General features: G+C 39.4%; 1 protein-coding gene across 2 annotated transcripts; it reads left to right on the plus strand.

The window, feature by feature from the left end:
* The first annotated feature begins 105598 nt into the window (after positions 1-105598).
* On the plus strand, positions 105599-242481 carry LOC136856795 (lachesin). Of its 2 annotated transcripts, XM_067134907.2 has the most exons (7): positions 105599-105984; positions 140969-141210; positions 171584-171840; positions 173553-173816; positions 181551-181690; positions 222290-222407; positions 233546-242481. In XM_067134907.2, the coding sequence occupies exons 1-7, from the start codon at positions 105927-105929 to the stop codon at positions 233565-233567; spliced, it is 1101 nt and encodes a 366-aa protein (XP_066991008.2). In that variant the 5' UTR covers positions 105599-105926; the 3' UTR covers positions 233568-242481. The 2 variants fall into 2 exon arrangements, with proteins under 2 accessions (XP_066991008.2, XP_066991006.2); XM_067134905.2 differs by lacking the exon at positions 233546-242481 and having other exon boundaries at positions 222290-222720.
* The last annotated feature ends 1312 nt before the right edge of the window (positions 242482-243793 follow it).

Below are 243793 nucleotides of genomic sequence, written 5' to 3' on the forward strand. Positions count from 1 at the left end.
GATGCATTTTATTCAACAATTTGACACATTTACACATCTTTTTCTTCTCGGTGATTTTAATTGCCACCACACTGAATGGGGATGTATGGTGGATACAATCAAAGGTTCCAATTTACTTACTACTTCAACTCATCAGAATTTGTTTCTTTTAAATGACGGCTCCCCGACCCGTTTAACTCCGCCTGGATCTCCACCCAGCGCAGTAGACCTTACTTTCTGCCGCACAACTATGGCCCCTGTCACCACCTGGCATACATTATCTGATACTCACACTAGTGACCACTTCCCAATTCTCATCACATATGGTATTCACCCACCACATTCCCAGTTTCACACACCCTCCTGTATAAGTAACGTCCGATCTTATAAAAATGTCAATGTTTCTAACTATCAATCATACCTCAATTATATCTTGCAGCAGAAACACAAGTCCCCTATTTCCTTTTCCCTCTTACTCCTTTATTTAACCCAGTATTTAAGCATGTTTCATCCGTGTCGACCATTAGAAGATACGACCCATCCACAGGAATATGAACTAAAATGGTGGGACAAAGAATGTCACGATCTTATTCATAAGCGCAAACAATTATTCAAACAATATCGCCAATCAATGACGCAGCAGCATTATTTTCAATTGCGAAATCATATTGCGCAAACAAAGCTTGTCTTTAATGCAAAAAAGCGAAAAGCTTGGCAAACTTTTATTTCTCAATTAACTCCACAAATTCCAGCAACGAAATTTTGGAACGCGATCCGCATGATCACGAGAACTTTCCAATACCAAACTTCTTCTGCTTATCAGCGACAAGTTCTAGAAGATTTTTTATACACCCTTGCCCCTGTTACCGTAAATCCATTCTTTCTACCCACCTCACAGAATAATTCTTGTTCTTTTATTTCCCTTTTGAATCCAATTACATATAATGAATTACACTCTGTATTATGTACCGTCAATAGCTCATCACCAGGACCTGATGCAATTACTTATAAAATGCTCAAGGCCTTACCCCCCCATGTCCAAATTTATTTACTCATATATTATAATAGTATTTTCGATGTACCAGCATCATGGAACGACTTTTTCATCACACCCATTCTGAAACCAACAAAACGACCTACCGACCCTGAAAATTTCAGAGGCATAGTTCTGGGATCATGTATACGCAAAGTCTTTTGTAAAATCCTTATGAAACGAATGGCGTGGGTATTGGAATATCACTCGCTATTACCCAAGTATCAGTTCGCCTTTCGACGGGGTAATAGTACACAAGACCCTATCATTATTTTCTTACTCGACATCTTATTAACAAAATGGCGGAAACAATCTATCGTGGCAGTTTTTTTATATATTAAAGGTGCCTATGACGCTGTGTTATTGCATATCCTGTGGGATAAATTATTTAGTGCTGGATTCCCCATTCAATTCTTTTCTATTTTAAATCAACTATTTACTAACCGCCGGTTAACTATTAAATCTCCCCAACACACAATTGATAGCCGTTATACATCACAAGGTTTACCACAGGGTTCGATACTCAGTGGAATTTTGTTTTCCCTTTACATGAAAGAGATCGAATCTCTTGTGCTACCACACGCTCGTATTCTAGCTTACGCGGATGATTATGTTATTTATTGTGCTGACTCCCACATTGACCTTTGTAGAGCCACAATATCTCGGGTTTTAAGTTTAGTCTTTCAGTGGCTAACGGCCCATGGACTTTCCCTTTCTATACCTAAATGTGCAGCGATGATCTTTACACATAAACGAACCTTTGATAAAAGCCCTATTAACTTTGACACCTATAGCATTCCCTTGATTTCACAACACTTATATTTAGGAATATATATCGATCAAATACTCACATGGCAAACTCATATACGACATCTTATTAGGAAATCTGATCGTTATATCATACGAACGGTAACGAAACGTGCATGGGGTGCTGACCCCTTGTCAGCACTACAGCTATATTATGCAACCATTCGGTCCATACTTGATTATAGCGCCCACATTATTGATTTAACCTCTAAACATAGTCTATTAGCTTTGGATCGACTCCAATTTTCAGCACTACGTATCAGGGTGGGTGCCCTCCGCACAACACCAACTAACGCTTTATTAGTAGAAACTACGGAAGAACCACTGTATATTCGCAGGATAAAACTTTCCAAAAAATTCCTACTTAAACATATTAGTAGAACGAACTCCCTTATTGTCTCTAAATTACAATTTTTATATGAAAATTATCAACAGCGTCCTCCTCCCAATCATCGGTATCCCGCCATATATATGGCTTATGCTGAAATCCACCATCTTACTGAGACTATACTTCGTACACCACGCGTTAATACGTATTCATACCACTATGACATTCAAACATTCCGTCCTTCTATTATCATTGCCCCTTTTGATGCATCAAACCAAGCAATGTCTGCACCTTATCCCACATTATACGCTCATAAGAAATTTAAAAGTCCCATAACCTCACCAGATTACCACCTATTTACCGATGGGTAAAAATCAAATACTGGAGTCGGAGCAGCATTTTACGACCCACAATTACTCATTAGCTTTAAATATCCGTTACCTAATAATTTAACTATCTTTACAGCAGAATTATATGCCATATACCAAGCCCTCGTATATGTTCAACAGTTGCAATCCAAAAAAATAAATATATTCAGCGATTCTCAAAGTGTTTTACAAGCTCTGCAATCACTCGCCCCTCATACAAATACATATGTCTACGAAGTTAAGTCTCTTCTATTTCGACTTGAAACATCCGGTTTTGTTCTAACGCTAATATGGATTAAAGGGCACAATCGGCACGTAGGCAACGATATGGCCGATATAGCAGCGAAAGACGCCAGTGCAGATACCGCGAATATATTACAAATCAAAATTCCGATTCCCGACTTTTTTCCACATATCAAAACTGCAGCTCAACACACATGGTGCACACAATGGCGATTATCTGCTCGTAAGAAAGGCCAACATTACTATCAAATTCAACCGAGTATTCCCACAATGCCGTGGTTTGCAAATGGTACGTATACACGACGTCACATTACCAATATCATCCGACTACGTTTTAATCATGCCTTAACCCCAGTATGTTTAACTCGATTTCACATTACGAACGACCCAACTTGTTCCTGCGGAGAATCTGAGGGCGATAGTGACCACTTGTTTTTTCATTTCCCCCAATATGCACATCACCAGGCCATTTTAATGCAGAAATTACTTAAAGTTCAAGTATCTTTCCCTACACGACTTTCAGTTTTGTTGCACCAACCTTCGCCTACGATCATTACTATTTTAAACGAGTACGTTGATAACACTCACATCAAATTGTAATTACGATCTAGTTTTTCCGTTGTTTTGTTCCGACATGTTTGTGAGGTGGCACTTCTATATGTCCCTGGTGAGTAGATACTGTATCAAGGTTTTTATTACTTTCCGATCTTGTACAGTGTAACACCTTACTCCTATTCCAGCTTACTAAGTTATTTGTGTCTCTGCTCAGAATCGAATGTAATACTTCCATGAACCTACTCATACCCGATATAATTTTGCTTCTTTAAGTGCATCTATCTACGTGTGATCATGCTAAAATCGGGCATTAGTGATGTAACCGTGTGCTTTTGTGATATAAGTGTAATATATTAATTGTCTCGTGACTGGGAAAGAATTTGTTGAAACCCAAATAAATATCCGCAAGACAAGACAAGATAATCAGAATCCTTGGAAAACTCTCCGTAAGTAAAGAATATTTATTCACTGTCACAACAAAAATATTTTCATGACAGCAAACGATAAGTTCACAAGTCGGTGTAATTTTATTATTGAAGTAAAATGAATATTCGTTTAGATACTAGTTCTCAATACATAATAAAATTATTCTTCAAAGACAATATACACAGCTTTTATTCATGAATAGCTAGTTATCTCCATAGAAATTATGCCTTTAGTTAATCTCCTTTTCAACCGAAACCTCATTATTATTATCATCTCTATTTTTATTTATATCTCCATGGCAGTGAGAAGGTGGTTGTGATTATTCATTATTCAAATCCATACTTGTGTGTGTAGACAGATATTTCCGTTTTTCCTGGACATTCTTGACTCGTTCAGCTAATGCTGCTACTGTTATCAAGTGTTTGAACTCAATCTTTTGTTCCTTTGGCCCACCTAAGTTTGGTAACGGATAATGCTAACTACTTCTCATGTAATTTGTACAGGAAATTCTGTTTCGACTTTTCTATTTCCCATGTCACTACATCTCCCTAAATTCCTGCCCAATCATATGCTGAAAGGGAGACTAAAACCTGGTCCACCTTAATGGGTAAAAACACGATCAAACAGTACATTCTCACATTACTGCGTATAATTACAGATCCCATGTGTCCACTGACTCATATAGGCTTGATTGCCTTTCATCACAAAGATAATCAAAATTGCGATTTTTCCTTCCTCTGGTTAACCTAGTCATTAAATTCCGCTGTTCAAGAAACTCATATGCAAACTACTATGTCGCTTATGTTTGCCTTCACTCCATTTCCCCCCATTTCGAATCTCTTGAAGATCGATGACTTAGCTACTTCCTGAGAAAAAAGATCCTGATGAGATTAAAATTGTGCGGGTGAAAGCCAAAGAGCGATTAGAAGTTTCATATGCTAAAGTTGAGAAGCAGTATAACAAAGATCATCGACCTACTGACCTGGCTGTTGGTGATGAAGTCTTTGTCAAGGCTCATTACCAAAGTAAGGCGGTTGACAAATTTACTCGCAAGCTTGCTCCCCGTTTTCGTGGTCTTTTTACCATACTTGAATTTTTGACCCCTGTTTCTGTTTCGGTAAATGACTCCCATTCTAAAAGGATACGTACAGTACATCTCAGCCAAGTGAAGCCCGCTTAATCTGTTTCTTTATGTCTGTTGAAAATATTAAACCCTTATGTATGATCTAATATGTGCATCCGTTTATGTACGTTTTCATGTGTGTTGCCTTAATTGCTTAAGTAATTTGATGTAACTAAGTGATGATTACGTGCTCTTTATCACACCTTGTGATAATGGAAAATGTCTGTACCTGTCATGGTATCCCTTGGAAAATGTAAAGCTATTTACCGTGCTGTGTGCACGTGTTTTCCCATGGAAAATTTTGAGATTATATGTCATGTCACTGTAAGTCAGGGCCTCTCAAACGCCCAAAATCTCACACGTGCAAATCGAGGCGCAAGAGCTCCATGCACTGTGCATCGCTCCCGCTCGGCACGGCTCGGACCAACGCTTCATCTCTGGTTTACTCGGCTAAGCTCGGCTCAATTCGGCTCGGATTTGGAGCGCTACGCAGCAAGTGAGGAAGAGTGAGACAGGGGGAGCGAGCGAGACAGGCGTGGGGAAAGAGAGAGACAGCGCTATTGCTCCAAATCGAGGAGTGGTGGGTCTGCACTCTGGTCAACCAAGCGAAGTCGTCTTTTGCACTGTGCACAGTGCATGCACCAAGCGCACGCACCCTGAGAGGCCCTGCTGTAAGTGTTGGTATTTACTATTGCCCCGTGATCTTCTAAAACCTTATTGTTACACAGGTTCATGAGAAACCATTTTGTGATTAAATGATTGCCGTAATCTGTGTGACTGGACCATTTTGGGTTAAGTATATGTGGATTGTACTTGTTCTCTCACTGTCTGCTTCCTTGTCCATGTTGCAGCTCGTGCGCACGTTCTCCATGCTGAAGCAGCTATTTCCTGAAGCACCCTGGCACTGATACATCACATGGGTGTCATTGGAGCTCAACATTTGGTGCTACATTTTTGCAAGTCATGTGTCTGGTTTCCACCTGGTGTGTTTGTGCTCTGTACTTACTGGCCATTCTTACACCGTCTTCCTGCGCATTGAACAGTCCGTGCTTTGTCCTGTGTTGCTTCTTTGATATCACTTGATGCTTGCTTGCTTGCTTGCTTGCTTGCTGAAGCTTATGGGCTGTGTCTACGACATTTCACCCAGTCAATACTCGCTTACTCATGTAAACTCACTAGTATAAATGAAAAACTTCAGTTCAATAATTGATGCTTGAGCTTGCAAGTAGAAAACACAAAACAACTGATCTTCACTATATCACATAATAACCCTAATTTGCTAGAGCAGACTGTTCTCATACGGGAAACTTCCAATCTTGCAATCACACTTCTTCTAAAGCTTCCCCCACACGAATAATCCAAAATAGCACTCTCAAGTAATACACTAATGACATGAGGAATCACTCAAATGGAACCTTCAAAAGCATGAGCAATTCTCACCCTATATTACAGACAGAATTATAACACGATATTGGCTTCATCTAGAAACAAATTTAGCACTCTAATAATCTCGACTGTAGGATTACAGAGTAAACAAGAAACACTGGTTGGAAAAACCTGCTTGAGTCGCTTGAGATTAGTCATAAGTTGTTTACTTGGGTTAGCTTGTCACTTGATACAAGTAAGACTGTTCCAAATGTTTATTATCATTGCATGAAAAGAAGTAAACTCGACGTCGTTGAAAAACTGCGTTACTATTCTGTGACGCCTTAACCATTGAACTTACCTTGTGGCCTATGCCATACTCTCTGGACCCTCCTGCCTCCCGAGACAGGTTGGAACTACTTCTTGATTATGTACTGTACTCAACATGCCACTTCTTGGCCCCTGGTTTCCTTTTACAGGCGGGGAAGTCTGTGCATTAATAATGCGAAATATGTTAAAATATAATTTGGAATATGAACATTATACCAGACATATACTTTAATGCGTGCCTTCTGGGCATAGCTCTTCTTCCGTGATTTATGCCCTGTGCAATTAATCTATTTGTTACCACTACGTGTTTAACGAGTTATACAACGTATGCTTACGCCATCTGTGCGCCATGATTGGAACTTCAGTTGTGTACTGACTTTGCTCGCTAGAGGCGGAGCAAGACGGTGTCGCTACTTGTGGCCAAGACCTGAATGTGTCTGTCGACTGTTGGGATTGCTCGAAAGTGGACGCTTACTGTAGCCATGAATAACTGCTGTCCAGCTTCTAATATAATGACTAGAGAAGGGGATTTGCCTATTTGCCTATTTTTTCCTGTGTTCAGAATCTTGGACTTTTGAGATATAAATCCGTTTTACGGTGTTTTCAGCTATATTTAGTTGGTCTTACTGCGCCTATATATGCCTATTTCAGGGATTTGTGCGTATTTGGAGTATAATTGCCTATTTGATGCCTTTTGACTGTATTTTTAAAAAGCCGATTTTCTTCCAGTTCATTCTACCTATTGTAACTAGTGTGCTAGTGTGCTCGACAGGATTATCTTCTCTTTTCTCAATATCTGTTTACCCCCCGAACAAAAATGGCCACTGCAAAAATGAATGAATTTATAAATATGAGTTTGTGAGCTGAGGTGAACCCTACTAATTCTTTTGAAATATTGTTGTTTCATGTATCATTCCATGATGGCTGTAAGCTCTATAATCGACCAAACCTTGCTGAGAAGCGAGGAGCAGGCTTACGAGCTAGACATTCGTGGGTGCGTGTCCAGTGGAACCAAATCAAACCGCATTGCACTACAGCCCTTGAAAGGCCTTGGCCTACCTAGCGACCGCTGCTCAGCCCGAAGGTCTGCAGATTACGAGGTGTCGTGTGGTCAGCACGACGAATCCTCTCGGCCGTTATTCCTGGCTTTCTAGACCGGGGCCGCTATCTCACCGTCAGGTAGCTTCTCAATTCTAATCACGTAGGCTGAGTGGACCTCGAACCAGCCCTCAGGTCCAGGTAAAAATTCCTGACCTGGCCGGGAATCGAACCCGGGGCCTCCGGTTGAGAGGCAGGCACGCTAACCCTACACCACGGGGCCGGCTCCAGTGGAACCAATGCTGTCAAAATTATGAGGTTCCGGGAATCCGCCCATTTTCCCATAACAGTACCTGATTTGGACCAACAGTCAGTCGGTGAGTCGATTGCCCTTGTTATTGAGAATCTTGATAAGTTAACTGAATTATGTTCTTCTTTTGCTGACATTACGCCGGCTAAGGCACAGTTAAAAACAGTCAAAACTAGGGTAGATCACAACTTCAATCGAATCAAGGATCTGCTTTCCTTCAACCGTAGTCCTGATAATCGTCAAGAAATTTCGGAATTGCTATCAAAAGCCATTTCTTTGTCATGTAATGTCCACGCAATTGAGATATTTATTGTTGTCCAAATGCTTACCCTGATTGATGATGATACCCAGGCGAGTAGAGTCGAACATGTTAATGCATCCAACCATTGCCCGGTTGGTAACTTGTCTCCCCGAAGTGAAAGTAATTGTCAAGGATGCTTACCTGGAAACTATGTTATTGTACCACCTCCAGTCTTGGATTTATTCAAGTGTTTGTCTGATTTCTTCGTAGATTCTATCGAAGAAACCATTCGATTTTTGAGGTTCTGGGTTGAATTATTAGAAACGGCGAATATTTTTCAACTAACTTCCCTAAATGTCTTCCGGGTCTGCTTCCCTCACTGTCAGAGGATGTTAAAGGATGAATTATGTGATGCCATTTCTGAAAATGTCACAGTGGAGAATTTTTATGACACTGTATTGAACAAGTATATTCCCTGAACTGCCCAATAGTCCGTTATCCAAAGTTGTTGCTTTAGGAGGCAATCTTTGAATGAGAAATTGTCCAACTACATAAAAGGTAATAAACTTCATTGTTAGGTTCCGTATTGAGTTGAGACTATGCTTAAAGTAAATACAAAATTTTAATATTCCACCTACTCAATACTAAAAAATCATGTGATGTTTTTACAAAAACATTACAATGACATTAAAAGGTACTAGTTTCGGTCCACTGTCGACCATCATCAGCCTAGCCAAATTACAACAGTAAAAGACATAGTGATAAAAATAGTATGGAGAAATGAGAGGATCTAAAAGGATGGGATGGTGGTGGAATGACAGATAAAAGTGAAAAAAAACCGTATTTGCGAATAATGATAAAAGTAACAGAAGTGTTCACAATGACAAGTAAAATCTTGTGAAGTCACAGTAGAAACTCTTGATGAGATAGTCAGGTTGGCAGTTGCTCCTCTGTTGCACGATTGACATATATAACTACGTATATGCTTCTAGAAAGTTGTAGATGTAAGTTCCACTTTTGCGTAGAGGGAAGAATTGTCCAATGAGACCAGCACCAGATTAAAATTGACAAAATTGAACCTGTTCTATGGTGGAATTAAAGGCTTTCTGTGTTGAACAGAAGTCTCAGATCAATCGGGACCCCAATGAACCTGGGGAAAGAAGATAGTATTAACGCGGGTAATCGAATGGAGAACAAGCGAGGCACCAGAAAATATAAACGATGACTCACCTTGCGCTGCGTGGAACAAACTTGCTGGATTGAATGCAACTTACGGAGTGAGCATGGCGCGGAGTAGATCAGCAGGAAAGGGGGGTGAATACGGAGGGGAGGAATGACGTAAGTGGTGGAGGGTGGGAGGGATGGGAAGGTTCAAGGCGGGGTGGACGGGAGAGGAAGTGAAGGTGTTTGTACTGTCGGGGGACCCTTAATTGACTTAAAGAAAGAATTTTGAACGACCGATTTGTTTTTTCTGTAATAAGTAATGAAAAGGTCAAATAAAATATTGGGTTTCTCAGTTATTTCGTTAAGGTTATAGTTGGCATTAAAGTATTGATCTAAATGAATGTAAAAGTTCTCTATTATATTGAGTAGAGGTCCTTTCTTAGCTATTTTGAGAATGTCCATGTCTGTTTCAATATTCGTGAATTTGTGATTATAGTCGACCATATGTTGGCCGATAGCTGAAAATTTGTTGTATCTGACTGCATTGAAATGTTCTAAATATCTAATGTTGAAGCTCCGGCCGGTTTGCCCCACATAAGAAATATTAGAGCATGTATTACATTTAATCCTGTAGACGCCTGATTTTGTGTACCTATTTATTTTATTAACACGTGATGTGTTATGTAAGATTTGTGTGTTGTTGTTGTTGGTTTTAAAGGCTATTTTCATACCATTTTTCTTTAAAACGTTGGTGATCTTGTGGATTCCATTGACGTAAGTGAAGATGGAAAAAGAGTCATGTTTAGGTGGTTCTTTTTTAAGTGTGGTTTTGGGGCGAAATTTATGTTTGTTAATGATGTTTTCTATGAAATGGCTATTGAAGCCATTGAATCTGGCGATGTAGCGGATAGTATTCAATTCGGTATGAAGATCATTTTTATTCATGGGAACGTTGAATGCTCTATGTACAAGACTGTTATATGTTGCTTTTTTGTGGGGGAGGGGGTGAGCTGAGTCTTGTCGGATTGTGACGGCCGATTGGGTGGGCTTTCTGTAGATCTTGTAGGTTAGAGATTCCTGTTGTCTAGTGATTGTAATATCCAGAAAATTGATTTTTTGATCTACTTCTGACTCCAATGTGAATTTAATATGCGGATCGATGTTATTAAGTGTTTGGAGTGTGGTGTGAGCATCTTCCAAGTTCTCGTTGATAACTACTAGGACATCGTCGACGTACCTAGCCCAAAGGAGAATATTGTCGAATTTATTGTCGATTTTAGTGTTCTCGAGAAAGTCCAGATAGATTTCTGCGAGAATGCCTGATGCAGGTGAACCCATTGCCAGACCGTTTTGTTGATATATGGTATCATTAAACGTAAAAAAGTTGTTATTAAATTCCTCTCATTTCTCCATACTATTTTTATCACTATGTCTTTTACTGTTGTAATTTGGCTAGGCTGATGATGGTCCACAGTGGACCGAAACTAGTACCTTTTAATGTCATTGTAATGTTTTTGTAAAAACATCACATGATTTTTTAGTATTGAGTAGGTGGAATATTAAAATTTTGTATTTACTTTAAACATAAAAGGTGTCAAGTATTATTCCAAGATTTTAAGGCAATCCATTCCCGAAACTAATTTAGAGAATCACTTGGTCAAGGTCATATCGCCGCAGTACACTTCCTACATGTGCATTACTGCCAGACCTGTAACCCTGAAGGAAATCGGAGCTGCTTGTGTTGAAGAAGAGGGTGTGCGTTATGAGGTTTCGTGTCATGTATCGAACGTTCCTCCAACTTGCTTTGCCTTCCTAGTGTTTCTCAAATGTTACCGACGGCTATAAAGCCCGTTAAGAAGTGTTACGCATGTGGTGCCAGGCATCATCTTCTGGACAACTGTCTGAGCCTGAAACAGCCCACTACATCTAAGAATAATACCAACCACAATTTTGCTTGCTTCATTTGTGGATCCAAAAACACGGTAAAAGTTCATGCCTAAATAATCCCAATCAACCAAGAATTTTACTAGCCTACACTAAGAGTTTTTCTCGGTTCTCAACAAATTCTATGAACATGGGTAACCCGTCTAATGATGTTCTGTGTCATGTTGATTGCTAGTGTATTAGTGCCCATTGTACCAACTGTACCGGCATTTACTGCTACAGGTAAACAAGAACAACACATACCAAGAAACCAGGTAAAACTTAAAAGGAAGCGGCAAAACACTTACCCACGTTCAGAAAAAAGGCCCGAATACAGAGGTGACTAGATCGAGAACCAAAGCAAAACACGGTAGTAAAAAGTGGAAAACATGAAAGAAAACTCTGTTATTTTCTTAAAGTAGATAAATAGTTTAATAACGTGATCAAAATTACATTCGATAATTAATAAAACCAATGATAAAGATTAAAAGTGCACGTGATAAAATCTGGAAATTAATTCATTACCTAAGTGATAAATTGGTTAATCAAACTCTTAAATTGAATAACATTTGATAAATCGATTGACTAAATTGAACTAGGTTAAAATCAATGAGTACCTTGAAACGAGGGACGCCCTGCCCTCTAACTAAGGAAATGTATTAAAGGTTAATTTGAAAACACATCATTTACAAATAATTTATCTCTGCTAATGTCTATGGACCAATTTTACTGCCCAACAGAGGGCTAGAATGATTACCCAAACTTCACAAGAATTTGCTTGTATATCAGTAAATCAAACCCAAAATCTTTCTACAGAAATCTTGGTACCGACGTGATAGTAGGTTAATGAGAGACCGCGAGATTTTTTCCTGAGCCGGGACCTAATAGTCGCAACGAGGAACTAAATAACATGCTCATAATGCTTTTCCAAAACCGGAGAGGTACACGGAGCAAATCATCAAAAGCCCGCAAAATTACACAACGCATTGAAAAGAAAGAAACCATGACACAATGGATAATAGGGTGCCCAGCCAAAATCACAATACGGACATAAATTATCAGAGCAAAGGACGAGGAAAAACAGTGCGGGCACACATAAAATCAAATTGCCTTGAAGGGCAAGGCGGCTCAAAGTAGAAGGAAAAGTTCGCGATTTCAAATTATAATTAAATTAAAGGGAATGAATTAAGAGCCAAAAACTCCCAACATAATGGCACCCATGTCACAAATTAAAATCATACATCCATCACCATCAAACATAATTAATTATAATCAAACCAAAATAATAGTTCCTCCTGGAAACGGTTGCCATAGAAATGGCAGCAACAGTTAGCGTACCGAAGCAAGGAAAGATATACAAAAGGGAAAGAAACACAGAAAAGGTAGTACAAACAAAAACTAGATCCCGATCCTCGGATATAATCTCACGATCTCAAACCTTTAAACATTTTAATTACATAAGTTTAATTAAATTAATCTTCACGAAACATCTCAAACATAATTTGCAACGGCAAAATCATTGGTAACATTAGTCCAAAAGTATTACTCGCACTAGAAACTGTTTTATTCATTGTAGTCATTACATTCGATGTTTTCATGTTTTTTTAAATTCCTACATTCATTCAAAACGAAGGTCCTTTGGAAATGGTGATTGTAGAACAGAACATTTTTTACTTCAAATTGAAGGTTTTGGGACAATGCCATCCAGCTCCATGGTAAAGAGAAAATCGCAGTTCTCTTACTTTGATCCATGTGAAGAAAACTAAAGCATGGCGACAGTTTGGAAAACATGTTACGTGCATTCCATCAGCACACTATTTAAGCAGGAAAAAATAACGGACGTAAACTCAGAAAAGGATAATATTGAAAAATCAAGGAAATTAAAACACTTCAGGGCCTCAGCCCATATTTGTAGCACATCCTTCGGGCATATCTAAATAGAAAGACTTCCAATCAGAGAGCCCACGCACAAGAATTCTAGCCATCTTGGAACTCGACAATGCACTGAGGCTACGCTACACGGCGAGCATGTTGTAGAAGCCGGTAGAACAACGGGCGGATATAATATCTGCTCTCTCTCAGGCTGGCCTGAGGAGAACCAATAGACAACAGGAAAATCGTGACTTAAATCAAATTAAAACATTTGAAGTACTCCGAGGACGGACGGACGGAACACAGATACAATAATGATATGAGTCGCACAGTACATAAAATAAAACAGAGTTGGAATAAATTCCAAAAAGATGCAAATTTTAACATAATTCGAACCAAATCGATGATTATCAGGAATTTTTCACCTTCCATTAACGACCCAAGGCTCATTTACAACCAGAAGCTCACTTTTCTCTTCAGCACATGTAACATCGTAAATTGTACTAAAATCAGAAATTAACCTTGCAATTCAATTACTGTAGAACATACAATCGTTACCATTCTCTACAGAATACCTTAATTTTCAATGTCCGTGGAAAGTAATTCGCAACGCATCTTCAATAGTTTCATCAAATACATTTTCCCCTTTAAATACTTTTGATCATACGCTTAACAGTGAAATCTGATCTGCTATTTTTCATCAGGTTTTTAAGTAGCAAGAAATGCAGCCTCTAGTTGCATTTCAAAATTTAATTAGCATCACCACAAAATAAGAACTCAATAGGCAAGTATAGGGCATCGAGGAAGGATAAATAACTTGGTGAATCGCATATGACAGGACAACAAAGATCCAAATACTAGATTTATATTTAAAATTACATTTTTAACGAGCGACCGACTGAACCAGGGCCAGAGCATACCACATTATAAGTTAGGGCATACAGAAGGTGCACTTACCAAAGCAAGGTGCATAAGGATAAGTAACGCTTAAATATAAAACCAACACAGGATGGTGAACAATTAACATAAGTGCACAAGTCCAACAGTCTTAAGAAAAGAGTAAATTTGACAGCAGTTTCAATCAGCAATGCAATAATCAGGTTCAGCTTCATATACAACAGAAGTCCATCGCAAGTTATCATCAAACGCTACTCCCACGTACCACAAACGCGGAGTTAAATAACAGTGTCAGCGGAAAGCTTACTTTGGTAAACACATTAAGGCAAGGCCCACTTCGCATGTACATTCAAAACTTGGTCGGAACCGACCACCACCCAAGTAAGATAGCATAATCAGCTTTGATCGATGAGGAACCTTTTTAAACCAGGATTACGTCACAATGGCATACACCCCAAAGTAGAGTTAATATCAAATTCTCAGAATGTAACAGGTTCAGAACTACAACTCGGTGAGCAATAATTAATTTGAAAATGTTTTTAAAATACACAATCAAGGTCATTGAATAAATTTACAACATCTACAGGATCAACACTCCGAATCATAATACCTCACCTAATTGATCTAGAATAATGACAAGAACCGTTACTTCATTTAAACGACAACACACCCCAAATATAAGTTTTGGTTAAAGGGAAATATCCTAGGGTTAGACGTACAGATATTCGAGACAAGGTTAACGTTGGCAGCTACAGTTGAAGACTTCTATTTCAATAAGATGGTGACGTCGGATAGGTTTGTCATCGACAACCGAACTAGCAACAATACCATACCAAGAATAATACTAAGAGAAGAATAAATACATAATGACTCCTACATTAACACCACAGGAAAAGCTGAATAGAAAATGGTTTAAAAAATTCAGGAGAAAAACCAATCCGAACTCACATAACCTCCAACTTCATGTATTAACAACAGTATGTGTTCGCACAGGGCACCTGATTAAATAAGGAAAGGCGATAGAATCCACCTCAAACCAGATGACCCTCAGGAAGTTCAGAGCTGTGACCTACACAACATAATCTACCGGTTGCCTGTCAAGGCCTCGGCTATAAACCGGTCTATAAAATATGACATCCACGTCACCCTGTCGCCACACAGCTAAACAGGTACCTTCTCCATACACCCAGGAGACCAAGTAAATAAAATATAAATGGTAGAAAAGATGGTAGGTCGTTAGAAAATGCTCAAAGGCAATGAAGAAGAAAGGTACACAACCAATAGATCCCATAATCCATCAGATGGGCGAATTCAGTACCGCTTAAAGACCACTAGCTAGTCCCATACATAGCTAATAACCCCACAGAACGGCCAGATAACAAATCAAGCTTGTCAGGAGACAATTAAGATCCACTGAAGAAAAGAAAACATCATAGAGAGACAGGTAAATATTAACTGAGCTTTACAAAGAGTACAATTAAATACAAGGCAACATCAGATCAAGAGGTAATGCAAGGAGACAAGAAGTGACAAAACCAGCACACAAAAAACAACAAGTTGCATTAGACCAGTTAAAATTATTCCATCCGAGCGATAGACCCAAATGAATTTTTATCCCCAAATCTACAAAACACAAGGTACAATCAAAGGCAACGCACACTTCCCACCTGACATGCCATAACAAATCAATTGCACAATACGATAACTACAATACAACCATGACAAACCTCAACAATATGCGCCAGCCTCAATAGGATTAAAGGATCGTACAACCCTCAACGTCACGTTCTGAAGCCATCATGCCCACCCTAAAATACAACCCACAACAATAAATCCATGGTACCAAAATAGTCACCAAAACACCAACCGTAACCAAATCCCATTAGGCTAAAAGGAATTCAAATCCTCCGGTTAAGGTCCACCCTTGCACAACACCAAAAGCGCAATAATAGTTGATATGGTAGGAGCACCGATGGAATCCGCAACTCAAAATGAAATACAATAAAATAAAAATAGGTTAGCAGAAAATTTTAAGCGAAGTGTTCCGAGTACATCATGCCGACAGCAGCGCACGAACTAGCAATGCAGATTCATCAGTCAAATTTCACAACAACAGGAAATATCGATCAAGATAGACAGGTTACGTTAATAATTTCACACAAAAATTCATAATTTGGAAACCAGAAGCAGGCCACACCACGGATGGATACTCCACAACCAGGAGGAAAAAGTCCATAATAAGGTACAAGGCACATCAGAAATAGAGAAAACCAAGAAACAATAAGTGACACGAAGAACCAGGAAAGACACATAAGCGCAAACACAAGGCTAACAGGTCAACTTCATCAACACCAGTTGCCAGAATTCAACCATAACTAATAATTACTCCATAACCCCACAATAAAATGATGACATGGGTGAAATGACTCAAACCTCTGCCCAGCAACTCACCAACACACACCAACCATGAGACTATGTAAAAATGGTGTTGTCCATTCCTGCAGTTTCGCAAACACCAAACTCACTGTTAGCTCAGATTAGCAAACGCACAACATCAGCAAGAGCCAGCACAATCCACAGGGCATAGGTAACTAAAATAATTCACCCACAGGTTAATATAAGCTCAACTGTCATGACACGATATCACACCAATACTTAATGGGACCGACCCACAAGTTACCGCAGAAGGATAAAAAGCATTAACAATTCAAAAGGTTACCAACCCAAGTTTAGTAATACTCCACGGCGCATATTAAATTCAAAAATCTCCTTAAATAATTCGCCACCGTTATGATTCAATAAATTTAGGAGAAGCAGAACTAGCATGAAAACCATACCATCTAGGTCAAAAGTCAGCATTACTTATAAATATTCACATACGATACAGATAACATGAGTACAGGGTAACCACTTTAAACCAGAATCAATCAAAATAGGTAGCCTTAGATAATAACGATTGCAGGAGGAAATAAATCACGAAATATGTTGGTACTATACTGCTAACATACAGGAACACACTCGATGGTCACTCTAAGGTTAACTTCACACGCCAGATACAACGCAGAAGAACATTAGAAGCCGTACGCTCACATATAATATGCCAATACATACGCCGCCTAGGTAAACGCGCCAGAAATAATAATAATAATAATAATAATAATAATAATAATAATAATAATAATAATAATAATAATAATAATAATTGTACCGGGCGGTACACCTCTACGAAGCAAGTTCAAAACTTGTGCCAATTGAAACTCCTCTACAGGAGAAGCTCTGAACTTTACTACTGAAATAATTCTACGGTTTATCAGAAGATGTCACTGAGTGTTTTTGATTTGCTTTTGTTTTTCATGGATCAATAAGTGTGGATATTCTCTAACAGATGTCTCTACCAAAAACTAAGGTAATACACTCTGGTGTAATGGAATGTACTCTCCTGAAGAAATTTTGTATTCCTAAGTTTTGTTTTATTGAATTTTCTTCTGCGGTTTGTGGGTTCGCAACATTAATCCTTTCTTTCCGCCTGTTTTGAATTTAACCAATCACAAATTTCTGTAATTAATTTTCCTCCAAACATTGCTTTCTTCTTCGAATTTCCATGTGTAATTATTTGTCTACCAATAAAATTGGGGGGTGTGTCTACTCATTCCTGAAAGGTCTCGAATTTTCCACGAGGGTATAAAAACTGCTGATTTTCTTGTCTCGGTGCCACTTCAGTAACATCTATCTTAGTGTGTGGATATGTAGCAGGGGGCGGGAAACACCTCTTTCTACAACCAGCAGCTCTTCAACAAGGTAATGGCCTGTTAACATCGTTATTTCTTGCTAGCTCAGCAGTTTAACTCTCAAGGAGAGTTTGAAACCTTTAATATGTAACCTACCATTTTAAAATGTAAATTCCTCTTCTGTCTATGTAAAAACTACAAATATCTTTTACTGTAAAGCGGGGATAGAGAGTGCTGTACCCTCTCGAGCTCCCCTCATTTTGAAATTGAGATGACAACGTTTCATAACCGTTTCTTCTCTTCCTTAATGTATTAAAGTTTTCTCATACTGGTCACCTCCATAGATTGGGATTATTTCCTGTATTATCAGCCTAGAGCCACTTAGGTTTCAAAGTGTAGATTTAGGAGTGCAAATTCACGCCTCCATCCTTTTGTTTTGGGCCATTTAAATTAACCTAGATTTTGCACACTAAGGCCCAGTAGGTTGGGTACGAGATACCCCTGTTTCTTTATTATGCCTTGATGGCAGTTTGTGTAAAAGTCCGTTATTGCCTTTATAGGCTTGAAAGATCGAGAGCGTGATAGCTCTTTATAGGGTTGTGGTAAAAGTGCCTTAGAGAGGCTTGAGATGTAAAGTTGGGAGCTAATGCTCCATGTAATTAAGGGTGTTCTGCCCTTTGGTATTTTGTTGTTGTGAGCTGAGAGCTCAGAAATTATACTTGGGGCTCGAAGCCCAGATCTTGTAATAACCCCCAAAACCTCGTAAAAAACCCTGAGCGGGTAAAATTATTTTGTACCTTTCGTGTTATTTCACCTAGTGGAAATTGTTAAATGTTGTTATCTGTTATTTGTTGATTTTGAAAAAAAATATAACCTTTGTTAAAGTTTTAAATTAACTTTAATTCTGTAGTTGTGACCTATTCCAGCCCGCACCATTTTTCACCTCTGACTACCACGGATATCTCCGTAATAATAATAATAATAATAATAATAATAATAATAATAATAATAATAATAATAATAATGCCATACCATACCATGTTATTATTATTATTATTATTATTATTATTATTATTATTATTATTATTATTATTATTATTATTATTAGTAAGTGAAGTCTGAGAACTTAAACATAAGGCCAAGACAGATAGTGCAATAGTGTGTTCTCAGATCACAAACTATCAAACATGATCACATATTACACTCAAAATCCAAATGAATTTCGCACGAAAATGGATTATCCATTAAGCTCACCAAGTAGAAATAAAAACTAGTTCACACCGAAATAGTCGACCTTTCACACCACCAGGTAGTTAAAATATCAATGCAGATAACACACACGAAGTACACTGAGCACACCGCAAATCGTGGTACACTCACGGCCCAAGCCCAATCGATTAGTACAAAATATCAATAATCTCCAAAATATCGCTTTCTCATGCAAATAAATTAAATCACAAATAATAGAAAACATGCAGGACTCACAAATCTATCAAGGAATGAAAGGATAAATACAAGGCACCTCAAAACAGCGAGGCATGACGGCAGCGCACACCGGTACATATAGCTGGTAGAGGACAACCAAATTCATACACATGACCCGAAATAGTCACCAACAGCGCGAAGGCGAACAACACGGTACTCCAAGATGATATTAACATGAAACAAAATTCAACTGGTTTTAACAAGATGATTGCATTTCTTTTACAATGATATCCTACATCTTTCCTTTTTCTACAGGTTTCTCCTTCAGTATTCCGAATATTTACCACCATGCCAGGGAAAGAATTAAAATGTACTTCCGGTACATAAATTACAATAACCACGCTCTGCTACCAATTACTGTACCAGTGGTAAAGGCATTTACTTGTACAAGTAAACAAGAACAACAAATAGCAAGAAACCAGTTAAAACTTAAAAGGAAGCTGACAAATACTTACCCGGGTTCAGAAAACAGGCCCGGAAACAGAGGTGACTACATCGAGAACCAAAGAAAAACACGGTAGTAAATAGTAGAAACCTCTGTTATTTTCTTAAAGGAGATAAATAGTTTAATAACGTGACTAAAATTAATTCGATAATTAATAAATCCAATGAGTGAAGATTAAAAGGTGCACCTGATAAAAATCTGGAAATTAATTACTTAAGTGATAAACTGGCTAACCAACCTCTTAAATCGAATAGCATTTGATAAATCGATTGGCTAAATTGAACTAGGTTAAAATCAAGGAGTACCTTGAAACGAGGTACGCCCTCTAACTATGGAAATGAATTAAAAGTTAATTTGAAAACCACATCATTTACAAATAATTTATCTCTGCTAATGTCCATGGACCAATTTTACTGCCCAACAGAGGGCTAGAATGATTACCCAAACTTCACAAGAATTTGCTTGTATATCAGTAAATCAAACCCAAAATCTTTCTACAGAAATCTTGGTACCGACGTGATAGTTGGTTAATGAGAGACCGCGAGATATTTTTCCTGAACCGGGACCCAATAGTCGCTACGAGGAATTAAATAACATGCACATAATGCTTTTCCAAAACCGGAGAGGTACACGGAGCAAATCATCAAAAGCCCACAAAATTACACAACGCATTGAAAAGGAATAAACGATGACACAATGGATAATAGGGTTCCCAGCCAAAATCACAATACGGACATAAATTATCAGAGCAAAGGACGAGGTAAAACAGTGCAGGCACACATAAAATCAAATTGCCACGAAGAGCAGGGCAGCTCAAAGCAGAAGGAAAAGTTCACGGTTTTAAATTTTAATTCAATTAAAGGGGATGAATTAAGAGCCAAAAACTCTCAACAAAATGGCACGCATGTCACAAATATAAATCATACATCCATCACCATTAAACGTGATTGATTATAATCGAACCAAACAATAGTTCCTCCTGGCAACAGTTGCCATAGAAACGGCAGCAACAGTTAGCTTACCGAAGCAAGGAAAGATATACAAAAGGGAAAGAAACACAGAAAAGGTAGTACAAACAAAAACTAGATCCCGATCCTCGGATATAATCTCACGATCTCAAAACTTTAAACATTTTAATTACATAAGTTTAATTAAATCTTCACGAAACATCTCAAACATAATTTGCAACGGCAAAATCATTGGTAACATTAGTCCAAAAGTATTACTCGCACTTGAAACTGTTTTATTCATTGTAGTCATTACATCCGATGTTTTCATGTTTTTTTGTAAATTCCTACGTTCATTCAAAACGAAGGTCCTTTGGAAATGGTGATAGTAGAACAGAAAATTTTTTACTGCAAATTGAAGGATTTGGGACAATGCCATCCAGCTCCATGGTAAACATAAAGACGTAGTTCATTTATTGTGAGGAAAACTAACACATGGCGTCAGTTTGGAAAACATGTTACGTGCATTCCATCAGCACACTATTAAAGCAGGAAAAAATAACGGACGTAAACTCAGAAAAGGATAATATTGAAAAATCAAGGAAATTAAAACTCTTCAGGGCCTTAGCTCATATTTAGATCACATCATCCGGGCATATCTAAATAGAAAGACGCCCAATCAGAGAGTCCACGCACAAGAATTCTTGCCATTCTTGGACTCGACAATGCACTGAGGCTACGCTACACGGCGAGCCTGTTGTAGAAGCCGGTAGAACATCGAGCGGACCTAAGATCGACCTCGCTCTTAGGCTGGCCTGAGGCGAACCAATAGACAACAGGAAAACCGTGACTTGGATCAAATTAAAACATTTGAAGTACAATAATGATATTAGTCGCACAGTACATATAATGAATCAGAGTTGGAATAAATTCCAAAAAGGTACAAATTTCAAGGGTGTGTCACCAAGTCCTAAAATATTTGTGGAGAAAGGCTAAAATCGTGTCCCACCTGGGACATCATGTATGTGTTAACTTTCTTTTTATTGCAGCTGAGATCAACGGTGAGTCCGTGTCAGCTCTTGTGGATTCCAGGAGTGGATATTAATTGGTCAACATGTCTTGGTATGAAAGGTATAAATTTCCTTGTAAACTTCTTGAGCTGCAACCAGTAATTATAAATATTGTCATTGCTAATAGTTCTACTGTATTTGTTATTGGGCCTATTCTTATTAAAATAAGAATTTTGAACTTCACTTGAAAATTTAAATTAGTTGTAGTTATGGAATTATGTTGTAATCTTATTTTGGGAGCTGATTTCTTGACACATGTTGGTTTGGTGATTCACCTTCAGGAAAGAAAATTGTTTTTCAAGTTTTCTCCTGATTCTAAAGTTCCATTGATTGACAGGCATATTATCTCCTCAAGCTTAATTTCTTCCGCCGAGAGTACTGCTAATGTTTATTCCTCTAAAATTAATCTGGAGCATTTACCTAGTGACCAAGCTGTACAAATTCGTGAGTTATGTGCTAAATTTCCTGTTGTTTGCACCGATAAGGTTGGATTGACTAATGTTCTCGAATATGAAATTGATGTGTGCGACAACATTCCTGTCAGATCACCTCCTCATCGCTTGGCTCCTCCCCGGATGAAAATTTGGAGGATATTATCCAAGATATGCTCAATGATGGTGTCTTCCGTCCATATACCCCTGTCTATTCCTCACCTATCTTTCTTGTGCCCAAACTTTACGGTGGTTATCATCCGGTCGTTGATTATCGTGCCTTAAACCACAAGGTGGCTCTCCAGACTGCCATTGCCTGATATTCATTCTAGTTTTTATGGTTCCACGGAGCAAAATGTTACATGTCGTTCGAATTGAACAGTACGTACCCTCAGATTCCTCTTGCCGACGAGTCTCGATATCTAACTGCCTTTGCAACCGCCTGGAATTTGTATGAATTCTGTTGCGTCCGTTCGTATTATCGACAGGTGCTGCACTTCTTACCCACCTCCTTGATCCTATCCTATCGGACATCAAATTCCAGTGTGTGTACCATTATTTGGATGATCTGTTTATTTATTCCAAAACCTTCCACGAACATGTTCAACATATTGATGTGGTCCTTATTCGGCCAAAGAAAGCTGGCCTAAATGTCAAAACTGCTAAAGTGTCCTTCGCTCAACCCCAGATGTTCTTTCTTGGCCACATTGTATCTCGCGAAGAAGTTGCTATCGATAAAAGTCCAACTCAAACGTTTCAAGACTTCCGTACTCCTAAAAATCAGAAAGATATTGCTCGTTTCGGTGGCATGGCTTACTTCTTTCGTAAATTTATACCTAATTTCACTGAAATTGCTGCCCCTCTCAATGCGTTAAGACGCAAAGATGATAAGTTTGTTTGGCACCTGCCTCAGAAAGAAGCTTTCGAAAAATTGAAAACTGCACTGTCTAACGCTCCCGTCTTGGCCATTCCTGATTTTTCTAAAACATTTATTGTACAAATTGATGCTTCTTGTTCCGTTGTTGCCGGTGTTCTTCTTCAGGAATCTGAACTTGGTAGACGTCCTATTGCCTACGCATCTCGTGCACTAACCTCATTAAGATATAAGTACTCCATGTATGAACTTGAAAGTTTGGCGGTCACCTTTGCCCTGGAAAAATTCCGCATGTACATTGAATATACCCCTTTTTCTCTTGGAAACTGATAAGATGGCCTTAAGTTGGGTTATGAATCGCCCACGTCGGACTAGTCGTCTTATGAGATGTGCAATTCGTATTTCCACCTCAAATTTGAGGTACGGCACATCAAAGGGACTGATAACGTTATTGCGGACTGTCTAAACCGTATGTTTGGTGATTCTCCTGTTTAGAATAATGAACATATGATTGTTGATTTTCGTCAACCATGTCATTGTGTTCTTGATTGAGTCAATGCTGTATTATCCGATTGCCCATTGTTGTATCAAGACATTAGTAAGCATCAGAGGGACGATCCTGCGTTGCAATTTTTCATCAATGATATCAATGCTGGTAAACTTGTAAAACCATATTTTATGCGCCATGGAATTTTGTGTTGTAAGGCACGTAACGAAAGGAAATGGAAAATTGTGTATCCTCATCTCCCGATCCGGTAGTTTTCCAGTACAATCATATTTCTGCTGTTGGCGGACTTCTTGCTATCTTTAAAACTCTCCAAATGTCAGACATTTCTTCATTTGAATGGGTATGGATTTTCAGATTGCTGATGTGGTAAAATCTTGTCATGTGTGCGATTAGCAAACAGTCGTTGAACACCAAAATTGGCATGTTAGCATCATCCCAAGCCTCTAAGACCATGGAAATGTTATTTGTAGACGTCGCGGGACCGGTGCCTCGTTTGAGGCGAGGGTTCTGATTCATACTTGTTTGTGTAGACAGATATTCCCGTTTTTTCTGGACCTTCCCGACTCGTTCAGCTAATACTCCCACTGTAATCAAGTGTTTGAACTCAATCTTTTGTTCCTTTGGCCCACCTAAGATGTGGTAACGGATAATGCTAATTACTCCTCGCGTAGTTTGTTCAGGAAATTCTACTTCGTCTTTTGTATTTCCCATGTCACTACATCTCCCTACCATCCTCACCCATCATATGCAGAAAGCGTGAATCGAAACCTTAAGTCAGCGTTGATTGACTTTCATCACAAAGATCATCAAAATTGGGATTCCTCCTTGCTCTGGTTAACCTATTCATTAAATTCCGTTGTTCATGAATCTCATATGCAAACGCCTGTGTCACTTATGTTTGCCTTTATTCCATCTCCCCCATTTCGAATTCCTTGAAGATTGATGACTTAGCTACTTCCGGAGGAAAAAGATCCTGAGGAGATTAAAAAAGTGTGGAAGAAAGCCAAAGATCGATTAAAAGTTTCATATGCTAAAGTTGAGAAGCAATATAACAAAGACCATCGACCTACTGACCTGGCTGTTGGTGATGAAGTCTTTGTCAAGGCTCATTACCAAAGTAAGGCGGTTGGCAAATTTACTGGCAAGCTTGCTCCCCGTTTTCATGGTCCTTTTACCAAACTTGAATTTTTGATCCCTGTTTCTGTTTCGAAAAATGACCCCCAATCTAAAAGGATGCGTACAGTACATCTCAGCCAATTGAAGCCCGCTTAATCTGTTTCTTTATGTCTGTTGAAAATATTGAACCCTTATGTATGATCTAATATGTGTATCCGTTTATGTACGTTTTCATGTGTGTTGCCTCGATTGCTTAAGTAATTTGATGTAACTAAGTGATGATTATGTGCTCTTTATCACACATTGTGGTAATTGAAAACGTCTGTACCTGTTATAGTATCCGTTGGAAAATGTAAAGCTATTTACCGTGCTGTATGCACGTGCTTTCCCATTGAAAATTTTGAGATGATATATCATGTCACTGTAAGTGTTGGTACTTATTATTGCCCCGTGTTTTTCTAAAATCTTATTGTTACATAGGGTCCTGAGGACCCAGTTTGTGATTAAATGAATTTTGTAATCTCTGTGACTGGACCATTTTGGTTCCTCAGTATAATGTTCATTGTAATTGTTCTCTCACTCTCCGCTTCCTTGTCCATGTTGCAGTTCGTGCGCACGTTCTCTATGCAGGAGCTGTTATTTTCTGAAGCACCCGAAGACTGATACATCACAAGGGTGTCATTGGAGCTCAACATATGGTGCTGCATTTTTGCAGGTCATGTGTCTGTTTTCCACCTGGTGCGTTTGTGCTCTGTACTTACTGGCCATCCTTACACCGTCTTCCTGCACATTGAACAGTCCGTGCTATGCCCTGTGTTGCTTTTTCGATGTCGTCTGATACCAAGTAAGACTGTTCCAAAAGTGTATTCTCATTGCATGAAAAAAAGTATACTCGACGTCGTTGTAAAACTGTGTTACTATTCTGTGACACCTTAACCACTGAACGTATAATGTGTCCTATGCCAGACTCTTTGGAACTCCTGTGTTCTAAGACAGGTTGGAACTACTTCTTGTTTATGTACTGTACTCAACATGCCACTTCTTGGCCCCCTGGTGTCCCTTTTCCGGCGGGGGTGTCTGAGGCATTAATAATGCAAAATATACTAAAATATAATTTGGAATATGAACAGTATACGAGACATATACTTTAATTGCGTGCTTTCTGGGCACAGCTCATCTTCCGTGATTTATGCCTTGTGAAATTAAACTATGTGTTATTACTACGTGTGTATCGAGTTGTACAACGTATGCATACGCCAGCTGTGCGCGAAGATTGGATTTTCAATTGTGCACTGGCTTTGCTCGCCTGAGCGCGAGGCAGTGCTAGGCGGTGTCGCTACTAGTGGCCAAGACCTGAATGTGACTGTCGACTGTTGGGATTGCTCGAAATTGAACGCTTACTGTAGCCATGAATAACTGCTGTCCAGCTTCTAGTATAATGACATACTCGGTCGGTATTGGGTAATAAGGATGGTATGTCTCGCCAAGGGACGAGGATGAATGTATTTTAATGTATTGTATTTCCACATTAGTCCGCCCGTGTGGTGTAGTGGTTAGTGTGATTAGCTGTCACCCACGGAGGTCCGGGTTCGATTCCCGGCTCTGCCACGAAATTTGAAAATTGGTACGAGGGCTCGAACGGGGTCCAATCAGCCTCGGGAGGGCAACTGAGTAGAGGTGGATTCGATTCTCACCTCAGCCATCCTGGAAGTGTTTTTCCGTGGTTTCCCACTTCTATTCCAGGCAAATGCCGGGATGGTACCTAATTTACGGCCACGGCCGCTTCCTTCCCTCTTCCTTGTCTATCCCTTCCAATCTTCCCATCCCCCGAAAGGCCTCTGTTGAGCATTCCAGGCGAAGCCGTCTGGGCGAGGTACTAGTCATCCTCCCCAGTTGTATCCCCGACCCAGATTCTGAAGCTCCAGGACACTGCCCTTGATATAGGCGGGATCCCTCGCCGAGTCCGAGGAAAAAGCCGAGACTGGAGGATAACCAGATTAAGAAGAAGGAGAAGAAGAAAATTTTCACATTAGTGTTAATTATGTAAGATCATTCTTAAATTCTGACTTGTGAGTGCAGTAGAAATTAGGTGAAACACTCGGAGTTACTTAGGCATATATGGCATCTATGTAAGTACGCCTTTATGATTTACTTATGTTAATATTATTTTCCTGGTGTGTGTAATTTAAATTCTAGTTTGTGTATTTATTGTGATTTGAATTATATCTCAGTTTTTGTGGCATGGCTTTCAAGCTTTAAGCAAGTGTCGAGTGTAACTGTGATGCCTTTGTTGTGTTGGTAACCATTGAAATTCTCCTTCGCATGGCAAATTTTGTTTCTACCTTGGGAATATTTGTTTTCCTGCATGTTTGCGAGTGTTTCTCTGTGATACTTCCTGGATGCGTGTGCGGTTACTATTTTAAAATTTATATGGCTGTCGTTGGGGTGTTTGGTGCTTTTACCGTTTTTACTTTTGTTGTGATTCCCATCTAAGTTATTCCTGCATCCTTACGTGTGTTTCGGCTCTCTTATTATTATTATTATTATTATTATTATTATTATTATTATTATTATTATTATTATTATTATTATTTGTATCAATTTAGGAAGGCTCGGCTTGTGCCGGTAACATAATGGGCTGGCTCGGCCTAAGCAAGGAGTCACCCTCTTGATTATGAAACTACAGGTACATATATGTACAAATATTTACAACAGAAATAATTACAACATATACATTTATACAATAAATACAAACAACTTCAGACTTCTTATGTCCCCGTTTTGGGAATCTGTTCTTCAGTATTACTGGAACTGCGACCTGGAACTTCATGTTGTTTGGCGTGAGTCAGAGGAAAAGTCGTTCCTAGGAACTTTCTCACAATGTGAGAATTATTATTATTATTATTATTATTATTATTATTATTATTATTATTATTATTATTATTATTATTATTATTATCGTCAGATTTTGTAAATTTTAATTTTCTGTGGTTCATAGATTTAGGGTTATGATTGTTTGTTTTTATCATTACTTCGGGTGTTTTATGAGATTATTGTCCAATTGAATTGGGTATACCCTCATTAATTTTAAAATATAGTAAATGATAATGTATATTGTAACAACGAGTTTTCATGGAGGGTTTTGGACAGCCCTAGTGTGAGCGGTCTGAGTTTCGTGTCCTTCTCTATTCTTCTGACTGTTATTGCTTATCTTATCTTGGCTTGGCTGTTACGTAACTGATATTCATTATTATCTTGTAGGGGATAGCATCAACTTGTGTTTGGCATCGTGAATATAAGATTGTATTGTGTTGCTTTTGATCTAGAGAGGAGTTCGTGTGTTTGATTCGGTTATGATAATTGAACTAGCTCGTTCTATTATTTAATTAATATCGGGTGTTTTATTGATTACCTAGCCTACTATGGCTTTTGTGATTTAAATTATGAATTATATGGGTTAATATTTTTCATTTATTGCGGGCTTGAGTGCACATTATGGGCTGCATATGTGTACTTTTTTAATTTTATGTGATGAGTTTTGGGTCCAAGGTTAATGTGGGGTTTGTGGGAATTATACTCCCACTGGGTTCTGTCAAGAGCCCTCTATTAAACTATTCATTTTTCATTTTAATTGATTCATTAAATTTTATTTTACATATATATTTACTAAATATTAATTATCCTAATTATTATTCTGTTCCCTTCATTATTATTTTAAAAGAATATTGATTTTTCATGTTAATTTTAATGTAAATATTAGTTACGAAATTATAGTTTTGTTTAAAATTTTTGAAAATATGTGTTGTTTTCTGGTGAGTGCCTTCGCAGTTCCTTGCGATCCTTGCCTCTTTTTTTATATATGGGTGGATTCCAGTACTCTTCGTAGTTTCCACGTATGCTTGATAAATTGTTGACTATGTCCTGTTCTGTTTGGTTTATTTTTCCTTTTTCCTTCTGTGCACATTACTCTGTGACGTTAACCCTATAATGCCCAGCGTGAAAATTTGTCACACGACTTTCAGATGCTATCAGAAGCTAGAATACATCTCTTTTATTCTTATTGCCAAGTGTAGCACATTTGTCACTCAGTCGTGAACACACTCTGGTGGATATTTTCTTCAACTGTTTTCCGGGAAGTTCGCGCCATTTTATTGAATCAACCGGTCGCTGCTGTGAAGGAAGATGACACGCAAAGTAAGTTTGTTATTCTTACTGTTTCTCTAATTTAGTGTTTTCCATACTTATAATGTTGTATTATGAAAGTATAATGTTCATTGAAGAGAAAATGTACTTTGGGAATGCATTAGCTCAATGTGTGTGTAGCTGTAGTGCCATTTCAGAATCTGATGTTATAAATATGTAACACTCGGCGTTGGAGTGTGATTTCAATGAATGGCGTGTGTTATGTATTGCTGTTGTTTTTTGTCTGTCCTCTTGAAACTGAGTGATTATTGACCATCACATATGCCATATACGAGTGAAATATGGGATAATAATAATTTGCTATTATTTTCAGGTTTCCCTAGAACGAGTAGAAAATTGTATCTGTACATCTTTTGGCATTTGGTATGCATTGCAGTTGTCAATACTTGGATCAAGTACAGGGAGAATTGCAAAAGTCTACAAGAGCAATACATGTAACTGTGAAAGTTTCAGGCTGAAATTGCATGTGCCCTTGTTTCAGCTGGCAAAGGTAAAACAAAGCGAGGATGACCTAGGTAGCAGTGACGATGTGTCAAAAATCTAGAAAGAAAGCAGCTACAACAATTCTTCCATTTACTGATTGCCAGAAATACAAGTACGAGCACTGGCCCATATGGAAAGACTCGGGAGGATGTTGCAATAAGTGCATCAAGATAGCCTCCCACATTTGGTGTGAAAAGTGTAGGGTATTTCTTTGTTTGAACAAAGACAGGAATTGCTTCAGAAGGTTCCATGTGTAAATAGCACTAGAAAATTATAATCACAGTGAAAATTGAACTGAAATTGAACTAAAATGCTTCTTTTTTTATGCTCATTTTTACATGCTTTTTATTTTTAAATACTTGATTATTCTAATTTTAAGACCTATTTCTGTTAAAATGTAAATAATTAATATCAAGCCACTCTTTAGGAAAACAATGACTGTATAGGGCATACATAAGGAGTCAGTTAATAGTAAAATATTTTAAATGAAATCTATCGTGTACCTAGTAAATGCCCAGTGTGACAAATATGTCACATTAAAAATAAAAGGGTCAAAAATTTGAAATGGTACAAAATGCCTATAATCATAATTGTTAGAGGGTGTTGCACATTTTTTGTATTCAAATGTACTGTTAGGGAATATATTATATACTCATAGAAGGTGGTGTTATAATTCGAGTGCCGCGCAAACTTTCGAAGTTAAAACTAATGGTGCATATCCTACCATTTTCCCTTACATCCAACGTACTTTACTACAAATAAAATTATAATTGTCCCGGAAAGATCCGGAAAATCACGACCAAGATTTATGATTTATAGACTAAATTAATCTTAAACGGTGGTGCAAGAATGAATTAATTAATTTTCAACGTTTTACAAAGAATGTACTTTAACTAAACCTAACCAGTATTCCCGTGGGTGAACATGAGGATTATGTTCTTTTTTATATAAAATACTATTGTGCCATCCATTCTGGTGAGTTTTAAGGTGAAATGAAATGTCGTATGGTTTTAGTGCCGGAGTATCCCAGGAGGGGTTCGGCTCGCCAGGTGCAGGTCTTTCTATTTGATTCCCGTAGACGACCTGCGCGCCGTGATGAGGATGAAATGATGATGAAGACAACACATACACCCAACCAATGGAGTTAACCATTTAAGGTTAAATTCCCCGACTCGTCCGGGAATCGAACCCGGGACCCTCTGAACCGAAGGCCAGGACGCTGACCGTTCAGCCAACGTGTCGGACAGTTTTAAGGTAACGAGTGGTTTATATGGTTAAGTGTTTCATGCAAATATATCTTGTACCTACTCAACAATCCAGGTGGATTTTGGAGGTTTGGAATTTTGTTTGCGTGTTGACATCTGTATATCTTATTTGCCGACCGGAGTTACATATGTAAAATATGTATATACTCTGTGTCTGTTTCAACCTCTCCCTTCGTTATATTCCCCTCTGAAATCACATACAAGGTGTACAACTTTACTTCCGCCGTTTACCGATGGATGGCGACAACGGTACGTAGGGGTCGAACGAAACAGATCGCAGACGTCAGGCAGTTAGCTTGGACCTCGGACAATATAACCCCACTCATACTTAATCGATGTGTGTCTGCATCATGAAGTTGTTCTCGATTGAGCATGGCAGTGTACGAGCCAAATTCTCGGCATATGCCGGTTGTGTTACTGTTTTGTTTCAATACGAAGAAAACAGCGGCTGAGTCTCATCGATTGCTCTTACGTACGTGTGGTGAGGACGCTATTGGTGGAAGGACGTGTCGTGAGTGGTTTCAATGCTTTAAGAACGGTGATTTTAACGTCGAAGCCCGGTATAGTGGTGGAAGAAGTAAAGTTTTCGAAGATGCAGAATTGGAGATATTGCTGAGTGAAGACTCGCGTCAAACTCAAGAAGAATTGACACGATCAGTGGGAGTGACACAGCAAGTCATTTCAAAACGTCTCAAGACCATAGGCATGATTCAGAAAGAAGGAACTTGGGTCCCGTATGAGTTGAAACCAAGAGACGTTGAACGGGGACGGAAAATGGGTTCATTAAGATAACACTAAACGCAAAAAATCATGGAGATATCCCGGCCATGCTTCAATGTCGATGGCAAAACCGAATATTCACGGCTCCAAGATCATGCTCTGCATTTGATGGGACCAGCTCGGCGTCGTTACTATGGGGTGTTAAACCTCCGTGAAACAATCACAGGTGCTCCTTTACGAACGCAATTGATGCGTTTGAGCAGAGCATTGAAAGACAAACCGCCGGAATACAGCGAGAGGCACGATAAAGTGATTTTGCAACACGACAACGCTCGACCCCACGTTGAAAAAGAGGTCATAACATACCTGGGAATATTAAAATGGGACGTCCTACCCCACCCGTTGTATTCTCCAGACATTGCTCCCTCTGATTATCACCTGTTTCGAACTATGGCGCATGGTCTGGCTGACCGACAATTCCGATCTCATGAAGAAGTCACAAATTGAATCGATTCGTGGATCGCTTCTAAAGATGAACAATTTTTCCGACACGGGATTCGAACACTGCCCGAAAGATGTGAGAAAGTCATGGCCAGCGATGGACACTACTTTGAACGGTACATGTGTAAGAAATCTGTTTCATTAAAGCCTCCAATGTTGGGGACGAAACGGCGGAAGCAAAGTTGTACACATTGTATAAACTTAAAATAAGTGATAACGCTACTTTTGGTGTTTAATTATTCATATTTTTAGTTAGTGAGTTTCATTTCTTGAAGGTCGTCTTTTGATATTTTGTTTAGGTGACTAGGCTTAAACATGCATAACCTTCCCCTCAACCTCTCCTGTCGCCCACCGATGTCCGCCACACTTTTGTGGATTACAGTCTGGTGTAATTGTAGTTGCCGGCCACGTGGTGTAGGGGTAGCTTATCTGCCTCTTACCCGGAGACCCCGCGTTCGATTCCCGGCCAGGTCAAAGATATTTACCTGGACCTGAGGGCTGGTTCGAGGTCCTGTCAACCTACGTGATTAGCATTGAGGAGCTATCTGACAGTGAGATAGCGGCCACTGTCTCGAAACCAAGAATAACGCCCGAGAGGATTCGTAGTGCTGACCACACGACACATCGTAATCTGCAGGCCTTCGGGCTGAGCAGCTGTCGCTCGGTAGGCCAGGCACTTCAAGGCCTGTAGTGTCATATAGTTTGGTTTGGGTTTGTAATTATAGTTGGTCTTGCTTAGACCTTATCGGACCTATCGAAACTGTCCATAATGGCGGCAACTGGAATGATAGCATGCGTTTGTTTTGATTTGTGTAAGTCGTGTTTTTCCAAATATTTACGGAAATTTGAATATCATTAATCGTACATTATATTTATAGCCTTAATAATGTTACAGATCCTCTTTCACGGCCGTAAGAAGCTGCTTTTCTCAAAAGGCTTATTTATTCCAACAATATCGGTGTTGATTATGTTGATGATGATTCTCGTGTTCTTCTGTAAACGTATTTTTTAAATTTTTAGTTACCTATTGTACCAGGAAAACTTGTTGGAACAAGGAGCATTAGAATGGTCTCAGGTCGTGATCGATTCTTAGGAGCCGGTACAGAGAAAGAAGTTCGCAGACCGAAATAATAGATGTTATTTTGCAAAATTAAAATTTATTCAAATGGCTAGGCGCATACGTAACTTCCTTATTATCTCGCACTGAAACAGAAAATTAATTTGAAATATCCTATGTCAAGTTTATTCTTGAATGTTTCCACCAAAATTTGATTTCTGAAAATTTTTGCAATAAATGAAATTTGAAAATGAACAAATTTTCTTCATAAAATTCGTAGATTAAATATTGTTTCATGAGAGTCTGGAATTTTCTGGTATAACCACTTATACTCTTTATAGATAATTCTCATGTGAGACCTACAGTCTTTTTAAATCATCCACTGATAATGCCTACAGTCTTTTATGTTCAGCACTTCACAATATTATTTGAATAACTCTGAGATGAAATTACTTTTAAGCACCTGAAGTTCGTAAATGTCTAGTGCTATGAGTGGTTTAATAGAATCACTGCTTTGAATAGTTGGAACTGGTGAATGTGGTTCTACGAACAGCATCTGGAACTCCATCGATGTTGTCAGCACCACGTTGTACCACTACCATATCCCACGTTGTACCACGTTCCACTTCCCTCGCTGTACCTCGTACCATATCGCTCGTCGAACCACGTACCATCTCCCACGTCGTACCACGTACCATCTCCCACGTCGTGTCAGGTGTTAAGTTTATATGAGGATTAAACACTCGGTCAAGATTTCTGGTGTCGCTTAATTGTGACGACAAACGAGAAAATTCAATTGATGATTGATCGTGAGTGTTAACAATAGTACTATCTGGTCAAGTGAAAGTTAACAAGTCACTGGGAAATAGTACACAGAATTGCACTTTGAATCACAGTCTGTTACGAGCACTTAGAATCACAGTCTATTACGTAACTTCAAAGAAATAATCACACTTAGATATAATTATTGCTATTGAATGCATTGAAGTACAGTCTGAAACATGGATGATCACACATCACAGTTCGAAGTTTCCACAGTTTTAAGTAGCCAAAATTCTTAAGCGTAGTTCAAGTAATACGAGTTTTTTAAAACACTGTTCATATAATTCAGACTATTTACATAAGAGAATAATGTTTCTGGCATTCAGAACACATTGTACTGCGTTCAAAAATGAAACTTGAAGTTCAAAGCTTATCGGAATGTCAAGTATAATTTCAGTCCATGTCCTTCACACGCAACACGTATTTAACTGTTTCTTGATTATTACTAACACAAATATTAAGGGGATATAACGTGTTATTTTACTTCACTTGGGTTAATATTTCATGGAAATACCATAACATGTCCTTAAGGTTTACTGAGTTATTTGGTATCACTGTTCAAACATAAGTAATATTTGGGAAAATTGTCCCCACTCGGCTACGAAAAATATTAAGTTCCAAGTTCTCGAAATATTCTTTCTAAGTCCTGATAACTCACTGTCCAAAGTCAAACTCCTGTTCCCGCACACGCTGAAATTTTAATTAGTTCGGAGAAGTCAACGAAAATAATAGACTTTTAGACTTCAACTTAGCACACACTGTATTTTATAAGTCCGTACCGCTGCAGGAATTTTATAAGTTCGACGACTAAATCGCGTAACGCGAGAGAGTTTCAGGTTCGACACCTGCACACGGGGACCGTACAAACCGTCATTGTCGAGTCGTAGATTGCAACTGATTATACCCCTCTTGTCGAGGCTCTTATACACTTGAAGCGAGTCTGGCTCTCTGCTTCTCACGAAAAAATGTTTCTTTTCCACATCAATATCTAGGAAATCTGTAGGTCGATTTTCTTCAAACTTTTTCCACTTTACATTTAAAATACGGGCTTCGCGATGGTGTACTTCATTACTTCGTGGCTAAAAGGGTTTAGCAGATATGAAATTGCTACAAATCTTTCTAGACTGGTGAGCTGGCAGCACGTGGAGTTTACGTTACTCGGCTAGCTTCTCGCCTGTGACGTAGCGCTTTCTGTCTCACTCACATAGCTTCCAGCTGCGTCTCGAATATTCGCTTTACACGCTGACTTCAAGTGCTAGTGCCTTCATATTGCAAATAAATTGCAAATTAAAAATAAAATATGCCAGGTCGTAGGCATTCATGGTACACTATGCAAAATGTTTATAGTGTATTGCGCGGTGTGCCTGGATGTAAGTAAGTGGTAGGGCACAAGCTTCAGTATTCCCGTTTCCAAAAGAACTAGTATTAAAGCAAAATTGGGTTAGATGCATGCGCAAGGAAAAGTTTCAAACCGAATGATTGACCTAATAAAGTTGTGCGCATTAATAATTTTTTTAATCAAATTTATTGTTAGGGGAATTGTTATATATCCACAGAAGGTGGCGATCTAATTCGAGTGCCACGCAAACTTCCGAAGTTAAAACTAATGATGCCTATCCTAGCATTTTCCCTATCAGCCAACATACCTTACTACAAAGAAAATTAAATCCGTCTCGGAAAGGTCCGGAAAATCTTGACCACGATTTATGATTTAGAGACAATATTAATCTTGAACGGTAGTGCAAGAATGATTTAATTAATTTGCAACGTTTTACATTGAACGTGCATGAACTAAACCTAACCCCACTTACCGTGAGTGAAGATGAGGATTATGTTCTTTTATATAAGATACAATAGTGCAGGGGCGGTTTCTCCATAAGGTTGCAGGTTTGCGCTACCCCATTCACTTTTTATGTTTATTTTAGGTAAAGTTTTATAACTTGGATTACTCAACTACTGTATTTTTATTCAACAAGACAAACCTTTCAAGTGCTTGAAAGAGCAAATATTGACTACAGAAGACTACAAGACGGTACTCTTAGATGTTCACTGCAGGAGCCAAAAGTTTGCAGGAGAGTGTCAGCCTGAGGTATGGGGAAGCCTTGGCTGCCAGAGGGGTGCGCGGGGCTGATCGAGGGGCGCTTTTAGGCTGCTAGAGGGGCGCGCAGGGGGAGGAAAAAATAGGCGAAGCTTCTTATACATTGCTTAAATGTAGGTTTATCAACCTGGCTTCTCCTACCACGGCCGACTTGATGGGTCGCTCTAGCTAGCTCCTTGCAGCGCAGCGAGGGATCCTGTCGGCCATGCTCCCACGTAACCAACTACTAGCAGAGTCGCTAGAGACCATTGGCGCTCAATGTGCGAGTCGGTTATAGAATAGGGATGTCACCTAGCGACATTGGATGGAAGTTCATCTGCTGGATCACGGCCGACTGGATCCCTCGCTGCGCTCAGACAACTAGAGGGACGCATCAACTCGGCCGTGGCTGGATATATAATTAATAGGGCCCGGATTTTTAGGTTCTTAAAACCAACGTTTTAGGTTTTTTAATAGCTCAAAATAGTTATTTTAGTTTTTATCCTCCTGAAATAGTTTTTAATGATCATTTCAATCATTACTAAAGTTATACTATTCATTCAAATTTTTTATACTTTATTGTAACCTTCACGCCTCTCTAGTACAAAAATATACCACTCATTTCAAAATATGGGACAGAATGGCTTAATGAAAGCACTTCAAACACATAATACCAACTGAAATTAAAAATAACAAAGAATATTTATGCGCAAATACAATAAATGGTTCATGTACGTTGAATTTTTGTCTCTTCCAATGCATCAAGAAACGTTGTTAATAAACTTAACCATGATAGGTTAATGTTGTGTATGGTCCGTATTGACTAGTCTGAATGCCAGCCGGCAAAGAAATTGTTTAATAGATTTAGCATTTTTACCACTGAGGAAGGGAATGGTTGAGATTTCCCGAAACATGTTTGGTTTAATAAATAGTTTTTCTTTCATTTAATGAGTGTGTTGATCAAGGCGGATTAAATAAGCTATTTTAAATAGTTATATTATACATTCAAGAAACATTTTCAGAACACAGTTTTCACTTGCTGTTACATTGTACAACTAAATGCACTTCCAGGAATTTCAGAGCAGAACTTTTTCTATTATATTCTTATAGCAGAAAATTGTACGCTCCACACAACAAGTCATTGGAGCAAGCTTCATTGAAGCAATAGCTCTCGCTCCCCATGGTACCTCGTCAGTAATTTCTTCTCCCTGAAGTACTGTATTGCAGACACACTGTTCATTGTTGAAAATCCAGGGTTCCACTGTAGAATTTTGGAGAGCTTGAGTAAATAGGCTTCACCCACCGGTCGTGGTATTTCCTTCTTCGAAATGGAGTCCACAAATTCTATTGAATTTTTTAATGGCAACGATACCGACTCAATAGCTGCAGGAATATCAGCAAAGTGTGCCCTAATGAAGGCAAGTGAAACAGCGTTCTTGTTCGTGAAAGCTGTTTTAGCCTTCACTATGCAGAGTGCATCATCGACATCAAAAGAATTTATAAAATTTTTAATGTCTTCAAAGAGATTGGCATGTTATAGGGCTACATTGAGCCATGTCTCCCAACGAGTGATGATGGGTTTGGGAGGAAGAGGAGGTTGAGGCAACATTTCCTTGAATGTGAGAATGCAGCTAGGAGCTTTAACAAACAACTTTCTCACAGAAGAAACAACACTGTTTACTCATGGAAAATTATTTCTAACCTCTTCAGCCAATCTGTGTAAGCCATGGGCTATGAAAGTTACATGCAGCATGTTAAGGTAGAAACTCTTCAATACTTCACCAGCTTCGATCATATATGCCGCACTATCACTCAGAAGAAGATAAAACTTGCCATTCTGTTTTTCTCTTGGCCAAAGAATGCGAAGAGCATCTCGGTCGGTGCAAGCTATGGTCAGCGTATTCCACGACACGTTTGCGGAAACCAGCACTTCACATAAACGGATATTACCGAGCTCGATAGCTGCAGTCACTGAAGTGCGGCCAGTATCCAGTAATCGGGGGATAGTTGGTTCAAACCCCACTGCCGGCAGCCCTGCAGATCGTTTTCCGTGGTTTCCCATTTTCAGACCAGGCAAATGCCGGGGCTGTACCTTAATTAAGGGACGGCCGCTTCCTTCCAATTCCTAGGCCTTTCCTATCCCATCGTCGCCGTAAGACATATCTGTGTCGGTGCGACGTAAATAAATAAATAAATATAAAACAGACTTGACAAAATATAATTTTGCCATCTGTAGTAAAGTCCGGATCGTTACCAATCCACTGGCGAATCAACCAACTTCGAGATGACTTGTCTTTAGGCATCGCTACTTCTGAGATGCGTAAGCTTCTTAAACTGCCTTCAATAATAAATTGATTTATAGGGAAAATTAATTTTAGTCTGTCGCATAATAATGTGTATAGAGCTAAACAGTGAACAGCGCCGTAGCTGGCGGTAGTCGACCGTACACAATAAGAGATGCACTGAAGCTGGCAAGTTAGGGGGGCTTGTACCTGCTAGATATAGGTCAGTGAACGCCAGGGGGTTCTCTCTTGATTTGTGCTGTACGCTAGTGGAATAGTACCGTATCACGTTGTTTCGCTCGCACTAGTTATACTTACAAACCACTTCCAGTTCCAAACCATGAATACATTTCAAAAACTCGTGCATAATGTTTATTTAAAAAAATCATTCAATTTCATTAATATTTGGTACTTCTATTTCAAAATAACGTAATACTGTCTTGAACAGCCCACTTAGTTTTTTTTAGGTTTTAACGTCTTATTTAGTTATTTTTAGGTTTTATAAGGTTCGCGTAATTTACTCCAATGGTAATGAAATGGATAAGTAAGTTAAAATACTGCAGTTAACTAGCAAGGAGTAAAATAGTTTAAAACCTAAAAATCCGGGCCCTAATAATTAATAGCTTTAAATTTGAAATACCGCTATTTTTTCAGTAGAGTTGTGAGCTTTGTTATGTGCGTACATGCTAAGTAGCTTATTGATTTCACTGTGTAAACATTCGTGTCAGCGTGTGTTTTTATTATTGTGCGTTTTTTTTAGTTAGGGTATGAAATGAAATGCAATGAAATGAAATGAAATGAAATGGCGTATGGCTTTTAGTGCCGGGAGTGTCCGATGCATGTTTGGCTCGTCAGATGCAGGTCTTTCTATTTGACGCCCTTAGGCGATCTGCGCGTCATGATGAGGATGAAATGATGATGAAGACGACACATACACCCAGTCCCCGTGCTAGAGAAATTAACCAATGATGGTTAAAAATCCTGACCCTGCCGGGAATCGTACCCGGGACCCCTGTGACCAAAGGTCAGCACGCTAACCACTTAGCCATGGAGCCGGACATTTAGTGGTTTTTTGCCAGATCATAAATCCGGTGCAGTCTTTAATGTCTGGGCCGTTTCCGCAACGTACTGCCGAAGAAAATTCCGAGGTGAAACGAATGGGTATTCCCACGCGGCGTTTAATTTCTAAACCAGATACAATACCGGAATTAGTCTACCTCAAAGTGTTTCATTTCAATATGGTAAAAGAGTTCTTAAATGAAAAAATGTTACTGGGTTGTAGTAATATTCCTGAAAATAGAAATGCAAAATGTCAGTTTTATTTTTTATAATAAAAAGTATTGGTGATGTACCTGGATTTGAAAATTAGCCTGTAATCATATTATATAAATGGTAAAAATTGTGCACCTCTGAACTTTTAAACCACCAGCCACCACTGCAATTGTGCCAAGTATTCTGGTGAGTTTTAAGGTGACGAGTGCTAAAGATGGTCAAGTGTATCATACAAATATCACATGTACCTACTCAACAATCGAGGTGGACTTTGGAGGGTTGGAATTTTGTTGAAGAAATTTGTTTGCGTGTTTTACATAATATTCCGTGGTTGATGGTGGTGTTGAATAGTATTTAATGTAAGGTTAATAATGTTCTTTGTTGACATCTATATATCTGATTTGCTGACCGAAGTTCAGTATGTGAAATAATTTTATACTCTGTCTCTTTTTACTTGACGTTGATATTATAAGTTTATTTACAAAATAATTTTACTTGGAACTAGTTTCGACGCTATTTAGCGTCATCTTAAGCCAAAATTTGAGAAATAGGCATAGGCGTATACATGCAGACATGTACGTTACACAAAATGTTAAATCTTTATGATTAAATAAGAGTAAAAGAGACATAAAATAGTGAATTACAAAGTCAGAAATTGTCGGTCGACAAAATGGTGCATGAGGGGCGAATCAAAACTGAATAAACATGAGTTAGGATCCAAAAACACAATCACCTAAAAAACATAAACCACAACAAAAGCACGCGGAATTTCGAGATGAACTTGGCATTGAAGAATCAAATTTTTCAGACACACTTCCATTGAATGTCGCCTGCCGCGAGTGTAGTACAAAGAATAAGTCAGTATTTAACAAAAACAATTGTCTCAAAAATGTGCATAACATTTTTAAAAAATTTTGGATTGAGATGAACTTGGCAGTAAGATATTAAAATTTGTAGTCACTTATTCACTAAGCGTCAATTCAAAACCAGCTGCGAAAAGTGAAATAAAATTGTACAAGCACGAGTTTGGACTCGATAAACGCATTTTGTTGAAATACATGTAACATATTTGAACTGTAAGTTCGAGATGAACTTGGCACTTAAAGATTTGTGTTCACTTATTCATTGAATGTCACTGGTGCGAGTGTAGTTCGAATACGAGTTATGACCTAACACAGTCAATCTTCTCAAAATTGCACATGACATTCGAGATGAACTTGGCAGTTAAAAGTTCAAATTTGTAGATTTTCATTAAATGTCACTTCAAAACAGTCCATGAAGGGTGAAATAAAATTATAACAAATACGATTCAGGACTCAATAAACATTAATTTCTAAATACATATAACACATTCAAATTTTCCATAAGTTCAAGATGAACTTGGCAGTTAAAGAATAAAAATTTGTATACACTTTTTCATTAAATGTCACATAGACCGAGCGTAGTATAAACATGAGTTAGGGCTCAACATACAGAAACTTTTACAAATGCATATAACATATCAAAATCCACGTACGTGATGAACTTAGCAGTTAAAAATTCACACCTGTAGTGATTTTTCATTAAATGTCACTTGTAGTAAACACATTCATTTGACAAGTATACAAACTTCGAATTATGTAAAACGTTCTTCTGAGAGCTTAGAAGTTGACTGTGCTATTATCTGTGGTCTATTGTTGCAACGTAACGTGTAGGGTGGAGACAGTTTCTGTGATTTTCGCAGGTCATAGCGGGACCTGAAGCGGTAAAGCTAGTGCGCGAGATGAAGAGGAACTGAGCATGGTGGATAGCTCAGTTCTGGGAACAGCCATTTATTGGGGTAGGAGGGAGAGGGAAGGAAGAGGAGCGGTAGTGGAGGTTAGAGAAACGGAAGTAGGGGGAATTCGGGAGGGTGATGCAGTGAATGTGCTTGGCGTGAGAAGTATTATGCATAATGTGAAAGACAGATCTGTTATTCGGAATATTAATATTTTTGAAAAATGCAATGAGAAAGTGGAGCAGGATCTTTGGTTTCTCGGAGATACCATTTAAGTTTAGGTTTGGACTGAAATATTGATCTAAATGAATATAGCGTTTTCAGTGACGTCTAGTAAACAACCTTTGTTTAGAACTCCTATTACCACAATATCTTGATCTATTTCAGTAAAGTTGTGCTTAAATTCTTTTATATGTAGGCCGACCGCGGAGAAACGATTGTGCTTTTTAGTATTGACATGTTCTGCATATCTTATTTTAAAACTGCGTCCTGTTTGACCTAGGTAAGAGTTGGGCAGTCTTGACAAGAAAACCTATATACAACTGATTTTGAAAAAGGACTACCTTTATTTATTAATGTAGAGTTATGCAGGATCTCTGTGCTTCTATTGTTAGTACGAAAGTCTATTTTAACGTTGTGTTTTTAAAACATTTGTGGCGTTGTAAATTTCTTTATTAAAGGTATGTTTTGAAAACGTGGCAGTGCTAGTATTCTCTTTTATTGTGGTTTTTGGGCGGTATTTTAATTTATTGATTATTCTTTCAATATAGGTTTCACTATATCCATAAAATTTTGCTAAAGAACGAATGGTGCTTTGTTCTTTATTTAAGTTTTTCTGGACATCGGAATTCTGAATGCTCGATCTACCAAGCTATTATATGTAGCCGTTTTATGTGTTTGAGGATGTAGTGAGTCATTTCTTATAGCACTGGCCGTTTGAGTGAGCTTTCTATAAATACTATATGTAAATGAAGTGGGGTGCCTATTGATTGTTAGGTCTAGAAAGTTGATGGAGTTATTTATCTCTGATTCTAAGGTAAATTTAATGTCGTGATCGATGTTATTAAGATTTTTGAGGGGTGGATGGCGCGTCCATAGAGCGGTCATCCAGGATTATAAATGTGTCATCCACATACCTAGACCAGAATTGGATGCTGGCAAATTTGATATTATTGTCGATAGCGGTATGCCCTAAGAAATCAAGGCAGATCTCTGCTAAAATTCCTGAGGCCGGTGAACCCATTACCAAACCGTCTTGTTTGTAAATAATCTTATCAAATGTGAAATAATTAGTTAATTAGTAATCTTAAGATAGTCATGAAGTCTTGAACTTCAAGTTTACTTAGTTGATTGTTAGCTAGTAAGTTGTTTTGATGATAGGGAATAATGAGTTGGTTTTTATACTGGGATACTTGTTGACTATATCAAAGGAATGCATTGAATGATATGGTTGAGGTTTGAAACTGTCTAGTCGTATAATAATTCCCCCTTTGTTATTTTCCCATCTGAAATTAAATTAAGAATTACGATACGCGATAACGCAACTTTTGGTGTTCAATTATTCATATTTTGTGTTAGGGGGTTGCATTTCATGACGTTCGACCTGTTATCCTTTCTCTAGGTGACTCGGAATAAACTTGCACAAATTTCCCTTCAACGTCTCATGTCGTCCACCGATCTCCGCCATGATTTTTCTAGATTACTCTCTGAGGTATTGTAGTTGGTCTTGACTAGACTTAGGTTACCCCTTTTCGATAGTTGGTTTAACGAATGTGAAGCCTTCAGCATTTTGAGCTGCAGCCAATAGCCAATGGAGAAGCCTGCTGTGTTGTCAAGGCTGCTTCACAAGCTACTACCGTGGCCTATGCTACTGCCAATGCCCAACCCCTGATCAGTGGAGATGGTAGGCTAAGGTTTAGCAAATTAAAGTCCGACTTTGTGGCTAAATGGATAGAATGCTTGTCTTTGGTCCGATGGCCCTGGTTCAATTCTCAGAATTAACACTTTCATATTGTTAATTTCCCTCGCTTAGTGACCAATTGTTTATGACGTCTTTGATATTCATTTTATCGTCATTAGGTCACTACCAAGCCTATACAGAGTGGTGGTGGTGATTATTGTTTTAAGTGGAAGTATATCTAGGCAACCATCCTCTATATCACTAATCAGCAGAAAAATGGAAGGGATCCGACACTTCGAAAAATGATGATACCGGCCAAAGGAAGACAAGGGCCACGAAGGGCATGAAAATGAAATACTCCCTAGCCCTCGCAAACCTAATAGCTTCGGGGTCGGATAAGAACAAGTGTTGATTAAGAGAGGTCTGATAAGAGAGATGAAACGGAGGAGCCTAGCACAAGTGGAAGCAATGCCAGGACTAAGCTAAGGGCCCCATGGTTGCCAACCCGCGCTCCAATATTCAGCGCCCCGAAGGCCCATTTTAGTCGCCTCTTACGACAGGGAAGGGGTTCCGTGGGTGTTATTCTACCGCCCCCGCCTACAGGGGGTCAAGCCTATACAGATGTCATGCACTATTATTACCATTATTATTATTATTATTATTATTATTATTATTATTATTATTATTATTATTATTATTATTATTGATATTGTTATTATTATTATTATTATTATTATTATTATTATTAAATAAAATATTGAATTTTACAGCGGTCGTACACATCGTTCACTGGTTAATTAGTTCCTTCTGGAGATCAGGGGTGGTTTGCGACCCATGATCACGGGTTCGATTCCAACCAACAAAAGAGGAACTTTAAACCTGAAAGACTGCATTTTATTTTAGCAGATCTACCTACAAAATGAATACTACATCGCTCCTATAAGAGCAGGGTTACGTAAACGAAAGTTTTATACGAAATGTCACTGTCATATTTGTCCCAAATGGAAGAAAATCATTTATTTTACTAAAATAATCCCTTTATTAGAACATGACAACATGATCGAATTTAAATCTACAAAATAGTGCCTCCCCTTTAATAGAACAATTAATTTTTTCATGATCATACACTTTTATTTTTTTATAATTACTATTCTGGTAGCCTATATCATAGGAAGTTTATTATTTAATAAATTCACACTTCGTTACTAAAATCTGCGGTAAATTAAGAAGTAGTACGAAATATTTTACTTGCAAGGAATAATATGGATACATACTTTACTACCTTACAACTATTTTTTCTGCTACCTTGCAGCGCTTGTGACAAATATTACAGTGACGTTTCGTGGATACTTTCGTCTTCATACCCACTCTTCCTTTTGAGGTTTTAAAAATTAGGTTATAAAAAGTGATAAACAATTTATTTTATCTGTGAATGAAGATTATATGCTCTTTGTTAAATTAGAGGACACGTTATCAACTTATATACTATCACTTACAGTACGTATTTACGTTGCCAACGATTTGGATGTTAAAGTGCTTTATACGAAAATGCATATGCCACCAGAGAAATTCAAATAGATTCTCCTATTCATTACCTGAAGTGAAGCAGAAGTAGTATAGCAGTCTGGTGAGTCATTATAAGAATCACTGTTATGAGATAATTGAAATTCGTGATAAAGTAAAATTTCTAATAAATTTCTTGAACGAGGTAGGCTATTGTATTTAAAAGCGCATGGTAATATAAAGGTTATTCAAATAAATGTATTTCTTAAACAAGTATTGATTTATAGCAAGAATAATTACTGTCTGGAATAATTTATATATGTTGCCCACTACTATATCTGCATCAATTCGACAAATTTCCAACTTAATTGAAATTATTTAAGAAAATACTAGATAAAACATTTATATGAAATCTGCCACTTGGACGATAACCTAAATTCAGGTCATTGTTGATTGAATGATTAATTGACTGATTGATTGACTGCATGATTGATTAATTGATTGAAATGAGACTGCCACCCTTTGAAACGCATCAGATATTCCCCCAGAACTGATATTTTAGAATGTAAGCCTATGTTACCTATTTCCTGGACCATTCTAGTTCAAAGTTGAGACTTATATTTTGTATTTTCCACATATTCTTCTTCTTCTTCTTCATGTGCCATGTCCTCGCAGAACGTTGGTGATCAGTAGCATGATCTGTTGTGTGTTCATAACTGTTCTGAACAGATTAAGCTTTGTCATCCCAAACCACTGGCTCAAGTTGCCGAACCACAATGTCCTACTTCTCCCCACACCACGTCTCCATTAATTTTCCCTTGGAGTATTACTTGCAGAAGGAGTTATTTACTGTTCCGCATCATATGACCGAAGTATTCTAGCTTCCTTCTCTTGATGGAAGTGAGAATTTCTGGTTCTTTTTCATACGGTGCAAAACGTCTATATTGGACATTTTAGCTGTGCAAGGTATCTTCAGCATCCTTCGGTACGTCCACATTTCAAATGCTTGCAACTTTTTGCACATGTCTCAGTTAGTGCCCATGCCTCAACGCCGTATAACAGAATGCTGAAAACGTAACACCGGAGTAGTCGTGTCCGTAGTGAAATGGAAAGGTCACGGCTTGTCAGAAGTTTTCTATGTCTCTGAAAAGAAGTTCTGGCCAGCTCAATTCTACGTCGGATCTCGAGAGTAAGGTCCCAGTCGTCATTGATGTGACATCCTAGGTATTTAAATTTTGTCACTCTCATGATCTGTTCCTTTGCTTCTGTGAGATTACCTCGAATGCTCTCTTCCTTCCTACTTATAACCATCCACTTGGACTTCTTTACATTAAGCATTAAGCCCATTGCGCTGCTGGCATCAGTGACAGCATTAAGTAGTTCCTGTAGATCCTGAAGATTGGTTGCAAGTAGCACAGTGTCTTCGGCGTAGCTGATGTTATTTATGATGAAATCATTAACAACTCCTTGAGTCTTTCCGTAAAGTGCATCTCGAAGTACACTGACTGACAGTAACAATGCAACACCGAGGAGGAGTGGTTCGAAAGGGATGAAAGTTGGGGAAAAAACAGAGACGGCACGGACGAATAATTGATGTTTATTTCAAACCGATATGCAGGTTACACAATGCGCACGGCATCGACTCAGTAGGATGTAGGACCACCGCGAGCGGCGATGCACGCAGAAACACGTCGAGATACAGAATCAATAAGAGTGCGGATGGTGTCCCGAGGGATGGTTCTCCATGCTCTGTCAACCATTTGCCACAGTTGGTCGTCCGTACGAGGCTGGGGCAGAGTTTGCAAACGGCGTCCAATGAGATCCCACACGTGTTCGATTGGTGAGAGATCCGGAGAGTACGCTGGCCACGGAAGCATCTGTACACCTTGTAGAGTCTGTTGGGAGATGCGAGCAGTATGTGGGCGGGCATTATCCTGCTGAAACAGAGCATTGGGCAGCCCCTGAAGGTACGGGAGTGCCACCGGCCGCAGCACATGCTGTACGTAGCGGTGGGCATTTAACGTGCCTTGAATACGCACTAGAGGTGACGTGGAATCATACGCAATAGCGCCCCAAACCATGATGCCGCGTTGTCTAGCGGTAGGGCACTCCACAGTCACTGCCGGATTTGACCTTTCTCCACGCCGACGCCACACTCGTCTGCGGTGACTATCACTGACAGAACAGAAGCGTGACTCATCGGAGAACACGACGTTCCGCCATTCCCTTATCCAAGTCGCTCTAGCCCGGCACCATGCCAGGCGTGCACGTCTATGCTGTGGAGTCAATGGTAGTCTTCTGAGCGGACGCCGGGAGTGCAGGCCTCCTTCAACCAATCGACGGGAAATTGTTCTGGTCGATATTGGAACAGCCAGGGTGTCTTGCACATGCTGAAGAATGGCGGTTGACGTGGCGTGCGGGGCTGCCACTGCTTGGCGGCGGATGCGCCGATCCTCGCGTGCTGACGTCACTCGGGGTGCGCCTGGACCCTTCGCACGTGCCACATGTCCCTGCGCCAACCATCTTCGCCACAGGCGCTGCACCGTGGACACATCCCTATGGGTATCGGCTGCGATTTGACGAAGCGACCAACCTGCCCTTCTCAGCCCGATCACCATACCCCTCGTAAAGTCGTCTGTCTGCTGGAAATGCCTCCGTTGACGGCGGCCTGGCATTCTTAGCTATACACGTGTCCTGTGGCACACGACAACACGTTCTACAATGACTGTCGGCTGAGAAATCACGGTACGAAGTGGGCCATTCGCCAACGCCGTGTCCCATTTATCGTTCGCTACGTGCGCAGCACAGCGGCGCATTTCACATCATGAGCATACCTCAGTGACTTCAGTCTACCCTGCAATTGGCATAAAGTTCTGACCACTTCTTCTTGGTGTTGCATTTGCTCTGTCAGTCAGTGTATATTATTTTGAAAAGCATGGGGGAAAGAATACAGCCTTGGCGAACTCCTTTCACTATTAAGACTTCTTCCAAGACACGACCATCAACTCTTATGCCAGCACTCTTCTTCCAGTAGAGATGACCAATAATACGAATGTCCCGTCCATCAAGTCCTAATTCTCGAAGAATGTTCATAAGTTCATCATGACGGACTGTATCGAAGGCCTTTTCATAATCGATGAAACCAGCATAAACATCGACATTGACATCTCGGCACCGTTGGACTAATACCTGCAGACTGAATAATGCCTTTCTAGTACCAAAACCATGACTGAAGCCAAACTGTGAGGTTCCGATATCCCCCTCACATTTATGATAAATTCTCGCATGCAAGACTTTTGGGAATACTTTCAGAACGTGGCTTATCAAACTAATTATCCTATATTCATTACAGAATTTTGAACTGGCTTTCTTAGGCAATATTACGAAACTAGATTTGAGCCAATCTCGAGGAATGGTTCAACTGCGGTGAATACTGTTGAATAGGTCAACTAATAATGAAGCAGTTCTCAAGCAGTTTCAGTATCTCAGCATACACCTCATCAGGGCCTGGAGCCTTCCCTTATTCGCTGTTCTTATGGCATATTCTACTTCTGTACGTATGATACACACACCATCGTCTGCCCAAGCACCATGATCCACATTTCTGAGATCCAAGAAGAGATTTTGTACATATTCCATCCATTCTTTCAGTTTCTCTTCTGTGCTCCCTAAGATGTCTCCATTCTTATTAAGGAGGAGTCCACTACCCTTCTTGTTATATGCACCGGTTACTTGTTTCACTTTCTTGTACATGTTGAAGAAACCATGTTTTGAATTCATTAATTATATTTCGTTGCATTCTTCACAGGGTTGTTCTTTTGCCAGTCGTCTGTGAGACAGTGAGCTGAACGGATGTGCTGAGTGGAGCGCAGAGCAATGGGTATCACGTTGACACAATATAGGGTAGCGATCGGTAGATGGAACTGTAAAAAGGGAAGCAGAATGGAAACAAGAATGGAGTTAAAGGGTGAAAAAAGGAAGATGGTGGCTACGTTACTGGTGGCGGCGGTGGTGATGGTGTTGCTGATAATAGGAGGAGTAGAAATTAATCCCGGCCCAGGTCCAGTAGGTTCCATTGGATGGGAAGAGTACGAGGCGATTAGAGAGATGATAAAAGAGGCTTGTCAGACGGAGCAAATAAAAGAAATGTTCCGAGAGTTATCCAGGGAATTCATGGACCTAAAATTGAGTGTTAAAAAAGATGTAAAGAAGATATTGGAAGAGGAAGGGTGTAATAAAGATGAATTAGACCTATTGAAGCAGAAGGTAAGAAGCCTGGAGTGGGACCTAAGAGAAACGAAGAGAGCAGTCGAGAAGAGTTTACAAGATAACGTAAGAAAAAATACCTTCATATACGGTGTCCAAGAAGAAGAAAGAGAGTCTAAAGTTGAACTAGTGTACAAAGTGGTAGAAGTGATCCAGAACAGGATGAAGATCAACTTCAGTGAAGTTGATATTGACGATGTACAGCGTGTGGGGAGAGTGAAAGGAAAGAGACCAATTAGAGTGAAATTACTATCGACACTGATGGCCGACATTGTAATAAGAAATTCGAGTATTCTAAAAGGAGAGAAAGTGTGGATAAAACGGGAGATGGACAGGGAAGGCATAGAGAAGAACAGAATTCTGAATAGACATTTAAGAGAGGCAAGAAAACAAGGTCTTAAGGCATATATTGGAGGGCAGCAGCTGGTGGTTGGAAACGGAAGGTGGAATCGAGTGTGGGGGCGGGAAGGCTGAAAAAACTTGATGAAGAACACCAACAGCAGCAGAACGTGTCCTTGGCAACAGTGGAAGTTGCAAGGAAGGTCAGTGACGTAGAAAGGAGTGATATTACGGAAGTGAGCGAAGTCCACATCACATCAGGTGCGGGAAGTAGGGATGTGCTGAACAGCAGTGCCAGCAACCAGGTGGGCGGAAATGGAGAGTCCTTGAAGAGTCATCACAACACAGAGATGGAGGAAGCAAGTAATGTGCCACAACTGGCGAGGAGTACGGTGAAAATTGTGAATGAAGGTAACAGTAGGCAGGGTAAGAATGCATCCTCTCCGAGTAAAAGGAACACAGAAAATAAAATGGAAAAAAGACAGGCGCTAAATAAGGAAAGATCATTAAGTCTGAAAGATCTGTGGGGAAAGAAAAAAGGCGTAGGTATGGAGAAAGGGAAGGATGACGGGAGAAAAGAGGATGAGGAGAAATCTGGAGAGGACTCACAGGGAAGAGTGACAAGGAGTAGTGGTGGAAATGGAGAAGCACAGGTGCAAAGAGTGGGAGGGAATAAATAACTAGAGATGGCGATAGGGTTGTGGAATATTGAGGGATTGATGGGGAAGATAGGGAATAAAGAATTGGAGAAAACAGTAAAGGAGTATGAGATTATTGCCCTAGTAGAGACGTGGTTAGGGAAAGGGATAGAAATTGAATGGGATGGGTATAGAGTAGTCAACGTGATAAAAGGAAAAAGGGGGAGAATGGGAAGAAATCCGGGTGGGATAACAGTTTTAATAAAAAATGAGATAGTAGAGAGAGTAGAGCGAATACAGTATGAGGTAGAAGGGGTGGTATGGCTGAGAATTAAAATGGGAAATGATGCGAAGGAGGCAATTTGCCTGGCTCTAAACCATCCTAAAGACTCAACTTATGCAAATAAAACATTTTTTGAAGAACTGATTGAAGAAATAAACAAAATGAAAGGATTATATGTGGAAGATGGAATGATATTGTTAGGGAATTGGAATGCAAGAGTGAGTAATAGGGTACCCGATTATGGGAGAGAGGATAATGAAGTGAGTGAGTACAGAATAAATAGTAAAGACAAAGATATAAATAGCTATGGGGTAAGATTATTAGAGTTATGTGCTATAGAAAAATTATATATTTTAAATGGATGGATGAAGGGAGATAGTAATGGTGAACTGACATTCAACACATCGAAGGGCGGGAGTGTAGTAGATATAGGAGTTAGCACGGAAATAGCTCTAAAGAAGATAATAAGTTTTGAGGTGACAGAATGTGTGATAACAGAACATATGCCCATCAAGATAAAATTAAGAGGGGAGTATGATGGAGTGAAGGGAAGGGTAGGAAAAGGAGACAGGTATAAGGAGGGATGGAAGTACATTTGGAATGATACTACGATCGAGAGATTGAGAACAGAGTTAAAAGAGAGTGAAGAAAGTATAAGTGTTGAAAGTGAAAGGATGTTGGAAGGAGGGGATGTGGATGAAGTTTTAAAACTAATAGAACGCCCAGTATGGAAGGTGGGTAAGAAAGTGAGAATAAGGGAAGAGATAGACAGAAACATAGGCACGGGGTGGTTTGATGAAGAGTGTAAGAGGAAACGAGTGGTTGTAATGACAGCTCTAGCGGACTTCAAGAAAGGAGGGGAACAAGGGAAAAGAGAGGAATATTGTAAATTAAGAAGAGAGTACCAGAAGTTACTAAATGAGAAAAAAAGTGCTTGAAAGAGGCGGAAGCTGAGAGAGTGAACAGGTATTGTAAAGAGAAAAGATTTGATAGGGTTTGGGAAACTATACATAAGATAAAGAGAACTAGATCGACAGGGGGAGGAACAATGATAACAGAAAATGAGTGGATAGGATATTTTGCAGAGCTTTTGGGTGGGAGGGGATAAGGTCAGGGGGTATGGAAAAGACGTATATTGTAAAGGAAATACAAACAGGAGGACAGTTACTAGATGAGGAGATAACAAGTCAGGAAATAGTTAGGGTGTTAAGTAAAGTAAAAACCAAAATGGCGGGTGGGGCAAATGGTATTACTAACAGGATATGGAAGGAAGTAGGAGCAAATGAAGTAATGTTGAAAGTGATGGTGAAATTTTTAACAATATATGGGAAACGAATAAATTCCCTAGCGAGTGGAGAAAAGGAGTACTGTGTCCTATATATAAGAACAAAGGAAGTCGAAGTGATCCAAACAACTATAGAGGAATAACACTCCTGGACTCAATGTCGAAGGTATATACAGGAATTTTAGCTAATAGGATTATAAATTGGGCAGAGAAATATGGAAGGGTTTCGGACTATCAAAATGGATTTCGAAAAGAGAAAAATACTGTGGATAATATATGGATTTTGGATACTTTAATTACGAAGTATGTGAAAATAGCAGGGAAGAGATTATATGTAGCAGCAATAGATTTAGAGAAAGCCTTCGATGCAGTGAATAGAGAGGCGTTATTTACTAGATTAAGAGAGGTTGGGTTATCGGAAAAAATGAGGCTGGCAATAGAAGGAATATATGAGAAAGTATTGGTGATGATTAAACTAAAAGGGGGTGGGTTGAGTAAGTGTATGGAATCGAAAAGGGGTGTGAGGCAGGGTTGTAAGCTATCACCGATATTATTTCTACTGTTTATAAATAATATATTGGATAGACATGGAGGCGAGAGATGGCAATGCCCTTGGATTGGGAAGAGGGAGTACCGGGGCTGCTATTTGCAGACGATTTATTGATCTTGGCATTAACAGCAAAGAGGTAGTGGAATATACTAGAAGATGGGCACTCAAGATAAATGTACGGAAGACGCAGATAATGATATGTAGGAGGAGGAAAGCCAAAAAAGACAAGAAATTCTGGACAGTCGAGCAGCAAGAAATCAGACCAGAAAAAATGGAGTACTTAGGAGTTATAATTAGTAGTAACGACACGTGGGAAAATCAGATCACTAGAGTCAGATATAATGGGAGGGGAGCACTGGCAGTAGTGGGGATATTAGAAAATAAATTACCGGATATAAAGTACAAAATACAGAGATTGGTGTTCCAATCAATGGTCAAAGGAAAAATGTTATATGGGGTAGAAATATGGGGATTAGAGGAAAATAGAAAAGAACTAAACCAGGTGGTGATGAAATTTAGTAAGATTATTATGGGAGTCCCAAACTGTACTGCAAATGTGGGGGCTAGATTAGTATGTAAAGAATCGATAGACACTACTATATCCAAGAGGCTGATGAAGTATTGGATGAGATTGGAAGAAGGGAAGGGAGGGGATTTAGTACAAGACACATATAGGTTCCAGAAAAATATGGAGAACGAGAGGTATTGGGTAATTAAGTGCAAAAATAAATTACGAAAACTGGGGTTAGGAGATATAGGATATGAGAGGTGGAGAGAGAAGAAAGAATGGGTATGGAGAAGGGTTATAAGGAGAGTTGCCGATATAGAGAGACAGAGTTTAATAATGGAATGTAGAGAAAGAGCCTCACTATCAGTATTAAACAAATTGTTAAAAATCATGAACCCGAAAATCGAAGTTGAGGACCGGAAGGGCAAAAGAGTTCTATACTGATGGATTTTTGGAATTCCTAGAAACAGAGGGTGGATAGGTACAGAAAATGCGGGTAGATGTATTCTGTGTGGAGAATGATGGTCGGACCTACATATATTCATCGAATGTAGGGAGTTAGAACAGTTGAAAAAGAAAGCGTTGAGTAAAAAAGAGATAGAAGAAGTAGAAAAAATTGAAAAGATGACGGTATGGCTGGCCAGAGAATGGGGAAGAGGAACAAATATTTCTAAATATTTAAATATTTTTAGAATTAGATTTATAAAGAAATTAAGAGAATAAGGGGTAAAAGAGGGTTACATAGGAAGGAGAGGAAGGAGGTAGACGAAACTGCTAGGTTATATAAAAATTTATGACAATAAGAGGAGTTCGGAGTACAATATGATTGTATGATGAAAAGAAGATTTGTATATATTTGGAGAGGATTGCATATGTGAGAGAACGGAGGTGGTAGTTAATGTTAGAAAAAAAAGGATAATAAAGTAACGAGGGCTGTGAGTAAGAGGAACTGTTTGACTGTTTAGAAACGGAAATAAGCGGAAGAAAGAGAAGGAATAAGGGAAAGCCAGGTTTGATTGTTGGCAATTCGATGGTTTAAGATGTAAGTTCAAAAAAAAAAATTAGAGAGTAGTTTTTAGTTTTAGTCTAAGAGTTGTAAGAAGAGGAAATAAATGTAAGGAATAAGGAGCTAGAGAATTGTCAACAAATACATTTGTAAATAGTGTTTGAATATTAACGATAGGGTTAGTGGACAAGAAAAGGTGTTTGGATAACATAATAGTAGATAATTTTAAACACTGGTTTAAAATTGTAATAAGTAATGAGTGGCCGTGAGGAAGAGGAACTGTTGGACTGTTTAGAGATGGAAAGGATTGATAAGTGATGTGAGGAAACAAGGAAAAGACAGATCTGATTTGTGGCAATTCGGTGGTTTAATATGTAAGTTCAACTATTAAAAAAATGCAATTAGGAAGTAGCTTTAGTCTAAGAGACGCAAGAATAAGAAAGAAAAGCGATGAACAAGGAACTGGAAATTGTCAACAAGTACGTTTGTATATAGTGTATAAATATTAACTATACGGTATAGTGGATGATTATCTGTAAAAATTAGCGAATAAGTATTATAAGAGAGATGGGCAGAGGCAAGGAAGAGTAAGAGGGGAAGATTGGGGATGGAAGGGGGGGAGGGGTATAAGAGACAGACGGGTGGGATGGTACAGTCCCATCCCTAGGTGAAAGAGGAAACATGTCCGCTCACAGAATAACAACTGAATCAAGATGGTGGCAGGAATGAAGTAAGACGACACGATTATAGGCGGAGCAGTAGATAAATGCGTGACGGATCGTATGATGGACCGGCAATCGCCTCTACGATTCGCCACGTAAAATGAGGAGAGAAGTACGAGTTATAGGTGGGGGTAATATCTAACCCGGGAGGAGTGGCTGATAGCGGTCTGGGTGGGATGGCTCTCTCCTCACAGGGAATGCCGCGTGCAGCCAAAGTTTCTTTTTCTTTATGTTTAGTTAGCTGTAGAGAGTAGATATGGGTTAGTACATTAGAATTAAGGTAGGGGATGCCTTAACATGCGGAAGTATTCCTCGCATACCAGAGGCATCTCAATAGTTTTAGACAAGTTGGTGCAGTGCTAGGCTGGATTCCGCCGGCATGGACACCACTAAATAAGTAGAGTAGTTAGTAAATTGTTTTGTTTGGTTTATATTATTTTGTGTGGTTTTTTGGGTTCATAGTTAATAGTTTTAGTGTAGATAGTTAGAACTTTACATTATATATAATAGTATGTTAGTTTATATTGTTTTGTTTGGTTTATATTGTTTTGTCTTGTTTTTTTGGGTTCATGCGTATTTTATGTTCTTTATTGCCTGTAACCGATGGTGCAAACTAGGGTGGCAATAAAGAGTTATCTTATCTTATCTTATCTTATCTTATCTTATCTTATCTTATCTTATCTTATCTTATCTTGTTCTTTTGCGTTCCTTATTTTTTGTCGTATGAAATTGTGCAAACTTTTGTACTTTACAGGATCTTTGTTCATAAAAGTCTTTTTCTGGTCCATCAGCTTCAAGATTTCTTCTGTCATCCACGGTTTGGTTTTCCTTCTTCCAGCATCCATTAATTTTACTTGACTTACGTCGTTAATTGCACATTTGATGTGATTCCAAGTGCATTCAGCATCATTTACATTAAGGCTGTTTTGAACTTCCGCAAGTTTTACAGGTAGGGCTGACTGAACTTCATCCTTCAGTGCTTGATCTTGAAGCTTCTGAATCTCAGTCCGACTAAAACTCCGCTTTAAATGGCATTTCTTCAGCGTGAGATTCATGGAAGTAAACGGTAGGCTATGGTCTGAGTTGATATCAGCACTAGGGTATGTTTTCACACATTTGATAAAATTTCTGAACCGCTTGTTAACTGTGATGTAATCAATATGGTTTCTATATTGCTGTCAGAATTAGAGGTCCACGTATAGGGGCGACGTGGAGGTAGCTGGAAATATGTGTTTGCTATAATAAGGCCCTTCTCGTGGCACATCTGGACCAGTCGATCACCTCGAATATTGCTTGCTCCTAATCCGTAGTCACCGACTACATCAGCCCGTCGGCCATGGTCGACTTTAGCATTGAAATCGCCCATCGCAATATTTGTCTCAGACGGTTTGGTGTGTGACAGGGATGCCTCGATTTTCGAGTAAAAATCTTCGACGTCAACGTCTGGCGCATCACATGTTGGAGCATATACTTGGATGATATTCACTAAAATTGGTCGTGCATTAAGCTGTAATAAACATACTCTATCTGATACTGGTATAAAAGTTTTCACAGACTTACTGGTGCCTCGATGTGCAATGAAACCCACGCCATTAATATGACGAGGATCGTCATTACCAGAATAGAATACCTGATAACCACTGATTACACTCTTTCTTGAATGAGGCCAACGCATTTCGCTAATGCCAAGAACGTCGATCTTAAGTCTCTCGATTTCTCAGATGGCGTTATGAGTCTTATCTAAATATAGGCTATTTCTAGATGATATTGTTCTATTGCCCAAAATAAAGTACTCCTTTCGTTAGTATTGAAACTTAGCAATTCAATACGATAATCATAAGGTTATGTTTATGAATCACAGGCTTGTTTACATTCAACCGATGCGTCGGCCATGTTGATTTTGTATTATGGTTTAATTATATTGCAGATTGTCTTGGTCTTGTCAGCACCTCTAGGAGGTTCTGGTCTAGTGGTAGCCCACGTCTTGATCCCAGCATACGGCACTGGTATTTTTAAACATGTAAGTTCTTCCGTGCGGAGGTTTCTATGTCAAAATAACTGATGTTAATGATTTCAAGAGTGTTTGAAGATTTGTTTTCGTTTTATGTTAACCACGGCCTGATAACTAGGGACACGAATTGTGATAAATGAGGGCATAGCACCAATCTCGTGTTCGGCGATGAAACGAATTATTCCTTAGATGCTCTCCAATAAGTTATGCTAAATTTTGGTATAAATCTTCCTTTTTCCCTCCTCCTATGTACGTTAAACTTTGTTTATGTGTTTATGAAATAATTTTTCAGCATTCGTCTAGCCTGGACCATTAGAGTTACTTTTCAGAAAAATATGGCTAGCCATGGAAAAATCACAGATGTTCATTTCTCATGTAAAAACGATGTTATAATTACTTCCATTAATTTACCTCGTTTCAATTATGAGACTGAAATCAGCGCGATCTATACTTTACAGTGGCCAAATTTTACAATAATCATCATGCTTCTTTTCCCCTGGACGACACATTATGGCTAGCCCTGGACCATTAAGAATATTGAATTTATCCGGCCCGGCTAGTGACAAAATCATTTGACTGGAGAGGTTAGGTGCGGCTAGTGACAAAACTATTGGTCTGGATAAGGTTAGGTCCAGCTAGTGACAAAACCATTGGTCTGGATTGGTTAGGTCCGGCTAGTGGCAAACACATTGGACTGAGATTAAGCAAAGTTTAGGGCCGTGGAGAAGCTTTGGGCTTGTTGACATCAGCGCAATATACACCTTACTGTGTCCAGTTTCACGTTACCGTCAGATCTGGACCACTTACAAATGCTACTGCTTCCATATTATACATAATAGTTCTTTTTCCATTATTTATGTCGTATGAATTCCAAGAGTGACAACAGCGTAATCTATGATTTACAGTGGCGAAGTCTGTAATTACTGTATCGCTAGTTATCAAAAGTTTTAGCGTAATGTAGCACACGCTCTTTGTGAAACCCATCATTTGAATAAGAAAGAAATGTAAGTTTATACGATCACACTGAATTCGAGTGATTGTGTCTTTCTACCGCGGGCTTAAGAATTATACGTATATTCAAATAGCCTAAGATAATTTACCTACTAAGCTATTTGGTATATTTCATAGGTCAGGCAAGCAACCTTGTAGATTTACGTGACGATTGTATACTGATCATGAATATGGAACTCCACTTGCTCGCCTGATGATCATGTTTAAGTCCGCGTATATTCATTAAAACATTACAACGCGGCTCGCAACAGTAGACGTGACGTTTTTCGTAGATGACGTCGGTGGATGCAGAGTGGGTCTCAGCCCAAAAGAGGCCGTGGCTGGTCCGCGGTCCAACAGCTCTGCACTCCAACCGGCCTACCAAGCAGAGGAAGGGTGGCCAAGGCACTATCGTGGCTCTACACCTCTGAATTCGGGAGACGGGACAGGACTGAATCTCACGGCTGGCCCCCTCCACTGGCTGCCCTGAGAATGGTTTTCCGTGCTTTCCCATTCTCCTGCACTAAGGTGAATGCCGGGACAGTTCATAGTATAGGCCACGGCCACCAACCCCCACACCTTCACCGTGCATCTCCTTCACCGTATCAAATCCCTCGTCTTGAGAGACGGCATTAACGCCTAAGAAGCCCGTTTCCCCCTTCAGGGGAATAATGAAAACGTTTTAGTAACAGTAGCCGCAGACGAAGCGGTGTGGATAGGACGGGTGTTTCCGGGGGTAGTCTCAAAAGTCCGCTACTCCCACGTGGAAATCGACATTAATCTACATTGCCATTCACATGCTATTAATTTCTAAGGAGATAATATTTAGCAGGGAGGAGTGGGAAATGATACAAAGGAGTATCGCATGTCGCCATGTCAGACATACTACCAGGACAGAGTTTGTGTTGGAAATGTGGTGTTGGGGCGTGGAATTAAGGGTCAGGGAAAAACACATAGGCGAAAAAGAAAGAACCTACACGTAAAACCTGACAAATTTTTATTGCACATGCAAGGATGTAGTTTCTGTATATGTCCAGGCGATCTTGCTAGCTGAGAATAGGTGTCATGCCCAAGCCTTTAGCCATATTTTCGCCAGTCCAGTTACCAGGGGATCATTCCGTCTGTGCACTGCGGTGACTGGTACGGGCCTTGCCGGTTGTGGAGCCATGCGCCAATAGCCACTAGGGCCTGCCACACCATTCCGCCACCGCGGGGTCCATCGTACCCCGTCTCTGATCCCGCAGAATGAGGCCAAGCCCACCAAGGTGAGGCCTAGTGGATGGGGTGAAACATGACGTCGGGCCTCCTTCCCCAGTGCTCGCGCCATGGCCCGGTAAACAGGCCGGATGTCCCCCCTGCGCAGTTGGCACCGACCGACGCCTCATTAAGTGCCATCCTCCAAATAACAATATCCCATCCTCTTCATACTTCCCTCTAATAATATTCGTTTCTACTAGTAATTCCTCAAAGAAATTCTCAATAGCACATAAGGATCCCTTGGAAACACAGTAGGCAAAGACCACACGCACATGTTTCTCTCTCCCATTTTCCCTCCACATGTTAAATCTTAACCAAACAATTTCTTACAAATCGTTCTCAATATCCTCTACTAATCCACTGATCTCTTCTTTAATTAACACCACAATTCCTCCGGGCGAATGACCTTTATTATTAAAATTTTCTTTGACATATGCCTCACTATATTTCCCCCACAAGTTATTTCATTACCTACCCCTAGCCATACTTCGAATGGTGCTACGATGTCAAAACTTTCTAGTATATTTTTCACCTCTATATTACATATTTTGCCAAATAAACCTTCGAAGTTTACAAAGCCTGTCATCCAGTCTAGTTATCGGTGTTTCTTCATGCGTTCTCCACCTCCCTCTTTATTTTCGCTTCTCGTCACTCTCTCCCTCTTCCCTTCTACCACCATTCCATCGTACTTTCTGGTACGCTCTTTCGTTTCCTTTTCTTCTATACCTTATTCTTTCTTATCCCACATGTCCTTAGGGCTTCTGCTTCTCCTTTCATCATATACTCACGTAATTTCTTAACTTCCCTCGAACCATCACACATCAAATCTGAATTTTCTTGATGAGCACTATCAGCCACCACTTCCTGATCTCGAGAACTCGAATTTGAACCCTCAATACATTGCACTGTACTGTCCATTAATCTTGGCTCTACGTTCGTCCTTACCACGTTCCCTCGCTCTTCTTCGACATTATCCTGCCCTCCATCATGCGGTGATGTTAGGTCCCCTTCCTGCTTGAGCTCCTCTTTCATAATTTTCAATTTTTTCACCGTCCAAACAGCACCACCATTTACAGTTAGAAAACAACAACTTTTGCTCCATTACATACGCTCTGAACCCCTGCAATCTGGCCCTCCCTAAATGTTTCCTCAGAATTCTCAAATTCTCGCTTCTTTCTCTTCTCAAGTCTCTCTTGATCCGATGTTTTTCCTTGTAAGTTACTTGCGTACCTTATTACAATGTCCGCCAGTATGATAGATGATAACTTCACTTTGACTGGTCTGTGACCTTTCACTTTGCTTACCCTCTCCACATCGTCAATGTCCACTTCGCTAAAATTGATTTTCATTTTGTTTTGGATGACATCCACCACTTTGAATATAATGTCCACTTTCTTCTCGCTCTCTTGTTCCTTCAACCCTTATATGAAAACACATTTTGTTCATCCTCACTTGACTGGTGATTTCCGACTCCTTCTTCAAGATAGAGAACTCGCTTTCCAGATTTTTAATTTTCTCCCTCAACCTTCTAATGTCATTCTCATTGATTCCTACCTTTTTTACTGAATCTCCCATTTGCTCTTGGAACCATACCTTCATATTTTTGAATGCCTTCATTTGGTCTTCCTTCATTTCCTTTAACCTCTCGAAACAGCCGTTTTCTTTATTTATTTCTCTCACCACCTCTTTCATTTTATCCACGTCTTCCCAGCTCATGTTACCACTTATAATTGGACCAGGAACCAACTCCACGCCCCCTATGACTAGTAGCATGGTTATCACCGGTCACTACCAGTAGCACCTCGCCGAACTTTCCCTGCACACCTTTATTTGCCAGCCGTCTCGGAGTCTTGATCAGCCTTCGCTGCCAGTTCCCGATCGCAGCTCTGTATTGCTCGGTTCCCACCATGCCTATTCGCACACACCACTCCACACGTCCAAACTTGTCGCTGGCTTCCTCTGAACTGGAAAAAGACATTAGCATTGTTGCCCCACCAATAGCTGGGTCTCCTGAGCTGCCTCTCTCTATCTACACTAAAATTGGAAAGTTTTCTTTCTTCAGTTGATTGAATAAGTTGAAAACTCTGATGTAAATATTTGATAGAAATTTGTGAATCGTCTTGATAAACTATATTACCGGAACAAAAGAAACTTCTCAGAGAAGTACACTCACTTGTACAGTAGAACTCTTCCTTCAGTTTCACAAAATATACAAGTGCAGCAAAACCCAACCCAAAGCTGCTACAGCTCGGATGGGCACTTGTGTGCAGATTACGAGGCGACATGTGGTCAGCGCGACAAATTCTCTTACTTGCTTTCCCTAGCTTTCTGGAACAAAACTGTTATCTCATAGACTGATAGCTCCACAATTGTTCCACACAGGCTGAGTGGACCTCAAACCAGTCCTCAGATCCAGGTAAAAATTCCTGACTTGGCCATAAATCCAACCCAGAGCCTCTGGGTAAGAGACAGGCTTGTTAGATTTTGATCATAGGGCCAGCACAAGTGCAGCAAACTAGTGGAACATCTAGGGAGTGAAATGATAGCTGTAGACTGAAGTAAATTTATTGAATCCAAATTAACCTGACTCAGTTTTCTAACAGAACTTAAAATAGGACTTCACCAAATACACTATAGAGAATACGTGACACTTTGCGAGATATCGCAAGACATTGATTGCCAGAGTACCTAGCGGGACAACCTTCAATCAGAGTGTAGTAGTAATACCGATCAGATTTTTAAGTGTGAAATTTTTGATCATGGATTTGCGTTAAGAATAAGATTTCCGTAAAAATGTAATTTATCCGGTGACAAAAGTTTTTGGAATTACAATCTTACAAGCACTGTACCATATTTGGTAAAGTTTGTGCTGTTTTCGGCTGCAATAACTTTGAACTTGTTCACCTATAAAAATCTTTCTCCCGCTTCCCTCGAGACAAAACATTTTAAGTAAATTCCAATATTGTAAAATATGAGTGCACACATCAAATTACGTTTAACGTTAAGCTGTCAAGTTTTCTTGGACTAATTACATGACGAAAAATTTAAAAAAATACATTTAATTTTTTTTCCTTTTCTACGACTTTTCCCAGATCTGTGGGAACGCGGGTGCTAGCTGTGCCGAACATGTGAATTTGGCCCTATTTTACGACCGGATGCCCTTCCTCATGCCAGTTCTATATGGAAGGATATAATCACTAGTCCTCGGATTTTAGGGAAAATACTATTTTGTTCTTGAAGACGGAACTTAAAATGATGTTGTATTTACACGTTTCATATATTTATAATGTTAGAAACGGTGGTTCTATAGTGACTAAAAGTGCCTGAATTGACGTTGGAACCTATATTTGCCTATATTCCTGTTGTTGTTTGAGTCATCAGTCCATAGACTGGTTTGATGCAGCTCTCCATGCCACCCTATCATGTGCTAACCTTTTCATTTCTACGTAGCTATTGCATCCTACATCTGCACTAATCTGCTTGTCATATTCATACCTTGGTCTACCCCTACCGTTCTTACCACCTACACTTCCTTCAAAAACCAACTGAACAAGTCCTGGGTGTCTTAAGATGTGTCCTATCATTCTATCCCTTCTTCTCGTCAAATTTAGCCAAATCGATCTCCTCTCACCAATTCGATTCAGTATCTCTTCATTCGAGATTCGATCTATCCATCTCACCTTCAGCATTCTTCTGTAACACCACATTTCAAAAGCTTCTATTCTCTTTCTTTCTGAGCTAGATATCGTCCACGTTTCACTTCCATACAATGCCACGCTCCACACGAAAGACTTCAAAAACATCTTTCTAATTCCGATATCAATGTTTGAAGTGAGCAAATTTCTTTTCTTAAGAAAGCTCTTCCTTGCTTGTGCTAGTCTGCATTTTATGTCCTCCTTACTTCTGCCATCGTTAGTTATTTTACTACCCAACTAACAATATTCATCTACTTCCTTTAAGACTTCATTTCCTAATCTAATATTTCCTACATCACCTGCCTTCGTTCAACTGCACTCCATTACTTTTGTTTTGGACTTATTTATTTTCATCTTGTACTCCTTACCCAAGACTTCATCCATACCATTCAGCAACTTCTCGAGATCTTCTGCAGTCTCAGATAAAATAACAATATCATCGGCAAATCTCAAGGTTTTGATTTCCTCTCCTTGGACTGTGATTCCCTTTCCAAATTTCTCTTTGATTTCCTTTACTGCCTGTTCTATGTAAACATTGAAAAGGAGAGGGGACAAACTGCAGCCTTGCCTCACTCCTTTCTGGATTGCTGCTTCTTTTTCAAAGCCCTCGATTCTTATCACTGCAGACTGATATTTATACAGATTGTAGATAATTCTTCGTTCTCGGTATCTGATCCCTATCATCTTCAGAATCATAAATGTTGAAAATGGCGGCAGTGAGTATGTGATATATTAAGTGAAGTGACGAAAAAACAAATTTATGTGAGTAATATCCACAATTCTTCAGGAATATACTGCAGATCAGTAACATCAATAACTCAGGAAACCATTAAAACAAAATCTAATTAGCACTCAAACAGCTACAACTAAATAAATAAGATAAACAACATCATGGTGTTCGTGTGCTCCCCGTGTGGCAAGAAAATAAAAAACAATCAACAGGCTGTAGGCTGTGATGGTAAATGCGAACGTTGGTTCCACGTAACATGCGTAAAAATGAACAAAGAAACTCTCCAAAACTTCCGTAAGGAAGAACAATTCCAATGGTCGTGTAAACGTGAAGACTGCATTGCACAACCTAACATAAATGAGGTTATGGCGAACTTCTCCAAACAACTGGAAGAGTCCCTCAAAGTACTAACGGAAGAAAACAAAGAATTACGGAAATTAGCGACCTTTCTTTCTGAAAAATATGATGACCTCAAGAAAGAACTAGACACTTTGAGGAAAGATAAGAAAAATGCGGAAATTGCGACAACGGCAGCCGTGAACGAGCTAGAAGACTTGAAGCAGTATCAACGCAAAAACAATTTACTAGTGTATGGAGTTCCTGCTGAAAAGGATGAAAAAGTGTTCCAGAAAGTAACTGAAGTTGGCAAGGCGCTGGGAGTCGATATAAAGCCCGAAGATATTGACGCTGCACACAGACTTCCATCCACGAAACCTGGACCACAACCTATCATCGTGAAGTTTGTTAATCGATGGAAGAAAGAAGAAATCCTCAGTAGCAGACGACAAAAAAGACACTAAAAACGAACGAAATCGGATATAGCTCGGTAAATAACATCTATATCAACGAGCACTTAACGCCTAGGAATGAGACCCTCGCCAAAAAATGCCGCGAGCTACGGCAACAGGGGAAAATATTTGGCACATGGGTCAGGGACTGTAAAGTGTATATCCGTAAGTTCCAGGACGGTCCTTCGAGGCTAGTGGCAAACCCTGAAGTTCTGCATGAACTTGCTCACTCCAGCTGATCTGGAAACAATGAGGTAACCTTTCCTTGTGTTGTGCCCGCTTCAATTCCTAGCTTTCTTTACTCAATTTCAAATTTTTGTCCTTACATAACCAAACCTGGATCCTGAAAACAAATTTCTTGAAGTACACGAATTTAAATGTGAAACCCTCTATAATTATATTAAAGATAGAGTTTCAGAAAGTAGATCATGTGAATTGAAAGGCCTACACATAAATGCACAAAGCATGAAAAATAAATTTGATAATATACAAATTATCTTAGATCAGATTAAAGAAGTAGATATTCTTGCAATCTCTGAAAATTGGTTAACCAACAAACTAACCCACGCTTTTGAAATAAAAAACTACACTTCTCATCATGTGGTAAGAGAGCAGATAGGTGGGGGTGTTTCGCTTTATGTTTCAAACAAATGGAAAAGCAATGTCATAAATGAAATAAATAAATCTCATAGCATACTGCAAGTCATGATTACAAAAGGAAATCAAAGATATGAAATCATTACCATTTATAACCCACAGGATAGTAACTCTCCAAGTTTTTTGTTTGATCTAGAAAATATCCTAAATAGCAGTTCAGGGCATACTTCAATAATACTTGGAGATACAAATATAGACTTGCTTTCTACCTCCAGAAACAGAACTTTGTATGACAATTTAATAACAACTTACGGCTATATAACATGTAATAACAAATACCCAACTAGAGTAACAAAAACAACCTCCACATTAATTGATCACATACTTGTCACAAATAGTAGTAAAAAATGTCATGTATTCAATATAACAAATAACTTAAGTGATCACTACCTACTGGTATGTGAAATTTCTAGTGAAAAATCAGTTCCAGCAGTACCAATAATCAAAGATAGTGGTAAGCAATTTGTAAATTACAACAAATTAAATCAGTATATCCTACAAAATAAATTTAAATGTGAGGAAATGGATATAAACACTTATTATAATAAATTTATTGAGTATATCAGCACAGGAATTGAAACCAGCTCAATTTCAATAAAAAGAAAGAACCCCAAAGACATTCCCCTAAAACCTTGGGTTACCCAAGAATTACTAACACTGATTCACATCAAAGACTCACTGTTTTCAAAAACTAAAGTAAAAAACCCCTCTGCAGAAGTAATTGAAGAATACAAAAGAATCAGTAATAAAATAACCAAATTGAAGAGAGAGTTACAAAAAAGGTATTATGAACACAGATTACAGAATTGCAAAAACCAAAAAGAAACATGGTATGTAGTCAATGAAGTGTTAAATAGGAAGCTTGGACATAAACATGAAATCAGCCATCTGGTGGTAAATGATGTCAGCATTACAAACACAGAGGACATATGCAATAACCTAAATGAACTATACGTTAATGTAGCTGAAAATATAAGAAAAGGTCTTCCTGAAGACGAGCAAGTTCATGGCAGCACAACAGCTGAAAGTCAAACTAATAGTATTTTCATGTCTCCTACTGATGAATGTGAAGTGCTCAAAATTATCACTTCTCTAAAAAATAAAAATAATTTAACTGAAGATAAAATAACCAATGTCATATTAAAAACCTGTGTTGAAAGTTTAGTACCATATATTGTGGAAATTATTAACCGTTCAATTCTCAGTGGAGAAATACCCCAATTACTCAAATGTGCCAGAATTGTACCTATCTTTAAATCAGGAGATAACACAGATCCATCCAATTACAGACCAATTAGTATATTATCTGCAATTGGAAAACTCATAGAGATGGTAGTAAAAATTAGATTGGTAAATTTTCTGTGTAAAACTAATTACTTCTCCAATAATCAATATGGGTTTCTCCCAAATAGAGGAACTGATAATGCTGTATTTGATACAGTAATAGATGTTCAAAAGACCTTAGATGAAAATAAATTAGCAGCAGGGCTACTCATAGATCTTAAAAAAGCATTTGACCTGGTTGACCACAAAATACTTCTGAACAAGTTAAAATTAGCAGGAATTAGAGGTTTAGCACACAAATGGTTCCAAAATTATTTATCAAATCGAACACAATATGTGATGATTAACGATACTAAAAGTTTTAAGCAGCAGACAAAAACGGGAATACCGCAGGGCTCAGTACTAGGTCCAATTCTATTTCTGATTTATATTAATGACATACAATCTCTAACACTAAAGGGGAAATGTAAAGTATTTGCTGATGATATCTTAATAACTTACAAAGGACTATGTGAAACACGAATTATGGAAGACATAAATTGTGACTTGGACAAGTTATCGGAATGGGCTTTATCTAAAAAAATGATCATAAATGTGACTAAAACAAAATACCTAATCTTTCATAAAACAGCCCATAAGATAACAGCGGCTAACACTGTTAACCTAAAGGACCAAGTAATAGAGCGAGTCAACTCAGCTAAGTATCTTGGTATAATATTAGACTCAACACTTTCCTGGAAAAGCCATATTGATTATGTAATCAGCAAAATTACCCCTTTGATAGGAATAATGCACAGATTAAGATACAGTAATTTTTCTCATCAACAATTGAAGTGTATATATTATGCAATAATCCACCCACATCTAACATACGCAAGCTTTATTTGGGGAAGATGTAGGAAAGATTACATTAATAATTTGGAAATCCTACAAAAAAGAGCCATCAAAATCATGTATGGATTCCCCTTCCTCAAACCATCACATGAAGTTTTTTCAGAGTCAAATATTCTGCCATTCCGTAAACAAATTGCATTTTCATCAGCAGTCTTTATGTATAAGCTAGACAGGAAGTTAACCCATTCTACTGTTAACTTCTCCCACTTTAGTGAAGTTCATGGATATGAAACTAGAGGATCATTAAGGATATATCTCTCTCATTCTAATTCAGTAAAGTACGGAGTGAAAGGCATAGAATCATCAATGTTTAGGGAATATAATGTGTTGCCTCCTGTTATAAAGAACTCTAAATCGATTATATGTTTTAAGAAAAAACTGAAGGAATATTACTCTTTTACAGATATCTTAATATAATCTCTATATAACTTGCTTTAATTAATACAATAATGTATATATTGTCCATATTTAGTATATTACAGCCATGCAATATCTGAATATACTTCTGAAAAATTATGATCCTAACATGTAAAAAGAAAGAAAAAAAGTACTTGTCACTTTACAGAAAAACCATTGTATATGAAATGTAATTATTGTGTTGCCTTAAAAAAGTATGTACTGTATTGTCCCTATCACGAGCCAGAGGCTCATGGGACCTTTTATCACCAATAAATAAATAAAATAAAAAATAAATAGCTTGGTCCAATCAACATTATCGAATGCCTTTTCTAGATCTACGAATGCCATGTACGTGGGCTTGCCCTTCTTGATTCGATCCTCTAAGATCAGATGTAAAGTCAGGATTGCTTCACGTGTTCCTACAATTCTTCTGAAGCCAAATTGATCTTCTCCCAACTCAGCTTCAACTTGTTTTTCCATTCTTCTGTAAATAATACGTGTTCAAATTTTGCAGGCATGAGATACTAAACTAATGGTGCGGTAGTTTTCACACCTGTCAGCACCGGCTTTCTTGGGAATAGGTATAACAACATTCTTCCGAAAATCGGATGGGACTTCTCCTGTCTCATACATCTTGCATACTAAATGAAATAACCTTGCCATGCTGGTTTCTCCTAAGGCAGTGAGTAATTCAGAGGGAATGACATCAATTCCAGGTTCCTTGTTCCTATTGAGGTCACTCACAGCTCTGTCAAACTCTGACCTCAAAATTGGGTCTCCCATTTCATCAGTATCAACAGCCTCTTCATGTTCCAGAACCAAATTATCTACATCTTTACCTTGATACAACTGTTGGATATGCTCCTGCCATCTTTCTGCTTTGTCTTCTTGCCCTAGAAGTGGCTTTCCATCTGAGCTCTTAATATTCATACACCTAGATTTCCTTTCTCCAAAGGTTTCCTTGATTTTCCTGTATGCAACATCTACCTTTCCCACGACCATACAGCCTTCGACATCCTTGCACTTCTCCTTCAGCCATTCTTCCTTAGCTACCTTGCACTTTCTCTCCACTTTATTCTTTAATCGTCTGTATTCTTTTCTACCCTCTTCATTTGTAGCATTCTTGTATTTTCGTCGTTCGTCAATCAGGTCTAGTATCTCCTGAGTTATCCACTGATTCTTAGTTGATCTTTTCTTCCTTCCTATCATTTCTTCAGCAGCCCTACTGACTTCATTTTTCATGATTGTCCACTCTTCCTCTATAGTGTTTCCTTCAGCCTTTTCATTTATTCCTTGTGCAACATGTTCCTTGAAACAATCCCTCACACTCTTTTCTTTCAACTTGTCTAGATCCCATCTTTTTGCATTCTTACCTTTCTTGAATTTCTTCAACTTCAGATGGCATTTCATGACCAACAAGTTGTGGTCAGAGTCCACGTCTGCTCCTGGAAAAGTTTTGCAATCCAACAGCTGGTTTCTGAATCTCTGCCTAATCATAATGAAGTCTATTTGATACCTTCCAGTGTCTCCAGGTCTCGTCCACGTATACAGCCATCATTCATACAGAGAGAGCTGCATGTCCTCGGGAGTTAGTTACGGCTGTAGTTTCCCGTTGCTTTCAGCCGTGTAGCAATATCAACACTGCTGAGCCGTGATGAGTATTATTACAAGGCCGTATCAGTCAATCATCTAGACTGCCGCCCTTGCAACTACCGAAAGGCTGCTACCCCCTTTTCGATGATCCATTCGTTAGTCTGGTCTCTCAACAGATAACCATCCGATATGGTTGCACCTGCGGCTCGTCTATCTGCATCATTGGGACACGCAGGCCTCCCCACCACGGCAAGGTCACATGGTTCGCAGAGTAGGCCTATATTCCTATATTTTCCATTTTTATCCAGAAATCGGATAACATGCTTTTAATATATTCCGAGAAAATACAATATTATTTGCTGACTCTTTTTCAGTATCTTATACTGTACCAGTAAAAGAGCCCGACTCTCAGATTAAATTTTAAAGTAGCATGAATATGGTTCTCAGGGCGAAAAACTGGATTAATTGTAGCTAGGGCTCGGTACAGGAGGTAGGGTCCTATCTACAGAAAAACTTTGACTCTGATAGCACAAGAGTTTATTCAAATAAGTCATGAATTTGCACATTACCTCTAAGTAGAAATGGATTGTCTTCCTCGTATTCCAATAGTATGGCTCGGGTTCTCCAGCTCACTAAGCCAAGCTGGTTGAAGCACGTTCCAGAAGACTCCAGGGATTCCAGGGACTCCAGATACTCCAGACAGAGGCAGCTGGACAGTCTGGATTGACGGCAAGTAGAGATGTCTCGAACTCTGATGCTCGGGTTGAACCCCGGTGATCCAGGCGATGTTGTAGATAGTCATGTACAACCTTAGCCCCATGAGACTGAGAGGATTGATGTTCCTAAGGTCACTAGTAGCACTGAGTCCATGAAAACCTTGGATGATCAACTTAAAAGCAGAGTTCTTGATAATTGTACATCAAGACATCCAACACTCCTAAAACGATATGAGTGGTATTAATAATTTTAGAGTTCATCACTAGGAAAATCCTCGTCCCTGAATAACTTTTGGCAACGAAAAATACAAGTCCCTTCTTGTGAAATTATAGTTAAACTCAAAGTTCATTACTGGCGAAGGTGCAAGTCTTTGCCTAAACTCGAATGAAAAACACAAGTCCATTCACTTGGAAGTTTGAATATATTTAAAGTTAATCACTGGTGAAATTCATAAAGTCTTTGAGTGACCACTGACGGAAACACAAGTCCTTCCACATAAGTAAATTCACTGACGAAATTTATAAGTCTTTTAAACCAACACTGGCAAATGTACAAGTCTTTGAGTAAAAGTATGTGAAATCCTAACTTCGTATAAAGCCGTTGGAAAGTTAAAGTTCATCATTGGCAATGTTAATCAATCACTGTCTATTAGAAGGATGAGTTCCTCAACAGTCGCAAATATTCCACGTAAATAATACAAGTCCATTTCACGAACACTTAGAAAAATTCCAATCTCGAATACTCGTAAATAATATAAGTCCATTCAATGATCACGTAGAAAAGTTCAAGTCTCGAACGCATGAAAATAATACAAGTCCATTTAGTGAACACTTAGAAGAATTCGGGTCTCGAACCCATGTAAATAATACAAGTCCATTTCACGAACACTTAGAAAAATTCCAGCTTCGAAGACACGTAAATAATACAAGTCCAAACACTTAGAAAAGTTTCAGTCTCGAAGGCACGTAAATAATACAAGTCCATTCAATTAACACTTCTAAGTTCAATTACGAAGACTTAGAAAATTTTCTACACAACACTCGTAGTCTTATGAGTCCACTTTATAATACTTGGAAGAATCGTCTTCCCACACTTGTAGAATGACAGATTTCCACGATGATAGTAGCAGCAAGAGTGTCCCCGCTGACTACTCAGCTGAGACTGTGTGCATTGGCTACAGTAGGTCCTCCTTTTATTCGATTTGGGCGTCTACGTCATAATACGGTTTGATTGAATATCTCCCGAATCCCTCGATGGATTTGCTTGAAACTCGAGCATTGGGACGTTTAGGTGATCCCAAACAAGATGACATATCGCTCGACTCGCTAGCATCATTATTATAGAAATTTCCAAATTTTCTCCATCGAACTCACTAGAACAAGTGACGTGGAATCCAGAAAATACCAGTCAAGGCTGGTAACACGTGTTGAGACGAGCGGGCGGTCTAGCTAGCCCCTGTTGCTACGTCACAGCTCACAGTCGTCATACACTCGCTAGCTGGTCCTCGCTGCTGGTAAACAAACCAGGCGCTCTCGGAACATTACGCGTGGTAAATAAACGTAACTTATGCTCAAAAATACGTATGTACAGGTCGTAACCGGTACAATACAAAATCTTAAAATTGGAAAGCTGTAAACCATACTGCCCGGTAAGCCTTAAGAACCTCCCGCAGCGAACACATCCGTACTCTGTCACAAGCCTGGAAACAGTATTCACTGAAAGACTCCACTTCATTCTGTGAGAACATTTCGGAATTCCGTTTGTCAGTGTGTGAATTATGCCGAAAGTGTCAGGTTCCAAGTCGCCTTTAATTAAAAAGTTACATGTGTTTCCCCACTCACATCGGATGATAAAATTATATTCTGTGACGTTTGCAGCAAAAAGGTGAGTGAAACTTCTTTTATATTTTCCCCTAACCTGTTACTATCAATTTAGCAAAATAAACATGGCATGTTAATTGTTGCCTATTAAAATACGTAAAATTGAAGCTGCCTAAAAGTATTTTAGAACCTATTTGACAGCCTATATAGGCAGCTAAATGACATTTTAGCACCTAAAACACCGAGGTCTAATAATCACTGTGATGGTTGGAAGAGTAGTGTGTTGTCTGATTATGAAGAGAAAGTGTTGGAACAAACATAAACTCCCAGTCCCCGAACCAAAAGAATTAATTAGACGTGATGAAAATCTCCGATCCCGCCGGGAATCGAATCCGCGATCTTCTGAACATAAGGCCTCAACGCTGACAATTCAGCCAAGAATTTCGGACAAAACGGTATCATTATTGAGTTTCATTATTTCTATCAGTATTAACATTCAACTTTCGTAGTAGAACAACGCAAACATAATTATTTACTTTCATTATTTCTATCAATTTTAACATGCAACGTGTGTAGTTTCAATCAGACCGTAGAGAATGGGTAAGATGCGACTCTCAACGTTATTTTTCACTTCTGTACACAACGGCTGCCGCAAAGACTGCCGGGAGATGCCGCATGTTAGCGCCTCTGACCGTCGTAGCTTAAACAAAAATTACCGGGCGGGCGATTTAAATCGTTTAGCCCGTCGGGTCCCCAGGTCCTCGTCCTACCTCCACTCTTAAATATATTCATTTCTTTTCTTTCATATTTTTTCTTTCCTTTCTTTCTCTTACCTTTTTCCGAAATACTTCATTCTGAACAATAATACACCTGGAGTTTGGCCTGTGTTTTATTATTATTATATTTTTGTTTTATTATTTTCTTATTATTTTTATATATTATTATTATTAATTATTATTTATTTTTATTTTTTTCTGCTGAGGAAGAAAGAAGCTAACTCGCAAAGGGAGGAAGGGAGGAAGGATGGAAGGAAGGAAGGAAGGAAGGAAGGAAGGAAGGAAGGAAGGAAGGAAGGAAGGAAGGAAGAGACCAGAAGGTGAGTGGGATTGTCAATCTTTATATCCGATTAAGAAATAGACACTGACATCACCTCATACCTCGGTCATCTTTAACACAATCTAAGCGAACCTCACCAGTCAATAGCACCAAGTTATGCCACTTACACAGGAAATGAAATATAAATACTAGTGATGTGCGCGAGTGATGCCTGGAATCGCGGTACTCGATTCTTTCGAGTCCAGGCTCGGACTCGCTTCGCTTGCGAAGGCTCGATGATAGCATGACGTCACACGTTCGCTCACTCGCCGGCTCGTAGATGGATGAAGCATGCGTACAAGCGGTCGCTGAGGGTTTATGGGATTGCGACAGCGCGGTACGATATGAAAAAACTGAATGAATGCGCAAAAGGAATAACCTAAATTTGATAATTACTTGAGAACGATAATAATGCCACTTAATACGCATAATAAGATATGAAAATATCCGTTTACGGCGTCTCGCACACACTTCACTGAATATGCCATCTATTCTAATATTGATAATATAGCTTATCTGGCCTTCATAGCCCAACTTGTCCGGTTCGATACTGGTTTATTCCGGTAGTATTTGAAGGTGCTCAAATACGTCAACCTAGTGTCGGTAGAATTATTGGGACGTAAAAAATCTCCCGGGGGACTAAATGCGGTACCTCGGCATCCCCGAAAACCATACAAATGTACGTACTTGGACGTAAAAGTTATTATTATTATTATTATTATTATTATTATTTCAAATTCCTGTCACGGTATGTATGTTGTAATTAGTGTATTTTAAACATGTGCTATTTTTTTTTGCTAGGGGTTTACGTCGCACCGACACAGATAGGTCTTATGGCGACGATGGGATAGGAAAGGCCTAGGAGTTGGAAGGAAGCGGCCGTGGCCTTAATTAAGGTACAGCCCCAGCATTTGCCTGGTGTGAAAATGGGAAACCACGGAAAACCATCTTCAGAGCTGCCGATAGTGGGATTCGAACCTACTATCTCCCGGATGCAAGCTCACAGCCACGCGCCTCTACGCGCACGGCCAACTCGCCCGGTAACATGTGCTATTTGTAGACTATAGACGGTATTTCTGTACACATTGTATTGCTTCGCTACTGGTAAATTATATCTCATGTAGCCATTATGCATATACACGGGCGTAGATGTGCTAATATGATCGGTAGTATGACAGATTTATTGTAACCATAGCCTATTGCTAACCGTGCCAAAGCCTACAATCGTCCGGGGGAACAGGTGAATTACAGCAGTTTATATGTACATCTTACTTTCGGCAGATATAATGTCGGGTATTAAGATGAGGCGTCCAGAATGTGACGTACGTTCACGCAGCAAATCAGCGGACAGAACGTCATTCTGTTCTAGCTAAACAGCTGACAGTTTGTTAGTAAGTCACAACCTTTAGTGCCTATGATGATGATAATAATAATCATAACAATCGAATTATTGACGACCGATGACTGAACAACATCAATCATCAGCAGAAAACATATTGCACTCCACACCACAAAAATATTCTGTGGGTGACCCTGAATGCCGTGCACTCCAGTACAGTAGATTTTAGTTCTAAGGCATGTCCACAGATAGCGACACCAGTATGCTTGGACTCGAGTCTGGAGTCGAGTAATACCGATTCTAAGAGCACATTACTCGATTCTACTCGATTCCGTCGCTAGCCCATCACTAATAAATACAATAATCAGATCAAAAATTAGATGGATGGCTTTTCCGGCGTTTGCTCTATTAACCAGCGTTTCGTCTTAGGTCTGACACTAGACTCCTCAGAGTGGGATGTGTCAGACCCTACCCACTGACGCTGGGGTGTATGCAGGTGAACTTTTTTTTTTCCACAAGGTTGGTTCATTCCTCCCCACATAGGGGGGGGGGGGGCGGGCCGCCAGCTGAACAGTGCAGCTCTTTGGCCAATAGGAAAGAAAAATTACATAGAATTGCAAAACATAGAGAAGTATGTGATGTACATACATATGAAAGTAAAGTATATCATATCGCAAAGGAGAACTGCAAGCAGAGACTTGTATTACATAACTGTAGTGGAGAAAAAGCAACATTATGTAGATATTTAGGAAAAGGAACGGCAAGAAAAGTTATATATAGGAGAAGTGATAAGGAAGAGGCATGATGGTTAAGAGGACTGGAGAAAAAGACCAAGGTGTAATAGCAATAAAGTTATGTGATAGCACGGTTAGTGCCTTTGGATCAGTATCACTGACATAGAGGGCATGTGCCAACACTGCCAAGAGCATCCTAAAAAATAATGATGAGAGCCGAAAGTAATAGTAGTCAGGGCAGTGGGGCAGCTAGAGGGGGGAAAACTACGTGACATCAGAAGGAAAGAGGTGGGAGGAGGAAGGGGTAGGAGAATGACGATGAATAGCTTTAGCAAGAGGAGAAAGATTAAGCGCTTCAGTAATGGAGAGATTTTGATGTGTGAGACCGGAAGTGAGGTAGGCGAGCCGGAGATCATGGATATGGGTGAGAATGGAGGGGAAGGAATGGTACGGTTGGAGGTTGGCAGTAGGTGTATCGTAGGGGAAATGGTAGGCTATACGTATAGCATGTCGGTCTAATGTAAGGAGTTTCGTATAAGATGTGGCGTCGGCAGTCAACCAAGTCAGAGAGGCATAAGTCTCTACAGGGCGAATGAAAGTTTTATATATATGTAATATTTGAGAAGGTCGGAGTCCCCACGTATTTCCGGAGAGAATACGGAGGACCCGAAAACGTTGTAAGGCTTTCTTATAGACTAGGTTAAGATGATGGAGCCATTTAAGGTTGTTTTGGAAAGTAATACCGATATATTTGAGAAGGGACGTTTCAGTTAATGGGAAGTTATACATAGTGAGGTGAACACGATGGCGAGGACGACAGAGACGGAATTTAGTACGAAAGACTATGAATTGAGTCTTTGTAGGGTTAACAGTAATGTGCCAGGAATTTAGCCAGGAAGCCAGAATGTTTAGATAAGTTTGCAGTTTACGTGTAAGGGTGGTAACAGTAGGGGTAAGAGCAAGGATAGCCAGGTCGTCCGCATATTGGTAAAGTCGAAGGGGAGGGTCGGGATGAGGAATATCGTAGGTGAAAATGACGTACAGAATGGGAGAGAGAGGGGATCCCTGTGGCAGTCCGACTGCCACAGGGAAGGAATATGAAAGTGTGCCATGAAGGAGAATTTGTGCAGTACGTTGATGTAGAAAATTATGAATAAAACGGACTATGGTAATGGGAAGCGGGAGGTGACGAAGTTTGTAGAGTAAGCCTGGATGCCATACAGAGTCAAAGGCTTTATTAACATCGAGACATACCAAGGCTGCAGTACGGCGAGGACGTAAGTAGGCATTGAGAGAGGCAGAAATGTGAAAGAGATGGTCCTGGGTAGCATGACGAGAACGGAAACCGACTTGAGATTGGGGAAGAAGGCCTAGGGAGCGGAGATAAGACGATAGGCGTTTACTCAATATACCTTCGAGAATCTTGGAAAAAACCGTGAGAAGGGATATGGGACGGTAAGAGTGGAGGTCCGATAGAGGTTTGGCTGGTTTAGGAAAAAGGAGGATATTGGCATTACCCCAATGAGGGGGGTAGTAGCCAGTATAGAGGAGAAAGGTATAAACAATACTAAGTTGTTCAAGAAAGAGTGGTGGGGCTTCTTTGATATGGCGATAAGTGAGGCGGTCAGGGCCAGGAGAAGTGTTTTTCTTATTCTTCAGATAGTGGGAAATGTCCGAGGGAGTAATAGGAACATTAATAGGATGAGTATAATCGACAGTAGGAAAGTGGTGAAAGGAAGGTTGAAATTCAGGGAGACGGGGTTGTGTATATTGGTGAATGATAGGTTCATCAGGATGGATAAGGTCAGGCGCAGCAGAAGGGGTGAAGAGAAGACGAAGATGGTTGGCAAAGAGGTCCGCTTTATCTTTGTCTGATAGAGGACGGGGGGGAGAAGTAAGTATGGGGTAAGAGGGAAGAGGTTTAGTTGTTTTCGTAAGGCGGCGGTAGGTGTGCCAGAATTGTCGGGGGTCATGGTAGTCAGCAAGATCAGTACATTTATCCATCCACATTTTTCGTTTAATAGCCTTGATGTAAGAGCGAGCGTGACGTAACGTTCGGCGATGTTGTTGTAGAGTGGTAGGGTCCCGAGTTCGAGTGTAATGATGATAGAGATCGTGTGCTAGGTGTAAGAGGCCTTAGGGGGAATGGGAGGTTTGGAAGGGTGATAGGAATGGCGAGGGATATGGTGCGCGTCAGCAGTAATAAGAGCCTGTTCGAGTCGGGTTATGAGAAGTTGTATGTTTGGAATTGAGGTAGGTGGAGGTAGGTGTTGAAGGCAGTTGACAATAGTGAGACGATAGGCATGCCAATTAGTATGTTCAAAACGGCGGGTAGGGGGGGGACGGGGAGGGGTATGATTAGGAAAGGGAGAGAGGTCAGGGAGGGTTATAAGGGCAGGGGCATGATCACTCCCAACAAATTGGAGTTCGCGGATGGTGACAGAAGTAGCTAAAGAGGGCGAGAGAAGAAGAACATCGGGAGTGGTTTGGGATAAGGGTAACGTATGAAAAGGGAAAGGGAAATGCATACCCCGGATATGAGCACATAGTGTCTGAAATTCAACACGTTGGACAGCGCTATACGAATTTATATTTATGTCGGCTACGATGACATAATCAGTGAACCGAAAATCAATATGCTTCACAAAATCTACAGGGACCGGCTTGCTTGCTTCAATGCTTTCATTCTCCACCCTGAAGGGGTGGGGCGGGCCACCTAGAGGGTGTCGCCCTCTCTCTGGCCAAGAGATGCGGGCGGGTTGGGGAGATGTGATGGAAGAAGGAGGTGGGTAAAGGATGTGGAGAGTTAGGAGATGGGAGAGGAATTGTGCCTATGCCTGGGTATTACACAATTGCTTTATTTAAGTCATAAGTACATGATACATAAAACATATATGATTTACGAAAGGGTGTGAGGGATAAGGGGGTGTGCAAGGGGGAGAGATGAAGTGTAGAAGGAAGTGCTGGGGTAAAGGTGCAAGGTAAAGAGATGAAGGCTGGCTGTCATGTGATTAAGTGAAGTGAGGAGAAGTCGAAGGAGTTCAAACGTTGGGATGGTTGGGGGGATGAAACCAGTCGGAGGAAGGGGAGGACAAACTGGTGGAGATGGGTAAACAGGAGGAGGGTCCGGCCGGGGTCGGCGACGAGGAAAGGTAAATCGGGTCGAAGGTTGGGGAGGCGAACGGGAGGGTTCCACACGATGGTGACGGTCATATAGCTTGATCCCATGAGTGATGAGTTGGTTCACGTCTTCGGGCGTCGGCAGGTGGAGGCGAACTAAAAACGTTGGACCATCAGCGTTGTGTATCCGAAGTGCTCGTTGTACGGGCAGTCCTTGCTGACGGAGGTGAGTAGCGATGATGTCAGTAGGAATACTTGGGTCCACCCCGCAAGCAACACAGCTGTAGTTATGAGTACGGTTGGGCGACGGTGGTGGTGATGGTGAATTGGCCATGTTTGTTGAAGTCCCAGTGTTTGTTCGCTCGGCAGGTGGCTGGGAGGTTATACACTGAGGTCTTGGTTGATCAGTGGTGGGAGGGTTAGGGAGTGTAGACATCATAAGGGGTAAAGGATGGGATAGAGTTGTAGTGGTGGTAGGGTGGGTTGGGGAGGTGGATGCAGTGGTGGTGGTGACGGTGGTGGTAGTAGTTGTGGTGGTAACAGGGTTGGTATGACTAGGGAACAACGGTGGCGATGGAGGAGGGGGTGAGGTTACGACGGGCGAAGCAGTTGTAACAGGCGTAGTAGGTTCATCTTCTGGCAGCTGGGCTAATATATATGATGGAGTAGAGGTCGCTCGGTATCGGTAGCCATGGAGGAGCGCTCCGGTTGCTTGTAGGCGATTGCGGTCGTCTTCAAAGGCAAAATACAGAAGTACATCGGGAGATGGGTCGGGGCCATCATAGAGCCGTGAGGCGCTATGGACGCCGGTCCCGCGGAGGGCAGTCTGGATGTCGTCGTTGGAGAGAGCAAGGCTGACTTCTTCGATGATACAGGTATACATGGTGGGAGGCCGACTTCCAACTAGGTGTCAGGCCGTTATGCGTGTTTGGGATCGGCGGGGTGAAATAGTAGAGGTGTGGAATCACCCGGCCGAACAAAAAGAGACCTTGCGTGGAGAAGCGATTTTCCTGAGGGACCGGGTTTCCGGTTGACAAATAAAGAGTAGCGATTGTAAATGTTTTGCGAGGGGTGAGGATTTCAAGTATTAGGTATTCGTGGAATGTGTTGTGGAAGGGTGGGAAATGATGTTGGATAACCGTAAGGTCTTTTCGGACACCAATTGCTACACCACCTCGTGAGGAATGAGGACGATCACCGCGAAAAATATTGAAAGTAGAGAAAGTTGGGGTGTGATGAGAGGTCAAAAAAGTCTCATTTAGTACAAAGATATCCGGGGTATATTGTGAGAGAGTAGTGTCAAAAAGCGGACGGTTGGCAGAAAGCGAACGTATGTTAGTATAATAAATTCTCATAGTATTAATTTATGAAAGGGACGGTACGCAAGGGAATGAATGCAAAATGCATTCTATTCCCGGAATAGATAACGTCTACATGGGTATTGAAAGCCAACCGAGCCGCTAATTGCACTTGTTGAAGGATGTGAGGGCGTTGGAAAGGGAGAATGTTCTGGAGTACCATCGTGATAAATCGAATGGTACTCTCTGAACTAGGGGGAGGGAGCGTGGAATGGAGGTGGGGATCAGGGAAGTCCTGGGACGTGACGGGAACTACCGTTTCTGGTTGGGAGGGGTCAGGTTGGGGTATTGCTTTACATTTATAACTATATGCCGGATGGGCGAGATTACAATTAATACATTTAGGGTTTTGTTTGTTTGTACAGTGTGGAGTAGGATGCTCTGGGCTAGCACAGATGGCACATACCTCCTGCTGTACACAAGGCGCTCCAGGTGGATGATCATAGCGGTTGCACTTCCCACACCGGAACTTCTGTGGAGGTGGGCTGCGCGACGGTTCCACACGATGTCGACGGCCGTAGATAAGAGCGCCGTTCCGGAGCAGGGCGTCCAATGTTGAAGGATTCGGAGACAAGATCCTGATGAGGCTAGTAGGACCTTGGGCGTTCCTGATCCGAAAGACTTTGTGTATCATGGAGTCGGTGTTTTGAAGTTGTAGGAGCACGTCGTCATCCGAATAGTCCCTGTCGACACCGTAGGCGACGACAGAAAGAAGGGGCCTGGATCGGGCAGGTGGTTCAGGTCGTTGTGCCGGTCGTTGTTGAGGTAGCGCTTTTGCCTTGCAGTGAGGTCCGAACTGGTCCTGACCTATTTTGGAAGTAAAGTGAGCGTGGAATGATTTTGAAGTTTTGAGGTTGAATCCGTCTCGAGTTTTCTGGATCTCCAGGTTATATTCCGGCAGATTAGGGGTATAACGAGCAATAGTCGTATAAATAGTACGGGTATTAGCCTTGGTGATGTCAAGATTGGTAAGCTTGATAATGTAGAAGGGTGGGGGCTGGGGGGGGGCAACTGTCGGTTGAGTCGATAGGAGACTGCGGTTGCGGATATATGGAGGCAAAGCGGGATTTTGAGCAACTTGGGCGTAGCTCCTGGCGTTGTCTGGCATGAAGGGCGAAGCAGACGATGAGCCAGGGAATTGATACGAAGGCGCCGGAGTATCAAGTGGAGTAATGCCCAGACCAGATGGCTGTTGTACTGGGGAAGTACGGGCTGAAACACTTTGAAAGGAACTGGACCCAGTGTACGTTGAGCCGGAAGAGAATTCTGGTGGAGGCGAATTGGCACAGCGTTTCTTCGTGCGTCCAGGTTCCTTTGCAGGACTTTCCACTTCCTCACGGCGGCGACTGGTCTTGATCTTCTCAGCGTCCATATCCCGTTCCGAGGGTGTAGGAGAGGTCGGTGGCGTCCGTTGACGAGTTGGTGACAGTGGTGGCTGCCGACTCATGTTGCTGGAAAGCCGTAGAGATGCCACGAAGTTTCTAGAAGGTTCTCGAAGAGCGTCCGGAAGAAGTGATGAATAGCTGCTCATGTACGCGCGGAAAGATGTACTGATCCATGCAGGTGAACTTTTTTTTTTTTTCCACAAAGTTGGTTCATTCCTCCCCACGTAGGGGAGGCGGGCCGCCAGCTGAACATTGCAGCTCTTTGGCCAATAGGAAAGAAAAATTACATAGAATTGCAAAACATAGAGAAGTATGTGTTGAACATACATATAGAATCAAAGTATATCATATCGCAGTGGATAACTGCAAGCAGAGACTTGTAATACATAACTATAGTGGAGGAAAGCAACATTATGTAGATATGTAGGAAAAGGAACGGCAAGAAGAGTTATATATAGGATAAGTGATAAGGAAAAGGCATGACGGATAAGAGGACTAGAGAAGAAGACCAAGGTGTGATAGCAGTAAAGTTATGTGATAGCACGGTTAGTGCCTTTGGATCAGTTTCACCGACATAGAGGGCATGTGCCAACACTGCCAAGAGCATCCTAAAAGAAAAAAAATGTTGAGAGCTGAAAGTAATAGTAGTCAGGGCAGTGGGGCAGCTAGAGGGGGGAAACTACGTGACATCAGAAGGAAAGAGGTGGGAGGAGGAAGGGGTAGGAGAATGACGATGAATAGCTTTAGCAAGAGGAGAAAGATTAAACGCTTCAGTAATGGAGAGATTTTGATGTGTGAGACCGGAAGTGAGGTAGGCGAGCCGGAGATCATGGATATGGGTGAGAATGGAGGGGAAGGAATGGTACGGTTGGAGGTTGGCAGTAGGTGTATCGTAGGGGAAATGGTAGGCTATACGTATAGCATGTCGGTCTAATGTAAGGAGTTTCGTATAAGATGTGGCGTCGGCAGTCAACCAAGTCAGAGAGGCATAGGTCACTACAGGGCGAATGAAGGTTGTATATATATGTAATATTTGAGAAGGTCGGAGTCCCCACGTATTTCCGGAGAGAATACGGAGGACCCGAAAACGTTGTAGGGCTTTCTTATAGACTAGGTTAAGATGATGGAGCCATTTAAGGTTGTTTTGGAAAGTAATACCGAGATATTTAAGAAGGGACGTTTCAGTTAAAGGGATGTTATACATAGTGAGGTGAACACGATGGCGAGGACGACAGAGACGGGATTTAGTACGAAAAACTATGAATTGAGTCTTTGTAGGGTTAACAGTTATGTGCCAGGAGTTTAGCCAGGAAGCCAGAATGTTTAGATATGTTTGCAGTTTACGTGTAAGGGTGGTAACAGTAGGGGTAAGAGCAAGGATAGCCAGGTCGTCCGCATATTGGTAAAGTCGAAGGGGAGGGTCGGGATGAGGAATATCGTAGGTGAAAATGACGTACAGAATGGGAGAGAGAGGGGATCCCTGGGGCAGTCCGACTGCCACAGGGAAGGTATGTGAAAGTGTGCCATGAAGGAGAATTTGTGCAGTACGTTGATGTAGAAAATTATGAATAAAACGGACTATGGTAATGGGAAGCGGGAGGTGACGAAGTTTGTAGAGTAAGCCTGGATGCCATACAGAGTCAAAGGCTTTATTAACATCGAGACATACCAAGGCTGCAGTACGGCGAGGACGTAAGTAGGCATTGAGGGAGGCGGAAATGTGAAAGAGATGGTCCTGGGTAGTATGAAGAGAACGGAAACCGACTTGAGATTGGGGAAGAAGGCCTAGGGAGCGGAGATAAGACGAAAGGCGCTTACTCAATATACCTTCGAGAATCTTAGAAAAAACCGTGAGAAGGGATATGGGACGGTAAGAGTGGAGGTCCGATAAAGGTTTGGCTGGTTTAGGAAAAAGGAGGATATTGGCATTACCCCAATGAGGGGGCTAGTAGCCAGTATAGAGGATAAAGGTATAAACAATACTAAGTTGTTCAAGAAAGAGTGGTGGGGCTTCTTTGATATGGCGATAAGTGAGGCGGTCAGGGCCAGGAGAAGTGTTTTTCTTATTCTTCAGATAGTGGGAAATGTCCGAGGGAGTAATAGGAACATTAATAGGATGAGTATAATCGACAGTAGGAAAGTGGTGAAAGGAAGGTTGAAATTCAGGGAGACGGGGGTGAGTATATTGGTGAATGATAGGTTCATCAGGGTGGAAGAGGTCAGGCGCAGCGGAAGGGGTGAAGAGAAGACGAAGATGATTGGCAAAGAGGTCCGCTTTATCTTTGTCTGAAAGAGGACGGGGGGGAGAAGTAAGTATGGGGTAAGAGGGAAGAGGTTTAGTTGTTTTCGTAAGGCGTCGGTAGGTGTGCCAGAATTGTCGAGGGTCATGGTAGTCAGCAAGATCAGTACATTTATCCATCCACATTTTTCGTTTAATAGCCTTGATGTAAGAGCGAGCGTGACGTAACGTTCGGCGATGTTGTTGTAGAGTGGTAGGGTCCCGAGTTCGAGTGTAATGATGATAGAGATCGTGTGCTAAGTGTAAGAGGCGCAGGGCCTTAGGGGGAATGGGAGGTTTGGAAGGGTGATAGGAATGGCGAGGGATATGGTGCGCATCAGCAGTAATAAGAGCCTGTTCGAGTCGGGTTATGAGAAGTTGTATGTTTGGAATTGAGGTAGGTGGAGGTAGGTGTTGAAGGCAGTTGACAATAGTGAGACGATAGGCATGCCAATTAGTATGTTCAAAACGGCGGGTAGGGGGGGGACGGGGAGGGGTATGATTAGGAAAGGGAGAGAGGTCGGGGAGGGTTATAAGGGCAGGAGCGTGATCACTCCCAACAAATTGGAGTTCGCGGATGGTGACAGAAGTAGCTAAAGAGGGCGAGAGAAGAAGAACATCGGGAGTGGTTTGGGATAAAGGTAACGTATGAAAAGGGAAAGGGAAATGCATACCCCGGATATGAGCACAGAGTGTCTGAAATTCTACACGTTGGACAGCGCTATACGAATTTATATTAATGTCTGCTACGATGACATAATCAGTGAACCGAAAATCAATATGCTTCACAAAATCTACAGGGACCGGGTTTCCGGTTGGCAAATAAAGAGTAGCAATTGTAAATGTTTTGCGAGGGGTGAGGATTTCAAGTATAAGGTATTCGTTGAATGTGTTGTGGAAGGGTGGGAAATAATGTTGGATAACCGTTAGGTCTTTTCGGACACCTATTGCTACACCACCTCGTGAGGAATGAGGACGATCACCGCGAAAAAGATTGAAAGTAGGGAAAGTTGGGGTGTGATGAGAGGTCAAAAAAGTTTCATTTAGTACAAAGATATCCGGGGTATATTGTAAGAGAGAAGTGTCAAAAAGCGGTCGGTTGGCAGAAAGCGAACGTATGTTAGTATAATAAAGTCTCATAGTATTAATTTATGAAAGGGACGGTACGCAAGGGAATGAACGCAAAATGCATTCTATTCCCGGAATAGATAACGTCTACATGGGTATTGAAAGCCAACCGAGCCGCTAATTGCACTTGTTGAAGGATGTGAGGGCGTTGGAAAGGGAGAATGTTCTGGAGTACCATCGTGATAAATCGAATAGTACTCTCTGAACTAGGGGGAGGGAGCGTGGAATGGAGGTGGGGATCAGGGAGGTCCTGGGACGTGACGGGAACTACCGTTTCTGGTTGGGAAGGGTCAGGTTGGGGTATTGCTTTACATTTATAACTATATGCCGGATGGGCAAGATCACAATTAATACATTTATGGTTTCGTTTGTTTGGACATTGTGTAGTAGGATGCTCTGGGCTAGCACAAGTGGCACATACCTCCTGCTGTACACAAGGCGCTCCAGGTGGATGATCATAGCGGTTGCACTTCCCACACCGGAACTTCTGTGGGGGTGGGCTGCGCGACGGTTCCACACGATGTCGACGGCCGTAGATAAGAGCGCCGTCCCGGAGCAGGGCGTCCAATGTTGAAGGATTCGGAGACAAGATCCTGATGAGGCTGGTGGGACCTTGAGCGTTCCTGATCCGAATAACTTTGTGTATCATGGGGTAGATGTTTTGGAGCTGTAGGAGCACTTCGTCATCCGAATAGTCCCTGTCGACACCATAGGCGACGACAGAAAGAAGGGGCCTGGATCGGGCAGGGGGTTCAGGTCGTTGTGCCGGTCGTTGTTGAGGTAGCGCTTTTGCCTGGCAGTGAGGTCCGAACTGGTCCTGACCTATTTTGGAAGTAAAATGAGCGTGGAAGGATTTTGAAGTTTTGAGGTTGAATCCGTCTCGAGTTTTCTGGATCTCCAAGTTATAGTCCGGCAGATTAGGGGTATAACGAGCAATAGTCGTATAAATAGTACGGGTATTAGCCTTGGTGATGTCAAGATTGGTAAGCTTGATAATGTAGAAGGGTGGGGGCTGGGGGGTGGCAACTGTCGGTTGAGTCGATAGGAGACTGCGATTTCGGATATATGGAGGTAAAGCTGGATTTTGAGCAACTTGGGCGTAGCTCCTGGCGTTGTCTGGCATGAAGGGTGAAGCAGACGATGAGCCAGGGAATGGATACGAAGGCGCCGGAGTATCAAGTGGAGTAATGCCCAGACCAGATGGCTGTTGTACTGGGGAAGTACGGGCTGAAACACTTTGAAAGGAACTGGACCCAGTGTACGTTGAGCCGGAAGAGAATTCTGGTGGAGGCGAATTTGCACAGCGTTTCTTCGTGCGTCCAGGTTCCGTTGCAGGACTTTCCACTTCCTCACGGCGGCGACTGGTCTTGATCTTCTCAGCGTCCATGTCCCGTTCCGAGGGTGAAGGAGAGGTCGGTGGCGTCCGTTGACGAGTTGGTGACAGTGGTGGCTGCCGACTCATGTTGCTGGAAAGCCGTAGAGATGCCACGAAGTTTCTAGAAGGTTCTCGAAGAGCGTCCGGAAGAAGCGATGAATAGCTGCTCATGTACGCGCGGAAAGATATGCTGATCCATGCAGGTGAACTTATCAGAAGCTTATTTATGAAGCACAGTCTGATAACTGCATACGGGAGATAAAACTCCACAATGGAATTAATGCCCGCCTAGCAATTCCAAATGGAAATTCTAAGTTCCCATGGAGGGAATTAGATTCTTTTCCACCAATAGAGCATATCAAAAATCAGATCAAAAATTAGATGGATGGCTTTTCCGGCGTTTGCTCTATTAACCAGCGTTTCGTCTTAGGTCTGACACTAGACTCCTCAGAGTGGGATGTGTCAGACCCTACCCACTGACGCTGGGGTGTATGCAGGTGAACTTATCAGAAGCTTATTTATTAGTGATGTGCGCGAGTGATGCCTGGAATCGCGGTACTCGACTCTTTCGAGTCCAGGCTCGGGCTCGTTTCTCTTGCGAAGACTCGATGACAGCATGACGTCACACGTTCGCTCTCTCGCCCGCTCTTGGATGGATGGAGCATATGTACAAGTGGTCACCGAGGTTTTATGGGATTGCGATAGACCGGTACGATATAAATATTCTTAATGAGGGAGCAAAATAAATAATCTGAATTTGATGATGACTTGCGAAAAATAATAGTACAACTATACGCATAATAAATTATGAAAATATCCGTTCACGGCGTCTCTCACCCACTCCACTGAATATGCCCTATATTCTAATAATGATAGCACTTATCTTGCCTTCAGCCCAACTTGGCAGGTTAGATACCGGTTTAGTCCGGTGGTATTTGAAGGTGCTCAGATACGTCAGCATCGTTTCGGTAGAATTGCTGGCACATGAAAGAACTCCTGGGTGACTAAATTCCGGCACCTCGGCATCTCCGAAAACCATAAAAATGTATGTAGTTGGACGTAAAACTCATAACATTATTATTATTATTATTATTATTATTATTATTATTATTATTATTTAAAATCACTTTCACGGTGTCCGGCTCCATGGCTAAATGGTTAGTGTGTTGGCCTTTGGTCACAGGGGTCCCGGGTTCGATTCCCGGCAGGGTCGGGAATTTTAACCATCATTGGTTAATTTCCCTGGCACGGGAGCTGGGTGTGTGTGTTGCTTCAACATCATTGCATCCTCATCACGACGCGCAGGTCGCCTACGGCGTCAAATCAAAAGACCTGCACCTGGCGAGCCGAGCCCGTATTGGGATCTCCCGGCACTAAAAGCCATACGCCATTTCATGTGTTTCAAAGTCACGGTATGCCTACAATCGTCCGAGGGGACAGGTGAATAGTTTATACTTACATCATACTTTCGGCAGATATAATGTAGGGTATTAAGATTAGGCGTCCAGAATGTGATGTATGTACACGAAGCAAATCATCAGATAGAACGTCATTCTGTTCTAGCTAAACAATGAACGCAATGAACAAAATACACCCTCCGTTTTGACGTTTATCATTGCAACACATGACTATGCAAAGGAACAAAACCGAGTGTAGTCTTTAGAAGTTGAGCGAAGGTCGAAGAATAGCTGCGGGATGAAAGTAGTACTTTTTTTTTTGCTATTTGCTTTACGTCGCACCGACACAGATAGGTCTTACGGCGACGATGGGATAGGAAAGGCCTAGGAAGTGGAAGGAAGCGTCTTTGGCCTTAATTAAGGTACAGCCCCAGCATTTGCCTGGTGTGAAAATGGGAACTCACGGAAAACCATCTTCAAGGCTGCCGACAGTGGAATTCGAATCCACTATCTCCCGGATGCAAGCTCATAGCCGCGCGCCCCTAACCGAACTGCGTGTTTCTGTGGTGATTTGTAGTGTAGTGTGTGAATATGAAGAGGAGAGTGTTGGGACAGACACAAACACCCAGTCCCCGAGCCAGGAGTATTATTCAGAAGCGATTAAAATCCCCGAACCGGCCTGGAATCGAACCCGGGACCCTCTGATCCGAAGGCCAGTACTCTGACCATTCAGGCAACGAGTTGGACAATAACAATAAGTGATACCACAGCACATGTATGTTTCTGAACGCCCTACACATGTATCTTTGCAATAAATTCTCTGGCAGTAATATTGTCATTATTTCGCACAATATTATTACAGGATTTCCTACAAGGACGTCGCGGGAATAAAATTTCACAGCTATCAACAAATCCCTGGTGGCTAATTCCAGGCTGCACAATAATAATAATAATAATAATAATAATAATAATAATAATAATAATAATAATAATAATAATAATAATAATAATAATAATAATAATAATAATAATAATAATAATAGAACGCTGTCGTTATCGACATTAGAAAAGGTCCCCACCACAGTGTGGAAATTGTCCCCATCCCACGCTCATCTTCGGTCCTACGTGTCTATCTTTCAAGTTGACTGCTTGTTAGTAAGTCATAAATATTTTGCCTATGATGATAATAATTATCGTAACAATCAAATGATTGACGACCGATGACTCAATAAAACCAATCATTAGCAGCAAACATATTGCAATCCACATCACAAAAATATTCTGTGAGTGATCCTGAATGCCGTGGAATCCAGTACAGTACAATAGATTATAGTTCTAAGACATGTCCACAGATAGCGACACTAGTATGCTTGGACTCGAGTCTGGAGTCGAGTATACCGATTCTAAGAGCACATTACTCGATTCTACTCGATTCCGTCGCTATCATCATCCATCCATCCATGACGTCATTTCATTCCTCCCAAAGGGGAGGCGGGCCATCAGCTGAACAAAGCAGCTCTTCGGCCAGAGGGTAAAACAATAAGTAGTAAAAGTGACATGTAGAAGGCATGTATCGTACACACCGAAAAGGGAAGAATGTAAGTGAAGTGGCGCAGGGAGACCGTGACAACAAGCCGGGACCCAGGGAGGAGCCACAAAGCACCCGATCGAGCGAACCCCCGCGAACACCAGAGAGAAAAGGGGCGAGAAATTTAATGACAGAGGAAAGTATCTCAGGTCCGTCGCTAGCCCATCACTATTATTTATGAAGCACAGTCTGATAACTGCATACGGGAGATAAAACTCCACAATGGAGTTAATGCCCGCCTAGCAATACCAAATGGAAATTCTAAGTTCCCATGGAGGGAATTAGATTCTTTTCCACCAATAGAGCATATCAAAAATTAGATGGATGGCTTTACCGGCGTTTGCTCTATTAAATAGCGTTTCGTCTTAGGTCTGACACTAGACTCCTCAGAGTGGAATGTGTCAGACCCTACCCACTGACGCTGGGGTGTATGCAGGTGAACTTATCAGAAGCTTATTTATGAAGCACAGTCTGATAACTGCATACGGGAGATAAAACTCCACAATGGAATCAATGCCCGCCTAGCAATTCCAAATGGAAATTCTAAGTTCCCATGGAGGGAATTAGATTCTTTTCCACCAATAGAGCATATCAAAAATCAGATCAAAAATTAGATGGATGGCTTTTCCGGCGTTTGCTCTATTAAATATAAATACAATGTAAGAAAGAAAGCCATACTCAGGAATCAAAATAATTTAAGGATGGAGTTTGTAGGATTCAAACGTAAATTGAAACTAAATATGATCTTTTCATTTATGGAGCTATATTCTACCTAGTATCCACAGTATTACATGAGTAAAAATTGTGTAGACATTTCCAAACATTTTTGTCAGCATAGTATATCATAATTTAATTAAGATTACATTAAGTAGTGTTAATCATCAATTAATATTCGTCAGCCAGAAAACAAAACGATACAATACAGAATCATTCATTTATGAAAGAAAGACTGGAACTGACAAGTTACAACATAATAAATAATTTTCTCCCTTTTTGCAGTCTAACGTTGCACTGGCACGTCAAAAGTTTTTGGCAACACCATTTGTATTTTCTCAAGGAACTTTCAGTCTATCAAATGAGGCACCTAGGGCCACACACTGAGAAATATTGAGATTTGTACTTCTTTTGTATCTGCCAGAGGATAGCAAGTCGTTGGCGGAGTAGTGTTTGAAGAAACCAAGACATGATAGCATGTACTCCGTTCCTACATATTGCACAAAACACAACATATCATTCAATCAACTGCATTTAGATGGTAAACAATGTCAAGCTACAAAACTGTATGCAATGCCTGTAATTTTTTTTTGCTAGGGGCTTTACGTCGCACCGACACAGAAAGGTCATTCCTTGTATTTACAGTACTTTAAAATGTTATTTTTCATGTGACAGTAAGTTGTATCTAAATTTCTCTGCTACATGGAAAAGGACAGAATCATGAATATGTTTATGGGCTTAAAATACAAGAGAGCGATTACAGATTCTGTGATTGTTCCCCTCTTACTAGCCTCTTATAACATGCAGGAGGTATAAATAATGCTTCCTTTCAGTCCATCCGCAGGAGAGGAGTTCCAATAAATTGAAAGAAATATGTAGCAGTACGATCTACGCACAACAATATGGCAGCCGATCCAGCACAAAACATTCCCATGCCACGTCACAAGATAACTCAACCTTCAAGATCATCGTCCAAGGGATTGGTCGCTAATTCATGTACAGTATTATGAACAATATGGTGCTACCGTCCGCGACATTACCATGCACAAGGAGCTTTGCTGTGACCTAGATGAAACGCCGTTCAAAGACGGTGGAAACTCACTTCAAATACAGTGCCATTTGTACCTACTGTATATAGAAGGCAGAAATCTGTCAGTGGTTGCAGAGTAGGCTGATCCGTGGTCCGACAGCATTGCACTACGACTGGCCAACCGAGCAGAGGAAGGGTGGCCATGGTTCTACCGTATCCCTACACCTCTGCATTTGGGACACAGAAAGCGGCTGTTCCCCTACCATTGGCCGTCCTGAAAATGGTTTTCCTTTCGCATGCAGTGAGGCGAGTGATGGGGCAGTTCCTAGTATATGTCATGGCCACAAAACTTCTCGCCTTCACCACAAATCTCCTTGCCTAAGATGATGATGCTTGTTGTTAAAAGGGGCGTAATATCTAGGTCATCGGCCCCTAATGGTACGAAATGAGATAAAATGTAATGACAATTAAAAATCCAAAATCATCCACTGACCCGGATTCAAAACATGATGACGAAGAATGAGTTCATTAATATGAATTTAGAACAATCAGTGGATCCGAACTGTAATGCCCTACATTCCCAGAAACTAGCGTCGAACAACAGTATTACTAACCAAGGGACTACTTCTAAAGCACAATCCTGAATCGATGATGCTTGTTGTCTAAAGAGGTCCAGAAACCGAGTAATCGACCCCTCATAATGGTGCTTATCGCTAAGGAAGTAGAAACACGGTGTTTGTCATGTTGCGGTACTAATCAAAATTAGGCGTAGACTCGCGGTATTTCATACATTATGGTACTACGCACAGGTAATGTAATGCGCACATGTAACACACACACACGGTGTTTCTCTCATTGCGGCGCCATTTACAGACAACACAAACCTATGGTGGTCCTCACCTAGGTGTAATAATCACAGGGACTCGTACTATCCGGTGGTGTTAATTTTTCGTCATTTCTGTCACGAGAAAATGGCTGAAAAGAATCCAATGAAAAATGGTATTTTATGTCGGGGAATGAACCACTACAATGTAAGCTATAAATAATTTTATTCATCCTGAATGATATGGTAGTTTAGAGGAAGGGACTATAATTTAATTTATAAACATCTATGTTATTGGTCCTATCGAAAAGTACTACATAAAAAGTGATAAAGAATGCAATTTCCAATCATTTATGTCTTATACACTTTTATCGAACCGACTATGGTGGTTGGCGGTGATTGTTGTTTCAAGAGGCAGTACAACTAGACAAAACTCCTCTACATATTAGTAATCGGACAGAAGGAATGGAAGGGGTCGACACTACGAAAAATGAAAGTATCAGCATAAGAAAGACCAGGACCAAGAAGGGTGTGAAAATAAGTCTCCCTAGTCTGCCATTCGTAATATAGTCGTGGTCAGAAAAGAACAGGTGGTGACCGAGGTAGGTCAGATAGGATAGATGAATGTGAGGGGCCTGGCACAAGTAAGAGGAAGCAATTCCAGAATTCACCTAAGGACTCCGTGGACGCCTACCCAAGCTCGGAGCCCCCATGGTAACCATTTTAGTCACCTCTTACCTCAGGCAGGGGGTGCCGAGGTGTTATTCTACTGCCCCCACCCACAGGAGGACAACTATAATAAGGAAAATTTGTACAATTGTTACCATTACATCAAATGAATGAGTTACCAACATCACACAATTCACAAATATTAATTTAGTTACTTGGGCACTGAATACAGACCAGTACATACTTCTGTAGAGAAGGATGAGCATATAAACTGCAAATAAGAGAGTAGAGAGCATAACATATTTCCTGCGTTCTGATGAGATTTTTTTCCAAAATACAAAATTTTCAGTGAAACCTCCTTTGATAGAAATGGATACTTAACCAAAACCAAGACTTCTTTACAAAATTCATCCACACAATATCACATGACACTTCCACCTTAGTACTTGATCATTATCACACAATTCTACAGAAATGATGAGCTCATGTAAAGGAACAGACGATGAGGTCAATAAACCACTTGTTTGTAAGGTTCATTGTTCTGAAAAATAACTCCACAATTTTTCACATCCCATTCAGCAGATATGCTTAATGCTGTACTTAATCTTCTTATAATAATACCAGCAATTACCCGCGGCTTCGCTCACGTGGATTTCTTAATTTAATCAAAGTAATCATTCCTAGGCATTGTAGAGTGGTTAGCCCGGCGGACATTGCCCCCAGGAATTAACCTGGTACTCATTTTTGGTGTAGGCTGAGTGAACCTCAGGGCCATATGCACCTCCGGAAGTGGAAATCTCCTTTCTTACATTTTACGACTTCCTGACGTGGATTCGAACCCACGTCCTTCCGGGTGAACCGAGCACGCCTTTACCGCCTCGGCCAGGCAGCCCCTAATAATAATAATAATAATAATAATAATAATAATAATAATAATAATAATAATAATAATAATAATAATAATGTAGATATACCGGTACTCACTATAAAAATTCACCAGCTTTTCCAATCTTTTTCAGCCCCTTAACTGGATTTTCTGGACACAAAAAGTACGTGTTTCATTGTTTTTAAAGGAGATTCCAAATACCAATTTTCATGTTTGTACGTCTGTAACACCTTCATTTTTTAAGATAAATGTATACTCATAAGAATAATTCAACTTCTTCTTCACTTCGTTCCACCCCTCTACTGCCGTAAGTGGACTTTCCGAAAACAAAAAATACGCGTTTCTTTATTTTGAAAGGAAATTCAAAATACCAACCTTCACGTCTGTAACAGCTTCAGTTTTAAGGTGTCATCATAAACATATTTCAACTCCTAATTTACTTATTTTAACCCCACACGCCTTACGACAATTTTCCAAAAAAAAAACAAATGCGTGCTTCTTCACTTGTGTTCCGGGGTTTCCGTGGAGCAGAGAGAGATGAAAGAAAGTGCTGGTGTTGAATGGGTCTAACTACGATATAAAAATTAATTTAAAACTTTAAATAAAGGTTATATTTCTTTTAGAATCTCAAACTTAACAAACAATGTTTTCAGTTACTGGTAATCAGGTACAAAATATGTAGCAATCGAGATACCAAAATTGGAAAACCCAACAAGATTAGACAATTTAACAGGTTTGGGCTTCAAGTCCCGGATTTCAGGCTTTACAACATCTCCAGTTAGAGTTTACATAGGCAAGGAGAAATCTCCCCAAAATAAGAACGCTTTGCTCTAACAAATTTACAGCCTTCCAGAGGCAATCCACAATATTACAGTTGAACTAACGAGCTAGAATAACATAGAGGGGCTGTATACCTGACATCAGCGCTCCCTGCTTGAAGCAAGTTGATAAGGGGCAGCCATGTTAACGGTTGTCAAAACAAAGCGAATTGGCGCGAGAGCATATGATGAGGTGACAGGGAGATCGTGCATGCCAATTTCATTCCCTAAGTTTTAAGAAATGAAAACATAGATTCTCGCTTTCAAGAATGCCAGCCGTAAGCTCAGCGTATGGTTGTACTAATCGGAGTAATAAAACAAGGATATATCGTACTTTAAATAAGTATTACTGAATTATAGCCGAGATTCTTTTGAAATTTATGTTTGTAAATTAAATCCATTTTATTGTTTACTTAGCGAAAGTACGGATAGCCACGGTAATTATTTGTCGAATTTTGTTTCAGATTTCGTTTAAAGAACAAGGAATTAACCGAACAATGCGTTGTGAAGGCCAAAAGAGATAAATGGTATCCCACTCAATTCAGTTGCTTATGCTCTGTACATTTCCAGCCCTATTTAATTTTCATTCACATTTACAAATCAAGGAAATGGAACGCCCACCACCAAGAAAACGTAACCACATAAATCACTTATTTCGTTCAAACGCACACCAAGTATGATAAATACAGCATTTTACTGCTATTTTTGAAATGTATACAGCCTTTATTGTAGATGTATGTTGCCTTGGTTTTTAAAACTATGCTACACTTCATAATGAACAATTTTCAAGCTTACCTTTCAGCTAGTAATCCTAGTATGACATGGTAATGGGAGAAACATGATATCCCCCTATATTATAATAAATAATTACACTAAACGATTGTTGTGGTAAAGTATTCATGGGCCGCCTCTGTGGTGCACTGGTTACCGTGAGCAGCTGCCACCCTGGAAGCCCGGGTTCGATTCCCAGCTCCGCCACGACATTTGAACAGGGGCACGAGGGCTGTAACGGGATTCTATCAGCCTGGGGAGGTCAACTAAATAGAAGTGGGTTTGACTCCCACCTCAGCCATCCTCGAAGTGATTTTCCGTGGTTTCTCACTTCTCCTCCAGGAAAATGCCGGGATGGTATCTAACTTAAGGCCACGGCCGCTTCCCATTCCCCCCACAAGTCCCCTCTTCAGCATAGCAGGTGCAGCCCTCCCTCACAGTTGTATCCCCCGACCCAATGTCTCACGCTCCAGAACACTGTCCTTGAGGTGGTAGAGGTGGGATCCGTCGCTGAGTCCGTGGGAAAAACCAACCCGGGAGGGTAAACAGATTAAGAAAGGAACACAGTAGGCCTACTCACGAGGATGCAATAATTTTAAAAGTATGAACAGAATGAGGTTGTAACCTATTGTAGGTCCCTATGATTTTAAGGTTTCCTGTCATAAATATTTATGTCCATCGTTTTTATTATAATTTACGCTTAACCACAACAGCCAAGCAGGGTAACGCGCTTGTTCCGATTTCGAGGCCTATTCGTATGTCACTGTGCGATGATTTCGAACTACCCTACAATCAACTGATCGTGATGTTGACCTCGTGCTGCAATATGATGAAGTGGCGGTATTCGTTTTCATGCTTCAAGTTTTCGGCAATGGTCTTTAATTCTCCCCCAGCGATTCTAAAATGCGCATTTTCTACACTTTTCGTCATTTAAAGGCCATGCCCCCTTGCTTGTGTGACCACAGGAAACATGGTGGACGTTCGTTCTATTAGGTTTACCCAGGCAGCGCTTCCGCCTCTCTATGTTATTCTAGCTCGTTGAGTTGAACTTAGAAGTCACAGAAAAGAGCTTACATGCTCACTCACTTTAACCAATTCCTTACAGCCTATTCAATGCAACATTACATCAAAATCTTATAAATTTCTGGCCTCTCTAGGCCTAACTTATACTTTACAAGTTAGTACATAGCGGTAACTAGTACCCAAACTACTGGGCCTTCGTGGAAAAGAAAAACAGGTTAAATAACTGGCCCGAAACAAAATGATTGGTAGCGTACACTTGCACTCCTATATAATGAAATATGAAATTCTAACTGGGCTCTCGGCCCGATTATACAGGGGCTAATCCCAAGCTACTGAGGTGACTCGAAAGAAGGTTAATTTAATGCATTACAGGAAAGGAAAAACAGTTACGAAATTGTAGTCACCTCAATCCAAGTTAAAGGAGAGCTCGAGAGGGTAACGCACTCTCTATCCCCGATTTACAGTTAGAGACTTTTTGATACTTTACATTAGCCGAAAGAAAGTTTACGTTTTAGAAAACAGGAAATTACATAATTAGAAATTTGAACCTTCCTCTCGCGTAGGTCTTCGGATGTAGCTACAGAAAAATAAGATTGGTGGTCATTACCTTGGCTGGTGGACTGCCTGGCGAAGAATGAGGCACCCCGCCTCCTGTATTAACACACACACTCTCAGAAATACGGCGATCAAAAGACAAGGAAGCTAGAAAAGCCGCAGCTTATATACGCGAGGGGACGGTTCTAGAGGTTTCTGTACTAATACGGACACACCATCTCAATGTTATTGGCAGAATCAAAAGTTACACCGAAAAACCAACAAGAAGCCTGTGATAGGGTGAAAAATAATTATAGAAAAATAGTGATTGGTCAGATTGAAAACCAGCGGAATGAGAGAGAAGTGTTGCAAACCTAGAAATATATAAAAAATAACTGAAAGTTATTTTATTTGGGAATACCTATGAACACAAAATTTCTTTCAATAACAAATTCTTTTACCTTGCACCAGAGTGCATGACCTCAGTTTTTGTAATGGCATCTGTGGAGAAATGGCCAAACTTCTTGATGTAAATCAAAACAAAACAAAATAAAATAAATCCAATCAGTATAGGAAACTTAGAAATGACAAACTTCTTAATTATTCAGTAGTGTCATCTTCTGATTAATGTCCCAAGTAGCAGTTTCACGTTTTGTTCGATAGATAGAGTTCATTAAGGCGCTTCTTTGGATTGAGCGGAGTTGGGATGTACCTCCCGGTAAAGACCTCCCTCCCCCAAAGGTCGTTCCTTGGAGTGACACAGAAGAATTTTGCCAGAGGAAAAACAATTGCATTGAAATTTTTAAGGCGAGAAATATTTTTTTGAAAGTCCTTTTTTAGGAATGTAATTTTTAAATCCACATTTGAAGTGTTTTGGCCATCGTAGAATTCTTAGATATGCCGAATGAGTTTGACGGCAAGGCCTCGCGCCGCTGCCGATACCCAGGTTAGGTCGACCGGACCCGCCCAGTACCTACAGATACACCTCTCCCGCTACTATGAGAGGGGTAGTCGTGGTGATGGTCGCCGCAGATTAGATGTGCATGTCCAGTCCGCAGATGGGTTGGCGGTAGGGTTAGCTCACCTCAGCCCTTGCCGGAAGGATGGAGCTCCAGCGCGCCGTCCACAAAGAGTCTTCACTAGAGTAGAGTGGGCCCATACCCCACTCCGGTATCGCTCGCTAGATGTTGCGCCACGCCCGCCAACGGCTGAGGGGTACTAAAACAATTATATCTGGACGACAGAGATGTTTGCTGGAGCATGCGAGTACAATTTATTTGTTGGTGGTAGAGGGGTGGACGAATAGATGGATGATGGACAGAGTGTGTTAGTAATGCGAGGATTGAGGAGATGGGCCTTGGTAATGACCATCAGGTACTGGCTAACAGGAAATTTCTCGGACGGGAAGGTTTTACAACAATAAAGACGGTACCTACTTATCATAATAGGGGCAGAAAGCCACTCCATTAACATTACTTAATTTTTAAGTTGTACGCTACTTCTTAAAAAGAAAGATAACTTTCGAATCATGCTAATGTTTAGAGGCGTATATAAAATAACCCAGAATTTACACAGGTTTCACCTGAGATAGGTGAACTCGAAATATCCTCTCCGTGGCTGGGTTACTGACCAATAATGTAAACGGTGTTACAAAACACAAAATAACGCACGGCCCATGGAATCTGGGGGCAAGCTTGCCCGCAAGAACAATTTTTTTACCATGACCTGATCTCCGACTTTTAAATTGGTGGGCCTCCGTCTACGATCATATCTTTCCGTATCCTTTTCATGGGATGCCTTTAGGTTGCTTTTAGCCTTCTTCCATAGATCTCTAATATTATCGGGATCTATTGTCTCTGGTAATATGTCATTAAGTGACCACAGATTAGAGTGCGGCGTGTTAGGAACAAATTTTGAACATGAGAGAAGCTGGAGTGAACTTACGGGTCTCACGAACCGCCGAATTGAGAGCAAAAGCCAACCAATGTATATAAGTATCCCATCTGGAATGATCTTCATGATGAAATGCAATTAAAGCAGATCTAAGATTACGATTGACTCGCTCAGCCGGAGATGGTTGAGGGTAATAAGCCGAAGTGGTTACGTGTGATTCAGACAGATCAAAACGTAATGTACGGAATAAGTTAGATGTGAAGGCCTTAGCGTTATCAGAGACTATATATTGACAGGGACCAAGAGAAGCAAATATGGTATTCAAACAAGTAATAGTAGACTGAGCGGTTGCCAGCTTAGTCGGAAATAACAAGGAAAATCTAGTAAAACCATCTACACGCACCAGAATAAATTTATTTGCGTTCCCATTTGATTGTGGTAAAGGTCCGACGTAGTCTATATTTAGACGTTCCATGGGGCGAGACGCTTGACGTGATGACACTAGACCTAGCTTAGTGGACAAGGTGGGCTTACTAAGCAAGCAAGATTCACAAGCATTCACCATTTCTCTAATTTCACCGTCAATACCTTTTTAAATGAATAATTCTCGGATCTTTTCCCGAGTTTTAAAGATGCCTAAATACCCCCCCCTCTAATTGGGTCTCATGACAGTACTCGAAGATCATAGGCACAAGCACAGCTGGAACTGCTACTTTCATCTTTTGATCATGCCTCGGCGGGTAACACAAAACCCCGTTTCTCACCACGTAAGGGACTACATGTTCTGCAGAAGAAAAGGTTTCCATTATAGGAGCCAGCACAGGATCTTCACGTTGGTAGTTTTCAATATCCCGAAATAACATAGAGGCGTCATTTAGAATGGCATTAATGCCCGAAGGTATGGGCGTGGTAAGAGAAGAACTATCTTCCAGTTCGGTCGCCTCCACTTTATGAGATAACATGCGGCTTAGATCATCCGCAACAACATTTTCAGATACTCTGATATGCCTCACATCAAATTGGAAAGCAGAAATCCTGATGGCCCAGCGGGCTATACGACCAGTACGACGAGGCCTAGGTAATACCCAGCTTAAAGCTTGGTTATCTGTTTCTAGGTCGAATTTGACATGTTCCAGATAGAGGTGGAACTCCTCTAGTGCAAACAAAACTGCCAAACCTTCAAGTTCATTGATGGAATAATTGGCCCCTTGAGCCGATAAGGTCCTAGAGGCATAAGCGATGGGTCGCCTTCCGAGTTCCGTTTCCTTAAGAAGGGCAGTAGCATACGCCGATGACGAGGCGTCGGTTTGGACAATGAATTTCCTCGAAATATCTAGCATTGCTAATACAGGGGCGCTACAAGGAGCTAATTTCACATATTCAAAACGGCTTGATGGGACGGCCCCCATTCAAATTTCACACCTTTCATACGCACTAAGGTCAAGGGTGTCGCTCTGTTGGGGAAGTTAGGACTACATTTCCTGAAGAAATTCACCATGTATATAAACCTGGCAATGCTTATGATGTCCCTAGGAGACTTAAAATCACGGATGGCCTGTGTTCTAGAATGTTCAATGGAAACGCCATCGGGCTATATAATATGCCCTAAGAATTACATGGAAGGTTTACCAAAACCTTCCTTAAATAAATTCAGAGTCAACCCAACCTTACGAAGGCGATTGAGTACTTAATTTAGATGATCTAGGTGTTCTTCGAAGGTCCCAGATAATACAATGACATCATCGAGATAGTGATGCAAATATTCAAATTTGATGTCCGAAAAGACCCTATCTAGCAATCTAGTAGAAACAGCTGCACCAGTGGGGAGCCCGAAAGGCACGCGGTTGTACTCATACAAGTTCCAATCCGTGCCAAAAGTCGTTAGATATTTCGATTCTTCAGCTAGAGGTATCTGGTTGTACATCATATATCTGATTAAGATCCAGGATACAAAAGAACTTGACTTTCCGAAACCATGAAAAACAAGAGTGAAGATCAGAAAGGGGCCCAGATTGTAACACCACCTCACTGTTTAAAGCCCTATAATCAATCACAGGCCTGAAACCGCCTTGTGGTTTCGGCACAAGAAAAATGGGCGATGAATACGGCGACTTAGAAGGTCGAATAATACCATCCTTCAACATTCGATCGATAATTTCCTTAAGAACCTTCATTTTAGGTGGGGACGGTGTATAAGGCGGAAACCTAACTGGAGTTGAATCCGTAACCCCAATGTTGTATTCAATAAGGTCAGTAACACAAAGAGTATCAGAAAAAACACCGCGAAAAGACTGACACAATTTACGAATACATTCAGCCTGCTCCTCAGGTAGATGTCTAAGATCTAACAACATCTCATCCTGGGTAGACGAAACAGATGAACACGACACAGAATTACAATTTAAAAGAGGAATCTTTCAATTATTAGCAAATTTGAAGGTGCACATCTTACTCTGAATGTCGAGTACAAGACATGAAATCAGCAGCCCAATATTGCAGGGCAAGACAAATGTTTAGCCACACACAATTTTATTCTCCAGGTGAATTTAGAAATAAGAATTTTAGCAAAAATTAAACCTAGAATTTCTAATGGAGAAGAGTTAGCCGAAACACATTTGACAGAAGACGAACAATAGTCAGGAAACATACAAACAATTCTTAATTTAGAGTACCATTCACCCGAAATAATAGAGCACGCATTCCCAGAGTCTAATAAAGTGGTGGTGGGTTCATTCTTCACTTCAATTTTAAGGAATGGCACGCGTGCGGGGGTCGCTGCCGCAATTCTGAGGCATTCTTTGGGGCCTTCAAGCGATAAATTAGAAGCCACCTTACCATTCCCAGAGTTTTTCCTGGTTCAGCAGGGGCTGAGCCTCGGAAAGTTAAACATGCCGACTCAGCCGATGGCATTAGTCACTTTCTATTATCGAAGTTCGCGGAGGTTGCACCAGAAGTTGAGCAGCAGGAGGTGCTATTGATATTAGTGCAATTCTTGGCGAGGTGAGTAAACGAGCCACATTTAAAATATCCTTGAGATGACCCTGCTCCATTCTTTGTCACACTCGATTTTATCAATGGACATTTATTGAGCAGATGTTCCGTCGAATCACAAGCATAGCATTTGCGTGTGGCGAAAGTTCGGCGAGGTGGAGGCCGAGAACTATTAGAAGACGGACGGGGCTCCTTAGCGACTCGTAGGGTGTCGGCGTACCTTACTCATTCGGCTGAAACATAAATAGCCTCTAACTCTGAAAACGTTCGAGGACGCGATGCAAAACATAGGTAAGACCTACACTGACTGAGCAAAGGTCACGGGAGAGCGCAGCACTGATGCGCAGGTTTGTTGTCTGCGCACCACATGCCCCCTGTGCCAGCGGGAGTTGTATGGAAGACCCTGTGAGCGGTGGCTGTGCATGTGACAGGTGTAACATGGAAGGTCGTCGTGATCTGACACCGTTCGAACGGGGTTTGGTGGCCGGTGCCCGACGGATGGGAAGTACGATTTCGGTAGTGTTGCGGGAATTCGGCTTCACACGATCAACCGTGTCCAGAATGTATCGTGAATGGTTGAATGTGGGTGTCACCGTCCACAACAGACGAACTACCGGCCGTCCAGCCACCCTCGATGACCGTGACCGGCGACATCTGAGACGGATTGTCAATAGTGACAGACGGGCAACCGTGGAACAAATCACGGCTCAATTCAATACAGGCCGTGCTAGACACGTCTCCCATTGGACAATCCGTAGGAACGTTAGGTTATACGATTTTGTGTTCGTTTACTGTTAATCTTTAAGCTGTTCACATCATAGAAGTAGACAGTAAGTGTCTAGTAGATTTAACTTGTATTTTTAAAGAGGAATCTGTTACCAGAAGGTAAAGTCGGTCATGGAACAACCCATTTCTAGCTATATTTGCAATGAGTATGGAAAAAAGTTTTCCCGAGGCTATCACAAGAGACGTCATGAGATATCCTGTAGGACATTTTTTCAATGCAAACATTGTAGAAGAGAGTTCAATAACGCTTACAACGCTCTACGTCACAAAGCCGTGTGTAATGTAGCTTCATAGAGAAAAAATATAAAGATCTCAATCGTATTCAAACAAATACTGATTTATTTTTTAAAACTTCACCTCCGCGAGAGATTTATAATCCCCCCGTGTTGTCTAGGCCAGCTACAAATTCTGTTACTAAGCACACATTTCGAGATAAAGAGAAGCAAGATGATGAGGATGAGGAAGAGGAGGAGTATGAGGGTGCTGATGATAGTGATAAGAAAGGAAAGGGAGAAGAAGAAGAAGAAAAGAAGATATAATTGTTTCTTTGCCATTAGAGCTTTATGATTTTACTCCATTTTCAAAGCCTACTGTACGTTCTGTCGCAGTGCAAACATTTCAAGAAGGGATGCAAGATAAGTAGAAGTAGATTTAGACGATTCCTCACTATCGAAACAAGTCAAGTATGTACCTGGAAACGCTACTGCAGAAGCACGTATTACATCAAAAGAAGTCCCTACACGTCAACTGTCTGCATATAGGCTCAATGTTCACAACAAGCCTCTGTTACCCCATGTAGACGTAAGTAACGGTAAAGACTCCAACGAACTCGTAAAACGTTTGCAACTGCTAAGAGCCTATCAAGATGCTGGTTACACAAAGTATAAAGCAGATATTTTTGAAATAGAAAAATAATTACGTCGTGTGGGTATAATTGAGTAATAGCTCTTCAAAGTAAAGACCTTACTTGCATGCTCTCTCAACAGTACAACAGCCTAAACAGCTTCCTACATTCCCAGCCCTCACCCTCACCCTCACCCTCACCTAAGTCATCCTTCTGTAGTATACAGTGGATCGAGTAGCTATATTGGTACAGATTATTTCCCAACATTCTCCCTTCCTTAGGTTGTTAACTCCGCATCTAGATGTAGAGCCGGTCTCAAGCTCGGATAAAGAAAGGAGAGGCATCCCAAATACTACAAAAATGTAAGCCCTTTTGCCCGTTTACACTTTTTCCCCTTTGCCCTTTAGCCCATTTGCCCTTTAACCCTTTATCTCTTTAACCATTAGGACTTTAGCCCATAAGCCTTTTATCCTTAGGAGGAGGAGGTTCAGGAAGAGGAAGGGCGTGGTGGTTAGGAGGAGAAAGGGTCCTTTCGTCCTTTTGCCCTTCTGATAAGACGTGACTCCTGGGTTCCATTCCCTATCATGTGTGTCGCACGATATTTTCTGTTCAGCATTTTCCAATCCTACAGTGAATGAACTTTATCACTTCTAACAGATTACAAAGTTAGGTTATAACAACATTCTATGTTTTTCTACATCATATCATTCTGATTATGCTTTTCGCTTTAAGCGACTATCCTTCCTCGAGAGCCCTATTGCAGCTCTCCCCCAGGATTAGTCCCACAAGAGCCTATGCATACGCCAGAGCCCCTGCGCTAGACTGTTGTTAGGAAGGGTATCCGGTTAGGAGGATGAAACCCCCGGCATTAGCCAAATACTCGAAAAGCTCTAGCACAGCTCTTCCCAAGTTAGTGCCATAAAGCTAATGTATCACCATTAGCTCCTGTGCTAGACCAGCTGGTGAGAAGGATGAACGATAGGCCAGTTCCTTAAAGTTAGTCTAACATAAGCAATGTTCAGCGGCTATCTTGCCTGGTAGCCCCTGCCTCAGTTCCCAAATGTTAGGTAATAAAACTAATGGGTCATAAGTTACAAGTTGTGAGCCCCTGAGGCAGCTCTCTAGTTAGGTCTATACGTATGGAGTATATCAGCTATCTTACATAGCAGCCCTTGCCTCAGTTCTCGAATGTCAGGCTGATCAATCTAATAGGCCATAAGTTACAAGTTGTAAGCCCCTGAGGCAGCTGTGCAGAGACATGCCTATAAGAAGAATGTAACGCCATTAGCTTCTGCCCATCTCCATAAATTTAGTCTCATATAACCAACGTATAGCAACCACCTTGCCTCGGGGCCGTAGCACTACAAATTTGTACGCAGCCGCCATCTTGCACAATCGCCCCTACGCCGTCTCCTTAAATCACATGTCTCCCCTGAGCCAGCTTTCTCAATAAGAGCCTATGTATAGCCGCCATCATGTGCAGTATCCTCTGGGCTAGCTTTCTCTATAAGAGCGTGTGTATAGCCGCCATCTTGCGCAATCGCCCCTAGGCCGTCTCCTTAAATCTATGTCTTCCCTAGACCAGCCTTTTCCATAAGAGCCTATGTATAGCCGGCATCTTGCGTAGTAGCCTCTTGGCTAGCTTTCTCCATAAGAACTCGTGTTTAGCGGCCATCTTGCGCAATCGCCCTTAGGCCATCTCCTTAAGTCCTATGTCACCCCTTGACCAGCTTTCTCCATAAGAGCCTATGTATAGCGGCAATCTTGCGCAGTAACATCTGGACCAGCTTTCTCCATAAGAGCCCTGTATAGCCGCCATCTTGCGCAATCTCCCCTAGGCTGTTTCCTTAAATCCTATGTCTCCCCTGAGCCAGCTTTCTCCATTAGAGCCTATATATAGCCGCCATCTTTCGAAGTAGCCTCTGAGCTAGCTTTCTCCATAAGAGCCTGTGTAGAGCCACCATCTTGCGCGATCGCCCCGAGGCCGGCTCCTTAAGTCCTATGTCTCCCTGAGCCAGCTTTCTCCGTAAGGGCCTATGTTGTATAGCTGCCATCTTGCGCAGTAGCCTCCGTGCCAGCTTTCTCCATAAGAGCCCGTGTATTGGCGCCATCTTGTGCAATTGACGTCGGGAAGGGCAGCCTGCTGATGAGAAGGAGGGTGGTTAGGCCCGTACAAGATAGCGACTGTCCAGGTCGGAAAGGGCGTCTGCCTGTAAAACCGAAGTTAGACCCTTCCAAGGTGGCGACTGTCGACATCGGCAAGGGCATCTGGCCGTAAAACTAGGTCCCATAAGATTAGGCTCCTCCGAGATGGCGACTGTCCACGTCGGGAAGGGCATCTGGTCAAAAAATAGGTCGTGTGAGGTTACGTCCCTCCAAGATGGCGACTGTCCACATCGGGAAGGGCATCTGGTCGTAAATGTAGGTCCTGTGAGGTTAGTCCTCTCCATGATGGCGACTGTCCACGTTGGTAAGCGCATCTGTTCGCAAAACTGAGGTTAGCCCGCTCCAAGATGTCGACTGTGACGTTAGGCTCGTTCTCTAATGCAAATTCGCGAATCGGAATAATCATACTACTATACTAGTGGTCAATGACCTCTGGTGTGAACGCGCATATGTGCACTACTAGAGGTGGCAGTGGCGTAGATGAAAATTGTCCTGGAACTGGCCCTGCAATATTACTCAGCACACATATTTCCACACATGTTGAGATGATATAAATGAATCACACTCAAAATGTGTTACTGATTTCTTTTTTTTTTTTTTTTTGCTAGGGGCTTTACGTCGCACCGACACAGATAGGTCTTATGGCGACGATGGGATAGGAATGGCCTAGGAGTAGGAAGGAAGCGGCCGTGGCCTTAATTAAGGTACAGCCCCAGCATTTGCCTGGTGTGAAAATGGGAAACCACGGAAACCATTTTCAGGGCTGCCGATAGTGGGATTCGAACCTACTATCTCCCGGATGCAAGCTCACAGCCGCGCGCCTCTACACGCACGGCCAACTCGTCCGGTGTTACTGATTTTAACTTACTCCAAACACATAAATTAATACAAAAAGGTCGCCATCTAATACACACGCTCTTTTTCCAGGGTTAGTTACTCTGTATGTATGTAAGTTCAGTCCGTCAGCTATGCCGCTTGGTGGGATCCTCAACAGCTCTGCCATCAGCTGTCATAGATGGCCTAGGCATCACTGAAGAGGCGTTAGATAAACATACGGTAATAATTAGCCGCAGATTGGAAAGTGAAGAAGAGACGCCTACAAGGGAAATGAGGATGAGGTAGTTTTCCGTTGCTTTCCTTACCGAGCCGGAGTTGTTATTACATGTCAGTCTGCCAAGCCCACTGAAATGCATACACCAACCGACCCTATGAGCAACATTTTCACACCATTCATAGCCGGGACTGGCTGCATAAGGATTGGCATTAGTAGCATCGCTCATACCTCAGTCACTTTCATATTGTCAAAGCCAAGGATAAGACAAAGAGAGATCTATGAAAGTAACATCATTGCTCTAGCCTATACCAGAAGATATAGTGCACTGTAAACACTAGGTCCTGCCAGCAAAGGCATTTACTCTAGTTCCTCGATATTTCTCAGTCCTAATCTACTGAATTTGGCTAAGCACTAGACTCCAGCTCTCGTATATGTTAGTATAGTCATTGTAGAGCCGGGGTTCGAACCCGGGACCTCAAGGAGCACAAATAAGAATTTTAACCACTATGCAATGAGGCGGTCATGTGCAAGTATGTCCAAGGGCACTATCCCACTGCGGATTTTGGACTCCATCCTCCAAATTTCTATACATTTTCTGAAACAATACTAATGTTTTCTTATTGGAAATAACCTGACAAATAATGCATAAAAAGTATAACGGTATTCTTTACGCAATTAGGCCTATTGTCTTTAGGTGTTTGACTCCATTCTCTTTCTTTGTTTTAAACAGTATCTGATCTCTAACATGTTCTGTTCTTTGTTCATTTCGTATATTCCTGTTTTTTTTTTTTCCTACGAACACTGAGAACTGTTAGTAGTGGAAACATTCAAAGTCTTGTGAGGTTTACTTCGAGTCTTTAAAATTCACAGTTTTTCTTCAAACAATTCGTTACAAAACTAATTGGAAGAAATTGGGATTATATTGTCCGGGGGAATATTTTTTCGTCAGTTGCGTTAATGACCATTGGTAGACGTGATAGGGAGTTGTCCTCTGCGTTATTTACGCTTGAATCCTTGAATGAGAACTGAGGACGACGCCCGGTGGTGAAAGACTGTTACTTGACACTGATGACAATTTGTTGTTTACATGAGTGGACTTAGCAAGAGAACAGGAATTTGCCTTATATTATTTTGGATAGGTAGGACTTGCCGTTGTTAGTGTTTGGAATGATCACAGTAACGTGTTAAGAGACAGAAATTACAACTACTGTACATATTATTGCGAAGGAGGTGCAAGACAACATCAGGATGTTTAAATCTTGCAGAGCATTCACTGCCGCTGTATTTTATGTGTTAGTTTCTGTTGGTAAGTATATCACTTGGATCTTAATACCTACGTTATTCAATTAGAGAAGGAATACAATTTAATTTTCTAGTTTTAGAAGATCGTTCAGGAAATAATTTAACATTTTTCAGGTTTCTTACATAATTAGAACTGTTCTTAAAATATCGATTTTCATGGTAATCGTCGAACTTTAAACCATTTTATTACTAGCTGGACGAAGTGTTTATCACACGAGCAGGCCAAAGCAAGAATGAGATAGGGTACTTAAAATGTCAGCAGTACTGGTAACCAATTAACAGAGTTCCTGAAATGATGGACATATTAGATTCCACACTATGCAGAAAGTGTGATTAACCTTACAGTGTATTTGTGATTAATTCTGCTTGTGCTCCAGTGTTCAGGAATACACAACTTACTGCTTGTACCGAGCATGTTGGTCACGTTGATGTAGCAGCTTATTTGGGAGATGGTAGGTTGGAACCCCACTGTCGGCAGCCCTGGAGGTGGTTTTTTTGTTATCACACCTTAATTAAAGCCATGGTCACATCCTTCCCAAAAACGAAACCCTTTTGTATCCCATAAGACCTGCCTGTGTTGGTATGACATAAAATAATTGCAAAAAGAATAAAAACCCTACTGTTTGAACCTGGCATGTGAGGTTACTGGGCTCTGTGTCAGTAAGGCTAACAACCTACCTCATAGATATTTGACCTAAGTCTATTAATAATAAAAATAATCGTATGGCCTTGGCTACCATTTGCAGACATTTCAATTTTTTTTTCTGTAAAATAATTTTCCGCCTTGTCAATACTTTATACACTTTATTCTATTTAATTACCGTATATGTAGGCCTACATGTTTCGAGAGCCTCCGCTCTGTTCCTCAGCGGTGCCAAATACTAATTATCTTAGGACTGTGGTTCATTGGTATAATATTTCAATTATATATTAAAATATATGAATTTTAAATTAGTTACAATATTACTCTAAGTTTTTCTTTTGCCTATTTACATTGTCATTTGTTGCATATTTTACCAGAATTTTACCAATCATAAATGATAAAATCTAATTAAATTAATCTCTCTATGTTAATTTATGTCCTTATTTATATCTGAAAATAGTAACTCTTCATCTTCTATAAAATCTATAAATTTAGTCTCTATCCTGAGTTATAAAATAACAATAATAAATAGCCACTTTGTAAATTAAATTAATAAACTACATTTATGAAGTTAGTCATTTTTTAAAAATATTTCTTCTCTCTTCTTTCTTGACGTCTGCTTTAATTTTCTAGAAGAGAGCTCTTCTTTCTTGACGTCTGCTTTAATTTTCTAGAAGAGAGAAGAAATATTTTTTAAAAATGTAGTTTATTAATTTAATTTACAAAGTGGCTATTTATTATTATTATTTTATAACTCAGGATAGAGACTAATTTTATAATTTTATAGAAGATGAAGAAAGAGTTAGGCCTACTATTTTCAGATATAAATAAGGACATAAATTAACATAGAGAGATTAATTTAATTAGATTTTATCATTTATGATTGGTAAAATTCTGGTAAAATATGCAACAAATAACAATGTAAATAAGCAAAAGAAAAACTTAGAGTAATATTGTAACTAATTTAAAATTCATATATTTTAATATATAATTGAAATATGATACCAATGAACCATAGTCCTAAGATAATTAGTATTTGGCACCGCTGAGGAAGAGAGCGGAGGCTCTCAAAACATGTAGGCCTACATATACGGTAATTAAATAGAATAAAGTGTATAGAGTATTGACAAGGCGGAAAATTATTTTACAGAAATTTGTATATAAGTCAATACGGACCAAAATGGTGAAAATAGTCAATTCGATATTCCAATTTGACGCCATCTGGCTGTCTGCTTGTCAATTTCGATGTTCTGTTTTACTCTTAGGCCTACTAGATGGCAGACCGAGTAAACTGAAACTCTCTTGGGTGTCTATCGCTGAGATTTAATGAATTTTGTCGGGTAACCCCAAATGTATCACGAAAGATCGTTTACATGGCGACATCGTACAACATGGAGTATCAAATGGATTTTTTTTCGCCCTTCAAAAATCTGACTGCCTCTGCCGGGTTTGAACCTGCTATCTTGGGATCTGGAGGCACCTAAGTCTATTAACAGCACCCCTTGAAAATTGCACTCGCTCACTTCCCAGTGGCGAGTTAGTCTTTACTGAAAAGAGAAAAAGGATCACTAATCAATTCGTAACAAGTTGAGCAGAAGCAATGTTCATTGCTTGAAGTGCTGCCCTGATCATTGAATCATTTATTTGGTATTAAACAACTAGTGCAGTATCCTTTGACATAGTACCTTAATATATACCGGTTCAGATATTTTCCATATAAATTAAACGAGCTTACTGCAATGATAAAACTGTAGCCTATACATCTCAAAATATCTTGTATGCCAATGGAAACACTCATGTATTAATATAAATTCATGCTCTCTAAAAACTACACAGTTATATTCAAGTAAATTGACAGATAAGCAAGTAACAAAAAATTAATCATAATATTGTTAAAAAAAAATGCCCATTGGCAGTGCAGTGATGGTGTTGTCCATCGACACTCTAAATCAGTCCATCTCTGCTTTGAATCCTGATAACATCTGGCAGAGTACTCTCATTCAGTTCAAAGTGTAGGGGCCATTCAAATGAAATCAGAACAATAAAAAATGTTAAAGATATCGCCCATGAATCCAGTTATACATAGTGCATTTATATAACTACTAGATTTATATGTACATTATATTTAAACAAATACGGTGGAAAACCATACCACTTCTGAAGATACAGAAACCTTGAAATTAAAACTCGAAGTTAAGTGTAGACCGCTCCATTCTCTTCAGTGCACTCCTGTAGTACCATGGCTTTGATACAGTAGAGAATGAAGTATGTACCACGAGCCACACTATGGATTTCTTGTGCCTGCCTCAACGTAACACCATCAATTTTATGGCGATAAGGAAATTCTTTAGTTGGCATTATTTTTTTATTGATGGTGATACAAATGAGAAATGTTTTTGCTATCAGAATGCCTTCAGCTAAAGAATAGGGTTAAAGAAGGACAGATATCTTCAGAGGGATTAGGCAAACTATTAAAAATTCTACACAACTTTCCTGAGTTCTGAGGTGAACCAAATAAAGTTTTTACGGTGTTGCGTGCATTGCAGTAACAACACTATTTTGTGAATGAGGATTCAGCTTCGTTAACAGGATAAAAAGGAGGCAGGGACTTTTCCTGGATGTCACCAACCCTAGTGTAGCAATAGACAGGTGGTAATTTTTGTCAGACAGTGCCATGTCACTGGCCACAAGACCAAACACTCCAGATCCAGCTAGGCAAGGCATGAGGGATAAGTCTGCAAAGTAATTTTTTATATAATAAATCAGCACTCTTCAAACTACAATCCGTGCACAAAGAGGTCCATGGGTTGTCCGAGAACAGCAATACCCGTTGAATTGATAGGATAGCCTTCAAAAAACTTCAGTAAATATATTATTGATCCTACAGTTCGGTGTGAATCGGATGCCAACCAGTCCAGTGATGTACATGAAGAAAAGATCATCATTTACGAACCAACTATCCCCCTTCTACCGATGTGAATATGGCCTGGATAACATCGATGTGATAGGCCTCATGATTGGGGCAAGAGGAACCAGAATCGTTGACGAAGAATGTGGTCCTCAAAGCCATGAAAGGTTTACTATCAATAAGGAGACTTCATCTACGTTAGTCATTAATGTATTCACTATAGCCTACTTTGTCCTCATGGGGGAAGAGTTTATTCTCTGAATAAACTTATATAGCCTATATGTGGAACAAAAATAATGCAAATTGGCATCATAAATAAAGAAGTGCAGTACATTTTGGTTTATGCTGAATGTTAAAAATATATTTTTCCGACTCCCATCCCCCATGTTCTGGCAAGTGAGAAATACGGGCAATTTTCGAGGGATGATTAATGTGGTAATACTTCCAAAAGGTCTACATGGAAATTTAATTTCGGTAAAGGTATAACCTATGGTACAGTGTCCCAGCAGCATGAATTAGGTACATAGTTTAGGAATACGATTCTGAAGAAACATTACCTCGTATAATATGTAGAAAAGACAGATTTGATCATTGCCTAAGCTAGGGATCCACCAACCTGCCCCTCAAAATATACTTACTTTCATAGCTAAATATAAGATCTTGTGCAGCATCTTCAAAACCTCCTGAGAAATGAGTCACTGCCATTGGCTGAAATTTTTAGAATTATCTCACTCCCAGAATTCAACACAGATTACCAACACTGAACAATAAAGACTTCTTTGTTGTGAGGCCAGTGGTCTGACACAAAACATTTTTATTGTGTGGGTTTTGTCACTATTCAGAACATGCGCAGACCAGTAAAAAATCCACCACACACTCACACTTTCTTTTTAGACAAAAGTTCATAATTGTGTGGTCACCAGGAAGAAGAGAACATTGTCATGTACATATCTTCTTCTATATATTAAAAGTATTTATGAAAACGAAAGTCAGTCAGTCCAGCCATTCTATCCGGTCGATTTCCTTCATTTTAGTTTTAAAGGTATTCATGCACAAATTTGTCATCAGGTACTATAAATTCCTTATTTCCACCTTCCTCAAATTATTTCATTTTTTCAATTTTTTGTATCTTTGAAGTAGTTATATCTTTGGTTCTAATTGAGGCACAGAGTTCGTTTTGGCCTAAGAACACTCAGTGGATCAAGCTCTTCCATTTCAGCTCTTAACTATTCAAATTGGTTGATAGGCCTACTGAGGAAGGTTATGAGTGCACATTCAATTTGACGTTTTATTTCTTCAACATTTTTTTCTCATTGAAGCAATTACATCTTTCGTTCTAATTAAGGTACGCAGTTTGTTTTGGTCTAAAAACACTCAGTGGATCAAGCGCTTTCTTTTGAGGTAATAACTACTTAAATTGGTAGATTCTGAAAAAAGTTATGAGTACATTTGTCTCCATGACGAAGATCGTTGATGGACTTTTTAACAGTTCAGCGCGTGGTGTTATTCCAAGGAATGTTTAATTCAATTTATTTGTGTGATGTATTTTCAAGTGTTTTATTGACTTAATATTACATTCTATTACCACAGCAGATCATGTGCTTTATTTCATTAACTCGAAACTTTGCAAATACATCTGTGAGGATAGTAACCAACAACATCATACTTTGTACATTGCGGGCGGAGCCAGCGGGAAACTGCTACTTTGTAATATTCATTGCTACTTTGCGATTTTGCTGAGATTTAGGAATATACAAGATACTGCTTGATGATGGCCTGTGAAGTCATGGAGTTCTGTCAGTAAGGCTAATAACCTCCTTCACAGATATTTGGCAATATTTTAAAAAGATAATTATACCTACCCCTCTTCCTCTTTCATATCATCCTGATTCTCCTTCTTTGTGCTCCCTGTGGATTCCAGTCTTGTCCTGCTGTCTTGATTGCTCCTTCCGAATTTTTTAGGGTGTGTCCACTCTACTGCCATTACCTATTTTTGACTTCAACTGCTACTGGCTCCTACTTTGTAGTTTCCCACAGGTCTTAATTTGGCAAATGATCAGACCCTTGTGTATTGTGGTGTTGGTGATTATTGTTTTACAAGAGGAAGTACAACTGAGCAACCATCCTTTATTAACACTAATCAGAGGGGAAAAAATGAAAGGGGTCTGGCACTTTGAAAAATGAAGGTATCAGTTAAAGAAAGACGAGGGCCACGAAGGGCGTGAAAATGAAAAATTCCCTAGGATTTGTAAACCTAATACCGTCGGGGTTGAAAAAGAATTGATCAAGGGAGGTCGGATAAGATAGATGACAGTGAGGAGCCTGGCACAAGTAAGTGGAAGCAATGCCAGGACACAGCTAAGGGCCTCGTGGTTGCCAATGTATAGTACGCGCACCTTTTAGTGATACGTGCTCACCCTAGTGCTGAATTGGTCGATCTCGGTTATCTTCGAGATTTGTATTGGCAACCTTTGAAACACAAACTATGAATCGCTTACGGATTGCTCTGCGACATCTGGCATACACTTTACGAAGTAGTACTGTTGTTGTTTACACAGCAAATCCAAACTATAGAATTCATGCTTGGAATAAGATTCGCATTGAGAAATGTTATATAATGTTAAATAATGTATGTGTGACACAGTTGTTGGCGTAAGATAATAAATGTTTAGAAAATTCATATTGATCGATCATATTATCGATTCGATTCAGATTTCATTTCCATTCAGTTGGCAGTATTACCGGAACGGGAGAGCTCCCTCCTTACTCCTCAACCCCGTACAAAGAAATATCACTAAAAGGTGCGCAGGCTATACACACCCAAGTTAAGAGCCCCTGGGACCTCTTTTAGACACCTTGCAACAGGTACGGGATACTGTGGTTATTATTCTACCCACAGGGGGGGGGCATCGTTTATTCAAGATATAGTGCAGTCATATGTTCATAAAGACAGACATATATTCACTTTCCCGCTTGTACCCTTCTGCTGATCTCCTTATCCAATCTTGCATTATTTCACTTCCCAAATATTTGAAGTATTCAACAACCTCAAGATTTCGTCCCCTGGTACTAACTATTCCTCTTCCTTCTCTTTCTCTTTTTGTCATCACCATTGTTTTTCTCTTCTCCACACTGATTATCATACAGTCTTTCTCAATATTGTCTCTTAAAGCCTCTAGTTTTATTTGCACTTCTGTATTGTTGAGTCCCCAGATCACTGTCATCTGCAAACAACATTATTTTCATCTCCCGTCCATTGCCTTTCTTTCCTTTAGAATTTCATCCATAACCATTATAAACATAAGTGGAGACAATACACTTCCCTGTCTTAGTCCAGTTTGGTTTCTAAACCAGTCTGTTCTCCCCACTGAAGTCGGGATACAACTGGAAGAATTCTTATTCACTATTTCCCTTGATTGCCTTCCACATTCTTTATTTCCAGGGTTTCCCACACCTTTTCTCTATTAACACTATCGTATGCTTTCTCCTCCCCTGTGAACCATGTGATCTTGCCACGGTGGGGAGGCTTGTGTGTCCCAATGAAGCAGATAGCCGAGCCACAGGTGCAACCAGATCTGATGGGTATCTGTCGAGAGACCAGACTTAACGAATGGTTCATCGAAAGGGGATAGCAGCCTTTCGGAAGTTGCAAGGGCGGCGGTCAGGTGATTGACTGATACGGTCTTGTAATAATACTGAACATGGCTTAGCTGTGTTGATACTGCTACACGGCTGAAAGCAACGGGAAACTACAGCCGTAACTAACTCCTGAGGACATGCAGCTCTCTCTGTATGAATGATGTACTGATAATAGCTTCCTCCTGGGTAAAATATTCCAGAGGTAAAATAGTCCCCCATTCGGATCTCTGGGTGGGGACTATACAAGAGGGGGCAATCATCAGGAAGATGAATACTGACATTCTGTGAGTCGGAGCGTGGAATATTAGAAGTTTGAATCGTTGTGGTAGGTTAGAGAATCTGAAAAGGGAAATGGTTAGACTAAAGTTAGATGTAGTTGGTATAAGTGAAGTACGTTGGCAGGAAGAGCAGGATTTTTGGTCAGGCGACTACAGAATTATCAACACAAAATCAAACAGAAAATGCAGGAGTTGGTTTAATAATGAATAATGAAATAGGGCAGTGGGTAAGCTACTCGATCAGCATAGTGAAAGGATTATTGTTATCAAGATAGACACCAAACCAATGCCCACCACAGTAGTGCAGGTCTATATGCCTACTAGTTCAGCAGATGATGAAGAAATCGAAAGAATATATGAAGAGATAGAAGATTTGATACAATATGTAAAAGGTGACGAGAATCTAATTGTACTTGGAGACTGGAATGCAGTGGTAGGCCAAGGAAGAGAAGGTAATACTGTAGGAGAGTTTGGATTGGGACATAGGAATGAAAGAAGAAGTCGGCTGGTTGAATTTTGCACCGATCATAATTTAGTCCTTGCTAATATTTGGTTCAGCCCTTTCCTGTCCCATCGTCGCCATAAGACATATCTGTGTCGGTGCAACGTAAAGCCAATAGCAAAAAAAAAAAATTAAAATTAAAATACTTGGTTCAACCACCACAAAAGAAGGCTGTATACGTGGACGAGACCTGGAGACCCTGGAAGGTATCAAATAGACTTCATCATGATTAGACAGAGATTCAGAAACCAGGTGTTGGATTGCAAAACTTTCCCAGGAGCAGACATGTATTCTGACCATAACTTGTTGGTCATGAAATGCCACCAGAAGTTGAAGAAATTGAAGAAAGGAAGGAATGAAAGGAGATGGGATGTAGACAAGTTGAAAGAAAATAGTGTGAGGGACTGTTTCAAGGAACATGTTGCACAAGGACAAAAGTAAAAGGATGGAGAAAACACAATGGAGGAAGAATGGACAGTCTTGAAGAATGAGGCCTTCTAGGGTTGCTGAAGAAATGATAGGAAGAAAGGTAAGAACACCTAGGAATCAATGGATAACTCAGGAGGTACTAGACCTGATTGATGAACGACGAAAGTACAAGAATGCAAAAAATGAAGAGGGTAGAAAGGAATACAGGCGATTAAAGAATGAAGTGGATAGAAAGTGCAGGACAACTAAGGAAGGATGGCGGAAGAAGTGCAAGGATGTTGAAGGTTGTATGGTCCTAGGAAAGGTAGATGCTGCATGAGGAAAGTTAAGAAAACCTTCGGAGATAGGAAAACTAGGTGTATGAATATTAAGAGCTCAGAGGGAAAACCAGTTCTAGTGAAAGAAGACAAGCCCGGAAGATGGCAGGAACATATCCAACAGTTGTATCAAGGTAAAGACGTAGATGATATGGTTCTGGAACAAGAGGAGGCTGTTGATGCTGATGAAATGGGGGACCCAATTTTGAGGTCAGAATTTGACAAGAGCTTTGAGAGACCTAAATAGGAACAAGGCACCTGGAATTGATAACATTCCTTCTGAATTACTGACTCTTCGGAGAAACCAGCATGGCGAGGTTATTCCATTTAGTATGTAAGATGTATGAAACAGGAGAAGTGCCGTCCGATTTTCAGCAAAATGTTGTTATACCTATTCCCAAGAAAGCCGGTGTTGACAAATGTGAAAACTACCGAACCATTAGTGTAGTATCTCACGCCTGCAAAATTTTAACACGTATTATTTACAGAAGAATGGAAAGACAAGTTGAAACTGAGTTGGAAGAAGATCAATTTGGGTTCAGGAGAAACGTAGGAACACGTGAAGCAATCCTGTCTTTATGTCTGATCTTAGAGGATCAAATTAAGAAGGACAAGTCCACATATATGGTGTTTGTAGATCTTGAAAAGGCATTTGATAATGTTGATTGGACCCATCTATTTGAGATTCTCAAGGTAATCGGGATCAAATACAGAGAACGAAGAATTATCTACAATCTTCATAAAAATCATTCGGCAGTCATAAGAATTGAGAGCATTGCAAAAGAAGCAGCAATCCAGAAAGGGGTGAGGCAAGGTTGCAGTTTGTCTCCCCTACTTTTCAGTATTTCTATAGAACAGGCAGTAAAAGAAATCAAGAATTTGGAAAGGGAATCACAATCCAAGGGGAGGAAATCAAATCCCTGAAATTTGCTGATGATATTGTTATTTTATCTGGAGAAATTGCTGAATGGTATTGACAGACTCTTGGGTAAGGAGTACAAGATGAAGATAAATAAGTCCAGAACAAAATTAATGGAGTGCAGTTGAACAAAGTCAGATGATGCAGGAAATAATTAGGAAATGAAGTCTTATAGGAAGTAGATGAATATTATTGTTTGGGTAGTAAAATACTAACTATGGCAGAAGTAAGGAGGACATAATATGCAGACTAACACAAGCAATTAAGGCCTTTCTTAAGAAAAGAAATTTGCACACTTCAAACATTTATATAGGAATTAGAAAGATGTTTTTGAAGACTTTCGTCTGGAGTGTAGCATTGTATGGAAGTGGAACATGGACGGTAACTAGCTCAGAAAGAAAGGGAATAGAAGCTTTTGAAATGTAGTGTTACAGAAGAATGCTGAAGGTGAGATGGATTGATCAAATCACGAATGGAGAGATACTGAATCGAATTGGTGAGAGGAGATCAATTTGGATAAATTTGACCAGAAGAAGAGAGAGAATGATAGGACACATCTTAAGACAATCAGGACTTGTGCAGTTGGTTGTTTTTTTTGCTAGTGGCTTTACGTCGCACCGACACAGATAGGTCTTATGGCGACGATGGGATAGGAAAGGCCTAGGAGTTAGAAGGAAGCAGACGTGGCCTTAATTAAGGTACAGCCCCAGCATTTGCCTGGTGTGAAAATGGGAAACCACGGAAAACCATATTCAGGGCTGCCGACGGTGGGATTCGAACCCACTATCTCCCGGATGCAAGCTCACAGCCGCACGCCTCTAACCACATGGCCAACTCGCCCGGTGCAGTTGGTTTTGAGGGAAGTGTAGGCGGTAAGAATGGTAGGGGTAGACCAAGATATGAATATGACAAGCAGATTAGAGCAGATGTAGGGTGCAGCAGTTACGTAGAAATGGAAAGGTTAGCACAGAATAGGGTGGCATGGAGAACTGTATCAAACCAGTCTATGGACTGATGACTTAAACAACAACAACAACAACAACAACATGCCTTCTCTAGATCAAGGAATGCCATTACCAGATCTTTTCCATATTTCCATTGTTTTCCATAGTAGTCTCATGGTAAATATAGGGTCTATTGTTGACCTGCCCTGTTGAAATCCATACTGCTATTCTTCTACATTTCTTTCCACCATTCCCCCTTTCTATTATTTTCCCCATTACACCTTTACATTAAACATCAGTTACTTGCTTTTACCTCCATATATACCTTAACAGCCTATAAAACCAATGTAGACCAATAGGTCCTGCTGCCTTTGTAATTTCCACACACATTTCATTCATCCCTGCTGCTTTTCCTGTTTTCATTTGTTTAACAGCCATTTCCACCTCTGCCATTGCATTATCATTCTCCATTTTTGGATCATCCTGATTTACCACTACACTCTTCTGCATCATTTCTCACATTCACAAGTTTATCGAAATAATCTTTCCACCTATTCTTTATCTCCTCTGGGTCTGTTATTACATTGCCACTCTGTTCCTTCACTTGTTTTGTATAGATTTTTATTCTCCCTTATTTTTAATCAATCCATACAACATCCTTCTTCCACCATTTACGTCTTTTCCAATTCTTGTGTGAATCTCTCCCAACATTTTTTCTTTTCCTCATTTACCATGTTTTACACTTACTTTTAATTTCCTGATACTTATTCTTACTTCCTTCTTTCCTACTTGTATTCCATTCTTGCCACACTTTCTTCTTTTGTTTAACAACCTCCTACACCTTTTCATTCCACCAAGGTGTCTCCTTTTTCTTCACTCTTGCCTAAGTTCTGCCACAAATCTTCTCTGTACAACTTAAAAACATGTTTTTAAATTTGGCCCATTCTTCTTCTATACTTTCTATTTCTGATATAGGGATGTGCTATTTTAATTCCTCCTGAAATTTCTCCTCATTTCTTTTAATTTCCATACTTTTATTTTCTTCTGTCTTATTTCTTTTACTCTCACAATTTTAGCTAATTTCAACTTTGCCACCACTACTCTGTGGTCTCCCTCAAATGCCTCATCTGGTAGTGTTGTTACATTCATTAACTGTTTACAATTTATTTTCTCAACCAAACAATAATCAATAACTGTTTTTTCCTTCTTTCACCCCAGCCATATCTAGTGATCCATTTTTCTTCTTCGTAAACCAAGTGTTACCCACAATCATTCCATTTCTCTCACAAAAATCAATCGGCTTATCTCCCTCACTGTTTCTTTTTTCATATCCAGATGGACCAATCACTTCTTTACCAATTCTGTAATTTCCAACCTGCACATGGAGGTGGAGGTCTCCTATGACTATCACTTCCACATCAGTGATTACTTCCTCGAGTGTCTTCAAGAATTCCTTTATATCTTCCTCACTGTTTCCAATTTGGGGTGTATAAACTTGGATAAAATCTTTCACTCCTTCTTCCGTCCTCCGTCATACTTTTGATTATTCTGTCACTAACGTAGTCTACCCTATCCACATTTTCATCCAGGATTTTAACAATTGCTCCTACTCCATTCTTTGCCTCACCTCCTTCACTCCAGTGTAGGGTGTACCCTCTGCCCATCCTCTTCACTCCCTTTCCCTCCACTTGACCTCACTCAGTCCCATCATTGCAACATTCTCCCTCCATAAAATCAATCAACTCTTCTAATTTTCCTGTCAGGGTCATCATCCTAATCATCATATGCAGTTTCCAGCTCCTTACATGGAGAACAGACACCCATGCAGCTGCCCCTAACATGGGAAACAAATGCTGCTGGTGAATAGTGAACTCCTACTATTCCTCGAGTACTGGGCTGCCTCTTCCGCAATCTCCACTGTTCCAGAATCCATCTTCTCTGCTGTAGATTCCGTTAAGGTCTTCGCACTTAACCCTGAGCTGGGACCCTTACCAGATGCTGCACACTGGGTCAGTGTGCTCTGGGACTCGCATAGGTAGGGGCATCACTCCCTGGGCAGGGCTGCCTCTGAAGAGGGTCCTTACCTGCTACAGAACTTTTCTAACATATTTGCATTAATTTTCATCTTCTTGAATGGCGGAATGCAATTCAAATGACTGCTAATGTTACTTCAGTAAGAACTGTGTTGGGTAGATCTCTGGATGGTAACCTATATTGGCGTTGAGGAAGAAACACTGGCCCATGTCCTAGGAGCGTGCCCACATAGTGACGTACTGAGAAATTATCTGCACCATCAAATATCTTTAATCACAGATCAACTTCAGAGAAAAGGTTATACCATTTATGAAGAAGTCCATAGCATAACATCAGATGGCAGCACTAGATGAGACATGATTGCTCTTGAAAATACAGTACCGTAGCAAGGAAAAAGGCTATATATTAAACTCAGCTATCAGGTTTGAGCATCATAACAGCCAACCAGAAGAAGTAGATGCTGAGAAGAACATTTACATTGCAACAGCCCTCTTCTACAAAAATAAATACCATCTACAAGGGACTGAAGTGATTGGGCTGATGCATGGAGCACACTGTACGGTACTAATATTCTTCGTGAATTTCTGAAAGAAGTTTGGCTTGCCAAAAAAATGGAATGCAAGACATTGTATGTAATGTAATCTGTAGTTCAGTTGGGAGTTGTAAAATCCCAGCTAGACAGAAGTAATACCCAGCATACAGTGTATTTATGCAGAGTATAAATTTACAGCAATATTGGCCTATATAATGTATTAGCTCCTTTTGTCCACAATAGCAACCTGTAAATGCAGGAAGTTGGTGGTTCCACAATAAATCTTCTCTCTCTCTCTCTCCGTAATATCCAACCCTACCAACTTAGTCTCTTCCTACAACTGTTTCAATTTCTCTTTCATATCCTTTTATCTTTGAGCCAAAGTGCACATATCAGCAAACTCAAGATATCCAAATCTCTCTCATATCCCACTTGGATTCCTCTCTTCATTCTACTGATGGTTTATCTAATTATTCTGTCAAGAATCAACAGAAATGTAGTCTGAGACAAGTACAGCCTTGTTTAAGCAGAGTTAATTTCAAAGTGTTTGGTGAGTTTTGCCTCATGGGGTACTTGACATCAGAGTCCTTTGTATGATGCATGTCTCAATATTATTCAGAATCTTTGGAGCAGAGCTATATACTATAGCAACGTTTTCCACATGACTCTTTCGTTGAGTGAATCAAAAGCCCTTTCCAAAATCATTAAATTTCAAGTACAAGGGTTTCTGCCATTTTGCACACTTCTCTAAGATAATTCTCTAAGTGTTTAGTAGATTTATACAGCTCCTATGGTTTCAAAATCCTGTCCGCTCCTTCCGTAAATGTATGTCTAATATCCTTCATTCGATTCATTATTACAGTATTAGATATCTTGCTTCTACTTTTGTTCTCTGAAAACCATGTACTTCACACTCATTTTTAGGTAGGTATCCTTAATATTCTTCAACTCTGCTGTAATTTAAATTCTTCTTTAACTTTTAGTTCCTGTACCTTAACCTTCTACTCGAAAGACCTCTCAAAATAACACTTGCGGCATCTCCAAAAACCGTCAAAAGAAGTTAGTGGGACGTAAAACAAATATTATTATTATTATTATTAAATAACACACGTTAAGATAGGTCTTGGAGACAGGGTTTATTTAACTGCTGACACCACGTAAAATCCAGGTGTGTTTAGCTGATGATAATATATTGTAAACCATGAAAAGCACATTTTACGATAAATTAGTATACTCTAAGGGTATTAACTGGTAGAGAAAATAGTCACAATTGCAAACTTTAAGCTTAAGGTTACAGGAAAAATGCAGTGTTATTTTACAAATTATTTTCAGGTGATATTAGTATACTTCCACTCCAACACCGCACTGTAACTAACAAGTCACCTAGATCTTATGAACAATATCGGCAGGTTTTGAAGGAACATTCCAAACATAATGCTTTTGTACATCTAATGTTCTTGTATGCAGTTTTCCTCTTCTTCTGGTATGGGCACGTGCTGCAAGTCTTCCTCTTCTCAAGTCTGTCAGTTATCGTGCCTTTTGCATTAGGCAGATCATCCCAGGTTAAGGACTTCTCGAATACTGTTCATCAACTTAAGTGGTAAGTTTGTTGTGGAAACTCGTTTGGCAAGATTATATTCCACCATTTCCATCCCAAATTCATGAACGAAGTCAAACCTCTTCGCAGTTTTGTTCCCTGAGGAGCACAAATATAGAATACAGCTATTGACCATAGCTATATTGGGCAAAGAAAAGAATACTTCCATGGGCCATTGCCGGGTTCTTCTTTTAAATGAATAATTTGCGCACTTCATGTCAAGTGTATCTCCACACCAGATTTAGATGCATTGTAGTAACTGTTGATTTCTTGCATTCCATTTTCATCTTCACTTCTGCTGTGATGCATTGATGAAATAAAGATTACAGCTCTATTCTTCTTTGGAATGATAGACAACAGTGTCAAGTCCTTAGTAAATCCATATATGGTATGGATGTTGATTCCCGTCGGGAATATAGCGGAATTAACCTTTCTGTAAGGTGGTGGCTGGAATTCCTTAGGGATCTCTCTTTTGTTTTTCCTCATAATTCCCACGTATGATAGTACCTGATTTTTTAAACATGCTTGCCAGTTCCACAGATATAAACCAATTGTCTCCTATTATATTGCGATTGGTTTTCTGCGCAATCTTTGTAACTCTCAAGACGGACTCTGTTGGCTTTCCTAATTTATGTTCTTCACCTGTAAGACCTATCCCATCAGCATTTTTACCTGTGTAAATGTAGGCATTATACAAGTATGAACACTTAGCATCTGTTGAGCACACTACGTCTATCCCATATTTTGTTGGTTTCTTTGGCATGTATACTTTAAATGGACGTCTACCCCTGAATGCCGGGCTGAGTAGCTCAGTTGGTTGGGCGCGATGGCCTTCTGACCCCCAACGTGGCAGGTTTTATCCTGGTTCAGTCCAGTGGTATTTGAATGTGCTCAAATACATCAGCCTCGTGTTGGTAAATTTACTGGCACATAAAAGAACTCCTGCAGAACAAAATTCCGGCACCTCGGCGTCTCTGAAAACTGAAAAGTGTTAGTTGGGCGTAAAGCCAATAACATTATTATTATTATTATTATTATTATTATTATTATTATTATTATTATTATTATTATTATTATTATTATTATTATCTACTCCTAAATGGTATAAGCATCTCGTCTACACAAACATTTTCTCCCAGGATGAGCAGCTTTTGGCAGTTGCCCAAAAATTTCTCAAAGATTGTGGAGATTGGAGCCATGAGATCTGTCTTCCTCTTGGTTTCTCTGTCTCTAGAGTCGTCAAAGCAAAGAATGAGTAGAGGGATCTCGAACCTCTTTACTGACATTGTAGGGGGCCGATGACCTTAGGATGTTAGGTCCCTTTAAACGACAAGCATTATCATCACTGACCTTGTACACTGATAAATTGGACATCCTGATGGTCCACTAGAAAACAAAGAGTGCATATCCAACAGAATTGGTGTCCCTATAATTAGAAAAGTTTGATAGATTTTGAGTTTTACCCCATACGTTTGATAGTTTTTGGTTTGTCCATAGAACAGTTTCATTTATCATATAATCATCCAAAAGTAAGTTGCAGATATCTGTAGAAGTTGCTTTATTACCCAATGCTTTAGCAGGGTCAGTAAGACCAGGCAGACCTCAAATAATTTTGTGTGCAGGTGTTTTTCTAGATTGAGTTTGCAGCTGGCTGAACCAAACAAATTTATTTTTACCTAGATATACATAATGGTTGTAGCAGTGTCTGGAGAAAGTGGTTATGGTTGTTTGTGGTTGTTAAATTTCTGTCTTCACAGCTGGCTTCATCATGGTTCAGCATTTCTTCTTCTAAAAACTCTGTGCCTGAATCAGATGTTATACTCTCAGCAGTATTGCTGATGTTGAAATCTAGATCTAGTCAGAATCATCAATCTCCGAATCTTCCTTCTCATCATTATCGTAATCCAACCATTCTCCCAATCTTGCGTGAAAATCAACATCAGCTGAACTCGCTGCCATTGCAAATACGTCGACAGACATTTTCCATGTCTGTGGAATATAATAAATACAATTACCTAAGAGAAATCAACCTCAAATAAAACTTAGTTATGTTGTATTTGATAAATACTACATTATCCGACATACCGATATGTAAGACTGACAAGTTTAGCACGGAACAATGACACAATTGACAAATAACCCTGTTAACAATGCACTAAACAGTTTGTGACAACAAACACTGTAGCTTATTAGACGCAATATCAAAGAACACAGAGCTTGAAGGACAATGTAAAAATGTTCACAGTTGTTGCCACTATCGGAGAAATGAAATAACCTAGCAGCCTGACAGACCGAACTTTCGAGTTGAGGGTTAATCATAAATCTTCTTTCTTCTGCCCTCAGATTTCTTTCTGGCCACCATTATTTTCAACATACACTCTGATAATAACAGATGAAGGTATCTGCTCCTTTTTTATTTTTGACATCTTTTAAGGGGCTTCTAGATTACTTACTGCAATCTGATTTTCTGTGGTTTAATCTGGTAATATCCTCATGAGCTTGGGACATCTCCTATGTAGAAATATCATTTCCCCAATTTTTAGATCATGATGAGCACAGAAATGTGTAAGATTTCATTCATTTCTTGTTGACCACGTTGGCCTGTGGCTTCTCTGAGCTCTCATTATTTCAGCCCACTATGGTGTTCATCTCTCCCGTCAGAATTATGTCATCTCTCCTAGGAATCCACTCTGTAAGGCTGCCACTAAGAAGTGTTATTTTGATTCCCAGTCTCTCCAAAATCAAGATATCTTACTTTGCCAAGTCCCGTTATATCTAGCCTTCATTCTTACATTTACTTTAATAGTCATTTCAATTTACTATCACCCTTCAAAAGTTCTAGCATTTTGTCAACTAATTATTGTCCTTTACATACCAAAGGTTGTCAACAGTCGATCTGACCATTGTAATTTCACTTCAATTTCCTTTATAATGACATTTGAAGTGTTTCGGGTATCACCCTACAGCAGGGATGGCGAACCTTTTCCAGCTAATGTGCCATTTTAAGTCTGGTTTATTATTCTCACCTGATGAATGTGCCACTTATTTTCCATTAAGGGATGTCTACAACCCCCTCCCCCCCTGCGACTTCCTTTCTAAATTCTCGATTATGTTTCATAATATGTTATTTATTTATTCTTTTTCTGATTCATTTATTTATTTATTATGCATATATCTTGTAAATACATTTGATTGCATGTTCCGTGGGGCTGTACCTCAATTATGGACACGGCCGTTTCCTTCCCACTCGCAAGCCTATCCCATCGCCGCCACAAACCTATCTGTGTCGGTGGGACGTAAAACAAATTGTAAAAAAAGAATTATTAGATATAAAAATTAAAAGTACTAATATTTCGAATGGACTTCACTTCCTCCATTAGCTGCATTATCTTTCCATGTTGTAGTTAGTACACTCAACAATTAAACTCATTTCTCCCTCATTACATTTCCATAGGGAAATCTAAAAATAAAAAATAAACAGCTATCCTTGTTGTTTGTAAGGTCACATTCATGCTTTCATCAAAACATACTGCATACATGTGGGAATTATCCAAATTAGCTTTCAACTGCTCCGAAACTTCTTCAGTCATTTTTATTATTCTACCCTTGACAGCAGTTCAGCTGGCTGGCATTCCTTTAATTTATTCTGTTAATTATTAGTTGTTTGTTGGGGAAGTTTTCAAATGTGTTGGACGTCAAAAAGAAACTTTATTTCAACAACTCACCGTCAGAAATCGGTTTCCCATGCATGCTGTACTATGCAGTTAGATAGATAGAAACAACCGCACTGATATTATTCCTTGGCCAGAAAGATGATAAAAAAGAACTAGTTTGTTTTGTGTAATGTTCGATATTTTGTGAAATGAACTCTCTTCTTTCTTCATTTGAAATGGAACAAACATTTGAATGACCAGTCTCGAAATTTCGCTTTACATTAAATGCGGGGGATACAACTGTTTTCGAACCCAGGCAACGCATCTCTTTATCAGTCCGAATTCACTTGGCTAGAAAAATAAGGTCACCACCTTTGTTATGTTTCTGTTCTTTGCGGCACCGAAAACATGTTTGCAATGTCCGTATACAAAACCACCAGAAAATGACACTATCTCACTTGACTTTAGGACCTATCAATGTAGCAGTGTTGCCATATTGCATGTCCGAATTGAACTAGTATTTAGATTTTCAATATTTATTTCTTACACGTGAAACACTATAAGATATGCATTGTTTGTAGTACAAGACGTAAATATAATATATTATTATGTTCATGTGGCGTGCCACCGAAATCGTGTTCGCATGTCACTAGGTTCGCCATCCCTGCCCTACAGGATGGTGATGGAACTATCTGAACCTCCAAGCAGGCTTAGTCTCTAATGATTCTTTTCACCACAAGGCAGTAGTTCTCTTCACTTAACCCCAAGAAGAAGGGCTGTCTCATCCATCACAGTTGCTGTAGACTTCATCGGAGCCTCATTAGCATTTTCCCCCCTCCCCCCAGGTTTCCTTTAGATCAGAGGTGCTTATGCTGGATATTTTGTCCCATGGGCATGCAGCACCATAAGTGGGTGGGCAGGCAGGCAATGAGCGTATTGCTATTCATACACAGTGGTGTGGTTACGTGTCAGGCCGTGAAGGTTGGGTGAAGTTCTCCCAGTCAATCTTGATCAATGCGGCAATGCCAGAGTTTGAAATGCAGGCAGAAATTAATCAAAGAAAGAGGGCCCCACTGAATCTGATGGCAGAGAGCCGGTGGGAAGAACTTTTTAACTTTTTTTTTGTGCAAGGAGGAAACCATGCAAAATATCTACTACTGTATTTCCTCATGTATTAAACTCCTTTGCATATTAGACCCTCACTGCCTTTTCGAGACAAAAAAATTGGGGGGGATGAGCTTGCATATAAGATTCCCCCCAAAGTAATTCGTTATAGAATAACAGCGATTCTGCTTCGAAGGAGGTACCGTGCAGGCCATACAGCAGTTCCAGTGACATCACACAAATTTGTGAATAGTTTTGCAACCTGTGCAATGAAAACACACATCAAAATCTCGCGATATGCCTGTGTTTTGTAGTTAAGAAATGTCCACCTCCATGGCGTACTGAAGCTCCGATGACATGGCACAAATAGGTGAACAGTTTTGTATGTCCAACCTGCACATTGCAAGTATGCATCAGTCATGCGATATGTCTGTATATGCAAGCTTTCTCCCCCCCCCCCCCCCCCCATTTTTTTGTCTCGAAAAGGCAGTGAGGGATTTAAGAGATTTAAGAATGAGAGGCAAGTTTTTATACGGTAAAATGGTTCAGGCTGTTCACATCCATTGGGGGCATGCCTAAAGAGCTGCACAACCTCTCAATGACGACAAGAGTTTACCTTAGTTAAGAAATATTTACAGTTCTATTAATATAGGCAAGATTATTAACAGAGTGATCGTTGAATATCTCATAACTCAGGCCGTTATAGGTAATTTTTGGTGAACTAGGTTTAAAACGTGATAAAAGCAATCTAGTCATAATGATTGATTTACTCGTCAACGTACCTAACGAATAATAATGATAATGTTATTGGTTTTATTTTTGACTAACTATGTTTACGTTTTTTAGAAACATGGAGACAATGAACGTATGAAATTAAACATTATGATGATAAAACACATTACCTTCACTAGATACCGGTATCCATAAATACGGCAAGCTACTTACTTGTTTTTTTTTTTTAATTGTAGAATTTCTGGAACTATCGGAGCACTTAATAGCACACCTAACCTAAACAATGCGGTCTCTCTCATCTCAGAGTGGCAGCTGTTAAGGTAAATCCTGATATGATAAATGTAAAGAATAGGCATGAAATATACTTAAAAATAAAGGTCCGGCTTTCAACAGCCGCAGTTATCCAAAGAATGCTTCCAGTCATTATCTATTACATTCGGAAGTTTGTTCGGAACTACAACTCACAACATTTGCTAGCGATCAGCTGGTTCATTAGCAAGCTTTCTAGACCATGGCTTTATTCTGAAGGGATGGCTTCTGCTACACATACACCTACTGGGAAAATACAGAGATCATCTCTAGAAATCATTTGCGAATAGATTTTTATTCACTATTTGGACTCTATAACTGGGAACAAAACTATTTTTAAAAGTTTCAAAAAGATCGGGATCTCGAATGCTCTAAGTGGCAGTGAAGATGATGTCATTTGGGATGACGACAACACTGGTAGCAGGGAAGTTGGCGACACACGACAACGTTAATTCAAATTAAAGCAGATTTTAAGAATGGCAGGAAAGTTGTTACTCGGTAAAATGGTAGGCCTACATGCTGTTCACATCCATTGTAGGCATGCCTAAAAAGAGCTGCACAACCTCGGGATGACGACAAGAATTTACCTTAGTTAAGAAATATTCAAAGTTGCTCTACAAATATAGCAGGCAAGATTATTAACAAAGTGATCGTTTAATATCTCATAACTCAGGCCAATATAAGTATTAAGTTTTTTGTATTAATATTGCATAATACAAAAAATAAACTGTGTGTCCAACCCTTACGCATTTTCTCTGTGGGGTTGAGTATGAAGCAGGTAGCAAGTTTTTATGATTGGATGCCCTTCCACTTCCTGATTTTGACTTCATCAGAGGAGTTAACGAGATGAAATGAATGACGTGATATAAGAGTAAATGAATAAAACATTATATTTTCAGTATATGTTGGCCTGAAAGTGTGTTCACCATTTATTGTTTTCTTTATTTTTTAAAAATTTAGAATTAGTGCCTTAAAACGAAGGTAGGCAGTAAGACTCAGAATTAAATCATAAATTTAAGAATAGTGTAGAATAAATACATGTATAATTTATAGTTATTTATACCCAGAAGTCAGAGCACGAAATGGGAGCTAAGATATTGTACCACCCCTCCCCCACCTTCTGCGGCTATAAAAGCAAAAGAAAACTTATGGGACTAATACACGAGGAAATACAGTGTGTGGGCAGTCTGTTATGTCAAAGAGTTATAATGTAGAATACCACTACAAAACAAAATATGATCATTCGCATGAGACTGTTGAATAGGATGATTGAATTAAAAAGGTTGAAGTTTTGAAGAAACATCTGAACAACAACTTACCACACAGAAACAAAAGATACATGAAGTTTTAAACTACAAGGGGATATTTGGTAACTACAATAAGGGAGACAGAAGGTGACAGGCATGCAGAAAAAGTGAAGGACAGTAAAAAGCATTCATTTAAGTATTAATTTTTGAAGTGCTAATTTTATTTTGTTTTATTTCCATTGGACTGAAATCCAAATAATTTTCAACTTACATTGTAAGAAATATGTTATTTTTGTTCATTGCAGTTGATGTATTTTGACTGGATACAATAAAGAGTTTATGCTCCCCAGCAGAGTTGTAGCAATGACCAAAAAGCAAGCTTCCTAGAAAAACTAGAGGACTTCATTGATGAAGAGAACATAGTGATAATTGGGGATTTTAATGCCCAGGTAGGAACTGATAGGTTAGGTTATGAAGGAATTATTGGTCCATATGGATTTGGTAATAGAAATGAGGAGGGTGCACTTCTGCTTGATCTATGTACACGAAACCAACTTCTGGTGAAGAACTCGTGGTTTCAGAAACGGGATAGCCACAAGATAACGAGATACAGCTGGGATGGTCAGTATAGATCAGTGATAGACCTTATCATCACAGATAGGTCAAGTGGAGAAAAGGTGCATGATGTAAAAGTGATACCTAGTGAGAGCCTTGATAGTGACCATAGTCTCCTCATTGCATACCCAAGAGTCACCAGACCTATTATTAAAGTAAACAAGAAGAAAAAACCATGAAGTAAAGACTGGATATTGATAGATCGGGAAGTCAAACAGCAGTTTCAAGAGAAAATCGGAGCTAAAATACCAATAACAGACACAAAGAAAGGTAATGAAGAATGGAATGATTTTAAGGCAAGTCTGGTTGCAGATAAAATATGTGGAAGAACAAGCAGAAGAGTTAGAGAGAAAATAACATCTTGGTGGATTGATAAAGTGAAAGAAGCCATAATGAAATAATGAAAATTGGAAGAGATGCCAAAAGAATATAGATACAGGAAGTTGAAAGTCAAGAGAATTGCATGGGAAGAAAAAGAGAAAAGTTGGAAAGAATTTACAACTAAACTAGAAGAAGACAGTAAAGGGAATATGAAAATGATATATGGAATAGTAAAAAGTAAAAGATCGGATAAAGAAGCAATTACAGCTCTGGAGACAGCAGTTGGGAGTATATTTCGCAATATGAAAAATATCACGGACACAATGGGACAGTATTTTGACAAGCTCCTAAATGGCCCTAATGAGATCTGTTGAGGATGTAGGACAGAAAACAATAGAGGAAGATATCCCAATTACATGGACAGAAGTAGAGCAAGCTCTCCATAGGATGAGAAGTGGTAAGTCAGCAGGAGCTGATAAAGTTCAAATCAAATCAAAATCTCTTTATTTGCAAATGAGGTGTCTACCTCAGTGGCAAATGGTACACTAAAATACATTATTGTCAAGCACTAAATATTAAATTAACAAGAGAAGAAAATTTTTCCTATAATACAATATTATACAATTTACGCTAACAATGTTTTCTATTAAACACACATTTCATCCTTAATAAATTTATATTGTTTACAAAATTTACAAAATTTAACTTATAATATCTCCTGTACTACTTACAAATATAGTCAACTGATGTACAGTATGTGGAATTACTTCAAATGACACTATACAACTGGTATAACATTAATATTTACATTGCATTTATTTATTTACTAATTTTTTTTTTTTACCCGTTCTGGATCCTAAGTAGCATAACGACCTGCTGCGTCTTACCCAGAGCCCCTTTTGCCACCACTTTTCAGAGTTCCTGAAAGGCCTTCACTGCTACCGTAGCGGTCCCAGGGCCCTCGAAGTCCCCACTGTACTTCACCCCCTACAGGCAGTCCCCTACTTTGGCTGTCCAAACTCCTTAGACCAGTTACAGCTGTTACCAGTTACTCCTTAGACCAGTTACAGCTGACATGATTAAAGCTGCTGGTCTGCCAGGAATACACTGGCTGTGTAGAGTTCTTAGAACAATATGGAAGGATAAGGAAATACCTGAAGATTGGACAAAAGGGGTGATAGTTCCTATCTTTAAGAAAAGGAGTAGAAGGAAAAGTGAAAATTACAGTCATTATCCTCTTATCACATGGCCTTAAAATTATGGAGAAGATCTTTGAAGCCAGAGTAAGGGATATACTAGAGCCTATCTTAAAAGAGGAACACCATGGCTTTAAGGCTGGAAGAAGCACAAGAGATCTGATATTTGCTTTGAGGATGTTGGCAGAGAAACACTGGGAAAGAGGAAAAGACCTAATTATAGTGTTTATGGACCTTGAAAAGGCGTATGATAATGTTCTAGATCAGCCATTTGGGAAAGTCTTAGAAAACTTGGTGTACCGGAGTACTTTATTAGGAAGATGAAATGGTGTATGGCTTTTAGTGCCGCGAGTGTCCGAGGACATGTTCGGCTCGCCAGGTGCAGGTCTTTTGATTTGACGTCCTTAGGCGACCTGCGCGTCGTAATGAGGATGAAATGATGATGAAGATGACACATACACCCAGCCCCCATGCCAATGAAATTAACCAATGATGGTTAAAATTCCCGACCCTGCCGGGAATCGAACTCGGGACCCCTGTGACCAAAGGCCAGCATGCTAACCATTTAGCCATAGAGCCAGACATTAGGAAGATCCAAATGCTATATACTAATTGCAAATGCTGTGTCAGTATTGGAGATGGTCACTCTGAATGGTTCAAAACAACCAAAGGAGTACAACAGGGAAGTGCCTTATCATCTCTTCTATTCTTAGCAGTTATGGATACCATTTTAAAGGAACTAAAAGGAAAAGGTAATAAAGATCTTCAGGCTCTGTTGTTTGCAGATGGTGTGGCATGGAATGAAATTGAACCCATCAAAAACAGTAGCATTGAAAATCAGCAGACATTATACAGAATGCAACATAAAAATGCAGGACCACCAAGTTGAAGTAGTACACCAATTCAGATATTTAGGAAGCATAATGGCTGGTAATTATAGAGCTGAGATAGAAATAACAGATTAAACAAATGCTCCAACTTTTCCAGTATCTTTAGACACCAACGATGGGATGAGAAGGTCCCACAAAGAACAAAAATGACCCTGTACAAGTCTTATTTCATTCCCATCCTTACATATTCTCTGGAAACCTGCACACTAACATCAAAGGATTGTAGTAGGATTCAAACTTGTGAAATGAAATTTCTTAGATCTGTCCTCCAAAAGACACGACTTGATCACGTGAAAAATGATGAAATCCGATCTAACCTAGGTCTAAATTAATCGATGGAAGAAAGACTTAGAGCATCTAGACTTAAATGGTTTGAACATGTTAAACGAATGAATAGCACAAGGTTACCATGTGCTTATTTGGAATCAATCAATCAATACTGATCTGCATTTAGGGCAGTCGCCCAGGTGGCAGATTCCCTATCTGTTGCTTTCCTAGCCTTTTCCGAAATGATTTCAAAGAAATTGGAAATTTATTGAACATCTCCCTTGGTAAGTTATTCCAATCCCTAACTCCCCTTCCTATAAATGAATATTTGCCCCAGTTTGTCCTCTTGAATTCCAACTTTATCTTCATATTGTGATCTTTCCTACTTTTATAGACGCCATTCAAACCTATTCGTCTACTAATGTCATTCCACGCCATCTCTCCGCTGACAGCTCGGAACATACCACTTAGTCGAGCAGCTCTTCTTCTTTCTCTCAATTCTTCCCAACCCAAACATTGCAACATTTTTGTAACGCTACTCTTTTGTCGGAAATCACCCAGAACAAATCGAGCTGCTTTTCTTTGGATTTTTTCCAGTTCTTGAATCAGGTAATCCTGGTGAGGGTCCCATACACTGGAACCATACTCTAGTTGGGGTCTTACCAGAGACTTATATGCACTCTCCTTTACATCCTTACTACAACCCCTAAACACCCTCATAACCATGTGCAGAAGACCAGCTGGAAGACCAAGAAGAAGAAGATGGATGGACCAACTGAGGGAAGACGTGAAGAGAAGAGGATGGAATTGGGAATCTGTCATGGACAACAAAATCTTTTTGAATAGGCAACTTTGGTAGATGCTTGTTTTAAACTTCCTACCCAACTCGCTGGAAGGGCAAACTGATGACGATTATGATGACAATAAAGAGTTACAACCTAAAATATTTTTGTTCTGTACAGAATGAATTACAGTTTTCACTTTTATATTTTAAGAGGGGCTTTAGAATCATTTCTTATATAATATGAAGTTAAGATGATAAGCTGTGGCTTGTATTTGCTTGGATTTAAATTATTTGATAAACTCACCAACAATCCAATCATGCTTACCGGGAAAAAACATCAGTTAGGTTATTTATTTGAAGGCATACTGTATATCTGTTTGGTAGATTCATTTACATCACTGTACTTTAATCTTGGATAGTAAATATCTATGTCCTCACTTGTGATTCAATTCACTCACCATTTAGAGGCTAGGTATTCTCATTGGACGCCTGATAAGTTTAAATGCTATTTTCAGAAATTCAGTGAACAGGGAAAGGCACATAAAACTGCAGCAATGTTCAAAATCAAGCATTAAATTTGTTGAATTATGTTAATATATTATGTTTTGCTGAATAAATAATGGGAATTCTACTTTTCTTAATGGAAATACTGGACTGTCATTCCCATTCAAGGAATTTTAATTCGTAGCTTGTACGCTTAAACCCCATATCTTTGTAAATTGTAACACAAACTTTTAACTTTTCTTTAAAACTGGCTGTTTATGTTGAGCGCATTATAAATCAAATCAGAATATCCTGAAAAGGTCGGTTTTCTTGCAATTAAAGTGTCTTTTTTTAAATATAACCGTACCCCAATCAATATTTCACTGAGTGATGGAGGAGGGCTTCGTAGTCACAATTGAACATCACTACTCCACTTCTCTGTCAAGTGTGTTTACTCTCTCACTTCACTGTGACGTATGCTTGCTATATAAGCTGCCTGCATTTACATCAGGCCAGCCCAGATGATTAGATTTGGCATTTGCTAGAATTAAAACTTTATTTCAGTGTTGTCACCATGTGAGGAAGCCACTGTATAGTCAGTGTTGTCACCATGTGCGAGAGTCACTGTATGGTAGAAATTCTAAACACATTATGTTCCACATGTGACAGAAAATGGTAACAGATACTTAAAGGATGATTATGCATGCAAGGCCAGTGCATTCCTAAAAGTGCTATGTTCTAGAGCAAATCCATTAGTTATAATAAACTCATGAAGGTGCCATATCATTGGGTCTTGGGGAATTTTGAAGTGGCCAAGTGCCAGCATGTGGTGCTCACCGTTTCTGCTTATCTCTCTCTTTCCTTCCATCATTCGTGTACATTTGCAGAATCTGCACGTTTCTTGTGATCAAATATGTCTTCAGGCATGGCATTGGCTTTTTTCAGGTCTTCCATAACTTTGTGCTTCCTGGATCTTCCATTTGGCTGTCTTCCGACTGGGTCCAGTCTCAAAGCCGTGTTAGAGATTGAATCCACAGCACTTCGAACAATGTGTCCATACCATCTGGGCCACGCCTTCTGAATCTTCTTCACGATCAAAGCCACACCCAATCGCAGACAGATAGTCTCATTTAGCACAGGATCCCGTTCTGTCAACCCAAGGCTCCTCTACAGCATCTGCATCTCCATTACATGGAGTGCCTGTTGGTGCCTCGATGTACTGGCCAGCATTCAGTTCCATAAGGGCAACAGGATAAATGACAGTTGTGTATTTTTGCCTTGAACCTTTCATGCATTTGCTAATCACAAAGGACTCAAATGACTTGTCGCTATTTCAGCCATCTATTAAGGACGTCGGGAAGGATATCACTATCACAGTTAATGATTGAACCAAGATATTTGAACATTGTGGTCTTCGTTAGTTGCTCATCTCCAACGCTGAGGTTGTAATTAGTCTGTGGTCCACTTTTCATGAACTCTGTTTTCTGAGTATTGAACCTCGTATCCTTGGTCTCAAGACAGGTAGGTCTTCCACTGTTGTACCTGCTGCTGCAGTGCCATACAATTTTGTTATGCTAGAAGAATGTCGTCAGTGTAGAGTGGTGGTACATTTGAAGGGGTAGACAGTTATTGCGTCCATGCTGAGAATAAATAGTAATGTCAAGAGGGCCGAGTCTTGGTGAATTCCTGTGCTGATGGCGAAGAGTGCCAAAACTCCAACTCGAGAACAAACTGCACTGTTGAAATTATGATAGAAAAGTTTTGTCCATTTGATGTAGGCTTCAGGGACACCATACAAGCGTAGTGCATGCCAGACAAAATTATGGGATAACCTGTCAGAGGCTTTTTCCTAGTCTAGAAAGGCCACGTGAACCATCTTGTTGTTCTCACAATGTCGTTCCAGGAGTAAGTGAGCTGCATGGATAGCATCGCTTTACAATAGAAAAATCTTCATGTTATCCTCCTTTTCAATACAAAAGTGTCATCTGTGTTAGATGAGACAATGTCCATTTGATGTAGGCTTCAAAGACACCATAGAAGCGTAGTCCCATCCAACACAGATGGACAATTTTGTATTGAAAAGGAGGATAACATTCTATTATAAAGTGATAGCTGTCAATATGGAATGAGATTTATAACATGCAATGGATAGCATCTTGTTTTACCACTCCCCTAAAAATCCTAATTGATTTGGCATGATGAAAACAATGTTACAAAGTCGGGCATTGAGAACTTTTTCAAAGATCTTTAATGTGTGGTATAGGAGATGAATCGGACAATAATTTGAGCATTCATTTACATCATCTTTGCTTTTCCAGATAGGCACTTTTCCACTGTTCAGCCAGACTGTGGGAATCTCGTTTGACTCCACAATGTGATTGAAGAGGTTCGTGAGAATGGAGGTGTCACAATTACCAAGAATGTTCCATTCCTTAGCTGGGATCATTTGGCCCAATCGCCTTTCCATTCTTCTTAATTTTTTAGTTGGCAGCTGGCAGTTTCCAGTTTTGTTGTAGTGACAGATGGTATTGGTCCAAGAAGTGGATCTGAGCTCTTTTAAGTTGGATGTGGATTTTCTTTGTTGGGATTTTTTAAATTGCTCACTTAACAAGGCTGACATCTTGTGTTGATCGGTGCTGCACACTAGCCAAGCAGTAGATCATGTTTGCTTCTTAAAGTGTGTCCAGCCTTTCATAGAGTTGTTCGTAGTGTGCTGATTTTGATTTGCTGCTAACTTTGGGGATTTACATTGCTGATGGTCTGCTTCAGTAAGAGATGCCAGCCATGTTTTGAAAGCCACTTTCTTTTCCTTAATGGCTCTCTGTACTTCATCATTCAACCACCATATCTGCCTGTCTAAAAGCACTTCCTTGTTTTGTTTGTTCCTAGTACTTCATGGGATGCTGCGTGTATATGGGTGGCTAAGTTATTCCACACAGATGTTGCTGTTTGATTGAAGTTACTTCCATTTCCTTTACGGCATCTATGAATTATTTGTACTCCCTTAACTGCCACCAGTTGATCCTTTCCACTACTGCTCTTTGCACTCTTCTCTGGTGAATAATGTTTAGTCACATATCCAGGAAAAGTAGACGATGCTAAGGGGCAATGGAGTCTGAATGAAATTTGTCACTAACTTCAGGTTTCGTCGGCAGATTGATTTGAGTTGTATGCCCTCCAGTGTTATACAGTAGTGTGCAAATTACTCTGAACAAGATAAAGAAAAGTGTTCTCGTAAGAAAGGTCATTACAAGTACTGAAAATAAGTTGCAATTACAGAAAGTCAAACCTTTAATACTATATGGGACATCCTTTGTTCTTCAAATAATGCATCAACATGGTTTGGCATGGATTTCACCAAACTTTTGGAAATATTCTTGATTTCTTTTTCGTGAAACCACACCTTGATAAGCGAACCTCACTTTCATTGATCTGCCCAGTTTAGCCATTCTCTTCTTATAAATGGCCCACAAGGATGAGTTACCAGGCCAAAGGAACACAGTGTTTTCTTCTTCAAAGATTTTAAAATCATTTTTGGATGTTGGTGTGGTGAACAATCTTGTTGAAAAAACTGTCACCGAGCAAGTTAACCTTTTAAGTGCTGAGTTACCAGTTGACTGTTTGGTACTTCAGTGCTGAGTTTTTTCATTCGTAAGAAAAATTGTAGGAGCCTCAATTTTTAACTTATCAGTGGGGTGATTAACTTAAAATGTTTATAAATGTTGGTTGTTTATAAATCTAAATGCAAGTGGAAAATCCTACACTTATCTTCAATATTATTTTGAGAGAAAACAAAATTACACTTATGTGCCCATGTGTGTATTATCTTTATACAAAGTAGAGAGCCCAAAATAATGTTATTTCTTAAAATCTGTAGGCAACTATTACATGTAACTTCTTAGAAGTATATAAGTTGATATTTTAAAATACCTTCCAGACCTTCAATGTGGTGATAGTTAAATGATTTCTACTGGTTGTTTGTGATGCCGATTTATTCAACTATCTGCACCAACTCCATTGGCACAAAAGTTTCTAAAAAATCAATGATTTTTGGGTTGTCATCAAACACTACTTGGCCCTCGGAGCTTGTCACAGTTACCTGAAACTCTGGCGAAGAAAAGTAATCCATCCACCACAAAGTTAGTGATAAAATAGCTTTTGTACTCGCCATGTTTTTCTTCTTTCGTTTAGAAGGAGGCTCTGTTTCTGTCTACATACAATATTTTCGGCACTCTCTCTATCACTCTCACTTTCAAAATCGCTTAACAATTCCTTAAAATGATCATCTCTATCATCACTTTCCACTGTGGTTAATAACTGAAAGATTCTGTGATCCGAATAGCATCGCTGCAAGAGCAACTAAATTGTTGTTCCGCCATGTTTGTTTACATCACAGATGAACAACTCCACAGACGTCTACGAAAAGCTCTGTAAGTTACTTCCCGAAGCTATAATCTCTGATCAGTTAGTTCTACATAATGCCCAACAGATGGCAGAATATGTCAGAGATCAAATTCGCACTCGAAAGTGAACTGAGAAACTTAAAAAAAAAAAAAATTAATATTCTCGCGCACCGTCTATAGACGTGCGTAACACTGGTGGACCGGCTGCGTCAGCCCGTCTATAGGCGGGCGTAGCACTCATCAGATTAACCGTGCAGTTAGGGACACGTGACTATGAGCTTGCTTTGTAAAAAAAAACCTTCCTGCCTCCAACAGTCTGCTGCGAACTGTTGTAACATGAACATTTCACCCACTCTGACTTAGATCCCAGTTTAGGTCAACAGTTGAGAGCTTCACAGACAAGCGATCAGATATGCGATCGACTTGTTACATATCGTCCCTGCTCTGGCAAACTAACGAATCTGCAAATTGTCAAAAGGTTAGGAGAGCTGAAAGAAGTTGTGATTACTCATGTAAAATCAATTTTTATATTTAATTATTGGTTTTGTGTGTTAAGCATACAGAACGAGCTGCAGATGTGAAACTTTGTCAGAGGGTAGACAATATATAAATAACAAAATCTAGACCAGAACTTCAGAACTACAGATTCCTTAGTTTGCCAGAGTGGGGACGATATTATCTCACAACTTTTTGCTGACCACTATACGAATACCATTCTGGGTTTTCTTATGGCTGTTATAAATGTTTGAAACCTTCCCCAGTGTCCATTGACTTTGCTCCTTTCCACGTAGTTTCCTGAACACTCGAAATCAGTGAGCCAGAATCGAACCTGCCACGTTGAGGTCAGAAGGCCAGCGCTTCAACTGTCTGAGCCTCCCGGCCTGGTCTTAGGTTTTTAACCTCTTAACTGGGCATGATGTATATATTCATACACTGAATGTTACAGGGAAATGGGCATGACGAATATATACGTACTAGTCTTTTACCATGAATATCTCCTGGGTATGACGAGCAACTTTGCCGCTTCGTGTATTGTCGTCTTAATTGGTGTTTTTCCCACACGATGGCAGCAAATACCACATCACGCTTCTTGAAGCATAGTTTTTATTTTAAAACTGTGCGGTGCTACTTGTCCACAGTAGGCCAAATATGGCAGCATATAGTTCAAAGCATAAGTTCGAAACGCTCGAAGAAGACAAGATTATTCGACACTTAGAAAATGATTGTGACGATTTATCTTCTCAGAAATCCAAAGATGAGTGTTTTGATACAGATGAAGGTGAATCTGATAGTGAAAGTGGTTCAGAGAATGAGAATGAAGAATAAGATGAACAACATGACAAATCGGATGAAGGCGAAGTGCTAGACATGTTTCAGCCTTTCCCGCTGCGTGGTGTTTCACGACAGAAATTTGTTTTTTCTGGTGCTGGTGGTGTAAATGTGGACTTCGACGATGAATTCAATTTGTTGGGATACTTTGAACAGTTCATAGGTGATGATGTGCTTCAACTTATTGCCGAACAGACCAATGTGTATGCTAAACAGTTTTTAGAAGCCCATCTGAACTTGAAACCACGGTCATGAGCGAGAGATTGGGTGGATACAAATCCAACTGAGATAAAAACTCTAATTGGACTGCTGATGCTGCAGGGGATAGTTCATAAGCTAGAAAACAGTATGTACTTCTCAAAACGGGAAAGTATCGCAACCCCTTATTTTTCGAAAATTATCTCTGAGAAAAGATTTCATCTTCTCCTGAAGTTCCTTCATTTCTCCGACAGTTCCAAATTTGATCCTAACCTGCACAACAAAAAGCTCTATAAAATTCAGCCTACAATCAAGATTTTTTCCCGTATATACTCCTGAGCAAAACGTATGTGTCGATGAGTCCTTCCTTCTATGGAAAAGACGATTGGGCTGGATGCAATTTATTCCATCTAAAAGAAGCAGATTTGACATGAAATGCTATAAACTTTGTGAAAGTGGGTCTGGTTATCTGTGGAATTTTGTAGTTTATACTGGCAAGGACACAGTGTATGGTTCAAGATATCCTGGTGAGAATATTTTGTCCAGAGTTGTACTAGAACTTACTCAACCTCCTAGATAAAGGGTATTGCCTCTATCTTGACAACTGGTATACTAGTCCAAGATTAGTTGACACATTGTGTAGCAGAAATACTGATGCGGGGACTATGAGAATCAACAGAAAGGAATTCCCAGACACAGTGAAAAGGGCCAGACTGCAGAAGCGGGAAACAATTGCAGCCTTTTGTAAAAAACACATGAGCATGAAATGGAAAGGCTAAAGGGATGTTACCTTAGTCAGCACAATCAATGATGACAGCATAAGCGATGTTCAGACAAGGAAAGGAGTAATCCATAAACCATCCCTTGTTCTAGATTACAACAAGAATATGGGAGGAGTGGATAAAAATGATGGCCAAGTTCCCAGCTACAAACTTGCCAAAGAACGCCGAAAGAAATATTACCAGAAGATGTTCCATTACTTGATGGATCTGGCGTGTTTGACTGCGTTCATAATTTATCAGGAAAAAGGAGGACGCCTACGTAGACTGGACTTTCAACTGACCTTAGCAGAGGACTTATCTTCAACTGGAGAAGTGGTAGAACAGTAGCTAAAAGTACATCCTTCAAAAGCACCAACACCATCTCAACTACTGGAGCGCTGCTTGCCCGATTTTGTTCCAGGTACATCAAAGAAGAGACCCACTAGAAGATGTGGAATGTGTTGGAAGAGTGGAAAGAGGAAAGAGTCCATGATCTGGTGCCCTGATTGTAAGAAGGCACTTTGTGCTGCACCGTGCTTCGGGCAGTTTCATACCGACAAATCACTGCAGTTCTAGCGCGGTAAATGACTTATCTGACCGTGAAGTTAATCTAAAATCTTTTACAATGTCACTAGCATGATGTGTAATTCAAAAATGTTCCTTTCTTTTATTTGTTTTAATTTTAGGTGCAAACATACGAACAAAACACTCAAATTTCAATCAAGTAAATGACCTTGCAGTTAATGAAAAATGGTTCAAAATGTCACATGCATGATATGATATTTATAAATACCCCTTGCTTTTATTTGTTTCACCTTTTGGCTGTAAAATATGGTATAGATATTGATTCCCATAGGGAGCCTGAAATATTTGTCCCAACTGAGTAAATTTATAATACCAATATAAATGGTCCGTTATTGGACATTATAAATTTTCCAGCTAACTCATTCCTGGTTGCCAGCGTTTCGCCCCCGTGTGCTAAGTTGGGCTCATCACTTGGTACCTAGCACACTCTCCAAGACACATGGCTAGTGCACACTGTGGAGGCTACCGCAAAGGCCACCTGGAGCCACCAGCAGTGCTAATGCACTATGAGAGACTTTGTCTCATTGCCATTAGTTAATCACGGGTTAATTACGTGATTGAATTGTTGTGGAGTTTGTGGCAGAGATCTAGAAATTAATTTTTGTGGGGAATTAAACTAATTTTCATGTGCCAGAAACGTGCATACAAGTTGAAGCACTCAGCCAAGAAGGGTACATTTATTGGAGGGGAACCTTTCCCCATAAATCTTATATGTTTCATAGCATACTGGTTACTGAAAAACAGGCCCCAGTCGAATTTCTACTGGCAGCGAGAACTTTGTATCCTTTGCCGTAGTGGGCAAGTCATTGTTCATCAATTGAAGTTTTGTCCACTGTTAAATATAGAACGCACTGATCTCATTTTCTTGTCACGGGCCAGTACTGTCGCATGAGATACTTAAGAGACCTGTGGGCCACTTCATGGCTCTTAACTCCTTTTACTTGCCCCCAAACCAATCCAGGCCAATAGTCTTGTCTTCAGCCAATCTTCTAACCAAATCCAGACCAATGTTCTTGTCACTAACCGCACTTAAGTTGATAGCCTTGTGTAGCGTGTTATGATGTGCGAGCCGCGCCATGTTGGATTCCGAACTTCTCTTTAGCAGCCCCGCTAGTGAAGTTTTACCCTGATAATATTGAAAGAGCAGCCACTATAATAATTTAAAGGCAAGGAAACTGGAAACACACTAACTGTTTGTCCACATCGTGGTCATCATCTTCTGTATTGTCTGATTGCTGATCTTATCATTTATTCCATTAAGTTATTTAGCTTATAAGAACTAAATAAATGATATGATTTAATTTGTGCCTTTTTATGTTCTTACCTATGTTTGGTTTTGACTACATTGGTAAATTGACTTCTGTTTCAGTATATGCTCAGCGTACACCAACAATATCATACATCTCACAGGAGCAGATCAAGGACATTGGGGGTACCGTGGAATTGGATTGTTCTGTTCAGTATGGACAGGATTACCCTGTGTTGTGGATTAAGGTAGATCGTAATCGGCAGGTAGATCCCCTGCCAATTTCCACTGGGAGTTCTTTGATCATCCGTGATAGCCGCTTCTCTTTGCGATATCATCCTGCTAGTTCAACCTACACATTGCAGGTATGTTGACGCAAGTGCGATAACAAGTATAACTTAAAAACAATATTCTCCCACCCATGGGTAACTGATGCAGATATCGAGCTCGAATTATTATGGTTATTATTATTATTATTATTATTATTATTATTATTACTACTACTTGTATATATAGCTATGAAGTGTACATTCATTTAGTATTAGTATTATTACTATTTACGTAGTCGAATGATCGTATTGTGTGTGAGGTTATGTCATGAACATGTGTTGTATATAGACATTTATATCAGTTAATGTAAATACCTGTAAATTAATATTATCATTTATTCTTACCTGTATATATAAATTGTAATCCATAATTGTGAAACATGCTGTAACTTCCAGAATGGTAATAAGTAACGAGAACGATTGAGAAAATTCCATCCATTGTAAACTGTGTATTATGCACTCTCAAGTTTTCGAGAAAATATATTTTTGTAAGGTAACTGTCTAGACGCCTGGCCGGGCACCTATATAAAGAGACGATCTTAACGGTGAAGTTAGTTACTGGTGAGTCATCGGAAGTTAGTTGTTGAACGAGTTACTGTTAAGTGAGTTGCTGGAAGTTACTGGCTGAAGAGTCATGTTGTAGCAGGGTTATACTTGTGACCACGTGGACGACATGCTTTTAAGCAGTCAACTGTTTTAATTGTGTTTCAGTGTTGTAATCTCGATGTGCAGTGATTGGCAGTTGTCTGCAGTTGGCGGTTTGTGATGTGAATGTTTTGTTTTTGACAGCAGTGATTAATGTTATGTGTGTGTTTTGTACATACATATGAATAAAATAATTGTACCAACTGACCGAGATCAGATGTAGGCACATTCTGGTGCGCTTGACAGAATTCACAGTGGCGGATGAGCTTTTCGATGTCAGCATCAATACCTGGCCAATAGCAGTGTTGTCGGGCGAGTTGCTTGGTGTGCGATATTCCCCAATGACCTTCATGTAACATGTTGAGAAGTCGCTTCTTAAGGCTAAGTGGGATCACCACTTTGAACAGTGTGCCTGTTTCTAATAGGATAACTCCTGTACTTTGAGACAATTTTGAAGACAGTGATAAGGTGCAAGCTCGGTAGGAAGTTTGTGTTGAAGCGGCCAACAATTGCGAATGGTGGTGAGCGTACTATCCTTATCTGTTGCTTTTGCGATGCAGGTAGCATCAATAGGAAAACTGGAGACAGTTTTTCCAAGTTCGATGTCTAACTGAAGACATGCAGCATCAAAAGTAGTATCAGGACCAGCAGGTAGGCGAGAGTGAGCATCAGCATTACAATGCTGGGATGTGCTACAATGTGCAATTTGATAGGAGTAGTCAAAGAGAAATAATGACCATCACTGAAGTTTCCGGAGAGAATGTTCAGATACCTTAATACCAGGATGAAATAAGTGAACAAGGGGCTTGTGATATGTGATGATAAGGAAATGGTTACCATACAGATATTCGTTGAAGCGGCAAATGCCAAAGATAATTGCTAACGCTTCTTTCTCTATGTGAGAGTAGTGATGTCGGTGTTTGTTGATGTCTTGGAAGCGAATGCAATAGGTCGCTCATGTCCGTGGCTATCCTTCTACGATAGAACTGCGCAGAGTCCATATTCTGATGCATCAGTGGCGAGGGTGAGTAGCTTACCGGGCTGAAAATGTGTAAGTTTGACAGCTTGAACTAGGGCCTTGTTGATGGTCTGCCAGGCATGATGACGTTGCTGAGAGCCATGAAAGTTAGCACCTTTCTTGTGTAGAACATTCAAAGGAGCTGCTACTGAAGCAAAGCGTAGAATGAACTTGTAGTAGTTAGCCATTCCGATGGAGGATTGTAATTGATATTCTGTGGTGGTGGCATGTTGATAATGGCAGGTACATTCTGTCCTAGGTACTGAACTTGCTGTTAAAAGAAGGTGTATTTAGCAAGATTAGCATGCAGGCCATTTCTTTCAACTTCCTGAGTAGCAGTTGCAGATTATGCAGATGATCCTGATGATGTTTGCCTGTGACAAGGATGTCGTCAAAATAATTAGCACAACCGGGAAAGGTGCTGTAAGTTGCTCCAAATATCGCTGGAAAATTGCAGCAGAGGAAGAGATAACAAAAGGTAGGCGCTGTAGGTGTAGAAGACCAAGAGGTTTGTTCAATGTGAGATACTATTTAGACTCGTCATCTAAGAGGAGCTGGAGATAAGAATCTTTCAGAGACAAGCGGCGAAATAAATCTTCAGGGCGGGGAATCGGGAAAAACCTCTGTTTCAATCTGAGAGTTCACTGAAGATCTAAAATGCAGATACCACCATTTGCCCTCTTGACTAAGATGATAGGTGTAGCCCATCTACTGGAGGTGACTGGTCCTGCAATACCGGCTGCTAGTCATCTCTGTAGTTCTTGCTTAGCTTGATCCTAGAGCGTGAGAGGGAAAGGACGTGCCTTGTAAAAGCAAGGCTTGGCTCCTGGTTGAAGCTGGGTATGAGCTCGTATCCTTCGGCTGTGCCTAGGGTGAATTTGAAAACTCCCGGAAATTGCTCAAATAGTTTAGATTTAGGCCATTTTCTTTCAACTTCGTGAGTAGCAGTTGCAGATTATGCAGGCAGGTTGTAATTTGGAGATGATATTGACGTCATGTATTTGAAATCTGAATAGATTGAAGAGATTCATGCCAAGAATGTTGGATGCTGTGTAGTTGACAACCAGTAAGGTAACTACTTTATGTATGTCCGTATAACGTGTGGGGATAGTGATCTTGCCTTTAATGTCAATTTTCTTTTTGTTAAAAGTAACGAGCTGGACATAAGCTGGAGAAAATGACGGCGATCCTAAGCTGTGATAGGTAGCAAGATTTATAATGGAGACAGGGAATCCAGTGTCCAGTTGGAAATCGGTCGATTGATCATTGAAGGTGATCGGAATGACTATCTTGCTTGAATTGGTTGTAGGCAGAACCAGGTTGATTTGTTCAACTTCCATGTCCTGTGGTTCCTTCCTAGTAGGACGTTCAGGGCCAGGGTGGGACTTACTGTGACAGACAGTCTTGATGTGCCCTATTTTATAGCAGTGATCACAGGTTGCCTTCAAGTATCGGCAGTCACGTCGGTCACGATGCTTAAAACATCCTCTGCATGATAGCAGTAGGTTCGTTGGGTGCTTAGGGACCCGTGTCTTCGGAGAAGAGCGAGAAGGAACCTGGTGGGAGCGCTTCGAAGCGAGCTTGCTTCCCTGACGATCGAAGGAGTAGAACACTTGTTGTCCGTATGAGACATCTGAGCCACTTCGTATCTGTTAGCTATCTCAGCTGCAGTCTTAGTAGTCATTTCATAAACTGTGGCAATATGCTATACTTCCTCTAATGAAGGGTTACTGCTTTTGACAGCGTCAGAACGAATTTTGTCTTGTGGCGTATGGAGGATGACCTTGTTGCGAATGAACGAGTCAGTATGTGGCATATCGCAACCATTCTTATGACATACGAACTTGCAGCCCTTGGCGAGACTATGTAACTCTGCAATCCATTCTGCGTGAGTCTGTTGTGGTTTCATTTGGCACTGAAAAAATTTATACCGGACCGCCGCAAAGTGGGGATCGTTAGAATAGTGCTCGTTGAGGCGAGCTATGAGCTGATTGAAAGAAACTTCTGAGATCTGCTCTTCTGGGCTTAATTTAATGAGCAATTCGCGGTTTCATTTACCACAGAAGTGTGGAACAGAGCTCGTTGGCACTTCTCGTCTGTAATGGCATGACAGACGAAGTGCTGTTGTAAGTGAGCAAAATACACAGACCATTCCTCTTTATCTGGTTCAAAAGAAGCAAATGAAGGAACTGCAGTGCTCTGTTGGGAAATAGACAGAGCCTGAAGGGCTGTGAGTAATGCTGTTTGCTGTTGCTGTATAAATTGCTGTGTTGCAAAGTCTGGAGAATGGCTCCTAATTGCTCTGGAGTTGCCATGCTTGTGTATAATGTTTATGACAGCTGGACTGCTTGTCGAGTTGCGGGGAGCAGGTAGCCGGCTGGAGGCTCGTATGAAGGGGGAAGAGAACGCTGTGTGAATGGTGAGGTTGTATGCTGTGACCTTCAGCGAGCAGGTGAACTGGCCCGTGCAGAGAAGAACTCACTGTACGAACAAATGCTGTGTGTTCGGTGCCAAATGTTGGCTGTTCAACTGGGTGCACACGCTTTGAACTGGCGGTACTGGAAAATCTCTCTCACCGCAAAAATGTTGTAGTTTTGGTGATGTAATTTCGTGCTAGTTTTCTGCTTGAATATAATGTATTGTGGCAATAATGTTGGTTGTCTTCGTCATAATGTTGTTGATAATGTTGTTCCTAATTATCCTCATCATCATAATGTTGTGTTGTATACAAGAAGCAAACAATATATAACACAACTAAAAAGTTTATTTTAGTGAGATCTTTCACAAAATACATAGAAATAAATTGTCTGACGCTTCTTATTTGGAGCACGCTAAATGTTATGAGAAAGCTTGATGTGGAATTGAAAATTATGTACATTTATACAAGTTCACAGTACTATATACACAATGATCTGCACTGATAATGAAGAGTGTCACGCACATATAAATGTCTCTGATAACTGATGGCTATCTAATATCTTGAAATACTTGCTGGAATGTAATACAAGTCTTTTTGTATAGCAGAATGCTAGAAGAATATAATGCAAAGTCTTTCTGTGCAGCAGAATGCTAGAAGTGTGGGCGAAGTTACAAGGAAGGCGGAAATAGTGAGGCGGTATCGAGTCCTGAGATGAGACCTCTCGATCAGAGTTTAGCCCACCTATTCAGCCCACATTTTTAAGAGGCTACCTCCGTATCTGACCTACTGTGTAGAGTTGATCGCTGGACAACAGCTGACTGCCCACTGTTGTCGAGTTCTGCCTCCTATTTGTACGGGCTGGCTGACGTCTCGCGCTATGAGTCAGCGCACCAGCTGGATACACCACACACGTTCTCGGAGCTTCGATGCGAGAGCGGGTTGCATAGTTACAAGGCGGAGGACGCTACAACAATATAGAAACCGTATTTGCCACCGTCACAAAAATTGCTCACAGTTTAGGTCAAAGCAAGTTCAGATTGTCCCCACTATTACACCCTAGGGTGTACAAAATGCCTTGTACTTGCAGCAAGGTATACTTTGGCCAAACATGCCGGTCCATTGGTACTCGTATCAAGGAACACCAGCAAAATATCCGTCTCAACCAGCCAGACAAGTCGGCAATAGCTGAGCACACCCTATCAGTGGATCATGATGTCGTGTTCCAAGATGTTTGAGCTCTTACCCACACTAAACATTACAGGTCTAGGATTATATGGGAAACTGTGGAAATATGTAAAATTCCTAATAATTTCAACAGGGACACTGGCTATCAGTTAAGTTATATGTGGTTGCCAGCCGTTAAAGATGTACGAATGTAGTTCTCTTTCCTGTCCTTTCACTATTGTTATTTCATTTTAGTGTTTTCCAAATTAGTACTCTTCTCATCACTAAGCTATATGCCTGAGTCATACTTTCATAACCTGTATACACCTCTTAACTGTATCATTCTTACTTCTTTTCACTCCCATGTCTTCAACCTCATTGTAGTACATCTTCCTTTCTGCCACCCACCCCACTCCTGTCTGACTCCCACTCATTTTTCCCATTTTTATTATGTTGTACACTTTTTTTTTTCATCTTCAGCTCCTTTCTCTTCTGCTGTCCTGTTAGTCTTTTATTGCAGTTTATTTTATTTTTCATTTTATTTTTATTATTTCTTCTACTGCATTCGTCCTCGATTTGTCTCGATCTTGCTGTTTACTTCGCACACACATACGATGGAACATGAAACCTCTTAATTGGAGCTCGGGAAGCTAGAGCACAGTGAGCAATCATCTAGCGACAAACAAAAATACCACTTACTGTAGACCAACAGTAAAGAATTCTTATATTCAAAACTTCATTATTAGAGAAGTCTTGTTCGTGAACATACAAGATTTTCTTCTGAAGACACAGAACAAAGTTCTCTACGAAATGTAAAGAATTTCATTTTGTTTTCTGACACGGCAAAAGCCCAAAAACTTATTATCAAGTCTACATGTTTTACGTAGTTAATGTAAATCAATTTTCAGATGTTATCGTGTTGATCAATCGACGTGACAATCCATATTGCAGATCTCTCTATATAATGATAACTCCCTCTACTTACTTTACTTTACTTACTTAGTTGGTCCTCTTCTACCTTGCAGAGGATCCACCAGCGCGTTCTGTCTTGGGCCAGCTCCTTCACTCTCCTTTCTCCACTCTCCTCCCCTGCCTTCAACAGCTGCCTTCACATCTTCTTCCCATGTTCTTCTGGGTTTCCCGCGCAGTCTTACTCTTTGCGTTCTGGCATCGAAAGCTTGTTTAGCCATCCTGGTGTCATCCATTCTTTGAATATGCCCAAACCATCGTAACTGGCTCTGTTCAATTTTCTCGAGCACAGGTGATACGTTGAGACTAGGTCTGATGATCTGGTTCCTGATTCTATCCCTTCTCGTTTTCCCCTCTATTTTGTGGAGAAATCGCATTTCTGATGCTTGAATTCTACTTCCATGTTTGCTGGTCAATGTCCAGGTTTCACAGCCATAGAGCAAGGTAGGGAGATATATCACTTTGTATACACGAAGTTTCGTGGATTTAGTCACAGATGGATTATTTAAGGAAATTTCTTTTTAGTGCATTGAAGAGTCACCCTGAAGCTTGGGATCGAGCTGTAATTTCACCATCCATTCTAACATCTTGCTGCACTGTAGCTCCAAGATATTTAAAATCTGTGGTCTGTTCCAATACTGTAACCATCATTCAGTGTGATCTGGTGTGGGTTAGGCTGCCATGACATCATCATGGTCCGAGTCTTCCTAGCCTTGATTTTCATGATCATCTTTTCCAGCTTTCCTTCCCAGATTAACAAGTTATTTTGAAGGTTTCTTTCAGAGTTTCCAAGTAGTAGTAGTATGTCATCAGCAAAGGCACAATGGGTGATAATACACTTATAACCAAGCTTGAATTTCTGCACCTGCCCATTGCATGATTTGATGCACCCTTGTTTAAGTCCCATTGCAGTCTCAAACTCTGAAGACTCTACATTGCAGGTGCGAACATAATTCCAACATTTCCTGTACAGGCTTTGAATTGCTGTAATTCTTCATTGACACTTCTTTGCTTCAGTGTCTTCCAAATTTCATCTCTTGGAATGGTGTCAAAGGCTTTCTCTAGGTTAATGAAGGTGTGCCTCTTTTCTGTAACTCATCAGTTTTTCACTGATCTGTCTGATGGTAAATATGAGGTCTTGGGTGCTTCTTCCTGGTCAGAACCCACACTGCACCTCGTCCAACTGTGGTTCTATAACTTGCCTTAGCGTTTCTTCCAAAATCCTTGTGTATATTTTCCCTGGCTCACTCGGGAGCGATATCCCACAATGGTTTTTTCAATCTCTGTTATCTCCTTTCTTGAATATTGGCACAATGACACTGTACTCCCAGTCAGTTGGTATCTTCTTTGTTTTCCTAGCAAGATTGATAATCCGGTGGAACAAGTCTTCGCCACTTTTGCCCATAAACTTGAGCATCTCAGGTGCTATCTGATCATGACCTGTAGCTTTGCCTAGTTTCATTTTCATCAATGCATGCTTTAGTTCCTCAATGGATAATTCTTCACAGCTCCAACCTTCCTCTTCTGCTGTTCTTCTCCATCCTGATCATTATCCCTGGTTTCCTTATTCCCTCCTAGCAGTTCTTGAAAGTGTTCTTTCCACCGTTCCATGATGTCATTTTCACTTCAGAGGAGGTTATCGCTTTTGTCCTTTATGAACTTAAGGGGACACTGCTTCTCTGTTCGTAAAGATTTCAGCACCCTATAAAAAAGCTTTTGGTTGTTTTGGAAGTTTCCTTCCATTGTTTCTCCAAACTTTTTCCACGGTTATTGTTTTGTATCTTTCACTGCGTTCTTCACTGCAAGCCTTTGGTTTTTGTAGGCCTCGTAATCACTTGTGTATCTGCCAACTCTTCCGAGTTACCGTGAAACTTTCCTTTTTTTTTTAACTTGTCTTCCAATTTTCAGATTTATTTTTGATTCTTCCTATTTTTGACAAATATAACCTCCAGTACAGTCAACTTCATTTTCAAGCATATATATTTGATGCTTTATTTCGCAAGTGTATTGTACGTAGCCTTTGTGTATTGTGTTTCCTACTCGTTATAGCAGCATGTGTGCTTTACGGCTGGGGATTCGGAACGGCAATCGTCCTACAAGCAAGAGAGGCGAGCGCGTGCTAGCGAGTCAGTTAATTGGGACAAAAGAATGACTTTCTTATTGTGGGGTTGGAGTTGTAGGCTAGGTTTTTTTCTAGCGGTTCTGTGCTTTTCCCCATATCAAAGTCGTATGTTAATAATGTATGAGGCATACTGATCTGTTTTGTATGTGTTAGTTTCGCGTATTTCAAAACAATTTTGTTCATTCTTATTTCATAATTTTAATGAGTTGAATGTATTTCAGAGAGTTGTGTTGTGACAGTTTCTGGTATTTTCTCTTCACGTTATGGCCAAAAAACATAACAAACGTTATATCCAAGTGTTCAGAGATACCTATAAAATTAAATTTCCGTTCATTTTACAGTCTAATAAAGGAGGCTATTATGCGTTTTTTTGCGTGTGTTGGTGTAATATAAATACAGTGGAGCCTCGATTTATCGAATCACCCCGGGAGGTAAATTTTATTTTGAATTATCGAAATTTTGAGATATAGAGAATACCGATTTTGAGCACATAATTGAATCATATGTATCTACGGGCTTTCACTGAATACATTATTTTTAACAGTACTTAAAAATATACAAAGAAACTATTTTACAGCATCATTTTAACTATAACACTTATTATAGTAACTTTTTAACCGAGCTCGATAGCTGTAGTCGCTGAAGTGCGGCCAGTATCCAGTAATCGGGAGATAGTGGGTTCGAGCCCCACTGTCGGCAGCCCTGAAGTTGGTTTTCCGTGGTTTCCCATTTTCACTCCAGGCAAATGCTGGGGCTGTACCTTAATTAAGGTCACGGCCGTTTCCTTCCAATTCCTAGGCCCTTCCTATCCCATCGTCGCCATAAGACCTATCTGTGTTGGTGCGACGTAAAGAAAAAAAAAAGTAACTTTTTAGAAGACAGGATACAGAACATACAGCAGTGAAACAAGAAACATAGCTCCGTTTTCGGAAAAAATCCGTTAGTCTCTTTTGTTTGTTATTGTTAACATTTCCTCCCATCACGTTGATACTTCTCGTTAATACCACGCAACCAAGTTTCGTAAATGGAGCTTGTTATCCACGACTTCTGGGCTTGCTTTCGTATGTGACCGATAATTGACACCCGAGAAACAGCAAGGCTTTGCCGATTTTCCAATCAAAGTTTGAGTTTTCTGGTTCCCGTCATATTAGTTCCCAGCTTCACTGTAACCCTTTCTTTACTTGTTACCTGTTCCTCACAAACCACAAATGCTGTATTGCACAGTTAATGTTGCACAAAATTCAAGTTACAGAGTATTTTTTAAATTTAAGGATGGAAATATTTGAGAACTCAAGAAATTTGTGTAACCGAATTTTGAGTAATAGAGAAATAAATACACGTTAAGAATAGGACAAACGGCCGGAAAATTTAAGTTACTTCGAGATACTGAAAATTTGGGTAATGAAAGTTAGAGATATTGAGAGTCGACTGTATTATTATTCGTATGTATGTGTCATAAATGAGAATGATTAGGTACATTTTCTTGTAACCATTTTTGTTTTTTTATTTTTTAGTTTAAGATTTTAAATTTAATGGTCAATTCACGTTGTAACTGTAGATATGTATGCCTTTATCCTGTCCTTTTTTTTTTTCAGTTAGACCATAGTGCAATATATGTAATGAAATCCAAGAATTAAAAAATCTTCCTATTTCTCATTTCTGAAAGTTGGTAGTTATGCACTTGGGTGTTTTGTGACTAAGTATTTCTTCCACGTTTCCTTCTTCTTTCTAACCAGCTCCTTTACCCCTTCCATCCACCATGGTGTCCTCTTCTGCTGTTGCCTTCCAATGGACTTTACACAGACTTTGGCTGCGACTTCAAGGATTATCTCCTTGTCGTAGTTACGACATCGTAACTGGTGTAAAACCTTCGATTATTGTGGTTGGTATATCTTGGTCATATTTTATAAAATGCTAAATTATCTTTTATGAAATGTTAAGTATGACTGATACAGGGTTTCCATGTAAATATGTATTATAAAGTTTGTAGAACCTCAAATACTTATTGTGTATAAGTTTAACCTCAAAATCTATATAGTCAAAAGCGGTAGAAAACTCTATAATGTTCGTATATTAGATTTATTCTACTATAATTTGGTATATATGAAGGGTGCGGGAAACTTACTGTAAGGTTTATTATTTAGATACATGTAGACATTAGGAATGTTGGAGAGCTTTCCATGTGTATTGGTAATCAGTAAACGAAAGTTCAAGCTGGATCCATTACTGGAGTACTCCATTCGACTAGCTGGTCGATCGATGTTTCGAGTGTATTCCATTAGTGTGTTGTAAGAACCCTTCCAGAAATCGATCATTCTAGACGGTTGATCGCGAACAGTATATATATCAAGCTGTCAATCAGTGAGGAAGTGAGTGTTGGACTCGGAGTGACTGTTGGGCTCCGAGGTGAGATCAGCGAGTTCAAGAGAGCGTATGTTATAGTGCGTGAGTCAGTGTTGTTGATATCTGTACTTGTCAGAATCGACTTCAGGGTACTCTGCTATTAAGTGTTGTAGTGTCACTTGCTAGTGTGTATAATTGTGTGTTGTGACTTACAGTGACAATAAAGTAATTTACACAAGGAAATGATTGTGTTCTTGTGTGATATTTATTTCTGTCAAATAAAATCGCAATTGAGAACGATAAATTGGCAACCGTGACAGGATAGGACAGGACACTTCGAGACTTGGCAAAGAAGATCGACCAAATGAATGTGGCGATTTTACGGAAAGTGCTTGTATCCCGAGGTTTACCGGCAGCTGGAAGCAACACGGACCTACAAGAGAGGCTGCGCCAGGATTTGACAGACAACGAAGAGGACCCGGGCAGTTTTGACTTTGAAATCACCTGGGAAGAAGAGACCAACGACCAGGTAAGCATTATGTTCGCACAACTAACTGCTTTGATTCAGGCCCAGTCTGAAAAATTGGAGGCCCAATCCGAAAAAAGTGGAAAATCGAGGCCAATTCTCAAGAAATAAAGAACCAAATCAATTCTTTGAACAATGAAGTGCGCTCTCTCAAAACTGAGGTGGTCACTGACATCGTGCAGGACAACAACGAACCGGGCGGGAAGCGGTCCGAAATGATGCTTGTGGTTGCGGAGTCCATAGTTCAAGGCCCAGCGGAAAAATCTAGTGCACTACGTGAAAGTACGACAGCTCTGGGGAGATGGATGAAGCCTGCAAGCAGTGATGGCGGCTCCGGCATCGTGAAGATAGCAACTCCACAGGACAACGGGATCATCGTAGCGATGGCAACAACACGGCCAGAGGGACCCCTTCAACGAGATGGAGAACCAATGGGGTCCAAACCAACAAGCAACAAACAAGGGTGCCACCTGACCAGGACACTAGTTCTGGCACGAAACCATATACCAGTAGTAACATTGAATTCAGCACCCCAGAAAAAGAGGAGAATCAACAGGGTGAAGTCCGCAACATGTGAGCCTCTCCCATGCATCACACCGGTGGACTACGAAGATGTGTGGCCCTGACAGAACACAAAGGTGCTAACGAGGGGAAAGTCAGTAGAACTTCGACTGCCACGCGAGGACCTGCAGATCATTGCCACCGGGAACATGGGACACTGTCGGCCAGACCCAGCGGATCCCCCATGGAAAGGTAGTGGCCGCCGATTGAACTATCTGGCTGCGAAATGTGTACTGAAACAGTGCCGACGAGAGGACAGTGTGACTGAGGTAGTCTTAAGTGTAATAAAATAGTCAGGACTAAGAGAGACGACACAGATATAATGACACCTAGATATAATTTAAGCCCTAGAGTAAGGAATGTACAGGATAGATATTGAAGGTTTTAGGGAGGATAATTGTCGTAGGTACAGCATCGAAACTTGTGTAAAACCTTCACTTATTGTGGTTGGTATATCTTGGTCATATTTTATTAAATGCTAAATTATCTCTTATTGAATGTTAAATATGACTAATACAGTACATGGTTTCCTTGTAAATATGTATTATAAAATTTTATAACCTCAAATACTATTGTGTAGAAGTTTAACCTCGAAATCTATATAGTCGAAAGCGGTAGAAAACTCTATAATGTTCGTATATTAGATTTATTCTACTATAATTTGGTATATATGAAGAGTTCTGGAAACTTACTGTAAGGTTTATTATCCAGATACATGTAGAGACATCAGGAATGTTGGAGAGATTTCCATGTGTATTGGTAAACAGTAAACGAAAGTTCAAGCTGGATCCATTACTGGAGTACCGGTACTCCATTCGACTAGCTGGTCGATCAGTGTTTCAAGTGTGTTCCATTAGAGTGTTGTAAGAACCCTTCCAGAAATCGATCATTCTAGACGGTTGATCGAACAGTGTATATATTGAGCTTTCAATCAGTGAGAAAGTGAGTGTTGGACTCGGGGTGACTGTTCGGCTCGGAAGTGAGATTGGCAAGTTCAAGAGTCCGTATGCATAGTGCGCAAGTCAGTGTTGTTGATATCTGTACTTGTCAGAATCAAGTTCAGGGTACTCTGCTCTTAAGGGTTGTAGTGTCATTTGCTAGTGTGTATAATTGTGTTTTGTGACTTACAGTGACAACCAATAAAGTAATTTACACAAGGAAGTGAACGTGTTCTCGTGTGATATTTATTTCCATCAAATAAAATCGCATTTGAGAACGATATCCTCCAGTTGGTCTCTCCCGTAAGTGGCAATTCTAATAGGTCATTCCTTTGTTTCACCGCCATGTGATAGGCTTGTTGGGTAGCCTCTTCTTTCAATTTATGGACCTTTATTCTTTCTTTAGGTTTCCTCCTGCTAACGGGGTCTTGCGTCTTAATGTTAACATGCAGTCGCATAATCACTAGATAGTGGTCACTTCCAATCTCATAACCTTTGTACACTCTTGCATCCAGAATAAATCTCCACTGGCTTCTCTGTGCTAGGATGTAGTCGATGATAGATTTCTCATTGCGGCTGGGGACTTCTCTTGTATAGCGGTGCGCTTCTTTGTGTGAGAACGTAGTATTTGTAATTACAAAATCGTTTCCTACACACATATCCAGGAGTCTTCTCCCATTATCGTTCTGGTGCATCTCTCCATATTTCCCCAGCAGGCCCTCCATTCCCTCTGTGTTGTTTCCAACCCTGCCATTGAAAGCACCAAGAGTGAAGACAGTTCCCATGGTGTCGTCCACTGTCCTCTGCACTTCATCGTAGAACCTGTCTTTCTCTTCTGAAATATCATCTTTGTTGGGTGCTTATATAGCAGTGAAAGTGGTGTCTTCATTGGTGCTGCTGTTGAAATTTTTTTTTTTTTTTGCTAGGGGCTTTACGTCGCACCGACACAGATAGGTCTTATGGCGACGATGGGATAGGAAAGGCCTAGGAGTTGGAAGGAAGCGGCCGTGGCCTTAATTAAGGTACAGCCCCAGCATTTGCCTGGTGTGAAAATGGGAAACCACGGAAAACCATTTTCAGGGCTGCCGATAGTGGGATTCGAACCTACTATCTCCCGGATGCAAGCTCACAGCCGCGCGCCTCTACGCGCACGGCCAACTCGCCCGGTGCTGTTGAAATTAGTCACAGAGATCATTCTTTCATTGATGAATTTCCAGCACTTGACATAATGTCTGTAGCCTTCAGGGATAACTACGGCGACTCCTCCCTTTGCTCTCTTATAAATCCCTCTACATTTTTTATTGTTGTCCATGGAGTATTGTATTGAAATTTCATGTTTATTTACTTGTCCTGTAAATTTTCATCTGCAGTATCAGGAAATAGTTTCCGTGTTTGTTTGGACCTTATTATTAAAATGGAAAATCAGTTAAAACAATGAGGGTTTATATCTATTCTTTAGCGGGTGTTGAGAGGTTATTTCTATCCACCTACAGAATGAGTCGTCACTTATCTGGTAGTTAAGGTAGGAAAAGACTTGTGCTAAGATCAGCAGTGAACCATTTTTTTGTAATAAAAGGTACAATCACAAAAGTTTTCCACAGTACAGTTGTAAGTGTTTTGAATGCTACAGTTTATTTTGGATAGGCATTTCAGTTATTCAGCAGCCTTCAGATTCAAAGTAATCAGTTTTGTCTACAAATACAGAAGTCTGTTAAAGTGAGAATTCACAACAGCGGAAAATTTACTTGCTATAGCGGATTGTCGTTATATCCGATTTTTATAAAAGTCCATACACATTAAAATCGGTATGATACGGCAATCAGTTTGTTCAAAACTTGCGGTTCTGTGGATGATATCCACACTACGGCTTACTTTTTTGTTATTTTTTGAAACCCGATACTACGTGAAAGTGTATGTTTAATTTCATTCTGAAAAAATTAGAGTACCGGTACCGTATTCCTCCGAATCCAAGATGAACCCCACTTTTTCCTTCAAAAAATTTTAATCAGGCTCAAAAAGTGCTTTGTAAAATAATATGAATGCCTTTGCTGTACAGTACGCATTTTTAGACTATTTTCAGATGCCGAACATTGGTTTTCGTTATGCTGCATTTTTTTGCGGCTGCACAATTATTATTTCCGCGGGTTTATTGACCATTAACTTAAAATTGGCATTATAATACCAAAGAGAACCCATTGAAAATATGCCGACAATACCTATTCTATACGTCTCTACAATATCGCGATCTGTCAGGAAAATTTTGTTGCTGTCTATAAAACTGTTACGGTACATTTACCCATCGTCAGATATAACCGGGTACCACTACACGCACGTCTTGCTTGCCAGATTCAGCCAACTACAGCGGCTAGCGATGTACAGGACTAATTGCGGACGTTGAAGGTCAATGGACGTGTTTATTGCACCACGGTATGGTCATTCTGCCCTTGCATTTTTCGTGCACATACCTTACAATTTCATTTTCGACTTCTTTAAAGTGTCCTTGTTGCGGACCACTAAATGCGTTTTTTGTACAGTACACATTTTTTAGCTATCTTTGTGTTCACGCTGACGCAAATATTGGCTTTAGTTAGGCCTATGCCATATTTTCTTGCCGCTCCACAATTATTCTACATTTCCGAGTGTTTAATAACCATTAACTTAAAATTGGCATCATAATATCGATGAGAAGCCGTTGAAAATTTGGCGGCAATACCTGTTCCACGTATCTTTATGACTATCCATCACGATAATATTCTTGCTGTCTATAAAACTCTAATTTTACTAAGAGTCAGGTACAGTAGATACGTTATAACTCTGCCACTGAGTAGCCGTGGCCTTTCTAAGAATTCGAAGGATCGCATGTTTTGATGCCATTTTGCAGATTTGAGAAATGTCATTTTCTGTTCACTATTTCCGTAGATCCAGTGACGTTACACCCAGGCACTGTACAACTGGTTGTCACGACTAGTGATGCATAACAAAGAGGCAGTCATTTATTGTCAACGAATTTTGTGTGTGCGCATGGCGGTGAAAAGAAGCAGCGGGGTTACCGCGAGATCCGTGAATATGTAGAATAAATAGGCCGCGAATTCAAGACGACCCTTGATTTTCTTGCATGAGATTCTGAGGAAAAAAACGTCGTCTTGGATTTGGAGTAATACAGTACCACTCCAGAATTTGCTTCTTCAAATGGCATCACCTAACCTAACCATATGTGTCATGAAAACATATTTGAAATGCATGTGGAGAAATGCGTTATCCTCGCTCAAAATTTACATATGAATAGCCTTTCCGAAATTTAACTAAAACCAAAACCAAACCAAACCCCATGGCACTACAGCCCGTGAAGGGCCTTGGCCTACTAAGCGACCGCTGCTCAGCCCGAAGGCCTGCAGATTACGAGGTGTCGTGTGGTTAACACGACGAATCCTCTCGGCCGTTATTCTTGGCTTTCTAGACCGGGGCCGCTATCTCACCGTCAGATAGCTCCTCAATTCTAATCACGTAGGCTGAGTGGACCTCGAACCAGCCCTCAGGTCCAGGTAACAATCCCTGACCTGGCCAGGAATCAAACCCGGGGCCTCTGGGTGAGAGGCAGGCACGCTACCTCTACACCACGGGGCCGGCTACCGAAATTTAACTAGACGCGAGAAAATATGAACTATCCTCTGAAAAAAGTATTGTACTCTGCCATATCCTGAGGTGTATCACATTCTTACTTAATTTCAGTATATAACATTAAAATTAAGAGATTGTTTATTTTCGCCGTTAGTTTTAACGAGTTAACAACTGCTATCGGCCACATTATTTACGCATTTATTACGAAAACTTGTTATCCTCTTTCATTTCGAATTTTCTTTAGAGAACAGCAGTCGTTGGGTATTACTAATCGACTCCAACATTGCCTTCGAATGTCGAAAGAGGTTGCAAACTGCACATAGTGAGAAAACTATACCATACCAAAGATGATCAATCGCATTTTGTGGCAGATGTTTCAGTTTTTCTATTCAAACAGAGTCACCTGTCCTGTAGCGGCGATTGGGAATTAAAAGATCGGGGGCAAAAGAATATACAGACAACAAACGGTACCAGAGTTTGTGGGATATAGGAGACCATGTGTGGGTTATATACATCAAAACAGGAAAAGAAAAGGTACAAAATTATAAGTTTTTAATGTTCTTTCAGCAAAATTCGACAGAGGTAAACGTTGACAGTTTACTCATTTCAGTGCGGAAATATTAGGTTTTGAAATTTTGATTCAATACTATACACTAAAACTTTCACCAAAGAAACAATATTCTACATTTTTTACAATTAAAAGAAGTGTGGTGTGATGATACAATTAAAATCATTTAGTATTTGACTACACACTAAGAAACTAACAGACACTAAAGGGACTACCAGGCTGACGAATGCGCACGGTAAGTGGGTGAATCAAACCTCAGTGTCCGTGACCTGGGCAGAAAAAGAAATCCTGCTACCCTTCCTCACAGCACATGCAAAGTCTTCACCACTTGCTAGGGAGCTATAGAAATAGGTTAGCCGGGACGAACAGTATTTTGTGTGTATTTCTGCTAATACTTTTGTTAATAATTAAAGGAAATGTAATAAAAATGTAATATTTTCTCCAGAAATTGGCGGGGGGGGGGGGGGGACGCCCCTCGCCCGCCCTAATCGCCGCTACTGCACCTGTTCTAACTTAACCGTACTATACATATGATGAAAACATACTTCAAGCGCCAGTAGAGAAATGATAACCGTCTTGCGATAAATTTACGTGATAACCTTTCCGTAATTTAACCAGACACGAGAAAATGTAAACTAACCTGTGCTCTGCCATATCTCGAGGTGTATCCCATTTTTACTTAATTGCAGTATTTAGCATTAAAATCAATTTATTGTTTAGTCAGCCTTTATTTTTAACGAGTTAAGGACTGTTATCGAACATGTTATTTACACATTTATTACGAAAATATGTTATCTTTCATTTCAAATTTTCTTTACGGAACAGCAGTCGACGGGTATTACTAATAGACTCTGACATCGCCTTCGAATGTCGACGAGAGAACTCGCTAGTTGGCATAGCGAGGAAACGATACCGAAGATAATTGATTGCATGCAACACAATCACTGGGGTGCTTAAATATTGGGAACGGAAAAAATCGCATGCGCTTAATCGCTTGTAATAACGGATGCGTCAGTGATAGGGCTCTCTCTGTAGCCGAAGGAAAAAACACAGTTTAATATGTCGGTATAACGGGGTTCTCGTTATATGTCGTACTTGCTATAGCAGACTTCTACTGTATGACAATCAGGCTGTAAGTCATGAATTTACCTTATCTGAAATAAATGTTTGGAATTGATGAGAGATCCAGAGTGACAAGCTTTTGGAACCAGAAGAACTAAAGGACTGTGTGTTTGTGCAGTTAATTTACACATGAAATATTGCACTCCAGAATATGAGAGTTGGTGGCATAACATGACATCATAGTAATTAGTTCAGGTAGGGAATTAAGACTGTATTTTAGCATGTAATCATATATAGTAACCCTAGCTTGTTAACATAATGATACCATGAGTATGAAAGAATATTCTTACTTCTCCTTACTTATCAAATAAATATGCCTATGAATGGAAGGTAAAGAAATTGTAGCGTTAAGAAATTCAAACCTGTTTTGTGCAAGGTAGATTAATACTCTTGTAATTTGATGTGGCTTGATTTTTTCAAAGAAACAATAATATTACTTTATACCAGTTTGAAAGTTGTTATTGATGGCCATAACTGAATGCTTTTCTTTATATGATGTTTTTATAGATTTTCTTTAAGTTGTTGTTCAGTGTTTCTATTCTTCATAGTGTTTTCATTTCGTGGATTAGTCTGGGACAGGGCAGTTCCTTAAGAGTAAACCAGACAATGTTCATATCATACCTTCCGTTGTTTCTCATGACATGCAAGTTGGAGAGTTGTGTTAAAGATGCGAGTCATTAGTAAGTTAACTAGTATGTTAAATGAGATAGATGTGCTATGCAGAAGATGAGGAAGGACACAATCAGGAGCGATTACATCAGAAGAGACATGTAGTTGAACTTAATAATGGAGGAAAGACAGAACTGCATGGCTGTTTTGGCCATGTAAAGTGAATGCGGGAGAGAGAGATTCGCTGGAGGTATCGATACATAGAGGAGATGATCCCTGGAAAAAGACTAGTTGGATGTCCCAGGAGAAGGTGGTTGGACCAAGTCAAAGACGATGTAACAAAAGAGGAAGAGACATTTGTAGGATATGAAATTGAAGTTTAGAAAGACAGGCATATCATTTACACAAATCCCACCACTCACCTGTTCGAAGGACTTGTGAGATGATGATGATGATGATGATGATGATGATGATGATGTATTTTCTGTTAGTTTTAGAGGATACATTTTTATACATGTGAGGATATTTATTCCATCAACTTCAGAAATATAGATTTCTTGTCTTTGAATTGTGCTTTTTTTTTTTTCTTTCTTTCTTTCTTTCTTTCTTTCTTTTGTTGCGTGGGGTTATGTTTGCTAGTGAGATATCTAAGTGCATTATTTGAATACTGTAAGTGCACCTTCTTGGATACATTTTGGAAATAGTTCTTTTTTCATCGCATTTGAAAGGTATAAACTGTGAATCAAAGTTAACTGCATGCAGTAACGGGCCTTAGAATATTTTGTAACGCAGCGAGGGTTGGTACTTCTGAATTGCGAATTGGCGGTTAATTCGAAATCACGTAATTTGAAGTCCGATTTTTGAGTCCCAATGACTTTGAATTAACGAGGTTTTACTGTATATGAATCAAAACCATAGTTCATGCTTATAGATGAAGAGGACACAAAAAGCAATTGAAAACCCCCCCTCTAAACACACACACCCCAGAAAGCTTAAAACCTGTAGTGTTTGCAAACAAACCTTCACGGGCTAAGTTTTACTATCCTATTTCATTTTATTTCATTGTTTTCCGTTGGGTGCGAGTTATTTACTTCTGTTAATAAACTTAACCATGATAGGTTAATATTGTGTTTGGTCCGTATTGACTGGTCTGAATGTATAATATAACTATTTATAATAGTTTATGTAAATCCGCCTTGATCAATACACTCGTTAAATGAAAGAAACATTATTTATTAAACCATACATGTTTCGGGAAATCTCAAGCATTCCCTTCATCAGTGGTAGGTCAAAGAATAACATAATATGACACAATCTTTTGTTTTACAATTTGAAGGAGTAGTGTGTCCCAATACATCATATCAAAGAGTAAAGAGAACTTATGAAATATTATAAAAATGATCAATACATACAATTTTGGTTGAACTGAATGAGAAACACTATACAAATTTAGGATCTTCAAGTTTTCTTCTTTTCTTCTTCTTTTTGTTCTTAAATGATTATATGCTAGCCTAAACAGTGTGTTATCTTCTGTACTTTTCTCATTTAAACTTGATTCAGAATTGCATTTTTGTGTAAGGTAAATTTCTAAATTTTCCAAAACATTCATCAGTTTTCCCTTTTTGGTCGAATGTAATAATTTCATGTCATTGGAAATGTCTGTAAATTTATGATTCATTTCAACCATATGTTCTCCCATTGCCGAATATCTTTTATGTTTGACCGCATTAACGTGTTCTTTGTACCTTATAGCCAAACTTCTTCCGGACTGTCCTATGTATCGTTGTGCACATGTTTGGCATGTTAATTTGTAAATTCCTGATTTATTAAATATACATTTATTCTCTATTTTATCTGAATTGAAAATTATCTTATTAGTATTATTATCCGTTTCTTTTTCCTGAAAATTTTAGCCAGTTGATAAGAGTGCTTATTTCGAAAAGTTAGAACTACGAATTTCTTTTTCTCTTTTCGCTCTTTAATTAAAGTTGTTTTAGGTTCATTTTTCACTTTATTTATCATTCTATTAATAAATCTGTTGGAATATCCGTTGCTACGAGCGATTTGATGGATTATATTTATCTCTCTATTATAATTCTTCTTAGACATAGGTATATTCATAGCTCTATTAATTAAACTGTAAAATGCTGCCTTTTTATGTTGACCTGGATGATTGGAGTCATTTCTGATAATAGTATCTGTTTGAGTAGCTTTTCTGAAAATTTGAACATCAAAATGACCAGAATTTCTAGTAACTGTCAAATCTAAATAATTTAAAGTCCTATCATTTTCAGATTCCATCGTAAAATGCACTTGTCTATCCAAAGTATTTAAATACTGTAGTATACCATCACGTTTAACCTTTCGTTCATCGATAATAACAAATATATCATCGACGTATCTCAACCATGTAATCAATCCATCTATTATATCCACTATTTTATTATATTCCATGTAATCCATGAATATGTTAGCTAAAATACCTGAAGCCGGCGAACCCATTGCTAGGCCTTTAGACTGTTTGTAAATTTTGTTGTCAAAAACAAAATAGTTATTTTCCGAAGTAAATTCTAGTAATGTTAAAAATTCTTCAATTTCCACCTTGCTTAATTTGCTGTGTTGCATTAAATTCTTTCTTACTATTTTTATAGTATCTACAAAATTTACAAACAGTCTAAAGGCCTAGCAATGGGTTTGCCGGCTTCAGGTATTTTAGCTAACATATTCATGGATTACATGGAATATAATAAAATAGTGGATAAAATAGATGGATTGATTACATGGTTGAGATACGTCGATGATATATTTGTTATTATCGATGAACGAAAGGTTAAACCTTATGGTATATTACAGTATTTAAATACTTTGGATAGACAAGTGCATTTTACGATGGAATCTGAAAATGATAGGACTTTAAATTATTTAGATTTGACAGTTACTAGAAATTCTGGTCATTTTGATTTTCAAATTTTCAGAAAAGCTACTCAAACAGATACTATTATCAGAAATGACTCCAATCATCCAGGTCAACATAAAAAGGCAGCATTTTACAGTTTAATTAATAGAGCTATGAATATACCTATGTCTAAGAAGAATTATAATAGAGAGATAAATATAATCCATCAAATCGCTCGTAGCAACGGATATTCCAACAGATTTATTAATAGAATGATAAATAAAGTGAAAAATGAACCTAAAACAACTTTAATTAAAGAGCGAAAAGAGAAAAAGAAATTCGTAGTTCTAACTTTTCGAAATAAGCACTCTTATCAACTGGCTAAAATTTTCAGGAAAAAGAACATCAATGTCACATACAAAACGGATAATAATACTAATAAGATAATTTTCAATTCAGATAAAATAGAGAATAAATGTATACTTAATAAATCAGGAATTTACAAATTAACATGCCAAACATGTAAACAACGATACATAGGACAGTCCGGAAGAAGTTTGGCTATAAGGTACAAAGAACACGTTAATGCGGTCAAACATAAAAGATATTCGGCAATGGGAGAACATATCGTCCCTACTCTGGCAAACTAACGAATCTGCAAATTGTCAAAAGGTTGGGAGAGCTGAAAGAAGTTGTGATTACTCATGTCAAATCAATTTTTATATTTAATGATTGGTTTTATGTGTTAGCCATACAGAACGAGCTGCAAATGTGAGACTTTGTCAGACGGTAGACATTATATAAATAATAAAATATAGACCAAAACTTGAGGACTACAGATTCCCTAGTTTGTCACTTTCGCTAGTTTGCCAGAGTGGGGACGATATGGTTGAAATGAATCATAAATTTACAGACATTTCCAATGACATGAAATTATTACATTCGACCAAAAAGGGAAAACTGATGAATGTTTTGGAAAATATAGAAATTTACCTTACACAAAAATGTAATTCTGAATCAAGTTTAAATGAGAAAAGTACAGAAGATAACCCACTGTTTAGGCTAGCATATAATCATTTAAGGAACAAAAAGAAGTAGAAAAGAAGAAAACTTGAAGATCCTAAATTTGTATAGTGTTTCTCATTCAGTTCAACCAAAATTGTATGTATTGATCATTTTTATAATATTTCATAAGTTCTCTTTTGATATGATGTATTGTGACACAGTACTCCTTCAAATTGTAAAACAAAAGATTGTGTCATATTATGTTATTCTTTGATCTAACCACTGATGAAGGGAATGGTTGAGATTTCCCGAAACATGTGTGGTTTAATAAATAATGTTTCTTTCATTTAATGACTGTATTGATCAAGGCGGATTTAAATAAACTATTATAAATAGTTATATTATACATTTATTTACTTCTGTATATATATTGTTATTTGATTGATTATATACATTTTAGTACAATGTGTGTCTAAATATGGAATCTTCGGGTATAGTGCGCATTGGAATCACCCAAATATCACTATAAAATTTGTCACAAATGGAACATAATAATTGCTTTTACACATATCAAGTGAAAAATCCCTGGCAAATTAAGAAATTTGATTTTTGTAGAATATTATATATACGTACTTTACCACTTTACAAGTACATTTGGTGTTGCGCTCACAGTGACACACGTATGTCTTTTGTCTTACACTTTCAACGATTTCGTGTGTGATATCTGTATTCACTGAAGTTCTTTGCTTTCGTTTCATTGCTTCACTTGTCAAACATCATCCTTTCATGAATTGTATTGCGATATGCAATATTTAATAGGCGACAAAATGGTATGGCCAACGTACATAAGAAAAATTCAGTGAACTAGTGATTTATTGGTTCGTTCGAACAGAAATAAAAATATTTATTGGTCCAGGGATCATGCTATTTTTCTTGTTGACCTCCATTTTGCTGTTTGAACTAGCCGCTCTAGTCATATGGACAAAGATAATAAGAATCTACCGACACAGCACTCCCATTCCACGGTGCTAGCCCTGGACCTGAAGAAAGTAACAAAAGACGGCACCAGCAGCGAATGGACAAAGATAATGAGAATCCACAGACATAGCACTTCCATTCCACGGTGCTAGCCGTGGACCTGAAGAAAGTAACAAAAGACGGCACCAGCAGCGGAGTACGACATAAACCAGTCCTGTCTACAAGCCTTAAGTATGTTTTCATATTTCTCAAATAACGACGGTATTTCTTAATTTGCCAGGGATTTTTCACTTGATATGTGTAAAAGCAATTATTATGTTCCATTTGTGACAAATTTTATAGTGATATTTGGGTGATACCAATGCGCATCGTACCCGGAATCTTCACTTCAATACAGAAAATTAGTAATGAAGTAGTGCGAAATTTGTTGGAAGATGAAAAGTGACAGATCTGACTTTGAGGTTATTAAGAATGAACCGACAGAGCTAGAGTCAGATTTGTAATGTTTATCAACTATTTCTTCACATCAGTATCTGAAAGTGATGATGAACCTCTCATAAAGCAACCTATCATAACAACATGGTCTAAGATCAGGCCTCCAAATGATTCCATGCCAGTGCCATTCCAGTTTTGTGTACATGTGATTGAAAATGTTATTATTTTGAATAGACTTTACATTTTTCTGGTCAAAACATTTTAGCAGTTCCCTGTCACCATGACAATTCTCAGTGTACTAGCTTTAGGTAGATATATAAAACTTCATAGATTTATTTCATATCTTGCAGATATTTTGTATTTCATTTAGACAAATAAAAACTGCCTAATATGGCTGCCACCACAGGATTTAACATTGCCAGTTCTAAAGTTTCTACTACAGCCAATGAAATAACAACACCATTGCCTTGCTTGAAAAAAATGTTACGATAAAAAGGAAAATCACTGTTATTAAAATAAAGAAAAATCTCAACTGGGTTACAGAAGTAACATCGATATGGGTTGAGTTGAATTAATACATATCATCAAGAACAAAAGGGAATTAATGTCGTGAAAAATTGATTGACATTGTTTACATTTTCAGTAATGCACAATTCGACTTCTAATAATTGAGTTATGCATCTATGCATTTCATGTCTTGTAGTTAACAATGCACGTTCATAAGACCCACATAAATCTTAATTAGCGAGACAAAACCAATCTTACAAATGAATGGGAATCAAAACCAATAATTTTGAGTATATATATGTGATGGAATTCAATTAATGGTTCCGTAGTATGACATCTGATACTCATGGGAGATTCCTAAAGATTTCCTTTCTCATCATGCATGTTAGGTACCAAAATGGGTTTAAAAAAAAAAAGCAATGTATATCGTACAGCAATTGCATAGTATTTTTGAAGTGATCCCACATACTGTATATGAGTTGATTATGTGTGTAAGTTTCAGAAGATATTATGAGTAGAATTTTGTAAATAATAAAAATTTATTAAGGATGAGCTGTGTGTTTAATAGAAAAATTGTTAATGTAAAATACTGTATTTTAGGAAAAATGTCTTCTTTTTAAATTAAAATTTGGTTGTTGAGAACAATGTATTTTTGTGTATCATTTGCCAGGAAAAATCTATCTGGGCAAATTTTTCCTCAAAGCCAGAGGAGAAACCCCCTCTTCACTGCTAATTTGCAATAAAATGAATGTAAAATTTAATAAAAGTGAAGAGGAAGAAGCCCTTCATAAGAAACGGCTCTTTTCAGGGTTGAATTTTGAGTTTATTAGTGAACTGAGGTACTATAATTTGAAAAGGCCTAAATTGTAATTCTAGACCAGGTCATACTACCACCACTAAGTCAACCACTGCCTGAAGTGAGCGCACTGCTCATTCAAAAAAGCACATCAGAGTAGGGATCGAATAGCTGGAATACTATGCTGAACCAGTGTGTTACGTACCAGCAGTATCAAAAAATGTATGAACCAGAGGAATGGCATGCTAAAGAAGAAAGTTTTGTCACTCCCCAGCTATTTCCCACCAATATTCAGTCTGGCTATTATACTCGGTACACAGCAGTAATCCCATCTACAGCAGTTGAATGTCAGCATAAGAGACAAACAACATCACAACAAATAATGGTCAATGTAATGTTATTGTTGATATATCTTATGCGCTTTCGATATTGTAGGCTTTCACATTTAGTTTTCTTCCGACTCTGAAATACCACTCTTATCATAGTCGGTACTGTAAAACTTAATAAAGCTTAAATGATCAGAAATTGTATTCTCTGTAACTTTTGTTATGTAGTACTTTTCGATAGGACCAATAACATAGGTATTTTAAAATTAAATTTTCAGCGCCTTCCCCTAAACTACAATTTCATCTGGGGTGAATAAAATTGTTTGTAGCTTAGACTAGTTTCTTATTCCCCGATTCTATATACCAGTTTTCTTAAATTCTGTTAGCCTATTTTTCATGGCTCGGCGTTGAATTGGACTTAGCAACAAAAATACAAATTAATGAATATCTGTGTTCATAGCTGGTACGCTAAAAATGTATAAGACATAAATGATTGGAAATTTAATTCCATATAACTTCAGTTATGTAGTAATTATCGATAGGACCACTAATAATATAAATATTTGAACATTAAATTGTAGACCTTCCCCTAAACTACCATTTCATTCAGTGTGAGTAAAATGATTTATAGCCTAGATTGTAGCGGCTCATTCCCCGACTTTGTATACCGATTTTCATTAAATTCTCTTCAGCCGTTTTCTCGTGATGCGTATACAGACAGAAATTACGGAAAAGTAAAAAGTGCATTTCCTTGTTACTGAGGACATGACCGAAACAGAAATACCATTCTTTTCAAATTCTTAGCAATGTACAGACAAAACTCTTATTATATATATATATAGATTCAACACAACAATTCCTAAGTAATTGTTGGATTTTGAAGAATTAAAATTTTATTTCACAATCACAGAAATACCATATACAATGACCTAAAAATTAAAACTCTGACGATCCTAGTAAAGATTCAAAATTTTATTAATATAATTAGGTGATCCTAATAGATTGCTGTATGTGGCCCATCAGTATGGATAATGTTCACAGCATCATTTCTTTCGCCTCCACCGCAGCTGGTTGACATCACCACAATCACGTTTATTTTGTTTTATTTTAAAACAGATCAGATGTAAGGCTTTTCAGGCGTTTGCTCTATCAACCAGCTTGTTTTATGCCTCAATTTTCGTATTTTTCTCATTAAGTAACGTAAAATAATCCTGTAAAATCTGAAAAGGGATTCCTTTCTACATGTGCACAGATAACAAAAAACAAATAAAGTAAAGAAATGCCCAATTAAATTATTGCTGCATGTGGCCCATCAGTATGGATAATGTTCACAGCATCATCTCTTTCGCCTCCACCACAGCTGGTTGACATCACCACAATCACGTTTATTTTGTTTTATTTGAAAACAGATCAGATGTAAGGCTTTTCAGGCGTTTGCTCTATCAACCAGCTTTTCATCTTAGGTCTGACACTAGACTCATCAGAGTGGGATGTGTCAGACCCTACCCATTGACACTGGGGTGTACGCAGGTGAACTTATCAGAAGCCCATTATAAGAGGCACAGTCTAATAACTGCATACGGGAAATAAATTTCCACAATGGAATTATTGCCCGCCTAGCAATTCCGAATGGAAAATTCTCAGTGTCAGTGGGTAGGGTTTGACACATCCCATTCTGATGAGTCTAGTGTCAGACCTAAGACGAAACGCTGGATGATAGAGCAAACGCCTGAAAAGCCTTACATCTGCTCTGTTAGACAAGCTCTATTGGTGAAAAATATCTAATTCCCTTCATGGGAACTTAGAATTTTCCACACTTATTTGACTCGCTTGATTCATGATGACACATCTGAAACTCGAGCATGGTGATCAATAACATGTTGTGCAGCTTGTCAAAAAATTCCAAATTCACTAAAGCAAAACACACTCACCTTATGAAGAGCACATTGTCCAATAATGCACACAATTAGGATTCTACATTCACAGAATTCCATAGTACTGATTTATCACCACCAACATTAATTTTTAACTTACGCAAATATATTTTTCCATATGCTTTCTCGCACACACACAACTGCAATATATATCCTTTGTCAAAGTCTTCTGTCCCAGTACGGTGGCGTGCGTTCACGTGACCGAATAACAAAGAAGTGCGAGTATCCTGTTCAAATTTTTCCGTGCGACTTCCTTATGCAACTGCTGAAATGTAACTGGTTGTTGGCTCCTGTTTAACAATGCACTCTGTTCAATACTCTTACTGAGTACCTCAATAGATATGGCGTCTTTAATATTTTCACCGTGAGGATTTTCAGGAGCCCAGTACACGCAGTTGTGGAGGTTTACAGTACTGTTCAGTTTGAATTGTGCCTCCTCAGACCAGATAACCATCCCTGCAAACCCTTCATCCTCACAAAGCATGCCTTCAAATCACTCACAGTACTCCCCATCCTTTGATCCGGGTCGTCCTCGTTCATAGCATGCGGCAATCTTGGAATGTACACTTTCCACTTTGCAGCCTTCAGATTTCGATGTATGGTTGATCGGCTTACCCCGCTTGCACGTGCACCCTGATTCACAGATTTTTGAGGTGACGTAGTAAAATGTTGCAACAGTAGCGCTGGAAGCTGGACTTGATGTTTTTGGTCGGCCGGACCTTTTCTTATGCACATCCTGAACATTACCGTCGACTTCAGATTTATCCCGAATACAATCAATTGTACGTGTTAATGGCTGAGTACCATACACATTACGCCATTGCCGTTGTACCACCATCATGTTTCCGTACTTGCAGTACCATTTCATAACGGCCTTGCGCTGCTTAAACAGCAATTTTACATCATTCATTGCTGCACTGTCATCTGCTGGAATACGCGTGCCAAGATTGTCGCACCATTCACGTGACCATCATCTGTTGAGAAAACAATAGACTATGCTACTGCGCAAGAATTGCAACTATATGTCACATTGTTCCAAAGATATTAACTATCATAGCATGTCTAAATTTTTCTGGACCTCTTCTGTATTCTTATACAAAGAGCTGGACTTTTCAGAGCTAACTTTGAATCATACCTCAACTCTAATAACATTCATGTAGTCCACATGTGCAACATCAGTGCTGAAACAGATGAATGTTTTCATAAACTAGATCTATCCAGCATGCTGTCTGATTCAGAACTTGTCTGTGCCCATCAGTTGAGACAAAACCTACGCCTGAAAGAATCTGAAAGGAGTGTTCCTTACCTCATAACAGCAGAGTTCTCCTGTTCATGGAACATATGGCAACCAATATATGGGTGAAAAATCCTAAGGGATTATCAAGCAGTGAAAGGAGAGATTCACTCAAAATCATTGTTAACATGTGTCCAGTCCAGGCATTACAAGGTAGATCCCAAGACAGAAACCACCATTGCTGTTGTCACCGTGTGATAGAAATCCTTGCACACGTCTTGGGTGTGTGCAAACATGGTGAAGCCCGTAGAAATTCTCACTATCAGTGTATTAGGACCTTGATCATTAATGCCACAAGGTAACATCATTATAAATTATGTGAGGAAGTGCACGGACTTCACTCGATGAATCCTGTAAGGAGATAGATATGACAGATCTTTCAACTGGCTTGACTTGTGGTTTTATAATTGACCCTACCATTAGAACTGAGGCCTCTGAAACCCAACCAGTGGGTGTTCATAAAGAAAAATGGGAAGTCTATGAATCCACAATTTCATGCTATATAGAGAAATATAAGTTAACATTTATAGAAGTAGTGGTTCTTACAGTTCGAGCTAGAGGTACAATAACAGCTACATTTGCACACTTCTGTAACCTATTCAGATTGGACAACACCTTTATGGACCAGTGCCCTTGATGTCTGTGCAGGATGCAGTTGCTATTTTGAGGAGTCATTTGTATAACTGTAATGAATGACATGTGGAATTCTCATTTACCATCTGATTATAAGACGTACTGTATGTTTGAAATGGTTGGTTTGTTAGATTGCTAGGCAACCTCTAGCTAGAGGAAGAAGATGAAAGTTAAATAGTCTATTATCCTCATTTAAATTATGTAAATATGTCCAGTAGTGTCTCCTCTACTGTAGTTGCTGAGTATAATAGCACATTATAACACAGTGCTGATTTTGCTGATTACTTTGATGTCCCAAAACTCATTTACTACAGCAAAGTCTTTAGCTGTAAATCAGCTTTGTTCTCTTTTATATCAAATTCAGGCAGGTTTAAAACACTAGCCGAATGCAGGACAGTTGAGTTGATCTATTTGAATAATGCAATGACAAAGTGAGTGTATTATCTAAGCATGAGATGATGTCTGCCTTTAGGTTCTAGGTGAATAGACAGGAACAACACTCATAAAAAATAAGGGATAATGCTGACTAATGAGGATTCACGGTTTGTAAGGGAGAGTAGGTAGCATAGTGTGTCTAGCATTGAATGTCAAGATGTGAGATGATGTGACGAGAGGTAGGTAGTGTGCTGTACTAGGTTGACTGGACTATTCGTTTAGAAAGGTTACAAAAAAGGTTTGAGTAGGTCAAAGAATCGTGAAAAATTTCCTGGGCAATGCTGTCAACACTCAGAAAGAACAATAGCTGTCTTATGACAGATTGGTCATTGAATCAGTTAAGAGACGTAATCTGTTCCAAAACTGATAATTTGTTAGGAAGCCACTACAAGCACAAGGACTGAAATTCTTCACGCGGGTCCCCAAGGAAGAATTTCCTTAATTTTCCTCATCCTTCCCTACTAAATATTTGGCTGCTAATAATTCTACTCAAGCCTGTGTACATAAATTTTACTAATGGAAACTGATTATTGTGTACTGTGTTGCAGATTAAAGATATCCAAGAAACAGATGCTGGCTACTATCAGTGTCAAGTAATTATTGCTCTAAACAGCAAGATCTCAGCTGAAGTAGAGCTTCAAGTCCGTCGGCCCCCTATTATCTCTGATAACTCTACTCGTTCCTTGGTTGTGAGTGAGGGTCAGTCTGTAAAATTAGAATGTTATGCTGGTGGCTACCCACCACCAAGGGTTTCTTGGCGCCGTGAAAATAATGCTATCCTTCCTACTGGTGGATCTATTTACAGGTGAGAAAATATATTCTATAAAGAGTTTTCTAGTTATTAGTTTGCTCATAACCAAAGTACTGTAGTAGAAAATATTAAGAAGGTTAGAATTGGCAATCAGATATAGGTGTTTCAGTCCTGTATTTGCTGCCTAGCTCCATTATGTTACTTCCCAGTCTTCACAGATGTGTTATATAAGTGCGACACACTCCAGAAAACTATACTTAAACTCGCATGACAATGAAGGAAAAAAGCGAGAAATATCTATTTTGAGATTTGAATGCCTGTCCTTGAACTAATTGATGAAAGCAGTGAGAGTGAGTCACCAAAAGGACAAATCTTTGAAGAGAAAAAAAAAAGAATACGGTTTCTTCAGTGATGTTCCTGCAGTGTTTCTGTGTACCAAAATATGAAATAATCAGCTTATGCATCAAGATAATGTATGGTTCAGTTATAGACTTCATTTAGTGGGCTGCATATTTTATAAATCTTAATTTTTAATTAAAGTTGACTACTGGCACTGGAGCCCGGTGATTGTGCTGCGAGGCAAGGGAACTCTGTTTATTTCAGACATGACTGATGTTATGCACTACAGCTGGCAGAGAGATGGAGCGAGAAAAGGTTGTTGTAGATGTCTGTAGCTCTTTCCCTGGTGGGGCTTATATAATAAACAATGTTCAGGAAGTCAGTAACTGGTATTCTTCGTGTTTCGATTCCAGTAGTAAAAGTGATAGTCAGTGTGATCAAGGAGGCACTGTGAATGTACTTTCTGAGGTTCCACTACTTGACACATCAGTGGTAAGTACATGTGTTTAATACTTTACTTGCTTTTATGGTCTTAAATACGAATGGATAGCCTGAGGCCATAATTTGTGCCTTATTTACTTGGTTACTCAGTTTAAAAATTATTCTCATATAATTTCTTGTAGGATGAAAATCTTCCTGTTCTCATTACAATTACTGAAGAAAGTAAAAAAGGGTGTGAAAATGTTACAGAAATGGATGCGATCAATGATTCCGTATAATTAAAAATCATTTGATTTATGGATTGACATCATATGTTTATACCTGAAAGACTTCCTGAGACAAAGTTTTTCATCCCTTTGCACTTGCATCACATATTAGCACAAGAGCCTGGAATGATAGTGCCACTTGCTTTCACCATTCCTTTACCCCACTTGTCTGAAAAACATACCTTCAGCTATGTGGAACTTTGTATAGCTTCCACAGTTTCATTATAGAGACTTTGTTGTTAGCTACAGTAATCCTGACATGGTTTATTTTTTTCCCAGCGCTGGGCTGAGTGGCTCAGACGGTAGAGCGCTGGCCTTCTGACCACAGCTTGGCAGGTTGAATTCAGGCTCAGTCTGGTGGTACTTGGAGGTCCTCAGATACATCAGCCTCGTGTCGGTAGGTCCATTGGCACGTAAAAGAACTCCGGACTAAATCCTGGCACCGTGAAACCTTAAAAGTAGTTATTGGGACGTAAAGCCAATAACATTATTATTACTTCCTTCCCAGCCTTTTTTCCCAGTAATTACATGAACACAGGTTAACTTGGACATCACTACATTACAGGAAAGATGGGCAACAGTTCCAACTGCTTGAAAGGCTAAAGGCTCTTTCATTCCTTTCTCTCGTAACGTTAACTGTATATTATCTGTAAACAAAGATGTTGTTGTTATTATTATTATTATTATTTTTTCTTTTTCTTTTTTTTTTTTTTTTAACAGGGGAAATGTCCTCAAGATTGGTAGAGTTCGAAAGGAAGACCGTGGAACCTACTACTGTGTTGCTGAAAATGGGGTTGGTAGAGGAGCTCGTCGTAATATTGCAGTTGAGGTGGAGTTTGCTCCTGTTATCACTGTGCCTCGTCCTAGACTAGGTCAGGCATTGCAATATGATATGGACCTGGAATGTCATGTGGAAGCTTATCCTCCACCTGCTCTTGTATGGCGAAAGGATGATGTGCAGCTGTCCAACAATCAGCATTACAGGTGAGTGGTCCTTGTGTTTCATTAGCCACAGTAAAACCTCAGTGCATTGTTTTTCAAGAAATTGGGGTACGTGTTTTATTTGCATCAAGGTTGGCAACATATTCCTGGCTCATCTAGTTTTTGTTGTTGGCATTAGTTCGCCACTACCGAGGAGATAACAAATCCCACAAGGATAGACTCACTGTCCTGTGTTGCAATGTAGACGAAAGCAAGGGAGTTCCTCCCCTCGCCATACGAAAGTTTGATAAGCCACGATGTTTTAAGGGCATTGGGATACTCCGTGCAAGTACAATGCATCTAAAATGCCTGCAATATAGTAATCCAGTAGTTAAAGCACTTCCACAGGGGAGCCGGCGTAGATTTCTCCTCGTCGTTGAATCGTGTTTTTTTTCTTTCGTTGTGTGAAGTTATGTTTGTCGGTGAGTTAACCAAGTGCATTATATGAATACTGTAAATGCACCTTGTTGCATACATTTTGGAAATATGGTTTTTTATGGCATTTGAAAGGTTTAAACTGTGAATCAAGGTTTACCGCATGCTGGAACAGGTCGTAAAATATTTTGTGACAACACGGCAAGCGTTGGCATTTCTGAATTAAGAGTTGGCGGTTAATTCGAAGTCCAATTTTTGCGCCACGACGACTTAAAATTGACATGGTTTTATTATATATACCAGTCTGAATGAGGTTGCTATGATGGGAAATGTGTGTAGTTGTGCATGGGACCAGTGTTGCCAATTCAGTGGTTTTTCCGCTAAATCCAGAGGCTTTTAATGTTAAGTTAGCGGGTGAAAATCAATGATAGCGGGTAAGTAAGTACTCTACTTGTTTATTTTCATGGCAGATATATTTTATAGCAGTGGTAATGTATTTTTTTAATCTCAAATATGTTGAGGCAAAGCAGCTATATCCGTAAATTTACATGTTCGTATTTGCAAAAAGATCACATGGACTTTGCAGAATGATATGAAATGTTTGTTTATCCCTACGTTACTATTTTGATGGAAAAATTTTTAGTTCATTTCATTTTTTACAAAATGAGCCTTCCTAAAATTAGGGTGTGGAGATTATTCGCGTAAATACGGTATCAGCAGTCAGTCCACTTAGAGCAAGAACAAAGGAGTCGGTTCTATTACTGACTTTTTGTAACATATATACCCTACAGAGTACCCAAGTATATTTGATGGCTTAATAAATTTCCAAAAATTACCTATATAATGACCTAAAAATAATAAAAAATTACTCAAAAAGCAGTTTAAAATTACCTAAAAAATTGAAGGGAGTTACTCGTTTTCTGAGAACTGTATTTTTTGTACAGTTCTAAAAGAACCTTAATCTATATAAGAGTATATTCTGTACATTGCTCAGAATTTAAAAATGGTATTTCTTTATCGGCCGTGTCCACAGTAACAAGCAAATGCACTTTTAAAATTTCCATTATGTCTGTCTTTATGTATGTATGTATGTATGTATGCTCATCACGAGAAAATGGCTGAAGAGAATTGAATGAAAATCGGTGTATTAAGTCGGGGAATGAGCCATTATAATCTAGGCTATAATTAATTTTATTGTCTCTGAGTGAAATGGTAGTTCAGGAGAAGGCCTAAAATTGAATTCTCAAATAAGGCATAACAGTCTGTAATGATTTTGTATGTATGTATGTATGTATGTATGTATGTATGATATTTGTTATTAGTGGTTCCTTACAGAGTATGAATCTCGTATTAAATCCGTATTGACGGTTGAATTTCTTACAAAATTGTACAAAACTATTTTAATTCTCCTAGTCAATATTTTACGTCCAATTAAGATGGAACTTCACACATGAATAGACATGTTTGGACCCGGCATTGAGTCATCTTCAGTAAGACATGTATGATGAATTAAAAACATAGGAAACACACTAAATTAAATGTTAGTTAAAAAGCTTTTTTTTTTTTTTTAAGTATCATGAATGTTAAAAAAACTGTGAAATGTTGGTTGATGAAACAGTCTTTGAGCTGGAGGTCTTTCTTTTTCAATGTTTTTGTTGTTCTTTGGTGTGGTTCAACTGGTATCTGTATACTGTTGGCTTGGTTGTTGTGTTCTGACATGGGCTGATATACATAAGCATGACGAAAGTTGAACCATTTGATTTTTAGTGTTACATGGCCTGCTTATATCACCCGTGTTCTCTGACTACGGAGTCCAGCTCTTGACTAAAATAGAAGAAACTCCTGCTAAATGGAGGGAGAAGATTGCTAGGTCAACAGAGGCCCCAGCGTGTGCGATTCCTAAGGAAAGAGGAGGGTACATTGTTCAACCAGTACCTGCACCGCTTTCCACTAAACTACTTCTTTGTAGCAATGTTACTGAAGGAGGTATTAATCAAAAACTTATATTGTTTATACGAGAAAAAGCTATATCAGGAGCACCAAGCATTAGCTCTCGACTGCATAGTCAGTCTCAGTAGCAGTCTCAGTAAGCTGTCTTCTAAGTCACGGAAATCTCGCACTGCGTCAGGAGGCCTGTATACTACACCAACAAGTATTTTTACAGAATTGACAAACACCTCTACAAACATATATTCAGGGGCAGATTTTACAGTAGGAGTAGACGTGTGAACTACTCTACTCTTGAGCATAGATTTACAATATAGGGCAACCCCACCACCTCGTCTATTCATCCGATATTTGCTACAGAACATGAATGTCATTTCACTACATATGTTTCTTGAATTTAAAATAGTTTCAAACAGTTTTTAAGTGTCCTTGAAATAATACCCAATAAATGATTTAAAACACACACAGAAAAAAGTTATCAATCACAGAACGATAGTCAATACTTCGATCATCATCAGAAGTGCCAACTTCGGAACTTTCATTATCACTTTGACCATCACTTTCCCACACATCATCTTCGCTGCCATCCATAGCATTAAAAAAAAAAATTATTTAAAATTCTGTTTGTTCGGGGCATCGACCTATAGAGATTTTTTGCCCCTATTTGCACCACGTGATACAAACCTACATGTAATGGGAATGGAGGAAGTGTAGAGTGTTGAATGTGAGGAAAGGAACGTTAAGGACAACATAAACACCCAGTCCCCAGGACAGGGATATTAATCATTTACAATTAAAAACCCCTGACCCAACTGGGAATCAAACCCGGGGATGCTGGGTGACAGGCGGACGTGTTGCCAACTACACTGTGGGGCTGGACATTCAAAGCATTAAAAATACTGCACTTCCGGAAACTTTTCTGGATGAGGTCACCAGATCCCATGCCGTCTTTACCCACGAACAAAGCAGTTCAACTTCCGGGTGCTTAATGCGACCAGTCGGCGTCAGTGCATGGTCGTCAGCCGCCATCCACTTGATATACGGTTCTTTCAAGGCTGCTTTGAACGGACAGTTTACACAGACATCCAACGGCTGTAACATAGATATAATCCGCCTGGAATGGTCGCTAGATCAGTTTTTGCGTCTTTGATTTGCTTTTCCACAGCTTCTGTTGTGTGACCGAGGTAGCTGTCCACAACAAGTAAGCTTTTTTTGTCCAAGTAATGCACCAGGGCAACGTTGCCAAACTCATTTCAGCCAGTCTTCCACGGGTAGACTGTCCATCCAACTGGAGTCCTGAGTTCTGACGATAACACCAGCAGGTAGATTTTCTTTGGGAAGAGTCTTTCTCTTCAAGACAACGTATGATGGAAGTTTAGTTCCATCAGCAAGTATACATAACATTACTGTACACTTCTGTTTTTCATTACTACCCGTTCTGATGGTAACATGTTTTGACCCCTTAACACTCACAGTACTGTCCAATGACATTTCAAATTAGATGATCATCTGCTCTTCATTTCCAATTTGGGAAAGAAGATACAAATTTTTCTTTCACAACCAAATTATATTACATGTAACCATTCTCATGTTTAGACCCATATTGAAATTTGCTATAATTTGCATACAAATTTTCATTTTTTTATTGAATAGGTGGAATAGAAAAATAAAAAATAAAAAATTATATGCAAATTATACCAAATTATATGGCGCTCGAAGGAAAACAGATTTTCTTCACAGGCAGTAGGAACATGCTGTGAAATTGTGGTACGCCTTCTAATGCTCAGTCCATTCCTCTTATAGAAAAAATTCTGATCCACCTTCAGCGTGCTTTAAACTCTGGCTTAGAAAGTTCTTTTGCAATTTCTACTGCTTTTAATTGACACATTTCGGTAGACACGCCGTATTCTAATTTCCGCCTTTCTGTTACGTATATGTACAAAATTCTTTCAATTTCAGGAAACTGCGGACTCTGCCCGCAGAAAGCTCTACGATTAGCACTACTTATTAAAAGGATATCTTTCCTCTTTCTCCAATCTGGAATACAAGATTCATCTATATCGTATTTCCTACCGGTGGCATGATTTCCGATAATTTCAGCTTCCTTTATAACTTTCAGTTTTTCGCTTACAGTAAAAGACCGCATACGCTTTGTTGAACTCATGTTTACAGGTGGCACTCTAAGAACGTGAGACTGTAGACTGACTGCTGCAGAGCGCTTACGGTAAAAGAAAAGTGAAAGTGTGTTTGGGGCTGGGGGAGCGCGCAATGAGAAGTTTGGTTGCCAAGTCATAGCGACCAAAAGTGTGCCGATGTTTGATTTCAGGGTTGTTCCAGGCTTAGAAATTATTTTACTGAGCTTATAAACTACAGCTGACTTTTAGGAAAGTTTTACACACATTTATATTATAGAACAAATCTCCATTATCCCATGAAATACATAAGAGAGAACAATACGGTACACACATCTCCACTTGGTATTTTCAAACGAACGCTGTCTGAAGACATGGTTGAATCCAATGCCAACCCTTCGAAGTAAAATACACTTAAAACTTAACATTCCCTAAGACGTATGAAGTATCGTGCTGTGAAATGAAAGGCTAGAATAAAACCCGTACCCTATTTTTAGAAGCAATATTTTAGAAAGAAAGTGCGGGTGGTATTCGGAATCATATGGTAGTACCCTTATGTGCGAAACACCATGGGTTTGTGTTATCCTGTGTAGTGCCATTGGGTGTGCATACCATTGGGATCACGTACCGAGAAAGAAGAATTATCTACAATCTATATAAAAATCAGTCTGCAGTGTTAAGAATCAAAGGCTATGAAAAAGAAGCAGCAGTCCAGAAAGGGATGAGACAAGGCTGCAGTTTGTCTCCCCTCCTTTTCAATCTTTATATAGAACAGGCAGTAATGGAAATCAAAGAATTTGGAAATGGAATCACAATCCAAGGAGAGGAAATAAAAACCCTTAGATTTGCCGATGATATTATTTTATCTGAGACTGCAGAAGATCTGGAGAAGTTGCTGAATGGTATGGATGGAGTCTTGGGTGAGGAGTAAAAGATGAAAGTAAATAAGTCTAAAAGAAGATTAATGGAGTGCAGTCGTACGAAGTCAGGCGATACAGGAAATATTAGATTAGGAAATGAAGTCTTTAAGGAAGTGGATGAATATACTTGGGTAGCAAAATAACTAACGATGGCAAAAGTAAGGAGGACATAAAATGCAGGCTAGCACAAGCAAGGAAGGCCTTTCTTAGGGAAAGAAATTTGCTCACTTCGAACATTGATATAGGAATTAGAAAAATGTTTTTGAAGACTTTCGTTTTGAGCGTGGCATTGTATGGAAGTGAAACATGGACAATAACTCGCTCAGAAAGAAAGAGAATAGAAGCTTTTGAAATGTGGTGTTACAAAAGAATGCTGAAGGTAGGATGGATAGATCGAATCACTAATGAAGAGATACTGAATCGAATTGGTGAGAGGAAATCATTGTGACTAAATTAGACAAGAAGAGATGGAATGGTAAGACACCTAGGACTTTTGCAGTTGGTTTTTGAGGGAAGTGTAGGGATCAAGAACGGTAGGGGTAGACCAAGGTATGAATATGACAAGCAGATTAGAGCAGATGTAGGATGCAGTAGTTGTGTAGAAATGAAAAGGTTAGCACAGGATAGGGTGGCATGGAAAGCTGCATCAAACCAGTCTATGAACTGACGACTCAAAGATCAACCACCATGGGTCTACATTACCGGTGATTAGTACCATCACGCGAGAAACACCATGAGTGTATGTTTCCTGTGATTGCTACCACCACTATAATGAGCGGCCAATGGTCTGGACGTCGGACAGACCGGGAGAAAAAAAAATTTTAAGATAAGGTACTCAGAACACGTCAATGCCCTGAAATACAATAAATTTTCAGCTGTAGGACAGCATATGCATGACTATAAGCACAAATTCACAGACATAAAACAAGATATGGAAATTCACAAAATCATCAGTAAAGGACCCCTCCTTAACATTACCGAAAGCTGCTTCATACATTTAGATCAATATTTCAACCCAAATTATAATCTTAATGAAATTTCAGAAAAACCAAATATCCTTTTTGACCTTCTAATTCCCATTTTCAGCAATGTCAAACCAACAAGTCATAATTCAGTTTTTCATAATATTCACAGCACATTTCCTCAACAACCATCCTTTTTCCCACATCCTTCAGCCCCACCTTAACCTCCCCCTCCCCCACCCCCTTCCCCAACCCCCTCTCCTTCTGACCTTCCCCTCCCCTCTCCTTCCTTTCATTTGAATTTCACAACAGTTAGTCTGAAGCACACTCAACAATGGACCACACACCTCATGCTGTATTGAGAGGTAAGTCTCATATAACCTATGCCATCTAACTAACAAGCACCATGAGAGCATCTCATTTATTATTTTGATTGAAGATGAAACAACATCTAACAGTTCCCTGTCAGTTAGTGGTTATTTACAGCAGTGTCCAATGGATTACATATAGCTAACACCACACATATAGATTTGATGACAAACTACAGGATCAACATTTACCAGTTCCTATTGAAATGATCAGCAGTATTAGAACTAACAGTTCTGTGTATATAAATTAATACTTAATACTTGAAATTATTCTCAATGATGAACATACTCAAGATGTTAGAACCTAGTTCATTTTCAAATTTATTCATATTCCATCCCAGTTTTTAATGTCACTTTGTATATATTTGTTTTCATTTGTTTTTATGTCAATTGTGTGCATGTACATTTGTTTAGTTATTAGGTGTTTTACATTAAGGCTGAAGATGGCCAGCCCAGGCCAAAACTAGTCCCTAATTAATGTAATTTAGAATATTACATATTATAGTATTGAAAGGTGGACCATTACTACATTAATTTAATAATTACATTGGATTTGGGACCACTTTGTACAACAAGCATTATCTCTGAAAATACGGAATTGTGAATTGGATCCACTGACTGTTTTTGATTCGTGGTCATTTTTTCATCACCATTCGTTTTAAATTCTAGTCAGTGGATACACTTTGGAGTTTTAAATTATCATGTTATTTCGTTGCACCTCGTACCATTAGGGGCCGATCACCTAGCTGTTAGGCCCTTTTAAACAACAAACATCGTCATCATGTTTATAACACTGCAGTTTACCAATATAGCTGTGTTCTTAGGTCATCCCAAATGTTGAATGCTTGATTCCATGTTGGGTTGTGTTGAAGAACTTATCCAGAAGTGCTGAAACCACATTTTTATCATCAGGAATCCTTAGGATGTTGAAATATGTTTGCTTTAACATGTAAAGGTACATTTTTCTTATTCTAATTAAATTTAAATTAATTGTAAATCATATTTGGTAATTTTTCTGTTTTTTTCCCCACAGTATCTCGCATTTTGCTACAGCTGATGAATTTACTGACACCACTCTGAGAGTGATAACGATTGAAAAACGACAATATGGAAAGTATATTTGTAGTGCTGCCAACAAATTGGGGAATGCTGAGGCTGAGGTTGAACTATTCGGTAAGTTACAATATCTCTCCAGTTAACAGGTTCTCAGAATGTGGTGGGTTTTTTTTTAAGGGTATACCAAGGGAACAATCTTCAGCTCAATATAGGTTTGTTGTTGGGCTTTGGGGAATGTTACTTGTTTTCCCATACCTTCTGGGAAAGCGTGAGCACTACTTATAAGTGTGTATTATTCCTTACTTGCTGGAGAGGGTAACTTGATCTTTTATAACTTTGTGTTGAGAGAAATAAATGCACCAAAAATTCCCAAAATATGCATTTTTCTCCATGACAATGCCAGACCACATGCAGCAAGGGCTGTACAGAGGCAGTTACAGCGCTGGTAGAGGGAGGGAAAGACTGGAACACCTGCTATGCTCAACTTACATGTCTCCGTGAAATTTTGACCTCGTCCCCGAAGTGAAAGAACCATTGTGTGGAAGATGGTTTGGAACATGAGAAGACATTACCAATGTTGTGAAACATGAGATCACAAAACTCACACATGGTGAGGCGACTGGTATCTAACGTCTCCTACATCTTTGGCATTGAGGACAATCTAGGGGACTACTTTGACGGTTGACCGTAAAGATCACTGTACACTCTGAAAATAAACATTATGCACAGGGATTTCATGGCTGACAGTTTCCTCGCATTATATCCTTCTCCCGGTAAACCTTGTACTTATGTGCAGAAAATGTCCTTTCGTCATCACAAGAAGTGAGCACTGAAAGAGGAGACAAAGACAAACATAGAAGAACAAAAGTACAAAGACACCAAGAGGGTTGGCCATACAGTTAAGGGCGCGCAGCTGTAGGCTTTCATTCGGGAGATAGTGGGTTCGAACCCCACTGTCGGCAGCCCTGAAGATGGTTTTCCGTGGTTTCCCATTTGTACACCAAGCAACGCTGGCGCTTAATTAAGGCCATGGACACTTCCTTCCCGCTTCTACTTCGCCTTAAGACCTATCTGTATCGGTGCGACGTAAATCAAATGGTAAAAAGGGACAAAGACAATCTCTATGTCTTCTTACACGGCTATCTTCAAATAGGCTCTCTCCTCATTCATCCCAGTTCTTCTACATCCATTTTTCTTGGCCTCATATCTACTTTCCAGCTTTATCAGGAGGGTGGGCTTGATGTTCTATATATGACTTGATTTGATGCTTATTTATTCCTTTCCATTGCTTGTTCTGTTACACCTTTCTCCTTTTTGACTGGAAGCCTTTGTCATCTGATTGGGCCGATTGCAGAAATGGTATTTAGACGATATCTACATGCGTAAGAATGGCTGCCGCATTGCAGAGGCATTATTTATCACTTAGTGTCTAAAATCGATGTTCAACCGGTCATATTTGAACACTGCCGAGAGCACTGTTTAACCTCATATGAGAGGAGTGAATCACAATCAGAGGTCATGTACCATGAAATTTGTATTATCATGTCGAGACGATTCCGGGCAGAAAGGTTAGTCCGACGGCCTCTCTGTGGGTTGCCCACTGCTAAATCACAGCAATTCGTTTGACATGCGCGGCGAGATAGATCTTAAAATAATGTTTTGCTTTTCGAGAGACACTTGTTTCTTGACACTGACAAAGTGACAGTCCGGTAACTGTCAACTTGAATACAATTCTTGGCAACCGATATATTTTATTATATACATGGGGTAATTTCCATGGAATTATAGGTCACTTCGACTACATACATACCAGAATGACTGTATGTTTCCCGATCGTCAAAGGGCTGTCGCATACATCAACCGGGAGGGATTCACTTATATTTACTGCCAAGTAAACACACACAATAGTAAAAACTAAAAAGTAGGTTTATGGAGTTTTTGTGGTGGTAATTATTGTTTGAAGAGGACTGGGGAAGAAGAGCCTTGGCCATAATAACAGCCCTAGTATTTGCCTGGTGTAAAAATAGGGAAAATACGGAAAACAATCTTCACGGCTGCCGATGATGTGTTTCGTACCTATGATCTCCAGAATGCAAGCTACATCTATAAGGCCCATACAACACACTCGGTTACACATTACTATTGCTTCATCTTCCCTTCGTAGAAGCTACCGTATATATGAGTAGATTACATTCGCTGTAACAGCGCTATAATGGAAGCTACACTTCCCCGTACGGTGGTGTGTCGCTTTAGTGTCCATAATATTTTGAGATTTAATTTCCACCAAAAGCGATACTCTTATTTGAGTAATGTGTAGGAAGACAAACAGGTGACTGGTGTTCACCGCGCGCACCGGCGAATTTCATTGGTTGTGACAAGCAAAGAGTTAAAGATACTTCTGTCTCCATTTTCAAACCAAAATTGAAACTTTAAGCGAAGTCTGATTAAACATCAACTGAAAATTATTCATGCAATGGAAGATCGTGTTCGATTTGGACGTCGTTTAGGTAGACGATGTCTAAGGCGTAACATAGTCATCGTTTCTGCTATCGGCCCATTGTGTCCATGGTCTTGTAAGTTTGGCAAGCTTCAAAGCTGTATTGGTATAATTAAGGGGAGTTGTTGCTAGTAAAGGTAAACTGGGATTAAATAGGCTGTTACTGATGATTCATTGTAATAGAAAATGTTATTTTTGCAGTTATCAATCAGTCTCCACTGATCTGTATTTAGGGCAGCCACTCAGGTAGCAGATTTACAATCAGTTGTTTATCTAGTCTGTTCTTAAATAATTTCAAAAAATAAGGAACTTTATTAAACACCTCCCTTGATAAATTATTCCATTGCTAAATCCTTTTCCTATAAACAAATATTTGCTCCAATTTGTCCTCTTGAATTCCAACTTCATCTTCATGTTGTGAGCATTCTTACTTTTAAAGACACCACTCAAACTTATTCATCTACTAATGTCATTTCATGCCATCTCTCCACTGACAGCTTGGAACATACTGCTTAGTCGAGCAGCTCATCTCCTGTCTCCCAAGTCTTCCCAGTCCTAACTGGCAACATTTTGGTAACACTACTTGTTTGTCAGTAATCACCCAGAATACATCAGGCTGCTTCTTTTTTGAATCAAGTGATCTTGGTGAGGGTCCCATATACTGGAACCATGTTATGGTCTTACCAGAGACTTATATGCACTCTCCTTTACATACTTACTACAACCCCTAAATACTATCATAACCATATGAAGAGACCTTTATTTAACGTTCATTTGCAATCCCATTTATGTGATTAACTCAAGGAAAATCTCTCCTTATATTAAAATCTAGATACTTCATCCTGTTTACCATCATACCATTTCCTGCTGTCTTACAGTTGCTCACAATCTTGTATCTTATTTATTATCCAATATAGTGTAAATTTATCTGCCAAAAACCTTATATGATTCCATATCTTTACTCATATCATTTATATATACAGTAGAAGTCTGTTATATCAATAATTCATAATGGCAAAAAATGTACTTGTTATAGCAGATTGCAGTTATATTTGATGGGGGAACCCCACTCACCTTAAAATCAATATGAAACAGCAATCAGTTCATTCAAAACTTGCTTTTTTGCAGATTTTGTGAACGTATGTGCTCAATTTCATTCTGATAAATTGTAGTTACTACATAACGTAAAATGCATGCATGTCGATGCTCCAGTAGCTTCTGTAGCTTCTTAACCTAATGCGAGGGCAGGTTTTGTTTTCAACCTCCGATGGGCTATAAAAAAACACATTGACATAACAAAATTATTTTATCACTAAAAGTTTAGTAGTTTTGTGCTTTTTCGTTACATAATCGCCAAAACGATTTAGGCATTTTGTGTATTGTGACACCAGTTTTCCTATGTCCTCTGCAAAGAAGACTGCCGCCAGTGAGAACAGGTGCATCTGAACAACCTCCTGATGTTCTTCGTTGGTGGCGAAGTGTTGTCCGCCCAACCATGCCTTCAATTCTCGAAACAGGTGAAAATCACTGGGTGCGAGGTCTGGACTATATGGTGGATAGTCGAAAACTTCCTACTTGAATTGTTTGAGAAAGTCTTTCGTCATTTTGGCACAGTGGAGTCGAGCTTTGTCATGGTTCAAAACTACATCAGTCGAGAACATGCCTCTTTTGTTTTGAATTTACCCTGTAAAGTTCAGGAATTCAAGGCCATTCCCCGTTTTTATGCACCTTTCCCCAAACTGCTTCCTGTGGCGAGGCCTTTAACCTGTGTTAAAAATCACGTTCCTTTTACAGAACATATTCAGGGCTAGGAAGCTTTGTTCACATTGGGTCCCAAGAATGTTGACTATCACAAAACTTGGCGAATGGCATCAGCTGTAATGTTTCTCACGTGTTACCATAGTGAGTGGGAAGAGATTTTAAAGTCTATCATTACTGGTGATGAAACTTGGGTCCTGTATGACACTCCAGAAACCAAAGCACAGTCTAAGCATTGGATGCATCCCTCTTCAAACAAGCCAAAAAAGTTAAAAACAAACAAAAACAAAAAAACAAATAAAGTCCATGAAAGGGCAAAATATCAATGTTGTTGTAGAAGGATTGGACACAACTCATTTTATGCCCCTCACTGCAGGCAACAGTACCCGATGAGTCCAAGAGGGACTCCAAAAAACAACATTTTAAGACTAAAATTGACCATTTCTGAGATTTCCAAGAATTTCCCGATAGCAATTAATTCTCTGGAAAATTAACCTCAATTCCATGAAGTGGTGGTGGTGTGATTACACTTTTAGGAGGAAGTACAAGTACAGTAATCCCATGAATGTATGGAATGATTGCTTTCAGGTGCAAATTACAGTACTTTCTTCAATCTTTGTATCGTAGTTTTACATTTGCCGAGCAAGTAGCTGCATGGTTTGGATCACGGAGCTGTCAGCTTGCATTCAGGAGATAGTGGATTCAAACCCCACTATTCGCAGCCCTGAAATGATTTTCCATGGTTTCCCAATTTCAAAACATGCAAATGGTGTGGCTGTACCTTAATTAAGGTCACAGTCGCCTACTTTCCGCTCCTAGCCTTTTCCTATCCCATCGTCACAATATGACCTATCTGTGTCAGTGCAACATAAACAAATTCTGTAAAAAAAAAAATAGGTTTTGCATTCTTCTTCGTTTTATTATTCTAAAATGATGCCTTTATTACGTTTGTTTTTTTAAACTCAGTTTCCAACCTGTAGAGACTTCATTTTTGTCGTAGACTGCAGCAATCGGAAAGTCTGCTCTGAAACTTTCACCTCGGCTTCTTCATTAGAGGGAATCATAATTATATGCTTAATAGTAGAAGCTGTTACTGGTTTATGTGATTGTACTGCATCAGAATAACAAAACTTATGCAATAACTGCAAGCAGGCCTCAAGAACGATTGTTGAAAGTATCAGGAAACTCTGTGTTTCTTTCATGGTCTAATTTATGCAGCTTGATCCAGGGTTGGAACTCGAAGGAATCAATACATTTACACTCCTAATAGCGTGCCACATAATATTATTTATCCTACGGCACTGATTTAAAGATTTTGCCAATAGAAAAGATGTACAAAGTTAACTAATCAATATCAGTGATTTGCACTTAGTTCAAAGAGTTGCCAAACTGCTGAAAAAACCATTGTAATTCAATTTCTGCCTGTGATGTATTTTCAAGTGTTGATATAATATTACATTTTTTTACCACAACACTTCATGTGTATTATTTAATTACTTTTCTAGTAGATCCATGTGGATATTAACCCTCTTGGAGCCAGGCAGTAGCGTGAGCAACCGCCCTTTAAATTGCCAAAACCGATGAGGTCAGCCTTCAAAAATCCAGTCGGAAGTTGCTAGAGCCGATTACATCGGCCGGCTTAAAATTCTGTGATATGTGTGATTTTGTGGCAACTTATAGTGACATGCATACTTTCGACAACCTATAGTAAAGGGGCTACAAGTTATTGTGAGCCTGACCTTGATTTGGCAGTTCTAAGAGGGTGTTCTAGCTTTCACAAGAGTCGTTTCCTGTATTTACAAATACCGCTAACCGGTCAGTAAGAGATTGCCCCTTGCAGTGAGTGGATTTGTGACAGCAAAATGGCAAGTGGTTCACGTGATACTTTTTCAGCAGGTATTGATGATGATAAATTAACTCAGTATTTGGAACAATGCGAAATTAATGTGGATTATTTATCGGGTAGCGATAGTGAATTTTGTTCTGAGAGAAGCGACAAAATTATACCGGACACGCCTCCGGAATCACCGCAGCTAAAGAAGAGACGTTTATTTGTTTCTAACGGCACTAAAGCTACTGTGAATGTGATGCTAGATGAAACTATTGATGATGATGTGATGATGATGATGATAATGATAATGTCTCTGGAGAACATTTTGTGGAAATTTCTCCCAGTGAACCCGACAACATTGCTCGACCTCATGTCTTTTCATGGATCTTCTTGGACCTAAAATATCCCTCATTCTGATTCTCTGCCCATATTCATACTTCAGTTTACTTATCACTTTCTCTCGCCTAAACCTTATAGTCACATATAGTCAATATAGCCGATGATATTGTTATTTTATCTGAGACTGCAGAAGATCTCGAGAAGCTGCTGAATGGTATGGACGAAGTCTTGGGTAAGGAGTACAAGATGAAAATAAATAAGTCCAAAAAAAAGTAATGGAGTGCAGTTGAACGAAGGCAGGTGATGCAGGAAATATTAAATTAGGAAATGAAGTCGTAAAGGAAGTAGATGCATAATGTTACTTGGGTAGTAAAATAACTAACGATGGCAGAAGTAAGGAGGACATAAAATGCAGATTAGCACAAGCAAGGAAGAGCTTTCTTAGGAAAAGAAATTTGCTCACTTCAACCATTGATATAGGAATTAGAAAGATGTTTTTGAATACTTTTGTGTGGAGTGTGGCATTGTATGGAAGTGAAACATGGACGATAACTAGCTCAGAAAGAAAGATAGAAGGTTTTGAAATGTGGTGTTACAGAAGAATGCTGAAGGTGAGATGGATAGATCGAATCACAAATGAAGAGATACTGAATTGAATTGGTGAGAGGAGATCGATTTGGCTAAATTTGAAGAGAAGAAGAGATAGAATGATAGGACACATCTTAAGACACCCAGGACTTGTTCAGTTGGTTTTTGCGGGAAGTGTAGGCAGTAAGAACGGTAGGGGTAGACCAAGGTATGAATATGACGAGCAGATTAGAGCAATGTAGGATGCAGTAGTTATGTAGAAATGAAAAGGTTAGCATAGGATAGGGTGGCATGGAGAGCTGCATCAAACCAGTCTATGGACTGATGACAAACAATAACGTAGTCCTCTATCATTACGTAAATGCTGGTCCCCGTGGGCCAAGTGTAGCTTGCCTGCCTCTCACCCGGAGGTCATGGGTTCGATTTCCGACCAGGTCAAGAATATTTACCTGGGCCTGAGGGTTGGTTCGAGGTCCATTCAACCTAAGTGACCCTAAGTGATTGCAATTGAGGAGATATCTGAGGCTGTGAGGGCAACCCCGGTCTAGAAAACCAAGTATAATGACCGAGAAATTCGTCTCACTGACCATGCACAACCTTGTAAACTGCAGGTCTTCAAACTGAGTAATGGTCACTTGGTAGGCAAAAGCCCATCAGGGCTTTAGCGCCATAGATTTTAAGTACGTATATTCTGTTGTATTGTAAAATTATTTTTCCAATAGAAACTACAACTGAAAACGAGAAAAAGGTTTTTCCGGAATACAAAAACTATAATATTCATTGTTATTTTTTTAATAATTCATCATTATTTTTATACTATGTAGTCCACACTTAGAAAATTTTTTGACAGTATTTGCCATACATCGATACATATACGCAAATTTTTTCGGTGAGTAAAATTGTCTTGTTTTTACTAGTGACATATGTTTGAATTCTTATTTTTTATTTTTTCTCGTTCAAAGTAATTATTGTATAGAATTGTATTTAGACATACATTATACATCATTACGTATATTACATACGTGCCAACTTTTATGGTTTATCCGTAAAAATCTATGGAAATTGTAGCATTTTGCGGTTTTACAGGTGGGCGTTTTCATTTTACGACATCGCGGACAAAAATTTGAAACATCATTTGATAATCGGTCCACTTCCGTACAATCGATTGTTTGCGTGGGTCGAAGCACGCTCGGTCTTGGTTGAAGGCAAGTCCACGATAGTCGATAACTCAATCTTTGGTATGATTGGTATTTTTAACCGTGTGATGTTTGTGTCAGTATTGGAATTGAATTTAAAGCCGGGATGGCTGTTCGTCCGTGTGAATCCTCTTTGGTGTGAATCTTAGGTGTCGACAAGCTCTGCTCCGAAAATTATTTGTTCCGCTCCGTTCGCTTGTTGTGATTTAACCTATATCCTTTGACCACGTGAGTGTTGTTCTTTGTTTACGAAGTTGGCGTTCCTGGAAAGTTTTGGCCTTTTAAGGTTATGACATATTTTAATGAAGTGTTAGAGTTTTTGTGTTATAACTTCGTGATTCACAGTTTCCTGTATTCATTGGACTAATTACATTCGTTCCAGTGACTGGGTATACCGCTATTAGCGAAGCCCATTAAATTATAAAGAAGAAGAATTACATTCGTTCCATGTGTGTGTATGCTTTTTACCATGTGCAAATTCTTTGTTCACGAGGTTAGCGTTGTGTTCATTTAATGGTTTAAGACTTTGTGTGCTTTGACATATTTTAATGAAGTGTTTGACTGCCTTGAGTGTTTGTTATAATTTTATGTGACGTTCAGTGATCCAGGTTCATTTTGATTTTCAGTAAATATCAAGACATTTGTTCTCAGGACATTTTCATATGCTACATTCCTATTTTAGATTATCATGAATAAATCTAATGGGAAACAGTACTTCCAGACATTTAAAGAATCATATTCTGTTGATTTTCCATGCATACTAAAATCAAGAAAGGGAAAAAATTGCCTTTTGCATGGTATGTGGGTGTGATATTAATATTGCACATGGTGGAAGAAACGATTTAAGTGATTTAAGTTATTGGCATTCAGACTTGGAACATCGTGAATGATCTCCAGGATACAGATAAATCCCTTTTCTTTTCATCAGTGAGGAACTACTTTTGTACTGCCTGTGACTACATCATCAAGTTTCCACTCAAGGATGATTATGTTAAAGCATGCTCAGGTTGCTAGGTTAGACAACATTGAAGATGCACAGTTTTCTTCCATTCGTTTTTTTTTCTCGGAAAGTTTCCTATCATGTTATTTGTGAAAGAGGGAACTGGAGGAGAAGGTACAATCATGAATTGTACACCATTTATAAAGAACCGCCTGTTAGAAGAATAGTGATATCAGCCAGATTTAGGTGGGCTGGGCACGTAGCACGGATGAGTGATACGGAAGAGGTGAAAATCCAGAGGACGAGGTCGACTGAGAACCAGACAGATGGATGGAGTAATTGAAGATCTTCATGAAATGGGCTATGGAAATTGGAAAGCTTTAGTGTTGGATCGAGATACATGGCGGAAGGTTGTTGAAGAGGCTCAGGTTTTCAATGAAATGTAGAACCATAGAAAAAGAAGATGATGATGACATGGAAGTGAAAAGAGTTTGCAAAAAAAAAAAAAATACTAGCCAAAGAAAAGAAAATTTGGGAAACATTCACCAGGAAGTAAAGGAAGATTTGACCTGTGGGAAAATATGATTACTTTGGAATTATAAGAAACTGTAGGAACAAAGTGGTCAACACGGAGAGTTTGTTGTGAAGAATAAAGGAGTAATACTGACAAAAGCTGGGAGAAATAATGAACAAATGGAAAAAATATTTTAGTGAACTCTGAACATGCAAAACTACATATGTTGAGAAGATATCCATGCAGCAGGAATAGGAGTACAGAGAAGGATCGCATATTACAATGACAGAGGTGGAATGGGCAGTTAAAAAGATGAAGGTGGGGAAAGCTGTCCTAATAGATGATTTAGCCGTCAAAAAGATCAAGGCTGCAGGACGAGCAGGATTGCAGAGGACATATAGAATATATCCAAGTGTGTATGGAGAGAGAAGAAAGTGCCTAGGGATTGGGAAAATTGGGTTATAATACCAATATTCAAGAAAGGAGATGAGAAGATGTGCAGTAACTACCGAGGAATCGCCATTCTTTCCCATGTTGCCAAAAGAATGGAAAGGATATTGGAAAGAAGAATTTTAAAAAGGCGGAAAGTCAGTTACAAGTGGAACAGTTTGGATTCAGAAGTGGAAGGTCAACAGTAGAACCCATTTTCATATGGAGACAGATCATGGAAAAGAGATATGGAGACAGATCATGGAAAAGAGATGGGAATATGGAAAGGGCTTAGTAGTGACTTTTATAGACTTAGAAAAGGCATACGACTGCATCCCCAGATCAAAACTTTGGGAAAGTGTGACACACAAGGGAATTGGCAAGGAACTAATAACAATCATAAAAGCCATTTATGATAACTCTTACAGCTATGTGAAGACAACTATGGATAGAACAGAATGGTTTGTAATTGACAATGGGCGGAGTGTGTTGTCACCTTTGCCGTTCATAATGATGACGGATAACATCATAAAGGCAGCAAGGGCAGATTATCGAAGGGAAAGAACAGATGTAATGATCTATGCGAATGCTGTGATCTCGGGAGAAGATGAGGAGTTACAACAGCTGAATATACTAAAGAAAGGATTGAATAATGGGGATTGAGGATCAGTGTGGAAAAGAGCAAGACATTGGCAATGAGTAGAGGGAGTAAAAAAGTAACGGAGCTATCAGAATTGGAGACAAGGAACTGGAAATAGTACTGCAGAACACTTCTAATACTTGTTAATTGAACTGACTGAAAATGGAAAACTGGATGTGGAAATTAGTAGGATACAACAGGGGAGTGCCTTTTACCACCAGCTACAGAGATTAATTTGGACTAAAGATGTACCAATGACGGCTAAAGAAGTAATGTACAAGGGATATTACCTATAATGACATGCAGCAGAAAACTGGACAATGACTCAGAGAGATGAGAGTAGAGTACAGGCAGCGGAAACAAAATTCCTGAGGCGTAAAGTACAGAAGACAAGAAGGGATAGTGAGAAATGAAGACGTACATAAAGAGCTAAATGTGCAAAAACTAAATGACAAACTGGAACAGAACAGATTGAGGTGGTTTGGACGTGTTAAGCAGATGAAAGGAGAACGACTGTCAAGACGAGGACTGGAAAGACAGATGACAGGGAAGAGGGAACAAGGGAGACCAAGATTACAGAAAAACATAGGACAACGGATCCTGGACTGGAACACATTGTTGGATGAGGAATGGTGGAGAGACAGGATGAAGTGGAAAGGAACCATATTTGCTCCCACTTGGTGTCAGCTGGAAAAGGGGAGTTGATGATGGAGTTTGAATGAACACTGATGAAAACTGAGGTTGTGTTTAGTGCAAGCAGTGGTTAAATCGGAAGCGACGACAAGTTCTAGGCCTAATTAGCATGCCATCGCCTAACGCAGGTAAAAATATTATATATCCATACATCTTCGTTATAGACTATTATGCCTTTCAGCATTCAGTCTGCAAGCCTATGTGAATTTATTAACCGCCACAATAAACCTATATTTATAACTAGTTATATGGCCATTTAAGTTCTATACCTCTTTAAATTGTTGGAAACAGAGTCCAAAAATCATCATCTTGATCTCTCTCTACTCCTCTTACCCTCCATAACAGAGTCCATTATTCTCCTAAGTAACCTCTCCTTCTCCATTCGCCTCGCATGACCCCACCACCGAAGCCGGTTTGTGCGTACAGCGTCATCCTTCTCATTCCTAACTTATCTCCTCATTCCGAGCACCCTCCTGTCATTGTTCACACCTGTTTGTACCAGCAATCATTCTTGCTACTTTTATGTCTGTTACTTCTAACTTATGAATAATATATGCTGCATCCACCCAGCTTTCACTCCCATAAAGCAAAGTTGGTCTGAAAACAGACTGATGTAAAGATAGTTTCATCCGGGAGCTAACTTCCTTCTTGCAGAAAACTGTTGATCGCATTTATGAACGCCCTGCATTAGCTTTGCTGCTCCGTGATTCAATCTCGTTTACCATCCTACCATCCTGGGAGAACATACATCCTAAATACTTGAAATTTTTATCTACATGATCCAGCATTGTATTCCCGATCTGACATGGATTTCTTATCTACTGACATCAATTTTGTCTTAGAAAGGCTTATATTCATATCATACTCCTTGCACCCATTTTCAAGTTCCAAGCTTTTGGCTCAATCTGCCATTAAGACCAAGAAGAAGAAGAGTTATATTTTATGCTATTGATCTTGCACTTGTAATTCAAAGAACAGCAGTGAGATGGGCATCAGGTAGAGTAGCTCTTCGGGAAGAAATTTATTTATCTTTATTAGAGAGAACAGTTTCTCACACAGATATGTTCAGCCAAACATTGATTGAAGTTTGGCAGCCATTTGTGCATATTTGGGAAATCTGGTTGCAAAAGATGTTCATAAAAATGTGATAGGCTTGTTTGTGATTCATATTTAGTCTTCAGTTCACTATCACATCGAATTGTGAGCAACTCACACTGTAGATCAGACGGAAATTCATCAATACCAGTTGAAAAGAGCACAGCAAACACTTTCAGATCAGTTGATAAATCGTCCAGATCTCTAAATCGGATGGAAAATTCTCTTATTATACTCACAAGAGTACCTGAAAATGTCTGCTATTGATCTTGAGTTAAACTAGATTTCCGCATTGATGGGAAAATGGGTTAACTCACCTTTTAACATCTGACGCTGCCAAATCTCCAACATTTGCTTGAAAGCAGTAATACTGTCTACAAAATGAGAATAAGTATTTTAACTACACAATGCACTGTACCATACTATGCTATTTTATCGCATAAACATAATATACTCACAATAATAACTGAATTAATAACATTAAATTACAGCAACAGGAACATATCGATTTCTTCCGTACCTTGAGAAAAAATTCAGATCCAACTACTACCGAGTTGAGAACCATATATAACAGTTGCCAGATGAATATTGCAGCTCTTAAAGTACTTGGGTTTGATGCATGCATGCTTGGTTCCTTTTTATCTGCAGATATTTTACGTGCCTTTCCAGATGAAACAAAATTTGCCTGGTACACTACGCAGGGCGATGATGGTAACTTGGATGCCCTGATGAATTTCGTGGACAAATGGGTACTCAGCAAAGAAAAATCAGAAGTTGAGAAAGTTCAGTGACAGTTTAGGAGAAGAGTTCTCTACAACAATGAATCTACACACCAGTCAATACAAGAAAGAAATAAAAAAGAGTAAGCATACTGAACAGCAAAATAATCCACCTAAACTAACGTACAGCAATGAAACAAAACCAAACCCAATCACATGCGCCTTTTGCGATAGAAGAGGCCACTGGAGTAACGAATGCCATAAAATAGTCTCAGTTGCAGCCAGATCAGAAAAATTAAGGAAAGATGGACGATGCTTCATCTGTTTAGGCAAAAACCACAAAATAAAAGACTGTAGAAAGAAAGATCAGAAATGTCGAGTCTGTAATAACACAGGACATCATAAATCCATTTGCAAGTCATCCTTGAATACAATAACGGCAGTAACCACAGGGGAGTTACTTACGAAAGAAACAACTGTTACAGCTGTCCATACTACAGAGACAAGGAATACACAATTGCATGAGATGTTTTTGAACACAGCATTAGTGTGGATTTCTGATCGCAACGGCAATCAGCATATGACAAAAATACTACTTGGTGCCGGAAGTGAATGCAGTTATATCGTCAAAGGTCTAACAGATAAACTAAACTTGGAAAAAATTGGAAAAGAGTCCTTAATTATTTCAACGCTTGAACATCACGGTAAAGCAACAATATGCAACCGAGTACGATTTCAACTTACAGGAGCAACCACGGGAACTGCAATCAAGATAGAAGCTACACATACTTTTCAAGCTCTGAGACCAGTCCTAATGGATATTAGGCAACAATTCAGCAGTTTAAAATTTGCAGATGCGGATGAAATATCAAATAACATCTCTATTGGAATATTAGTTGGCGCTGATTACCATGAACGTATCTTCGAAGATGACATCATCCGCTTATCAGACTCGTTCACCATTCGCAGAAGTATTTTTGGTTGGATTCTGTTTGGAAGTCGCACTGGGATTTCGATAAAAGAAACAACTTCATACTTCATTCACTCAGAAACAGACAACCTATTGAGGATATTCTGGGAGCTAGACAGCATCGGAATCAGGGATGACGAAACTCGCAAATTCACAGCCAAGGAACAGAAAATCTTGACAACAACCAATGAACAATTCGCGATATATGAAAGACGGTGCACAGTATTCCTACCTTGGAAAAAGGATGAACCTAATCTACATGACAACAGGAATATTGAGCTAAAGCGCTTCGATAGTTTGAAGAAGCGATTTGCAAGAGATAATAAATACGAAGAGCGCTATGTACAAGCAATGCAGAAACACATTGAGAACGAACAGTTTGAATTCTGTAGTGAAGAATCACAAAGAGGCAAAACATTCTTCATCCCACATCATGCAGTAATTCGAGATAATCATGAAACAACCAAAGTGAGGATCGTATTTGACACTACTTCACATGAGAAAGGCGAATTCTTTTTGAACAGCAACTTAGAATCTGAATCCAACCTTACGAACATTCAACAAATACATTGCAGCAGACGGTAATCAGAGCTTTTTATAGTTGATTCTGAATGAGAAAGACGGAGATTCCACTCGTTCTTTCTGGTTTAAAACGATTCGTTCAGAAGAAGAATGGCTGAGAAACAGAGAGACCACAATATACCGTTTCTGTCGACTCCCATTTGAGCTGACATGCAGCCCGTATCTGCTAGCAGCAACTTTAAGACAACTAGCAACGGTGATGAAAGACAAAAATCCAAATGCATTACGAATTCTAGAAGACAACGTGTATGTTGACGATCTAGCAGCAGGCGGAGACACAAATGAAGAATTGATAGACATTTATACAGAGATGAAAAATTGTTTCAACAAGATCACCATTCCACTTTCCAAATGGTTATCAAACTCAATAACAATGAACCAGATGTGGCGAGAAACGAAAGAAGTGGTCCGCCAAAATACATCTATTTTAGGCATTCCAACTGATACGGATACCGATGAATTCTACTTCTCGTTCGAGAATACCGTAAGTACAGCAGCACTTATGCTCTGTACCAAAAGAGTTGTCCTGATGACTGCAGCAAGAATTCACAATCCATTAGGCCTCCTATCACCAGCAACAATTACAGGAAAGATTATTTTCCAAGAAACTTGGCTGAGAAACCTCGACTGGGATGAGCTTTTGCCACATGATTTAGTTCAGAAGTGGAACCACTGGCTAGAAGGTTTAAAAAGCCTACACACAGTTAAAATTCCATGATGGATAGGATCTTGTATCAAGCAAGACCAGACCAGAGAATTGCACATTTTCAGTGATGCCAGCGAACGGATATATGGCGCAGCAGTTTACATCAAGACGACCATAAACGAAGATGTCAGGATCAAATTAATCACGGCCAAAAATCGACTTGCACCAGTTCAGAAAATATCCTTACCACGACTAGAACTCATGGGAGCTATCATAGCAGTTTGTCTTTCGGAGTATGTCAAACGTGAACTATACTTGGAATTACACCACGTCCAATTTTGGACTGATTCATCCATTGTATTACACTGGATAAGAGGGAACGCGTTGGAATGGAAGGTGTTCGTCTCGAACAGAATACATGAAATTCATCGAAGGTCACACCCAACACAGTGGCGTCATTGCCCCGGCAAGGAAAACCCTGCAGATCATGTAACAAGAGGGCTAACAGCAAATCAACTGTGTGAAAGTAACTCCTGGGTGCATGGTCCAAACTGGCTTGTAAAACCAGAAGAATATTGGCTGAAATCAGTTGAAATATCAAACACAGAACTTGTTAAAACAGGAACAGAATGAAAGAAAACAGTTTCCCATGCTACTGCAGATAAACGGACAGAAACGATTATTGATATTACAAGATATAGTAGATAAACCAAAGTTCTCAGGATCACAGCATGGATTTGGCGATTTACACAAAATACGCGCTATCAAGAAAAAACGTTAGACCCACTCCAATTAGACGACATCCAAACTGCAAAGCTGTTTTGGATTAAACATTCACAGAGAGAATCGTTCTCAGAAGAAATAGAAGCACTACAGAAAAGATCAGAACTACCCAAGCAGTCCAAAATTAGAAAGTTTTCTCCATTCATCAAACGTGGCATTCTAAGAGTCAGTGGATATTTACAGTTTGCCAGTTTAGATGAAAACGAGCAACATCCCATTATTTTAAATGGTGACCACCATTTCACAAAACTGTTAGTAGAAGAAGAACATAAAACACAATTTCATGTAGGAACTCGAATTTTGTTGAGTATTTCAAGGACAGACTTTTGGATACTTCGAGGACGACAGATCATCAAGAAAATCATTAGACAGTGCTTACCGTGCAAAAAACTGAAAGCAAAGACAGCTTCGGAAGTTGAACCTCCTCTTCTGGCAGAACGCGTAACTCCTAGCAGACCATTTGAGACTACTGGTGTGGACTTCGCAGGTCCGTTATATTTCAAGAATGGAGGCATATTATGGAAAAGATACTTGCATTGTTCACATGCGCTGTCACACACGCTGTACACTTGGAGCTTGTGACAGATATGAGTACGGAGAAATTCATTCACGCCTTACACTGATTAATTGGATGAAGAGGCTTATGTCGAACAATTTGGTCCGATAACACACGAACATTTAAGAAAGCTGAAAGAGAACTTAGCACATTATGGGAAAATCTGAAAACAGAAGACATTGTGCATTTTTTGAATGGTAAAAATATTCATTGGCAATATATAGTCGAACGTGCTGCTTGGTGGGGAGGTTTCTGGGAGAGAATGGTACAAACAGTGAAAAGCTGTTTGAAGAAAGCCATAGAAAGCAGGCGGTTCGATGATGAAGAAATTTACAGTTCTCATCGGAATTGAAGCAACAATCAACAGTAGATCCTTGACGTATGTGGAAAACGATCCTCTGCATTGTGCGCTGACACCAGCACATTTTCTTATTGGTGATAACACAAGAAGGCTACCAGACAGAAAGACCAGTGTTGAAGATAGTAACAAAACAAAAGAAGAAATGAATCAGATGTGGATAGAAAAACAGTTTGCACTAAACACATTTTGGAAGCAGTGGAGGAACGAGTATCTGTTGGATCTAAATCGTTTCCATGAAGTTCAGCAACGGAACCAGAATCGTCCACTTCTTCAACAAGGAGATCTGGCGCTGCTAAGTGACGATAAACTACCAAGGCAAATTTGGAAGCTAGCTAGAATCTCCAAACTCATCATAGGACGAGATGGGAAGATCGGGTCCTGTGAGCTGACTGATAAAGAGGGAAGAGTGTTTTGAAGACCCATTCAACTGGTACATCCATTGGAGTTGAGCAACCGTGATATGGCTCAAGGTGGGGAGTGTGGAGAATTATCTAATTGACAGTACCTGTTCGCTACACAGCTAAGGACCTGACTATGATGTCACTCAATGCTTCATAACATTTATCAACTTCATCTTCATCTGCACCCTCTCACAGTGAATGCACTGAGACAATTCTCGTCCTAATTCCTCCAACTGCCAAATCTATCCACGTCATTCGCACATTTACGTGCCTAACAGAAACTATGTTGCGTGCAGTAGTGTTGATGAACAGTCGTACCCCACACTCTGCCCTTCCCTTTTTAACACCTGTAAAGTACACTTTATAATCTCCTATCTCTTCGTCATTGTCTCCCCTTACCTGAGTATCATTAACTCCTAACCCATCCAGATGCATCCTCTTTGCTGACTCAGCCAGTTCTACTTCTGTAAGCCCCATTAATATTGATAGCTCTCCATTGAATTCCATTTTGTTCGCCAAGTTGTTTCCAAGGAGTCCCTTGCCTGTCGAATGGACCTGCGACTCTGTTACTCCCATAGGTCTGAGACTTGCTTAAAACGTTCTGAGTATGCTTGGTGAATATTCTGTGAAGGAGGATGCTACCCTACTTACACATAGTCCCAGTGAAAATCTCTCCTCTTACGGGTTAGGGATCACCGGTAGATTGTATAGTCCTAGCCGCATGAGCACAAAGAAGGCCATGACTCAGAATATGTCCAAGATGCCCACTCCCTTTCCATAAGAACTGGTATCTCAACTCTCAGGACCACTTACTAGGCCACTCAGCCATTGTCTGTCGTTCACAAACTAGGATGTGACTATAGTAACCCACACCTCGAACCAAATATACTGGGTGAGTCTGCTACATCTGATTTTTTTCTGTTGTCATGCATCCCAACGAATGTCACTGGTGGTGTGATGGTCAATTCTCCTTTGCTTTATACCAGGCAACATTCACCCTTAACCACTTCCTGCACCAACACCTTTGCAAAAAGACGTATGCTACAGGTATTTACACAATACATCAAACTGTCATACGGTTCTATAAAAAATATGTACCAGTTATAAGCTATCAGTAGGGTATGAAATGAACACTAAAAGCGATGGCATGCTGATAGAAAACGTGTGTGCATTTGTGAAGCGGAAGTAGTTGACCCTCTAGTACGCTTTTCGGTAAACTGCTGGCTGGAATCGCTGTGATGTCATAGGTTAATTTGGGTGCTGCTAATACAACTGTGGTTGATAGGTGGGTTCAAATCCCACTTGAACCTGACAATTTAATTCACAATGTTTACTTCGAGAGTCATCCACAAAGCCAATGTATCCGATTACCCTCAGATCGTGGGTTACATATTTATTTATTGTCGTCTATGTTGAAATCTTTTGTGCTACAGGCGCTGTGCTTCCTGTGCGTTCTGTCTTGCTTCACCGTAGGTGAGGAGCATGTCAACTCCTCATAGCGAAGAAATGTCCAGTACTGCTAGGCTACACTAAGTGGCAGGCCAGAACACATTGAACATGCATGCTGCATGCTATTGGTCGAATGTGGCACGAAGAATGGCCTTGTATTTGATTCTCAAAGCATAAAATGTGACACACATTTTCTATCAGTATGCCATTGTTTTTAGCATTAATTTCATATCCAATTGAAAGCTCATAATTGGCATGTGCTTTTTACATAAGTGTTTGACAGTTTGATGTATTGTGTAAATACAAGGTTTTGCAAAAGTCTTGCAGTGATGATGCAGTTAGTGCTTTAAAGGCAACGATAGCTTAGTGCACGGCAAAGGAGAATCAACCATCACACCACTGACGTTCATTGGGATGCCTAACAACAGAAAAAGTCGGGCGCAGCAGACTCGCCCGGTAATACAAACACCAAGGCCCGGTTTCATCAACACATGTTAGTACTTAACAAGGTGTTAAATCATTTTAACATACGATTTAAGAAAATTTCCGTTTCATCAACAACTGTTAACGTTAACATATGTTAAACTGCGTATTAAAGTTAACATCAGCCATTTCCCATGTTAAATGGCTAACATTAGCATTTAGCAACCTGTTCCAAAATGGCTGCTGTGAATCTCCCTTCAGATGATGAATTGGTCTATTTAGATCTTTTACACAATAATCCTGATCGAAGAAGAGTTGAGGGACGTAATGACTTTGAAAATTTGATGGATGCAGAATTTCTTCATAGATACAGGTTATAAAAAATAGTCGTTGCTAAGGTTTGTTGACGAAATTCGAGTGAGGTTGGAATATCCTACGAAGAGAAACTTACCACTTTCTCCATTGTTGCAGGTACTGATAATATTACGATTTTTTGCTACTGGTTCTTTTCACATAATGGTCAGAGACAATGCTGGAATTTCTAAAGCCACTGTTAGTAGAGTTGTTTGTCGAGTGTCTGCAGCAATAGCATCCATGAGGAGGTATATAACATTCCCTTCAGTAGAAGAGCATCAGCAAATTATCCGCGACTACTGTGAAATAAGCCGTTTTCCTGGTGTTTGTTCTAGATGCAATATATTGCACACATGTAAGAATCCAATCACCTGGAGGCAGTTGGGCCGAAATATATCGTAATCAGAAGGGATATTTCTCTGTTAATGTTAATGTTCAGGTGATTAGTGAGCCTAACCTCCAAATCAGGGATATACTTGCTAGGTGGTCTGGTCTGCACATGACAGTACAATATTTAATAACTCCCATATCGGAGCACAGTTTGAAGTTGGGACAATTAACAAAGTGATTTTGTTACGTGACAGTGGATACCCGCTAAGAAAGTATCTGTTAACCCCATTGAAACCCTCGCGGACTTTCTCCCACACCTCGTCCTATTCTTTTATCGTCAAGCCATATGTGCGCTTGCGCTCAATAACTTATATATATTTAAAACTAATTCAGTTAACAACTCTTTTTCGAAGGAGGAAAAATTAGAACTACGATTCTGTTTCACTTCATGCGCCATATTTTGCGGCTGTACTCAAACAAAAGCTCATCGGAGCGCGCTGTAAAACAGCATGTTCGTACCACTGCCTCCTTGATTCACACCAGTTCGCAATATTGGGGGGTGTTAACAGTCGATTAGTTCACATTTCACAAGAAAAGTTTGATGAAATGCAAGAAACCTAACAAGATGTTAAATTTTTAACTCCGTATTAACTACTTGTTAGTATATATTTAACATGTGTTGATGAAACCGGGCCTAAATGTGTTACCAGAGTTCATTAACATGCCACAATCATACAACATGGAATGTCAAATAGACTTTTTGCCACCCTTCAAAAATCCATTTACCTCTGTCAGGTTTGAACACACTATCTTGGGATCCGGAGGCCAACACAGTACCAATGATCCACAGAGGGAGCTAGGGAAATGGATGATGATGAATAAGATAGGACAAATGGTGTTTGAAAATTGAGATTGTGTAGTACAAGCATGTAAAGTGACTATTATAGTTCTAGGTGTAATTATTCACATGGCATTGTCTAACGTGTGAGAAATGGTTTGTATGATAATAAAATAGTGCAAACCATGAATGAAAGTTGATTAGAAAAATAGTATTTTCTTGTCCACCTATTCAGTACTTATTATTTAATCATTTTTAATAATCATTGAAAATGAAAATCCCCAGCCTGTTTCCAGTCATTCGACCGGGTCAGGAATGGAATGAATGAAGCCCCCATCTAATGGCGAAGCCTGTCATACTCCTCTGGGGCAATGATTAATGAATGACAGATGAAATAATCATTAACATTATTTAATAATCTTCTTTGATTTTCATAATCTATACAGGACTTGAATAATAATGACTTTTTTTAAAATTTGCTTTACATTGCACCACCACAGATAGATTATAGGGCGACATAGGAATAGGAAGGGGCTATGAGTGAGAAGGAAGCAACCGTGGCCTTAATTAAGGTAATCCTACAATCCCAGCATTTGCCTGGTATGAAAATGGGAAACCACAGAAGACCATCTTCAGGGATGCCAACAGTGGGATTCGAACCCACTATCTCTCAAATGTAAGCTGACAGCTACGTGTGCCAAACCACGTTGTCATTCACTCGGTAATAATGAAGTTCATTACATGTAGTGAAAGTTGAGATATTATAGTTGAAACATCTCCCCAAGTGGTGAAAGGACTAAATATCTGTTTTGCACTGGTTGACAATTATGCAATAGAAACTTGAAATTGAAAGGGTTTCTTAAACCTATGATGCATCGCAAGTGAAAACAAAGGCTGGGTTTTATCACTGTTCAGAAACTTCCTATCTTGTCAATTGTTGGGATTTTTATTTCTGAATAAAAGCTTGTGAACTTTTTGCCAAATTACGCCCTTTGTGAAAGAACCGTACTGATAACTTCGCGTTATTTATTTCCCCCCTTCCAGTGAATCAACTATTCCTATGGTTTCACATTCCTTTGTAACGCGATAAATTTTAATCCTAGAAATGCTAGTAGTTGTGGCTATTAGCCACCTCACATACTCAAGAATACTACCAGGATGTGCAACCTTAACTTCTTAAAAATGTTAAGAACACACTATTTTTCTCCACTTATCAATGCTTTTCCCTTCTACTGCTTTATTTACGACGGACCAGGCTCATCCATCTTCACTTCACTTTCCATGCAACATTATCTAAAGGTTATCTAAATTAAAATAGTTAACAATTACAACTAAACGTCAAAACAAGGACTGACTACTAATTTAATTACCCCTTTCCTGACAATATAATTTAAGAAATTATGTTTTGGGAACTAAACATGTTTGTGTAGTGATGGGAGGTCAAGGAATGAGAAACTATTTTTCAAATGTGAAAAAAAAAAAAAAAAAAAGTAGGAACTATAGCCACTCCCGTAAATATTCGGCCACTGTTTAAATCCGCGAAAAAGTTATGACAATAACGCAACCATGAGCAGAATGTGAAACCAAATGTGTGTAAGTAATGGAACTACATGTGGTTGCTTATGCTGAAGAGGAATCACGGAGCATTGATTTACAGTATGCTGCAAAAGAAAGGACATTGTTCACATGAGTGAAATGACACGCCTCAAATATATTCGGTCACCCGGAAAGGCCGGGATTGCCGTTGTGTTCATTGACAGAAACAGGGCAGAAAGCGCTGCAAAACGTTCAGTTCAGTAGTGTGGTGCTGCAAGACACGTCGTGCCAAAGTCATTTGTTGCAGTGTTGCGGACTGGTATCAAATGGGGTGCAAAAGGCAACACAATACCATGTTTGAAGAACGCCTGCTCGTGATATTACATCATGCTCAAGGTAAATAACATAGAAAGATATTGCAGATGCTTAACACAGCAGAATAATAGTTGGAAATATAATCAGACGATTCAAAAATGAAGACAGAATTGATTCAGTTCCCCAGACAGGCAGACGAAGAAGGCTGATAGAATGAGAGGAGCGTTTTGTGCTTCGCAATGTGAATTGAAATCCAAAAATTAGTGCTCCGAAACTGCCAGCTGTTTTAGAGAAGTGTCGAAAGAATGTGGGTACTGAAACCGTGCGAAGAGCACTGCGAAGGAATGAGTTCTTTGGGAGAAAGGCTAGGAGGAAACCATTCATTAGCGCAGTAAATAAAAAGAAGCGGCTAGTGTTCCCAAAAACCTATGTACGCAAACTCAGTGCTTGGTGAGAGGATGTGTTATTTGTTGATGAGTCAAAGTTCAACGTCTTTTGGTCCGATGGAAAGCAATTGGTTTGGCGGAAACGTCACAAGGAACTGAAAACAAGCAACTGTAAAATATGGTGGAGGAAGTGCAATGGTATGAGGATGTGTTGCATCGAACGAGGTTGGTGCACTGATTTTCATTGAACATATTTTGACAAAATAGGGCTATTTGGCTATCCTCAAAAACAATTTACAACAATCTGCGGAACAGCTTAGTATACAGCAGACTTTCGAGTTCTACCAAGATAACGGCCCAAAGTAACTTGTCATGGAGTGGCTGCTGTACAACTGCCCGAAGTTTTGGAGACTCCATCACAATCACCCGACCTGAACCCCATCAAGAATGTGTGAAGTCAAGGAGTCGGATGAAGGCAGCTCTGCAATTGCAGCCGCCAAATTCCCTCACATACTTGAAGAGGAGACAGCTACAAGATGGGTCGCATTAGACCCTGATTATATCAAGAAAGTTATTGCTAGTATGCTGAATCGACTGGAAGAGGTTATAAAACATCAAAGTGGGCCTACAAAGTACTGAATGTGTAACAGGGTTGTGAATTATGCGAGTTTATGTTGCTTTTTTGTATAGTGGCTGAATATTTTTGAGGCGGCACTGGAATTATTGCTTTTATTTCATGTACGACATATGGCGTACTAATGACTGTCAGAAGAGTTTGACTTACATCACCATGTTTCTAGAACGTGGTATTATCTTTTCCTACATATTTCATTGTATTATACATTATCATTATAGTGTATGAATAATTACCCAATAAAAGTGTGTCAAAAATCAGAGTGACCGGATATTTATGGGAGTATCTGTATTTATCCACCCTCTGATATCACAGTGTTAGAAGATTGCTTTAATTCTATGGTTTTGGCTCTGAACAAATCCGACAATATAGTGCTAATCAGTGATTTCAATTCACACATGTCCTGGCCATCTATGACCACTGTAACAGTTGGCCTGGAAGTACTGAGGCATTGCATTCAAAAACATTTGCAAGACATCCACAGCTAGCCTTACATCTCATAATTCAGCTTTCAGCTGACACATTTTACTCGTGGCCACATACTCTTATCCTGTTTTCAGTTTCTGAGAACTTCACATTTTGTCCATAAAATGCCCAGCAGTTACTATTTGTCTGTTCAAGACTAGCTTTAGGTTTCTTCCAATCACGTATTGCAACTCTCGTCCTCATGGTATTTCCTTTCCATAGCGTGATTATCAATTTGCTCTGCCACTTCAATGTTGCTTTAGCCGTCAACGACCTATAATGAGAACTCGCACCAGCCCTCCTTAACACGTGTTACTGCTTAAACTGATGCCATGCAAATGAGACAATATTGTAATGTGTTGGTGGGGTAAATAAATGAAGACAGATCCTGGTAGTGTTCTATTTCTAAAATTTATTAACTGGTTACTAAAACTACACCTTAACGCACAGGATTACAGAGCTCACAAACACTCATCACAGTATGTGACACACAGTTACACAGTTCGCTCGTGCTCTCTCTCTCTCTGTTTATTTACACTAATACACACAGACTCCAGTCACTAGTGTAAACCCCCCCTCCTTTTACGGAGGAGAGCACATAATACAAGGTACATATAAAACAAGTAATGATTTAATAATCCAAAATAACAAACCTGAAAGAATAACGTCAGCCGATGATACACCTGGAAAAACATTTTAAATTTCAACAACACATGGCAACGCAGGATAACCAACATGACAACTACGGAAAGGATGTATGGGAAGCAGGCCGGGAAACCCTACAGAGGACGAGATCTTACGTGACGTTGTAGGGAAAGAAACGTGAGAACATTAACCCTTTTGTCAGACTTTACTCAACATATAGAATTTAAATAAGGTATAAAGAACACCAATTAAAAGGATAACATCATCAATTAAGAAAACGGTTAAATCGAACCACAAGGTTCCTATCGGGGGTTCTTCAGAAAAGTAAATATCTACACAATATTACAATTACATTAAATAGGTGAGCATAATTTCGACGTTGAAATTTACAATGACAATTTAACAGGGAATATGACATAATTATAAACATCTTACAAGGCAAGTTGAAAAATGTTACAAGGAAAGGAAACAACGGAAATTAAATTTAGCGTAGAGGCCTATATAGGGGCAGTCCTCTCCTAATACACATCAGTGAGCGACGCATAGCTCAACAGGTGTACACTAAATTGACGCGGAATTACTGGAGGCAACTCGGAAGAAAAAATTAAAGTTTACACTTACACAAAAGGTTAATAAAAGGAATTGCTTCCAAAACAAAGGATATGCCTAGCTGACAAACTAAGGCATTACAAAATCAAAACTGTGAAAACCAGGGTCTAAGGTAAAATCTGCAAAAATGAATTTACATTTTAATTTAACCCTTGAGAAAAAAAAACATGCTTACCCCGGGATGACTGGAGTTGCTAAGTGGACCACCTTACAAGGTGCGTCCAATCGTTAAGGCGTATGAAAACCAAAGACTCTGAACAGAGCCTTGCTCCTGCTGAGGAGCCAAAAGGCCAGAAATTGGGAAATACTCAAACAGCCAATCAGGCAAGCTACCTATGTTTCAACCCGCAGTTTCACCAATACAATTTAGCATTATTTTCACCAATAGAATTGCAGCACCATATATGGTAATGTGGGAAATATATTCTAGAGGTTTCAATTGCAAAATTCGGCGATTTCGTGATCGAAGCCTCCACGTGACAACTACAGGGTGATACAAAAAATGGGTTACAACAAACATATTACTGGAGATCTCCAATATCAGTGCCTTCCAACACTCATAATGATTATTAAATATCAACAGTTCACAGTATTTCCTGTAAGTCCTGAAAATTCTTTAAATCCACAAATTTCACAAAATTTAAAACACACAGAAATGTGCGTGAATTTACAGCAACAAAAAAAAAATTTCAATTGACTTCAATTTACAGCAACAAAAGAAATATTCAATTGACTTCTTCAAAAATGTCTTTCAATGACAGCTTCATGACAAATTTTCAGTATAATGTCAAGAATTAAATGATTCCACCGACTCTATCAACTCACCACTAGCACTACAGTCTTGTTCAGTTGCACAGTCACACTCATTGGCTTTGTCACAGTCCGCTGATCGCAGCCTGTGCACAACAGTCATGCAGTTCAGGAAGATGTTCACTGTCCACACTGCGATAAAACTGTTCACAGCCCCATGCTGACATTCCAGCGTTCTCTTCCTCACCTGCATCAGAACATGTGCGATGCTCTCCCACAGCAGCCAGCCCCAAGAGACTCTACTCATGGTGATAAGCAACAGAACAAGTCTTCTGTTCCAACAGGCGAGCACTCCAACAGACTTCCACACTTAAGCTCAGGCTGTAACTCACACTGACTGGCAATCTAACTGTTGTTATGTCCACTGATCGTGCTCACACTGAGCTCCTCGCTAACTCACAGAGTCCACTCACTAAACTGAACCAACTCCGCACTTGTCCGTTGCCTTATATACACATGGCCGGCCCTGTAAGATACATCGGCAGCTCAAAGCTTATGGAAGCCTCTCGGCCTGCAGGACTCGTAGTTTCTGCACACCTTGAGGCCTCAGCAACGTAGAGGCCAATGGCGGCACTAGGCAGTGGTGTCTAACCAATGGGCGCCGGCCTTCCCCCACGAGGCTCTGGTCTGGTGAAGTCGCACAGCTTACATGCGCTGGCCCCGCCCAATGTCAGAGATCGAGAATGGCGGACGGAGTAACGGTGCGTGTAGCAATATATATGTGATGTGCTTCTTGCTTGTGGCGGGAAGGGTGGGCAGAAACCTACTTCCAGATTTCTTTATGTCAGGAGCACTGTACCAACCTTGACACAAATAATACCTGCACCCCAGCGTTTTATCACCAAATTTTGAAAGAAAAAATGCAGATATTATTTGCATATATATGGTACTACTATAATAATAACCAATGTTTTATACTGGTGTTACGGTAAACCTTGGTTTATAACACACTCTCGAATGCTTACAATACACAAACACTTAACACTGCTGAACTGTTAGACTGGTCGCTCACATTATCATGGGAAGTCTGGCTGCTGGCAGACAAATACTTTCATGGAGAGCCATAGCCAAGGCAACAAAGAGAAAGCAAGCTGCTCTCCCGTTCCCCACTCATGGCCAGCTTATCAACTCTCCAGCTCGTATATGTACTCATATAGGGGACTACTTACAAGACCATCCAATTGTTCCACATGGTTCACAAACTGTAACAACAGGAACCTACATTATGAAATACAAGCTCTGTATCATAAATTAATGCAAAAAGAAATGTTCTTAATTTACAGACATAGTGAGAATTGTGTGAGATTTCTGAGTAGTTCTTGTTTCTTTTTCCTCTAGTAATACAGCACCAAGCACCATGTACTGTATGACTCCTTATTTTGATCTCTGTTCTTCTGAATTCGATGGGGAGTGTTCTTTAAGTTTTTTTATGTACAGTATGCAACAAAACAAACAGTACTGAAATTAGAAACATGTTCTGAACATCAAGATAGGTCATTACCTGCAAGGTGACTATGACAACACTAATCTAACTGCGTTGGTGCATCATGCTTTCAGAGTGTGCACACTTACGTCTAGCACATTGTTCATAAAGGTCCTGTAGATTGTCGAACATGTTGATGAACACAGGTTGCCACAAGGACATGAAGAATTACTGCATCTTCTCTCGTAATTTGGGGGCAATCTTAGGTAGGTCATCTGACTGGAAAAATATTTTTATCAGCATGCTCTAAATTATGAGAGAAGCTAGTCATTGTTTGTACCCTTGCTGCAGCCTTTGTTTATCAGCATTTTTTACATTCTACACGACCATTATGAGCAATGCATGAGGGTCCACATTTTGAACACATACTGTACTGACACAGTTAGATAAGTGTTACTGTCATCACCTTGCATGTTATAATAACGTATCTTGATGTTCAGGCACGTTCGTAATTTCAGTACTGTTGGTTTTGCATGCACTCTTTCCAAGTAGCACATTGGTATGTTGTCATTTCCGTTTATATATATCTGTTTTTTAACTTTAGAACAGGATGCAGCAGTTATTTTTCAGCAAGATAATTGTTACAGTTGAGTGGCATATTTTCTTGAGATGTGTATATATATATATATATATATATATATATATATTATTTATGTTCATAACATTATCAGATTTGATTAGAATGGATTTTGGAAAATAAGAATTAGTAAATGGAATGAACCAATAAGTTTAAAGGAGCTGAGAGTTTAGTAGGGTGTGTTGTTATTGAAATCTGTTGATTGCATGCAAGTTTTGAGCATTGATGCATGGTATGAAGATATCTTGTTTGATATACATCACAACTGGGTGTTGAAAAGATAACAGAATGTACTTGGCACACTCTTTTACTCTTTTTACTTATTTCTACCCTGTCTTAAGATTTTTTTATCATTCTCTCAGTGAAAGTTGACTCAGGTGTATGCACATTTAAATGTATGTTGTTTCAATCATTCAAATAATCTGTTTATCATTCTGTGTACAACAACTTGTGACAAGTTTGCTGTTTAAGTATTATTTTAGTATATCCAAATGAATAGCACTGAGGAACGTAATCATCAAGAAAACGTTAAATTCATAGTCCTGCTAATTCAGGATGTCTAATATTATAAGCCAATGAAGACAAGTAGCTTTAAAAACTTGTATCGAGTAGTCAACAAAATATGAAATTAACACTTAGAATATTTGTTCTGTACTAGTGACATCCTATGAAACAGGATTACAGTTGTTAAATTAACTGTCATGTTCAATATTGTCTGTTTGCATTAGAGGTCAGTTGAGGCTCAGAAACTACTGATCAGTAATATCGGAAAGGTATGCTTTCAAACAGGCAGTATATTCTGTCAAAGTAATATACAGGGTGAAGCGTAATTCGCGCACTCGGGCGTCGCAGCGCGACTCCTCACATACCAGCAATAAAAAAAGGTCTCTTACAAAATTTCGTCTTGCGAGTATATCCGGCAGAAAAACGACATTGAAGAGTAGCAATCTGGCAACACTGTAACCACATGTAGGGTAACTACCTCTGTCAGCAGCAGACAGTCGCACTGTACAGTTGGTGCAGTGGATAGAGTTTTGGGTTAGCATGCAGGAGGTCGAGTGGTCGATCCTGGGTTGAGGCGTATGTTTTTTATTTCGTAAATGTAGTCCAGCTGGTAAGGTATCTGGCATCTTAATCGTCAACAGCAATTGTAGTGGGTCTTCTAGAAACCATTTGCACTTACATACTACGATCCTAGAAATGGACGAACAATCGTTTTCATTGGTCAGCTTTGAAAGGCGCCCTTTCCACGTCGTGGGCGTGAATTTATTCGCACCACTTCATCTACTAGATGTGAAACCTGTTTTCTTTGTACCCTTCTTTGTACTCTCCTCCAATGGTCCCATAGATTAGTACCAACTATTATTCTTGCCTCGTTCAGGTCCATTACATTTCGTTACTTTGTTTCAGCGTTACAAAATGTTGTAAATGTAGGATACATGTGACCTCAGAAACGGTGTCTTACTGTATTATAGTAGGTAATGTCAGATGGAAATTAGCAAATATAAAATGCGCCTCAACCCAGGATCGAACCATCGACCTCCTGCATGCCAACCAAAAACTCTACCCACTGCACCAACTGTACAGTACGACTAACTTCTGCTGACAGGGGTAGTACCCTACATGTGGTTACAGTGTTGCCAGATTGCTACTCTTCAACGTCCGTTTTCTACCGGATATACTCGCAAGACGAAATTTTGTAAGAGACATTTTTTTATTGCTGGCATGTGAGGAGTCGCGCTGCGACCCCCGAGTGCGCGAATTACGCTTCACTCTGTATATATATTTTTTTATGAAGCCCACTCTATTTATTGTGTTTGAATGTAATTGTTCATGTATACAGTTGGCACCAAAATAAATATCTTCCATTCTCCTAATGCACTTTTCCAGAGAATTACAAGTCAGGTTTAGGTCCCATGAGCAGTCACAATTTCAACTCTTACAATTTCAACTCTTTCATGTATATAGATGAGTTTTGTCTGTACATTGCTCAAAATTTAAAAAGAATGGTATTTCTGTATCGGTCATGTCCACAATAACAAGGAAATGCACTTTTTACTTTTCTGCAATTTCTGTCTGTCTGTCTGTCTGTCTGTCTGTCTGTCTGTCTGTCTGTCTGTCTGTCTGTCTGTCTGTCTGTCTGTCTGTCTGTCTGTGTGTCTGTCTGTCTGTCTGTCTGTCTGTCTGTACATGTATCAAAAGAAAACGGCTGAAGAGAATTGAATGAAAATCTGTATGTAAAGTCGGGGAATGAGGCACTACAATCTAGGCTATAAATCATTTTTGAGCGAAATGGTACTTTAGGGGAAGGCCTAAAATTTAATTCTCAAATATTTATGTTAATAGTGGTCCTATCTATAAATACTACATAACTAAAGTTCTATAGAATTAAAATTCTGATCATTTATGTCTGATACATTTTTACCATACCAACTATGATAACAGATATATTCACGAACTTGTATTTTTGTTGCTAAGTCCATATCAGCGCCGAGCCACGAGAAAAAGGGTTAACAGAATTTAATGAAAATCGGTATATAGAGTCAGGGAATAAGAAACTACAGCCTAAGCTATAAACAATTTTATTCACCCAGGATGAAATGGTGGTTCAGGGGAAGGTGCCTAAAATGTAATTTTTAAATACCTATGTTATTGGTCATATCGAGCCTCCGTAGCTCAGGCGGCAGTATGCCTGCCTCTCACCGCGCTGGGTTCCGTGGTTCAAATCCCGGTCACGCCATGTGAGATTTGTGCTGGACAAAGCGGAAGCGGGACAGGTTTTTCTCCGTGTACTCCGTTTTTTCCCGTCATATTTTATTCCAGCAACATTCTCTAATATCATTTCATATATCATTCAGTAATCACTGCCCCAAAGGAGTGTGACAGGCTTCGGCAACCGGCACAATTCCTATCCTCGCCGCTAGATGGGGGCTTAATTCATTCCGTTCCTGACCTGGTTAAATGACTGGAAACTAGGTTGTCGATTTTCATTTCATTGGTCCAATCGAAAAGTACTACATACCTAACAAAAGTTATAGATAATACAATTTACGATCATTTATGTTTTATTCAGTTTTACCGTACCGACTATGATAAGAGTGGTATTTCAGTCGGAAGAAAACTAAATGTGAAGGCCTACAATATTGAAAGCTCATAAAATTGATAAACTATAACATGACATTGACCCTTGTTTGTTGTGATATTCTTTGTCTCGTATGCTGCCGCTCATCTTCATTAAATGGAATTACTGCTGTGTTTGAATATAACAGCCTACCTAAATATTGGCAGGAAATAGCTAAGGAAGTGAAATAACTTCTTTTCTTTAGCCTGCCATTCCTCCGGTTCACACGTTTTTTTATACTGCCGGTATGTAACACCTGGGTTCATAATAGTATTCCAGCTGTTCGATCCCTACTCTAACGTGCTGATTGGAATGATCAGTGAGCATCATCATCATCATCATCATCATCATCATCAAAGTTCCACTCTAGTCGCCCGGGTGTGGTTAACAAGCTCCTCCACTCCTTTCTGTCCTTCCACTTTTCCTGCTCCATTACTTCCACAACATCCAATCCAGCTTCTCTAATGTCCTTCCAAATCTGATCCATCCACCTTCTTCTCAGTCTTCCAACTCATCTCTTTCCCTTAACTTCTCTTTCCAATTCCCTTCTTGCTACCCTTTCCCATTCTTTTTAGATGTCCGATCCATCTCAGTCTTGCATTCTTTATCTTCTGCACTAACAGTTCTATATTTAGCTCTTCTCTGATTTTAATATTTTGAATTCTCTCTCTTCTTGTCTTTTTAACCGATGTTCTTAAAAATTTAATTTGTACTGCTTGGATCTTACTATCTTGTCTCTTATTAATTACCAGTGTTTCTGGTCCGTATGTTACAATTGATATGAAATACTGTTTAAATAATATTCATTACATTCTCTTGGGTACTTTGTCATCCCATAAAAGCTCTCTGACTTGATGATAAAATGTTGTACCTTTACTTAGTCTGTCATAAATTTCAGAGTTGATTTCATTACTTCCATTAATAATGCTACCTAGATGTGTAAACTGTTCTACATTTTCTAACCGTTCTCCGTCTATGTTCACTTGGCTTCTCTTTTTCTCTTTTCCACAGTGCATGACTACAGTTTTCTTTTTGCTAATTACCATTCCAAACTCCTTCAGATTTTCCTTCCAAACAACCAGTCTCCATTGTACTTTCTTTTCTCCCTTTCCCCAAATCACCACATCATCTGCAAATACCAAAGCATTCACTTCATCACTACTGATAATCTGTTTTACACGTTTTATAATTTCATCCATCAATATAATAATAGCTGATGAGGAAAATTTAGAGAACTATCGTCCTGTGAGTTTATCACACCTTTACAAGCTCCTGACTAAAATTGTACCCAAACTCCTCACAAGAGAACTGGATTTTTATCAACCTGCCGAGCAAGCAGGATTTCGACTGTTGAACACATCCAGACTGTTCGTCGTCTTCTTGAAAAAACCACTGAGTACAACATCAATATTCATCTGGCCTTCATTGATTATAAAAAAGCTTTTGACTCAGTGGAGATTTGGGCAATCATGAAGGCACTTCAAAATGCCATGATAAACTCAAGATATATAAAGCCCCTGGAAAACATTTATGATCAAGCAACAATGGTAGTCAGAGTGGACGAAGACCTCATCACCAATAAAATCCCAGTTGGCAAAGGAGTTCGACAAGGTGACACAATCTCTCCAAAGATGTTTGCCCTTGCCTTGGAAGATGTATTCAAAACCCTTCATTGGGATAATAAAGGAATAAAAATCAACGGGTTATATTTGAACCACCCGCGTTTTGCCGATGACATTGTGCTCATAAGTGAAAATCTAGATGAGCTAGAAAGCATGATCCAAAAATTAAAAACTGCCTCTGCTTAGATTGGTTTGGAAATGAACATTAATAAAACGAAAATACTAAGCCCAGACAGGCAACCAATTAAAATGGGAAACCAATATATAGAAGCTGCCGATGAGTACATCTATCTTGGACACAAGATAAAACTTCAAAAAGACAACCTGCGGAAATTCCTTGCAGAATAGGTACGAGTTGGATAACATTCCGAAAACTAAGATTCACCCTGACCAACAAGGATGTTCCAGTTAACCTGAAGACCAAGGTTTATAATACGTGCGTGCTGCCAGTCACTACTTACGGTCTGGAAACGATGACTCTGTCGAAGGAAAGTGCTCGCAAGCTTCAGCGAACACAACGAGCCATGGCACGACAGATGCTAGGGATCAGCCTTAGGGATAAGATCCATTCAGAGGACATCAGGAGAAGAACGAATGTAATAGACATCCTGGAGAGAGTACCAAGACTAAAATGGCAATGGGTAGGACACATAGCTCTACAAGACTACAACAGGTGGACCTCTAGGATTGTTCACTGGAGACCATGGGAACACGAGAGGCATTGGAAGACCCCAGAAGAGATGGCTCAATGACATAAAGCTGTTGGCTGGAACACGCTGGTTCCAAGTGGCTCAAGTCCGAAGACGATGGAAGCATATGGAAGAGGCCTATATCCAGCAGTGGACTGAAATAGGCTAGAAAAGAAGAATATAATAAAGAATAATGGTGTCAGTGCACTTCCTTGCTTGAGACCTTTTTTTGTATAAAATGTTTCAGACTCACCACTGCCCACCTGTACACTGCTTTTACTCTCATAATACAACATTTTTATCTTGTTAATTAATGATTTTGGTACATTTCTTTTCAGTAGGCATTCCCATACGTTTTCTCTTAATATCCTAAGCTTTACCAAATCCAAAAATACTAATATGATTTCCTTGTTCCTTTCCAGATGTTTTTCCATTATAGTTCGTACTGTAAATATAAAGTCTGTTGTAGATCTATTTGGTCTAAAGCCATATTGTCCTTCCTCTAACTGTGTTTCTATTATATCCCTCAGTCTTTTGTCTATGACTTTTTCCATTATTTTTAGCCCATGTGATAATAGGGTTATACAACTATAATTTTCACATTTCTTCCTATTTCCTTTTTTGAACAATGGTACAGTGCTTCCTTGTTGCCAATCTTCAGGTATCCTTTCATCCTTCCATATGGCATGGAGGGCTCGGTGTAGCCACTGTATTCCAATGCTCCCTGCTGCCTTAATCATATCCACATTGAATTAGTCTTTTCCACTTGCTTTACCTTTGGTCATTGCTTTCACTGCCCTTTCAAGTTCCAACCATGTTATCGGGTTCTCTTCTCTTTCCTCATCTATTATTTCCATTTTCTTATCTCCTCCTTCCTCCGAGCAGTCATCCTCATTATAAAATTTTTCAAAATACTTTGCCAACATCTTCAGAAGACCCTTTTAGTCATGTAATATGGATCCATCTTCTCTCTCTAATGCCTTGATTTTTTCTTGATTTATTCTATTTGATTTTATTACTACGTATAATAGTTTCTGATTTCTTCGACTATTTGCTCAATTTTGTTGGTAAACTCTCCCCAACATTTCTCCTTTTCTTCTTTGATACTTCTCTTTACTTGTAGTTTCAGTCTTTTGTATTCCACATGTAACCTTTTCTTTTTCATTTTGTCTGTCCGCCACCGTATCTCCTTGCACTTAACCTTTGCTTTTGTTTTTCCACATACCTCAATTGCTGCTTCCACAAATGTCTGTCTTAAATCGTTACACTCTTCTTCTCCACTTTGTATTTATGTGTTAGGCAACTTCCTTTATATACAATCTTGGAATGCCATTCTTTTATCATCCTCCTCCTCCTCCTCTTCCTCCTCTAGTTCCATTGCAATGAAAATTCCCTAACACAGTCTTCATATAAGAAAAGACGTTTGGTGACTTCCCCTTCACTTTTCTAGGGTAACGTTAAGAGCTATGTAATTTAATGCAATCTTACTCACAACGTGTACACTACCTAACCTAGAATTCTGTATGCAATGTAGAATTCCGTAGCGAAGCACGGGTACATTAGCTAGTTTTAAATAAAGTATTTTGTGAATTAAGTCTTGTGAGAGTAGGGGAACGGTCAAGAAAAGGAACACATAATAGGATAAATGCAATGACAGGTCATTATGGGAAAAGAGGACAGACAATAAAAAAAAAAAAAAAAAAGACTATGACAAATGAAAACACACAAGGGCAATTTTCACATCTTCATACACTGCCATCTTCAATTACATGGGCTATCTCCTCATTGATCACAGTTCTTTCACATTCATTTCTTCTCAGGCCCCGATGAACTCCATTCTGCTTCGCAGCTTTTTCAGGACGGAGAGCATCAACACACTTTTGGGGGCCATCTTGACAGAAAGTCAGATAAATGCATGAAAGGGGAAGAGACCTACAGTAAAGATGAATACAGGTGATAAAAGACTAGGTGCATAAGACAAATACTGAAGGAGAAGCAGATGTCATTGGGTTCTTCTGATGACAAGTGATGCATCACAACATTAATATTACACACAGTCATGGTGAAAAACAAGAAACAGTCATTTCAGGCATGGACAGTATGTGACCCAAGCTTGTCAGAAGAGAAGAACAGACTGGAAAAACGAATATCCCCTTAAGAGGACGAAAAAGAAGAAGAAGAAGAAGAAGTTAGTGGCATGTGAGTTTCTGTATGACGAAATTCCAAACAGTCAGAAGAGGCTGTACAACATTAGAGTTCAAAGGTGCAGTAGGTAGTGTAAATTGTATAATAATGTATTCTAGGAAAATGCCTTCTTCTCTTGTTAATTTCAAATTTAGTGCTTGATAATAATGTATTTTAGTGTACCATTTGCCACCGAAGTAGACGCCTCATTTGCAAATAAAGTTATTGTGATTTTTGAACATGAAAGACACCTGGTGCCGAAGTTCATCAGTGATGATCAAGACTGATGACATCAAAGAAGGCTGGAGAAACTGCTTTGAGAAATTGTTAAATGATGAGTCCTAATGGAATACAACACCAATATTCTTCCAGTTAACTCAGATAACATTGGTGATATAACTTTTGATGAAGTGGAGGATGGAAAAACAGTAGGCCCCAACAAGATTCCAGCAGAGTTGCCGAAAGTTTTGCAAATTTTGTTCAACAATATCAAGAACGGCGACCCAATGCCAAATATATTCTAGGAAAATTTCTCATTGACATTTTACAAGAATAAAGGCAACTCAAAAACTGTGAAATTTCATTATCTAAATTCAAGGGAGGCATGTTCCACGTGATCAATACACAAAGCTGTAAATTCAATTTTTATATTTTACATATTAAAACACTAGTTGAGTGACTCAGACGATTGAGGCGCTGGCCTTCTGACCCCTACTTGGCAGGATTGATCCTGGCTCAATCTGTTGGTGTTTGAAGGTGCTCAAATAAGACAGCCTTGTATTGGTAGATTTGCTGGCATGTAAAAGAACTCCTGTGGGACTAAATTTTGGCAGTTAGTGGAATGTAAAGCCAATAACATTATTATTAAAACACTAGTACTATTTTTTACCCTGAGGTGGGTCATCATCAGATAGATGCATAAATAATAATAAAAACTATAATAGCACCCTTCAAGCTATCTCAAAAATATAAAATATCACAGTTTGTACCTGTCCATAAATGTTCACAAGACTGGTAAATTAGGCCTTGATCATGCTATGCACTAGAAAATTATGAAATGTTTTTCACAAATAAGCATGTATGCTTGAACTGTATACAAGATGTATTGTGTATGCAGTGTGCAGAGCTTAGATTTAGCAGATATAGTTGATTACATTACTCTATGATGGTTGATCTGAGGAAACATACTTCAGTTGATATGGAGACTGATGGTGAAAATGAGATTGTTGCAGATCAAGGAATACTGTAGTCAGTACGTGTTGTAGAGTTTTATTTGTGGAGGCATTTATAAGCTCTTGTGTATCGAACCCCAATATACGATGCAGAACGTCTTCTTGCCCGTATTATGGAAGGCTGTGAAACCATATACTGTACTCCAGGGTTACTCTGCATCTGGGATTCAATGCGACGGCGGGTTGGTGCATATATTAATGTTAATAGAGGACATTTTGAACATTTAATGTAAGAAAAAAGAATTTCCGGAACAATGCACGTATAACATATCTTCTTTTACATGTGAGGGAGTTGTCCTGAAAGTTTGACCATACGTTACTTTAACGAGCAAATAATCATCCTCACCGAAACTTGCCAGCTTTTGGTCTCCAGATACTAAGATGGAATAATAGCAACTATTTATTTACTACTGAGACAAAATTGATACCTGTGTGAAACATTTACTGTCCTTCAATGTAGTCTACAACTTATTGCCAACAATCTGGAAGTCATATAATCCCTGCAGCACCTATTCTGTTGATGTCTCTGATGGAGCAACCTACTGTTTGCATAATCTCAGGAATAGTCTGGAAGCAAATGTCATAAAGTGGTTCCTTCATCTTTGGGATGAAATCATTAATTCCGGTGAGTATGGTGAACGGAAAAGCACTTCTCCAACCCCAGTGACCATGCAAATCAGCTCCAGGGTGTGCAAGATGTGTCTGTGCATTATCCTGCGACATGATAAGGGATTCTGCAGAAAAGGTTGCTGCTTTCTTCTCAACACTGGTCTTTGGTTGTGCTTCCTAAAATTATGGAAATACTGTGCATTAATGGTACAGCATGTGTTGGATGACACCATCAGTTATAGACAAGAATCACCATAACTTTCACATTAGCAGGAGTTCGACGAACTTTAGTTTTGCTTGTTGACCCATAACGACACCACTTATTAGATTGGTGCTTTTCTTACTATCTGGTCCGTGTCTCATCAAGCACAATAAGATGGCATTAAAAAATGTCCTCATTGCGAACATAGCACTCCAAGCGAATTTGAACATTGTTGTATCATAACCTTTTCAATTCACCAGGAACCCACTGCAGTGCAATTTTCTGCCATATCAGGCTATTCTTTATAATGCGCAGTACATTCGTATGCAGTAATCCTGTCTCGTGACCTAACTCGTGTATCATCTGATGTTGATCTGTATCTAATAGCGTGGCAACAACCTGCACTTCCTCTTCACTGACACTAGGGAGACCTGTTCAAGCCATGTCTACCACACGTTTGCATTCCTTGTTGATACCTCTAACCCATTTTGTCATTGTTCTGTACCATAACTCAGTTTCCCCATATACCTCATGAAGATCTTCATGACATTGCCTTGTAGTGTTGGCTACTGAATGCATGATTCAAAGCAGTGTATCGATTCAGTCAAGTGTCCGAATGAATCAATTTACAGGAACGGCGAGTTCACGGCACACGATTCAGCTTACTCCTAGCAGACAGTGCTGAGTGGCGCACTCACTGGACGTTGACGGGTAGCCAAGCTTCCGCTGCAGCAAGACAGTGAATCATGGCACATTGGAAGAATCGTGAACGAGCGCGGCTCAGTGAGACACAAGATACACACGGCTCCTTATCGGCTCTCGAGCTCAGTTCATTTGAAAATAATACCCATTTGCATTCACTGTCCTCTTCTTACAGGGAGGTTTAAATAATAGATGGACTTGTTTGCAGTGTTAAAAAGGTAGTCAAAACATAATTCTGAAGTCGCTAGTAAGTAGGTAGGCTATTAGGTTATACTATTTATTAGTTCAATGAATCTTAGTATTATAACTTAGTTGACATTTGACAATTAAACTCTACTCTAGCCTGCCCTATGACTATGAGTCATGCTCATGACCACTCAAAAGTGCCTGTTTTATATTGGAAAGAACGGCTCAGTATTCTCTCATTTCATATGTCACACCGTTGCACAAGACTTCAATCATATGTAGACACCCAATAACTTAATCAACAGTATGTTGAATCAGAAAGCCAGCGGGCTACTGTACATCTCGGGGAGCCTATACAAAATATGACGATTTAAAAAAATCCTCAGCTGATAGAAAAATACATATTTTTAAAAATGACTGAGCGAGTTGTCATGCGGTTAGTATCGCGTAGCTATGCGCTTGCATTCGGGGGATGGTGGGTTCGAATTCCACCGTCGGCAGCCGTTAAGATGGTGGTTTTCCGTAGTTTCCCCGTTTTACACCAGGAAATGCTGGGACTGTACCTTAATTCAGGCCATGGCTGTTACCTTCCTAATCCTAACCTTTCCTACCCTGCATCGCCGGAAACCTTCGATGTATTAGAGTGACTAGCATTTTTTTCTAATAAAGGAGTTCATAGTATGAAGACCAGATGGCAGCTGCGAGCACTGAATGCTGTTGCTGCTGTCTTACCAGCACATAATACACAGATGCAGTAGGAGCGGTGACTAATGTGCCGTGAATCGGATCACTGTATCGATTCAGCAACGTGAACGAAATCAAATGAATCGATTCGGTAAAATGAATCTAATGTCCCATCACTATTGCCCTGCTGTGCAGCCACGGGCATATCATAGACAAGAATCACCATAACTTGAATTTTCAGCCAACTTCACTATTCATGTTTCATTAACACGGTGAATACACAACACACAACAGTTTAGAGTGCCAACTCAAGCAAGACTGACTTCTTCTGGCCACAGTGCATGCGTGTTGCATCGGAAGGGAGAGTCCTTTTACTGTGAAGTTTGTTAGACTTCGGCTAACACGTGGTAGAAGTAACAATAATTAATTCTGTTTTGTTTCATGTAGTGTTGCCTCTATTAAAGTTCCAAATTGCATACATTACTAGACATCATAATAATGTAAGCCATGTCAGTGCCACATATTGCACTCAGATATTGAAAATTTGCACTCACTGCTCTGTTTCCTTGTTTGTTTCCGGTTAGCTGAACAAATTATGTAGTGGATTAACGTAAGTATAGCTGGTATTGGAAATAAACTAGTATGGAACCACTCCACGTGTACTCTTTGCTACAATTTTACAATACAGAAAACAGTCAATGTATTGACTTCTGATGGAAGGTTTTCTTAGAATCTGCTTTAAGATATCTCCTGAGCTGAGCAGTTTTATTCCAAGTCATTGGTGCTTACACAAGATATACTGTATATGATTCCAAGTTCTCCTAACCGTGATCTTTTTCATGGGAATATCGTTCTAGAGGCAGTCGTCTTAAGAATACAAGTCTGTAAAGATAGCAAGTAATTTTGTATTTCATTTCAAGTTTAAGAATCTATTAAATTATGTGAAGGCATACATTAAGAAAGTAAATATGATAGAGTCAAGACCTTTTGCCCAGTTGTGATGTTGATTTTATTTTGTTTTTAGCATGCCTATTATTAGTTAGATAATAGAAATTTTGTTCCATTATGTTTGTTATTGCTTGGTTATTTGCAGAAACTATAATCCCTGTATGCCCACCGGCGTGCGGTACTGGTAGCTATGGTGATGCCATCCAGATTACATCTAGCATGGCTCTTGTTCTCATCTCAGCTCTGATCATTTTCATGCATCGGTATGTTTCACCAGTATTGTATAAACTTTGAACCTGTGTCCTTCACCTTTAGTGTAGGTTTTTAGAGTTTGTAGAGAATACTCAATTTGTAGCAGTGAGTCAGTAATGTACTGTAATTAATGTAGAGAAATAGCAATAATCATTACCTTTCTACTCAGGAACTTGTATGTTGTCACTTAAATGACTGAAATCAAGATACCCAGCCTTTTTTAGAATTTAAGTCCCTCTCTTTTGTTTGTGCATCATGACCTTTGTTCCTTTTAGCCTTTGTCTCTTTTCTCCTGTGCTTAAGCATATTCATAGTGCTGGAAAGAATTATGCTGTAAATAAATTGTTACTGTAAGCAAGCTTTTGTAAAATAGGGTGTGTGTTAAATTTGCTTTTTAGTGAATTTTGATTCTTGCTTTTTCAATTCCAAACTTTTACAAGAAGTTTCCAAGATTAAAAGGTCTCTGGAAAACCCAAGAATGGAGTATGCATTATAAAGTAACCTTAATACAGGCGTTGCCTACGAGATACATAAGGCCGGGAAATAGGAAGCAATTTGCCGCTGAAAAAGCGGCCTGATCGTGTTCACGGCTTGGCCGCTAGATGTCAGGTTTCCGTTCTGTTCTTGGCGGACTTTTAACATTGTGATGTGCGGACTAATAGTGATGTTGTGTTGATTTTGTGCAATTTATTGTCAGTATTTTTTCTGTCGGTGTGTGTATGTGAGGTTGAGAAGATGGCGAACTGTTGTGTACCACTGTGTACTTCCGATACTGCTAAAAAGCAAGAAAATGTGACGTTTCATATTTTCCCTTCGGAGCGCGGTTTAAGAGAGAAGTGGAGGCAAGCCATTTCCAGGCAAGGTGATAAACTAGGATGTCTTTAGGTACCTAACAATTCTTATCGAGTGTGTAGCTCGCATTTTAATACGGCAGATTCACCGAGCTCGATAGGTGCAGTCGCTTAAGTGCGGCCAGTATCCAGTATTCGGGAGATAGTAGGTTCGAATCCCACTGTCGGCAGCCCTGAATATGGTTTTCCGTGGTTTCCCATTTTCACACCAGGAAAAGGCTGGGGCTGTACCTTAATTAAGGCCACGGATGCTTCCTTCCCACTCCTAGCCCTTTCCAGTCCTGTCGTCGTCATAAAACATATCTGTGTCTGTGCAACGTAAAGCAACTAGCAAAAAAAAAAAAAAAAAAGGTCAGATTTTAGTGTAAGCACATCAATCAAGCGAATTCTTCCCAACAAAGTTCCTTCTGTTTTTAGTGTGTACCCTGTTCATAAACAGAACAGTGACAAGCGCAGGAAGGATCCAGCTCCCAGAAATGACGTACCATCAAAATTTAGTAGAATTTCTGATTCAGATAATGATATATCTTCAACAAATAATGGTTCTACACCAGTCACAAACGAAAAAGGGTTACAAGTCTCGTTTCTATGTAAGAAAAAGTCTACGAGTAGCTCTTTTAAATCGAAATATTGATTGACGAGAAAGTCAAATACCAGGTTAAGGGAAACAATATTTAAATTGAGAAGTAGGATACGGGCAATGAAATCAGAAACATGTTTTAAGATATCTGAACTTCATCGAAAATTTCCGATCAGGATGATGCGTTCAAGAATTTCCGAAGGAAATCCCTGAACCGCAAAGTGCTGAAATTTTGATAACTTCCTGCACCTCAGGTAAGCTAATCTTATGTATCGGTACGTCATACATTATAGATAATATTCTATGAGATTAAATGAATTGTGATCATTTGAACATTAATGCGGCTGATATGTATTTGTCTTAATTGATCACGAAGTTTTCGTGAATTACTTATTTCGTCTTAACACAGTGTGAGACAAAGGCCTACGTTCTAGAAAATAAGTCATACAATTGCTCTTAGTCTATTTTTTATCTTATATCTGTTTGGTGTCCTCTGAAATTACTAGTTTTAATTAAATTTTATAGTTTTTCGCAAACCAACGTGTTGCAATGAGCGCGCGAGACAGAATAGTAAAGAGAACTCTAGCGGCGCTTGTCGGAAGTATCTCGAGACAAGTTTAGAGTGCTGTATTTCCCGGCCTTGGTGTATCTCGTAGGCAACGATACTGGGCACAAGCATTTTATGATTTCACTCTGTATATGTCAGTGTACCTCAAATATGTTTCCAATATGCACTTTAGGCCAAGTCTAAGACAGAAAGGGACACAACCCAGGTCAGTTTCTCCCATAGGATGCATTTGTTGTGTCACTCAGTTTAACTTCTTTTGCAAGGTCGGTGATGTATGGACAGCATGTGTTGGAGTGAACATTGCAAGAGTACCTATTTCTGATACTGACCACATTTGAATTGTGTCATTACTCCAAGATAGATGGTGACAAGCGTATGTTGCCACAGTGAAGTCTTCCTGAAATTTTTCCAAATTCTGGATACACAAACAGTTCCTGACCAACAATGGACAGAGCGTTACACAAAACAACTTGCAGAGATGATTAGTATTTATTGCTTTCAGCACGTCATAGTCCCACTGCTACTGCTGCTTCATTCTGCTAGGATCTTTCGAAGCCCGCCAGAGTGAATGTGTCAGATCAACCAGTGCAAAATCTGCTGCACGACAGACAGATATCAAGGAGGCCAGTGTCTAAAGCTCCTCTTAAAGCACATTATACAGCAGCTCGTGTGAGGTGAGCAAAAACTTATTGCTAGTGACATCAGGAACAGTGGAAGTGTATGCTGTTTTCTGATTGAGGTCACCATAAGCTTGCACCCATACAGTAGGAGCATTAGACTCTTGAGACTATCTGACGGGAGATGGAATGAGCCCTTCATCCCGAAGCGCGATTGGGGGTGGGATTATGTATGGTTGACATACACCTCTAATTCCTATCCATGGCAAAATGTCTGGTATTTGGAGACAACATTCTCCAACCTGTAGTTACAGGATATGCTGCTACTGTGGGTGAGGGCTTTACACTAGTGAATGACATGCTCATGCCTATCGAGTCAGAGTGGTCAATCAGTTTCTTGTGATGCATGGCGTACAGTGAATGGTAAGACCAGCATATTCTGTGGACATGAGTAATTTTTTTTGAAATTTCATGTGGCTATTTCTAGCAGAGTGCAGCCCTTGTAAGGCAGACCCTCCAGTGAGGGTGGGCGGCATCTGCCATGTGTAGGTAACTGCGTGTTATTGTGGTGGAGGGCAGTGTTATATGTGAGTTGTAGGGATGTTTGGGACAGCACCAACACCCAGCCCCCGGCCCATTGGAATTAATCAGTGAAGGTTAAAATTCGAACCCCGGACCCTCTGGATCGAAGGCCAGTAGGCTGACCATTCAGCCAACGAGTCGGACATGAGTTATGTTAAACAAGCGTGATGTGAACTGAAGAGAGCAACTGCTACCATCCTAACCCTCTTGCTAACATTCATCATCTAACTGAAGCTTTTAACCAAGAGTGGAATAATCTGCCCCAAAACAGTTGGATTATTTAATGCTGAGTATGACTCGTCATGTTCAAGCAAGCCTTGGAGCCCAAGATGGCTATACACAGTATTGATTTACTATACAATGAATGATAATTTTCTGTTCACAATCTCATATTACCAACTTTGTGCTTTTGTTGTGTTTCTGTTGCATTTGCATAGATGACTGCATGTTGTTTTTCTTTGTTTATCCCCTTTGAAATGTTTACAGAGTGGTTGGAAACATATCTCACAACAATGTAATTTTATCAGCTGCTGAAGTTAGCCAGTGAGATAGCTTCACGGGCAAATTCAAATGGGCTTTGCAAGGCGATGTTGCTAAGTCTTCACGTGGCTTGGACTGCCTCGAGAGCCATGCAGAGAAATCAGCATCAAACATAAACACACCTTAGGTTTCAGTCAGTGTCACCGTAGCGTATTTGCTAAGGCGCAATGCTATCAGTTCGGAAGTCCCTGTTCAAATCCCTCCCCTGGTGAAGTCTTCTTTTTAATTAGTTCTCTAAAACTGATCTTAAGCCATGATCAAATTTTGCAACACCACCACTTCATAAAACCCATTTGAATTCGCCCGTGAAGCGAACTGATTGGCTAACTTCAGCAGCTGATAAAATAGACTCTGCGAGATATTGAATTTTTTTTTTTTCAAATTATGTCTCAGTATGGCCAGCCTCAAATGCACATATACTGTACCTGGTTCACGTTGTTTCCGACCACCCCGTAGTATGCATGTACACATAGCAAAATGAAAAGTCCACTAAATCAGAATACGCAAAACTTGTTGAGCATTGTAAATGAATCTTGAGGTCCATGTGTGCCTTCAGCCCTTGTTTTGTTTGAATAATAGCAGTGAATGATAACATGCGCACAGCCAAGTCAGATTATCATGACCACTGACTAACATCTTGAGAAACCACTCTGCTCAGCAGCTAAATAGACTGGGATTGACTGTAAGGGAGCTGGTAGGTTGTCAGAAGAATCTGGAGCCTTTTTGCCTGCAGTGCATCCCACAGCTGCTTCAGGATATTTGTGGAGAATCCATAAACCAAACATGACAGTAGAGGGTATCCCTCAGATGCTCAATTGGATTCATATTTGGGGGAATTAGTGGGTCATGGAAGTATTTGGAAATGTGGTTTGTTCTCATGCAACCAGTGATCAGGCTTTTCTAGCCATGTGACATCACATTGCCTGGCTGGTTGATCCCATCTACCAGAGAGAAGAAAATCAGCTTCTTTGGGTTTATGTGATCAGAAAGTATGGACTTACAGCTAAATCAGTGGAGAGTGCCTTCCTCACGAATGATAGTCCTAGAAAATGCCATAAAAACATTCCCCAGACTATCACATTACCTCCACGGCTTGTGTTCTTCTACAATTGATGGATTTCATCTTACTCCAATATCCACGTTGACAGAATATCCAATTATCAAGCAAAACAGTTCATCTATCCAACACCTTTTATATCATACATTTAATTATGCATTACTTTTATAGAATACATGTTTCGTCTCCTATAGGAGAATAACTTGTAAGACATATACATACATATGGATCAGAGAACGAACTCCAATGACAACATAAATGAAATCACAGAGAACACAAATATGTTATTTCAAGGAATTTATAAGCTGTTACCAAGAAGATCTAAACAGAAATATTAAAAAGGACTTCATCAACTCCCCTCACACTCCTCCTTACTCTTCCCAATCATAACAACACCCTTCCTGTCAATGTGGCACCTCACCCCACCTTCAGAGCTGTTCAACTCGTGAAACCAACTATCAGTATCACGAGTGCACTCGATAGGACATACACATCACCTTTCAAGAGGAAACATTAGGGAAGTGAGTAGCACATCTAGGGCCTATATATCCCTGCGACACCTCACCTTTATTTACACAATATCCATATACCCTTATTCTCGTATATCTAGACTCTATACACTGGAACAGTTGGCAAATTCCAACGCGTTGCTTGTTGTTGTTTGAGTCATCAGTCCACAGACTAGTTTGATGCAACACTGCATGCCACCCTATCCTGTGCTAACATTTTCATTTCTACGTAACTATTGCATCCTACATCTGTCCTAATCTGCTTGCCATATTCATACCTTGGTCTACCCCTACCATTCTTACTGCCTACACTTCCTTCAAAAACCAACTGAACAAGTCCTGGGTGTCTTAAGATGTGTTCTATCTCTTCTTCTTGTCAAATTTAGCCAAATCGATCTCCTCTCACCAATTTGATTCAGTATCTCCTCATTTGTGATTCGATCTATCCATCTCACCTTCAGCATCCTTCTGTAACACCACATTTCAAAAGCTTCTATTATCTTTCTTTCTGAGATAGTTATCGTCCATGTTTCACTTCCATACAGTGCCACGCTCCAGATGTGAGTCATCAGAAACATCTTTATAATCCCTATATCAATGTTTGATGTGAGCATTCTTTTCTTAAGAAAGCTCTTCCTTGCTTGTGCTAGTCTACATTTTATGTCTTCCTTACTTCTGCCATCGTTAGTTATCTTACTACCCAAGTAACAATATTCATCTACTTCCTTTATTTCCTAATCTAATATTTCCTGCATCATCTACCTTCGTTCGACTGCTCTCCATTACTTTGGTTTTGGACTTGTTTATTTTCATCTTGTACTCCTTAACCAAGGAGCCTCCGTGGCTCAGGCGGCAGCGCGCCGGCCTTTCACCGCTGGGTTCCGTGGTTCAAATCCTGGTCACTCCATGTGAGATTTGTGCCGGACAAAGCGGAGGCAGGACATGTCTTTCTGACATTCAATTCTGTTGAATTTCTTACCTACTGACATCAATTTAGTCTTCGAGAGGCTAATTTTCATACCATACTCATTGCACCTATTTTCAAGTTCCAAGATATTATACTGCAGGCTTTCGCCACAATCTGCCATTAAGACCAAGTCGTCAGCATAGGCCAGACTGCTTATTACATTTCCACCTAACTGAATCCCTGCCATTTTATACCTTTCAGCAGATGATTCATGTAAACTACGAACAGCAAAGGTGAAAGATTACAGCCTTGTCTGACCCCTGTAAGTACCCTGAACCAAGAACTCATTCTACCATCAATGCTCACTGAAGCCCAATTGTCAACATAAATGCCTTTGATTGATTTTAATAATCTACCTTTAATTCCATAGTGCTCCTGTATGGCAAACATCTTTTCCCTCGGTACCCTGTCATTCCTAGCATTCTGATAATAGTTTTCACTGTCATATCAACAAGTTTTTAGGAGATACTTATGATCTGTTTATTGTACCACAAAGAGAAAACACTTTGGGTGAAAACTGCAAGAAATTGACAAATCCCATTTGTTCTTCATGAAAAACATGAAACACAATTTTTACAAGCAACGGAAAAAAGCTGTAAGGTCCATAATTCAGGGAGACAAGCTGGTGTGTAAAGCCAAACCAGATGTAACCTTCGAAAAATTCAGTGGTCAGTTTTCAAATGAGAATATATGCATATGTGAAGGCATATTACAAACTATGAAAGAGCTAGTCTCGATGAAGAATACAACCCTACCGTCAGTGCTGTTAAGGCCATCAAATTTGACACATCACCTGGTCCAGATTGAGTCTTGATGCACGCTTTTATAAACACTCTTCCCACACCGGCCACTCTACGGAGTGTCTCAAACAAGCAAGAACAAGTTTCATCCATAAAAAGGGGGAGATGAAACGGATCCTGCTTTAAATTACAGTATTGAGAAACATGCTTTGAAAATCAGTTTGGAGAAGGGCAAAACAGGGGTGGTGACGAGAAAAAAGAGAAGGAAAAGGAATCGTTAGTATCAGGGGACAAAACCTTAAGGTTGTTGCGTACTTCAAATATTTGGGAAGTTAAATAATGCAAGATTGGATAAGGAGATCAGCAGAAGGGCACAAGTGGTAAATAGGGTCTACCAGAATGTAAGGAACTTCATTGGGAACAGAGAAGTTCCTATGAAATGAAGAGATAATTTACAGGATGTACTATACCCCTATATTAACATGTGCATCAGAGACTTGGACATTGACGGCAAAAGATGAGGGTAAAATTCAGGCCAGCGAGATGAAGTTCCTGAGGAGTATGTAGAGAAGACATGGAGAGACACAGTACGAAATGAAGAAGTTAGAAATAGGGGTAGAAAAACTGAGTGATACGATAGAGAAGAATAAATTGAGATGGTTTGGACATGTTATGAAGATGGAGGTGGGAAGGATTCCAAAACAAGTGTTGGAGGCTAAGATTCGATTAAAGAGGGCAAGAGATAGGCCCAGAGCAAGATGGTGAGACTCTGTCAAGAACAGCATAAGACTTGTCCATAGCTTATCAAACTAAATACAAGAATGAACATGGATTTTGAAGACTGTAACTAACGGAAAGAGGCAACACCATGATAACCATGAAAAAAAAAAAAGTACACTACTGTACAAAAAGTAAAGAAAAAGCTGCAAGATGTGTTGAAACTCGTGGACTGTGTCCCACCTGTCCATCACTAGTTCTATCACAGTTTGATTCCTGACTCTGCAGACACTAACGAAGTTGAAGTGTAAGCAAGGAGCTGCTGATCTGTTAGTTTTAATGCTTTGTATGTGCACTTACAAGGGGGGGGGGGGGCATAATTAGCTCTGTGGCTTAGCTGTTGGCTTCCCACCCAGAAGGCTGAGGTTGAATCCCAATCGATTCTGGGTCAAGATTTTCATCTCAATCACGTGATGTCAGGAAGAGCATCCAGTCTTCAACTCCCAGCCGAAATCTAAAATGAGCCTAGATGGCTCCAGCGACCCCAGAAATAATTGGGATAAGCTGAAGAAAGTTTTAGCACAGTCTAATATATACAGTCGCGAAGCTCTGATGATATTTTTCATCCTATGCGACTACAGCGCTCCAAGCGGCGAGGTAGAGGCGACTTGCTAGCAGACAACAGGGAACGAATTGCCACTACAGTCTAAAATGGTCATAACTTCTAAACCATGCATGCAAATAATGTCCTGACAAAGTTATTGTAATCCTTATGAAATAGTGGAGGAGGTCAACAAGTTATTTCGATGAGGAGTTCAAGAATAATATCAAAATATTTATTTAATCTTAAGGAGTTATTTTTCTTTACCACGGACTATAACATAAAATCGCTTCTAGAGGGCGACCGGTTCAAAATAGGTATATACCATCACGGACCTTTTTGTAGAGGTTTCTATGCTCTACAATTCTACGCTTACACTTGGGGCCTATCGTTGACGGTTCACGCGGCATATGCCAAGGAAGCAAGCGACCGACCGACATTGAACCTGCCAAGTTGGGCTAAGAAGGCCAGCGCTCCACCATGGTTGGTCACTTGCTTTCTTGACTTACGCTGCCTGAACCGTCAACGATAGACCCCAAGTGTAAGCATAAGAATTGTAGAGAATAGAAACCTCTACAAAAAAGTCCGCTATGGTATATACTTATTTTGAACCGACTGCCCTCTAGAAGCGATTTTATGTTATAGTCCGTGGTAAAAAAACATAACTCCTTAAGATTAATAAATATTTTGATATTATCTTCGAACTCCTCATCGAAATAAATTGCTTGTACTCCTCCACTATTGCGTAAGGATTACAATAAGCTTGTCAGGACATTATTTGAATGAATGGTTCAGAAGTTATGACCATTTTAGACTGTAGTGGTAATTCGTTCCCTGTTGTCTGCTAGCAAGTTTCCTCTACCTCGTCGCTAGAGGTCTAGTGTCGCTCCAGTTGTCAAGTGGTTGAACCTTCCTCTTATTAGAGCTTCGCGACTGTTTATATTAGACTGTGGTTTTAGTTTATGTGCACTTACAAGTTCCTAATATTCCATATTCTGAAAAGAACATCATAGTGAAGATACAAACAGACCTTTTCCCACGACAGATTTACGTTGATTTCAATTTGTCTTCAGTCGCCAGTTCCACCCTGATTTCCATTGCTACTAGTTTAAATATTACTGATGGAAATGTTATTTTAACTGAAGATTGTGGTGTTAAAAGACTTGAAATATCAGAAATTGTTTCATTATCATGCATGTTCTTAACATAAATGTCACTCCCATTGGGGCAATAAAGTGCCCAGCCACAATATTCTATGACCATGGTATTCAAATTCCACGAACCTACTACGCTGGCGTAGCAGGGGGAGAGGTGATGCACCCACGTGACGCGTCCCAGGTGGCGGATGGGGTAGGGTCCTAACCGGCTTGCCGGCAGACTTGAGGGAAATAAAATACCTCTCGCGGACCAAACATAAAACCCCCCTGTGAGTGGGGGACGCAGAGAAAGAATACACCCACGGTATCCCCTGCCTGTCATAAGAGGCGACTAAAAGGGGCAACCAAGGGATGAACCGTGAGACTACTTGTAATTAGTACCGTCACGCAGGGAGCACCATGGGTTTCATTTACTTGCGCGTAGTACCACTATGTTAGGTATGCAATAGGTCTGTGATTAGTAGCGACAGTGTGTGAATCAGGAGGTGGGTCCTACAGTACCTGTGATTCGTACCCTTATATGAGCGACACCATGGCTCTGCCTTACCTATGCTCAGTTCCCACTATGTAAGGAATTCCATGGGACAGTACAAGTCCCTGTGGTTAGTCCACTTATGTGAGGAGCACCATAAGTTTGCGTTGCCTTTGTAGGTTTGCGTTGCCTGTAAATAGCGCCGCAATGTGCGAAACACTATACATCTGTGTTACATGTGTGCATTACACTACCTGTGAATAGTACCACAATGTGTGGAATACCGTGAGTGTCCACTACTTTTGTTTAGTTCCACAACATTACACATATCATGGTTCTACTTTCCTAGTGATAAATACCATTATGAGGGGCTGATGACCTGGATTTTGGACCAGTTTCGACTATAAGCATAATCGATTCAGTATCGTGCTATAGAAGCAGTCCCTTGGTCAGTGCTACTATTGTTTTGTGCCAACTTCTGTGCATGTGAGGCACTGTGTGTCGGATCCACTGATTGTTTTAAATTCCGTCCATCCATTCATTCTTCGTCCTCGTGGTTTGAATTCTGGTCAGAGGAAGGTTTTGGACTTTTAAGTTGTCTATTAATTTCGACTTATTTCGTACCATTAGGGGGCCGATGACCTCGATGTTAGGCCCTTTAAACAACAAACATCAATCAGTCATCATCAGTATTAAAATTATTGACTTTTGACCCTATATATAACAGCCCAAAAAAATTCTGCCTGTACATAATCTACAATGAATATTAATGAACCTTTGAAAACTATGAATATGTCGTACCCGTGAATGGTACAATTTCATGAGTTGAACAAACTTTCTAACCGCTCTTCCTCAAAATTAAGAAAATGTTGCTTGGTACCATTTTGCCCCGACCCCTTCAGTATTATGTCTATTTCTGTATATAATGTTATAATTTGTTTTTAAAAATTACAAGTTATTCAAATGAGTTAGTATAAGAGCAATTCTATACATAAGACATATATTGAAGATGTTTGTGACAAATCTCACAATGAATACAAGTATTTAAATATTAATTTTGTCTAAAGGTGTTGGGGGAAAATGGTACAGTATTAATGTAAATGCCATTTATTTGCTACATTTTGTATACTGATTGTGTTCAAATCATTATATTTTACAATTTTGTCTAATAGCAACTTCATTGTCTTTCAGAAATTTCCGTACCAAATATTAATTATCCTGGACTAATCTGGGTGAACAGTGGAAGTCATTTGTCCATCAGCAGAGAAGCATTTATTCTCAGTGGAATTTTAGCGATAGCTATTAGACAATCTACTCTCAGGCCAAATAGTTGGTTAGTTTTGTTAGTTTTATACTCAGCTGTCTCATGGTGTAATTATAATGGTCAATCATGAAACTATTTTTTATAAATTCTTTTTTATGACTAATTTATTGGGAAAATGCAAAATAATGTGAGGTTTATTTGAGTCTTACAACTCATTTATACAAAATATGACTGGCAGAAATAAATGAATATTTTTCCCTGCTGTGTACTTACATAACATACTAGAGCAGGCAGTTGCAAAAACATGGATAAAATTTTTTATATTAACCCATTTCTTTAAGTTTAAAGCATGTATTCATATACTTCCAAGAATATTGTGTTGTATTATGTTTTTATTTTTCATAATTTTGGTATATCCTGTATTTTTAAATTTTTCTATCATTGGGTTGTAAGACAAGAACAACAATCAAAGCATATTACGTACTAATATTTAAAGAATTTTGAAAATAGTCATTATTGGGTATTTTGCTGTTGAGATTGATGTGGAGCTTTGTAAATCACATTCAAGGATCATGCATGTTTATCTGAACAAATATTATGCACTCGCTTCTTTTGACTTACCCTATGTGCACCGTAGTAGTAAATAATCATATCTTTTCATATTTCATAATGGGCATAATGTTTATATGTACTTTTGCCAAGATGCAGTAATTCTTGTTACCTAGATCTTTGATGTAATAATACTGTTGCATTTACTTATAGTGTTTTAATGGGTTTTGTTGTTATTAATGTATTCGTTTGTCCCATTAGAGTGCCTTATTCCATTGCCTCACTTGAACTGTAATATTACTATCTAAACATAGAATTACTTTGCACAAAACAAGTAGACCTATGTGTTTTTTGTTATTATTATTATTATTATTATTATTATTATTATTATTATTATTATTATTATTATTCATTGATATTATCATAGGCACTCTACTTTCCTGAATAAAAACCAAACTGCATTCCCATGCAGTGATGATTGATGATATATTTTTTTAATATATATATTGTTAATGGGGGGAATAATCTCTTGTTTTAGTCTTTGACTGAAATTCTGAATAATGTATGCATGAATTGTATTCCTTTATGTTGATTTCTACAATATTTTCAAATATTAATGAAATCTCATCATATCTTATTGTACAGTTTTAACTGATTGGAGATACAGCTTCCTTCTTAATAATGAGGATAATGTCTCTCTCTTAAGGGTATGTTAGTTTAAAACAGGCATACTGTTGCAAAGAATGTTCACTGCTTGGGTGCAATATATTTGTCGGTTGTGTTTTGTATCAAATGCCAGTATTTCATGTAGCATGTTTCAACTTTGTTGGCACCATTCAGATTTTCTTATTGCATAGTCCATTCTTTTGTCTTGCTTATTTTGCCATTTTTGTGATGAAACTATCTGAACTTACATTACTTTGCACAAAACAAGTAGACTTACCTTTTTTTCTACATTGACGTTATCTTAGCCACTTTACTTTCCTGCATAAAAACCAAACTTCCCCTCCTGTAAAATTCTTGAACTGGAGAAGAATTTTGAGAATCCTCTTCTTTAATGAAACATTTGAGTACCGGTACCTCTTAAGAATAGTTTAAGTACTAGTTACATTTATGCCTATAATGAGATTTATTTACAAATGCTTTGTGGTAGATAGGTCACAGCAGTGTTCATTAAATCATCAGTTTGTATTAGTGGTTTTGTATTTTTAGTGATTATCTGCAACTTCGAAATTTACTTTTGAATTATTTTAAAACTTGTAGCTGAAAGCTTTTCAAATAAAAACAGACTGACACTTTCTAATGCTCATAGAACCTTTTTTCTGTAAAATATTCAGCCTCAATTTTGGTACGATATTGATAAATCTTCCATGTAAAGAAAAGCCCAGTTCCAACTAGGGTTGCCAACTTTTTACAGAGAAAATAGGGATCAAGGTGGAAGCCTACAAAATAAACATTTCAAATAACGTTTTCTACAAATTTGAAATGTGCGTGCATGTTTCATTTTATATTATTGCTTGTATTTATTTACAGACTTTGCTTCTTTTAGCAAAGATTCATTCGATTTTACATATGTAAAGAATTCTCTACAATTGAAATTAAAATTCACTGCTACTTGCAGTTCTGCTTTTATAAGCTGTGTGTTACATTTGTTGACCTCTGTCCATTTATGGTTCATTGGGGAAAAAATTCTTTCTGCCTCAGCATTTGAAGCAGGAGTGCTTAATACAAACCCGACTACTTTCAGCAAATTGGAAACCTGAACATTTTTTGCTCTCAAGATACAGAAAACATTAACCCACTTTCTGTTTGCATTGCCTTCGATAGATATGCATTGCTTCAAAATATCCTTTGCATTACAAAATCCATCATACGAAAAAGGCCAACTCCTCAACCGTCTAAGCCACTCAGTCCAGCAAAATATGTATTTAAACAGTTTGCCTTCAAGATTTGTTTGTTATAATCATTTAACAACTTGAATACTGAATTATGCTTTCCAAAATTAACGTTGGCATTATCAGCACAGAAAGCAATACAATTGTTTGTATCAAGTATATGGGGTTCCAAATAAAGTTTTAATAAATTATGGATAGACATTGCTGCTTCACTGCTCTCTTCTATAAAATCCAGAAGTTTATTTTGAATTCAGATTTCAAGATCAAAATATATCAAAACAATCTGAAACCTATTCCTATTTTTATGGTTTGAGGCATCACTTGCTATAGCGAAGAATTTAGTTGATTTATAGGGATCATTTAAAATTAAAATCTGGAACACTTTTTGGAGCTAAAACTTCTTTCACTATTGCTTCAGCTTTTGTGCACCAGTAATGCATTTTTTTTCCATAACACTAGAATCACTGAATACATCCTTCACAACATTAATATTTCAGTCCAAGCTAGTGTAGCTGAAGTTTCCATGGCTAAATGGTTAGCGTACTGGCCTTTGTTCACAGGGGTCCCGGGTTCGATTCCCGGCAGGGTCGGGAATTTTAACCATCGTTGGTTAATTCCGCTGGCACGGGGACTGGGTGTATGTGTCGTCCTCATCATCATTTCATCCTCATCATGAAGCTCAGGTCGCCTACGGGTGTTAAATCAAAAGACCTGCATCTGGCGAGCCGAACTTGTCCTCGGACACTCGAGGCACTAAAAGCCATGCGCCATTTTCATTTTCCCTATGTGATACACAAATGTAAATTCTGCTGCAACAGCTCTGCTTAATCCACTTGTGGTTGAGCTACCTCTAGCAGAAAAGAAGCTGGAAATCTTGGAAGACTCCTTTATGTTCTTCTCTTTGCTTGTATGACCTAATGATATTAAAAATATTTATTACTAAATTAAATTCATGTTTACATAATTTTAAATTGCACCAAACAAAATAAAATAATGGTACTACAAAATTAACTAACAGCTTACCTGTAGTTCTTGCATGCTGACAACAGTTGGTATTGCCACCATGTGCACACGAAATTCCCGTTTGCAGATAGAACAGAAGGCTCTGAAACAGTCAGCTCTCATGGGACAAATCCAGGATTATGTTTCTTCCCAACATGAATGGTAAACACACATGCTTTTAGGTTGGTGGGGTTTCTTTTTTACCTTGGGGGTGATTTCACCCTACCTTCATTGCCACTCGTATTAAAACAAGAAATCACAAACTCTGAATCTGACCAGAACAATGCTCACGTCCTCTAGCTTAGTGTAGTGTGGTCCTTCGTCCAGTTTCTGGGTCATCGACCAGCAGAGCAGACTCGTAACATAAGGCGCTGTTGCCGGTTTACTTCTTTACTTATTCATCTGTTCACCACAGGACCAGAGATTGTAGGGAAAGCTGTGGCATGTCATGCGAAATAAATAATTTTTTTAACTACCATTGCAAAACTTAAAAAATACAGGATAAATTCAAAATAATACGGGACACAGGATCTGAAAAAAAAAAAAAAAAAAAAAAAAAGCTAAAATACAACAATTCCTGGGAAATACAGGATAGTTGGCAACCCTAACTACAACTTTGATGAATTTTTGAATTTAGTGGTCTATATTCTGTTATAGAAAATAATTTTCATGGCCCTCTTTTCACATTAATACGTTTGTTTCTGATACATATGTTACCGAGCGAGTTGGCCGTGCGGTTAGGGCCACGCAGCTGTGAGCTTGCATCCGGGAGATAGTGGGTTCAACCCACTGTCTGCAGCCCTGAAGATGGTTTTCAGTGGTTTCCAGTTTTCACACCAGTCAAATGCTGGGGCTGTACCTTAATTAAGGCCACGGCCGCTTCCTTCCCACTCCTAGCCCTTCCCTACCCCCATCGTCGCCATAAGACCTATCTGTGTCGGTGTGACGTAAAAAGCAAATATATATTTTTGAGCCAAAACCGACATCTCAGTGATTTATTGAATGCATTGGTAATTGGTAATAAATGTCTATAAATGTTTTTGAAGCTAAGATTTGTATTGTTGTATGTAACTTTCCTGATTGTATTTATGAGTGTGTTATTGTAGATGGAAGTCACATGTTGTAATTTCTGGTTTGTCATATATATTCTGTAATTGTTTGTACTTATCAAGTACTTCAGAAGTATCTAGCAATTTCTCATTGACTACATCGACCATTGATGATTATAATTTGATGATCATACGAAGGGCGTTTGAAAAGTCCATGCAAAAATAAAAACTACCGTGTTTGGGGTAAACCTTTTTTTTATTTTTCGACATAGTCTCCTTTTAGGCTTATACACTTCGTCCAACGATGTTTTAGTTTGTTGATCCCTTCCGAATAGGATTTGTCCAAGTCTGAAAAATATCCATTAGTATTTGCAATCGCCTCCTCGTTTGAATAAAATCTTTGTCGCACCAGCCATTTCTTCAAATTGGGGAACAAATAGTAGTCTGAGGGATCCAAGTCTAGAGAATAGGGGGGATGTGAAATGAGTTGGAATCGTATTTCCATTAATTTTGCGACCACAACTGCTTAGGTGTGTGCTGGTGCGTTGTCGTGATGGAAAAGGTCTTTCTTCTGGGCCATTCGCGGGCGTTTTTCTTGCAACTCGGTTTTCAAACTGTCCAATAACGATGAATAATATGCACCTGTAATAGTTTTACCCTTTTCCAGACAGTCGATGAGGATTATCCCTTGCGAATCCCAAAAGACAGTCGCCATAACCTTTCCGTTACAAAAATAATGGGTGAAACATGTACCTGACATAAATAAGTCTACATAAAATCATGTAGATAATAACCACATTAAACGTGGAAAGTATTGAATAGGTGGTTTTTTATTAAATTATCCTTGATATCTATGCATAACCTTTCCGGCCAAAGGAACAGTCTTCACCTATTTTGGTGCAGATTCCCCCTTGGCAACCCATTGTTTAGATTGTTGTTTGGTCTTAGGAGTATAGTAATGTATCATATAGTTGTTGATTCCCGTAGGGAATCTGAAATATTTGCCCCGAATGAGTAAATTTATAATACCAATATAAATGGTCCTTTATTGGACATTATAAATTTTCCAGCTAACTAATTCCTGGTTGCCAGCGTTTCGCCCCCATGTGCTAGGTCGGGCTCGTCGGTTGGTACCTAGCACACCTACCAAGATGCATGACTAGTGCATACCGTGGAGGCCACTGCATAGGCCACTTGAAGCCACTGGCAGTGTCACTGCACTATGGGCATAAATTTACTCATTCGGGACAAATATTTCAGATTCCCTATGGGAATCAACATCTATATCATCTGATGGCCAAGCAGGCATCAATTTTTGGTAGTGAGACAGTCTCTCATGGTGCATTGGCACTGCCGGTGTCCATATGTTTATGCAAAATATTATGTACCCATTCAGTTGAGATGCCCACAGCACTAGCAATCTCACGCACCTTAACTCTTCTGTCATCCATCACCTTATCGTGGATTTGATCAATGATTTCTGGATTCGTAACCTCCACAGGCCGTCCAGAACGTTCAGCGTCACTTGTGACCATATGGCCAGTCCAAAAATTTTGAAACCACTTATAAACTGTTCTAATCAAAGGTGCAGAGTCACCAAAATGTTTATCAAGCTTCTCTTTAGTCTCCTGAGGCATTTTGCCTTTCATAAAGTAATGTTTAATCACCACACGAAATTCTTTTTCGTCCATTTCTTGAAAATCACTCTACTTCCTTGATTCACACGAATGCCAAACACAAAGAAATAGACCAATATGACTGAAACTGCGTTCATTCAACTACTAACTAAACATGACCTTGATACGCGCCGATGGTGCCATCTCTCGGACTTTGCACGGACTTTTCAAACCCCCTTCGTATAATTTGAAGCTGGTGTCCTACTACACTACACTACAGTCTGATTCAGAACATGATGTTGTCTCCCTATCCCTTTTTCTAAGTAACAATACTCATGTGCCACATAGTGAAGCCAAGATTATTATTAGTTATTATTTCGTAAAATGCAGGTGATTCAAATTATGTCATTAATAGTGAACTAAGCAGGTGTTAGATCTGTATGAAAAGAGGCAGATACTAAAAACCTTTTTTGCACTAAATTTGTTCATTTAAGTTAATACTCATGATATTATAATTGTAGAATAAAACAGCAATATAATACCATTTAATCTAGACAGAATCTGTTCTCTCTATGATAAAAAGCCGCCTCTGCTTGATCGTTTTCCATTTCGTGTCACAGCTTACTTCTTGTCAGCATTTGTCTCTGTTAATAGTTTGAGGAAAAGCCTGATACTTGGCAAATCAATGAAGCCTGCCTGAATGTTTAAGCTTGTCTCTGGCAGGATACCAAAGTTGGTAAAGTTCAGGATTGTCCACCCTTTAATATTCAAACTGCAGCTCAATGATGATAATTTTTTAAATGTCTCTTTCATCATTATAGCATGTTTAGTGTAGTTATTATTTCTTAAAGTATAAACTCAAGACCTGAAATGAACACTAGCATGTGTTGTATTTTGAATTTTGATTAGAATATGAGAGAGAAATGAACTGAATTTGTAATCAGTAACATTCCAGCTAAAAGGTACCTCTGTTTTGATGTTTTATATTTCCTAAGGTGATTCATAATGTTAAAAAAAAATGTGAGAATTTTGGATGTGAATGGTGAAAGAAATGAAATGGAACAAGAACTTAAATTCTTGTTATTCTCGAACTTTCCTTCTCCAATCCTTTCTGTTTTAAAATTTGTTCCTTTCCATTTATTAATATTTACTCCATGTGAGCCATAATGTTAACAAAAGAAAGTTATGAGAATTTTGTATGCAAATTGTGGAAGAAATGAAATGGAACAAAAGGAATTTAAATTACTAGTTATTCCCAAGCTTTCCTTCTCCAAATCTGTTTTCAAATTTTTACTGTGAAGTTCTTTTCTTTACCCAATTTTTGCTTTTTATTTTTTTTTTTTTTTTCATCCATAAAAACTTTGACTTTTGTGTTCTTACAAGAAATTCTGCACACACAAAAAAAAGTGATGTGTTTGGAACTGCACCCCAATTTTAATTTTGTTCACTGTTGTTTCAAAACAGATGCTTCAAAGAATAAGTCTAAAAAAACGACATACATATGGTAGTTAATATTGGTTCCTGTACTGTATATTACATCTTACATTCTGTGGAAGCTAATTGAATGAGGAAATGAATGTCTGGAACCTTGATTGGTAAAATTTAAATGAAATTTAATGAGAAAGTATTTGAAATCAACACGGAAAATCAAAACGTGGGAAATTTGGAAAGAAAAAAGATATTGCTGTTAAGGTGAAAAAATTTAAGGAACTGTGGAAGGCTTTCAGTCATCTCCTTTAATTTGAGAATTATTTATGCAGCCTATCTCAGTATTATTAAATAGACCATTGGATATACATATGCCTTTAGATCCTTTGTTAGGATATAATAATATTGATTGTATGCCCCAAAATTAGTATTTAACAACTAGATTATTTTATATGACTCTTGTTCCATGCCTGTTTCTTCCATTTTTCTACAAACCATTTTATTGTGTTATATCATATTGTGGCTGATAGTCACAAAAATCATATAAATATATATATATCATCTTAGATCTGATTGATGTGGTGAGTTGTAAACAGATAGGCTTTATTGCATCTGTTGACTGTTTTTGAACTTTTTTCTCAAATATATTTATTTTCTTACAAGAGATCTGTGGCAAGTAAGTCAATTTGTGTTTTTTAAGACATGTATATTTTTGTTATTATATGACAATTATATGTCCAATTTGGAGGTCTAAAGACTACATGTATTTGGATGTATCTAAAACGTACAGTAACTGTTACTGTAGGGGTTAGCACATCTTTATGTAATGGGAAGATTTCAAATAGTTGTTTCATCAAAGTATATTTTTATTCATATTTAATAGTTGATATACTGTGGCATTTGTTAAGAATCTGTGAATATTTCATGAAATGTAGAAAGGCAGCTGACATTTTAGTTGTCAATATTTGTTTCAGAACAAATAAAACTTGCATTCTTTGTATTGCACCATATTTGTGATAAGTAGATTTGCATGGAATGCTAGTATAATACATGTGGGTTTTTTATTATAAATATAACAACCAGGGTCATGTTAAGTAGTTCTTACATTTACTCATGTCATTTGTCTATTTGATATTCTGAGTTTTATCAATTTTTGGCATATCACTTTGCTACAAAATGAAAGATTTTAAAAAAGGAAAAAGAAGTACCTTAAACCTTACATTCCAGATTGAGTGTTCTTTATTCACAATATTACATGTATATATATTTTTGTCAATAATGTGTATGTAATTAAAAAATTGTTTATAAATGAAATGGAATTAAATATTTGTCTAGGTCTTTTATTACTCCTGCCAGTATGAGGAGGGGGCAGAGTGGAAGTTCTCCTAGCCATGTGTAATCTAAAAATATGTACACTTGCCGTGCCGACACAGAAAGTGATAGCGAGCTGAAAAATCCTAAGTCCAACTATACAATGACAGGTATTATCACATGCAGCCATGATACTGTGGTTCCTAGCTTGATACAGCAATGAAACATCTTACTTACTCCTTGACGCTACGGTCCTTGCAGAACCTTGGTCTCCGCAACAATCTTCTTCCAAAGCTCTCTGTCGATTGCCTTGGTCCTCCATCTCCGGACTCCCATGGTACGTAGATCAGCCTCCACCTCTTCTATCCATCGCTTTCTTGGTCTACCACTACATCGTCTTCCACCTGGATGCCCCTCCAGCACTTTCTTAGGTTCTCTTGTAGTCTCCATTCGATGGACATGTCCTAGCCAACGCACTCTAGCAGTCTTCATGAAAGATACTATATCCTGCTCTTGGTACAGGTCTCTAAGCTCCTGATTAGATCTAATACACCATCCCAGTGCAGTTTTAACTGGCCCAAAAATCTTCCTCAATACCTTTCTTTCCCATGTCATTAACCTATATTCTTCTGTTTTATTTAATACCCAGGTCTCAGCTCCATATGTAACCACGGGTCTAATGACAGTCTTATAAATGGTCAACTTAGCTTTCCTGGATATTTGTTCATTTCTTAATGTTGGAATTAAGGCAGCATAGCATCGATTTCCTGCAGCCAGTCTAGAATGTATTTCCTTTTTTGTTTCATTTTGTGAAGTAATCAGAGAGCCTAGATATCTAAATTCCTGTACCCTTTCAAAACACTTTTCTCCACACCTAAGTGCATTTAGAGGTTGACTTGATCTGGAACTCACTAGGAACTTAGTTTTGTTGTTATTCACTACCAGGCCAATTTGCTGTGCTCCCCTCTCCAATTCTTCATAGGTTTCGAGAAGTGCATTCTTTGTACGAGAAATAATGGCCACATCATCTGCATATGCCAATATTTGAATTAGTCTATGATATATGTTCCTGTCACGATTTGCAGTGATGGTACGCACAGCTGTTTCTAAAGCAATATTGAAGAGGACAGCAGACATTGGATCTCCTTGCCTCAAACCCACTTTTACGTCGAAGGTTCGCGATACTTTTCCTTGTACGCATACCTTAGATTTACTTCCACTCAAAGCTGTTTTTACCAACCTAATCAGCTTCCCAGGATAACCAAGGGCTTTCATTTCGATGAGTAGTTTTCCTCTTTGCACTGAATCGTACGCTTGTTTAAAAT

Source organism: Anabrus simplex, chromosome 1 (genome assembly GCF_040414725.1).
Source record: "Anabrus simplex isolate iqAnaSimp1 chromosome 1, ASM4041472v1, whole genome shotgun sequence".
Taxonomy (NCBI): Eukaryota; Metazoa; Arthropoda; class Insecta; order Orthoptera; family Tettigoniidae; genus Anabrus; species Anabrus simplex.

Coding starts and splice junctions, on each gene's coding strand:
- LOC136856795 (XM_067134905.2), top strand. CDS start 105,927: ATGTTTAAATCTTGCAGAGCATTCACTGCCGCTGTATTTTATGTGTTA. Junction 171,841..173,552: donor ACTGGTGGATCTATTTACAG/GTGAGAAAATAT, acceptor TTTTTTTAACAG/GGGAAATGTCCTCAAGATTG. Junction 173,817..181,550: donor TCCAACAATCAGCATTACAG/GTGAGTGGTCCT, acceptor TTTTCCCCACAG/TATCTCGCATTTTGCTACAG.